The sequence below is a fragment of the Salmo salar genome, chromosome ssa10 (assembly GCF_905237065.1).
Source record: "Salmo salar chromosome ssa10, Ssal_v3.1, whole genome shotgun sequence".
NCBI lineage: Eukaryota > Metazoa > Chordata > Actinopteri > Salmoniformes > Salmonidae > Salmo > Salmo salar.
In genome coordinates, this window is record NC_059451.1 from 71047031 (window position 1) to 71335388 (window position 288358).

Consider the following 288358-nt stretch of genomic DNA (forward strand, 5'->3'; position numbering starts at 1 on the left):
GGAAACCCTTTGCCCAAGTCTCTGAACTTTGAGCCAGTAAATTCAGTCACTTTATATGTTGCCAATATACACAAAGAGTACAAAACATTATGAACACCTGCTCTTTCCATGAAATAGATGGATGAGGTGAAAGCTATGATCCCACTTGTTAAATCCAAATTAGATGTCACTTGTTAAATCCACTTCAATCAGTGTAGCTGAAGGGGAGGAGACGGGTTAAAGAAGGATTTTTAAGCCTTCAGACATGGATTGTGTGTGCCATTCAGAGGGTGAATGGGCAAGACCAAGTATTGAAGTGCCTTTGAACGGGTTCTGGCAGTAGGTTCCAGGCGCACCGGTTTGTGTCAAGAACTGCAATGCTCAACATTTTCCCGTGTGTATCAAGAATGGTCCACCACCCAAGTGACATCCAGCCAACTTGACACAACTGTGGGAAGCATTGGAGTCAACATGGGCCAACATCCCTGTGGAAAGCTTTCGGCACCTTGTAGAGTCCATTCCCCAACGAATTGAGGCTGTTCTGAGGGCAAAAGAGGGGGTTCGACTCAATATTAGGAAGGTGTTTTTAATGTTTTGTCCACTCATTGTATGCCATTTAGCAGATACTTTTATCCAAAGCAGTAATTGTATACTTTTCCTTATTGGTGGCCACGGCTGGAATCAAAACCATGACCCAGTTGAAAAATGGGTTCACGTTACAAATCCCACAGCAGCTGTAGTCTTAACAGGATGACTAAATTGCCTGCCTCCATGATCAACAAAAGTAAGACTGAAGTCGTTTTTGACTGACGCATAATTCTGCTTCGAGTCACTCATGAGCTTTTGGTGTGTGTGCGTGTGTTCATACTATTGTGCCAACCTGAACAGCACTTTCTGTGTAGGCTTGGATATGTTCTTTTCACATTGTCTACTCCTTTCCAGCATGAGACTAAAACTGCTTGGGAAGCTAAAAGTGAGCTGAGCTGACCCTTAGCTTGTCTGATAATATAGCTGGTGCCAGTCTTCTTTTAAACAAGCAGAGGGGCATAGTCAATTATCCATTTCTTGAAATAGAGTGGGGTTCAAGAAGTAGTCCAATCATATCCCTTTCACGCCAACATGCCGACCCAAACTATTCTGTGCTGGCTTGTATATTTTGTATGCACATACAGTACATTGCCCTTTCAAACAGGGTTCAAGCTAGTATGGTGCATGCGCATCCAGGCCAGTTCAGCAAACCTTGGATGAGCTCGGCTGAGTAGTGTGAAAATGGGTCTTGCTTGTCTGTTAACTGTCTGATTTGGGGTGCTGCGTGTTCCACTCTGAGCCTTCTGCTGTGTTATGTAAGGAGGGGGCGTCGGGCCCCTCTGCCAGGGGTTTGCAGGTGGAAATATCTAGCCCTATCTGCACACCCGCAACAATGAAAGCTCTGTGACGGAAGGGTGACCGATGGCGAGAAAGCGAGGATGGCCGGAGTTCTGTCTGTAAACCCGGCTGTATGGCTTCAAGAACAAAGAGACCCGATATTGGAAAATTGTCTTTCCCATGAACTGATGACAATCTCTGTATTCTTATACATCCCCATGGACTGAGTGAATGTCCCATCAGCTCATCTGTAGACATATATAAACAGCTCATCTGTAGGCATGGGGAACATAGTGACATTTTGTTACCTTAAATTAACGAGTTAAAGCATCAAAAGTGGATGAGCTGTTTTTTTTAACCTTGTTTACCAGTCTCGAGTGAGCAGACAGACTCTTTTCTTTGACTGGAAGTACCTTTTTGGGCAGATGTAACTCCATTTTTTATAATTAAATGATGTGCTTCTTGTCCTGAACAGTAATTTGGTAAACGAATGAAGCACAAGGTGTGCATGAGTAGGCCGGGGGAGTTATTCCATATGAAATAGGCGCTGAAGTTGAGACTGACTTCTGCAGGTTAGTGAAGCAGGCTGAACAATGAGCAGAAGCAGGTACTTGTTGTTCATTGTGTTACTTGACTTTGTGGAACTGACTAAACCAGTGAGTTCCGCCATAGGGGGAAGAACAGCAACTTAAGGAAAGGGAAAGTTGTGTGTCATTGAGAGGAATTGGTTACTTTTAAAGCTCATGAAAAGTCAGTCGCATATCTTTGTCACTAAATAACTATTCATCATAGTTCAGGTGGTGATGGTCAAAAGTCTGTATCTTCAGGGAAATAATCTTGTATTATGTAAACAGTAATCTTGTAACATCTCAAATGTATGCAATGGGCACTGATTGCAGAGTTTGATAACTCTATAGAACAATTTAAAAATAACTTTTACCAATATGATAATTAGTCATGGGTTGATGATTATTCTGCTCATGAGGATCCATGTTAGATCCCGTGGCTGCCTGGATAATGGCCACAGCCCTCCTGCTCTGAGAGCTCATTCATCCATGGATTGAGGGTCATCTGTTTGGGACCATCATTGGTATGTGATGACATGGCTCCAGCCCCATCGGTCCACTGGGTCGCGAGTCGCCTGGGCAACCCAGGAATATGGAGGCCATGTGCCTTCTTTGAACAGCTAGCCTGGTACCAGATTGGTCTGTGCTGTCTTGCCAGAGTTGGTACTTGGCAAGACAGCACAGACACATCTGGGACCAGGCTACACAGCTACAAACAGTCCAAATTACTGTTTGCTGAGAGAGGAGGTAAGTACTGTACTAGGCTGACCGCTCGAGTCACTGCTGATTTAGGGTCGGCACTCTTTCGAAGTAACAGAGAGTGCTGAGCCAGTTGCGAATAATTAAGGACCAAATGTATTTTTAGGTCAAGAATAAATACCTAAAAGGTAAACTCTTTAATGTCTTTATTGTGTTGGATGGTTGTAGACTAGTTCATAGATTAAAATATAGCTATAAATTAGTTATAGGGTGGCAAAATCGTCCTTGTAGCAATCACTCTGGATCAACCCATGAGAGATGAGTTTAGGTGAAAAGGGGGGGCATGGGCCTTTAATTATAGCCTGAATGTAGCCAGTCAGCTATATTTAACGTGAGGGCCTGACAAAAAAGTGTGGATCAACTGCATGACTCGGGTAATCCCCATGTCAGGATCACTCTCTGTCCTGGGTCATGTTCATTTGGCAGTAAATATAAGGAAATAGACTCAAACGGAGAGGGTCTACCTGGATTTGTCCAAAATAAATGCTCATTTTTGTTTCCTGTTGTGAAACGTTTTCTGCTGCATGCCCTTATGAACATGACCCGGAATACTGGATTCTAAACAGCATGTCCTGAAGCTCCAACTTTAAGTCAACAACTTCAAAGGAATATTTAGATAATAGCTTGCTGGAAATGTAGGCTAGAATTTTTGTCATTCATTGTTCACCACACCTTGTCATGTTTAGACAGAGTCCCTTCTATTCATATTTTTGAAAGTCTATCCGCTCTCTTTATGTCAGTAGCTATTTATGTATTATTGTTAACTTGGTTTCAGACCAATTTGGAGAAGATATCCCTGTTTTCTTCGTTTTAGAAAGCTGGGGAAGACCAAAAGATGGCCACTTTTGTAGTTGTCATTAACCTCAGTTCTGGGTGACGGGTGTATTCTCATGTGTATTTGTCCAGATGAATATCAGCTAGCGTTGCCATTATCCAAATAAGCCTGCTAATTAACTACCATGGCACACTGGAGCTTCACTGGAAAAGGAAGCATTTCATTGCTGCCCCTGTTTGATTTGTTGTAATGTACAAGCAAGCAGCCTACAATAATTTGTGTACTATCAGTACTATTTTACAAGGATGAAAAAATGTGGACAGTGCACTTGGGTTATAAAAACAATACTGATCCCGCAACTCCTGTCCTTGGGCTGCATTCTGCCAGTTATCTATCCTCCAAATTACTGATTGCTAAGGATGTGCAGGTGCAGTGTAGCCTACGCATCATCCCATTCAGGAAGTTATAGAATGTCTTTAAGAAAGAACATTTCCACAGGTTGTCCTTTTACCTAGGGTTATGGTCATTCTAGGGGATCTGTTTTGCCTTTCTTGTGAGCAGTAGTACATGTACGACTGAGTTGATTTTGACCACTTGAAGCTGTAACTTTTTTTGTAGACCCGACCAAATGCACATAGAAATTTGAGAGAGAGACTCGTTTTTAATGAGAATCAAAGATCTAAGAAGCGGTAGATATGTTCTATGTGCGAATTTTCTATGCATTCTGTTAAGTTTCGTTTTTGCCCCTTATACTTTCAATTTTGTACACCAGCTTCAAAATGCTGAAAATACTATATTTTTGGTATTTCAAAATATATTTCACAGCGGTTTAGATGATACAATGATTCTATACTGGTATTACTGGTATAAGAAATATGGTGGGAGCTCCCACAAGCCTATACCCGCACCAATCCAATGCTTTTACATTTGTGTGAACGGGTCCACACTGAAAGAGAAAGGAGATATTGGGACGCATGCTTGTTGTCCAATTCCTCAAGCAAAAGCTGCAAAGTTTGCTAGGATTCGTTTTATCGCCACCAGTGGGCACTGTTGAGTTTAGAATGCTGAGCTCTGTAAACAGGCCTCTCCCTTCCCCTGCTGGATATCTGACTGCATTACACTGGACACTAAACTCAGGCATGATTGGAGAACATCAAGCCCCATCTAGTTTGTGTATAACTACTTTTTACAGAGGCAAACTCTTATGTGAATGGAAAGACTTACCTTTTGTACATAAATGTTTCTGTCCGATGACAAGCAAACATAATTCTATTGATATTCCTTTCCAGAAAACCAGAGTAATAGCGCAAAGCTCCGCTCTGCTCTTTTCTTTTCTAGCTCTTCAGAGTTGAGATATTGTTCAATGGAAGGAAACACTTTGTGCTCAGAAGACACAGTGAATTCCAGACCCTGCACAGAAAGGTAAAACAATCGCTGACTCTCTGCCTCCCCTTACTTGACACCAGAATTATACAGTATCTGAATGATCTTAACCACTTTTTGTATACTGTACTCTACTCTGTTGCATGCACGATGGACATTAAGCCATTACAGGCCCATCCCCGTAATGTCATTTACAGTTTCCTCCTGCCTCCATAGCTGAAGAAGATTCTGCATCCCCCAGACTTTCCCAGCAAGAGGAGCACTCATCTGAGAACCAAGCCTCTTGAGCAGAGGAGGCAGCAGCTGGAGGACTACATTCAGGTAGAATATATGTATTTACACTAACACTTTACTTGACACCCAACGTCATAACAGCTGACATAACGTGTCATAATATGGTCATAACACTGTCATGGCCAATATGTCACGACATGTTTAAATATATTGTGTTGTTTTATGGCTGGTTATGACACCTATATAAGATTGTCAAAACCCACATTTATTCCAATGTGTTTTTTCCCAGCCAAGAAGTTTCCTTTTGTTTTGAAAGTTTGTTTCTTAAGTCGTTTGTTGTAATGAATTCTTTTTACAGTCATGTTTTTTTTTCATCATATTTTAAATAACTTGCAGAAAATACACTTTGACACTCGTGAAGCATTGACCATCCTGTGTCACTTTACTTGGACTAAGAAAATACTTTATGACCCCGTCGAGAAGCATTATGACCGTCAAAATCATTTAAGCCAGATAGGCCTATCACATACATGCCCTTGTCAGTCATCAGTCAAAAAGACGGTGTCTTGTCCTGCTCCTGAAATTTGTGCTCAATTACAATGATGTTTTAATATGGTCAATTTCAGAACATTTTATAGAACATAAATATATTGTTAACAAATAGGCTCAGGTGTAATGGAATGTTTTGCCTTGTGTGGTGGGTTGAGACTCTTATGTAAGTGTCATAACCAGCCATAAAATAATGCAATATATGTCACAACAGGTCTAAATAGATGTTATGACAAGTTATTTCAGCTGTAATGACATGTTATGACGCTGGGTGTCAAGTAAAGTGTTACCGTATTTACTTTATTCAGTTAGGACTACATATATTAATTGCATACCATGTTCAGTTACCACATTCAGGTGTTATATTTACGTATGAAATGTAATGAATTAATATATTGTACGTGCCATATTAGGACTTTGAAACTATATTTAGGTATGAATTGACATACAATATTTACGTATGACTGAGGGACTATGTTCCGTATGGGCATTACCTGATGCTTACAGTAGCCCCACTGGATTGCAGTCTGGGATAGTTTAAATTTTCAATAACAGTTACTAATCCAATTTTAGACTGTGTGATCAAAACCATTTTCTTTGTATTTTCTACTGGCCTCTCTCTCTAGGATATAATTTACCAGTATGAAGAAGTCCCTCAGGTGCTGCTGGACTTCCTGCATGTGAAACATTTCCACTCTGGGAACAAAATAAGCAGCCTTGAGTATGTACCTGCCTGCCTCTGTCCCCTCACCTCAACCAGCTACTCACATCAGGTTCACTTCAATAAAGTTATCAGACAGAAAAAAAGTATATTGAATATGACGTGTGGCTAGGAATGGAGAATCCGATGTCAGTCAAGAGTTTATGATATCTGAGGTAGACAGGTGCCTTCAAAATATTTACACCCCTTGACTTTTTTTGTCACTGATCTATACACTATACCCCATGTCAAAATGGAATTATGTTTTTAGAAATGTTTACAAATGAACTAAAAATGATATATAAAAAAAGAAGTATTCAACCCTTTTGTTATGGCAAGCCTAAATAAGTCAGAAGTTGCATGGACTCTGTGTGCAATAATAGAGTTTAACATGATTTTTGAATGACTACCTCATCTCTGTACCCCACACTTACAATTAACTGTAAGGTGTCTCAGTCGAGCAGTGAATTTCAAACACAGATTCAACCACAAAGACCAGGGAGGTTTTCCAATGGTTCGTAAAGGAGGACACCTATTGAATATCCCTTTGAGCATGGTGAAGTTATTAATTACACTTTGGATGGTATATCAAAGATACAGGCGACCTTCCTAACTCTGAGGAAAGAAACCGCTCAGAGATTTCCCCATGTGGCCAATGGTGACTTTTTAAAACAGTTACAGAGTTTAATGACTGTAATACTAACCCAATTGAAAGAGTGAAAAGAAGCCTGTATAGAATAAAAATATTCCAAAACATGCATCCTTTTTGCAATATGGCACTAATGTAATACTGCAAAAAATGTGGCAAAGAAATGAACTTTTTGTCTAGGGGGAAATCCAACACATGACCGAGTTCCACTCTTCATATTTTCAAGCGTGGTGGTGTCTGCATCATATCATAGCTTATCAACATCAAGGACTAGGGAGTTTTTTGGGGGATAAAAATAAATGGTATAAAGCTAAGCATAGGCAAAATCCTAGAGAAACTTGTTTGTCTGCTTTCCATCAGACACTGGGAGACAAATTCACCTTTCAGCAGGACAATTACTTAAAACACATGGCCAAATATACACTGGAGTTGCTTACTAAGACGATGTTGAATGTTCATGAGTGGCCTAGATACCATTTTTACTTAAATCTGCTTAAATCTAGGGCAAGACTTGAACATGGCTGTGTAGCAAGGATCAACAACCAACTTGACGGAGCTTGAAGAATTTTGAAAAGAATATTGTACAATCCAGGTGTGCAAAGCACTTTGAGACTTACCCAGAAAGATTCACAGCTGTAATCGCTGCCAAAGGTGATTCTAACTTGTATCGCCTCATAGGGTTGAATACTTACCTAATCAAGATATATTAGCATTTTATTTCCAAAATAATAAAAACATTTTTAGTTTGTCTTTCACTTTGACAGAGTATTTTGTGTATGTAGTTGACAAAAAAATGACAATTAAATCTATTTTAATCACACTAAATAACACAACAAAATGTGGAATACTTCAAGGGGTGTGAATACTATCTAAAGGCACCGTATGATTACCTTTTACACTGCAGTGTTTTGCAATTGAAAATGTAGAGAACCTCTATTGAATTCAGTCATGTTATATGTAGCCAATATACACAAATTGTACAAAACATTAAGAACACCTGCTCTTTACATGAGACTGACCAGTTCAAAGCTATGATCCCTTATTGATGTCATGTGTTAAATCCACTTCAATCAGTGTAGATGAAGGGGAGGAGACCGGTTACAGAAGGATTTTTTTTAAGCCTTGAGACAATTGAGGAAGGTGTTCCTGATGTTTGGTATACTCTGTGTATATTGTTTAACATGGGCAAATAATAGGCTGTAATAAAAACGCTGGTTTCCTCATCTTTTCAGATCATTTGATGATAGTGACCCTCAGGGATATGGGTGAGCTTCCCTTTTATCTTGTGAACAGCCATGTGTATTCTGTCTGTGTGCCATACAGTACATGTCCCCCTGTACTTAAAACATGTACTTTGGTTTCTGAACCGATCCTCGGGTTTATGCCCGGGCTCGGGACCCTCTGAAGTTCCACTATGATCTATTCTAACACCAGCACACCTGATTCATCTTGCCATCTTGAGGGTTTGGGCATGCAGAGGGCAAATGAAAATGCCATACAAAAAGATGCAAATTAAATGTATGCGTAAGAAAAGTGTAATCTCAATTTAGAATGCTGAAATCTGCAAAAGTTATTCTCCATATTGCAATGCACACATCCATGTTGTAGCAACATACATTTGACTCATTCAGCTCTTCGACTCACCCAGTGGTCTCTTGTCCCTCAGCTGTCAGCTGCAGCATCAGCGTGTGGTGGGATTCTGTCGTGACCCCTATCTCCTGGAGTCCCCCTCAGGTACGGCAGGCCTCCGCATTGTCATATGGTTGTTGGAGATCCTTAGACCACCCAGATAATTAAATGGGGGGGGGGGGGGGCTTACACTTAAGTGTCTAAAACTAGGTAGAGAGTAAGTAGAAATGATAATGGACCTATAGTGTATATTTAGACCTGCCCACCCTTGGCTTAGAGCCTATCTCCTCCTTTTGAGATCTCCACACTCTCTACCGTCAGTGCAAGTAACATCCAGCTCACTGTTAATGTTTCCGTAGGATGGTCTCCTTTTAAAGAGCTTGCTGAAAGCTTTCTCCGCTAAATGGCCTGTGCTTTAGTATTTTTGTTTACGTTTTAGTTACTGGTCGTGTTCCAGATCAAAGACAGTATATGGACAAAAGTATGTGGACACCTGCTGCTCGTCGAACATCTCATTCCAAAATCATGGGTATTAATATGGAGTTGGTCTCCCCCCTTTGCTGCTATGACAGCCTCCACTCTTCTGGGAAGGCATCCACTTGATGTTGGAACATTGCTGCTGGGACTTACATCCATTCAGCCACGAGCATTAGGGAGGTTGGTCACTGATGTTGAGCGATTAGGCCTGGCTCGTAGCAGGCATTCCAATTCACCCCAAAGGTGTTCAATGCGGTTGAGGTCAGGGCTCTGTACAGGCCAGTCAAGTTCTATCACACGAGTCTCAACAAACCAGTTCTGTTTGGACCTCGCTTTGTGCACAGGGGCATTGTCATGCTGAAACAGGAAAGAGCCTTCCCCAAACTGCTGCCACAAAGTTGGAAGCACAGAATCGTCTAGAATGTCATGTGCTGTAGCGTTAAGCTTTACCTTCACTGTAACTAAGGAGCCCGAACCATGAAAAACAGCCCCAGACCATTATTCCTCCTCCACCAAACTTTACATTTTTTTATCATTTTACATTTTAGTCATTTAGCAGACGCTCTTATCCAGAGCGACTTACAGTAGTGAATGCATACATTTCATACATTTTCTTTCTCCATACTGGACCCCCGTGGGAATCGAACCCACAACCCTGGCATTGCAAACACCATGCTCTACCAACTGAGCCACACGGGAGGCCTTTACAGTTGGCACTATGCATTCGGGCAGGTAGCGTTCACCTGCCATCCACCAAACCCAGATTCGTTACTTGGACTACCAGATAGTGAACCGTGATTCATCGCTCCAGAGTTTAATGGCGGCAAGCTTTACACCACTCCATCTGACGCTTGGCATTGCGCATGATGATCTTAGGCTTGTGTGCGGCTGCTCGGCCATTGAAACCCATTTTATGAAGCTCCTGACGAACAGCTATTATGCTGACGTTGCTTTCAGAGGCAGTTTGGAACTCAGTGAGTGTTGCAACCGAGGACAGATGATTTTTACGCGCTTTGGTACTCGGCGGTCCCGTTCTATGAGCTTGTGTGGCCTACCACTTTGCGGGTGAGCCGTTGTTGCTCCTAGACGTTTCCATTTTGCAAAAACAGCACTTACAGTTGACCGGGGCAGCTCTAGCAGGGCAGAAATTTGACAAACTGACTTGGACTTATGACGGTGCCACATTTAAAGTCACTGAGCTCTTCAGTACGGTTGATTCTACTACCAATGTTTGTCTATGGAGATTGCATGGCTGTGTGTATTTGATTTTTATACACCTGTTGGCAACGGGTGTGGCTGAAATAGCCAAATCCACTCATTTGAAGGGGTGTCCATGTGTACATTGGAGTTGCCTGCCTGGTATCAGCTATCCACATATGGCAAACTTATGGCGTGCAACCAATCTAGTCGGCCTAGAACGCAACCATGGTATTGAACTTTTAATCTTTTCCAACAGATCTGCCGGACATTGTCATGGATGGGGTCCTGCAGGGCTTGTACCCCCGAGACATCCGTGTCAGCTTCACAGCCTGCACAAAACCCAGCCTCCCAGAGAGACCCAGTCTGGCTCCAGCCCGTACCGTCAAAGCTCCAGTGATTCCCTCTATATAGTGGCAGCCAATGCAGAAGTCCTGACACTAGGATCTGTGAATTTTAAGTGACCTTGATAGTAATTTGGATGTATGTCCAGTGTCTGAGTCAGCAATCAATGGAGGCCCATTTGCTTGTATACTACCATACAATAGAAAATGTTTAGGTTACCCTGGGTGCTTGACTAAAGTCACATAGGCCAATTGAAGATGTTCTTGAAAAAGCAATGTCATAAGGTGGGGTGGTAACTGCAATTTGGTTTGTAAGCAGAGTTGATGAGTACATTAACTGCCTTAGCTCACCTGCCAGATCGATTTGATGCCTCACTAATAGGGTGACAGGTAGCCTAGCGGTTAGCTTGTCAGGCCAGTAAATGAAAGGTTGCTGGCTCGAATCCCCGAGCTGAGTGAAATGTTGTGCCCTTGAGGAAGGCACTAAACCCTAGTTTTCCCCAGGGGAGCTGTACTACTATGGCTGACCCTGTAAAACATGTCACTGCACCTATCCAGTGTGGCAATAGTCTGCCTGGATTGACAGTTTCACAATCACTGGCATGTCATATGTAAATGTTTAAGTGTTAAGCTTTATGTGATATGCCCCAATCAAGTGGTCAGTTTGGATGGCCCATGTTCATATAAAAATGTTCATTGTTCTACTTGCAATCTTACAAGAAACTTAGCGCCATTTTTTTTATCAAGTTAGGTTGTCACATGCACAAGAACTGCTTTTCTCGCAAGCTCTAATCAGTAACAATGGAATACAAAAAAAAAGGTTCAACGTAAGGTTGTGACCACACTAATAATATTACTAAAACATTGACAATAATTGAACACTAGGAACCATCTTAACAAAACCTGGATCCTTTATTGAAGATGTATTCTTTACAAAATGAGCAGGTATCAGCTGCACGACAACCATACTGGAATGCCTGTTTGGAAATGGACCCAGTGTGCCTTTGCTTTGATCTGGCACTTAAATTCAATGGGTAGCTTCTGCTACCAGGACAACCCGCACAGGAGCCCCCACTACAGGACCAGTGGTAAACAAAACAGAAAATTCAATGGTCTACCTACACCCCACAGTCCTGTTCCCCCATTTAATAAAGTTGACTTGTTTTTACTCCTTGGCAATCGCGAAGGGTTTCTCCACTTCAATCTTGCCACAGTCGTGGATGGACACGTCTTTGAGGGGCTTGTCCCGGCCGTCTGTCTTTGTGCCCTCGATCTTCTTCACCACATCCTGTAGGGAAGCAATACCGCGAGTGAGGGGTATGCAAACAGATTCAGCTGCAGGTGTGTATTTGTTCTGTGTTGGGGTGGGGTGTGGAGTACTCACCGTGCCTTCCAAAATTTTGCCGAAGACCACGTGCTTGCCATCCAACCAAGGTGTCTGAATGGTGGTGATAAAGAACTGGGAGCCGTTGGTGTCTTTGCCAGCGTTGGCCATGCTCAGCCAGTAAGGTCCGTAGTGCTTCAGCTTGAAGTTCTCATCAGGGAAGCGGTCTCCGTAGATGCTCTTGCCTTCAGGGAAACAATGACATTGACGATAATCAACATTTGCATTGATGCCCATATCATTGTTGGTAGTTAGAGCGATATCCAAGTGTGAATTCCCCTCACCGCCAGTGCCATCTCCTCTGGTGAAGTCACCACCCTGGATCATGAAATCCTTGATAACTCTGTGGAACTTGCTGCTTTTGTAGCCAAATCCTTTCTGTGGAGACAAGAAGCAAGGCATTAGTCAGTACCTCAATGGTTCTACCATAACATATCCATTTGCTAAATCGATTCCCTGGGTATAAAAAGACTTACCTCTCCAGTTGCTAGTGTAATGAAGTTCTCAACTGTCTTGGGTACCGTTTTCCCAAACAAACCAATGACAATTCGTCCAACATCCTCATCTCCAATTCTGATGTCGAAATAAACCTGTTAAGGTACCGCATGAGTAAATGGGTTAGCAGGAATTCTCAAAGGCAACTTGTCCTCATCCTGGAATATCATCCCTTGAGCACTACAGATAGGCCATCATGGAACTCAAGTGACATGTGAGAAATGTCATGATGCATATACATTTCCCCCCCCCCCCCCCCCCAGAGGACCACTGATGGTGCGCACCATTTACAGTGGTGTGTATTCATGGATGCTAGGCTTCCCCGGAATAAAAAAAAATACATCTTCCGTCCCGCGTTTCATAATGTTCCTTCAGTTCTCAAGAGACTGAATGTAGCTCACCGGGAAAAGCATTGAGCAAGTTAAACAGCGCCCCTCTATCTCTACGTGTAGGCCATCTGATGCTGTCTGGTCCAAACGACTATAACATTGTTGCCGCCCATAGCATTGCATGGAATGCAAGGGAAGCCAGCGAGCATTTAGCCTCCCATTATTAAAAAAAGAAAGTATTAAGTTAATGTTGAGCTAAACTGAGCTAGCTCAACTGTGAGTGGTCCTGATGTAACAGTGTAGGTTCCGTCCCTCTCGTCGCCCCAACCCGGGCTCGAACCGGGGGCCCTTGCACACAACAACTAACACCCCACGAAGCATCGTTACCCATCGCGCCACAAAAGCCGCGGCCCTTGCAACGCAAGGGGAAACCCTACTTCAAGTCTCAGAGCGTGTGACGTCACTGATTGAAACGCTATTAGCGCGCACCACCACTAACCAACTAGCCATTTCACTCACATCGGTTACACTGACATACCAGGAAGCCAGCGTGGGTTTTGACCATACGTCATTGACAGCAACAACTTGAATTGTTGCATCTCGTTGTGTGGTTGTCCTCCGGTGGCTAGCTAGCTAATGTAGGCCCTTTCCTAAATCCCTACTATGGCAAATTTTAGACTTGTGGTTTTACTTTATTCTCCGTACCGGTGTCGAAAATCTCCCGACAGAATTCCCCCCTTCTAATTGCCATAATTTTGTGGCTCGAGTCATACTTCCTATAGAACAAACGTCAGGATAGGCAACCGAAATTAATAATGAATGCATGTTAAACAGGCGTAAAATGTTGGCAAGCAATAAATATTTCGGAACTACTACGGCTGAATTATCCTTACTTTCAAAAATACTAGTCGAATAAGATATGGGAGAGATGAAGAATTTTGGCTATAAGTTTTATGTATAGACTAATATAATCAGTAGCGGATTTAGGTACGGGCGACAAGGAGGCATCTTGGCGGGGGCGGTGCGGGCGCCATACAAACGAGAACCGCCACATCCACTTGAAACAAATAGCCAAACCGAAAACTGAGTGAAGAGCAGAAATCTCAACTAGCAAGCAAGTCGCAGCAATTAAGAGGGGGGGATTTTCGGCACAACACCGACCAATGATTAAGAATGGCGATTTGTTCTAAACAATTAATTCATACATTGTTGTGCCCCTGGCCTGAGAGGATGGAGGTTCAATATGTAGAAGGCAGTGTTAACTAGCTAACGTTACCCATGAATGAAAGTTATGCTAGAGCAAGCATTTTAGCCAGGTAGCCTTAGGACAACAAACAGCGTGTACTGTAGGACAGTGAGATCGTTTCTTCTACAACTACAAGTAGGGTGAGTCAACACGAGCGCACACATTCGAACCATGGACAGACATAGCGTACTGTAACGACTCAGGGTCGTTAAAATAAATTGGACTAAATTGTGTTTGGTGTATTTTAATAGTCACTGAATTAGACTCAGCAGAGGTGATTTGATGATGTTGAAATTGTACAGGCAGTTCGTTTCTTTGCGACGCTAAATCAATTGGTGTTTAGTGGTCCGAAAAATACGGAAACATTAACTTCCTTGACCATGCTGTAGGTGATGTAGCGGTCTTACATGCGATTTGTGGACTAAACCAGGCAGTTTGCCATCCGGTTTTGTGATAAAACAAAAAGGTGGTTGAATTTATTCTGCCTCTTGTCCTTTAGGCCTATGTGTCACGGTCGCAAAACATTAATTTTCTAGAGCAAACCCTATTATCACCCAGGTTTTAAAATGGCTTTCCCATTGATTCTACCCACGCATCGCTACTGCTTAGTGGCTTTACACCTAAAAACTGTTTTTGGTATTTCATTTAAAAGGTATAGGAGTTACTCCGCTCAGGCATACTTGGAAGTAAGGCTTGTTTGAAAGGTTGTGATTTGCAACAACCGGTTTCTTAGTTCTCATTTAACCATTAGTTGCAGTAGGTTGTCCGGAAATTTGATTATGGAAGTAACACGCGAACTGCATTGCCTATAACCTGTCAAACAACCCAATGCTTGCACAAACGCAAAAATGACTTCCAATTACGTGTGCACGTTTTCCTTTAGACTCGTGAATGGGCTCCCGAGTGGCGCAGCGGTCTAAGGCACTGTACCAGTGTTAAGAGGCGTCACTACAGACCATGGGTCGACGACGGGTTGTAGCACAACCGGCCGTGAGTCCCATAGGGCGGTGCACAATTGGCCCAGCGTCGTCATGGTTAGGGTTTGGCCGGTGTAGGCCGTCATTGTAAATAATTTCTTAACTGACTTACCAAGTTAAATAAAAACAGTTGCTGACGACGTTGGGCGCAGAGTCACGTAGCCCCAAGCCAAATAAGTGGACGTGGCCTAGTTAACTACAGCAGCTAAAAAAATCTAGCTAGCTACGGCCTGCATGTCGTGCAAGCATCGAGGCCGTGCATTAACTAGTAACCAACGGCTGCATCGCATTTCGCCGAGTTCGTTTCATTGTATCACGTCTTGTGACATTGTAGTTCGCAATGTTTTTAGACCTGAAAAGCCAGACAGCACAAGACGGCTTCTTACTGCAAACGTTAGGTGTGCACAAAAAAAAAACCTCCCGTCTTTGGATTTGCTAGATACCTTACCTTGGCCGTGACTTTTGGGCCCTTCTGTTTCTCGTCAGCGTCTGATCCGCTCGGGAAGAGCAGAAATATCACCGACCCAACGATGACCGTGACCGCAACCAAAAACTTCATCCTTCTCTCGCAGATTCGAACCATGAACAAGGAAAGTGTAGCCGTGGCGGCCCTAATGTACGTATATGTGCCGGGGGAAAAGTGGGTATATCCGGGGTGGAGACAGCTGCCTAACGCAGGCCTTTACCCTCCGCCCATGATATCCAATTGGAGGAGATGCAGTTTTAATCTAGCCAAAATAAAACGTTTCACTATGATTGGTTTAGTCTGCACATAATGCAATGTATAACCCAATCCTGGATGGATACGCGTAATGCGCACATAAAGACACATCCGTGAAGGAATTCGATTATCTGGCCCGGGTTGGTCCCTACCCCATTGAAGTTTACATTTAAAATGGTTAAAGAGCGACTGCCCCTAAAAAACAGCGATGTGGCATTGATATGAGTCAGAAACATTTATTATAGTGTCAAACTTGACTACAAAGTGTAAAAATAATAATTTTGTTCATGAAGTCAGTCTTGTCTAAAACCGAGTTCAGAACCTCGGGGCATCACACCGAGTAAATGAAGGTTGGGTTTCGATTAGAATTATGTCAATAAATCATGCCCCCTTTTGTCAAACTCCACGTGTAAATTGCCCCTCCCACTTCGTTTCCCTTCACGGAATGGAGCTCAGTTGTTTCTTCGTCCTAAACCAAAGCGATCATGGCCGTTTGAGACTGAAAAGCCCTATACGGATTGACCATGCAAAGCATGCTTCCAGCTAGGTTGAAGGTGGGTATATTTTGAACCTAGTCTTCCCACAGGATGCACACCCAACAACTATGGTTTGCATGCCCTGCAGAAGGACTCCATCATGCAGGTTGTATTTCGTTGGTCCCCAGTGGATGTCAGTATACCGGTAGTTAGACCATAGACTGCTGGTTATGTACGGTCAGTATATTTTTAATAACCATTATCACTATCATAGCTGACACAGCTAGCTAATGTCAGCCTACCTCAATACAACTTGGATTTGGCTTGGAGAAAAATAACGTTTCAAAAGAAGGCAAATACTTGGAAGGAAAACATTTTGTCATGATTGTGATGTCGCCATATTTATTGACTTCAGATGCAGATTTGAAGGGACCGCTGTATTTTAGCTAGCTAGCATTGTTAGCTATTTTTGACAAACTTTTATAGTAACAGTAATGAGTTGCAACCGATCTAAAGTAAATTTGACATAATTATGACAAAGTTGTTTGCTACTAATTATTTGCCTACTTTAGCAATGTCATATTGCCATGCCACTCGAAATTAGTGTAATTTAGGCGAAACAGTCACATTAGCCTCTGAGGTGCTACCCATGTCATCTAGGGCACAAATACATATTGGATGCAGTAATGGCGATACTAGCTAACTCATGTCTGACTACAACAGTGTACCAACTAGCAGTAACAAACTCAAACAGTCAATCTACATCTGTAAAACATAGAAGAAGCTTTCAAACGAGATTACGTTATTTCTCGAGCTGTGTTTATAATTTAGGTAGGATGACAATCGTTGACCCTGTTTTTCTGTTAGACAAAGTGCACAGTTGGGTGCCAGACTGATCCCGTGGTCATGAACGGATGCTGGAACCTACCAGAAGGAGCAAAGGTGGGTATCATAACATGTCCAGCAATGTGATTGCAATGGTATAGAGACCTCCAAAAATAATTGAATTCACTGTTCACTTGCTTTTTTCACAGCTTGTCAGGCAAGACCTCAGAATAAGTGTGTTTCACAACAAGTACTCTTGTGACACCTCATCCGTTGTTGCCAGTCTCCCTCAACTCTGATGAAAAGGACACGCCATCATGAGGCCTCTGACCGTGACCCGAGTTACTGCCCTGACGACACAGATGGCTTCATCGACAGGTAATGTTTGTGAAAAGTATTATTATTTTTTTTATAAATACGTGGCTTGATAAAATAGGCTAATTCCCCAGTCAAGTAGAGTCATTTTGGTTGTGAAGTGCATTAGCAAAAAGCTTTGTCCTTTAGAACAAAATGCAATTTATCACTTGGCTGTCTATTATATCACCCTGTCACAGGCACTTCCAGTCAACACCACCTAATAAGATTGGCTGCTGCAGTTGTTTGAGAGATGTCCTGTTTGCAGCTGAACATGCAGCATAGAGAAGACAAGAAAGGGGTCCCTCATCAGCATCATGCAGACATGCCCTCACAGTGAGCATTCCTATGAATGGAACAGTCAGCCACATGTTGTGGCTGATAAGTATCCAACCAGCAACCTTCACCTGTCAGCGGCAACAGCTTTCACGGGATCATCATTTGTACAAATACAAACACTTCATTATTTTGATACATTTGATAACCCAATTGTGAAACAATTTATGTAAACTGACAGTTGTAGCTTATTTTCTACTTCTTAGTTGCTTATAATGTCCAGGGCATAACCTAGCCTGGTTGAACCAGCCTGATCCCTGTGTTCACCATTCTATTTCATTTGAAATGTTATATCTGAAGTGAAAAAGAAAAGGTGAATGGAGCCATCAGGATATTTCCACCATGCTAATCATAACCACCATTGATAATGTAATCAGTACTGTGTGTGACCGACCAGTATCTTTGAGGGGCCAGGAGCTGATCTACGCTACTATGTCCATCAATGGGGCTCTGGCAAAGACCTCACCTCCAGCCTCACATCTTGCCTGCTCATCAACAGTCTTTGATGGAGAGAACAGAATTAGGTTTAGGCTGACCTGTTCAAACTTCAACATAGGTGAGATCTGACACACATCCCCCTCTTCAAAGGGGGAGACACTCTAGACCCAAACTGCTACAGACCTATATCTATTCTACCCTGCCTTTCTAAGGTCTTTTAAAGCCAAGTTAACAAACAGATTACCGACCATTTCGAATCTCACCGTACCTTCTCCGCTATGCAATCTGGTTTCAGAGCTGGTCATGTGTGCACCTCAGCCACGCTCAAGGTCCTAAACGATATCATAACCGCCATCAATAAGAGACATTACTGTGCAGCCGTATTCGTCAACCTGGCTAAGGCTTTCGACTCTGTCAATCACAACATTCTTATTGGCAGACTCAACAGCCTTAGTTTCTCAAATAATTGCCTCGCTTGGTTCACCAACTACTTCTCCGATAGAGTTCAGTATGTCAAATCGGAGGGCCTGTTGTCCGGACCTCTGGCAGTCTATGGGGGTGCCACAGGGTTCAATTCTCGGGCTGACTCTCTTCTCTGTATACATCAATGATGTCGCTCTCGCTGCTGGTGATTCTTTGATCCACCTCTACGCAGACGACACCATTCTGTATACCTCTGGCCCTTCGTTGGACACTGTGTTAACTAACCTCCAGATGAGCTTCAATGCCATACAACTCTCCCTCCGTGGCCTCCAACTGCTCTTAAATGCAAGTAAAACTAAATGCATGCTCTTCAACCGATCGCTGCCCGCACCTGCCCGCCCGTCCAGCATCACTACTCTGGACGGCTCTGACTTAGAATATGTGGACAACTACAAATACCTAGGTGTCTGGTTAGACTGTAAACTCTCCTTCCAGACTCACATTAAATATCTCCAATCCAAAATTAAATCTAGAATCGGCTTCCTATTTCGCAACAAAGCATCCTTCACTCATGCTGCCAAACACCCTCGTAAAACTGACCATCCTACCGATCCTCGACTTCGGCGATGTCATTTACAAAATAGCCTCCAACACTCTACTCACCAAATTGGATGCAGTCTATCACAGTGCCATCCGTTTTGTCACCAAAGCCCCATATACTACCCACCACTGCAACCTGTATGATCTCGTTGGCTGGCCCTCGCTTCATACTCGTCGCCAAACCCACTGGCTCCAGGTCATCAACAAGTCTCTGCTAGGTAAAGCCCCACCTTATCTCAGCTCACTGGTCACCATAGCAGCACCCACCCGTAGCACGTGCTCCAGCAGGTATATCTCACTGGTCACCCCCAAAGCCAATTCTTCCATTGGCCGCCTCTCCTTCCAGTTCTCTGCTGCCAATGACTGGAACGAACTGCAAACATCTCTGAAGCTGGAGACTCTTACCTCCCTCACTAGCTTTAAGCACCAGCTGTCAGAGCAGCTCAAAGATCACTGCACCTGTACATAGCTCATCTGTAAATAGCCCATCAAATCTACCTCATCCCCATACTGTATTTATTTATTTATCTTGCTCCTTTGCACCCCAGTATCTCAACTTGCACATTAATCTTCTGCACATCCTACCATTCCAGTGTTTAATTGCTATATTGTAATTACTTTGCCACCATGGCCTATTTATTGCCTTACCTCTCTTATCCTACCTCATTTGCACATGCTGTATATAGATTTTTCTACTGTATTATTGATTGTATGTTTGTTTATTCCATGTGTAACTCTGTGTTGTTGTATGTGTCGAAATGCTGTGCTTTATCTTGGCCAGGTCGCAGTTGCAAATGAGAACTTGTTCTCAACTAGCCTACCTGGTTAAATAAAGGTGAAATTAAAATACAATTTAAAAAACATTGGTATCTCTAACTGCCATTGGTAATAGAACAGTGACTGTATGTGTCCACAGAAACATGGATGGGGCTGCACATGGAGACTTGCAAGATGATGTTATGAAGTCCAGACTGGCAGACAGGCTTGATACTTATGTCTCTGAATGGAGAGAGACCTGGCACTCTCTGCATTCAAATTTTACTTGCATTGTCTTTTATTATTTAAATGAATAGTGTCAGTCATTATGGGGAGGGAAAAACCCTGTATGTTCTGCACCAGGATCAGATAACTCCTGTTGTATACTCCTTTAGGAAACCACACAGGAAGGTATGACCACTCACATTGTTTGCCAAGGCAGCCCCATTACCACCAGACAAAATGCAGATAGGCACAGTATCTATATCGGCTGGGAATTACCAAAGATGAAGGTGCACATTGTTATACAGTGGGGGGAAAAAGTATTTGATCCCCTGCCGATTTTGTACGTTTGCCCACTGATAAAGAAAGGATCAGCCTATAATTTTAATGGTTTGAACAGCGAGAGACAGAATAACAACAAAAATATCCAGAAAAACGCATGTCAAAAATGTTATAAAATAATTTGCATTTTAATGAGGGAAATAAGTATTTGACCCCCTCAATCAGAAAGATTTCTGGCTCCCAGGTGTCTTTTATACAGGTAATGAGCTGAGATTAGGAGCACACTCTTAAAGGGAGTGCTCCTAACCGCAGCTTGTTACCTGTATAAAAGACACCTGTCCACAGAAGCAATCAATCAATCAGATTCCAAACTCTCCACCATGGCCAAGACCAAAGAGCTCTCCAAGGATGTCAGGGACAAGATTGTAGACCTACACAAGGCTGGAATGGGCTACAAGACCATCGCCAAGCAGCTTGGTGAGAAGGTGACAACATTTGGTGCGATTATTCGCAAATGGAAGAAACACAAAATAACTGTCAATATCCCTCGGCCTGGGGCTCCATGCAAGATCTCACCTCGTGGGGTTGCAATGATCATGAGAACGGTGAGGAATCATCCCAGAACTACATGGCGGGATCTTGGCAGCTGGGACCATAGTCACCAAGAAAACAATTGATAACACACTATGCCGTGAAGGACTGAAATCCTGCAGAGCCTGCAAGGTCCCCCTGCTCAAGAATACATATATATGCCCGGCTGAAGTTTGCCAATGAACATCTGAATGATTCAGAGGACAACTGGTGAAAGTGTTGTGGTCAGATGAGACCAAAATGGAGCTCTTTGGCATCAACTCAACTCGCCGTGTTTGGAGGAGGAGGAATGCTGCCTATGACCCCAAGAACACCATCTCCACCGTCAAATATGGAGGTGGAAACATTATGCTTTGGGGGTGTTTTTCTGCTAAGGGGACAGGACAACTTCACCGCATCAAAGGGACGATGGACGTTGTACCGTCAAATCTTGGGTGAGAACCTCCTTCCCTCAGCCAGGGCATTGAAAATGGGTCGTGGATGGGTATTCCAGCATGACAATGACCCAGAACACACGGCCAAGGCAACAAAGGAGTGGCTCAAGAAGAAGCACATTAAGGTCCTAGAGTGGCCTAGCCAGTCTCCAGACCTTAATCCCATAGGAAATCTGTGGAGGGAGCTGAAGGTTCGAGTTGCCAAACGTCAGCCTCGAAACCTTAATGACTTGGAGAAGATCTGCAGAGGAGTGGGACAAAATCCCTCCTGAGATGTGTGCAAACCTGGTTGCCAACTACAAGAAACGTCTGACCTCTGTGATTGCCAACAAGGGTTTTGCCACCAAGTACTAATTCATGTTTTGCAGAGGGGTCAAATACTTATTTCCCTCATTAAAATGCAAATCATTTTAACATTTTTGACATGCGGGTTTCTGGATTTTTTGTTGTTATTCTGTCTCTCACTGTTCAAATAAACCTACTATTAAAATGATAGACTGATAATTTCTTTGTAAGTGGGCAAACGTACAAAATCAGCAGGGGATCAAATACTTTTTTCCCCCCCACTGTATCCAACCCTCTCATATCTACACATGTGCTGCCCTACGTGGTAAGGGATACGGGTAGGTTTTCTATCAAGGAAAACTCAATTACAGTCATTATAATGCAGCAATCAGAACAGTCAGAGTGGATCTGAATGAAAGGATACACTAAAAAAGAGCCTATTCTTATTGTACTGTACAGCGTTTTTTACTATCAAATCATAGAAAGTTCATTGTACACGTGTCAAAAGGGGAATGCACATGATGCAAGGCCATCAGAAGCACTGGTGGACTCTGCATGCTACTACATTCTTGTTTCAGGGCAATAGCCTACACCACATACAGTTGGCTACTGTGCCAGAGCCATACAGTATATACATTGTTGAGATCTTGACATGATGACTTAATTCCTGGGATAGATAAATATTTGCACCAATGCATCCCATCCAAAAGTGAGAATGTTCCTCAACAGGGAAACCCTTGCAAGGTTACATGATGGAATAAGAGTTTGTCTTATGACCATTTTAAGTGCATTTATAAACCATTATTCAAACAAGCTTTTAATAGGCTTACAATTTGGAAAGCATGAATGACTTTCACAATTTTAACCATAACTTTTTATTAATGTTTCTCAAAATGTTTAATTGATGGTTAAAGTAATTGCCCGATTTTCAAATGCACCATTAAATTATTTAACAATTTTAAGTATTTTTTGATGTGGAAACTTTGTGAACCTGTTTTTGTGATTGGGCCTGGGCATCAGACTCCAGAGCCCTTTATTGCAGAGTTGTGTCAATGAGGTGGTCGGTTTTCAGTTGGCTAACACTTATTACATGGTTTGTGCAGGGGTGCTATCGGAAACGTAACATTTTTAACCAGCATGGTAACAAGCATTCGTTGTTGCACCCCGCAATTACCACCAGTTACATGTTATTACAGTGTAACTATACAATACTTGTTACAGGGTAATTACATTGAATAAGGACCCCTTAAAATGAAGCGTTACCAAAATACCTGATACAATAAAAAATGTATATATGAGTGCCTTCTAAATTTCACAATAAATTGAATATCTGAATTCCCACCAAAATCACTGAACTACATTCATTATTTGTCTGTGCCAGTAAAAGGTTTCATGTGCTATAATTCAGATATGTCACGACTTCCGCCGAAGTCGGTTCCTCTCCTTGTTCGGGCGGCGGTCGGCGTCGCCGGTCTTCTAGCCATCATCGATCCACTTTTCCTTTTCCTTTTGTTTTGTCTTGTCTTCCCACACACCTGGTCTCATTTCCCTCATTACATGTTGTGTATTTAACCCTCTGTTCCCCCCATGTCTTTGTGCAGAAATGTTTATTGTAAGTGCATGTGCACGTTTTCTCTGGTGCGCGATGGGTTTTGTACCCATTTCTTTGTTCTGGTTTCCGGTGGTTTTTATGAATAAAACTGCTCAGTTGATCTTCCCTGCCGCCAGTTACGCACTCCCTTACAAGATAATATCTGATGGATTAGAACAATTTTAAACGTTTGGAGTATCTTCATCCTTTGTCCAACTGTTGCATTTATTGGAATTGTTTTTAAAACCTAAAACCTACCTACTGAAAGGTTGATCATCCCACTGTTATTGATCTAGATGAATGTTGGGAATATATTAATAGACAAGGCAGTGACTTTGGATGGAAAGTTGGAAAGTTTGCTGAGGAGAGTTGGAGGTTGGCCCTTCTGTGGTGATGGGAGATGTTCCTCCATGTTTACTCCTGGATCCTGTTGATCTAATCTTGGTAGAAAAAAAAAAATATTGGTCAGAAGGGAATGGGATAGGGGAACTGGTTGACAATTACATTAGTAGAAGCTTTAATTGTTTTTTTTTATCAAGGACCCAGAAATTGATGTGAAGATATGTTGAAGACTTACAGATAAAAATAATCATAATAATATCTTTTTTTTTATTTAACCTTTATTTAACTAGGCAAGTCAGTTAAGAACAAATTGTTATTCACAATGATGAACTGATGAATTGTCAATATACTGACTTGAACTGTTGGCGATAGTATCTGCTCTCCAGTGGGTGGAGGACACTCAAACGGTCAGAAATGTAGAATGCTCAGATTCCCTGTCTGTATCAGTTGTGTGCATTCATGGTTGCCAAGGGAAGCCAGGCTTCCCCAAATATTTGACCAATAAAAATGTGATAATTTCTCTTTCGTCTCTTTGTGTGTTCATCATTTTCCATAAAAAATATAGAAACATTATTTGATATAATGTTGAATTTGGCCATTACTACTATAGCCCATAGAAAGGCATTGAATAACACATTCACAAATGGCCAAAAAGACAGTAAAAAAATGTATCATAAGGAATAGGGTTTTGAGGTGTCTGTCCTATATCTAGAAGATATAAGAAAGCTCAGAATATATATTTGTCATTTTTTTGCACATATTTAACCCCTTATTTTTGTTGGCACAAAACTACCACCATACTTCCATTCATTTGTATGGGTTAACTTCAGACGAGTCCCGTAGAGCAAACCGTTCGGACGCTACAGACATTTTGTGAGAAGACCGATTTTCGGGAGGTCTCATGGTCTGACAAACACCACTGTAGCTCTGCCACCTTCCACAGCAAATGCGGAAGGCTGACATAGGCGGATGTGGCGGATTGAGACGCAACCCATCCAGATATCTCTTAAGGATTAAAACAGTTACAGAGTTAATGGCTGTGATAGGAGAAATCAACATTATAGTTACTCCACAATACTAACCTAAATGACAGAGTGAAAAGAAGGAAGCCTGTACAGAATAAATTGATATAATTGATATTCATGCTCCACTGGGTAGAGGTGAAGACAAATGTTAGATTAAAGCCAATATGATAGATGTGTGGCAGAAGAGGTGGGACTCAGAACCCAAGGGCCAGCATTTACAGTTGAAGTCGGAAGTTTACATACACTTAGGTTGGTGTCATTAAAACTTGTTTTTCAACCACTCCACACGTTTCTTGTTAACAAACTATAGTTATGGCAAGTCGTTTAGGACGTCTACTTTGTGCATGACACAAGTCATTTTTCCAACAATTGTTAATTAACAGACAGATTATTTCACTTAACGTTCACTGTATCACAATTCCAGTGGGTCAGAAGTTTACATACACTAAGCTGACTGTGCCGTTAAACAGCTTGGAAAATTCCAGAAAATGATGTCATGGCTTTAGAAGCTTCTGATAGGCTAATTGACATCATTTGAGTCAATTGGAGGTGTACCTGTGGATGTATTTAAAGGCCTACCTTCAAACTCAGTGCCACTTTGCTTGACATCATGGGAAAATCAAAATAAATCAGCCAAGACCTCAGAAAAATAATTGTAGGACGTCTGAAGGTACCGCGTTCATCTGTACAAACAATAGTACGCAAGTATAAACACCATGGGACTACACAGCCAACATACCGCTCAGGAAGGAGACACGTTCTGTCTCCTAGAGATGAATGTACTTTGGTGCGAAAAGTGCAAATCAATCCCAGAACAACAGCAAAGGACCTTGTGAAGATGCTGGAGGAAACAGGTACAAAAGTATCTATATCCACAGTAAAACAAGTTCTATATCGACATAACCTGAAAGGCCGCTCAACAAGGAAGAAGCCACTGCTCCAAAACCACCATAAAAAAGCCAGACTACAGTTTGCAACTGCACATGGGGACCAAGATCGTACTTTTTGGTGAAATGTCCTCTGGTCTGATGAAACAAAAATATAACTCTTTGGCCATAATGACCATCGTTATGTTTGGAGGAAAAAGGGGGAGACTTGCAAGTCGAAGAACACCATCCCAACCATGAGGCACGGGGGTGGCAGCATCATGTTGTGGGGGTGCTTTTCTGCAGGAGGGACTGGTGCACTTCACAAAATAGATGGCATCATGAAGAAAGAAAAGTATGTGGATATATTGGAGCAACATCTCAAGACATCAGTCGGGAAGTTAAAGCTTGGTCGCAAATGGGTCTTCCAAATGGACAATGACCCCAAGCATACTTCCAAAGTTGTGGCAAAATGACTTAAGGACAACAAAGTCAAGGTATTGGAGTGGCCATCACAAAGCCCTGTCCTCAATCCTATAGAAAATGTATGGGCAGAACTGATAAAGCGTGTGTGAGCAAGGAGGCCTACAAACCTGACTCAGTTACACCAGCTCTGTCAGGAGGAATGGGCCAAAATTCACCCAACTTATTGTGGGAAGCTTGTGGAAGGCTACCCAAATCGTTTGACCCAAGTTAAACAATTTAAAGGCAATGCTACCAAATACTTATTGAGCGTATGTAAACTTCTGACCCACTGGGAATGATATGAAAGAAATTAAAGCTGAAATAAATCATTTTCGCTACTGACATTTCACATTCTTAAAATAAAGTGGTGATCCTAACTGACCTAAGACAGGGAATGTTTACTGGTATTAAATGTCAGGAATTGTGAAAAACTGAGTTTAAATGTATTTGGCTAAGGTGTATGTAAACTTCTGACTTCAACTGTATATGCCCTCCAAATAAGGGTTTGTTTGAAGTTAGTAGGGCTCTTTCTTATTTTCTTTGTGTTTCTGCTGGTCAGAGGGAGAAGGCGCTCCGTGTTAAACGAATGGGGGCAAGAAATTAGATTGTTTTTGCTCTCAAGAAAAGGGCGCCATTGAAAGGAAATGTAAAAGTTGACCAACTGAAGGGGAAGATTCCTTGTCGTTTGGTGCGACGCAGACAGGGTGGCGTGAATGGTGAAACAGAAGAGTCATTGTCTGTTCTTTTGAGATTTGATGTTGAGTCTTTGGCCGACAAAGTGATGTTAGGATATTAAAGTTATCCTGCATGAGATTTTGTGCTGAATACATAACGTTACAGGTGTCCAGCTTATAGGCATGTGGCAGCAGTGTGTAGGAGGGAGGTTCCTAGGTATGAGAAGTGTGCAGAAGGGCATGAGACAAAGGAATGTGTAGCATTGGGGAAAGTAGTGGTATGTGTTAATTGTAGGGGTGCCCATGGGGCTAGGGATCAGAAATGTCCTGTGCGAGAGAGGCAGGTTCCAGGGTTAGAGTAGTGCAGAAATTGTCGTATGCTGAGGTAGTGAAGAAAGTAGAGGAAGATGGGTCAAGGGGGAGGGTTCCTGAGAGGAGTGGTGTGAGTAGTAGATCTGTACCAGTACAGAGGGATTGGCCAACAAGTGATATATGCTTCAGTAAGATTGGATTTGTAGCATTTATAGAAATGGTTATCCACTGTACTGTAGGGATGGAATGTAAATCACAGAAAATTGAGGTTGTGATGGCAGCTGCAGAGAGGTATTTGGGTGTGCGAGACTTGACATCAGAAGAGTTACAGGGTTTGTTAAGTGGTGGTGTCCCATCTTTTCAAGTTGTTGGCCTGAGGTAGCAGTGGCGGTTCTAGACCATTTCAACTGGGGGGGCAACCTGGGGCCAGTTGTACTGTTAGAGGGGCCAGTTACATTAGACATTATTGTTGTCATATCGTTTTCTTCACTGCATTGCAGGCATTAGCAGGCAAAATACCATGTTCATAATCATCATCGTTGTCACTGTCTAATAACGGATGTAAAAAAAGAACGATAGCAAAAAATGAGTTAGTGTGAGGTAGGACTAAATTGATTAAAATAGTGGAGTAGGGTGGTGTTACATTTTGTCATTTCAACAAAATTGTGAGTGCAGTGTTAGATGGTAGGGTATTTGTTTACTTATTTTTTCAAGTAAAGTATAAGGGAGTTGTACTCCAGTCTAGTAGCTGGCGGTAATGCAACATTTTATTGGACGCCAACTGCCGTTAAACCTCATCAAAGAAGAAGAAGCCGACCATAGAAGTAAACATGGCAGACGACAATCCCGTAGCGGTAAGCCATTTAATTAGAACAATTTAACAAATTGCCATTGCACATTTGCGTTTAATTGTGTTATATGCAGCATTTATTTAGCGAATAGAGCAGTATATCCATTATTCCAGCCTTAACTGATAGAGTTGAACTTGCCTTGCAAGATTTATAAAGGTGCGTGTTGTATCGAGAAGATGCGTCCTACCTCGAGATACGTCCCCTGCTCCCCATGTAGCCTCCTGATAAATATTGTAGGCTTAAATAACAAATGTACACTTATGTAATCTCAGCTTGTGCAGCTCTTCTTTGTAGACTTAGTTCTCAATCACTCTGGCTAAATAAAGATTGCATAAATAAAATATGCAATGCATACTGATTTTATTTTAATCATCAGATTTGTTGAGGCTTGTACAGTGCTTGTAATTGATTGCATCTATTATGCCGTGAAGCTCTATTTTGCTTCTCTGCTGCATCTGAACAACACTGCATGTCAGTCATGTCATGTGTGTCAATATGAATACTACTGTAATTGCACTCAGAGTGAATTAACCCATATTGCACTTGTGTCATTCTGAAAGAGGTATAAAGTAGCCTTGCGTCAGGAATACTGTAGTAAAAATATTGATTTACTCTGAGTCAAACAGTTGGCCTATGACTTTGTTTTGGGTGTAATTTGGTTACTTTGACTGAAAGACACAGTTCCATTTCCTCCCCCCAGTACTGAGATGAGTTACAAGTGGCATGGGCCACAATATACTTCATTATTTTGTGTTATCTACAGGTTAAAGTGATAGTTCACTCAAACTATCTTTTTTAATATGTTGTTCATTAGTCCACTGTTCATACAATCCCCCCAAAATGTGCATATCAAGTTATCAAGATAGAGAACTTTCAGTATAGAGCAAAACATGTGATGATGATGTGTTTTGTAACGCATGGTTTGTGCCTGTCTTTCCCAGGATGTTCAACTGCCTCCAGCTTCTGAAATCAGGAAGCCTCGTCCTAAAAAAGGTTTGTTGTTCAAACCCATATTGAAGCCTCCTAGATTGACATTACTGACCAATATGCTAACTATTTTACACTGAGAGAGAAATGTACAACATTGGGCTTGAAAGTTGAACTATCTTACCAAACATTCCAATTTCCCGGAGACATGTTCTTTGGTGTAAACTGTTCTACAGTAGCCATTATCCCTTTCTTTTCTGAAGTATGTAGGCCTACAGCTCTGATGTTAGCTGTAGCTGCCACTATTCAACACAGATTTTATTCAGGCTATCCAATTTGCGTTGCACTGAATACAAACATTACAGGGGACTAGTTCTTGGGTATATTTAATCCACACTAAAGGTTTACTAAAGATATATATTGTTTGCATGCATTAGAAACACATGTTTTTGACTAGGTCTCTTTTTTTGTCCACTTGGTGTCATTATTGAGCAGGTTCATTTCCCTTTGAAGAGGATTAGACCAAAATAGATCAGCTTTAGCTAAACCAGATTTGGTAGCTGCCTGGAAGGCAAGGCTGTGTTGGTCAAGTCACTTTGCTTCCTTAGTGCCTTTGATGTCCTGGAAATAACTTTTTAAACATATGTTGTTTACAATCAGAGGGGTGGATCAACCTTTTATTTTGAGTTATGGTTGCTTAAAGGTCCAATGCAGCCGTTTTTATCTCAATATAAAATAATTTCTAGGTAACAATTATGTATCTTACTGTGGTTTTAAATTAAAATTGTTAAAAATGAACTAAAATAGCTTCTTAGCAAAGAGCAATTTCTCAAGCAAGAATTTTGCTGAATGTTTGGGAGGGGTCTGAGCCGGGGGAAAAACTGAAAACTAGCTGTTATTGGCAACTAATTTACCGCCTGGCGATATCACCATGGAGGACAAACTTCATCCCACGAAAACAGGCTGAAATTTCAGGCAGTCTTTTCAAACAGCTCTTACACTAAAAGGCCATTATAATTTTCACGATTTCAGTTTATTCCATCTTCATAGTGTGAAAATATATATAAAACACAAGAAAATCGTATTTTTGACTGCACTGGCCCATTAAGACAGTTGTTCATAGCTCCTGAGATATTTCTAAGTTATATTCTTCAAGAATCAATTGGTGTATCATTCATTTAAATAGTAATTATTGAACGGCAGTAACTATTGCAGATTGCACCTCTAAGCTATTTATAAGTCATATTCTTCCAAATTAAGCAGCATATTTAATTAATTGAAATTACTGGAAATATGACATACTTTAGATAGGTCTGGGTTTTATCTGCCTTTATTTCTATTCAGTGTCTGAGCTCCCTATTTTGGAGAGAAGAAACTGGCTCATCCATCTTCACTACATCCGTAAAGACTATGAGACCTGTAAGGTAGGAGGACATCTGTTTATTAGGTCTCTGTCTCTGAGAGAAAGTGTCATATTAACAGTGTTTGGGAGTAGGGAACTACATGTATTTAACTAGTAATTTAACTAAATTTTGTAGTAGCTTGGTGGTAGTTGAACTAAATTCAGATATGGGTAGTGTTTTTAGTAGTTCATTACTTTTACTGTAGCGAACTACTCACTAGTTATTTTGCAAAAATAAAATATGGATGAAGTAGGCAAGAATTTCCTTTTGTTTTTGACATCGGACTTTCCTAATTCTCACTTGAAACAGTTTTTGTGTTTAATAGGCTAAATTAAACATTCTGTTAACATCTGCCTCCAGAGTGATCTGTTCTTGCAATTTGTATTCTATGACATTCAGATTTAGATATAATTTACTACGTAGTTTGGATGTAGTTTTTCGAAGTGTCTTTCAAGTGTCTTTAGTTAATTAAGTAACTGTATTTTTCTTAAAGGCCCAGTGCAGTCAAAAACAAGATTTTTCTGTGTTATATATATTTCCACACTGAGGTTAGAATAATACTGTGAAATTGTAACAACAATTATGATAATGCCATTTTAGTGTAAGAGCTGTTTGAAAAGGCCAAGTTTTGGCCTTCCTGGTAACATCACCAGGTAGTAAATGACCTAATAGACCAATAAGAAAGAGTTCTAAACTCTCTGCCGTTAATGGATATACAGTAATACTTTAATTACGTAATTTAATAGGATCTCTATGCTCAGACCACTCGCAGACAGTCCTAAGCAAAATTCTTGCTTGAGAATGCTCTTTGCTAAGAAGCTATTTTCATTTATTTTTGACCATTTTAATTGAAAACTATCACAAGGTACTTAATTGATACATATAAATGATTTGATATTGAGATACAAATGGCTGCATTGGACCTTTAAGGTTAGCTTTAGTGTAGCTTAACTTCTTCTAGTGTGAAGTAATTGGTAGCTTGGTAAACTATATTTTCACAGTAGCTTCCCCAACACTGCATATAAAGTGCCATTGTAAAACAATGGACAGGAACATGCATTTGTTGAAAGTGTATAATTTCATGCTGTCCTCTTTTTCATTCAGTCAATCATCAAAGAGCAGCTACAAGAAACCGGGGGGATGTGTGAATATGCTGTGTATGTACAAGGTATGGCGATTGTCTAGCGGAACAGAACCTGTTCAATCGTTACAAGTATATTACAATAGGTCAGGTGTAACTCTGACCAAATGTTAGATTCTCACAGCATGATGGGATGTGTTAGGGTTGAACTGGCTATTTATATGCATAACCTTTATAATATACTGGGGAAGCTATGCTAAGTACATAAACTACGAGTAAATCATCTGTTGAAGACAAGAACTACAACCGGCAACAGGAAGTGCGTCACGACGCTGGGATCAGCCTACACGCCGACGACAGGAGGAGCAAGTTTAAACCACGCTCCTCCTCCCTCGGACAGGTCGGCATTGAGCGGGAAATATCTCACAGTATAAAAGAGAGAACAATAGAATGTGACGCCCTCTTCTCTGTTTTGCCCTGCGAGGTAAAACAGCGAGACCGTATATATACGAACCACACATATACCACACACGTGTTTGCATTAATTAAAGTATAGCTAAATCAGAAGTTACTATGTGATGACTATTTTGTTCTGTTACCAGAAACGAACTGTCGCAACATTAACAGATGCCTGTCTGTTTCTCTCTGTTCAGCTTTAATCCTTCGCCTGGAAGGGAAAATCCAGCAGTCACTGGACCTGTTCCAGAGCTGTGCAATACTCAACCCTGGCAGCTCAGATAACCTCAAACAAGTGGCCAGATCCCTGTGAGGAGCACACTTTTTGAAAAATCGGGGCCTTTTTATAATTCAAGCTTCAAGGCTGTTTTCTAAGATATTTGCTGCCTTTGCGTGTGTTGTGCCCATGCAAGTTATTTCTAAATACCATTTTTTCAAACTCTTATTGATCCATGGAAAATTGCTTACTTTCCTAAGTCTGAATCCCAGGTATGTACATATGATTTGTCAATTTAGACATTTTGTTCCATTTTTGCTTTTCTAGATTTCTCCTTGGTAAGCATAAGGCTGCCATAGAGGTTTACAATGAGGCTTCACAGCTCAATGAGAAAGACTGGGTAAGTAACTTTGGTTTATAAATATACTACTTTGTGAAGACCAGTTTTAATTATTTTTTCAAGTATGAAAAGTTTTACTCCACATTTTACATATTTATGATCCCCAGATAAGAAATATAGTTTACAGGCTATCACATTTTCAATGCCTCTTTTTCAACCTCTCTACTTGAAGGAGATCAGCCACAATTTAGGTGTGTGCTACATCTATACCAAAGACTTCAACAGTGTAAGTTACATCTTTTAGTCCCTCTTGAAAATACACTGAACAGAAATATAAACGCAACATGTAAAGTGTTGGTCCCATGTTTCATGAGCTGAAATAAAAGATCCCAGAAATGTTTCTCAGGCACAAAAATCTTATTTCTCTGAAACGTTTTGCACAAATGTCTGTACAACCCGGTTAGTGAGCATTTCTCCTTTGCCAAGATATTCTATCCACCTGACAGGTGTGGCATATCAAGAAGCTGATAAAACAGCATGATCATTACACAGGTGCACCTTGTGCTGGGGACAATAAAAGGCCACTCTAAAATGTGCAGTTTTGTGTCACAACAAAATGCCACAGATGTCTCAAGTTTTGAGGGAGCGAGCAATTGGCATGCTGACTGCAGGAATGTCCACCAGAGCTGTTGCCAGAGAATTTAATGTTAATTTCTCTACCATAAGCTGCCTCCAACATCGTTTTAGAGAATATGGCAATACGTCCAACCGGCTTCACAACTGCAGACCACGTGTATGGCGTTGTGTGGGTGAGCGGTTTGCTGATATCAACATTGTGAACAGAGTGCGACATGGTGGCAGTGGGGTTATAGTATGGGCAGGCATTAGCTATGGACAACGAACCCAATTGCATTTTATCGATGGCAATTTGAATGTACAGAGATACCGTGACGAGATCCTGATGAGGCGCGTTATCGTGCCATTCATCTGCCGCTTCAGCATGATCATGCATGGCCCCATGTCACAAGGATCTGTACACAATTACTGGAAGCTGAAAATGTCCCAGTTCTTCCATGGCCTGCATACTCACTAGCCATGTCACCGATTGAGGATGTTTGGGATGATCTGAATCGACGTGTACGACAGCGTGTTCCAGTTCCCACCAAAATCCAGCAACTTTGCACAGCCATTGAAGAGGAGTGGGATACAATTCCACAGGCCACAATCAACAGCCTGATCAACTCTATGAGAAGGAGATGTGTCGCGGTGCATGAGGCAAATGGTGGTCACATCAGATACTGACTGATTTTCTGATGATCTACTCCTCTACTCCTCTGGTATCTGTGACCAACAGATGCATATTTGAAATCCGTAGATTAGGGCCTTATGAAATGTATTTCAATGGATTGATTTCCTTATATGAACTGTAACTCAGTAAAATCTTTGAAATTGTTGCATGTTGCGTTTACATTTTTGTTCAGTGTAGTATTGTTAAAATGTTTCAAACACAAACATTGTAAATTAATGAAAGTAAAAGCTGTGTGCTTGTGTGTACTGCCAGGCTGAAGAGCAGTTGAACATCGCCCTGGAGTTGAGCAAGCACGACCTGACCTACATGATGCTGGGAAAGATTCACCTGCTGGAAGGGGACACTGACAAAGCCATCGACGTGTACAGGAGTGCTGTTGAGTGAGTATTATATGGGACTTAGCAGATGCAAAGCGACTTGTGTGTTCATTTTCCTATGGATGGTGGCCCCAGCGGGATTTGAACCCACAAACCTTGGAGTTGAAAGCGCCATGCGCTACCAACTGAGTCACACAGGACCACTAAAGTCTGTGAGAGTGAGTGTGTTGGCATTTCCATGACTGTGATTGAGAATGGTTATTGCTCATCTGTTCCCTTTTTATTATCTACCGTAAAACTTCAATTAAACGTAGTCTGAAATAGCTGCCTGTCCCTTTTAATAGCCGGGCACGGCAAACATTTCAGCAAATAAATGCCCGTTTCAAATAAATGCCGGTTCTAAATGAATTGTGTACAAGATTACCATGAATTGTTGACAGTTTTTAACGTTTGATTTGTTACATTAAATAAATCAGTAATGATAAAAAATGAGGGCAATCATCCATTTTTATCACCAGTAAGAAACTGCTAGCCATTGACTGTTAACAGATGAGAACTGCTAGCTAACTGGCAAACACAAAAACAACAAAAGTGGCTGAAAAAGTACCCAATTGTCATACTTGAGTAAAAGTAAAGATACCTTAATAGTAAATGACTCAAGTGAAAGGCACCTAGTAAAATACTACTTCAGTAAATGTCTAAAAGTATTTGGTTTGAAATATACAGTACTTAAGAATCAAAAGTAAATGGAATTGCTAAAATATACTCAAGTATTAAAAGTAAAATAATTTCAAATTCCTTCAAACCAGACGGCATCATTTTATTGTTTATTTTACTTTACAGATAGCCAGGGGCACGCTCCGACACTCAGACATAATTTACAAATGAAGCATGTGTTTAGTGAGTCTGAGGCAGTAGGGATGATCGGGGATATTCTCTTGATAAGTGTGAATTTGAAATTAAAATTAATTATGTGAGAAATGGTGGTGCAAACTTGGAGTCACACGGTGATATGGTTTGTGGTCCTTCCACTATGACCCGGGAAACCACCCAGCGTTTAAAAAATGCTAATAATTAAAAAATATATGCAGTCCATTCGGAAAGTATTCAGACCCCTTGCCTTTTTCCACATATTGTTATGCTACAGCCTTATTCTAAAATGTATTAAATAGTTTTTTTCCGTCATCAATCTACTCACAATACCCCATAATGACATATTAAAAAATAAATGGAAATATCACATTTTATGTAAGTATTCAGACCCTTTACTCTGTACTTTGTTGATGCACCTTTGACAGCGATTACAGCCTCAAGTCTTTTTGGGTATGACACTACAAGCTTGGCACACCTGTGTTTGGGTAGTTTCTCCCATTCTTCTCTGCAGATCCTCTCAAGCTCTGTCGGGTTGGATGGGGAGCGTCGCTGCACAGGTATTTTCAGGTCTCTCCAGAGATGTTCGATCAGGTTCAAGTCCGGGCTTTGGCTGGGCCACTCAAGGACATTCAGAGACTTGTCCCGAAACCACTCCTGCATTGTCTGGCTGTGTGCTGAGGATTGTTGTCCTGGCAAGTCAGTTAAGAACAAATTCTTATTTTCAATGGCGGCCTAGGAATAGTAGGTTAACTGCCTTGTTCAGGGGTAGAACGACAGATTTTTACCTTGTCAGCTCGGGGATTCGATCTTGCAACCTTTCGGTTACAAGTCCAACGCTCTAACCACTAGTTTTTGTGACAAAACTATTGGTTGAGTTGAACATGCGATGTAAACACATTGAATTTTTGATTTTTATTCGGTACAAAAACACTACGTAATCACTCTCTTTTATCTACAGCAAGTCTGTTTGATGGAAACACACGACCAGTTGGAAAATGCGCAAATTTTCTTTATATGGATTTTAGAATATTCGCATTCAAATCTGTTGCCAATTGGATGGAAACCTTGTTACTGTGTGTAAATGATAACACATTAGTGCAGGAAATTAAGAAATATATTTAAATGCTGGAAGTTAATTCTGGAATTAAATAATTAACTATGCAAATGAGCAAAAGCTGTGTGCATTAAGGAAATGGATGCCTTGCTCAAATATACTGAACAAAAATAGAAACACAACATGTAAAGTGTTGGTCCCATGTTTCATCAGCTGAAATAAAAAGTCAAAGAAATGTTCCATACGTACAAAAAATGTATTTCTCTCAAATGTTGTGCACAAATTTGTTTACATCCCTGTTAGTGAGTATTTCTCTTTTGCCCAAATAATCCATACACCTGGCAGGTGTGGCATATCAAGAGAATTTGGCAGTACGTCCAACCGTCCTCTAAGTCTAGGACCTCCAAATCCGGCTTCTTCACCTGCGGGATCGTCTGAGGAGGGGGGCTGCTGCTGAGGAGTATTATTTTCTGTAATAAAGCCCTTTCGTGGGGAAAAAAATATTTTGATTGGCCTGGCTCCCCAGTCGGTGGGCCTATGCCCTCCCAGGCCCACCCTTGGCTGCGCCCCTGCCCAGTCAAGTGAATTCCACAGACTAGGGCCTAATGAAATTATTTCAATTGACTGTAACTCTGTAAAATCTTTGAAATTGTTGCATGTTGCGTTTTATTTTTTTGTTCAGTATATAAGCCTGTCTCTAATAATCGCCTGTTGTGTTCAGTGATTTAAGCAAGTAAATGACCGGGCTATTAATTGAAGTTTTACGGTATATATTTTTCTGTGTGTTGTTTTAATGTTACTTATAGATTAACAAGGAAATGTTTGTTAGCGTTATTTCCATGAGCTTGCTTAGTTCACTAGTTAGTATATTAGGCCATGTACGAACATACACTGCTCCAAAAAATAAAGGGAACACTTAAACAACACAATGTAACTCCAAGTCAATCACACTTCTGTGAAATCAAACTGTCCACTTAGGAAGGAACACTGATTGACAATAAATTTCACATGCTGTTGTGCAAATGGAATAGACAACAGGTGGAAATTATAGGCAATTAGCAAGACACCCCCAATAAAGGAGTGGTTCTGCAGGTGGTGACCACAGACCACTTCTCAGTTCCTATGCTTCCTGGCTGATGTTTTGGTCACTTGAATGCGGGCTGTGCTTTCACTCTAGTGGTAGCATGAGACGGAGTCTACAACCCACACAAGTGGCTCAGGTAGTGCAGCTCATCCAGGATGGCACATCAATGTGAGCTGTGGCAAGAAGGTTTGCTGTGTCTGTCAGCGTAGTGTCCAGAGCATGGAGGCGCTACCAGGAGACAGGCCAGTACATCAGGAGACGTGGAGGAGGCCGTAGGAGGGCAACAACCCAGCAGCAGGACCGCTACCTCCACCTTTTTGCAAGGAGGAGCAGGAGGAGCACTGCCAGAGCCCTGCAAAATGACCTCCAGCAGGCCACAAATGTGCATGTGTCTGCTCAAACGGTCAGAAACAGACTCCATGAGGGTGGTATGAGGCTCCGACGTCCACAGGTGGGGGTTGTGCTTACAGCCCAACACCGTGCAGGACGTTTAGCATTTGCCAGAGAACACCAAGATTGGCAAATTCGCCACTGGCGCCCTGTGCTCTTCACAGATGAAAGCAGGTTCACACTGAGCACGTGACAGACGTGACAGAGTCTGGAGACGCCGTGGAGAACGTTCTGCTGCCTGCAACATCCTCCAGCATGACCGGTTTGGCGGTGGGTTAGTCATGGTGTGGGGTGGCATTTCTTTGGGGGGCCTCACAGCCCTCCATGTGCTCGCCAGAGGTAGCCTGACTGCCATTAGGTACCGAGATGAGATCCTCAGACCCCTTGTGACACCATATGCTGGTGCGGTTGGCCTTGGGTTCCTCCTAATGCAAGACAATGCTAGACCTCATGTGGCTGGAGTGTGTCAGCAGTTCCTGCAAGAGGAAGGCATTGATGCTATGGACTGGCCCGCCCGTTCCCCAGACCTGAATCCAATTGAGCACATCTGGGACATCATGTCTCGCTCCATCCACCAACGCCACATTGCACCACAGACTGTCCAGGAGTTGGCGGATGCTTTAGTCCAGGACTGGGAGGAGATCCCTCAGGAGACCATCCGCCACCTCATCAGGAGCATGCCCAGGCATTGTAGGGAGGTCATACAGGCACGTGGAGGCCACACACACTACTGAGCCTCATTTTGACTTGTTTTAAGGACATTACATCAAAATTGGATCAGCCTGTAGTGTGGTTTTCCACTTTAATTTTGAGTGTGACTCCAAATCCAGACTTCCATGGGTTGATAAATTGGATTTCCATTGATTTATTTTTGTGTGATTTTGTTGTCAGCACATTCAACTATGTAAAGAAAAAAGTATTTAATAAGATTATTTCATTCATTCAGATCTAGGATGTGTTATTTTAGTGTTCCCTTTATTTTTTTGAGCAGTGTACATTATGTCATTGGGAAAGAGGTCTTCTGACCTGGTTAAATGGGCCATTCTGTTTTAAAAACATTTTTTGTAATTATTATTTAAAAAAAATACGTATATTTTTTTTTACCCCAATTTCATGGTATCCAATTGGTAGTTACAGTCTTGTCCCATCACTGCAAATCCCGTACAGACTCGGGAGAGTCGCAGGTCAAGAGTCCTGCGTACTCCGAAACACAACCCAGCCAAACCTCTCTGCCCGCTTAACCCGGAAGCCAGCCGCACCAATGTGTCAGAGGAAACACCGTACACCTGGTGACCGTGTCAGCGTGCATTGCGCCTGGCCCGCCAAAGGAGTCGTAGGTGCACGATGGGACAAGAACATCCCTGCCGACCAAACCCTCTCCTAATCCGGGCGACGCTGGGCCAATTGTGCGCCGTCCCATGGGTCTCCCGGTCGCGGCCGGCTGTGACAGAGCCCGGACTCAAACCAAGATCTCTAGCGGTACAGCTTAGCACTGCGATGCAGTGCCTTAGACCACTGCGCCACTTTGGAGTTCCTACATCCTGGTTAAATAAAGTTGAGTAAATAAAAAATCCTCTTATTTCAGGTTTTCTCCTGAAAACACGGATCTTCTCACCACTCTTGGCCTGCTATACATGCAGGTAAGTCGAGGCCTTTCAGTCCCTCCTAAGATCACACTCCAACCATGATGGGACAAGTCATGTTTGTGAGTTTGAAACTAAATCAGTCTATTTCCTCTCCAGCAAGGCAAATATCAGAAAGCCTTTGAACACCTTGGGAATGCCCTGACTTATGACCCCAACAACTTTAAGGTAGGGGAGGCCCTCGCTAATACTCCCTATCCTATTGGATGCTGTATTTGCAACTGACTTAAATATCACTGCAGCAATGTGTGTGTGTGTGTGTGTATTTTACCCTCTTCAGGCCATCCTGGCAGCTGGCAGCATGATGCAGACGCATGGGGACTATGATGTTGCCATGAATAAGTACCGCGTGGCAGCTTATGCTGTACCTGAGAGCTCACCCCTTTGGAATAACATTGGCATGTGCTGCTTCGGAAACAAGAAATATGTGGCGGTAGGGAAATTCTAGGGGTGACAACCTCCAATTTGCCTGTTTCGCGCCATCTCTCCGACTCATTTCGAACTAGACTTCCCTCCGACCAATTGGCCAACCGATGCCACATTTTCAGTCTGATCCCAATATTTGATGTGCTGGAAAGCAGCCATAATTCAGAATTTGACCCAGAGGGTTGTGTGTGTGTGTGTGTGTGTGTGTGTGTGTGTGTGTGTGTGTGTGTGTGTGTGTGTGAACGTGCATGCGTACGTGTCTGTGTGTGTAATAATAATGCGAAAATACCTAACATCTACAAATACGTACCACATAGAAATACATTCGTGAAACTACGACCACTACAAATCCAAACCATTCACTCTTTGTTGTTGACATAACCAGCTACTGGGTATACAGGCTTTCTCTAGCCTTTTATCTTCTATTCCTCCACATCCTCAGGCCATCAGCTGTCTGAAGAGGGCCAATTACCTGTCTCCGTTTGACTGGAAAATCCTGTACAACCTGGGCCTGGTGCATCTCACCATGCAGCAGTACGCCTCAGCCTTCCACTTCCTCAGTGCTGCCGTCAACCTGCAGCCAAAGATGGCAGAGCTCTATATGCTGCTGGCAGGTACAGGAGAACTAATTGCCAAAGTACCGTGGCACCAAGGGGCAAAGTCGCTTGTAAAATGTAGTAACCTACTTTGACCCTTAGTGCCACCATACAGGGATGATATTTTTGTATGCTCCCCTGGGCATTTTCAGTGATACTGTAGTTTCACAAATGTACCTCGTGTTTTTCCTTATGGCTGCCATCTCCGCTTCAATGTCTTTCAACACATACTTTTTTTTGTTGCCTGTTTTGCTAATTTCTTGGCTTCTATATATCTTTTTTTTTATCTTGCCTGTTAATCCCAGATTGTAGTTTTAACCTTTTTGACTTGGCATCAAGCAGGCACTGCCTGATGTGTTTCTCTTCTTCTATTTTCCCCCAAGTGCATTTGAATGTCCATTCCAATTTATTGAATTTCTTGTGGACAAGTACTTTCTTGTGGTTTAAAGCAATGTCTAAATTCTAATGTGTGATCATGGCTTATTGGTCATGACTGATTGACAATCAGATTTTACATTTTTTCTTTCAGTTGCACTTACTAATATGGATGACGGGGAGAATGCCAAGCGGTCATACGAGCAAGCAGTGTTGTTGGATGAGTAAGTATTTTACCTGAATTCATTTTCATTTCTTTTATGAACGGTGGGGTGGGGGGAGGGGCCTACATTTTCAGGCCTTTTAATATTACAAAATCTATTGTCTAATAGTTCTTAAACTCATGTATACTGTTCTGTGCCTTTCTTTTACAGCTGTAACCCCTTGATCAATCTGAATTTCGCTGTCCTGTTGTACAATCAAGGAGACAAAAAAGGAGCCACAGAGCAGTACCTGGAGATGGAGAGTAAAGTGATGGAAAGCAGCCATAATGAAGAATTTGACCCAGAGGTAGGTGTGTGTGTGTGTGTGTGTGTGTGTGTGTGTGTGTGTGTGTGTGTCTGTGTGTGTGTGAACGTGCATGCGTACGTGTCTGTGTGTGTGTGAACGTGCATGCGTACGTGTCTGTGTTTTTGAGGTACCATTACTCAGACTCTTTAAAAGGGTCAATCCGCAATTGCTAAATACATTTTTGGACTTATAAATTAGGGATATACTGTATACTCATTGATTCTTGAAGAATATAACTTATACATGCCTCATAAGTAGGTGTGAAAGTAGATATAGGATGTTTCTCAAAAATGCATACTACCCTGCTCTGAGCACACAAATTGGAGCACGGGAGGGTTGGAGTATGAGTCTAAATCAAAGTACACGAAACAGAGCATGGAGGGCACTTCTCGGATGTGTACTCCGTTTGAACATATTTAAAGCATGCATCGATTCAAGCTTCAATAGAAAGTTTGCACATAAATATGTAGAACCATGCAGAAAAATAGCGCAACATTTCTTGAAATCAATGGTGGCCATTATTTTAGCTGAAGCGAGAGAAAATAAACCCAGACATCGGAATAAAATGTTGCCCATTCACATCTCATATGTTGCCTGACTACAATATTTTATATTGATACATTAATAAATACATACTGTGTTAATTTTGGCATGTTTACCTGCCTACAATACCCACTGTAGCGAAGATCACAATCTCATAGTAAGTCAATAGGGCTATCTGGTTAGCTACTACTCTTAGCTATCTAGATACACACAAATAACTGGCAGCTAGCTACCCACGAAGAATTGACATCTACCTTGCATACCATTCATTTCAGGTCATTTTTGCCTGTTTAACTAGCTGGCTAGCTAGATTATTACGATTCACATATAGCTAGCTGATAATAATGATGTAAAACGTTTGCTTTGTGTATCTTGTTTCGTCTTTATTGTTACCATTTTTCCTGGCTGGATGAACGTTCAGTGAATGGGGAGGTGCAGCGTGAGGTAATACAGTAGAGGGAGTGCAAGTGCTGCTCAAATGTAATGTTTTAGGCGTTCTCTACACTCTCTTCCTCACAAGAACGTCCTCTGAGAATGCACTCGGAGCATGAGAGTGTGGAGCACGGTAGTATGCTTATTGAGAAAGACCCATAGTGTCTTCCCGGTACACCTAAGAGTAAAGACCATGTCATTTAACTGTAAAAATGTTTGACCTTTTAATGTGGCATGATGTTTTCATCTGATTGTCAAACAAGTCACTTCATAAAGTAGGCTACCTGCCCATGTTTGTCCACTTTAAAATAATTCCAGCATCTACAACAGTGCAATGTGCACACGCCATTTGATGAATGGAAAGAGACGTCTATTAAAACACCAAAAAGGGTAATGACATTAGGCACACCTGAATTGATTGATGCGTCCACTGCTGTCCGTGTGCATCTCGGTATTGGCCAGTTATTTTTGTGTTCACGTCGAACCACACCGCATTTTGGAGTATATAGGCCTACCATATTTGTAATGTGGCTGACAGTTAGTCATAATAAATTCCGGTGTAATAGTATAGTTTTCTTGTAATCTTAAAAAAAAATAAAAGTGATAGGCTCATGTTTTACCGGTACGGCGTATCCCTACCGGACCTTCCAGTCTTACTTTCACCCCTGCTCATGAGCTTAGTTCAACTGTCTTACACCATTAAAACCCAAAATATAAGCTTGTTTTACCACAAACATTGTAAACGTAAACAAACACTGTGTAGCTTTAAAAATATGATAATTGCTGTATCTTGGAATGTCAGTCCTTGCATAAATAGCTCTATGAATTTTACCAAAACCGAGGCGGGGTGCCATTTTGTTATTGTTTCAACTGTGTATTGACCCTTTAAGAGTTTACTATGCTAACACATCATATACCTAATCCTCTCCAGTCTAAGTCTCAAGTATAACCAGTGTAACCAGTGCATTCTGCACTGCAGTAATGATGTTATGTAACATGTTGCTCATAATACAATGTCATTAACACCAAGAAGTGGAAAATGGATACTCAAAAAGCCAGAAAAAAACATATCAGTGCAGTTGACTCCTGATAAATCCACAATCGCATCATAAAAAGTCAGTTAGTGTGTTGACCGCCTTCTCCATGTTCTGATACTGAAGCAGGGCTCCTTTCTTGAACACTTCAAGCTGGCTCCCAGTCTAACACATATCCCTAATGTTGAGCGGTCTGTACCCTTTTTGTCCCAGCTCATTGAGATGGCCCAAAAGTTGGCATCTGCTCTCCAGGTGGGAGAGACCTCGGTGTGGACCAAGCCAGGTAAGGACTCCAAAGTCAGTCAGCACTTCAAGACCACGTCCCTGCAGCCCCTGGGCACCAACCAGGCCCTTGGGCAGGCCATGTCTTCAGCTGCCAGCAAAAGCATCCAGCTAGCTGCAGGTGTGTGTGTTGTAGTGAAAGCGGAGGTCAAATTTAGAGATGGACGCCATGTTGCTGCCTCTGAGTGTTTTCGTTCACCCGTTCATTTATAATGAGTCTTTGGATTCTAGTTGTAATTCCAGATCATCTTTCTCTAAATAGAGAGTTCTGCAGTAGGCTGGTCTGGATCAACCATATCCAGACACTAAACCTTTCTTGATTTTTTTGCACCTTTGATCAAACACAGATTGCATATGATCCTACCTTTTTTTAACGGTTGTCCACCACTGCACAAAGTGACATGAAGTAGAATGTTTTTAGTTTCCATGTAATACGATTCCACGGGAATGCGTGTCAGATGTTGTAAGAGTAAAATATCCTTTATCTCATCCCTAAGGCTCTAAGGCTCCACCCAAGTCCACCTCCGCGCCGCTAGATGATGTGGAGAATGCCCCTTCCCCTCCCCTAGGGGATCCTGAGTCAGAGGATCACAAAGCCAAAGAAAAGAAGAAGAGCAAGCCTAAACCTGTGGCTGAGTAGGGTTCCATGATCCACTGCTATGTGAAGCGAAGCAGTGTATAGTTGAATAGCAACATTACAGTTGAATAGTATGTACTGTATTGGGGTTGGATTGTTAATTGCAGGTTTAAGATGTTTTGAATAAAAGTAGGGGGAGACGTTACAGTGCATTCAGAAAGTATTCAGACCCCTTGACTTTTTCCACATTTTGTTAGGTTACAGCCTTATTCTAAAATGTATTAATTCGTTTTTTCCCTCATCAATCTACACACAATACCCCATAATGACAAAGCAAAAACAGTTTTTTGAAATTTTTGCAAATCTATTACAAATAAAAAATTGATATCACATTTACATAGGTATTCAGACCCTTTACTCAGTACTTTGTTGAAGCACCTTTGGCAGCAATTACAATCTTGAGTCTTCTTGGGTATGACACTGCAAGCTCGGCACACCTATATTTGGGGAGTTTCTCCCATTCTTCTCTGTAGATCCTCTTTAGCTGTCAGGTTGGATGGGGAGCGTCGCTGCACAGCTATTTTCAGGTCTCTCCAGAGATTTTCAATCAAGCTCTGGGCTCTGGCTGGGCCACTCAAGGACATTCAAAGACTTATCCCGAAGCCATTCCTGCGTTGTTTTGGCTATGTGCTTAGGGTCGTTGTCCTGTTGGAAGGTGAACCTTTGCCCCAGTCTGAGGTCCTGAGTGCTGTGGAGCAGGTTTTCACCAAGGATCTCTCTGTACTTTGCTCCGTTCATCTTTCCCTTGATCCTAATCTCCCTGCCGCTGAAAAACACCCCCACAGCATGATGCTGCCACCACCATGCTTCACCATAGGGATGGTGCCAGGTTTCCTCCAGACGTGACGCTTGGCATTCAGGCATTTCATCAGACCAGAGAATCTTGTTTCTCATGGTCTGAGAGTCTTTTGGTGCCTTTTGGCAAACTCCAAGCGGGCTGTCATGTGCCATTTACTGAGGAGTGGCTTCCATCTGGCCACTCTACCATAAAGGCCTGATTGGTGGAGTGATGCAGATGGTTGTCCTTCTGAAAGGTTCTCCCATCCCCACAGAGGAACTCTGGAGCTCTGTCAGAGTGACCATCTGGTTCTTGGTCACCTCCCTGACCAAGGTCCTTCTCGCACGATTGCTCAGTTTGGCCGGCAGACAGATTTAGGAAGAGTCTTTGGTTCAAAACTTCTTCCATTTAAGAATGATGGAGGACACTGTTTTTGGGGACATTCAATGCTGCAGAAATGTTTTGTGCCTCGACACAATCCTGTCTCTGAGCTCTATGGACAATTCCTTCGACATCATGGCTTGGTTTCTGCTCTGACAACAGTGGGACCTTATATAGACAGGTGTGTGCTTTTCCAAATCATGTCCAATCAGTTGAATTGACCACAGGTGGACTCCAATCAAGTTGTAGAGACATCTCAAGAATGATAAATGGAAACAGGATGCAACTGAGCTCAGTTTCGAGTCTCAAAGCAAAGGGTATGAATACTTATGTAAATAAGGTATCTGTTTTTTATTTTTAATACATTTGAAAACCTTTCTAAAAATGTGTTTTCACTTTGTCATTAGAGGGTATTGTTAAGGAAAGAAACGTATTAAGGTAATGTGGAAAAAGTCAAGGCGTCTGAATACTTTCCGAATGCCCTGTATGTAAGGGATATTCCGCTTGTATCACGGTTTGGCACAGAAAACAATAATAATACACAAAGTACAATTTAAATGTTGTTTACATCTGCTGAAGTAGCAAGCTAGCTAGTCTTTTTATGTAGCCTACTGATATGGAGAGGTATTTTCTGGCAGAGCTACAAAGGTGTAACTCTGGAGGATGTTGCAACTGAATGGTTAATCAAATGTATGCCCACCTATCAAGCACCCTTCAGCCAATCAGAATCGCATGTTCAACAAAACCGTGGTATAAAAATGTATAAACTGTTAGTGTTACTGACTTGAGTGTTGTCTCATCCTCTCACTGTCAAGATGGAAGGCCTTTCATAAGAAAAATTGCTTTTGGAAAGCCAACATGATGTGGTCCAAATACCCTAAAACTTCAATTAATAGTCTGGGCGTTTATTTGCTTCAATCACTGAACATAACCGGCGCTTATTAGAGACAGGCTCCTATTTGAGCCAGGTGTTTATATCCTTAATGCACACAGCTTTTCCTCAATAAAATGTTGAAAAGACTAGTACACTGTTTATGACCAGTACAAACATAACAAATTCATCACAGATCAGACTTGCAAAGACTTGGCTGCCTATCATGCATCCCCAATGTCATGCATCAGGACCAACATGCTCTTACCAGATAGAATTCAGTAATCAACAATTGTTCAGGTCCCCGGGACATCGGGAGATGCCCTCCATTCCATCCACTAGGGACAACTTAACCGTCAAGTTTTTGTTGCTTTTTAAAAATATATATTTTCTGTTTTAACAACCTTAACCCTTACCTACTTTCACTTCACCCATAGACGTTTATCCCCCCTGGACAAACGTTGAATACTGAAGTGAGACCGTGAGATCTTGCTAGTTGAGCCAACCATATCAAACCAAACTGCTGTTTCATCCATGGCAATAATGTTGCTCTCCTTTCTCTTCTTTTGCCCAATCTTTACGGTACTTACTGAAGTTCACTCCAAAAAAAATTTCTTTGAAACAGCCGTTTATTTGCTTAAATGTGTGCCGATGCGCAGCTAATAAAAGGGACAGGCAGCTATTTGAGATTGTGTGCATTTAATTGAAGTTTTACAGTAATTATTTTGTGAATCAGCATTTTTTAACAGTAGTTGTGTACAAGTTATTGAGGATGGTAAGATCTCAGGGCTTGAATTCACAAGGCATACTAATACTAAGAAATTAATTCTCAGAATTATGACATTTTCTCCTAAGTGTAAAAAAAAAAAATCTGAAAATAAAAAAAGTCTATAGCTGTAAAGCAGACTTAATTAGGGCTATTGAAATAAATCATGACTATTGTTTGCTGGATTTTATTTGTAACAAAATCAATTGATAATTATAATTTATTTCAAATATTGTCAATTATAAAAAAATAAATGCTGCATTCTAAATAAAATTATTACAGAATATATTTATCATTTTGACTTTCCTGGTTGTTTTCTAACCAGGCCAATGTGTGGGATGACCTGAATGCGAGCCTGATAGTGGAGAGAAACAAATATGAAACTAAGCTTAATTCAGTCTGGATTTCCAGGCTAGCAACATGCATCATTAACACAAAATAAAACTCTAAATTGACATGAAAATAGCAGACTTTATTAATATAAAAACATTTCCAAACTTAAGATGTCAGTTGAGCTCCAGTCTTAACATCAGATGACAAAAGAAAAGGGAATCCAATAAGACTTTGCATAATGGACACTAATTCACAAAAGTCTGAACAATTCTTGAGTAATAATTATTTTATATTTTAGAATAGATTTGAATAAATAATTATTGTACTCATATGTTCAAGGTCCACATGATCGTGGTGAGAGTACAGTATATTTCCATACAACAGATTGTGCCCATGATTAACATTATGGAGTCAACTGTACGGTTGTTGACAAAGTTTAAGACAAATTCCTGATTTTCTCACAATTCTAAGCATATCACTGACACACACACAAAACCATTTGATCTCTAAAATACACAGATTATTTCCCCACATATTACACAGCTACTTGTACTGGAAAAATGTATTTCCATACTCTGCTAATCAACAAACAATGTACATATGGAGTATTTTGTGTATAACTACCCCATTATCAAGGGCTCAGTCAACTGAAGCTGTATTTGATCTTCAAACCAATACTATATTTTAAGAGAATGTTGTCTGATTTATTTGTGAAATATTTACAAATTATAGGGCTGGTGGTGGGGGGTAGGGGGGTTAAAATGGTCATACCAAGGATCAGTTAGATATTTGATTTAGAATTTTAGGACCCATTTAGATATTAATATATTAAAGCAAATTTTTTGGGGGAAACTTACTGCTTACTTACTGCCCATAGCAACTCATTGAATAACAGATTCAGACTCAAAAGGAAGTTTGTTTTAAAGTGGCTGTACTATATCTGAAATATATATATTTTTAAATGTACCTATATTTAACCCCTTTTTTTGGCACTAAACTACTTCCATATATATTTCCATAAACATTTTAACCCCAGAGTCGATGTCCGCGCCCCCGCGTAAATCTAATCAACATAATAATAACATACCAAACAAAATAGTCTGTTTTAAACTAGAGATTTTTTTTTTGTTGCATGGGCTGCGTCTCAATCCACCGCATACGCCAATGACAGCCTTCCGCATATGCGGGGGAAGGTGGCTGCGCTACAGCAGAGTTTGTCAGACCATGAGACATACCGAAAATCGGTTTTCTCACAAACATCTGTAGTGTCCTAACGGTTTGGCCTACAAACTAATATGACCACTCTATGGAAAGGTGAGACTCTCACGAACGTGTTGGTTGTTTTGCTCTAGGACGCCCACAAACCTCACAAAACTTGTCTGAAGGTAGCCCGGTACCAGTTGAAGTAACTTTCAAAAGGAGGTCTAGTTGTTAAGATGTAGTGTTTCCGCCTAATGAGCTAGCATAATTGTTGCTAATCTTGACAGTAAGACATGGGTGTTAATATGAAATTACATCAAATATTGTCTCATTTTAAAGTGGTGAAAACTCAGTAGAGCTACAAGTGACTAAACTAGACAAGAACAAGGCAGAATGCTTCTTTAATGATACCTGGTAAATATTAAATTATCTTTGTAAAATTAGTAGTAAATAACCTATGCTCGCATCTACATCTAGCCACTGCACCTTGAATATTGTTGTTGGTGGTAGTATCTGTAAGCAGGAAGTAACCACGAAATGTATGACGTCATATTGCCGACAAAAATTTGTGAAACCTCCTTATGCATATAAAGGTGTAGTTGATGGCAGCTACACCCAAATTTGATCATAGCTCCATCCAAGGGGCAACATCCTCAATGATGAGTGTCAATCAAACGGTAGGACGTGAATTTATCGAACAAAAACAACAATAGATGAAATCAGCGAAGGAAGTAGGCATATATCTCACCAGCCTCAGAAGAATGCCCTGAAAACCCTAGCAACTCTCGAATCGTATTACCAAACCGTTGTACCTAACAAATTCACTGCAATGAAAAGGAATACTCAATTTCTTACTAAATGCATATTTACAGTCACTATTTCAACCCAAAGCTGTCAAAGAAGACTGGCACATTCCCATGATCATACAATAAGCAGTAGCTTGGTCAAGCAGACGATAGAATTAGGAATTAGAATACTAGAATGGAAATGAACCTTCTCATGACAGTATAAAAGAGCAGACATTTTGGTAAGGGAGTTGGTCAACCATGGTCAGCCAGTGATGTGATAAGAGCAGGGGAAGCTGTTGAGGGGAGGATGATTTCAAACACCTGGAAAACCAGGTGTTTGATACCATTCCATTCAAGCCATTACTATGAGCAGATCCTCCCCATTTAAAGTGCCACCAGCCACCACTGGATACGCTATTGTGTAAAACAATGAATTTGAAGATTATCTGCACTGTATGTTTGTTAGCTAGCCAACCAGTTTTAGTGGAATGATTCCATAAATGTTTTCTAATTAACATGCCAAACAAACAATGCAGTAAATTCACAGCCATACACTGTCTGAAATCAGTTGATGATAGGACTTAGACAAATTGTAAATACAACGAGTACTCATATAATAACACACAGCTTTCCAAGCAAACAAAAATGTAGACATTTATGGTCGGTTTACATATTTTAGAGGTTATTTATACAGAATATTTGTATAAAACCTGTATAAACTGTATTTATAATTATGACAGTATTTTAGGTTGACAATTCTATTACACAATTTCGGATATCACATGCCTTTTATTTTCCTGCATAAGTACAAGCAGGAAACGCGTCACCTATGCCTCTTCTGCCATTAATTCGAAATAGATGCGGTAAAAAGGTCAACCGTACTCGACCAAAACAATGGAATTGCCATGGAAATGCGTGGGGGGAAACATCCGAGTCTCCTCATTGACCCCCCAGCAACATTAGTCTACATTTAGGCAATTGTTTATATGTGTATTTCACACTATGTTGATGTAAAAATCTGAATATAATGGTTGTATAGATGCCAACCCCAACACATGTTCATGTCATTGTTACCGACCAACTGCATTACAGTTAAAAACGACCCACTACCATCAATGATTTCTCTATGCTAACCAGTTTATACGAACAGGAGTTAGCATTTAGCAGTCACTTCTTCTAAACCTGAAAAGGGACAGCTTCTACATGCAGCAAAAAACAGCCAAATTGATCAAAATCGGGGGACTCAAGTAAGCACATTGTGGGCCTGTTACAATACATAAATCATGACGGATTTGAAGAATCTCCAAATTGTTAGATCAGATTTGTTGATTGCGCGCCATTCTGGTCAATGGAACGTCTGAATTCAATTAACATTAACCCCTTTCCCGCAACTAGAGTGGTTTCGATTTATCCCTGACCAAAATGGCTGCCATTATCATACCATTATGGAACTTTGAGGGTTCATGACATAGATCCTAATAAATTACTAGAGAGCCTATATGAAGCAGACTGACCGCTATGCTCACGTTTCATTTAAGTGAAACAATGTGAGCTATCATAAGCTTTTTCTGGTTCCACCAGGTTAAGAAAGCTGTGAGATTCGAGACAAATAAGTTCTGCATAGCTTATGATTGCTAAGTTTTGTACCATCCCAATTCTCAGTTCTGCAGCAACAAAGCAAAAATGTACCTTGGGCATCAAATAAAAATTATTTTCAGTTCTTTTTAGCAGTGGTAAGGTAAGTGTTGTTTGAGCATGGATGGAGCGTTCAAATACTTTTAAAATTGATCTTTCCTCTACTTAATTACTCAAGGTCACAATTGATGTGAAACCAATAAATGCATAATGGTAAAACCAATAAACATGGCTTATACCAAGTAGAAATAATGGGCTCCATCAGTTATAGTCTAGCAGGAATTATTAACATGTTGAATTGCCCATGTGGCATGTCCTACATAGGATAAACAAGACAGCCCTAAATCTTTACAAAATAGCTGGGGGGGAAAGCAGCAACTCTGAATATTAATATTATGTAGTATTCTATTGCTTGACTTTACATAGTGGCTGGACACCACACAATCTGCACTTGATGCAGTTGTGAGTCAAGGATGGGCTTGGAATGCTTGTGTACGTCTGCCATTGTGGACTGGAGATTAACATAGTACCTCCGGCTGCGAGGTGGATGTCCTGACAGCAGCAGAGCAGACTACAAAGCCGTAGAAGTACATCTTTGCATTATTCATTGTATCATTCAGTCAGACTGGCAGAAGCTAGAGCAAGCAGCGAGCCAGAGGACAACAGCAAAGTACTAGATCGTATTCTCATCAGATGTGCTGAAGCACTACTGGGTCTGCAGGCTTTCATCAGTCTGCTGTGTGCAATGTCCAACAGCACCCTGTCAGTGACAATCGTGCTTTGTAGGAGTTTTAACAAGGGGCTTCATTAGTTGCAGTGTAACAGGTAAAATGTACATGTTTACTTGTCCATGTGGCATAACCTACATTGGACAAACAAAATGGTCCATGTGGTACACCCTACATAGGGCAAACAAAACAGCCCTAAAGTTGATCAAAATAGCTGAACAAAAAGTGACAATTCACAATAATGAAGTATTTCATTGCCACACTTCACCCCTCACAGTCTGTGCTTGACCCAGTTGTGAGTCAAGGATACAGATGGGCTTGGAATGCTGGTGTACGTCTGTGCCATTGCGGACAGGAGATCCAAATATTATTTCCGGCTTAAGTGGATGTCATGACAGCAAACTGGAATGACAGCTGTAGGAGTAGAGCTTTTGTGTGCTACTGGCATTCGAAGTATTCAAACAGAGAGTGACAGGGCAAACAGCTAGCCAGAGGACAGCAACCAAGTACTAGAACAGATAGCAGTCTCATCAGATGTGCTAAAGAGCTACTACTGCAGCGTTTCCCAAACTCAATTTTCGGGACCCCAAGGGATGCAATTTTTTTTTTTGTAACACTACACAGCTGATTCAAATTATCAAAGCTTGATGATTATTTGAAACAGGTGTGTAGTGATAGAGCAAAAACCAAAACGTGCACCGAGTTTGGGAAACCCAGTCTGGGTGAGCAGCCTTCCATACCAGCCTTGTCTGCCGTGCGTGTCATAGGACATGTCAGTCACAACCCTTCCTACTGCACTTTGTGGGTATTGAACAGGTCCTATCATCTGCGTGAGATGGAAACTTGTAAAGGCTCCATTAAAAAGGGGACAATTTAAGCCTGAATGAAGCACTGAACTATTACCCCTTAGTACTTAAATTAAGTTATAGCGCCAACCCCGCCAAAATATTTGTTTTTGCTTCATCACTGTTTTCATTGATGGATTAAATGTATTCATTTGGCCAAATGAAAACTAAATGACCAAATCCCCACAGAAAACTGTCTGGGTGGTTAACTTCTAGCTCCTGCCCCAGTTTGCATAGGTGTTGTATTGATTGTAATGAGGGGATGTAGTTGTGAGATTCTACTACTTTTTTTACATTCAGCATCACTACGTCAAGGGAAATATAGTATACGTTTTGAAAACATAGCTTGTCCCAAAAAAAGTGGTCTCTTGGCACAACTTACCCTAAGTGGGTGATGGTGCTGTTTGGGCAATGTTTAATTCATGGGTGGGAGTGTGGTATATTGTATATGTTAAATGTATGCCTACATTGATATAGATCTCTCTGTTCAATACCACTTTCTATTCAATTTCTTAAGCAGTTGTCTGGGACAGGGAAGTCGTTTTGATGTAACAAATCATAGGCATGTTCTCTGTATTTGAGGCTACTAAGCCCATAAAACTGGTCCGCAAGATTCTTGATATGTTTAGCAAGTCAGACTCCATGTCGTCAGATAAGACCTTGGTCACATTCCCCTGCTCAGACATCGCATGCATCAACCAATGTTTGCGTGCCCACATCATCAACTGTGTCATTGACTGACAGATTGCTATAACATGTGTATATAGCCGATATATACTGCTCAAAAAATAAAGGGAACACTTAAACAACACATCCTAGATCTGAATGAATAAAATAATAATAATATATACTTTTTTTCTTTACATAGTTAAATGTGCTGACAACAAAATCACACAAAAATAATCAATGGAAATCCAATTTATCAACACATGGAGGTCTGGATTTGGAGTCCCACTCAAAATTAAAGTGGAAAACCACACTACAGGCTGATCAAACTTTGATGTAATGTCCTTAAAACAAGTCAAAATGAGGCTCAGTAGTGTGTGTGGCCTCCACGTGCCTGTATGACCTCCCTACAACGCCTGAGCATGCTCCTGACGAGGTGGCAGATGGTCTCCTGAGGGATCTCCTCCCAGACCTGGACTAAAGCATCTGCCAACTCCTGGACAGTCTGTGGTGCAACGTGGCGTTGGTGGATGGAGCGAGACATGATGTCCCAGATGTGCTCAATTAGATTCATGTCTGGGGAACCGGCGGGCCAGTCCATAGCATCAATGCCTTCCTCTTGCAGGAACTGCTGACACACTCCAGCCACATGAGGTCTAGCATTGTCTTGCATTAGGAGGAACCCAGGGCCAACCGCACCAGCATATGGTCTCACAAGGGGTCTGAGGATCTCATCTCGGTACCTAATGGCAGTCAGGCTACCTCTGGCGAGCACATGGAGGGCTGTGCGGCCCCCCAAAGAAATGCCACCCCACACCATGACTGACCCACCGCCAAACCGGTCATGCTGAAGGATGTTGCAGGCAGAACGTTCTCCACAGCATCTCCAGACTCTTGTCACGTCTGTCACGTGCTCAGTGTGAACCTGCTTTCATCTGTGAAGAGCACAGGGCGCCAGTGACGAATTTGCCAATCTTGGTGTTCTCTGGCAAATGCCAAACGTCCTGCACGGTGTTAGGCTGTAAGCACAACCCCTACCTGTGGACGTCAGGCCCTCATACCACCCTCATGGAGTCTGTTTCAGACCGTTTGAGCAGACACATGCACATTTGTGGCCTGCTGGAGGTCACTTTGCAGGGCTCTGGCAGTGCTCCTCCTTGCACAAAGGCGGAGGTAGCGGTCCTGCTGCTGGGTTGTTGCCCTCCTACGGCCTCCTCCACATCTCCTGATGTACTGACCTGTCTCCTGGTAGCGCCTCCATGCTCTGGACACTACGCTGACAGACACAGCAAACCTTCTTGCCACAACTCGCATTGATGTGCCATCCTGGATGAGCTGCACTACCTGAGCCACTTGTGTGGGTTGTAGACTCCGTCTCATGCTACCACTAGAGTGAAAGCACCGCCAGCATTCAAAAGTGACCAAAAAATCTGCCAGGAAGCATAGGAACTGAGAAGTGGTCTGTGGTCACCACCTGCAGAACCACTCCTTTATTGGGGGTGTCTTGCTAATTGCCTATAATTTCCACCTGTTGTCTATTCCATTTGCACAACAGCATGTGAAATTTATTGTCAATCAGTGTTCCTTCCTAAGTGGACAGTTTGATTTCACAGAAGTGTGATTGACTTGGAGTTACATTGTGTTGTTTAAGTGTTCCCTTTATTTTTTTGAGCAGTGTATATAATACCTATCCAGATCTGCCAGGCAGCAGCAACACCTGTGCAGAGGAATGAGCCTTGTGTATGCCTGGTGGTTATTGATAGTTATATCAATATTTGCGTATAAAAGCTTTTCCACCACCATTTCTCACATAACACATTTTATAGACACAAAAAGATCCCACCTTGTCTAGCATATTTTGTTTTGTCGACATTTGGAAAGTCTACCAAGAAATGTGGTTTTCCATCAGGACTGTCAAGAAAAAAAGTATCCAACATGTATTTTACTCGCATAAAAATGTTATAGTACTGCTTCAGTGTCATTCTGTACATTTCTTTCATCCATTGCTGCTGCTGCTTGAATGGACTTCTTCCCTTCCTTGGCTGCTCTCAAGAACCTGAAGGGGGGGGGTGTAGACCCCTGCTTGTTTTACGTTCTTATACACGTGGCATGATGTCTGCGCTGTAACAAAAATACACTACTCGAGTTCATATGCATGACACATTGCTAAAATATTGTGCATAAAACTAACAAAATAATCATTATTTGTATGGGGTATGGTAGTGATTGGTTCAATTTACCTTGAGGCAAACACTGACTATATTAGCCCATATACTGTAGCTACAAGAATGCACTTTAATGCTAGGTTTAGGACCTCATATTGCAGCTTATAGAAACGGCAACTGATGTATAAAACAATCTACTTTGGTTTAGATACAAACATGAAACCTATAACAGAAATTAACTTGACTGAAAATCTTTTTTTTTTTTTTTTTTACCCTTTGGACCACTTTTCCCATGTGGTTTCTTCCTTCACAGACTCCATGAAATGATGACCTCTTCCTAAATATTTGGTCACATGATACACAAAATGTATAGTTTCCTAGCAACAAGGGGTGGCTCAACTAACCACTTGGCTCAACTTACCCCACTTTCCCCAACTATAGTGCTTGGATGAGGGAGCTTGTTCTGAACAGGGTCAACAAGAAAAGATTATTGAAGGAAATTGAACTAAGACTCAGCGAGATGATGTGAAAATAAACTTCCAAAAGTGTATGATGCAAGAGGCTGAACTCATTGGCACTGTTTAGTATCTGCATATGTGCACAGGAGTTTGCTCCTCTATTGTGCTGCATGAAAGCTCAAACTCTGTCTGAAATCGCACCGCTACTTATGGAGACCATATCGCTGAATGTTTTTCCATTCCCCCCCCCAAACCAAACTGACAAGCAGCTTTGGCATTGTCTTTGTACACAAACATTTACATTGAATTTTCACAAGGCAAATGAAATCAGAGGTAACCCAGCACAACTCCTTGGAGTTACAGAAATGGCTTAAACTGTGCCCAGTGCAAAATACTTAGCTAACCAAGGATCAGAATTTCAACCCAAGAAAAAGCTACAGTACAGGTAAAGACATCACTGGTTGGTTGGGGTTGGGGAGATATGGTGCACACCACCATACAATAAAAGAACAAGAGTGCAACAAAAAAGGACCTCACAAAAATGGCAGCTGTGGCCTGAGCTCAGAGTATACGAGCCCCTCTGCTGAGATGGCGTCCCCCAGCCCTACTGTCCGGAGTGGCTGCTTGCAGACCAGCACGGGTGCAAGGTGAAAGGTCACGTTGCCACGGTGCCAAACAGTGACAGGCTCAGTTGGGTTCAGGGACAACTTCTCTCTAGGTTCGCCATGGGAACTGTGGAACTCCAGCGGAGCTCTAAGGACCACCTTACTGGCATCTATGCTTTGGAGGCCGCAGGCCTGGATGCTGGCCACACGGGCCCCTGCTGCCACGGCGGCCACCTGGTTGGCCCAGTGCCCGTCCACAGTGGCAAGGACATGGTACGCCAGAGTGTGAAAGTGGATACGCGTGAGGTCAGCCTCCGACTCGGGGTCACTGCGTCCATGCTGCTCAAGGACCCACAGGAGGATGTCACTGACTCGGCCTACATCCGGTATGCCCCCCCAGGAGGCCAGCTCAGCGTGAGGCCCTGTGCCGGCCTGGGAGAGGAAAAGTAGCTCCTGCTCATTCAGCCCAATGGATGTCACTATGGGCATGACCTGCTAACAGAACACAACACCAAATAGTTTATTGTATGCATCAGCTCCAATACAATACTTTATTACGCAGCACTATAATCCACTTTAAATTGACATCACGTCCAAATATGATCAAATTTGATAAAAATTACGATTTTAACCAGATAGGGCCTTTAAAAAAATACAAATAATATTGAGTTCTGCCAAACTTGTATTTTAGTTACTGTTAAACCTACACCTTTACCTCTTGCATGATGCTGTTCATGTAGTCTTTGTCAGTCATGCTTGCCAACTCCAGGTGGACGGGGACCGCGTTGCGGACGTCAGAAATGGCCGCCACTGCCTGAAAAGGTTCAAGCAAACCATCTCAGTCTATACAAAAGTTTAACAAAAAAACTCTGGCGAGAACCCTAAATGCGCTATACTATTGTGCTGTTGTTTGTGCTTTGCTATGGACCTCTTTGAGCCTTTGCTCCCACATCTGCCTCCCCTGGCCCTCCATCATGTGCAGACCGGACAGGACCACCAGGTCTGGCTGGAACTCATCCAGGCTGGCCACGAACATCTCCAGTGCTCTCATCTCCCCATTGGACACGTCATGGGAGAAGATGAAGCGGTTGGCTTGGGGAGCCCGTGTCGCACCCCACTGCTCCCCTAGATAGAGGCAAAAGGACAGACTTATGCATTTTTTACAAATATTTTGATAGTGGCCGACAGTATAGTTAGGCTACCTGAGGTAAAGAAATACAAATAAGGAATGCGTTTCCATTAATCAATTAGCTATTAAAATCTTATGAAACCTATTTTTAGTTGTTGTTCAGGTTGCGTTTGGTCCTTACCTGCTTTGTACTCCAGAATTAGGTGATATTCATCAGTCTCCTGCAAGGACTCGGGGGGGACAACGATTTGCTCGTCCAGCATCTCGTGTAGTTTAGGCCCAACAGGTCCACATAGCAGAACCTATTAAAGGCAGAAACCTCCACCGTCACTGACTTCAGTAATATAGACGTAGGGGACATTTCAAAAGTTAAGCAATGTCCTCAGTTCCTTTTAAACAAACTGCCACAGTTTCTCTGTGCCAAAAAAACACAACCCTGTGCAGATAACCATTAAACAGTGGCTGAACAGTAGAAATGGTACAAAATGTGTGCATTCTAGTGAGGAGTTTAGAGATTAAAAGTGCTAACCTACCATAAGCTGAGGGTATGTGGCAAGTTTCTGTCCAATGAGAGCAGCATTTCCTCCAACATATAGCTAATTAGTGAGAGAGCGAAGGAAAGAGAGCAAGAGATAAAAAATGAGTTGAGGTTTATCAGTGAGTCTGATAGAAAATGCCATCTAATAACCACAATTGCACCAAGAGATAGCCCAGCAGTGAAATTATTAATTACTGTTGATCATGTAGAATTAAATTTGACACAGACACTCAAACCTCTCTGGATGGAACCTTTATTCAAAAGGAAAAGTGCTTCGTCTTCAGGGGGTGAAGCCAATTACAGATGCCAAAAATACATGTGATATCAAACTTTGAGGGTGAGCTTGAACTGATTTTTTCAAATAGACCTACAACTTTATCAGTCTGTCTGTGGAGACATAATTCCTTTGTCTGCTTTGCTTCCAACCTCACACAATTTTTTTTGCACAGTTTATCTTCCACGTTTTATTGCCTGGTTCAGGATTTGACCCAGTAATCTTCCAGCTACTTGTCCCCACTCTCTAACCTCTTGACTAACTACTGCCCCTTCACCTATTCAATCATGTTGGATTGGTGATGATTACCTCAAGTACAGAAAGGATGATGCATTTCAAATGGATACAAAAACTTGAATTAGGCTAAGTTGGTTTCTGTTAGTGTTAACTATCTGATGTATAGACCATGAGAGTGTGAAACCAAACTAAGGGTTGGGTGATATATTGTTGATCTGACCATAGGAAATCCTTCTGATACGGTTTTGCTTATAATGCTGATATTTTAGTTTCACTCATTTAGGTACAGGATGAGGCTTGATCAAGAATAGATATGAAGTGTATGCTATCTAACAGTTTCCTGTTATTGTGGCCAACTGAAATTCACAAACGCTGTTCAGCTCTCATAGTTGATGAATAACCATCAAAAACAGGGATTCCGACAATCCAGTCATGTCAGATCAGTGATTAGGTCAATTTTATAAAGGGGCAATCAGCAGATGCTATATCCATTTTTGGACTCATAAGTTAATGATATGTACCCATTGATTCTTGAAGAAAATAACTTATATAACCTTGTTTCAGGATCATAGCTTTCAAGACCCTGATATAAAAATGGGGAGAAACACTTAACTTGCCTGAGCACCAGGGTACTCTGCAGCGGCCCGTGCAATCCTCTGGAAGACCTCTTTGTCTGTGAAGAAACGCTCCGCCGCGGTCCCCCTCTCCATGTAGTGGATGAAAGCCTCTTTCAGGTCCTCTTTAGAGTGTAACACTTCATGGTCACGGCCCATCCCAGGATCCACAGCCAAAGCCTGTAGCAGCCCTATCCCCGACACCACAACATCCACACATGCATTCACCCTAAATGGAGGAAGCCAGAGAAAAAGTAAACACGCCGAATACGCACTAGCATTTCACTTGGGAAGTTCAGTGTTCTGTTGGATGAATGATGAAAACCAAAATAGCAAACTCTAAATCATGACATCATGAATGCTTAGTTGTCTCTGAAACTCACCCTACTGCCACTCTGCCCCACTGACTGGCGGGGGCAGTTATTAGGGTCTCCCAGGCAGTGGAGATAACCTGCTCCAAGGTTGGGTCGCCCTGAGTGGATGGATGAGGCAGGGACAAGTACTGGAGAACTTGTTCAGGCAGCTCAGGGTTGGTGTGGTAGAAGTATCCAATGGCCAAGGCCAACAGGGCAGCTCCCGCAGCCTTCCGCCACATGTTTTCTCAGACTTCTGAAATATGAGTGCAAACACACACATGCATAATACTACTGTAATGATACCTGCTAAATGTACACAAGTCTTCCTGTCTGTCATTTTGCAACATATGATGCTAAGTTTTGCATTGTAAATCAAATCAAATTTTATTTGTCACATACACATGGTTAGCAGATGTTAATGCGAGTGGAGCGAAATGCTTGTGCTTCTAGTTCCGACCCTGCAGTAATATCTAACAAGTAATCTAACAATTTCACAAAAACTACCTTGTACATAAAAATATATGAATGAGCGATGGCCGAACGGCATAGGCAAGATGCAGTAGATGGTATAGAGAGTACAGTATATACATATGAGATGAGTAATGTAGGTTATGTAAACATTATATAAAGTGGCATTGTTTAAAGTGGCTAGTGATACATTTATTACATCCATTTTTCATTATTAAAGTGGCTAGCGATGAGTCAGTATGTTGGCAGCAAAATGCATAATACCTGCAGTATTTCTGTATTTTGAAAGTTATATATATCTTAAACTTGATTGCTGACATGAAAAACATGTTTTGGGTCTAGATCAAGAATGGACTAATGATACAAATTTCGCCGCCATTTCCTGGTTCCGAATTCTAATAGTTCGCCTAATTTAAGTTCTTGACAAAGCAAGTATATTGTAGAAAATCACTGTACCATCTAAACCGCTGTGAAATATTTTCAATTACCAAAAATATTGTATTTTCAGCGGTTTGAAGCTGGTGTACACAAGTAAGACGCAAAAACTAAACTTACGAACTGGAAGCATAGAATAGCGCACATAATACAGATCTGACGCATCTTAGACGTACTTTCAATGGGAATTACAGCTCTATAACTCACATTTCTATTCGAATTTGGTCGGGTCTCCCAAAAAAGTTACATATTGTAACTTTAACAACCTGCTATTTTTTATGTGCGCGAAAATAAAACTGTCTGAAAATGTAATAAGCAGTGGAATTGCAGTGGATATGCACAAGACTCTCACATACTGACAAATTAACTAGCTAGCAGATGGGCGAAATGACTTTACAGCGATCAAGGTTAACAGGCTGAATCATGGTAGCTAGCTAGCATCAAAGTTAAACAGGGTGATGTGTCATCATTGCATTAACTTCCATATTATTAGTAGCTAGCTAACTTTAGTTATCCATTCGTAAATCACTTTCAGACATGGCTAGTATGGCAAAATAGGTTATAATTAGGACGAACGGCTAGCTAGTTACCAATGAAGTTGTTGACGAGTATCAAATGTTAGCTAGCTTGATCGGATAGCTCTGGGTCTAACGTTACCGTTGCTGAGCTGGCTAGCTCACGCACTCCAATGCAGCTAAAAAGCTAAAAAAATTATGTTTCTAATAAGCTAACGTAATGCCTCCACGGTTTGGTAACGTTATACCCAACATACGGACTACCACTGTCAAACTTGCGTTATCTCCATTCAAACATTGCTAGTTTGCTAGCTAGCATTGTCAGCTAGAAGTACGTTAGCATCCTATCAAATATATTTGTTAGCTAGCTAGCTAATTTAGCCAGCTTGCTTGACAACTTTTAAGACAGACCCAATCAAAAACATGGTTGGTAGCTACCTGGATAGCTGACTTATCTACGATAGCTGGAAACAACTATAGGACTGGCTGGGGGGGAAAAAAATGTACGAACCAGGATAAGTTGGGTTGAAATTAGGGTCTGTCTGTAGTGTAGATGATGATGTCCTGGAACTTGGTGTTCAGACCTCTGAGGTATAAAGACAGTTCAGACCCGGCGCCACGTCTGAACTCAAGGGCAGAGCAGTAGGGGAGAGTGGGGTAAGTTAAACCACCCTTGTTTCAGCTTCTTGTGAATTTCCGGCAGACGCTTTTTGGAATATTGCTGCATTTCTCAGTTCTGAATGTGAATTCCACATTGTGACGAAACCAACAAATAAGGGGGAATGGGAAAACTTACATTGCACTACCATCTAACCCTGCACCTATACACCATCCACCAGGGGTGCAACTTTGGTTTTTGAAGTGGAGGGGACATAACATTATAATTTTTTTTATTTTTATCCAGTCGGATAAACACTCCACACAGCCTACCCGAACGCTTGGAGGCATCCGCATGGTCCTAAAGCACACCATTACCTAGTTTCACATTCCAATGATAAAACTGGTGGGGGGATGCAATTTCAGAATGTGGGGGGGACATGTCTTCTCCCGTCACCAATGAAAGTTGCGCCCCTGCTATCCCCCCCAAACCAACCACCTTATCCCATTTCTTGGCCCTAAACAATCCTACACCAGGCCAATGGCCTGGAAGGATGGAACTCCTTCTCTCAAAACTTCCTGTAGATCTTCTGCACAAAATTTTCTCACACCCAAATATTTTTCTGCTGCTGCAACTACCACATCTATCTTCTGTGATTTCGGCTCCAGTGAAGTGAAGTTTGTCATGTAAAAATCTTCTCAATCGTTCTGATTGTGACATCATGTAAAATTTCTCACAGCATGCACATCTTTTTGTGTGGATGGCTGAGCTCCAGTGGATGTCTCTCTCTGGACCTTGAAAAACTGTTCTGTATGAGTGGTGATGAAGGCCAAATATAAACCTAGGCAACAGTACCACCATGTGGCTGTCGCCTACCAGTGAACGTCTGACTGACGTGAAACCAATGCTTTAATAACATCTGCAAGTTAATAAGTCATAATGTGCATCGTTTATATTTATATTAATTAAATCTCAACCATAAATGTTAGAAACTTACAGTTTTTCCAGTGCAAGTCAACATTCCAGTGTAGCCACATTGAGCTATTGTGTAGCCTACGGCTTGTGTATTTCTGGTTATCACGGCCTAGAAAAGATGACGTCCATTCTATAGGTAGTCTGGCTTTCCCTCAACACCTCATGGGATGGTACGTTATCTCGCAGACTGTGTTGTTACCAATTCCCAGTACATCAGACAACCAATAAGAGTGGTGTCAATGACTTTCACTCAAATAGAGGAGTTCATAGAATTTCCCAGAGGGTCCCTGCTATCCGGGATCCTTGGGATGTCCCTACTTCAAACAAGTAGAGATGTAAAATGGTTACGGTAAGGGTTAAGTTTAGTGTTAGGTAAGGGCTAGGGTTCAGGGTAGGGACATCCAAAGGAATCCGGATAGCAGTGACCATTCATAGAGTGAGAGACGGGCATGGCATTTGAGAGCTCGCCGGCGACACAGACATTTTAATGTTTTTTATTAGGAATAACAATGGCAAAGAAATGTAATCTATGGTGGTTGTTGTGACTTGACTTCTAACATTCATTTGAAGACTGTTATTTATCTAATCAAACTAAATATGTTTAATTGTTACCCGATTTAAATGAATCCTGTAGCTATTAACTCATTGGAATCTGGGGCAACGCGAGAGTGGTTCTTTAAAGTGTTACCATCTCCCGAATTAAACTCTAAATGTCTTTACCTATCACATCCATAAACAGTTAACTTATTAATCATAACCTTGTATCATATCATCATTCTGAACAGTTGTAACCTCCTTGCATCTGCAAAAACCTGAGCTTTACTTATGATTCAGTACTACACAAATTGGTTTAATTGTTTATTTACTAGCTAACTAGCAAGATAACACAGGATAAACATACACACTTAATAAGTTAAGAACAGGTCCCTAGCGGACTGACAACAATATGGCTGCTTATTACAAAAGATATTGAAAGGGCGAGAGAGAGAGAGGGACAGAGACACTTAACGTTGGTACATTTTAGAAACTACTCTCACTTATAGCACTCATATACTTTACACACGAACCGCGGCCCGTATGGAGTAAGAAATCATGAATGTATTTATGTGAAAATCCTTGGTTTCTCTCGGTGGACAGGGCTTTCTTGGAAAGGGGGTTTGGCCTTTTCACGGCACGCTTGTAAGGCTCTGATAGTCCAAGAGGGGTTTCTCTGTTGTTCTCCTAACCAGTCGTTCGGTATCCGGTGACTTGTCGTGTAGTCCTGAACAGAACTACAAGTTTAATCTCCTTCCATTTGCTCTGGAAGATGCTTCTTTGAAGATAGGCTAGCCAGCCGTGTTGATGGTTCCCAGTGGGGTGATGAGAGTAGCGTACTACGGTGGTTTGAGCAGAGTAGCATGGTTCCACTTCAATTCGCTTTTCTAGATACTTTACTTAGGACGGTTAATCAGCAGTACCAGTGATTGTCCGGGAGGTGACTTTATCGCTTGTGTTGAGATTCAGAGTTGAAATCACTTTAAACGTGAGCTGCAGCTCCACGTCACTCTGGTCTGATATGTTAATTGTTAACCCATCATTTTATACAGTTCAATCAAAATGGGCGGTTTCGTCAGGCTGGCATGCTCTCTGACCTCACTAAAGGGGGCGGTGACAATTTACTGTGCACAGTTATAGGAACGGTTTCCTCTTATAGTTTCTAAAATCACATCCCTCTCTTAACAAAAATACTTTCAGCATTTTTCATATAGCATGCACAATGTAGAGGATGGAAACTTTGTACATGTAGTGTGTATACTTTTCAAGTTACAGTATTTCCTTTATAATTTTTTTTATGACTTCACAAAATAACATCCACTAATGACATTAGTGTTTCTTTTTAGGTCGCCTCTGACCATTCCCCACGGTCTATGTTAGAAATATTGTTCCAGTAGTTACTTCTGAACTTGTTAGAGTTTCGGCAGGGAAAGTCTTCTTATTAAAAGTGTTTCACAAAGCTCTTGGTATATGGAGGACTATGAGTGGCACTGCCATGCCTCTGTTGTGTTTGACTAGCCGAATCCAACTTGTTTTTCAGTGTGTGTTCATGTTTTAATCTCATTCACACATTTACAGCATATCAACAATGGGTAATTCCCCAAAAATTCAATAAGTATTTCGCGACACAACCACACAGGAAAGCAACCTTAACTCAACAGTCAGCTACTCTAGTAGTGTGCAGTCTTACTTTCCCCACCAAAACTAAGTGTGCAAGGTTGATTCAAATATTTGAGGTGACCAGGACATGAGTGTACCCTAACAGGGTGAGGTCACAAAGTAGCCAGTGGTGGTTCTAGTTCTTTCACAGCTAGCTTGCACAGCTAATTCATAATCACTATCAGCTCTAATAGTCCCCACTAAGGGGCCCCACCATCTACAATGCCTTCAGAAAGTATTTATACCTCTTGACTTATTCAACATTTTGTTGTGTTATTGCCTGAATTGTTCTCAACCATCTACACACAATACCCCATAATGACAAAGTGAAAGCACATTTTTAGGCATTTTTGCAAATTTATTGAAAATTAAATTTACTTAAGTATTCACACCTGTGAGTCAATATTTTGTAGAAATACCTTTGGCAGTGATTAGAGCTGTGAGTCTTTCTGGGTAAGTCTCTAAGAGCTTTCCACACCTGGATTGTGCAACATTTGCCCAAATTTATTTTCAAAATTATTCAAGCCCTGTCAAATTGGTTGTTGATGATTGCTAGACAACCATTTCCAGGTCTTGCCATAGATTTCAGTAAATGTAAGTCAAAACTGTAACTTGGGTACTCAGGAACATTCACTGTCTTCTTGGTAAGCAACTCCAGTGTAGATTTAGCCTTGTGTTTTAGGTTATTGTCCTGCTGAAAGGTGAATTAATCTCCCAGTGTCTGGTGGAAAGAAGACAACCAGATTTTCCTCTATGATTTTGCCTGTGCTTAGCTCCATTCCATTTATTTTTTATCCTGAAAAACTCCCCAGTCCTTAACCATTACAAGCATATACATAACATGATGCAGCCACCACTATGCTTGAACATATGGAGCGTGGTATTGGATTTGCCCCAAACATAATACTTTTATTCAGGGCAAAAAGTTGCTTTGCCACATTTTTTTGTAGTTTTTCTTTAGTGCCATGTTGCAAACAGGATGCATATTTTGGAATATTTGTATTCTGTACAGGTTTCCATCTTTTCACTCTGTCAATTAGGTTAGTATTGTGGAGTAACTACATTGTTGTTGATCCATCCTCAGTTTTCACCTATCACAGCCATTAAACTCTGTAACTGTTTTAAAGTTACCATTGGCCTCATGGTGAAATCCCTGAGCGGTTTCCTTCCTCTCCGGCAACTGAATTAGGAAATAAGTCTGTATCTTGTAGTGACTGGTTGTATTGATACACCACCCAAAGTGTAATTAATAACTTCACCATGCTCAAAGGGATATTCAATGTCTGCTTTTTCGATGTTTACCCATGTACCAATAGGTGACCTTCTTTGCGAGGCATTGGAAAACCTCCCTGGTCTTTGTGGTTGAATCTGTGTTGAAATTCACTGCTCGACTGAGAGACCTTACAGACAATTGTATGTGTGGGGTACAGCAATGAGGTAGTCATTCAAAAATCATGTTAAACACTTATTGCACACAGAGTGAGTCCATGCAAATTATTATGTGACTTGTTAAGCAAATGTTTACTCCTGAACGTATTTAGGCTTGCCATAACAAAATGGTTAAATTCAATCCATTTTAAATTTAGGCTGTAACACAACAAAATGTGAAGAAAGTCAAGGAGTGTGAATACTTTCTGAAGGCACGGTATGCTGCAGTGTTACCCAGAGTAGAGGGTTCAGGTATATGCCCATTTTCTGTGAATACATAATGGTCCATGTTAGAAAAGACACTACTTAGTAACCAAGTCATTATTACTTAACCCCCCACAACAACAGCTTTCCAGGCTCCCAGTGTGGCAGCCCCCTACACCTCTCCATAACCTGTATATGTATGTATGTATGTATGTACAGTGCCTTCGGAAAGTATTCAGACCCTTTGACTTTTTCACCATTTTGTTAAGTTACAGCCATATTCTAAAATGGGTAAATTGATGAAGAAAAAAATGAATCTACACACAATACTCCATAATGACATATCAGATTTTTAGAAATGATTGCACATTTAGGTCGAAAGGAATTGTCTGTAGAGCCCAGAGACAGGATTGTGTCGAGGCACAGATCTGGGGAAGGGTACCAAAACATTTCTGCAGCATTGAAGATCCCCAAGAACACAGTGGCCTCCATCATTCTTAAATGGAAGAAGTTTGGAACCACCAAGACTCTTCCTAGAGCTGGCTGCCCTGCCAAACTGAGCAATCGGGAGAGAAGGGCCTTGGTCAGGGGAGTGAACAAGAACCCGATGGTCAGTCTAACAGAGCTCCAGAGTTCCTCTGTGGAGATGGGAGAACCATCCAGAAGGATAACCATCTCTGCAGCACTCCACTAATCAGGCCTTTATGGTAGAGTGGCGAGACGGAAGCCACTCCTCAGTAAAAGGCACGGCAGCCCGCTTGGAGTTTGCCAAAAGCCACCTAAGAGTCTCAGACCATGAGAAACAAGATTCTCTGGTCTGATGAAACCAAGATTGAACTCTTTGGCCGGAATGCCAAGCGTCATTTCTGAAAGAAACCTGGCACCATCCCTATGGCGAAGCATGGTGGTGGTAGCATCATGCTGTGGGGATGTTTTTCAGTGGCAGGGACTGGGATACCAGTTAAGATCGAGGGAAAGATTAATGGAGCAAAGTACAGAGAGACCCTTGATGAAAACTTTCTCCAGAGCACTCATGACCTCAGACTGGGGCGAAGGTTCACCTTCCAACAGGACAACGACCCTTAGCACACAGCCAAGACAATGCAGGAGTGGCTTCGGGACAAGTCTCTGAATGTCCTTGAGTGGCCCAGCCATAGCCCGGACTTGAACCTGATCAAACATCTCTGGAGAGACCTGAAAATAGCTGTGCAGCGACGCTCCCCATCCAACCTGACAGAGCTTGAGAGGATCTGCAGAGAAGAATGGGAGAAACTCCACCAATACAGGTGTGCCAAGCTTGTAGTGTCATACCCAAGGACACTCAAGGCTATAATTGCTGCCAAAGGTGCATCAACAAGTTTTGAGTAAAGGGTCTGAATACTTACGTAAATGTGATATTTCAGTTTTTATTTTGAATAAATTAGCAACATTTTCTACAAACCTGTTTTTGCTTTGTCGTTATGGGGTATTGTGTGTAGATTGATGAGGGGGAAAACAATTGAATCAATATTAGAATAAGGCTGTAATGTAACAAAATGTGGAAAAAGTTAAGGGGTCTGAATACTTTCCAAAAGCATTGTATTTACAATCTTCTGCTTTTTATAAATAAGCAGGCATTGGTAAAAATAATTGGTTTTGATGCACTGCTTGGGCCTTTGATTTTTACTTTGCTTTCCATAAATGACTACTGCTTTAACCTGACCACGTTAAAGTAACGCCTAGGCTTTTTCCTTGTAAAGATTAGGCTATGTGTATTGAGTATAATAATAAAAAAATGTCCAGACAAGGAGGGAATAGGTTTGCGGTGAATGATTAATCATACCAGAGATTGACATCAGTTCAGTACCACAGTGCACAGCAGAAGCACGAACAACAAACGGTTGAGATGAAGGGACAGGTGGAGAGAACCAGGAAACTAATGACAAAAGCCGAAAAGGAAAAGATACTGCTAGACGAGGAACTGCGTTTTGAGAACGGAACAATTAAAAGAAATGGCAAAAATTTATGACGACGAATGAGCTCAAACTCTTGAAGAAAATTGTCTTCTACAGGAACAAAATTGTCTTTTACAGGAACAACTCGATTTAGCCAAAAATAAATATGACGAAGTCCATGCCAATCTACAAACGGGCGCGCAACTTGATGACGTGTGCAGTTTTGATGAACAACACTCAAAGCAATAATGTTCTAGTCCAACTGCTGCAGACCAAAGACGATCAGTTAATGAAAATAATGACCAAGTTGGATGACAAAACAGCGGAACTCATTGAAGTCGGTGACCAATTGAATGATGAGAGAACCCAAGTGAAGAAGATGGAAAATTGATCTCTAAACAGCAGAGGAAAACTCATCACTGAATCTCTCACTCCGCACTCAAGACCTCCACCTGCAAACCATGACAGATAAGTATGAGGCCGAACGGAGCAAGTGCAACATTCCCGTGTCTAAAATAAGTACTCTAAGCGCCCAAGTGGACTCATCTATGCAGCAGAATACCACACTTAGGTACAACCTGGAGGAACTCCAGAACAGTCACGTGCTACAGCGTGACTACTCAACAAAGCAACCAAGCTCGCAACCGGAGCTCAGTACACAAAGGAGTGAAGACGACAGAAGGTTTCAGACTTTACCTCTCTCAGGCGCCCCTTCAGTCTTTTCCTTTTGGCCATTAGGCACAGAGTACTATGGCGCCTCCTCGCCAACAAAGCCAAAGCTTGGCTTCTCCTTTCGGCCCAAAATTCAAAACAGGATGAAGATAACACTCTCCGCGCACTTGACAAAATCATAAAGAACTTCCGCGCCTTTGACCCCGTTCCAGGGAAGCCAAACGACACTGAGACGTTCTTAGCAGACATAGAGGACACCTTGGATGGCTACCTGAGTGCTACAGGTACTGACCGGCTTTACCTGTTGAAGCGAACGTCTAATAGCCACGTGACAAGGTTCATCCGTCTACAACAGCAACACGTGGAAAACGACTACACGAAACTTGCCACGGCTTTGAAAATAGAATTCAGTGGTTCAGCGACTCACAAACACGACAGCCCGCTGGCTAACACTGTCAAAGAAGCTCGGAATGAACACCCACAAGCATACTATCATAGGCTTCGTTCAGCTTACTTTGGCCTACTCACTGAAACGGGAAAGGAAGAGCTAATGCCATTCAAACAAATGTTTCTGTCGAACAGGTATCCCAACTTCACTAACTACTTGGGCCCTACAGCCCACGTACTTTTTCCAATCTCAGAATTTAGAGAGCTTGAGAGCACAGATTTACAGGCATCAAAAGTGAGCCGAGCTAAGAGCCCTGACATCTCGGTTTTCAATATTGAACAGGAGCAGTCCCTCCAGTTAGAGGGTGCGTCATCAGGGATAGAAGCGGTGAGAGATAACGCACAACAACGGTATCTACCATGAAACCACGATACAAATAACCACCACGGTCCAAATAACTATAAAGAATGTCGCCAGCGAAACGACTACCGCTTCAATCAACCTGATCGCTACGTTCCTGCACCCAACCCACACAAAGTGTCAGGGCACAAGGGTAGCAAAAGTTTCAATGATGATCAAATAATAGACGGATGCGCTCTAGAAGCTCTGCTAAGAGAAGTACAAAAGCTCAAAGAATTTGACAAACAGGAAAAAGATAAGTCGCCATGACTAGGTGTGGATTTACCGGAGAACAGGTCTGTCGAAATTAACACCATTTGCGAGGATGTAAACAGTCAAATTACTCCCGCTCTCATTCGAAACCCTATCCAGGGCCCGCTCAATCAAGAAACAAGCCCACAGGTTTTCACTATAGACTCAGATGCAAATGTTGCAACGCACAAGGTAAATAACATCGCAATAGCCAATTCCACTCAAACGCCGATAAGTCGATCTGTTTTGACCATGAACACAAATGACACATCACGCTGTTGCAAATAATCACTCCACTTTGTGGGGAATATGATCACAAAACGCAACTCTGAAAGTCACTACCTGTAAACAGTCCTGGAGCACTGCTTAACCTGTGATGCACTAATTGATTCGGGCTCGACAATATCGCTCATCTCTCAAACGTTGTTCAATGATCTCAAAAGAGCTGTGAACCGAGTTAAACGTTGGTTAAAAACGGAATGATACGAAACTAAACTTCGAGGTTTCAGTCAGACTACCTCGCCTCTCACAATGCGACTCATGCTGAAACTACACTTCCAAAACGAATTGCTACTTCACCCTGTGTATGTTACCAGCGTCAAAACTGAACACCATGGATTGGAAAAACAACCAATTGGGGTCACAGGTTATGTGCCGTCATCACTGCCCACACTGTCTTCTCCTAATGCTGGCTGCAACACAGTCATCCACAAGGAGTATCTGTCGACAGGACCCCTTGGGAAAAAGGCGTTGCGATACCTCTCTGCAAAATCTGACTCAAGCAGATATTACGATATCTTGGCACATACAATCAGCAAACCTAATAGAATATTATTTTCAAGAGTTCGAACCAGAAGTCTCTGTGAGTGAGAAACTGTCCTCATCCTTGGAGTCATGCGATACTGTAGCTAAGATTAACTTCTCTTGTCCTTCAGACACATCTGCAAGCCCCGTGGCCGTCTCAGGGAACAAAGTATCAACGTTCGGAGTGGACTCTGCTTCCGAAGATACATTTTCCACTTTGAGAAGGACTGAAACCCTTTCAATGAAACTAACGGCGTCAGTCCCGCCACTGACCCGGTGATTCCAACTGGTGAAACACTGTGCAATATCGCTGAAAGATATCCTCATCTCAGTTCGCAGGTATTGGAATGGTTGCCACACGCAGACGCTGTGGTGAATGGCAGGCCACGACAGCCACTGAGCGTTTTAAAGCACAAACGCCAGGAGATGGTTGAAAGGTTACAGCCAATCTACTAACAACGCAGCTGCTGACAACTTGTACAAAGGGAAGAATCTTTTTGTTTGTGCCTCAGACACCAACACCAACCGCTGGTGGGGGGGTCCGAGACACAAATGGGGGGAATACTAGCCCAGACCCATGATGAGGCCTGTGGGGGGGTGGGGTTGAGGCTACGTGCAACACTGTACGAGGCTGCCCGATCAGGAAACAAATCAAGTTGTAAACTTCCCCACGAGAACAGAGAGGTGCGGACAAGCCCCTCGAAGGGGATAACCTTAGAATACACCTTGAGATATCACTGCGGTATCCCACACTGGTCGTAAAAGAAGTTCAGTGAACTTTCCACCTCCCCCCCAAAAAATGGTAACAATAATCATTCCTTGCCGTGCGTAGTCTCAACTATAATGCAACTAGTAAAATGCTCTAATCATGTGTTCCGGTAGGATAACATTTTGGGATAAATTGGTAGGGTAGCTGGTCCCCTTGGGTACCAGTACCAATGCCAGCAACAGTCAGTCCAGCCACAGTCAGTAAGAAGGTTAGAGACCTAAACAAGTCGAATTGCCCTTGATAACAGCGACAGATGAGGTAGTAGTCACTGAGATTGCAACACGTGGAAGGGGATCTCCAAAACACTCTTCTGATGGTTAACACACATGCTGCTAATAAATAGAATCCTTCATTCAGGAGGAAAGTTATTAGAAGTCATGAACAATGATCACACCGCGTACGACTGGTTCAGTGCTTATAGAGTACTTCCGTCGTGAGGTTAGCTCCTCCGTGGATAGCATAACTATGAAATAGACTCCTTCATACCTATCGCCACTATGGTGGTGTAAGACGCATTGACTTGTAGTAAAACCACTACAGGTCCCCTTGGCATATGGCTTGAGGTCGGCACCGATTCTTACTGACACACAGTTATTGACATGGAAATGATCTGATGATGTCAGACTCATTCTGCCCAAGTTGCAGCCTTCCAGGATACTTGGTTTTCTTGCCCTTGACATGTGCGCTTGTGCAAACATAAACACACATGCCCAATGTAACATTAATGAGGATTTATACTAGGATCACTTAAAGGTCCGAGCAAAATACCTGTTTTGGTAGTTGAAAGTAGACCCTGAAGCCCTTTGACTCTACAGCTATATTAATCGCCAGTTTCTCCCCAGAGGTCCATAGGTCATCCCTGTAGACTGTACGAGCTAGTGCATTACAGCTGTAGACTTATCATGTAGTTATCAACTTAGGATAGTGCCCTAAGCAACACACCACTAATTAGGATCGCCCTAGATATGACATTATACAAAATGCCATGATAGAGTCATTCAGCCAAGACCGGGGATGTATATAGAAGAGTCCAATTAGATGATTAAGGTGTAGTAACTATATTTTGTATATTATTATTATTATTTGTAAAAAAAATATACACTTAGGAAGTGATAAGACCACCAGTTAGTGCCACAACGCTGCTCATTTGGGGAAGAAATGTAATGATGTATTGCGTGAGTGTTGTGCATTATTAACGTCTGTCTAAGTTACTGCCTAGATCCACCAACCTGGACAACCGGATAACGGATCCAGAACGATGATCCACAACCAGGACATCCCATGGCCATTCTTGTGGGGGTCTACAGCTTGCAGAAATCCTACCAGGTTAAACCACCAGAGGGGGACTCTCATGATGATCCACAAACCAGGGCACCCTGTGGTCATTCTTGTGGTGGGTTGCAACTTGCAGAATCCTTCCAAGATTGAACCCACCAGAGGGGGACTGTCATGTCTGTCCTGTGAGGATCCAAATAGGTCAGATCAGCTTTGCAATAAATAACTTCAACCAGACCCCCCCCCCACCCCCCCGTCCACAGAGGAGGGAGGAGGGAACTGGCAGGAGTTAACACCTCACACCCTGTTGTAAATCAAGGACAGAATACTCAGACATCCCTCTCCAAATTCGCCAAAGGAATGTGCTTAGTTTTAAAGACAGAATAACACAATACAAAATGTACAAGGGCTACTTATATTCAGGCAAAGGTGTTTGGGTGTAATCATGTTGGCCATATTGGATTCAGAATAAAATGTATTTACATTTACATTTACATTTAAGTCATTTAGCAGACGCTCTTATCCAGAGCGACTTACAAATTGGTGCATTCACACTATTTACACTAACAGTCTCTATAGTGTGTTTTACACACTACTGAAAATATTTCTCATTTACACAATTCATATTTACAGGTGATTTAACCTCCACAAATGTTATTATGGCAGCCATATTGGATTTTGTATGCCAGCAAACTTGATTTGGAAAGTTTATTGAACACTCATCAGAAATATTCATAGTTGATATTTGCACCTATTGTATCTGTTTACAGATCTATATTTCCAAGATGCATATAGATAGCCTAATGCTGTCTGCTGTCTGTGTTTAGGGCTGACAACTGACTACTTGTATTCCAAATTTGAGCAATATCAGACATTGCATGTAGAGTGACCACGTCCCGGATTGTGCGGGACAGTCCCAGATTTTGGCCCTTTGTGCCCGCAACCAAATAATTATGTCCCGCATTTTATCAACAAATTGAAACACCACCAATTTAGAAAAAAATGTTTATTTGTCCCTTGTTTCAGTCAGACATTCCAACCTGTCTCTTGCATTCATGTTGCACTTGAAAAAAACATATATCATAAGGATGTGGTACTGGTGATGTTAAACACTTCTCAAATCGTTGTTGAGATCTGATATTCTGTGCAACGCAAGATGAGAAGTAGGCCAATGTCATAGGCCTGTTACCAACCAATATTTCTCTTATCCTTTCAGGCTAAATTCCAAGCTACACTTGCAGAGGACAGTCAGGCCTCCTAACAACTTACAAAAAGCATGAGCATCAAGAGCTACATTGAAAGATATAAGGTAATTCCGTCAAACTTGTGAGGCTCTCCATGCTCATTAGTTGTTCATTAAACATATTTGCTGCTATGAATTCACTCAATCCCATTTTAAAAGGCTCCCATCCTAACTGTTTGACATTCCCTGAGACCAAATAGAAATGTTGATCCAATATTCCCATATTTGGCCAAATAATCCCACATTTTCATAAAACAGGCACACGTGGTCTCTCATTTCTGCATCACCAAAAATTGTGCAAGGAAGGCATGAGAGACAATTTATGCTTGATGCAAAAATGTGATCGGAGGCGCCGTATGGATATGTGACCAATTGCGGAGACTCTGGAGGCACGAGGAGGCCAAATTGAGATCCGTACCACATCGCTGTTACACCAAAAACACCACCTCATTTACAGTGGTATAAAGTACTTAAGTAAAAATACTTTAAAGTACTACTTAAGTCGTTTTTTGGTGTATCTATACTTTACTATTTATATTTTTGACAACTTTTACTTTGACTCTACTACATTACTAAAGAAAATATTGTACTTTTTACTCCATACATTTTCCCTGACCCCCAAAACTACTCTTTACATTTTGAGTGCTTAACAGGACAGGCAAATGGTTAAATTCACACACTTATCAAGAGAGCATCCCTGATCATCCCTACTCCCTCTGATCTGGCAGACTCACTAAACACAAATGCTTAGTTTGTAAATTATGTCTGAGTGCTGGAGTGTGCCCCTGTCTATTGGTAAATCTAAAAAGCAAGAAAATTGTGCCATCTGGTTTGCTTAATATAAGGATATGAAATTATTTATACTTTCTTTTGATACTTAAGTATATTTAAAACTAAATACTTTTAGACTTTTACTCAAGTAGTATTTTACTGGGTGACTTTCACTTTTACTTGAGTCATTTTCTATTAAGGTATCTTTACTTTTACTTTTATGACAATTGGGTACTTTTTCCACAATTACTCATTTCTTATGAGATTTTAGGATGGTTTGCTGAATAGTCCCAAAAAATGATCATGCTGCCAAAACTCAACAGCGCGGCACTAGGCAGAATGTGCTTGAATTGAAACAAAATACAGGAATTTTATATTGTTTTGTTAACACCATCTGCTCTAATTTGCTCACAAAACAGTAATGCAAGAAAATCTAAATGCATATGCAAATGCTGCCAAATGTTTGTATTCATGTAGACTACACCGTCCCGCGAATGTCCTGCAAATCATCCTGTTGTCCCGCATTTGGATATTTTAAATGTGGTCACCCTAGTTACATGAGCTTATGTGCCCCCCCCTCCAGCCAGGTATTATTCTGCACTGTTTGAATCCCATATATGGGAGACCTTAGAGATATGGAATAACATGGTTGTGTTTTGTTATACCTTGCCACTAGCAAGTCCCCCAATATGACTTCCCTGTCAAAATAAAGGTTAAATAAAAATAGGTAAAAAAATGTAAGGTTATATATATCATTTGTTGAAATGACTATTGAACAGCAGTAGCTATTGCTGATTGAACCTTTAAATTACTGTATCGCTTGACTCGCCTGGATTGGACCCAATTTATATATCATTGGTTGGACCCCATGGTTAATGGTCCAGAAGCTGCTCACCTGCACAGTTTGCTACCATCTTGTGGAGATTTTATAGGCCAGAAGTCTTGAGATAATTCAATGTCAGACAAGGCCCATAAATGTTCTATTTCAACATTTCAGTTCTTCCATAAATGTGAGATATTTGATGCTTGCTGGTATCTTCCCTTGATTTGTTTTATCCCTGCATTTTCAGTGACCCCCTGAAAGCTCTCTGAGGCCCCCTGGGGTCCTAGGAGCGCTGCTTGAGAATGCTCTAGTAGTGACCTTTATGGTTAGGGTTTATACACGTTCTCACCATGTTTGTCTGTTTTAGGGTCTTGAAAAGCAATCTGTTTTCATTACCCTATTTAGATAGTAGTTATGATCCAGAAAAGATTAACACACTGTTAGCCGTTTTTGTAATTCTATCAGTAACTTACTGTATCACGTATGATACTATATAAACTTAATAAGTCGATTACTGTAGAATGAACAGTAAAATACCATATTTAAAAAATATATAGCACACTAAGACCTTTCTGCAATTTCAACAATAAAACACTGTTGAATGCACAGTAAAATACTGTAAATGTTTTACAGTATTAATTATAGTGAATTGTGGGAAAATGTTGTGGGTGGGGAAATTGACTCTCTGGCTCATTAACATATTGTCAGGCATGCCTTTGTTTTTTATTTTATTATTTTATTTATTTTTATTTAACCTTTATTTAATTATGCAAGTCAGTTAAGAACAAATGTTTATTTACAATGACGGCCTACCAAAAGGCAAATGGCCTTTTGGCCTAAGAGGGTTTTATAAATAAGCATCAACCAGTGGGTCTTGCAACGGGTATACAGAGATGACCAGTTTACAGAGGAGTATAGAGTGCAGTGATGTGTCCTATAAGGAGCATTGGTGGCAAATCTGATGGCCGAATGGTAAAGAACGTCTAGCCGCTCGAGAGCACCCTTACCTGCCGATCTATAAATGATGTCTTCGTAATCTAGCATGGGTAGGATGGTCATCTGAATCAGGGTTAGTTTGGCAGCTGGGGTGAAAGACGAGCGATTTAGATAGAGGAAACCAAGTCTTGATTTAACTTTAGCCTGCAGCTTTGATATGTGCTGAGAGAAGGACAGTGCACAGTCTAGCCATACTCCCAAGTACTTGTATGAGGTGACTACCTCAAGCTCTAAACCCTCAGAGGTAGTAATAACACCTGTGGGAAGAGGGGCATTCTTCATACCAAACCACATGACCTTTGTTTTGGAGGTGTTCTGAACAATGTTAAGGGTGGAGAAAGCTTGTTGGACACTAAGGAAGCTTTGTTGTAGAGCATTTAGCACAAAATCTGGGGAGGGGCCAGCTGAGTATAAGACTGCATCATCTGCATATAAATGAATGAGAGTTTCCTACCGCCTGAGCTATGTTGATGATGTAAATTGAGAAGAGCGTGGGGCCTAGGATTGAGCCTTGGGGTACTCCCTTGGTGACAGGCAGTGGTTGAGAAAGCAGATTTTCTGACATTATACACTGCACTCTTTGAGAGAGGTAGTTAGCAAAACAGGCCAAAGATCCCTCAGACACCAATACTCTTATTGTAAGAGACAATATTTGTTGCACCCGTGAGTAAGAATGCCCACAGAATACAGTAATGTACTGTATTGTAGGAATTCTTCAAACCTTGTCCTGAAACTCTACAGCAACCTACTGGCAAATAGCTGCCAGTAATTTACTGTAATTCAGAATACAGTACCATACCGCATTTTAACCTTTTGAACACTAGTGTGTGCATGGTATTGTTGTTTCTCACTCATTAACATATTTTGAGGCATGTCTTGTAAGAGGCTATATTTGTTGCATCTGCTAGTGAGAGTGCTGTACAAATTTAAGTGATATGTGGTAGTGGTTCCCTAACATTTACATTTACAGTTGAAGTCGGAAGTTTACATACACCTTAGCCAAATACATTTAAACTCAGTTTTTCACAATTCCTGACATTTAATCCTAGTAAAAAATTCCCTGTCTTAGGTCAGTTAGGATCACCACTTTATTTTAAGAATGTGAAATGTCAGAATAATAGAAGAGAGAGTGATTTATTTCAGCTTTTATTACTTTCATCACACTCCCAGTGGGTCAGAAGTTTACATACACTCAACTAGTATTTGGTAGCATTGCCTTTAAATTGTTTAACTTGGGTCAAACGTTTCAGGTAGCCTTCCACAAGCTTCCCACAATAAGTTGGGTGAATTATGGCTCATTCCTCCTGACAGAGCAGGTGTAACTGAGTCAGTTGCTCACACACGCTTTTTCAGTTCTGCCCACACATTTTCTATAGGATTGAGGTCAGGGCTTTGTGATGGCCACTCCAATACCTTGAATTTGTTGTCCTTAAGCCATTTTGCCACAACTTTGGAAGTATGGTTGGGGTCATTGTCCATTTGGAAGACCCATTTGCAACCAAGTTTTAACTTCCTGACTGATGTCTTGAGATGTTGCTTCAATATATCCACGTAATTGTCCTTCCTCATGACGCCATCTATTTTGTGAAGAGCACCAGTCCCTCCTGCAGCAAAGCACCCCCCCACAACATGATGCTGCCACCCCCGTGCTTCACGGTTGGGATGGTGTTCTTCGGCTTGCAAGCCTCCCCCTTTTTCCTCCAAACATAATGATGGTCATTATGGCCAAACAGTTCTATTTTTGTTTCATCAGACCAGAGGACATTTCTCCAAGAAATATGATCTTTGTCCCCATGTGCAGTTGCAAACCGTAGTCTAGCTTTTTTATGGCAGTTTTGGAGCAGTGGCTTCTTCCTTGCTGAGTGGCCTTTCAGGTTATGTCGATATAGGACTCGTTTTACTGTGGATATAGATACTTTTGTACCTGTTTCCTCCAGCATCTTCACAAGGTCCTTTGCTGTTGTTCTGGGATTGGTGCGAAAAGTGCAAATCAAAGTACATTAATCTATAGGAGACAGAACGCGTCTCTTTCCTGAGCGGTATGACGGCTGCGTGGTCCCATGGTGTTTATACTTGCGTACTATTGTTTGTACAGATGAACGTGGTACCTTCAGGCATTTGGAAATTGTTCCCAAGGATGAACCAGACTTGTGGAGGTCTACAATTTTTTTTCTGAAGTCTTGACCGATTTCTTTTGATTTTCCCATGATGTCAAGCAAAGAGGCACTTAGTTTGAAGGTAGGCCTTGAAATACATCCACAGGTACACCTCCAATTGACTCAAATGATGTCAATTAGCCTATCAGAAGCTTCTAAAGCCATGACATAATTTTCTGGAATTTGCCAAGCTGTTTAAAGGCACAGTCAACTTAGTGTATGTAAACGTCTGACCCACTGGAATTGTGATACAGTGAATTATAAGTGAAATAGTCTGTCTGTAAACAATCTTTGGAAAAATTACTTGTGTCATGCACAAAGTAGATGTCCTAACCGACTTGCCAAAACTATAGTTTGTTAACAAGACATTTGTGGAGTGGTTGAAAAACGAGTTTTAATGACTCCAACATAAGTGTATGTAAACTTCTGACTTCAACTGTATATAGAGAACAGATCAAACCTTTAATGGTTGAGTGTCAAGCCATGTCCTTTTTATCTGTTTTGCTGTGTAGTGACTGTCAATTCAGAAGCCTTTGTTAGGTGATATGTGGTAGTAGTTTCCTAATAGATCTGAGTGGTAGCGGTCTTAAACCTTTTCATGTCCATTTGATCTGTTTTGCCCTGTAATCACAAGAGGTGCAAGTGATATAAAACACCTAGTATTCCTTAATATGATATAATATGCAAATGTCTACAGCCAACCTGCTTGCGCGAATCCCTTGTAATTACAGTAAAATACTGTAGAAATAATTTTCCTACAGTTTAATCGTAACTTTTACTCTTTTGTACTGTTTCATTGCGGTGGCATCAAGTTACAATGAATATCTCAGTATTGTATTGACACTATCCAGAGATAGTCAGTCAGAGGTATATCATAAGATATATTGTTGTAATTACAATTATTTTGTAATACACTGGACATTTGATTACAGTAAAATATGTGGTACTGTAAAATTGATTACCATAAAACGTATTACAGTAGCTGTACTGTAAAATAAATTACAGTAACTTACTGGCCAACTGCTGTCAGTAAATTACTGTACATTTTACAGGAAATGAATTACAATGAAATTTACAGACTGTGTGATAAAATTCCAGTTCCCCATATACACAGAAAGGATCAGCAAATACTACACCATTCCATTCAATCCCAGACTATTAGCAGCTTCTGCATTTCTTTTCTTGTGGAGTTATGACACACTTTTATTACTTTTCATTTCTTTGAATCACAATATTCAATAAATTCAATTGACCTCAACCTAGAAACTGCATTAAGTGCATTGGGGTCAGTGGTCCACTCAGGTTACATTTGACATTCTGCAACAGCGCCAGTACAATGGACTGGGGACACACGTAGCTCCAAAATCATCTAGGTTATTTGTTCAATTTATTTTCCAAAAGACTCACTGCCACTTATATCGAGGTAAGATATGTGTTTATCATATTGTGAAGCCATAGATGTGAAACTCAGTGAATGTAATAATTACAAATGCTACATTCTCATCATCGTCACCACCCTGACTACAGATGTTTACGTCCGCCGCGCGAGCCAGTCACTTTCCTAAATCATGTGCACCTGCTTCTTGTACAGTGCACGCGACTAGATGACATGTGTTGTTAATATTATACACTCGCTTGGCGACTAAATTGTTCAAATTCTAGCATTTTATATAAGCTTGCTAGTAAGCAAGTGTTTCAAAAATAGATGCTTCGTTGTTCGTTCAATTGCCTTCATGGCTGAAGTGGCTAAACTAGCTAGCTGGCTAGACTAGCTAGCTAGCATAGCCTGATAAAAAATATTATTGCGAATGTCGTTTAATTGTTCAGCTACCTTCAAAGGTACACCGTCATTTGCATATCCAATGACTGCGATAAACCTATGCTAGTGTAGACTATTTTGAAACGTTATAAGCTTAAAAATGAATGACTCATGATATTATGTAATGACTACTGTATGTAATGATTTGGCATCAGGATGCTTTCTTTGCATTAATTGGCCCTAATAGATATCTATCTGGAAAAATGTTTCAATTGACATATTTTGTTTTCACAGATTTTAATCAAATTAAATGTGCTCTTTCCAGAGAAATACATAATTTTTCCTCACCAGCAATATGCTGGCCCGGAAGGGCCCACTACTACCGGATGGGTTCTTTCTGACCCGACTGGCAGAGAATGCCAAGCAGCCCAACCAGTTCAAAACCAATTCCCAACGGGCCAGGTTTATAACCAAGAATGGATCCTGTAATGTGGCCCACAAGAACATTCGCGAGCAGGTCAGAAACATTTTGAATATGTCGACTTTTCTTGGCCAAAAATCAAGTGTCTCACAGTAGGAGTAGCTAATCTAGGATCAGGCCCCCCGTCCATGTAATCTTATGCGTTGTGATCTAAAAGGCAAAACTGATCCTTTAATGAGCACAACTATTCTGAGACACTTGATACATATGGATCCCAGATCTCCATTCCACTACAATACTAACCATCTTTAGAATGCAGGCGGAGGTAGCTGGCAGTTGAGCATCATCTAACAAACCCTGTTTGATTTACATTTGATTAACAGTGGAGTAGTACTTGTAATATGGATACTTATTTTCATCTCTTGGCCACCATAGGGCAGATTCCTTCAGGATGTCTTCACGACTATGGTGGACCTAAAATGGCATTACTCCCTCCTCATCTTCACCTCGGCCTTCCTCTGCTCATGGATGCTCTTTGCCATGATGTGGTGGCTCATGGCCTTTGCCCACGGTGACTTGGAACCCCGTGACCCAAACGGGGAGCCCGGGCCCATGCCGTGTGTCACTGCCATTAACTCCTTTACCTCTGCCTTCCTCTTCTCCATCGAAGTGCAGGTAAGCATCCACTTACCAAACCTTTTGAAATTGGTTTTGTAAAACATTTTTGCAGATAGTTTTGTACAAACATCTCAAACTACACTTAATGGGACCGTTAGAAAAATTTGATCATTTGCCTACTCTTTTGTCTCACATGAATTAAATTGTCTTTGCTGGTGCACTGTACAATACAGTACAGTGTACACAGTATGTAGTCATTATCTGATTTTACATGTCCATCTGTCCTCCAGGTGACGATAGGTTTCGGGGGGCGAATGGTGACAGAGGAGTGTCCGCTGGCCATCATGGTGCTGATCGTCCAGAACATTCTCGGGCTGATCGTCAATGCTGTGATGCTTGGCTGTGTCTTCATGAAGACTGCTCAGGCTAACAGGCGAGCAGAGACCCTCATCTTCTCCCGGAACGCAGTGATCGCACCACGCCAAGGCCGGCCCACGTTCATGTTCCGCTTGGGTGACCTGCGGAAAAGCATGATCATCTCGGCCACTATCCAACTCCAGGTTATGCTCAGGGCCCAGTTTTTCAAAAGTTATCTATCTGGATTTCGCCTATCGAATAGGATTAAATGCGTAGAAACAGAATGAATAGAACAGAAGTCCCCATTCAAGTCAATGAGTCGTCCATTCTATTCATATGCATTTAATCCTATCTGATACTGGGCCTCAAGATACCAGGGACCTCAAGATACGATATTATCACGACACTTAGGTGCCAATATATGTATTGTGATTCTCACAATTGTGCCTTCAGAAAGTATTCACACACCTTGACTTTTTCCACATTTTGATGTGTTACAGCCTGAATTTAAAATTGATTACATTTAGATTTCTTGTCTCTGGCCTACTGTCACGATCGTCGTAATAATTGGACCAAGGCGCAGCGTGAGTAGCGTTCCACATCTTTATTATAATGTGAAACTTAGAAAAATACAAAAACAATAAATGAACAAACGAAACGTGAAGACAGTGAAGTGCAAATAGGCACCTACACAAAAACAAGATCCCACAAACACAGGTGGGAAAAATAACTACTTAAATATGATCCCCAATTAGAGACAACGATTACCAGCTGCCTCTAATTGGGAATCATACAAATCACCAACATAGAAATAATAACCTAAAACCCCACATAGAAATAATAAACTAGAATAACCCCCAGTCACACCCTGACCTACTTCACCATAGAGAAACAATGGCTCTCTATGGTCAGGGCGTGACACCTACACACAATACCCCATAATGTCAAAGTGGAATTATCTTTTTAGAAATGTTTACAAATTAAGACAAAATGTAAAGCTGAAATGTCTTGAGTCAATAAGTATTCAACCCCTTTGTTATGGCAAGCCTAAATAAGTTCAGGAGTAAAAACAAGTCACATAATAAGTTGCATGAACTCTCTGTGTGCAATAATAGGGTTTAACATGAGTTTTGAAAGACTACCTCATCTCTGTACCCCACACTTAAAATTATCTGTAAGGTCCCTCAGTTGAGCAGTGAATTTCAAACACAGATTCAACCACAAAGACCAGGGAGGTTTTCCAATGCCTCGCAAAGAAGGTAGATGGGTAAAACATGAAATATCCCTTTGAGCATGGTGAAGCTATTAATTACACTTTGGACGGGATACATAGCGTTATGTTTGGGGCACATCCAACACATCACTGAGTACCAATCTTCATATTTTCAAGCATGGTGCTGGCTGCATCATGTTATAGGTATGCTTGTTATCGGCAAGGACAACAGAGCTTTTTGGGATAGAAAGAAACGGAATAGAGCTTAGCACAGGCAAAATCCTAGAGGAAAACCTGGTTCAGTCTTCTTTCCAACAGACGCTGGGAAACAAATTCACCTTTCAGCAGGACAATAACCTAAAACACAAGGCCAAATATATACTGGAGTTGCTTACCAAGATGACATTGAATGTTCCTAAATGGCCTCGTTACAGTTTTGACTTAAATTGGCATGAAAATCTATGGTAAGACTTGAAAATGGCTGTCTAGCAATGATCAACAACCAACTTGACAGAGCTTGAAGAATTTAATAAATAATAATGTGCACATATTGTACAATCCAGGTGTGCAAAGCTCTTAAGAGACTTAACCAGAAAGACTCACTGCTGTAATCACTGCCAAACAGGGGGTTGAATACTTATCTAATGAAGATATATTAGTGTTATATTTTTCATGCATTTTTTACATATGTTAGAATTTTATTTTGTGTAGATCATTGACAAGAAAATTATAATTAAATCAATTTTAATCCCACTTTGTACCACAAATAAATGTTGCGTTTCGATACAGATATTATTGTGATTTGATGTTCCAAACATTGCTCACCATATGTCTGCAGGGAGAGAGCCATGAGAAAACGAGTTTTCATCAGTCACGGAAATAAGTACTGAAAACAAATTGGCTCCCTATTTAAAAAGAAGATGGAGAACAATCTTTGAGGGGGAAAAAAAAGAGTTTTGGTGTAGGTACAGCCAACTAGCGCAAAAAATAATGTTGCGATATTGTCAAACTGGTACGATATATCGTCAAAAATATTATTTGACCCTGCTGGTCATCTATGAACGTTTAAACATCTTGAAGAATAATCTGGCCTTAAATGGCCGCGTACTCTTATACTCTCCATCCGGCACAGCCAGAAGAGGACTGGCCACCCCTCAGAGCCTGGTTCCTTTCTCGGTTTCATCCTAGGTTCCGGCCTTTCTAGGGAGGTTTTCTAGCCACCGTGCTTCTACATCTGCATTGCTTGCTGTTTGGGGTTTTAGGCTGGGTTTCTGTATAGCACTTTGTGACATATTCTGATGTAAAAAGGGCTTTATAAATACATTTGATTGATTGATCCCGATATGTAACTATAATTTTTTCCCCCGATCACTAGTAATTGGGACCATCAGCGTAAATGTGAGGTGCTAGTTTTGGGTTCAAATGCAGTATGTTCACACTGTTATTACTGTGCAATAACCTCTTTAATCACAAAATGTACATTTATGGGTTATGTATGGTTATGAAAGTATTTTCAATAAGTGCTCAGTTAGGTAGCTGATAATGGTTTTAACAGATGACCGATATCATGTGAAACCATTGACGGTACTTGAGCTGTAGTGAGTGATGAGGAGCTCTCTAACATGTCCCCTCTCTCTGTCTGCCGGTGGCAGGTGATCCGCCGGACGGTCACCACTGAGGGTGAGGTGATCCCTGTCTGCCAGCTGGATATCCAGGTGGAGAATCCCCTTAGGAGCAACGGCATCTTCCTGGTGTCCCCTCTCATTATTAGTCACACCATAGAACGTGGCAGCCCACTCTATGAGGTCTCCGCCCACTCCCTGGCCACAGAGGACATGGAGATCATTGTTATTCTTGAAGGTAGGATGGGAGATGATGATGTGTTGTTCGTAGGGATGGAACGATTCACCAATACGCATCGGTCCCCGGTTCAAATGTTTAAGAGCTAGTGCATCGGTCCGCGGGAGCCCAAACCGATTCAACTGCAGCATGAATTGGACAAAATATTGTTTGAAACGTTACGAACTGCTGGTTTACTAATGTTTATTACTCAGAAAATAACCCTAATCTTTAGTGACTGAATTGATGCGTCCTCTCCTTCAGTAGCCTGTCAAACTAGTCAGAACACAGCGCAGCTGCTCGGGCCAAGGAAAGCCTATCCTTGATCTAAAATGTGTATATCTGTGCAGCACCTTCAGCATTCAATTGCGTGTGAAATGGCTTTTGTAATGTCAAATCATTGTTGGGTGATGCTACCAAATGCGCTGTAGAAAAATGTGTATTACCGGCAGAGTTGTGTAGACTGGAGTGGACACAACTCACATCTTGCTTATTGCACATCTTACCGCTGATTTGGGCTTTTCGATTGCCATGTTCACTATAATAAATTGTTTTGGTAGTTTTGCGTTAACCCATTACATTCGTGGGAATTGGCCTACAGTGCATTCAGAAAGTATTCAGACCCCTTCCATTTTTCCACATTGTGTTACGTTACAGCATAATTCTAAAATGTATTAAATTAATTATTTTCCTCATCAATATACACACAATACCCCATAATGACAAAGCGAAAACAGGTTTTGACAAACGTTTGCTAATTTATTACAAATAAAAACAGAAATACCTTATTTACATAAGTATTCAGACACTTTGCTATGAGACTCGAAATTGAGCTCAGGTGCATCCTGTTTCCATTGATCATCCTTGATGTTTCTACAACTTGATCTCCGCAGATCTCCGAGACAGGAATGTGTCGAGGCACAGATCTGGGGAAGGGTTCCCAAAATATTTCTGCAGCATTGAAGGTCCCCAAGAACACAGTGGCCTCCATCATACTTAAAAGGAAGAAGGTTTGAACCACCAAGACTCTTCCTAGAGCTGGCCACCTGGCCAAATTGAGCAATCGGGGGAGAAGGGACATATTCAGGGAGGTGACCAAGAACCCAAAGGTCACTCTGACAGAGCTCCAGAGTTCCTCTGTGGAGATGGGAGAACCTTCCAGAAGGACAACCATCTCTACAGCACTCTACCAATCAGGCCTTTATGGTAGAGTGGCCAGACGGAAGCCACTCCTCAGTAAAAGGCACATGACAGCCCGCTTAGAGTTTGTCAAAAGGCACCTAAAGGATTCTCAGACCATGAGAACCAAGATTGAACTCATTGGCCTGAATGCCAAGTGTCACGTCTGGAAGAAACCAGGCACCGCTCATCACCTGGCCAATACCATCCCTACGGTGAAGCATGGTGGTAGCAGCATCATGCTGTGGGGATGTATTTCAGCGGCAGGTACTGGGATCGAGGGAAAGATGAACATAGCAAAGTACAGAGAGATCCTTGATGAAAACCTGCGCCAGAGTGCTCAGGACCTCAGACTGGGGCAAAGGTTCACCTTCCAACAGGAAAACGACCCTAATCACACAGCCAAGACAACGCAGGAGTGGCTTCGGGACAAGTCTCTGAATGTCCTTGAGTGGCCCAGCTTGAACCCGATCGAACATCTCTGGAGTGACCTGAAAATAGCTGTGCAGCGATGCTCCCCATCCAACCTGACAGAGCTTGAGAGGATCTGCAGAGAAGAATGTGAGAAACTCCCCAAATACAGGTGTGCCAAGCTTGTAGTGTCATACCCAAGAAGACGCGAGGCTGTAATCGCTGCCAAAAGGGGCTTCAAGAAAGTACTGAGTAAAGGGTCTGAATAATTATGTAAAACAAAACAAAAAACTGTTTTTACTTTGTCATGATGGGTTATTGTGTGTAGATTTAATTTAATCAATTTTAGAATGAGACTGATGTCACAAAATGTGGAAAAAATCAAGGGGTCTGAATACTTTCCGAATGCACTGTATATGGATAGGGCTAAATTGAAATGTTTCTTACAGAATAAATATGAAAAGCATATTGCATAACCATGGTAGCAATTGAAAGGGAACAGTTTGGAGATGATGGGGAAATTATTAGATCAAAATTGAGGACACAACCATTTACCTGACCCGACTGAATCCAAACATTACACTGTTGATTTTATGTGGATTTTACATTTACTGTACTTTGCTGCATTCATTGATAACGAAATCAGAAAATACTCTGGATACATTCAGTAACATGATAAGAATATTCCTGGAAAATGTGGGGTAGGTGCAACATAAGTTAAAAAAATGACAAGGGTTTGAGTGCGAGGACTCACTGGTGTGTCCAAGTGACCACACACTTCTCCAAAGTGTGCATGGCTCCTTAGTAATTTTAATGCACTTTTATGACTCAAAGAAGAGTCTTCAACTATAACCACGATTCCATCCACAGTGTTTATGCATGTAAAGTCATACCGTATAAAAAAAAAAAATGAAAGCTGTGATGAAAACATGTAGTTTCGGTACAATTTTATAAATGCCGACAGATCATTTGACATGGTGAGATCTTTTTGTGTCTGTAAAATTCATTATGCGAGAAATGGTGGTGGAAATGCCTTTATGTGCAAATATTGATATAATAATAACCAAGTAAACTTGGAGTCACTCGATGACATGGTGTGTGGTCCTCCCACTACGACTCTGGAAACCATGCAGTCTATTAGGCTACAGATTAAGTAAGTAGTGATGCACCGATATGACATTTTTGGCCAATATCGATATCCAATATTTTCCTTGCCCCCCAAAAAACGATACCGATAACCGATATTTAAAATTTTAGCTGCCTTTTAAGCATTCTAGTACAGTTAAATAGTTAACACACATGGATGCAGCGGTCTAAGGCACTGCATCTCAGTGCAAGAGGCGTCACTACAGTCCCTGGTTCGAATCCAGACTGTATCACATCTGGCCGTGATTGGGAGTCCCATTGGGCAGAGCACAATTGGCCCAGCGTCGTCCAGGCCGTCATTGTAAATAAGAATTTGTTTTTAACTGACCCGCCTAGTTAAATAAAGGTTACACACACACACCACTGACCAAAAAGTTATTTTGTTGGCATTTACATAAGACCCCATTACCAGTAAAACATAATCAAATCCTATTTCTTTTACTTACTTACTGTGCTGTTTCGTTGTTCATTTGTAAAGTCGTTTCATTCTCAACCAGGATTTCTATGGAACTCCGTTTGGGTCTTTGCGTGTCAAAAAAGATACACGTCAAATAACACTATTTGATGTGTCAAATAACATGACATAATCTGTTTCAGTAGCTATATAGTTAGCTAGCTAACTATATAGCTTGGTGTCATTATCTAAAATAACCCTAATTTATAAAACATTTGATTAATGGTGGTCGCTAGCCACAATAAGGATTAGCAACAATAGTGGACTTTGCTGTTAGCCTTCAAAATAAAAGTATGGCATAATTCTACTATTTGTATTAATTTGCATCACTGTCAATGACATACTTTTATTTTGAAGGCTAACCGCAAAGTCCATTCTTGTGCCTAATCCTTATTGTGGCTAGCTTCACAACACATAACCGGGTCCCGTCGAGCCTCACTAGCCAGATGAAGCTAGCTGGCTGCTTATATCGTTAGCTTTGGGCAACAGGGTTAACCTCTCTTGGGTATGTGGGACGTGACCGTCCCACCTGCGGGACACACTATTCAACAGCCAGTGAAATAGCAGGGCGGCAAATTGAAAACCACCAAAATCTCATAATTCAAATTTCTCACACATAGAAGTGTTATACACCATTTTATAGATAAGACTCTCGTTAATCCAACCACATTGTCCGATTTCAAAAAGGCTTTACAGCGAAAGCAAAACATTAGATTATGTTAGGACACCACCTAAACAAGAAAAGCCACACAGCCATTTTCCAAGCAAGAAGAGGCGTCACAAAAACCAGAAATACAGCTAAAATTAAGCACTAACCTTTGTTGATCTTCATCAGATGGCACTCATAGGACTTCATGTTACACAATACATGTATGTTTTGCTCGATAAAGTTCATATTTATATAAAAAAAAAACATTTTACATTGGCCCATAATGTTCAGAAATGTTTTTCCTTCAAAAACTTCCAGTGAATGAGCATATCAATTGATAGAAATACTCATCATAAACGTTGATAAAATATTAAACAGCTATTCAAAGAATTATAGACAAACATCTCCTTAATGCAACCGCTGTGACAGATTTAAAAAAAGCTTCACGGGGAAAGCACACTTTGCAATAATGAGTACGGCGCTCAGAAAACAACAGCAGGCAATACAGATACCCGCCATTTTGGAGTCATCTAAAATCATAAATAGCATTATAAATATTCACTTACCTTTGATGATCTTCATGAGAAGGCACTCCCAGGAATCCTAGGTCCACAATAAATGTTGTTTTGTTTGATAAAGTCCATAATTTATGTCCAAATACCTCCTTGTTGTTTGCGCGTTCAGTAAGCTACTCCAAATGTAGGAAGCGCGCCGAAAATCTCACGCCGAAAAGTCAAAGAAAGTTCTATTTATGTTCGTAGAAACATGTCAAACGATGTCTAGCATCAATCTTTAGGGCCTTTTTTTAACATAAAACGTCAATAATATTCCAACCGGACGATTCCAATGTCTTGAAAAATGTAATGGAACACAGCTGTTTCTCACGTGAGTTCGCGCAAATGAAGTCATGTCCTTTCCTGAGTCAACAACTTCCAACTTCCTTTGTTCGCTCTCTGTTCACCATAGAAGCCTCAAACAACTTTCTAAAGACTGTTGACATCTAGTGTAAGCCTTAGGAAGTGCAAAATGGACCCTAAGTCACAGTATACTGTAAAGGCAATCAGTTGAAAAAACTACAACCTCAGATTTCCCACTTCCTGGTTGGATTTTTCTCAGGGTCTGTTATACTCACAGACATCATTCAAACAGTTTTAGAAACTTCAGAGTGTTTTCTATCCAAATCTACTAATAATATGCATATCCTACCTTCTGAGCCTGAGTAGCAGGCAGTTTAATTTGGGCATGCCTTTCATCCGGACGTCAAAATACTGCCCCCTACCCTAGAGAAGTTAAGTAGCTGGCTAGCTATTTATTTTCATGAACTGAAGTTCAATTTCAATAAGCGAACAACAAGTGGCAACCTAGCTAATACTTACTCACAAGGATTCCTAAATCATTGTTAAGAATAATGAAAATGACTGCAGTTTCTACTAGTAATTGTTTTCAGGCTGGTTGTATTGGTGCTAGCTAGGTACCAAGCTAATTTCCTGATATCCAATTGGTAGTTACAGTCTTGTCCCATCGCTGCAACTCCGCTATGAACTTGGGAAAGGCCATGCGTCCTCCGAAAAACAACCCTGCCACTGCCCGTTTAACCCGGAAGCCAGCCGCACCAATGTATTGAAGAAAACACCGTCCAGCTGGCGACTGACGTCAGCGTGCAGGATCCCGGCCCGCCACAAGGGGTCGCTAGAGTGCAATGGGACAAGGAAGTCCTGGCCGGCCAAACCCTCCCCTAACCCGGACGACACTGGGCCAAGTGTGCGCCGCCTCATGGGTCTCCCGGTCACGGCCGGCTGTGACACAGCCTGGGATCGAAGTGATGCCCGAGTCTGTAGCGACACCTCAAGCACTGCAAAGCAGTGCCTTAGACTGCTGCGCCACTTGGGAGGCCTGCCTACTTACTAGTCAAAAGTTTGGACACACCAACTCATTCCAGGGTTTTTGTGTATTTTTACTATTTTCTACATTGTAGAATAATAGGGAAGACATCAAAACTATGAAATAACACATATGGAATCATGTAGTAACCAAAAAAGTGTGAAACAAATCACAATACATTTTATATTTGAGATTCTACAAAGTAGCAACCCTTTGCCTTGATGACTGCTTTGTACACTATTGGCATTCTCTCAACCAGCTTAATGAGGTTGCCACCTGGAATGCATTTCAATTAATAGGTGTGCCTTGGTAAAAGTCAATTATTGGATTTTCTTTCCTTCTTAATGCATTTGAGCCAATCAGTTGTGTTGTGACAAGGTAGGGGTGGTATACAGAAGATATCCCTATTTGGTAAAACACCAAGTCCATATTATGGCAAGAACAGCTCAAATAAGCAAAGAGAAATGACAGTCCATCATTACTTGAAGACATGAAGGTCAGTCAATCTGGAAAATTTCAAGAACTTTGAAAGTTTCTTCAAGTGCAGTCACAAAAACCATCCGGTACTATGATGGAGCTGGCTCTCATGAGGACCGACCCAGAGTTACCTCTGCTGCAGAGGATATGTTCATTAGAGTTACCAGCCTCAGAAATTGCAGATCTAATAAATGCTTCAGAGTTCAAGTAACAGACGCATCTCAACAGCAACTGTTCAGAGGAGGCTGCGTGAATCAGGCCTTAATGGTCAAATTGCTGCAAAGAAACCACTACTAAAGGACACCAATAAGAAAAAGAGACTTGCTTGGGCCAAGAAATACGAGCAATGGACATTAGACCGGTGGAAATCTGTCCTTTAGTCTGATGAGTCAAAATTTTTGTGAGACGCAGAGTAGGTGAACGGATGATCTCTGCAGGTGTGGTTCTCACCGTGAAGCATGGAGGAGGATGTGTGATGGTGTGGGGAGTGCTTTGCTGGTGACACTGTCAATAATTTATTTAGAATTCCAGACACACTTAACCAGCATGGCTACCACAGCATTCTGCAGCAATACACCATCCAAACTGGTTTGCGCTTAGTGGGACTATCATTTGTTTTTCAACAGCACAATGACTGAACACACCTCCAGGCTGTGTAAGGGCTATTTGACCAAGAAGGAGAGTGATGGAGTGCTGCATCAGATGACCTGGTCTCCACAATCCCCCGACCTCAACCCAATTGAGGTGGTTTGGGGTGAGTTGGACCGCAGAGTGAAGGAAAATCAGCCAACAAGTGCTCAGCATATGTGGGAAGTCCTTCAAGACTGTTGGAAAAGCATTCCAGGTGAAGCTGGTTGAGAGAATGTCAAGAGTGTGCAAAGCTGTCATCAAGGCAAAGGGTGGCTACTTTAAAGAATCTCAAATATTAAATATATTTGGATTTAACACTTTTTTGGTTACTACATGATTCCATAAGTGTTATTACATAGTTTTGATGTCTTTAATTAGAAATATAAACTGACTTTTTAGGCCTTATCAATAGCCCAGTGAATTGAATCATGCTTATTGACTATGTTTGGCATGTCCATGTCCAGACTGCAATTTACAGTAGGTTTTGCTCCTATATCAGTGCGAATGCTTTAGCCTATGTTTAACAAAGTATTTCCATATTGAAGCAATGCAATGAGAACAATCGGGACTACAAACATGTTCAACATATTTAGAAAATATGGGGCAAATTAGGCTATAACGGACTAACATTATAATTAGAGTTTATGACTACGTAATACATAAGACTGTAAATACACAACTTGAAGCAACCAAATATTTAGCCATGGAGCACGTTCTGAGTGAGGGGCCAAGCCTCGACACCCACACAACTTGTTTATTCATCAAAACCCTGCCCTTTCGCACCACCGCCAGCTACTGTGCCCATAATTCCGGTTGTGAAAACAACAAAAATATTCCTGACACCAGCACTAACATTTACCATTGCGTTAGGTTTGTTAAAATAGAGCCTACAACCTTCAAGTGATAGTTCACTCCAAAATCAAAGTTTGTCAGATGTTTTCAGACCTCAAGTGGTCTACTGTAGCCCTTCAAATTATAGTTTTTTTTTGTATACTCTTTCATGTCTACAGTATCACAAACAATTAAATGAATTTTGAATTTCATTCTAAGTAATCAATAATTTGTGGTATTCTGATTTGTCAAAAACAAATGACTGATTTATTGTCTTTGTTGATTGACAGGTGTGGTGGAGACCACAGGTATCACCATGCAGGCGCGTACTTCCTACACCCCCGAGGAGATTCTGTGGGGCCGGCGTTTTGTTTCCATCATGACGGAGGAGGATGGCCGCTACTCAGTGGACTACTCGAAGTTCGGGAACACGGTCCCTGTGCGCATGCCCGCCCTCAGCGCCAAGGAGCTGGACCAGATACGAGGAGTGCAGGAGGGGGACGTGCCTGAAGGCCAGCTACAGGGCTGGGGGTTGGTCAGGGCTGGCAGGGGAGGGTTCCGAAGAGGGGGACGGACTTGTGATAGCAGCTCTGCCTCCCGGCCCTGGTATGCAGCACAGCCAGAGAAAGAGGAGCATGTGAAAGCAAAGGAGAAGAATGGGCAGAAGAAAACAGTTCAGCTGGAAGAGATTGGTCGAAAGATTGAGGTGGAAGGTCTGGGAGACTTTAGTGACAGAGAATAGTAAAATTGATGCCTGAAAATAAGGTACATGTATTGATATAATGCTCTAGTGAAATGATTACCTTTGTTTTCATTTTTATTTTTGTAAATAGTTGTGTTGACTTAGGACTTTATTCAGTCCACACCACGGAAGTTTAGTTTTACAGCTGATTGAAATTTAAAGGCAATGTTCCTGCTTTAGCGGAGACTGCATTCATGGTAAACGTTGCATATGTTGGCCCAATCAGAAATTACCTTTACATTTCTATTGCGGGATCTGTAACCCCTCAGCTTTACAGATTGAATAGAGCCCTTAGTCAACATTATTGTCATTCTTATTTTAACTTAATTTATGTTAAGTTTATGTTAAGCACAAAGTGTAGACTCAAGTTCCATATTATAATCACAATGGAGAGGGTTCCCAGAATCCTTTTTAGACCCCCACTGCATCCCACATAATACCACGGGATGTTTAATATATGTATTTATTTGTATTTATTGATAACCAATATTTGATGTGAACATTAAATAATATTCCAAATGTTATGCTAATAACTGGTGTAATTTAATTTCGGCACATTATTGGCTGGTCAACCATTCACAGTGCTCCGGTGCATAGCAACTTTCCCTACCCACATCCATCCTGACAAACTCATAAAAAAATAATAATAAATTGAAACAATTTCCAGAAAAAATAAACTGTTTAAATAGCTAAATAATTAAAAGGTGCACTTGGCCGTACTTTCAAAAGTGTGTCTTAAATTGCAGTGTGTTGATGGAGAATCCAATACTATTGTTGCTTTTTTTTGTTGCTAGCTAGTAAGCTAGCTGCTGGTTGAACGTTGTATTGAGGAAAGTTAACAGTCCATTTATGGCAGCTACAGGCTACTGTGGATAACCTCCTTGCTATTATAAACAGGGTTAGAAAGAAATGGGAAACAGTCTCTTTCAAATACCGGTAGGTCATTTTATTGGTTTGGGTGAGTCTTTTACAAGTGAGAATAAAACTGATTGACAATTTACAACTTTTAACATGGTTTTAAATGTTATTGAAACATATTTCTTATCACAACTTAAAACACTGGGGAAATATATTTTCAGCTTACATTTTTTTCAGTCTTGACTTGGGTGAGTAGGTGCCTAGGTGGGTGAATAGACTACTAGCATATCCCATCCGATCTGTGCAGCCTATCTTCACGACTATTCTGCATTCCTAGTGAAATTGACTAATCATCATGGTAAAATGAGGTTGTAGTAAGTGTACATAAAGTGGGAGGAAACCCTCCTTCAGACTACAGTATGGATAGACATTTTACATTACATTTTAGTCATTTAGCAGACGCTCTTATCCAGAGCGACTTACATTTCATACATTTTCATTTCTTCTGTACTGGTCCCCCGTGGGAATTGAACCCACAACCCTGGCGTTGCAAACACCATGCTCTACCAACTGAGCCACACGGGACCTGTGCATGTACTATGTTCCCGGTTATTCATTATTGGATGAACGAGGTTGTCTTAGCCCGATGCTTCTAAAGCTAATGGCCTAACCCAAATATGCACATAACTGTCAAGTATCAATTTACAACAACCAAAGTAAATAGACATGTAGATTTCTATTTTGAGTGTTCCTCTAGGTTAGTTCACTGAAAAAAAGCATTTGAGAAAACAGGAAGACTGCAGCTAAATCGGACATTGTTCATCCACAATTTAAACAACAAATTTAACTCTTATCAACAATAACATAAAATCATATTACTGACTGACTGCAATCAATCTCCAGCTCCATTGACGGCTCTGCGTCAGCTGTGCATGGCAGTTGGAGCTCACAGTGAGGACCACCAGAAGACCAATAGTGACCCCATCAAAGCGAAAACTGGCCCTCTCGTGGCAATAGTGGTACTACTATTACACAGGTTGCTGCTGCAACACCGGTACGTGAATCCGGAGACTGCAGGGAACATCTGGGACAGCCGAGAATTGTCACAATCTGTGTATCTGATACACTGTCGAATTGTCTTCCCACCTATAAAGAATAAAATGTTATTCAATTACAATCAAATGCCTTAGACCTAAAATAGGAATATACAAAATGTTTCAGCCAATGTCCTACATATGGTGTAATTAGATTTAAATGTAAATTCTACCCACCTAAAAGCCTATAGCAAACGTATATTTACATTACATTTTAGTCATATGAGACACTCTTATCCAAAGTTACTTAAAAACACACCTCTTTCACTCAGAGATAAACAGGAATCTTCATAAGTGCAGTCTTGAACATTTTCACAGCGGCCTGTGTAATCGGAGCACTTGAAGCACCGAAGTGCACAGCCTAAAAATATATATTTTTTTTCATGAGTAGGTTATTTGAAGTCAGAGATATTTTTCAAACATCCAACTTATAAATGTAGTTTGCATCGCTTTGCGAGTACAATTACGTTTGCATGGCTCTGAGGCAAGAAAACGTTTTCAGTGATCTTAAGAATTAACCTACAAACTGCAATTGTTTTCATGCAACATATTAAACATATCACAAACATATCATATATAACATGTCACAAAATGAAGCTATTCTTACAATGAATGAGTTGTGTTTAGTATTCCTCATCTTTCACCAAAAGGCGTGATATAGCATTAGTCAAACGTCATACAGCAATTTAAAAGCGCACTACAGCCAAAGTGCACTTACCCAAATCGAGTATCCCAAAACAGACCACCAAGCAAAGTCCAAGGGAGCGCTTCATTTTTGCTGCCTTGTAATGTCCCCTAAATATAAGACCGTATTCTTTAGGAACATTTCAAATCTGCAGACAAACTAGATCAAACACATGAATCATCAAGCTGTATCGTTCTTGTAGCAGTCAGTATGTAAAGTCTTAACCATTCCCAGATACCCTCCAAGAATACAAAGGGAATTAAGACAAAGGTTAAATTAGGTTGCTAACTAGGATACAATCAATACTCACACCTACTCTACTGATTAGCGTTATGCCTCCTCCAAGTTCAGCATTAAATGACCGGCAGCAGTCAGGCTGATCTATCTAATATGAAGACTTCTTTGTCCAGTACAAAGGTTCTCTGTCAAACACAGCTCCTCCCCCAGCCCCCAGAGGAACTGTTCAATTGTGTCTTATTGGTTCTGGCATTCTTTCTATGGATAATATTTCAACAAAACGTGCACCCAGAATACAAATATAATTGTATGCGCATTTTATTAAATGTCATATCAAGATGTATTTTACTTTCCTTACTCTAGTTTTCAGGCCAACCTATGAAAAGGGTACCCTTGGTCACTTTGCTGTACCTCAGCTAGAAAACAAACCGATCCGTCAAAATTCAAAAAATGTACTTCATTAATTCAAGTACCTTGTGTTATTACGAATGTGTGTTGCTCCCTGGGAACATTATCCCTCCAACAACAATGTAGCAAAGTCTAGGGCAACAGAGTACCCTGCACTATTAAGTAACTGGTCTGGAAGGTAGCCTACAAGCGACTGTCAACATTTCATATGCATTTGCTGGAATATGGAGTGTTTCATATGATCAGCAAAATCCTTATATACCTAAAATCTTTTTAGAAATGGCAATGGTTTGTGTATTGGCGTTGCCTGCCTAAAGTTGGATAGGGAACTACCAGTCACTGGGGATGACACACTGGTTATTCAGACATCTTTTCAGTACGCCCAGCTGGTGTTAACAAAAGGCATACTGTATGTTCAGTGTCCATCTGTGTTCTGTATACAGATATCTAGAAGTCCAATTCTTCACCTCTGTATGGGTCTCGTGTGTAAGCATTTGAATGTGATTGATATCAGTTTGTGCTTTTGACAATATTGCATTGAGAACACTTTTTTCTTCCAAGGGAACAGAAGTAATTGTATGCGATTTATGCAATTAATGTAACAAATGGTTAACTAATGCAAGAAAGCCATGCCATCTGCACTCTTTCGAGACAAAGTGGACGTTATGACGACAAAATAATTGGCCCAGCCACTTATCGCTATTGATGGGCCTCAACAAAGACTACTTGATTGGCCTCTTGCTTGTAGGCATGTATACTATTCTACATGATGCTGGGTTTATGTAGAACAAGAGCATTATTTTGTACAATGAAATCTCTATAAAAAATAAGTTATAAAACGACTTAAGAAATAAATCATTACTTCAGCTTAGTTTCCTCTTGATTTGTGAACCTCATGATTGAAATTAAACTATCCAGACAAAGCTTTGCTTTGAGCACAATAGTTTCTTCATGAACAAATAGTTAAAATACCATGGAAAATATTTTATTAAACAATTATTTGCGCCATATAGATATTCTTACAATGTCAATTACAGGGGGTCTATACATTTTCATATTTTCATGTATACATGTCATATGAATATATATATATATATATATGTACACGTTATACTCATGTTCACAGACAGGTTTATATGTTTCCAGTGTTAAATGTATCCAAACAGGTACCGCTGAACTGTTAGATTAATTAGTATCATTTTACATGAAGTACCCTTTAATGGGAGTTGTGCACTGTAATCAACTACTATGGTTATTAATAATGGTATAGCGGCATCATGCACCTCAAAAATCTGAGAGGGCACAAAGTATGTGAGGATGGCTGGGGGAGTGGTCCATAGGGGGGCTAGGCCCCCTCTGTAAATTTAAGAACTTTCACTTTTTCAAACACCTGAAACACCCTTTTTCCTGCAATCTAGAGCCATAATCATTATGTTTAAGTCTATGTAAAAAATATATATTTTTCTGCATATCTAAGCATATGTCTTGAACAGTCTGACTGATGTCTTTATAAAAAAAATAAAAAAAATAAAATAAATGCTTCTCTGCAAAGATTGAAAGGAATGCAAGTCTTATTCAGTACATTTAGTAAAATGTTTGCTTTTCTAAAGTCTACCGACCTTGCCAACAGGCATGCGAGCTAAGATAGTTAGACAAGCTAGCTACTCGAACTTCACTGATAGCCTGAAATGTCTTCTTGGTAGCTAGTTATGAGGTTGGGAATCTATCTGGGCTAACTAAAGCCAATTTCATAATATTGCTAGGTGGCTAGCAGTTTTAAAGAGAAACAACAAAAAAAATGTATATTTTTGTATTTATTTTTCAACAGGACAAATCTGAGGGGGCACGTGCCCCTGTGCTCACTTTGGGCATGATGCCTCTGGCTGCATAATCACACTATTTGACAAAATGACTATTCCAATCTGAATATCTTATACACTATGTTTCTAAACTACATGTTAATTAATAATGAATTGTTTTTAAACTATACTGAACAAAAATATAAAACGCAACATGAGACAATGATTTTACTGAGTTACAGTTCATAAAAGGAAATCAGCCCATTTAAATAAATTCATTAGGCCCTAATCCATGGATTTCACATGACTGGGAAGGAGTGCAGCCATGGGTGGGCCTGGGAAGGCATAGGCCCACCCACTGGGGAGCCAGTCCCAGCCAATCAGAATGAGCTTTTACCCACAAAAGGGCTTTATTACAGACAGAAATACTCCTCAGTTTCATCAGCTATCCAGGAGACTGGTCTCAGACCATCCCGCAGCCGAAGAAGCCGGCTGTGGAATTCCTGGGCTGGCGTAGTTACACGTGGTCTGCGGTTGTGAGGCTGATTGGACGTACTGCCAAATTCTTTAAAACAACGTTGGAGGCGGCTTATGGTAGAGAAATGAACAAATTCTCTGGCAGCAGCTCTGGTGGACATTCCGGCAGTCAGCGTGCCAATTGCACGCTCCCTCAAAACCTGAGACATCTGTGGCATTGTGTTGTGTGACAAAACTGCACATTTTAGAGTGGCCTTTTAAGGTCTCCCGCACAAGGTACACCTGTGTAATGATCATGCCGTTTCATAAGCTTCTTGATATGCCACATGTCAGGTGGATGGATTATCTAGGCAAAAGAGAAATGCTCACTAACAGGGATGTAAACAAATTTGTGCACAACATTTGAGAGGAATCAGCTTTTGGGCGTATGGAAAATTTCTGGGATCTTTTATTTCAGCTCATGAAACATGGGACCAACACTTTACATGTTGCGTTTATATTTTTGTTCATTATTTGTAAACCCTTTACAACCCCCTTAAAGGGTACCTAAATGTGAAGCGTTACCGATTAAAGGTAAATGTTTGTATTGTTAATTTATCCCTTTTCAAAAACAGAGTGATATAAGAGTGCAGTCATTTCAACCATTCAAAGGAATCGTTGCAATTTCCCCCCTCAAAAATGTATAAGAAATACACTAATATCACAGTATAACTGATTGACTTTCATTTGGCTGCATACAATATTGTGCATACATACATTTGTTAAAACTACATTGTGTATATTACAATATATCAAATGGTAGGCTAAATGTAGATCTAGAATTAGAATTTTGGTACAAGCTCAGTTTGGAAAATCTGAAATAGATGACAGTATAAATCTAGATGCACTAGGATCAAGAACTCCTTATTTTTCTTGGTCTTGGCTCATGAATTAACATGCACATTTGCTGTGGACATACTCACAATCATTAACATAAAGTACACAGAAATATAAACATATAAGGTGCAAAACAATCATTTATAGAATAAGCAAAAAACTCTACATACCCCGACCTAAGCTAAGTAAAAAGATGATTGGCCAAGATAACACAAAAAAGCATTCCTCTGAATATTTGCATTGGGGTGGGAAATATTTTTGGCGCTGTGATTCCAGTTGTGAAGAAGTGATAGTTGACAAAATTTCTCTCTCTCTCAACCCCATCCCATGAATTACACAGCTGCCTATCTATCGTTCAGAGTCCATACATGAAGTAAACAGAGTAATGAAAGCAAAATTGTTTTTGTGACACTTCATAGCATACCTCATTGAGGTAATAGTCTATACATCCACCCAAAACACATACCACATATGAAGAATGCATGTTATTTAAATTGGCATGTAATAATTTGAAGATTACAATCGTGGTGCATATACAGTACAACAACCATGCAAACAAGCAAGTGTGCGTACCTCTTAAAATTACTACAGTAATTAATTTAAAGGCGAAATCACAGGCTTAAAGCAGTCTGGCTCAGACTGGTATGCCAGGCCGTCATTGTAAATAATAATTTGTTCTTAATTATTTTGCCTGGATAAAGGTTAAATAGATATTTTTTTTTTTAAATATGCCTTTCAGTAATTTAATTGTTGACAATTTAAAACCAACCAAAAGGTTCAATATAATATCCAAAATTAAGTTCAAATAACTCACTTTCAATATACAAGAAAAAAGATTCTTTGCCTATTAATGCATGGCCACTTATTAATTTTATATAGTGAATATAAAAGTATAATACATACACAATTTCAATTACATTTCAAACAGTAAAGTCAAAAAGTCATGAACCAACATGAGAGAAATGATCCCATCAACCTTAGTTAACAGTTACTCATACAGTTCATTCAAACACGGGTGCAAATTTAGTGGTTCCTAGGATTTTTAACGCATTTCACTCCACCTAAATGATCTGAGTTTCAGATAACTGATGAAGTATACTATCTCAAAAGTGTTTTCAAAAAGCAAAGCAAAGAAAGTTGTCATTATGTCAACACATTCCAGTTTACAAACCCTTCTGAAATCTAAACTTTGGCATGTACGACAACAACTGTAGCAGCCACAAATAATATGCAAAATGCATTTTAGCAAAACTTTCTGTCCACTACTTAATTTGGCAATGTCATTAAGTAAATTATATAATAAGATGGGGATAACTTTTTCCCCTCTAAATGGTTCTTGAATTTGGCCATAAATCATAATACATATTGCACTCGTTGTGAATAAATTCTAGTGACATACATTGCATTCAGAAAGTATTCAGACCCGTACCCTTTTCCACATCTTGCGTTTTTTGCAAATGTATTAAAAATTAAACAGAAATACCTTATTTACTTAAGTATTCAGACCCTTTGCTATGAGACTCGAAATTGAGCTCAGGTGCATCCTGTTTCCATTGATCATCCTTGAGATGTTTCTACAACTTGATTGGAGTCCACCTGTGGTAAATTCAATTGATTGGACATGATTTGGAAAGGCACACACATCTGTCTATATAAGGTCCCACAGTTGACAGTGCATGTCAGAGCAAAACCCAAGCCATGAGGTCAAAGGAATTGTCTGTAGAGCTACGAGATAGGATTGTGTTGAGGCACAGATCTGGGGAAGGGAACCAAAACATTTCTGCAGCATTGAAGAACACAGTAGCCTCCATCATTCTTAAATGGAAGAAGTTTGGAACCACCAAGACTCTTCCTAGAGCTGGCTGCCCGGCCAAACTGAGCAATTGGAGGAGAAGGGCCTTGGTCAGGGAGGTGACCAAGAACCCGATGGTCACTCTGACAAAGCTCCAGAGTTCCGCTGTGGAGATGGGAGAACCTTCCAGAAGGATAACCATCTCTGCAGAACTCCACCAATCAAGCCTTTATGGTAGTGGCCAGACGGAAGCCACTCCTCAGTAAAAGGCACATGACAGCCCGCTTGGAGTTCGCCAAAAGGCACCTAGAGGACTCAGACCATGAGAAACAAGATTCTCTAGTCTGATGAAACCAAGATTGAACTATTTGGCCTGAATGCCAAGCGTTATGTCTGGAGGAAACCTGGCACCATCCCTACGGTGAAGCATGGTGGTGGCAGCATCATGCTGTGGGGATGTTTTTCAGCAGCAGGAACTGGGAGACTAGTCAGGATCGAGGGAAAGAATAACGGAGCGAAGTACAGAAAGATACTCGACAAAAACCAGCTCCAGAGCGTTCAGGACCTCAGACTGGGGTGAAGGTTCACTTTCCAACAGGACAACAACCCTAAGCATACAGCCAAGACAACGCAGGAGTGGCTTCGGGACAAGTCTCTGAATGTCCTTGATTGTCCCAGCCAGAGCCCGTACTTCAACCTGACCGAACATCTCTGGAGAGGACTGAAAACAGCTATACAGCGACGCTCCCCATCCAACCTGACAAAGCTTGAAATTATCTGCAGAGAAGAATGGGAAAAACTCCCCAAACACAGGTGTGCCAAGCTTGTAGTGTCATACCCAAGAAGAATTGAGGCTGTAATCACTGGCAAAGGTGCTTCAACAAAGTACTAAGTAAAGGGTCTGAATACTTATGTAAATGTAATATTTCAGTTTCTTATTTTTAATACATTTGCAAAAAAAAAATAATAATACGTTTTTGCTTTGTCATTATGGGGTATTGTGTGTAGATGGATTAAATTGTTGTTTCATCAATGTTAGAATAAGGTAAAATGTGGAAAAAGTCAAGGGGTCTGAATACTTTTCGAATGCACCCTGTCTTGCATACATGATTTGGCAGAAGTATTACTAAACAAATACTTAAGAATAAATGCAAGAATAAATGCTGCAAGAAATTTAAAGTATAAACAATATATTGAAAACTTTTGGCTAATTTATGGCTATATAAGCTTCACCTTGCAAAATGAATATGATACTTTAATATTAAGCAATAAGGCCAGAGGTGTGGTGTATGGTCAATATACCACATACCCAAGGTGCCTTAATACTATTATAAACTTGTTACCAACATAATTAGAACAGTAAACAAGTAATTTTGCATCATACCCGTGGTATATTTAAGCAATAAGGCCCGATGGGGTGTGCTATATGGCCAATATACCACGGCTAAGTTCTGTTCTTATGCACGACGCAACGAGGAGTGCCTGGACACAGACCTTAGCCGTGGTATATTGGCGAGATACCACAAACCCCCGAGGTGCCTTATTGCTATTATAAACTGGCTACCAACGTAATTAGAACAGTAAAAATACATGTTTTGTCATACCCGTGGTATACGGTCTGATATACCACGGCTGTCACCCAATCAGCATTCAGGGCTCGAACCACACAGTTTATAATGTCTAATATACCACGCCTTTCATCCAATCAGCATCCAAACTACCTGCTTCATAATGAATAATAGACCTACATTTGTTTAGGCAATTAAAAAAAGAATACATTCCCCCGATGGAATCTTTTAAGACCTATAAAAGCCACAAAAGAAATATCAATCACCACAGCAGTATATACCTGTACAAAAAAAACACATTAACAAACCATATAATCTCTTGTGACGATGTGTGGCATAGCACCTTGGTTATTTGTGAACTTTCACTTTATCAAGACTTATCACCTTGCAATATGCTGTTATGGCACAATCTCATATAAATGTCATTTGAACCAAACATTTACTACTTTTAAAATAAACCGTAAATGTATAGAAATCAAAGACTTGTTTGAAAGAGAAATAATTTGCATTGTTACAAAAAACATATACTTGAGCTATTAACCTATGGCATTTTCCAAAAAATGGTGTTGACTGCAGATTTTAAAAGCCCCACTAAATGATAATGGCCATTTCTAACAGAGTTGATAGCAGTGATCAGCACATGCTCTAAATAAGTGCTATATGTTACACATACTTAAATTCAACACTCATACAAACTGATTGTTTTCACTAAGTCAGGTTTGCTGTCTTGCCTTTTAAGACCAACTTTGCCTCCTGAGCTTGACATAAATGTGTGCTCAACAGATTCTACTAGCTAGGTTTCCATTTTCTAAAGTGATGCTGATCAGGCCATTTTAGCAGCAGGGCCATTGCACACTTGTATGGCCAATCACATTATAGCCCAGATCACCCCTCCCCCCGGGATGGCTTTTGGAATAAAGTGAAGTAAAGCCCTGGCTCTCATCAGTCAAATATCAGGATAGAACTCTGTGTTCACATCCATGCTGTGCAGAACATACTTTTGTTCATTAGCCGACATTCTATTCAGCATTTCGGCTGAGAGTGAATAGCTGTTGCCAGACTTCTCCTCAAACCAGCTGTCCAATGGTCGCTTGCCATCGAAGTTTGCTATTGGCGGCCCGTTGACTGCAAGGGTCAGTAGGTCATTCATCTGGTCCAGCGTCAGCCTTGAGCGGTTGTTCTTGCGCACTTTCTGCAGGGACCCCCGGCCCTTGTCACAGCAGGTGGTGGAAGTGGGCAAGACCCTGACAACTTGGAGTATGCGGTTAAGCAGAGGGAAGCGCTGCTTGTGCCTGGAGATTTGACTGACCACCTCCTTGAAGCCATTCATGCTGTAGTAGTCGGCTTTGAGGTCCCTCCACTCCACCAGCAGGCTGCCCCGAGCGTCAGTTCTGTCCCGCGACGTCTCTCGGACAGCCGAGGGGATCGCTTCAAGGTGGTCAAAAATTAGCAGGATCTCTTCCTCCCCGAAGGCTCGTAGGTCATCCCTGTTGCGTGGCCAGGTGGTGAGGTCAAGCACACGGCACGCCTTGACCACCGTGCGGCTGTGCATGTCGAGTCGCTGGGACAAGATTCCCTGGCTCTTCTGGCAGATCTTTTCGCGGATGGATTGGAACTTGGATTCGGCGACGCGCAAGTTATTCAGGTCTACGCCGTTGAAGCTTTCGCGGAAGTTCTCCTCAAACTCCTGCAGATACTCCCCAGGGCAGTCCACCAGCTGACCGATCTCATGGATGGCCTCTTCGATCTTGGCGTCTACCTGAGACACCAGCAGGTAGTCCCCCTGAAAGATGAAGGCCAGGCGCGAAAGAACAGCGATGACATCCAAGAGAAAGTATATTAGCTTGACAGACTGATAATCCATGAGGAATTGAAGCAGGGTCAATGCGATGGCAGCTGCATCTGCCCTCTGCGTTTGGCCGCTGATATCCTTGAGGTGCGCCACCACCTCCAGGTAATCTTTGATAAGGGCATTCAGGACGTTTGGCTCTCCTATAATCCAGCTGACGGCTCGTATATCTCCCAGGAACTCTGTCTCCTCAGACAGCGTGGGGGCGGTAGACCTGAGCTCAGCCATCATGCGAGGGGAGTACCGGTAGAAGCTCAGCAGCTGCTTCAGGTTGTTTTCAAGGTCCTCCAGGCAGGACAGCTCCTTCCCACTGATGGCATCCAGCACCTCCAGGTGAGGACGATGGATCATGACCGGCAAGCAGAGGATCCAGGGGAGCTTCTTCCGTACCGCAATGTACAGATTTGCTCTCAAACTGGAGGAGATGTTGGAGCCATCGACCCCCAGACCGGCCACCAGCATGTCCTGAAGCTTCAGACCAAGCACAGCAAAGGCCCGATCAATGGCCTGGAGGTAGCCATCCACACTGCCAACGCTTAGCCTCTGTAGAGAGAGGAACTCTGTGGCAGGGGGTCCTTCGCTGGTGGTGAACTGCACATAGACGGCAACGGTGTCTGACAGCAAGTCATCGTTTTGCCCGTCCATGATGACACTGAGGAAGGGCGACAGGCGTATCCTCTCCGCCAGGTCTTCCTTAAGCGCCCTGGCGATATGGTGGATGAGGATCTGGCAGTCACCTTCGTTCATATACTGGTCAACCACCTTGAGCTCGCACTTCTTGAGCAACTCAGCCAGCGCTCGCAGGTCTGAGAAGGGTCGCCCCTCCAGTGCCAGGTGGTAAGCAGCATTGAACAGCAGCATCATGTTACGACACATCTCCTCTGTCTTCTCCGGGTGCATCCGAAGCTTGTATAGCTGCAGGCACTTTTTGTGCAGGTTGCTTTGGCTGTGCAGCTTGATAGTGTGGATCTTGAACTGCTTGGAGCCGATGATGAAGGCGGAGGTGCGTGAGGACTGGACGGTGTACTGGCGGCAGACATGACACCACATCTCATTGAGGGTTGGCGAGTAGCGCAGGAACCAGAACTTCTTGAGCCATTCCTGCTTGAAGCGGCGTATCCGTCGGCCAGGCCCAGCCAACAGCTTGGAGGAGTCATCAGCAGCCACCATGAGGTCAGCAGTGATGGACTCATCTGCAGAGTCCACATCCTGATCATCCTCATCAAGCACCACGGGAATAGGGGTCATGGCCTCAGCTGCTGAAAAGAATAGGATATAACATTAATATCATCAAAAGACAACCTCAGCAATGCTATCTCTACTGTATCTGTAATGTCTTTTCATTCGCCACCTAAGGAAAAGAATGAAGCTTTTCATCCTATTAAGGGAATTTGATCAGATTAATATTATACCAAATCCACAGAATATCAAACACTTCCAAAATGTGTCTAGAAAGGAATAATTTGTTTTAAAACTATAAAATACCAATGATGCATGGTAATACTAACCACGGAAATGAACACATCAGTTTTTAATTAATTTAATGTGATTTTAATTTGAGACAAAGTAAAAAGACAAAACGTGCAAACAGATTTTTATTTGAAATCCAATGGAATATACAAAAAACAAACATTCACCACCGCAAAATCAAAAGCAGGAAATCACTCACATATTTCACACACTTAGTTTCTCATAAACCCTGTTGTGTGGTAATTCAATGTTAATTGAACTATTTGGGTTTTTTATCCAGTTTTAGTCTAACCAAAATAATAAAACATGCTTTTCTACTGATGATGAAGATTGTCATATGGGGAAGTCAAATCTTAATTGAAGGTGAATATTAAATGTGAAGAAAATGTCACATCTGAAATTCTGTGCTACAAAGCAGAGGAATAATCTCACCAAATAACCCTTGACACACTGCTCGGTTTCTCTCTGTGACCTACCTTGGAGCTCATCTATTGGTGCCAGCTCAGGGTGGGGTGGTACCTCCACCTGGTCTCCTCCCCTCAGACGAATCACCTCTGCCTCCAGCTCCCGAATCCTCCTCTTCAGCTTCACACAGTTGGGGCAGAACGAGGTAGAAGGCTCCTCATGAATCTGACCAGGGTCGTCTTCAGAATCCTCCATCTTCAGACACCGAACATTAAAGCCCCCCTCCAGGTGCTCTGATGGGTGGAGAACCAGACCAGCCACTTTGCATTCCTCCTGGGCCAGATAGGACTCCCCACTCTGGGAAGTGAGCGTGACGCGCTGAGCTCTGGTCCGCCTCATGGAGAAGGTGCTGTTCAGAGGGTTTTCCTGGCTCTTGGAGGCCTCCAGAGAGGCTTCCAGGACATCTTTAAAGATGAGGTCGATCTTTTTCTTCTTGGCCTGTGGTTGGCCGTCCCCCTCCTCGCTGGTGTGCTTGCTGAGGCTGCATCTGCCATGCAGAGCTGACCTGAGCACAGGTCCTTTGGTCTCCTCCTGGGCCTCGGATTTCCCAACAGTCAACAGGCCTGGAACACAACAGTGCAGAGTTAGCTGTGTAGAAGTACACCGGTGTATAATATTGCCATCTACTAGTACTATGACCATGGATGTGATAACATACAAAATACCAAGCAGAATGAAAAGAAAAGTAACCTCAGACAAAGACAATGACTAATTCTCTATCCTATAAATAAACGTAACAGCATAAGAAAACGAGAACCTACTTTGCTTACCTGCAGAACCTATGCAGGTAAACGATCCGGAACGTTTTTCCTCTTGGAGAGTATTGTTGCTGGTTAAAAATGGCAACGGTTTAAACAACAGAATGGAAGTTTCAGCCCTATAGAGATTGTTTTGAAATGCCGAAGGTCAAAGGAGATATGAATAAAATGTCAACTGAAATGATCCCGATGACGTCGCTTTTCATTTTATCAGACATACACCATATGATTTTGCCACGTTTTTGCCTTCCCAGGCAAATTTCCATAATCTGATTAAAATACTAAGACCATAGGCTTGGATCTGGATGTAGGATGTAGCTACTCATGTAGCATAAGTGGGTCAACGGTGCACCAACTGGCTAGAGTAGACCTAATCCCCAATGCCAGATTATCAGAGACCTGTTTTGTCAAATAGCAGACGCTTTTCCCAATGGAAATAGTGTTGACTCATTGGTGATTTTTTTTTTTACCTGCTCTAATCCATTCTTTTAAAATACAGGTTGTTGGAGTACAGACGGAAACCAGTGGTGATTGTTCACATATTGTCATGGATGTAGGGCACACCCCCTCAATTTGAGCCCTGGATGTAAGAGTCTAGCATGCTGACCAAACCAGCCACATAGTGCGCGCGAGCGTTGCAAAATAAAAGAACACATACATGTTGTTCAATCATTTCATCCAAGCTGCTCTCGCGCGTCAACAGGTGTCTGCGTAGCTAGGCGCTAAAATAGAACTTGGTTCTATTTTAGACGCTTGACCGCGCTGCAAGTCCTGTCTCTCCCATCTACTCTTTGGTTGTCTACGAGCATATAGGTCTTTCTATAAAAACGGGTACAAGTGCGCATTTCTTGTAGAGGACAACTGTTTGGAGCTATTACAAAGTCATTAATAATAAACCTATGTTTAAACCCTTTCTCATGCTTGGAGTCTTCACAGATTTGGTAGAAATCATGTGACATAAAACACTACCTTTCTTTCCTTACATTTATGATATTGCTGTTTGTCATTATATCATATACTAAGCATTTAACAATTGAATTACACACTGAATTTGATCCTGTAAAATTCCTGGATATTGCTGTCGGACTCTTTTGTATGGCGATCTTGGAAATGCACTGTAACCTCGTAACAGTTTTCAATGGCACACATATCCAAAATAATGTATGGATTGCAAAATCAAATGCTTCTAACAGAAAGAGTAACTTTAACAAGATGAATCAAACCAAAATGTATACTGTCATTAATGGGGTTCTTCAATAATTAAGCATAATAGTAGTTGGGTGAGCATTTGATGTTGTTGGGTGAGCTGTTTAGTTATGTGGGGAAATTATCGTGCAACAGCTAATTCAGGAAAGGATTTCCTGAATGACAGTCAAGTGATAAAGAACTGGTGTAAAACGGCACACAATTGAACAGCCAAAGTACGAAAATTATTTCATTTCTCAATTTCTGATTATGATTTAGTGTGTAATGACTTATTAATGAACTGTGATTCCTGTAAATGGTTAGCTGACTGATACACTACATGACCAAATGTATGTGGACACCTGCTCGGCACACATTCCAAAATCATGGCCATTAATATGGAGTTGGTCCCCCCTTTGCTACTATAACAGCCTCCACTCTTCTGGGAAGGCTATCCACTAGATGTTGGAACATTGCTGTGGGGACTTGCTTCCATTCAGCCTCAAGAGCATTAGTGAGGTCGGGCAGTGATGTTGGGCGATTAGGCCTGGCTTGCAGTCGGCGTTCCAATTCATCCCAAAGGTGTTTGATGGGGTTGAGGTCAGGGCTCTGTGCAGGTAAGTCAAGTTCATCCACACCGATCTCTACAAACCATTTCTGTATGGACCTCGCTTTGTGCACGGGGGCATTGTCATGCTGAAACAGGAAAGAGCCTTCCCCAAACTGCTGCCACAAAGTTGGAAGCACAGAATCGTCTAGTGTCATTGTATGCTGTAGCGTTAAGCTGACCCTTCACTGTAACTAAGGGGCCTAGCCCGAACTATGAAAAACAGCCCCAGACAATTATTCCTCCTCCACCAAACTTTACAGTTGGCACTATGCATTCGGGCAGGAGGCGTTCTGCTGGCATCCGCCAAACCCAGATTGTCCGTCTGCCAGATGCTGAAGCGTGATTCATCACTCCAGAGAACGCATTTCTACTGCTCCAGAGTCTAATGGCGGCGAGCTTTACACCACTCCAGCTGACGCTTGGCATTGCGCATGGTGATCTTAGGCTTGTGTTCGGCTGCTCGGACATGGAAACCCATTTCATGAAGCTCCCGACGAACAGTTCTTGTGCTGACATTGCTTCCAGAGGCAGTTTGGAACTTGGTATTGAGTGTTGCAAAAGAGGACAGATGCTTTTTACGAGCTTCAGCACTCGGCGGTCCCGTTCTGTGAGCTTCTGTGGCCTACCACTTCGCAGCTGAGCCGTTGTGGCGCCTAGACGTTTCCACTTCACAATAACACCACTTAAGAAATTTGGTTTGGCACCTAAAACCCTCAAAAACTTTTACAGATGCATAATTGAGAGCATCCTGTCGGGCTGTATCACCGCCTGGTACGGAAAATGCACCGCCTGCAACCGCAGGGCTCTCTAGAGGGTGGTGTGGTCTGCCCAATGCATCACCAGGGGCAAACTACCTGCCCTCCGGGACACCTACAGCACCCAATATCACAGGAAGGCCAAAAAGATCATCAAGGACAATAACCACCCGAGCCACAGCCTGTTCACCCGGCTATCTTCCAGAAGGCGAGGTCAGTACAGGTGCATCAAAGATGGGACCGAGAGACTGAAAAACAGCTTCTATCTCAAAGCCATCAGAATGTCAAATAGCCATCACTAGCACATTGGAGGCTGCTGCCTATATACATAGACTTTAAATCACTGGCCACTTTAATAAATGGAACACTAGTCACTTTAATAATGTTTACATATTTTGCATTCCTCATCTCATATACAGTTGAAGTCGGAAGTTTGCATACACCTTAGCCAAATACATTTAAACTTAGTTTTTCACAATTCCTGACATTTAATCATTGTAAAAATTCCCTGTTTTACAGTCACCACTCTATTTTAAGAATGTGAAATGTCAGAATAATAGCAGAGAGAATGATTTATTTCAGCTTTTATTTCTTTCATCACATTCCCAGTGGGTCAAAAGTTTACATACACTCAATTAGTATTTGGTAGCATTGCCTTTAAATTGTTTTAACTTGGGTCAAACGTTTCGGGTAGCCTTCCACAAGCTTCCCACAATAAGTTGGCTTAATTTTGGCCCACTCCTCCTGACAGAGCTGGTGTAACTGAGTCAGGTTTGTAGACCTCCTTTTTCAGTAATGCCCACAAATTTTCTATAGTGTTGAGGTCAGGGCTTTGTGATGGCCGCTCCAATACCTTGACTTTGTTGTCCTTAAGCCATTTTGCTTTGGAAGTATGCATTGTTCATTTGGAAGACACATTTGCGACCAAGCTTTAACTTCCTGACTGATGTCTTGAGATGTTGCTTCAATATATCCACATAATTGTCCTTCCTCATGATGCCATCTATTTTGTGAAGTTCACCAGTCCCTCCTGTAGCAAAGCACCCCCACAACATGATGCTGTCACCCCCGTGCTTCACGGTTGGGATGGTGTTCTTCAGCTTGCAAGCATCCCCCTTTTTCCTCCAAACATAACAATGGTCATTATGGCCAAACAGTTCTATTTATGTTTCATCAAACCAAAGGATATTTCTCCAAAAAGTACGATCTTTGTCCCCATGTGCAGTTGCAAACCGTAGTCTGGCTTTTTTATGGCGGTTTTGGAGCAGTGGCTTCTTCCTTGCTGAGCGGCCTTTCAGGTTATGTCAATATAGGGGACGTTTTACTGTCGATATAGAAACTTTTGTACCCGTTTCCTCCAGCATCTTCACAAGGTCCTTTGCTGTTGTTCTGGGATTGATTAGCACTTTTCGCACCAAAGTACGTTCATCTCTAGGAGACAGAACGCGTCTTCTTCCTGAGCGGTATGACGGCTGCGTGGTCCCATGGTGCTTATACTTGCGTACTATTGTTTGTACAGATGAATGTGGTAGGTCTTGGCTGATTTCTTTTGATTTTCCCATGATGTCAAGCAAAGAGGCACTAAGTTTGAAGGTACACCTCCAATTGACTCAAATTATGTAAATTAGCCTATCAGAAGCTTTTAAAGCCATGACATCGTTGTTTAAAGGCACAGTCAACTTCTGACCCACTGGAATTGTGATACAGTAAGTGAAATAGTCTGTCTGTAAACAATCTTTGGAAAAATTACTTGTGTCATGCACAAAGTAGATGTCCTAACCGACTTGCCAAAACTATAGTTTGTTAACAAGAAATTTGTGGAGTGGTTGAAAAACTAGTTTTAATAACTCCAACCTAAGTGTATGTAAACTTCCGACTTGAACTGTATACTGTATTGTATTCTATTCTACAGTATCTTAGTCTATGCCGCTCTGACATTGCTCGTCCATATATTTATATATTCTTAATTCCATTCCCTTACTTAGATATGTGTGTATTGTTGTGAAATTGTTAGATATTACTTGTTTGATACTACTGCACTGTTGGAGCTACAAACACAAGCATTTCGCTACACCCGCAATAACAACTGCTAAACACGTGTATGTGACCAATACAATTTGATTTGATTTGACTTACAGTCGACCAGGGCAGCTCTAGCAGGGTAGAAATTTGATGAACTGACTTGTTGGAAAGGTGGCCTCCTAGGATGGTGCTATGCTGAAAGTCACTGAGCTCTTCATTAAGGCCATTCTACTGCCAATGTTTGTCTATGGAGATTGCAGGGCTGTATGCTCGATTTTACACACCGGTCAGCAACGGGTGTGGTTGAAATAGACGAATCGACTAATTTGAAGGGGGGTCCACATACTTTTTCATATATGTAGTGTATATGACTAGCTTCCGAACCATTGATAATCTTATTCAATGATGCAATACAGCAAAAACAACAGTATCTATTGCTAGACTAGAGATTAGAGGTCGACCGATTATGATTTTTCAACGCCGATACTGATCATTGGAGGACCAAAAAAAGCCGATACCGATTAATCGGCCGATTTTTATAATAATGACAATTACAACAATACTGAATGAACAATGAACACTTATTTTAACTTAATATAATACATTTAGTCTCAAAAAAATTATGAAACACGTTCAATTTGGATTAAATAATGCAAAAACAGTGTTGGAGAAGAAAGTAAAAGTGCAATATGTGCCATGTAAAAAAGCTAACGTTTAAGTTCCTTGCTCAGAACATGAGAACATATGAAAGCTGGTGGTTCCTTTTAACACGAGTCTTCAATATTCCCAGCTAAGATGTTTTAGGTTGTAGTTATTATAGGAATTATAGGACTATTTCTCTCTATACCATTTGTATTTCATATACCTTTGACTATTGGATGTTCTTATAGGCACTATAGTATTGCCAGCCTAATCTCGGGAGTTGATAGGCTTGAAGTCATAAACAGCGCTGTGTCTCAAGCATTGCTAAGAGCTGCTGGCAAAAGCAGGAAAGTGTTTGAATGAATGCTTACAAGCCTGCTGCTGCCTACCACCGCTCAGTCAGACTGCTCTATCAAATATCAGATCATAGACTTAATTATAATAAACACACAGAAATACAAGCCGTATGTCATTAATATGGTCAAATCCGAAAACAAAAAGTTTATTCGTTCAGTGAAATATGGAACAGTTCTGTATTTTATTGAACGGGTGGCAACCCTAAGTCTAAATATTGCTGTTACATTGCACAACCTTCAATGTTATGTCATAATTATGTAAAATTCTGGCAAATTAATTAGGGTCTTTGTTAGGAAGAAATGGTCTTCACACAGTTTGCAACGAGCCAGGCGGCCCAAACTGCTGCATATACACTGACTCTGCTTGCACTGAACGTAAGAGAAGTGACACAATTTCCCTAGTTAATATTGCCTGCTAACATTTTTTTTTTAGAAGTAGGCTGTGATTCCATGATAAATTAACAGGCACCGGATTGATTATATGCAATCTAGGACAAGCTAGTTAAACTAGTAATATGGTCAACCATGTGTAGTTAACTAGTGATTATGTTAAGATTGATTGTTTTTTATTAAGATAAGTTTAATGCTAGCTAGCAATTTACCTTGGCTCCTTGCTGCACTCGCGTAACAGGTAGTCAGCCTGCCACGCAGTCTCCTCGTGGATGGCAATGTAATCGGCATCCAAAAATGCAGATTACCGATTGTTATGAAAACTTGAAATCAGCCCTAATTAAATCGGCCATGTCGATTAATCGGTCGACTGCTACTAGAGATATGCCCCTGGCTATAGTTAGTCTAAATAGCTGGACTGAAACAAAGGTGTGAATAGTAGACATGTAAATATATCCTTTCACTGTTTACATCAGGTCTTCAACTACCCAGAACTGTCTGATCAGCCTGATAGGGTGCCAAGGGTGTGTCCAGTTTACACCTGTGCAAATCCATGTGTGTATAGCAATGGAATGAAACATCCAACCAATGCAGTAGGTCCACCAGAGGGTTGTGGGGTCCTGCCAGAAGCAATCCCCTACCCCTAGACCCTTGTGGAGATCTGGACAGGTGTAAGCAATACAGCCAAAATTCCACCAACCCTTTCAGAGGGTAAGGAGGAGCTCTCACTATGTTACCACCCATCAAGCCCTCTCAGATCTTCACAAGTGTCTAGACTATGGACAGTAGGGGCCTACCACTTCTAGACAGGATATGGGTATTATGGCAGCGCAGTCAGTCAGCCTGGCACTGTCTAAAAATGTTGAAGGGACAGTGCAGTTAAAAAAAACTTGATGTAGGTTTTTTTTTAAATGATATTTCCACACACACACACACACGCTAAGCGATAAGGCCAGGATGATATCAGTATCTCAATATTTTTTTCCATGGCAAAAATGAAAACACGAAGCAGACCAAACACAGCAGGTTTTTAAAGGACCAAAGTATGTAAAATAGTGTGCTATAGCTTGGAAAATAAATGTGTGACTGAATGACAACATGTTTCCAACATTAAGGCTGTTTTCCTAAAGAAGTTAAATCCACTAAGTATTTTGTTTCCTTGCCACGATGCTAACGAGTATCGCGAAACTGGTATAGTCCTGGCCCTACTATGAGGTTGAAATAACCCTCTGAGATTGTGAAAATTATGATAATGCTCTTTTTGTGTAAGAGCTGTTTGAAAAAAATGCCTGGAATTTCAGCCTGTTCAGGTGGGATGGAACTTTTGGCCCACATCATGACATCACAATGTGAACTAATTATAATAGACCAATGACTGTTCATCTGGGTAAGGGGATGGGCTATGTATGTAAAAATCTTCACATTTGTTTCCTAACGCCTATACGATCAGACTGGGCATTTCAAGAGCAGAAGGAAGCTCAGGAAAATAAATGATAAAAAAATACTTAAGTTATTTTCATTAAATAAACAGTGATTTATTAGACATACAGTGATTATTAAATAAAATGACAAAGACTTAATGGGGGCTTTAATAGCAGTCAAATACTTGCTTCCACTGTCCTTGGGTGAATCTCAATTGAGATTCTCCTCTTTGTTTCCCCCATTCCCCACCTTCCTCTCAAAGCACATTGTGGGAGAAGAGTGAAGGTTCCTCCCCTCAGGCTACAATGCACTTTCAAGGAAAGGCAAGGAGTGGAAGAAACAAGGCCAGAGGAAGCAAGAATTTGATGGCTAGTTTTCAGACACAGACTCACACACATAATGCCTGAAGAGTTTACTAATTATAGCAATTTAATTATTGGTTATTTCTATTGTCTATAATGGGTTTTGCCAACAAAATATGTTTTATTATATTATATCAATTATTATAACATAGAAATGCTGTTGTTTATCTTTTTCATTCTTCAGGAATGTTTAGCATGGTTATAAATGATAGAGACGTTGACTAAAGCACAAAAAGAACTGGCAACAAGGCATGACGAAGAAACACGCGGTGTCCATGTTTCTTGGGACATTTTGAATGACATGTAGATGTTTTGTTGTTGCTACGTAGATTTATGGTCTCATTGTGCCCACCTAGACGTTTATTCCTGTAACTACACCTGTGAAGCTGCAAGAAAATCATATTTAAAATGTATATCTAATCATTTTGAAATGTTGACCCTGATGTCACACATTGGCCCCTTCATTAATAGAAAGACCATAATACACACGTTGGTGATAGAAAGTTGGTGGTGGTAATGCACCTTTGTTGCCAACCGCCATATAAAATCCACAGAAGAAGCCAGATGAACGAGAAGAGATTAATCAAAGAAAACTAACTAGGTTTCCCCTTTTTATCTGTGGATTAATTGTCAGAGTAGAGAACACACAATTTTGTGTGAGTCAAAATGGGCCACAATTCAACAAAAGATTGTTAAAAAAGGACCATTTGAATTTCAGGTAAAATAACAGCCCGATGTTCATCTCCCAGGACAAATTAGCAAGCAACAGCAAGCTAGCTAAATTTCCATTAATGTTTCATGTGTGTTTTGACCTGTCCCCAAATGTACAGTTGGTTCAGGTATTTTAACCTGCGTGTCATGAAAGAGTCTGGTGGGGATAGACAAAGTCAACATGCATACGATGGCGCATGCAGATGCACACGGAGACGGTTTGGTCAGCATGAAGGAGTCAATCGCACCATCGCGTGGTGAAGTTATATCATCCCAGGATGCTCAAGGAGCATGGATAATAACTGTCCTTCATTTGAGCTTTGAATTAAATTGAGTTTATTCAAGGAAATTTGTGACAAACATTTCATGTTTTGTAGTTTAAGAAAACCTTATTCAATGGCTTATGAATTTAGCATCGGATTAAATCATTGTACTGACCGAGACAGGTTTTGCGTCCATCCAAGATTCAAAAAGAAATGAAAAAGTACAAAAATATTGTGCAGTGTTGTTTGAATTCGAAATCTCCCCCGATCCACACTGGCCGTCATAATCGCTCCAAAAGAAGTCAATGGAACACAAATAACACTAGTTTTACTACTGACGGATATTTCTTTCAAAGTCAGTCATTTTGAGCAGCAATATGAGAAGCAAATTGAAATACATTTCAGGGGGACGTCTCACCTGTGTCCAGGTTGTGGCCAATACTGTCCTGCGAGACACTGTGTAGCCGCCTCATGTAGTCATCGCTGTACCACACACGGAGCTTCTCTCCTGCCGACAACTGCCGACACACACGGAAATATATATGTTCTCCATGCTGGAAGGCTGTCATGTTCCTCTCATTCTCATCCGACGAATTACGTATATACCTGGTGGCAACAAAAACCCATAAATATCATTTAGTTGCATAAGGCATTGATACAACATAGGTTGCAGCATACAACATGTTTTAAGCAATGTACATACAGTCAACCAATTCAATTATACCGGATTTTTACAACCCTCATATATGCTGTCCTCTCACGTTCCTTGAATACTCATCACGGATGTCAAAGTGTCACAGCTGATTAAGTTCCTCTGTTTCTGTTCAACTCTAATCTCAAAACTGAGAGGTTTATGTATGATCAACATGTAAATTATACCTCATCCAGTTGGCTTTAGTTTCATCACTGCCATCAATGGATTTGTATGTGTTGTTCTCATCAACGATCTAAGAGAGTAAGGATGAAATGGTGTGGTCGATGCTTTAGAAGAGATGAGAGCTCAAGGATGAGATACATTCTCTGGAGAAAGATAAGATCCCAGACATGTTTAAGCCTTAATCACACTGAAGGATGTGGCTACAAATGTCTAACATGCAAAGTTGGGTTAGGACCACTGATAACATTTTAATAATGACTTTCATGAATAAACTTTAATGAAATGAATAAGCTATTATAAATGCTTAAAAACATTGACAAATAATAAAATATTTATTTATTAATAGTTAATTAAAATGCTTATTTTGTGAAAGTTACTGGATGACTTCCAGGAAAAGTCCCTGCACCACATGCTGCACCTAAGAGAGTGGGGATGTTGCTCGACTCACCATCCAAGAGAAAAACCCTGAGGAATAGTCCTTAGATACCAACTCCCCCTGATACGGGCCAAAGAGTGCCCCCTTGGGGATGCCCGCATCTATGCAGCACACATCCACCTCCTCCTCCTCCCGGACGAGCTCTATTCCCGAGGGCACTGTGAGGGAAGCCCGGTTGGGCACCCCCAGTGCCACTGGTGTGTCTGGCACAAAGACCGGAGGACCATGGTTTGGGCATTCCTCCAAGAAATACTCTTTGCACTCCTCACAGACTGAAAAAAAAGTGGACATTGGGTAAATCCATTTGAATTAAATCACTTTTTGACAGCATTCCTTTTATTTGAAAGAACACACAGAATCAGAACTGGGAACAAAAAGGATCTACCCTGTTCTGGAACAGAACCGTTATTGTAAAAGCATGGGATGTGATTAATAACGCTCTTTTACATTCCGGTTTCCCAGTCCCACAAAAAAAACACAAAGCGCTTATGCAAACCCCCCCTCTGTCAATCAGAAACATTTTCCGGTGTCTAACTGCCAGCTGAAAATCTTTGTCTCCCAGTCCCTGCTGCTTGGCATTCCGGCCAAATAGTTCAATCTTGGTTTCATCAGACTAGAGAATCTTGTTTCCCATGGTCTGAGTCCTCTAGGTGCCTTTTGGCGAACTCCAAGCGGGCTGTCATGTGCCTTCTACTGAGGAGTGCCTTCCGTCTGGCCAGTCTACCATAAAGGCCTGATTGGTAAAGTGCTGCAGAGATGGTTGTCCTTCTGGAAGGATCTCCCATCCCCACACAGGAACTCTGGAGCTCTGTCAGAGTGATCATCGGGTTCTTGGTCACCTCCCTGACCAAGCCTTCTCCTCCTATTGCTCAGTTTGGCCGGGCAGCCAGCTCTAGGAAGAGTCTTGGTGGTTCGAAACTTTTTCCATTTAAGAATGATGGACACCACTGTGTTCTTGGGGACATTCAATGCTGCAGAAATGTTTTGGTACCCTTCCCCAGATCTGTGCCTCGACACAATCCTGTCTCATAGCTCTACAGACAATTCCTTCGACCTCATGGCTTGGGTTTTGCTCTGGCATGCACTGTCAACTGTGGGACCTTATATAGACAGATGTGTGTGCCTTTCCAAATAATTTCCAATTAACTGAATTTGCCACAGGTGGACTCCAATCAAGTTGTATAAACATCTCAAGGATGATCAATGGAAACAGGATACACCTGAGCTCAATTTCGAGTCTCATAGCAAAGGGTCTGAATACTTATGTAAATACGTTTTTTATTTTTTATTTATTAATACATTTGCAAAGATTTCTAAAAACCTGTTTTCTCTTTGTCATTATGGGGTATTGTGTGTAGATTGATGAGGAAAAAAATGTCATTTAATCCATTTTAGAATAAGGCTGTAATGTAACAAAATGTGGAAAAAGTCAAGGGGTAGGAACACTTTCCAAATGCGCGCGCACACACACACACACACACACACACACACACACACACACACACACACACACACACACACACACACACACACACACACACACACACACACACACACACACACACACGTTCAAAAGTTAGAAATGTCCTTGTTTTTGAAAGAAAAGCAAATGTTTTGTCCATTAAATTTGGGGTTACTTAGAATTTTTTGGGGTCCATTAAAATAACATCACATTGATCAGAAATACAGTGTAGACATTGTTAACGTTGTAAATGACTATTGTAGCTGGAAACAGCTGATTCTTTATGGAATATCTACATAGGCGTACAGAGGCCCATTATCAGCAACCATCACTCTGGCGTTCCAATGGCACTAAAATGGATTAAACGAATTAGCTAATCCAAGTTTATAATTTAAAAGGCTAATTGATCATTAGAAAAACATTTTGCAATTATGTTATCACAGCTGAAAACTGTGTGCTGATTAAAGAAGCAATAAAACTGGCCTTCTTTAGACTAGTTGAGTATCTGGAGCATCAGTATTTGTGGGTTCGATTACAAGCTCAAAATGGCCAGAAACAAATAACTTTATTCTGAAACTCGTCAGTCTATTCTTGTTCTGAGAAATTAAGGCTATTCCATGCGAGAAATTGCCAAGAAACTGAAGATCTCATACAACGCTGTTTACTACTCCCTTCACAGAACAGCGCAAACTGGCTCTAACCAGAATAGAAAGAGGAGTGGGAGGCCCCGGTGCACAACTGAGCAAGAGGACAAGTACATTAGAGTGTCTAGTTTGAAAAACAGACGCCTCACAAGTCCTCAACTGACAGCTTCACTAAATAGTACCCGCAAAACACCAGTCTCAACGTCAACAGTGAAGAGGCAACTCCGGGATGCTGGCCTTCTAGGCAGAGTTGCAAAGAAAAAGCCCTATCTCAGATTGGCCAATAAAAATAAAAGATTAAGATGGGCAAAAGAACACAGACACTGGACAGAGGAACTCTGCCTAGAAGGCCAGCATCCCGGAGTCGCCTCTTCACTGTTGACGTTGAGACTGGTGTTTTGCGGGTACTATTTAATGAGGCTGCCAGAAAACTCAGCCTAAATAAATAGAAAATGGTGCATTGATCCTGAGTGTGAGGAGATTCCTTTTAATTTCAGTGTTACTTTTTATCTCCTGCACTTTCGGGTGTGCGACAGATTCTCTCAAAATTCGAGCATTTGAAAGTTGATATTTCGATTGATATCTTTTAAAAGTTTACAATCTCAAGCGTTTATCTTTTCCAGTGATGAAGACATGGATGTCTCATGATATGGTGGGGTATGCAAAATGTGTCAACTTTGAGCACCTTTATCTCTTGAAGGTTTTGGCATTCAGGTCCAAAAAGTCACTTTCTGTGAACTTCTACGATGGGCAAAAAATGATGGGCATTCAAATCAAAATGGATGCTGTCAAAAAGTGATTGAATTCAAATGGCTTTACCTCATTACAATTATTACCCTATGGATCCGTTTTTGATGTGAGTAAACATCAATGTTCAGCGTGAGAATTGTTGGAAAAATATGATGACACTTACACCAGAAGTCTACTTTTTGGTGGCTCTCACTGGCACCGTGCTCGTGATCAACCTTGAGTTTCTTGCTTGGTTCCTCGGACTCACACTCGTCTTTGATTAGGCTGTGGTAAGACACATACAGTACATTATTATTTAATGATACACTACATGGGGTTGAAAAGCTTCTCTTCAACATTGCATGCAAAGAACAATGCAACACTGCATAACTGAATACTAGTCAACTTGGTTGCTGCCTAATCCCAAAACCTTTATGAGAAACATGACAAGAAATTGCTGTTTATGTCTGCATGTCAACGGCGCATATTGGGTCATGATTGCAATGTGTCCCAATATCTTTTCCAACTGTCCCGTTATCTGGTTTGAATGACCATTCTAGAATGCCCTAGCCAATCAGAAATTAGTACTCAACAATGCTGTGGTATAAGGGCAGTATAATGTACAGTTAACTCTGTTGATGCTGATGTGAATGTACACTGAAAAAATATAAACGCAACATGTAAAGTGTTGGTCCCATGTTTCATGAGCTGAAATAAAAGATCCCAGAGATTTTCCAAAAGCACAAAAAGCTTATTTCTCTCAAATTGTGCACACATTTGTTTACATCCCTGTTAGTGAGCGTTTATCCTTTGCCAAGATAATCCATCCACCTGACAGGTGTGGCATATGAAGAAGCTGATTAAACAGCATGATCATTACACCTTGTGCTGGGGACAATAAAAGGCCACTCTAAAATGTGCAGTTGTGTCACACAACACATTGCCCTCAAGTTGAGGGAGTGGGCAATTGGCGTGCTGACTGCAGTAATGTCCACCAGAGCTGTTGCCAGAGAATTTATTGTTCATTTCTCTACCATAAGCCACCTCCCAACATCATTTTAGAGAATTTGGCAGTACGTCCAACCAGCCATACAACCGCAGACCACGTGTATGGCGTCGTGTGGGCGAGCGGATTGCTGATGTCAACGTTGTGAACAGAGTGCCCCATTGTGGCGGTGGGTTATGGTATGGGCAGGCATAAGCTACGGACAACGAACACAATTGCATTTTATCGATGGCAATTTGAATGCACAAAAATACCATGACAAGATCCTGAGGCCCAATGTTATTAAGGTATATGTGATCAACAGATGCATATCTGTATTCCCAGTCATGTGAAATGCATAGATTAAGGCATAATGCATTTATTTCAAATGACTGATTCCCTCATACTGTATGAACTGTAACTCAGTAAAATAAATGAAATTGTTGCATTTATATTTTTGTTCAGTATATATAAAATCAGTCAGGACAGCTTGTTTGTCTGTGAAGCTGGTGAGGAGCATCACCCTACCTGGTGCTGCTGTTGGGCCCGGCTTCTGAGGATGGCTCGGTTTGATAGGCAGACGATGCTGCCATTGTGGAGGGAAGTGGGCCCACTGAGTGCAAATTCAGTCCCACATAATTCATCTGCAAATAACACAAGGAAAAACAGTGACCTACATACAACCTCATACACCGTATACTGTCAGAGCTTACCAGCTTAGTCCAAAAAAACAAATGATTTACCTCCACTTCCTTCAGCCATTCTTATGGGCAAAATTAATAGGGTTTTGGAATAAACTCAGAAATAAGGTGATAACACAGGTTTATGAAATCTTACACGTTTTGATCTGAGATAATATCAGTCAGTTCCCGAGTGGCGGTCACTCTGTCAATATCACTCAGGCTCCCGAGTGGTGGAGCGGTCTAAGGCACTGCATCTCAGCGCAAGAGGCGTCACTACAGTCCCTGGTTCAAATCCAGGCTGTATCACAACCGGTCGTGCTTGGGAGTCCCATAGGGCGGCGCACAATTGGCCCAGCGTCGTCCAGGGTTTGTTCTTAACTTTATTTATTTAACTAGACAAGTCAGTTAACATAACCTTTATGAAGCTGTGCTTTGTGGTTGTTTTACATAAATGCTTCAAAATCCACAAAAAGTGACGTTAGCTGATGAAGATGATCTCATAGAACAAGCCTCACATAGCAAATTAGCAATAACCCAAAAAAAATGTGTTGACCAAATTCGATACTTATTACCTCCATACAAAAATTACCCACTTGGTGGTGTCATTTTCGTGGACCGATTTTAGACAGGGAGCTCGGACTCGAAAATGTTAGAAATTTTTTATTATTTAACTAGGTAAATCAGTTAAGAACAAATTCTTATTTACAATGACGGCCTGGGAACAGTGGGTTAACTGTCTAAATCTCTGATTTAAGACTTCAGAGCGTTTAAGACACTAGGAACTCGGGGAAAAAACGAGGTCCGACAAGGTAAAATCGTTTTGAATGGTCATTCAACTCGGAATTCCAAGTCGGGAACTTGGGCCTCTTTCCAGAATTCCGACTTTCCAATCATGGGAACTCGGAAATTTCCGAGTTCCCAGTTAGTTGTTTTGAACGCGAAATATACCCTCTCGCTTCACCTCTTCCGCTCTGACTCAATGCAATAGGGGAAACTGTAATTAACATCCAGTCTTTGAAATGTATACATTTAAAAAATGAGTACAGTTTCTCATAATGCAAGATGCATTCAAAGGCAAAAACCATTACAGACCAAGCAAATATGTTTACATTGTAAACATATAATGCAAAGTTTGTATTCTGAGAACAACGCAACCCGGGATATCTGGACATCAAACGTTCGAAGTGACCGCAAGAAACCCATATCCGCCCCACACGGTTGTTGGTAATGCACCTTCCGGCACAAATCCCCACAAAATATTTCGGCAGCGAAATCTAATTGGTCGGTAAGACTGCCGCTCTCAGTAGGCTCGAGTTTAGTGAGTAGAGAGACACGGAACATAAACGGGCTACAATGATACTAAAAAAAAATGTTTAAAAACTTACACCTATCGCCAAAGTTTGCTGTTCCTACACAATAACAAGGAAAAGCACAGCAACATGTATGCTATGTGACAGACTCCAGCTGTGTCTTGCACTGCGCTATTCCCAGATATTTCCTCGGTTCCTGTCTGCAGGCAATTGGCAATTTGCCTAACGCTTTCGGAAGCCATTTTTCATTGGCCACATTGGCTAGTAAGACACTCACCTTCTACAGAATCTGCAGTGCTTCGGACGGTCTGCGATGAACACGTTATCCCCGACCCCAACTCAAGCCTCTGTAATCCTCGCCGTTGACGGACCGCCACTCTTTGATTTCACTAGTCCAGGGCAATGCAGTGTTTATTAGAAATAATTGCTACGAGTCAACCGCTTCGACCACCATCTTTTTATTACAGGAAATGACATGGAAAACGGAAGAAAGCTACTTGAATTCAGAGATGAAAGGCGCAGTACAAAAATATGTATCGCTGGTGAAAAATTACTCACCTTTTGTGTAACGCGCATTGCTGGAGCTGCTGTCTGGGCGTGAGAGAAACAACCTTGAGGCGGAATGCTCAGCAACTAAACTGTAGAATTGTTCCAAGCTAAAAGTAAATCAAGTTTTACAGGGTACATGGAGAAACTGACCTAAATTTTTATGTCCTCAAATAGACTGGTTTCGGCACTATGGTTTGAAATAATTGGAAAATGTACACAATCAAACCAGACCAACAGATAATGGACAATCACAAGACGAGATTGAAATGTAAATGAAAGTTGAGTAAAACTAAATAGTTAAATTGTAGAAAACAGAACATTTAATTTTGCAGAAACTATATGGACTATTCCCTCTCCCACAAGCCGCTAGATCTAGACCCCACAAACCCTAACACACACACACACACAAATGACAAGGCAGGTTGCTTTTGACAATTTATTAACAAAATGATAAAATAAATAAATACAAATTGATCAAATGCTCCTAATATCAACTTCTTCCCATGTTCCCTACAGTATTTTCTAAACACTGCATACAAATTATTCATCACAGAATTGGCTCAATACAGGAGAGGTAAGAAACCCAACGGACCACTCAATGTCAGGCGAACAAACAAAAAAATATCTGTAACAGAAGAGAAGTCAAATACACACTTTTAAAATTATGAAAAAATACAAACAATTTTTTACAAATATTCAGTTGTGTAATTAACAATTTACACATAATTCAGCACACCAGGTGAACCTTTGTTTATTTGTATCGCTACAATGCATCATCTTTCACCAAATGGAAGCTTCTTTTTTTGACACTTTTTTGCACTGTTAAAAAAGAAACTCCTCCAATAGAATTTACAGTGGATGAGGTAAGAAGCTCAAGGTGTCACAACAGGGAAGTCACAACATATGAATGATGAGTATTATGGATGATGAAATGTACCAACAATACTAGAAGGCCACGATCATGACTTGGTATATCATAAGAACCAAAAATCCAGACTATATTAAAAAAGCCATTGACAGAATATAATGCACTTGTGAGAATGTACAAGTGAGCTACTCTACAGGATCGTTCTGTGAAGTTTCACTCTGGAATGAACGGGAAATGTAATTTTATGCATAAAAGAAACTCTTTCACTTTTCAACCCTCTAGCCCAACAACGTGCGTCTCCGCTGCTAACTACTTTTTCCTTCACATCCGTGAACGTACACGCTATACTGAAGCAGAAATTAACATAGCCTCACTATGAACTGATATGTATCAAATGCATAATGGCTTCCAAATATAAATGTACATTTGCAATATTCTTTGGGTATATTGGTTTAAGAGCTCGAGTACTTTAACTGAATGTATTTTTTTCGTCTTTTTTTTTTTTTTTTTTACACGACAATGCACTCAACAATTTTAGACAAGACCATTTTAGACCACTTCCAACTATCCCCACCCCATGTCCCGAACAATAACATTCAGCATGGTGCATTAGCGAAGGCAAACATTTTATAGAAAATGGTCCTTGAGAAGAATGAGCCAAAAGACACTGCACTTTCATTACATCTTATATGATGTTTTTTCCTCAATTACAGACTTCACAGTTCATGGCATTAAAATCCTCTGCCATTAGAGAATTCCAAATATAACACACTATTGCCAGAGATGCCACATCAAATGGTGTTTAAAAAAACTTCAATTTTCTTCTATTGAGATGTCTACTGTGTATACTAGTTATGGCATGTTGCCAGAATGTAAAATGAAGTGACTAATTTCACAACCTTTAGAAAATAAACAGAAGGTTAATGCATATTAAAAAAGTTTGACAAACATTTGTATAAAAAAAAAAAAACTTGCATAAGAAGGCATGCTTTCTGTTGGACTGATTGGAAAGATGGTGCTAAGGGGGTTTAAGAAGTTTATCCAATCAGGGTGCTGTTTTTTTTTTAACGCACACAGGCAAAGGCTCAATTCATTTGACCTGATTTGATGAAACTTACTGCACGACAAATACAAAAGAATGGGTGAGAAAAGAAAAAGCTGCACAAGGAGGGAACAAAAAGAGGACAAGGAATGATCACTGGCACTGTACTTACGGAGTTTTAATGCTGACTAGACTAGAATGCTTCTGTAGAATCTCAACAATGGGGAGGTAAATTCAGGGTAAGAAGATATCGGGATTATTTCTATTTCATATTATATCACACACACACACACACATCATCTTTTGGGGTGGACGGGACCGTATAAAAATAATACTGGGTGGGAATTCAACCAAAAGTGCATCACAACAAAACATACCATTCTAACAGTCACATGTTCCATTTCTTATACAAGAGCTTGTGAATAATCCTCCATAAATATTGTACCAGTGCCTGTGACACTTGAACAAACTACTGAGTGGTGTACATTATGAACAAACCACAGATTTGCCCATGTTTTACAGGAATTACCCATTACAGATATTTCAAAATGAATTGAATTCACCTTAAGAGATAACAAAAAATAAAATACATTTAGGGCAGCTGCTATACAGACTACATGTGGAAAAAAAAAAAACTTAAAAGTCCAAAGTTTTATAAGAATTTTTTTTCATTATGCAGATTCAAATTGTGCTCTATAATTCAGATGCATATGTTTGCTGAAGATTCAGAATTTTGTGGGCGGATATGATATCACATGGGGATAACATAGGACAAGAGCTAGACCAGTGTGTTTGTGTGTAGTAAGGTAATAATACAAGCCACAGTGCAAGTCAAGAGACAAAATATGCTGTTGGAAGAAAGGCACTCGAGGTACCTAAAAAGGGGAAAGGTCAAGTTTCTCTGTAACATAAGTTCAGGCTTAACAAAGACAAAAACATATGAATGTGAAGTGGATGTCTGAATACTTTGTTCTATTCAAGGGAAACGGTATGAAAAATGTTTGACATCCAGCCAATCTATGCAGTGTTTCCTTGGTGAAGATATATCCGTAAGAGTACTGTGTGAGACTCAGAAGGCAAAGAATCCCTTCATTCAATCTATGAGAAAGTACAAGACAAGAAAGTATAGCCATTGCAGGTGATTGCATCTCTTGGTCAAACTCTTCCATTAAGATGCGTTTAAAAAACTGCATTTTGATTGACTCAACATTTATAAATCTTTTTCTTTTAACATAGCTAAGAAAGAAAAATTGCAATGTTGAAAAAAATTCGGTCCCTTGAATGTAGAATTTCTGGAATTTAATGTCCCTGTTTTCAAAACAGAAAACATTCTCCAAAGACATGTCGATTGGTCATGGATTGAAGTCAACATGATATGTATGTTGCCGTCTGTGCACTCTGCAATGCGCAACAGTATAGCATAAAAATAATAATATTCATTTCAATTGAGACCTGACACATGCTCTAATAATATATATCACCAGTCTCCTGAATGGTCCTAACCTCAAAAGTTGCTGAACAATTCATGGACAACTTGGTCGAAAACAAGTGGGGAAAAAACTGGGTACTGGCCCCACAAATTATAAAACATTGGACAGATATGTTGATGGCGCATTAAAAAACAAATACCAGTGGAAGCACAAATCTATTGAGTATTTAGGGATAGGTTCATTGGTCAGCTCTGTTATCCAAGCATGTTTCATGGGTAGGAAAGCAAGACAATTTCTGCTGCACAAGGCCTCAGTCTCACCCTCAAAGATAAGTTGGGTAATACAAAAATATTGGCAAGTTGGGGATAAATTACATGACAACGAACAAAATGCATACTGTTATGTTCTATATGTAACATACAAAAAAGCTTTTCAGCACACATTTGTTATGCAGAAGCTTGTGCTTTAATCTCAGGATTTGTGTTTTTTTCCTTACCACCACCAAAATGGGCTGCAACACACTCCATTTTCCAGGAAATAAATATATTTTGATGAGATTGTTGAATAAGCACTCATGCTTATTTACCAGGTATTGCCAATTGCTGAGATGGTATTGAATATTCCATTTTTTCCTTGATCTTTCCATACAGTTAGTGGACATGTCCCTGCTATATTTGGATACAATAGCATTTTGGCAGTTCAGAATTAAACAAAAACATACATTTCATAATATGCAAAGGTCACCTCTTTTAAAAGATAATTACTTGCATAAACTATGCAAGTTAAACACATTTAATAACAAACAACTGTTTTATGAAACAGAAATGCACTTATTTTTTAAGACTAGGAAGACCTGAATATCTTTTCCTATAAAAGAAGAAACACACCCCAGATATAGATATTTTTGTGTGTTTGTTTTTGACATTGCAACATTATTGCAATTTAACATTTAGTGCTCACAGTTGACACTGACTCACGAATGAAATTCAAATCACTGCACTGGACCTACACCATTTGAAAACTTTAAGCTACCATGTGTGATCTGACTCCACTGTCTCTTGAGATGACCGTCTTTGTTACCTGGGTCTTCCTCAGCAAGGCTCTGGTCAGCAAGCTCTATAAGCAGTCTGCCTCATACTTCAAAAGCACGTGGACGTTGCTTTTTTTTTTGCCTGAGGTGTTGTGTAAATGGGTCAATAGTTATTGGTCATGTAAGGTTGAGAATGGGGAAAAGGGAGGAAGGTAATGGGATAACTGAAGGCTCTCTTGTTTTACATGTTTGATTTTCAATGACGCTCAACTGGCGCCTCAATGTTTCCCACTTAAATACTGATGCTTTAGAATTTTTCAAAGCCCTGTCCTCAGCTGTTTTGCCAATCTTTTGGTTTGATGTTTCTCTCATTTAATGCCAGAGAAACACATTCTCGGTGCAGCAGTCTTTGGACATCTCTAACCTGCCTCCCCAGGAACATGACAACCTAAAAAAAAAAAAAAAAACCCACGAGAGTTCTGAGGGCAGCTGTTGCAGGCACACAATGGTGTGATGTTATAAATTATCTTACTTTTAGCATTACTACTATTCTTTCTATCCTTAATTGGCATGACACTGGTACACAAACCACCCTTTCACCCATGCTTGGGGTATAATAGCCTACAGCATCCAAAAGCAATCTCAGACTCGAGCTGTAGATTTACTATTGACACAGTCTGACAATACATTGAAAACAAGTAACATTTATATAGATTGGCAACGTCGGGCACCTTTCAAAGCTGAAAGCAAAAGTCATTTTTTAATGTGGGGGTGGGGTCGATCTAAGAGAGCGTTACTCTTTATTGTCCAAACTGTCGAGAAGAGCTGGCAAAGATTTCTGGGAAGGTTCTGAGGTTTTGCTGTTGTTGGTGCTGCTGCCATCATCGTTTGTGTTCTCTTCCTGTTCCTCTTCTACCACCTGCTCTGTGTTGTTAGTGGTGGTGACCTTGTTCTCAGGGTTGGTGTTTGTGTTGCTAGTACAGCTCTGGTCAGTACACACAAGGTCAGTGGTGCCATTGGTCGTGACCCCAGTAGAGTCCTCTGCACTGACCACTGTTGTGGCTTTCGTCTCGGCCTCAGTCACTTCCTCAGCGGTGTTGACCTCAGCCGCGGGTTCAACACGGCTGTCCACTGTAGCCATGGTGCTGATCCCGGCAACAGGCTCAGCGCTAACTCCTGCTACCGTCTTGGTGGTAACATCAGCTACAATCTCCTCCTTTCCGTCTTCAACATCGCTGCTGTCCTGTGCTGTGACCTTGGTCTTCACCCCATACACAGACTGGATATTGACTTCTGCTACAGCCTCTGTGTTGACTGTGTCCACAGCATTTTCAGTAGGGACAATTGCATCCTTGGCCCTCGTGATGTTCTTTGTAACATCTTCTGTGATGGCACCTGTACCTTCGGTCTCCATGGTTTGACTGAAACTGAAAGCCTGAATGAGGCGGACCAGGTGTTTGACCTTCTCCAACGAAACTTGCATTTCTTTCTGTCGAGACAGGATGATGTTTTTGGTCTCCATGCATTTCTATTTAGAGGGGAGGAAACAGGGTTAAATAATAATAAATTAACACACTTAAATGAATCCAATAGTCACTTAAAACCTGTTAGGGCTAGGGGGCAGTATTGACACGGCTGGATAAAAAACATACCCGATTTAATCTGGTTACCACTCCTACCCAGTAACTAGAATATGCATATACTTATTACATATGGATAGAAAACACCCTAAATTTTCTAAAACTGTTTGAATGGTGTCTGTGAGTATAACAGAACTCAAATGGCAGGTCAAAACCTGAGAGATTCCTTTACAGGAAGTGGCCTGTCTGACCATTTCTTGAACTTCTTTTCCATCTCTATCATTTACTAAGGATCTCTGCTCTAACGTGACACTTCCCACGTCGTCCATAGGCGCTCAGAGCCCGGGAAAAAACAGAATGTCGTCATTCCAGCCCCAGGCTGAAACACATTATCGCCTTTCTCAAGTGGCCGATCAAGGGACACTGGGCTTATGCGCGTGACCCGACCGCCCCCGCCTTTGGGATTTTTTTCCTCTGTTTGCCGAAAAGGAGATTCCCTGTCGGAATATTATCGCTTTTCTACGAGAAAAATGTCGTAAAAATTGATTTTAAACAGCGGTTGACATGCTTCGAAGTACGGTAATGGAATATTTAGAATTTTATTGTCACGAATTGCGCCATGCGTGCGACACTTCTTTACTATTTCGGATAGTGTCTGGAACGCACGAACAAAACGCCGCTATTCGGATATAACGATGGATTATTTTGGACCAAACCAACATTTGTTATTGAAGTAGCAGTCCTGGGTGTGCATTCTGACGAAGACAACAAAAGGTAATCAAACTTTTATAATAGTAAATATGATTATGGTGAGTGCTAAACTTGCCGGGTGTCTACTTGCCTGGGCTATGTACTTAGAATATTGCAAAATGTGCTTTCACCAAAAAGCTATTTTAAAATCGGACATATCGAGTGCATAGAGGAGGTCTGTATCTATAATTCTTAAAATAATTGTTATGCTTTTTGTGAACGTTTATCGTGAGTAATTTAGTAAAATGTTAGCGAATTCCCCGGAAGTTTGCGGGGGGTATGCTAGTTCTGAACGTCACATGCTAATGTAAAAAGCTGGTTTTTTATATAAATATGAACTTGATTGAACAAAACATGCATGTATTGTATAACATAATGTCCTAGGGTTGTCATCTGATGAAGATCATCAAAGGTGAGTGCTGCATTTAGCTGTCTTCTGGGTTTTGGTGACATTATATGCTGGCTTGAAAAATGGGTGTCTGATTATTTCTGGCTTGGTACTCTGCTGACATAATCTAATGTTTTGCTTTCGTTGTAAAGCCTTTTTGAAATCGGACAGTGTGGTTAGATTAACGAGAGTCTTGTCTTTAAATAGCTGTAAAATAGTCATATGTTTGAGAAATTGAAGTAATAGGATTTTTAAGGTTTTGAAAATCGCGCCACAGGCTGCCAGTGGCTGTTACGTAGGTGGGACGCAAGCGTCCCACCTAGCCCATAGAGGTTAAAAACAGTTTCAAAATACTCTATACTGAGACCATTATTTTACGTCACTGCACCTTATCTGGTGTCAAATGGATTCTTCATTGCTTACAGAAATATTTTGCTGTCAGATTAAGATTCCACAAAACTAGTCATAGCTCCATCTTTTATTATGTTTGTTCCTGACAGACCCACATTCGCTTGCTAACAAGCAAGATAGCAAGCTAGCTTAGTCTCCATCGTGGCCAATGACTGAACTCTAACTATAGCACTACTAGTGCGGTTATTATAAATGCGAAGTTTTTAGAAATCAGCTACAGTATTAGGATAGCTAATTAAACGGCAAACTGTAGGACTTTAGCCAATTAGCTAGCATTTGGCTATGTAGCTAGAAAACTTTGCTAACAGTGTGCATTTTTTTTTAATGCAGTTCTATTTAAATGTAATTTAACGTCAGCCATCAGTATCTCTGGGCATTATCGGTTTTTCTTTTTAAGCCAAGAGAGCATCAGACAGGGATGCAAACTGCTTAGGGCCAAAAAAGGTGACAAATGTTTTTTTTGCATGGAAACACGTGAAAAATCGGTGTTAACTGCAAACAAATGTGCCTATTTTTAGAGTGGGGTTGTCACAATACCAACATTTTACTATCAATTTCATAACAGGTCAAGTATCACGATACCAAGTAGCATCGCGATACCACAGGGTCGAGTTTGCGTCTCTGATGAGAGCAATAGGGGTAGTTACGTGAAATATCTAGCTGACACTATTATTCAAGATCTGAGCCACTTCCATCTATTCCAGTACGGCCACCTGGAAACAACTCGCTTACAAAGGCCAACTGCTGTTACTATGGAGCTTACCGTTATAGAGTTGCTGAGTTGTTTGACTCCTTGTTCCAACTGCTCCCGCTCCAGTTTCAGCTCAGCACTCCACTTAATTAGCTTTTGTTTCTCCTCTTCTTTAGCTGTTAGGAAACAGAAACAACACATAGACAACACTGAGATTTAAAAGGCAATTTGGTTGTTTGAGATGCCAGTGACAGAACTGTTCCATCTACTACAGCTTCAGCTGAATGTAGCCCAACCACACATTTCATGTTTGTCGAGGCACAAGGTCTTTGGTGTGCTATTCCTACCTTCTTTATAGGCGATGTAGGAATGAACAATAGCCAATGTTCCCGGCCATTGAATTGCATCTTCTTTTTTCAATATCTGGAGAGAAGAGCACAGCTTTGTTGTATTGTGAAGTCACGACATTACCTAGACATGGAAGAGAACATTTCTCTGGTCACCCTCTGGTGATGTCACGATGGACAAACAAACAAAATCAGATGGGAGTGTAAGATGCCATCATTCACTAAAAAAATGAATGGGAAAGAATTACATAAAACAATATTGAATTATGTTGAAGCCGTTCCTTCTTGAATAGCCATATCTTAATGTTGTCGTTTAGGAAAAAGGCCTAGCTGATGACAGCCTAAGGGGAAGATTACATTTCTGGATAACCTGTGGACAATTCTGTGGCAATTGCCCACTTTGAAAAGGCAACCAATTTTTCAGATCTAGACCACTGAACCGCAGGGCCATGCCCCCCCCCTGATCAGTAGGTCGGGTGCTGCGTTTACCTGGTCTTGACATTTGGGACAGATCCACATGCCTTTAGGAATGGTTTTCAGGGGTGGGTCCAGGCAGTCCAGGTGATAGACACGTGAGCATGTGTCACACATGAGCAACTGGCCACTGCGTCTGCACACAGTGCAGAAATCCTCATGGATGTCTCCCTGTCAGGAAGAATTGCACCAATCAGTTTCACTGCCCGTCTAGGCCTGACCAATCAGGTGTGCAGAGGCAGGGCAGAGGGGAGGGGCCATGTTTGTTGATTTCAGGATTATCGAATTATATTAGGGTCTTTGTGGCGTTTAAAGAAAACACTTAAAAAGTGGCTGAAGACGGCTTATGTGGCATGGAGAAGAGTCACATTTATTCTAGTATCAAAATGGACTACAAAGTGTTAGATCATTTTGGAAATAAATTCAGTCTCGGAGATTTGCGAGATAATTAGAAAAAAGGGTATATCAAGGAATTAATGGTATGTAACAGTTTTCGTTGGGTTGCGTTTATTTAAATCCTGCCAACATGCCCACAGCATCCAAGTAATCATAAATTTGGAGCACAACTGCAAGAGACCCGATCGTAATGCCCAACACGCACTGACAATGCTAAATTTGGTTTGGAAATCCCTATGGGGCTAGTCAGTCAAATTGGACAATCCGAAACATTTCATTAGCTCCAAATTTCAATGAATGAAAAAACTCAAACCAACTATGAATTGGAGAGCCCAACCGATATATCAGTTGACCGATATTTACCTTTCATGGATGTATGTGTGTCGGCATTTAATCTACAGAAAAGGACCGATATAAGATGAAGAAAAAAGGCGTCCTTCTTAGGTGACTTTTTTTGGTGCATTTCATTATATGTCCTGAACAGGGTGCTCTTTACATGGCTATATGCCAGTCTTGCTTTGGCTGGACACTATCACCCAATGCAACTACACCAGTCGGAGAGGAGTGTGAACTACTGTAAACTAACTGTTACTGCTTCTACGGTGAGTGCCGAGTAGATAGAAGCTTGCCAGCTCAATAAAGTGTCAAATGCGCACTGGTCACAAACTGTTACGTGAAGTGTGATGTTGGGTGTTGTGACAAACAATGGATGCTATGCCCAAACATAAAGCAAGTGCCGTGCTAGGAACATTCAACTGTGGTAACGTTAACATTACAGCCCTTTAGCGAAGCCTGCGAAATCTGGTGGGTTATATTTACTTTTTGCGAAGGGTATTCCTCAAGCTCTGTCAATGAATTTTTCTCAGAGACACAAAAACAAACATAGCAGGTTACAAAGTAACGCTTCGAAGCTACGTTTTGATGCATGGGTTGTCACATGTCAGGGACCGGTTCCTATTCACGTTTCGCCACCCCCAGCTAACTAGCTGTGAGAACACTTGACATCATTCACTGAGGATTAGTGATATCAGGAAATCTTGGGATGTCCCCACGCTAAATCCCTACCCTAACCATAAGCATATATTGGCTTTCAGGGTTGACACAATTGCAGAGCCGCCAGAGGCCAAACCGAGCTTGGCACGCCGATGCAACGCACCTCCCAAAATGTTTAACAATGTGCAGGGCTCCGCATAGACATGGTTGGTTGACGTAAGTGGGTGTGGTACATCCTGTATAACACACAAACTCACTTCCTTGACAACAAACATGGAGAACTTTGACGAAAGGCTATCAGAACAAGTTCACAAATAAAAAATATCTTCATGAAACTTTGTGTAGGGATTTCAAGACATGAAAATTAGTTTGAACTCCTGGAGAGAGAGAGATTGGGGAGGTAACGGGGATAGACACAGTAAAGAGGTCAATGGAATGCAGACAGTGGGGGGAATAGAAGGACGCTGGATTGGCGCATATTGAACAAATCTGATCTAACAAAGTGGATATTTGTCAAATACGTATGGTAACAGGCTAACAATGTGGTTACTAAAATCCAATTTGGATATACAGTTGAAGTAGGAACTTTACATACACATTAGCCAAATACATTTAAACTGAGGTTCACAATTCCTGACATTTAATCCTAGTAAAAATGCAGTTTTAGGTCAGTTAGGATCACCAATTTATTTTAAGAATGTGAAACGTCAGAATAATAGTAGAGAGAATGATTTATTTCAGCTTTTATTTCTTTCATCACATTCCCAGTGGGTCAGAAGATTATACACACTCAATTAGTATTCGGTAGCATTGCCTTTAAATTGTTTAACTTGGGTCAAATGTTTCAGTTAGCCTTCCACAAGTTTCCCACAATAAGTTGGGTGAATTTTGGCCCATTCCTCCTGACAGAGCTGGTGTAACTGAGTCAGGTTTGTAGGCCTCCTTGCTCGCACACGCTTTTTCAGTTCTGCCCACAAATTTTCTATAGGATTGAGGTCAGGGCTTTGAGATGGCCACTCCAACACCTTGACTTTGTTGTCCTTAAGCCATTTTGCCACAACTTTGGAAGTATGCTTGTGGTCATTGTCCATTTGGAAGACACATTTGCGACCAAGCTTTAACTTCCTGACTGATGTCTTGAGATGTTGCTTCAATATATCCACATAATTGTCCTTCCTCATGATGCCATCTATTTTGTGAAGTGCACCAGTCCCTCCTGCAGCAAAGCACCCCCACAACATGATGCTGCCCCCCCTGTGCTTGTGTTCTTCGGCTTGCAAGCCTCCCCCATTTTCCTCCAAACATAACGATGGTCAATATGGCCTAACAGTTCTATTTCAGTTTCATTAGACCAGAGGACATTTCTCCAAAAAGTACAATCTTTGTCCCCATGTGCAGTTGCAAACCATAGTCTGGCTTTTTTATGGCGGTTTTGGAAGCAATGGCTTCTTCCTTGCTGAGCGGCCTTTCAGGTTATGACGATAGGGGACTCTTTTTACTGTGGATATAGATATTTTTGTATCTGTTTCCTCCAGCATCTTCACAAGGTCCTTTGCTGTGGTTCTGGGATTGATTTGCACTTTTCGCACCAAAGTACGTTCATCTCTAGGAGACAGAATGCGTCTCCTTCCTGAGTGGTATGACGGCTGCGTGGTCCCATGGTGTTTATACTTGCATACTATTGTTTGTACAGATGAACGTGGTACCTTCAGGCGTTTGGAAATTGCTCCCAAGGATGAACCAGACTTGTGGAGGTGTACAATTTTTTCCCCTGAGGTCTTGGCTGATTTCTTTTGATTTTCTCATGACGTCAAGCAAAGAGGCACTGAGTTTGAAGGTAGGCCTTGAAATACATCCACAGGTACACCTCCAATTGACGTCAATTAGCCTATCAGAAGCTTCTAAAGCCATGACAATTTTCTGGAATTTTCCAAGCTTTTTAAAGGCACTGTCAACTTAGTGTATGTAAACTTCTGACCCACTGGAATTGTGATACAGTGATTTATAATTGAAATAATCTGTCTGTAAAGAATTGTTGGAAAAATGACTTGCGTCATGCACAAAGTACAGTGGGGGGAAAAAGTTTTTGATCCCCTGCTGATTTTGTATGTTTGCCCACTGACAAAGAAATGATCAGTCTATAATTTTAATGTTAGGTTTATTTGAACAGTGAGAGACAGAATAACAACAAAAATATCGAGAAAAACGCATTTTTAAATGAAGGAAATAAGTATTTGACCCCTTCTCAATCAGAAAGATTTCTGGATCCCAGGTGTCTTTTATACAGGTAACAAACTGAGATTAGGAGCACACTCAAAGGGAGTGCTCCTAACCGCAGCTTGTTACCTGTATAAAAGACACCTGTCCACAGAAGCAATCAATCAATCAGATTCCAAACTCTCCACCATGGCCAAGACCAAAGAGCTCTCCAAAGATGTCAGGGACAAGATTGTAGACCTACACAAGGCTGGAATGGGCTACAAGACCATCGCCAAGCAGCTTGGTGAGAAGGTGACAACATTTGGTGTGATTATTTGCAAATGGAAGAAACAAAAAAGAACTGTCAATCTCCCTTGGCCTGGGGCTCCATGCAAGATCTCACCTCGTGGAGTTGCAATGATCATGAGAACGGTGAGGAATCAGCCCAGAACTACACGGGAGGATCTTGTCAATGATCTCGAGGCAGCTGGGACCATAGTCATCAAGAAAACAGTTGGTAACACTACGCCGTGAAGGACTGAAATCCTGCAGCGCCCGCAAGGTCCCCTTGCTCAAGAATACATATACATGCCCATCTGAAGTTGGCCAATGAACATCTGAATGATTCAGAGGACAACTGGTGAAAGTGTTGTGGTCAGATGAGACCAAAATGGAGCTCTTTGGCATCAACTCAACTCGCCGTGTTTGGAGGAGGAGGAATGCTGCCTATGACCCCAAGAACACCATCTCCACCGTCCAACATGGAGGTGGAAACATTATGCTTTGGGAGTGTTTTTCTACTAAGGGGACAGGACAACTTCACCGCATCATTTGACGGGGCCATGTACTGTCAAATCTTGGGTGAGAACCTTCTTCCCTCAGCCAGGGCATTGAAAATGGGTCGTGGATGGGTATTCCAGCATGACAATGACCCAAAACACACAGCCAAGGCAACAAAGGAGTGGCTCAAGAAGTAGCACATTAAGGTCCTGGAGTGACCTAGCCAGTTTCCAGACCTTAATCCTATAGAAAATCTGTGGAGGGAGTCAAATATTTAATATCAAATTTTTATTTCCCTCATTAAAATGCAAATCATTTTATAACATTTTTGACATGCGTTTTTCTGGATTTTTTTGTTGTTATTCTGTCTCTCACTGTTCATATAAACCTACCATTCAAATTATAGACTGATCATTTCTTTGTAAGTGGGCAAATGTACAAAATCAGCAGGGGATCAAATACTTTTCCCCCCCACTGTAGATGTCCTAACCGACTTGCCAAAACTATAGTTTGTTAACAAGAAATTTGTGGAGTGATTGAAAAACGAGTTTTAATGACTCCAACCTAAGTGTATGTAAACTTCCGACAACTGTATTTGTCTGTTTTTGCTGAATAACATTTAGAAGTTGTCCCTTTTCAGGTTTAGAAAAAGGGACCGCTAAATGCTAACTCCCATTCGTATAAGCTGGTAGCATAACTAGCATACATAAATCGGTGGTAGTTTAACTGTAATGCAGTTGATTGATGATGACATGAACATGTATTGGGGTTGACATCCATACAAGCATTATACTCAGATTTTTTACCTCAACATAGTGTGAAATAGACATATAAACAATAGCCTAAATGTAAGATAGTTTTGCTGGGGTGCAATGAGGCAGCTCAGTCTTCAGAGCCTAGGCAATTGTTTTGCCGGAATCATTGTAGTTTATACTCCTTTCAATAGAGTAACAGTCTTTCCATGAAAGAAATCTCATCTTTTGGGTGCACATGCATTTCATGTGGTGCTTCCATTAATGTTCTTTCATCAAACTTAAGAAATCAATTTTCTGAGTATCGTTGTAGGGCTGTTTTACATACATATACAGTACAAGTCAAAAGTTTGCACACACCTACTCATTCAAGGGTTTTCTATATTAGTACTATTGTCTACAACGCAGAATAATAGTGAAGACATCAAAACTATGAAATAACACATGGAACCATGCAGGAAACAAATAAGTGTTAAACAAATCAAAATATATGTTATATTTTATATCCTTCAGATTAGCCACCCTTTGCCTTGACAGCTTTGCACACTCTTGGCATTCTCTCAGCCAGCTTCATGAGGTATGTTTTTCCAACAGTCTTGAAGGCGTTCCCACATACGCTGAGCACTTATTGGCTGCTTTTCCTTCACTCTCCGGTCCAAATCATCCCAAACCATCTCAATTGGGTCGATGTCGGGTGTTTGTGGAGGCCAGGTCATCTGATGCAGCACTCCATCGCTCTCCTTGGTCAGATATCCCTTACACAACCTGGATGTGTGTTTTGGGTCATTATCCTGTTGAAAAACAAATGATAGTCCCACTAAGCCCAAACCAGATGGTATGGCGTATCGCTGCAGAACGCTGTGGTAGCCATGCTGGTTAAGTCTGCCATGAATTCTAATTAAAATCACTGACAGTGTCACAAGCAAAGCTCCCCCACACCACCTCCTCCATGCTCCACGGTGGGACCCACACATGCGGAGGTCATCCGTTCACCTACTCTGCGTCTCAAAGACACAGCGTTTGGAACCAAAACTCTCACATTTGGACTCATCAGACCAAAGAACATTTCCACCGGTCTAATGTCCATTGCATGTGTTTCTTGGCCCAAGCGAGTCTCTTCTTCTTGGTGTCTTTTAGTAGTGGTTTCTTTGCAGCAATTCAACCATGAAGGCCTGATTCACAGTCTCCTCTGAACAGTTGATGTTGAGATGCGTCTGTTACACAAACTCTGAAGCATTTATTTGGGCTGCAATCTGAGGTGCAGTGAAATTATTCTCTGCAGCAGAGGTAACTCTGGGTCTTCCTTTCCTCATGAGAGCCAGTCTCATCATAATGCTTGATGTTTTTTGCAACTGCACTTGAAGAAATGTTCCGCATTGACTGACCTTCAGGTCTGAAAGTAGTGATGGACTGTCATTTATCTTTGCTTATTTGAGCTGTTCTTGACATAATGTGGACTTGGTCTGACCAAATAGGGTTATCTTCTGTATACCACCCCTACCTTCTCACAACACAATTGTTTGGCTGGAACGCATTAAAAAGGAAAGAAATTCCACAAATTAACTTTTAACAAGGCACACCTGTTAATTGAAATGCATTCCAGGTGACTCTCTCATTAAGCTGGTTGAATGCCAATAGCTGGTTGAATGCCAATAGTGTACAAAGTTGTCATAAAGGCAAAGGGTTGCTACTTTGTAGAATCTCAAATATATTTTGATTTGTTTATCAATTTTTTGGTTACTACATTATTCCATATGTGTTATTTAATAGTTTTGAATTCTTCACTATTATTCTACAAATGTAGAAAATAGTAAAAATGAAGAAAAACCCTTGAATGAGTAGGTGTGTCAACTTTTGACTGGTACTGTGTGTGTATATGCATGTATGTATGTATGTATGTATGTATGTATGTGTGTATGTATATATATATATATACACACTATGTTGAGGTAAAAAATCTGAGTATATATATATATATATAATTAGACATATAGATAAGAGATATAGGATATATATATATATATATATATATTTATATATATATATATATATATATATATATATATAGATATATAGCTCAAAAAAATAAAGGGAACACTTAAACACATCCTAGATCTGAATGAAAGAAATAATCTTATTAAATACTTTTTTCTTTACATAGTTGAATGTGCTGACAACAAAATCACACAAAAATAATCAATGGAAATCCAATTTATCAACCCATGGAGGTCTGGATTTGGAGTCACACTCAAAATTAAAGTGGAAAACCACACTACAGGCTGATCCAACTTTGATGTAAAGTCCTTAAAACAAGTCAAAATGAGGCTCAGTAGTGTGTGTGGCCTCCACGTGCCTGTATGACCTCCCTACAACGCCTGGGCATGCTCCTGATGAGGTTGCGGATGGTCTCCTGAGTGATCTCCTCCCAGACCTGGACTAAAGCATCCGCCAACTCCTGGACAGTCTGTGGTGCAACGTGGCGTTGGTGGATGGAGCGAGACATGATGTCCCAGATGTGCTCAATTGGATTCAGGTCTGGGGAACGGGCGGGCCAGTCCATAGCATCAATGCCTTCCTCTTGCAGGAACTGCTGACACACTTCAGCCACATGAGGTCTAGCATTGTCTTGCATTAGGAGGAACCCAGGGCCAACCGCACCAGCATATGGTCTCACAAGGGGTCTGACGATCTCATCTCGGTACCTAATGGCAGTCAGGCTACCTCTGGCGAGCACATGGAGGGCTGTGCGGCCCCCCAAAGAAATGCCACCCCACACCATGACTGACCCACCACCAAACCGGTCATGCTGGAGGATGTTGCATGCAGCAGAACGTTCTCCACGACGTCTCCAGACTCTGTCACGTGCTCAGTGTGAACCTGCTTTCATCTGTGAAGAGCACAGGGCGCCAGTGGCGAATTTGCCAATCTTGGTGTTCTCTGGCAAATGCCAAACATCCTGCACGGTGTTGGGCTGTAAGCACAACCCCCACCTGCGGACGTCGGGCCCTCATACCACCCTCATGGAGTCTGTTTCTGACCGTTTGAGCAGACACATGCACATTTGTGGCCTGCTGGAGGTCATTTTGCAGGACTCTGGCAGTGCTTCTCCTGCTCCTCCTTGCACAAAGGCGGAGGTAGCGGTCCTGCTGCTGGGTTGTTGCCCTCCTACGGCCTCCTCCATGTCTCCTGATGTACTGGCCTGTCTCCTGGTAGTGACTCCATGCTCTGGACACTACGCTGACAGACACAGCAAACCTTCTTGCCACAGCTCGAAGGCACTACCTGAGCCACTTGTGTGGGTTGTAGACTCCGTCTCATGCTACCACTAGAGTGAAAGCACCGCCAGCATTCAAAAGTGACCAAAACATCAGCCAGGAAGCATAGGAACTGAGAAGTGGTCTGTGGTACCCACCTGCAGAACCACTCCTTTATTGGGGGTGTCTTGCTAATTGCCTATAATTTCCACCTGTTGTCTATTCCATTTGCACAACAGCATGTGAAATGTATTGTCAATCAGTGTTGCTTCCTAAGTGGACAGTTTGATTTCACAGAAGTGTGATTGACTTGGAGTTACATTGTGTTGTTTAAGTGTTCCCTTTATTTTTTTGAGCAGTATATATATATATATTTTTTTTAATTTGTCATCATCATCATCATCATTATTATAATATCGGCAGATACACTCCATGGCCGAAAGTGTGTGGACACCTGCTTGTCAAATGTCTCATTCCAAAATTATGGGCATTATTAATATGGAGTTGGTCCCCCCTTTGCTGCTATAAACAGCCTTCATTCTTCTGGGAAGGCTTTCCATTAGATGTTGGAACATTGCTGCAGGGACTTCTCTTCAGCCATAAGATCATTAGTGAGGTCGGCACTGATGTATTTGGTTTTTTATTAGGACCCCCACTAGCTGTTGCAAAAGCAGCAGCTACTCTTCCTAGGGTGATTAGGCCTGGGTCGCAGTTGGCGTTCCAATTCATCCCAAAGCTTTTGGATTGAGGTCAAGGCTCTGTGCAGGCAAGTCCTTCCACACCCATCTCGACAAACCATTTCTGTATGGACCTCGCTTTGTGCATGAGGGATTGTCATTGTCATGATGAAACAGGAAAGGACCTTCCCCAAACTGTTGCCACAAAGTAGGAAGCACAGAAACGACTAATATGTAATTGTATGCTGTAGCGTCAAGATTTTCCTTCACTGGAACTAAAGGGCCTAGCCCGAACTATGAAACACAGCCCGAGACCAGTATTCCTCCACTAAACTTTACAGTTGGCACTATGCATTCGGGCAGGTAGCGTTCTTCTAGCATCCGCCAAACCCAGATTTGTCCGTCGGACTACCAGATGGTGAAGCGTGCTTCATCACTCAGAGAATGCATTTCCACTGCTCCAGAATCCAATGGCGACGAGCTTTACACCACTCCAGCCGACGCTTGGCATTGCGCATGGTGATCTTATGGTTGTGTGCGGCTCGCTTGGCTATGGAAACCCATTTCATGAAGCAGTTTGGAACTCGGTAGTGAATGTAGCAACCGAGGAAAGACGAGTTTTACACACTTTGCGCTTCAACATTCGACAGTCCCGTTCTGTGAGCTTCTGTGGCCTACCACTTCGTGGCTGAGCCATTGTTGCTCCCAGACATTTCCACTTCCCAATAACAGCACAGATGACCGGGGCAGCTCTAGCAGGGCAGAAATTTTACGAACTGATTTGTTGAAAAGGTGCCATCCTATGGTGCCACGTTGAAAGTCATGGAGCTCTTCAGTAAGGCCATTCTACTGTCAATGTTTGTCTATGGAGATTACATGGCTGTGTGCGCGGTTTTATACACCTGTCAGCAACGTGTGTGGCTGAAATAGCCAAATCCACTAATTTCAAGGGATGTCCATATCCTTTTTGTATAAATAGTGTATATCAGTTCTGTGAATATTTCCACCATAAAATTGGATCCAAAAATCCCTAACAAATTGTATAACATCATATACAAATATTTAAAGCATTTAATGAAAACAATTTACAACATGAATTACAATATAATGTAATATATACTGGTGGTCCCCAACTAACTCCACAGACCGACTATCCAAAGTCAAACCAATTTTGCCACAGTTGCACACAGGCTGGCTGAAGCTAATTGGCTAAAGTTGGCTTGCTTGCTAGCCAGCCTAGGCTAGTTCCAGACAAGACCTGGTTAGATTGTTATAAATGATCTAGAACAGTGAGTGACTAACTGTGTACTGTTTTGGCACAGTGAATGTACAAATGCTTCCCACACAAGAGACACCCACATCAAAGCACGTCGCCAAGACCCAAATCTCGTTCTCAGTCGCATTTCCTAATGAGAAAGATTGAAACTGAGGCTAAATAAGTTAATTAGCCACCCTATAAAAAGAGAACACTTAAGGAAGTCATGTGTGTAATTCCAACACTGAAATGGGTGAAGGCCATGCTAAAAGCAACTGTGCATACCATTCTGCATTTCTTATTTAAAAATATAGTTTAACCTATGTAATAAACTGCAGTATATTTTTAATGGCATTTAAAAGAGGATCTAAATGAACTGATCCTACTTAAAACATAAAATGAGTAAATTATCAATTTGACAGACAATCAATTATTCCTCAGAGTAGGGGGAAAGAGGTATGGGGGGGTACTAAATTTAAGGAGAGGGGTACTGTTCACTTTGTAATGCATAAAAACAATTAAATAATAGGATCAGGATCAGACAGTGGGGAGTAAATCAATAAACAAGTGTCTGTAGTTGTCTAGGTCTTTAGACGTGAAGGAACTGGGAGATTCGAACTCCACTTAAGTATTTGTGTGTGATGGGGAGGTTACAGCCTGTGGATAATACCACCGGTATAAAAAAGGGAGGGGCGACAGTAGGTAAGGAAGTGGGGATAGAGCCCCAGAAAGTCCAGGCTGCTGTTCTGGTCTCTCCAGCTGCTACTTACATCCCCAGAGCTGGGGCTGGGCAGGGGGAGAGAGTGGTGGGGGTGGACATGGAAGGGGAAGCTCCCCCCCGTGTTGGGCCGCTCTGGGACCAGGGAAGCAGTGAGACAGCTGGAGGGGGAGGTCGGGGTGTGGCTGCCCAGTTCCGGAACACTGCTGTATTTGGGTGGGCGACCTGGGTGAAATGAGACAGACGAAAAAAAAAAAAGGAAAAAAAAAAGATGGAGGTGGGAGGGAAACAAACAAACAAACAAACCGTCTGTCCAACATACCTTTGACAGGCGGTCCTCGTTGGCTAGCGTGAAAAAGGGGATGGTGTTGAGTTGAGGGTGGAGGAGGAGAAGCATAGAGCGGAGTTAGTGCACTAAGAGACAGAAGCTACATGCAAGTGGGGTTCAAAAGAAAAAGCAGAGCAAATACGTTGGCAGGGTGGAGGGAAGCTGACAGTTGAAGGGAGTGAGCGATCTCTCCCTATTCACTAGGACGTCTACAAATCAACCTCAAAAAGGGACAGTTCAAAGTGAATCACAGTTTGTCAGATCCTTTCATACAGCAAAACATGATGTGTAAGTGTATTTGGATGGTGCCCATCTTTCCCATTCATTTTGGGTTGAGGCCTACCGATTTCATAGTGCTCGGATCAACAAATTGACTCTGCTCTAGTTGATGCATGGAAACATCTGACACTGTTACACTTTGAGATTAACTATTATCCCTCTAACCAAAACGTTCAATTTTTCACAAATGACAATTGGAAAAACTCAAGAAATTTCTACAGTTAGGGATAAAGAAAAGGCAGTCATAATGAAGTCTTCAAGGTCAGAATAGCAGTCTCTTAGTAAGTGTCCCTGCATGGGATTCGGGCCAGCAAGCAAAGAGGTGTCAGCAGAAAAGTTGTGTGTGAGACATTCAGAGCATTTCGTACCATTTACATTAAGAAGATTAAAACATACATGCATCAAATATAGGTCAGCTCAGTAATGTATACATCTATATGTCCCCTGGGCATTGGAACAGGTGTATGTGCAGGTGTTTACAGCCTCCAGTGTTGACAGCTTGTTGAGTGGCTACTGACCTCGCTTTCTGGTTCCCTGGTGGAGCGGAGTGTTTAGGTAGGTCACTGCACTCTTCTTCCTCTGCACGGCGTCGAAAGGAATACATATGTGGGAGAACAAGTCCAGCTTTGATTTCACTGCAAAGTCCATGTTGCTCACTCAAAAGGACACCCGTTTTCTTTTCATATGCTACATGGCGAGATTCTAACTCTGAGTCCATGCATTCAGATATTCACATGCAAGGAAAATGGTGCGTATTATGGTCGCATTTTAAAAAGTATGTGCACTGGCATTCAACCTAATAAGAAACACATTGTGTACAGGGTTGGGTAGTAATGGATTACATATAATGGAGATTACGTTATCCGATTACAGATATGAAGTTTCTGTATCCCAATTTGCCCATGCTAAAAATACAGATATTTCTGCACATGTGCAGGATATTGTTTTTTACGTAGCCGAGTGCCTACTCCATTGACTACGTAGCTGCTGTGCAGAGTGCTCCGCTGCCCCTCTCCCCTCCTTGGTTTCCTTTGTCTGGCCACTAGTGTAGCCTGCAAACTTCATGCTGTATACAAAACTGTTTGAACTACTGCAGTCCAAGCCTCAGTTAGCATAAGAACGATTATGTTTTGTTTTTCTCTTTACATGTTTTACACAAAAAACATTAAATCGACATGTTCGTACAAAATGTACGAATGTCAGTGTTGCAAATACTGCGCCCCCCGAGTGGCGCAGCAGTCTAAGGCACTGCATCTCAGAGCTAAAGGTGTCACTACAGACCCTGGTTCGATCCCGGGATGTATCACAACCGGCCGTGATTGGGAGTCCTATAGGGCTGCGCACAATTGGCCCAGCGTCGTCCGGGTTAGGGGAGGGTTTGGCCGGGGTAGGCCGTTATTGTAAAATAAGAATTTGTTCTTAACTGACTTGCCTAGTTAAATGAAGGTTAAATGAATACAAATAAAATCATAAGCACAACACAAACAGGCAGTCTAGCGACGTAATGTTCTTCTTAGCTGCCGACTTACAGGCAGATATTTCCTCTCGCCACGATATCAACATATGGCATAACTATGGCACTGGGCAATTCAAAAACAAACTTGCCCATTCAAACTCTTTACCGGTCCGGATACATGCTCGGCTGCCTAGAACATTCGGCTGCCCAGAGGTGGAACGCAGCAAGACAGACACACAGTCTAATTAGCGATTGAATGTTATTTTTTTAAATCATCATTGCCAATATTGCCTAAATTGCACAGGAGACAGACAGGCAGTCAAGTGAGGCAGACAGGCAGTCAAGTGGTGTTCTTTTCTCAGGAACTATGATATGGCAGCAACTATAAAGATTAGCCTACATCATCACACAAAACGCTGACTGTTTTGCTCAAAAGTGTAGGGACTGTGTCCTGTTGTGCAACTGCAATATCAGTTACAGACAGACAGACAGGTTGTAGCCTTGATAATATATATGTTTTGGAATGTTCGTTCAAATCACCGCAGGGTTTTTATTTCAGCTGTTCAGAAACATGAGGCAGAGACATAGGCTACATCATCATGGTTCAGAATGTGAGTAAATAGCGAAACTCGAAGGGAGGCGGAGTGCGAGCAGCAGCTTCAAATGTGTGTGTAAAATAACAGTAAGATAACAGAATATGATCCTGATCCTTAGCATTAAGAAAGAGGTCTCTGGAGGGGCTGGTGGGGGCATGGGCGAAAACTCTGTACCCGTAGCCTCACCTTATAAAGTAACTAATCAGCTTGGATTACTTTTTTTTTTTAACAATCGGATTACACTTCTCACATGCTCTCAAAGATTATATTGTTGTTCTGCTGATCGCCCATCAAGGGTGGATGGCTTCTTTTGTATTCTTTTAAGGTGAGCGAATAGGCCTTTTCATTCAATTTATTACTGATATCAATTACACGGCTTAGCCTCCTATCAGTAACCTAAATATTGGGATATATCATTGAGAGTTAGCAATCTAGCTACTACTACCCTGGTGGTGAATTAGCCCGGGCTATTTGACACTAGTGCCCCATGTAGACAAATTAATCTCTATTGAACAAAAAAAACTGAAATTCTGGAACCCCATTTTGACAGTCAAATAAAACAACAAAAATCACAACAATCACACAAAAAATATTCTGGAATCATGCCTTCCTGCTTGGACATCATAGATTAAACAATTCATTTCTTAAATCAATTCATTTCTTTAAAAGATGACTTGGCTATACATTTTGTCTATTGCGTGACCCTGCCACAAATCTTCGGTGCAACCCAATTATGGGCTAAAAACTTTAGTATGGAGCCCTGTGACAATGCTCTCACACAGAAATATCATGTGAATGATAGGACCTTTATAATCTCACACATTGCAATTTGGAAATACTCATTTTAGGTTAGTAAATAAAATAATGCTATAGTAGGTGCCTGTTTTTAAAACATCTGGGTGTTATAAGGTAAAGTAAATCAGATTACTTTATTCATTTTGAGTAATCCAAAGGAATACTTCAATGATTACTTAATTTTTCATGTAAATAAAAATCGGTAACAGACTACATTTTTAAGTAATCCGCCCAACATTGATTGTGTATCAGTTGTTGTAGTAATGTGTGGTTACACTATAATTTTGGGGGGATAAGTAGAAGAACAGCTATACCTCGGGCTCAAACACAGCTCCACTGTACACCGGGTTCGCCGTTGTTCTTCGCTTACGCTCCTGCCTCCTGCTTTGAATTTCTATAAACAAAGAGCAGTATCTTAATACAAGCATTGCAGTATAAACTTCTAGGGAATGTAGCAACTGGAATTTAATTCAGGCCTAACCGAAAGCACTTACCTTCCATATGGTCATGGGTGACAAGTCCGAGGGCAACCATGAAGGCAAGTTTCTGGGGGAAACAATGAAAGGGTATTAGGACGACACCCTACAAAAATGGTGCCCTGTGTGAGGAGAAAAAAAAACACAAAAAAAACACGCCCTTGACTTTTTCACGTTACATCCTTAGTAAAATTGATTAATTATTATTTCCTCTCTCAATCTACAAACAATACCCCATAATGACAAAGCGAAAACATATTTTAAAAATTCCTTGCCAATTTATAAACATAACTTATTTACATAAGTATTTAGACCCTTTGCTATGAGACTCGAAATTGAGCTCAGGTACATCCTGTTTCCATTGAGCATCCTTGAGATGTTTATACAACGTGATTGGAGTTCACCTGTGGCAAATTCACCTGTGGTAAGTCCACTTGTCTATATGAGGTTCCACAGTTGACAGTGCATGTCAGAGCAAAAACCAAGCCAAGCTCAGGACCGCAGACTGTCCAACAGGACAACAACCCTAAGCACACAGCCAAGACAAGGCAGAAGTGGCTTCAGGACAAGTCTCTGAATGTCCTTTTGTGGCCCAGCCAGAGCCCGGACTTGAACTCGATCGAACATCTCTGGAGAAACCTGGAAATGCCTGTGCAGCAACACTCCCCATCCAACCTGACAGAGCTTGAGAGGATCTGCAGAGAAGAATGGGTGAAACTCCCCAAATACAATTGTGCAAGCTTTTTGCTTCATATCCAAGAAGACTCAAGGCTGTAATCGCTGCTTCAACAAAGTACTGAGTAAAGGGTCTGAATACTTATTTAAATGTGATATTTCATTTAAATAAATTAGAATAATTAGCAAAAATGTCAAAAAAAAAAAACTGTTTTTGCTTTGTCATTATGGGGTATTGTGTGTAGATTGACGAGGGGGAAAAAACGATTTAATCAATTTTAGAATAAGGTTGTAAACTCAAAATGTGGAAAAAGTCAAGTGGTCTGAATACTTTCCGAAGGCATTGTATAGCGTGCAATTATCTGTAAGGTCCCTCAGTTGAGTAGTGAACTTCAAACACAGATTCAACCACAAAGACCAATGCCTCGCAAAGGGCACCTATTGGTAGATTGTTAAAAATGGAATAAGCCTATCCCTTTGAGCATGGTGAAGTAATTAATTACACTTGGATAGTGACTGGATGTATCAATACACCGAGTCACTACAAAGATACAGGTGTTCTTCCCAACTCCGTTGCCAGAGAGGAAGGAAACCGCTCAGGGATTTCACAATGAGGCCAACGGTGATTTTAAAACAGTTAAAGTTGAATGGCTGTGATAGGAGAACCCTGAGGATGGATCAACTACATTGTAGTTTCACCACAATACTAACCTAACTGACAGAGTGAAAAGGAGGAAGCCTGTACAGAATACAAAAATATGCATCCTTTTTGCAATAAGGTACTAAAGTAAAACTGATAAAAATGTGGCAAAGAAATGAACTTCATGTCCTGTATACAAACTATTATGTTAGGGGCAAATCGAACACAACATCACTGAGTACTACTCTTCATATTTTCAAGCATGGTGGTGGCTGCATCATGTTATGGGTATGCTTGTTATCGGAAATGAATAGGGAGTTATTTTTATATTAAAAGGAAACGGAACAGAGCAAAGCAAAGGCAAAAATCGTAGAGGAAAACCTGGTTCAGAGAAATATTCACCTTTGACCAGGACAATAACCTAAAACACAAGGCCAAATATACACTGGAGTTGCTTACCAAGACGACATTGTATGTTCCTGAGTGGCCTAGCTTCAGTTGGCTTAAATAGCAAGACTTGAAAATGGCTGTATAGAAATGATCAACAACCAACTTGACAGAGCTTGAAGAATTTTTAAATAATAATATTGTACAATCCAGGTGTGCAAAGCTCCTAGAATTACCCAGAAATACTCAACTGTAATCACTGCCAAAGATGATTCTAACATGTATTGACTCAAGGAATACTTTTCTAATCAAGATAGTGTTTAATTTTTCATATAATTAAAAAAAAAAAGGTTATTTTTTTTAACCTGTGTATTTTGGGTAGATCGTTGACAAAAAAAAATAAAAAATAATGTACAAATCCATTTTAATCCCAGTTTGTAACAACAAAATGTGGAAAAAGTCAAGGGGTGTGAATACTTTCTGAAGGCACTATCTATATTTTATTTGATATGTTTATACTGCATCTTTGGCAGAGTGTTACAGAATAAATAAGGTTATTAATACGCTACTAGCTAGTGTCGCCGACGACGTTCAAGCTCTACGATGAGAACCGCGTTGTTACTTTTTAGTCTAGACTGTCGATCATATATCTCAGATGGAAATGATAACTATGATTCCATCATTACAGAATGTTATCTTTGAAGGATTGTCTAAAACTGAGGTTCTATCAGTGGGCTGATATTCCTCAAAATGTAAAAGTATGCATTTGTTATGCCGGTTTGGCCCCAAGTTTACAATGAAGCATTAGTGCCAACTCCAGTGTACCTGCGGATTGTCCTCTCTCTTCGGCCTGGGTGCTGGAGACAGAGGAGGGGTGCTACTCGCCAACATTTTCTGCTCTAATCCCCTGTGAGCTTTAACAGCCTGGAAACATATGAGAGGAAAACAAAGCTCTCAAATCACAAACCACCAAAGTAAGAGTTATTTGTGTAGAATGCCTTCAATTCTGAAAAGGAGACAAGTCGCTTTCCCCATCCCCTAACCATGGTACTGACCTTGGTGTCTGAGGCGAGGCTGCTGATCTGCAGTGTCTGCTTGGGGGTGGCGAGGCGTGCCGGGGCCGTGATAACTATGCCTGTCACAGTGCCTGTGTGCTGGCCACTTTTGGCGCCAGCGGAAGCACATGGCTGGCCGTTGACAATGCGCACCTGGTGGATGGGCCCGGCGCTGGAGGTCAGCGAGGAGGAGCTCAACTTGGTGGTCAGCATCACCGGGCCACGCTGGAGCAACTGGGGCGCCGCCATCATGGCCGGAGGTGGTGCCGGGGCGATTGGCACATTGTTATTGGGCGTGGCGGGCTTCGGCCGGACCTGAGACGGGAGGATAGGGGTCAAAGATTAGCCAATTAGTCGATAAGGCATTAAGTGTCATTTTGGAGCTTAGGGGTCTTCATAAACATGTGTAAAAGGGACTGACCAGGGAAAGGTAATGCCAACGTGGTGCTGAGATATCACTGACTGTAGATGGAGGCATACTACAGTCGCCCCTTAACTATGAACACTTAGGTAAGTAAGTCAGTTGGAAGTAAAAGTGACACCACAGATGTGAGAGGTCATTCATTTTTAAAAGGAACACAATCAAAACCAGCAAAAATACTGGTGACCTTGGTGGTTTTGCTAATATTCCTTTTGCCTTTGCTGGTGTTCCTTATCCATATAAGCAGAAATATTTTGCAGGAGTCAACATGGCTTGTTGGAGTCGCCTTGTTATTTCCTAGGAGTTCAACACACCATAGCCCACCACGATTTAGTTTAACCCCCTGGTTGGATGGACTTACTGTGAGTCGCGCTGGACTGGAATGCCAAAAGCATGACTAAGAATGAGCCCACTGTTGAGGGATGCTGAGCTCCCAGTGGCATTACACACCTTAATAACAGGGCATTAAATCAAACGTTCACACCCAGGGTTAAAAACAGGTTATGGGCAATTCCACGGTAAACGAGTGATACAGAGACTCAGATTTTTCACTTCAAGATGTCAAACAAAAATCAATAATTGCAAATGTAATCCTTTAGACCTCAATAGTAATCTACAGCAACATTCTAGATTTAAGATAAAACAAATCACAAAACAGACATAGCTCAAAAACAAAGAACAAATGACAATTACAAATTAACTTACACCAAACAAAAGTAAACGCAACAATTTCAAAGATTTTACTGAGTTACAGTTCATATAAGGAAATCAGTCAATTTAAATGAATTCATTAGGCCCTAATCTATGGATTTCACATGACTGGGCTGTTGATTGTGGCCTGTGGAATGTTGTCCCATTCCCCTTCAATGGATGTGCAAAGTTGCTGAATATTGGGCAGGAACTAGAACACGATGTTGTACGCATCGATCCAGAGCATCCCAAACATGCTCAATGGGTGACATGTCTGGTGAGAATGCAGACCATAGAAGAACTGGGACATTTTCAGCATCCAGAAATTGTGTACAGATCCTTGAGACATGGGGCTGTGCATTACCATGCTGAAACATGAGGGGATGGCGACGGATGAATAGCACGACAATGGGCCTCAGGATCTCGACACGATATCTGTGGCATTGTGTTGTGTGACAAAACCACACATTTTAGAGTGATCATTTATTGTCCCCAGCACAAGCTGCGCCTGTCTAATGATCATGCTGTTCAAATCAGCTTCTTGATATGCCACATGTCAGGTGGATGGATTATCTTGGCAAAGGAGAAATGCTCACTAACAGGGATGTAAACAAATGTATGCACAACCTTTAAGTGAAATAAGCTTTTTGTGCGTATAGAACATTTATGGGATCTTTTATTTCAGCTCATGAAACATGGGACCAACACTTTACATGTTGCGTTTATATTTTTGTTCAGTGTAGTTTTAAAGAGCACAACCTCCTTTTTAATATGACACCACATTCATGCCTATAGGAATAACAATCATTTTGTCTTCCATTGTGTAAAGACACTATCAAAAAAACAATAAAAACAAAACTTGAGTATTCAAATTGTAATAAAATTGGCTAAATTACTCACGCAAAATGTACCAAGTATAAAAAATTATACTTAGAAATAGTATTTACACAAAATATTTAAAATTATCAAAAAATGTGACGAGAGGACAATTCAGAATGTATTTCCAAATCCAAACAAAGTAGGCTATTTGACTGACAATGACTCTTACTTCTGTAACAATGTAAATAACTATATCAAAATGTAGATAACCTCTCTCAATAAGATATAGTACCGATCAGGCCTGACACCAAATGTAGAAATAATAGCTTACTTTGACAACAATTCAGTTAATGCAACAAGTTTTAGATGAAGATTAAGAGGAAAGAATCTAAAACGCACCCACACAAAGTAGGCCATTGTATTGACAAAGATTCTTACTACTGTAACAATGTAAAAATGCAAACAACTATTCAGAGTATTTCAAAATGTAGATTACCTCAGTAAGATTTAGTACAGACTAGGTCTGACAAAAAGTTGAAATAGTAGCCTATTTTGACAACAATTCAGTAAATTATATGTGGTGACAGACAGGTTGATGTTAAACACCAGATGTGGAGAAAAAAAAAAGTTAAAAAAAACCCCAACCTGAATCCTACCACTTAAAAACAACTCCAAAACCCCTTTCACAGTCACTTTAGGACCAGGCTGTGTAGCTCAAGGGTGAACAATGGTGGGACTTGGGGCAGGCGCACTCCATGGAAACATAGGCTCCCTTCTTGGGTATGCTCTCCCTCTGCTTGCTTCCTCCTCATCTCCCTCTGCATCCTTCTCTCCATGTTCCTCTCCCTCATAAACTATTGTTTATTTATTTAGGATGTTGAAAGAAAAGAAAAAAAATCAAAGATGACTGTGCAATTTAGCCAAACATGTTTAGAATATTACCTCATCTACTTCGATGGGCATAGTTAGATGTTTGTCTTTGTAGGGAAGGAGTGAGACGATCAAGTGACCGCATTATGAGCGAAGCACAATGTTGCCTCCAACTCGTTTTCTTGCCTGACAGACTAACTACAGAGTTTGCCAATGTTCACTGATTAGTTACGAAGCTGGGACCGTTTCCAAATGAATTGAATAGGTAGAAAGAGGACAAAACAAGCAAGTTGTTAGCTGGCAACGTAAACAAATATCACTGCAACGCAATATCATATGAGCTCAACTGAGCGGACATCTACCCTAACGCGACAGCTAGGCTGTGAAATAACAGGAAAACGAGGCAATGTATATCCTATGAACATCTGTACCGAGCAAACTTGACAAACCTGGACATAAGCCCAACAGATAAACACTAATTACTTTCATCTCCATTTTGGTGGATAGTTAGTTGGTTGTCTATATGACTAGCTAGTGAAAGAGACAGCTGAGTTTGGCGCTTCGCAAACGCAGACCAAATTTACCGCCACATACAACTTTTGTCTGACAAACTAGCTAGCTATAGCAAGAAGCTTGGGCCGTTTCCATATTAATTAAATTGGTAGAAATAGGACAAAACAGCCAACTAGTTAGCTGACTATATTAGAGGTCGATCGATTATGATTTTTTCAACACCGATACCGATTATTGGTGGACCAAAAACCCGATACCGATTAATTGGCCGATTTATTTATATAGATATTTTTTTATTATATATATTTGTAATAATGACAATTACAATACTGAATGAACACTTTTATTTTAACTTAATATAATACATAAATAAAATCTATTTAGTCTCAAATAAATAATGCAAAGACACAGTGTTGGAGAAGAAAGTAAAAGTGCAATATGTGCCATGTAAAAAAGCTAACGTTTAAGTTCCTTGGTCAGAACATGAGAACATATGAAAGCTGGTGGTTCCTTTTAACATGAGTCTTCAATATTCCCAGTTAAGAAGTTTTAGGTTGTAGTTATTATAGGAATTATAGGACTATTTCTCTCTATACCATTTGCATTTCATATACCTATACTGACTATTGGATGTTCTTATAGGCACTATAGTATTGCCAGCCTAATCTCGGAAGTTGATAGGCTTGAAGTCAAACAGCGCTGTGCTTCAAGCATCGCGAAGAGCTGCTGGAAAACGCAGGAAAGTGCTGTTTGAATGAATGCTTACAAGCCTGCTGCAGACTGCTCTATCAAATCATAGACTTAATTATAATAAACACAGAAATACGAGTCTTAGGTCATTAATATGGTCAAATCCGGAAAATATCATTTCGAAAACAAAAACGTTTATTCTTTCAGTGAAATATCGAACGGGTGGCAACCCTATGTCTAAATATTGCTGTTACATTGCACAACCTTCAATGTTATGTCATAATTATGTAAAATTCTGGCAAATTAATTACGGTCTTTGTTAGGAAGAAATGGTCTTCACACAGTTCGCAACGAGCCAGGTGGCCCAAACTGCTGCATATACCCTGATGCTAATGCGCTTTTGTTAAATCATCACCCGTTTGGCGAAGTAGGCTGTGATTTGATGGCAAATTAACAGGCACCACATTGATTATATGCAAAGCAGGACAAGCTAGTTAAACTAGTAATATCATCAACCATGTGTAGTTAACTAGTGATTATGTTAAGATTGATTGTTTTTATATAAAGATAAGTTTAATGCTAGCTAGCAACTTACCTTGGCTCCTTGCTGCACTCGCGTAACAGGTGGTCAGCCTGCCACGCAGTCTCCTCGTGGATTGCAATGTAATCGGCCATAATCGGTGTCCAAAAATGCTGATTAATCAGTCGACCTCTAGACTATATCCAGCTAAACACTGCAACTATTTCCATGAGAGAGAGCAATCATTCAAGCTCCTGCTCCACCGTTGATGTGCTCATCATGACAGGATTTGCTAATCTGAGAGCTATTCCCCAAATTTCAAAGCATCAAACATCAACACCAAACATATCTGCTGTTTACTTATTTCACTCACCTCGACATCATCGCTTTCAAAATGCAAAGACGTGTCCGAATCCATATCACCAACCAACATAGATACAGCCTCTTCCACAGTGAAAAATCATGGCCGCTCGGCACAACTTTTAAAAGTCAAAATGACAGCATACTCAGTTTCCGGTTTCTGGTTGATGACAACAGCCATGCGAATACGACAACAGGTTGTTAGCAACTACATTTTGCCATATTTGACACCAATATTATTGATAGAAATACAAGTCAATCAGAATTTGTAGTTCTTTTGATTCTCTATCGAAACTACAGTATCTGTGGGGTTACGTAGCACTTTCTAAGGCTTCCATTGGCTCTCTAAAGCCTTCAGAAAGCGGATTGAGGCGTCTCCTGTCTCTGGGCAGAGTATAGTAGCCCAGTTTCTCAGTGGTCTGCCTGGTGACAAAGAGATTGGATATGCGCATTCACGCGACCACGCTGTTTTTTCTTTTCCTCTTTGAATGAATACACTATTGTCCGCTTGGAATATTATCGATATTTTATGAGAAAAATACCATAAAAATTGATTTTAAACAGCGTTTGACATGCTTCTAAGTACGGTAATGGAACATTCTGATTTTTTTTTGTTTTTGCAATATTCTGAGTACATAGCTCAGCCATCACGGTGAGCTATTCAGACACCCGCCAAGTTTAGCCCTGACCAAACTCCGATTTACTATTAGAAAAGTTTGATTACCTTTGGTGTTCTTCGTCAGAATGCACTCCCAGGACTGCTACGTCAATAACAAATGTTGGTTTGGTTCAAAATAAACTATAGTTATATCCAATTAGCGGCGTCTTGTTTGTGCGTTCAAGACACTATCCAAGGGTGACGAAGGGTTACGCACCCGACGCGTTTCGTGACAAATTTCTAAATATTCCATTACCGTACTTCGAAGCATGTCAACCGCTGTTTAAAATACATTTTTATGCCATTTTTCTCGTAAAAAAGCGATAATATTCCGACCGGGAGTGGTGGTTTTCGTTCAAAGATAGAGAAAGTAAACATGGAGTCGACTCGTGCACGAGCCTGAGTCTCATAGTAATGTGACCGGCCACTATCCAAACGCGCTAATGTTTTTCAGTCAGGGCCTGCAAAGCCACGATTCAGCTTTTTGCCGCCTTCTGAGAGCCCATGGGAGCCGTAGGAAGTGTCACGTAACAGCAGAGATCCCCTGTTTTGGATAGAGATAATCAAGAAGACCAAGAAATGGTCAGACAGGGTACTTCCTGTACAGAATCTTCTCAGGTTTTGGCCTGCCAAATGAGTTCTGTTATACTCACAGACACCATTCAAACAGTTTTAGAAACTTTGGAGTGTTTTCTATCCAAAGCTAATAATTATATGCATATTCTAGTTTCTGGGCAGTAGTAATAATCAGATTAAATCGGGTAAGTTTTTTACCCGGCCGTGAAAATACTGCCCCCTATCCATAACAGGTTAAGTTAAAATCTTCCCGAAAATGTTGTCCGGCACCACATTTTCCTAACGGAAATCCTGATCTGCACTGGTCTTCAGGTAAATGTGTTTGTCAAATGTTCTGTGGAAATTGTTAAAAGTATTTATTGTACATCAAGCTATCGAGTTGTATGGTTTGTTTAACTTAGCAATCATTGGTTTTTGTTTGACATACATTTTAAAAGTGAAACATTTGAGTCTCAGCATCACTCTGTTACCGTGGAATTACCCTTATCATACCAACAGCCAAAACGCAAAACATTCAGAAGCTGCTGGACAACAAGAGATTTCACCATAAAAACAAAGACACATAACAGCAGCAAAAGAAAGTATTAACATAGACAAATGCAACAACATAAGCACACATTCTGAAAGCAATAGAAGACAAGAGGAAAGGTTATGAAAAAAGCAACACAAGCAATAGCTTGGAGCCAAGACTGACTGCACTGTCCTTGTGTACACTGTCGCCCTCTAGTGACTGCTGAGTTAAAAGCTTAAATTTCATGTGGCCACTCTCACATTGGATTGTATTGATGGCAGAGTGGAAGCGGCGAAGCGAGAGGTTTTAATCTGCCCAAAATCTGTCCACGATAATGTACATGTAATTTATTTAGCAGACGCTCTTATCCAGAGCGACTTACAGTAGTGAGTGCATATATTTTCATAGTAAAATAACCCCACAAATTTTGGTATAGAGGTCAATGAGTGTCAAATTTGGTCAACCAAAAAATGTAATAGCTAATTTGCTAAAAAGCTTATTTGATCTAATATAAGTTCTGTAATGGTTAGGTTGTTACCAATGCACTGATATAGGTGGACACACATGGCATTCTCCTGCCTGCCACATGGCCTCCTCCCACCTGTCTTCCACATTTGAGGACATGTATTTCCATTGTTAGAGCGGTCACTTCACTATCTTGTCAATATAATAGAAAATCTTTGTTGGTGGGGATTAAGGTTAGGGGGCGGGTCTTATTGGGACGCACCTGTGGTTGAAAGGTGGGTCGAGGCGTCAGTCTAGGAGGAGGGACAAACTGAGGAACTTTGATTGGCTGTGCTGAGGTGGGGGTGGTGGTGGCCTGCACCTGAGACAAAACCACAGCAAATACTGTATTCTCTCTACCTGAGCTGCAGACAACAATTATATATCTAAACTCGTCGACTTCTGCAGGTAGTTTTACAGAGAGAAAGATGACTTTGTACCAAGCGCCACCACACACTACCGCCCCAAAGCACCTCCTCATTAAGAGACATGGTTTTCAATAAAAAAAAAACTCAATTTTGACCATGCATATTTCCATACACATCTACAAAGGGAACACGTTCTACCCACTTTGCTCTAATATACTTTGTAAGAGACCAAAAAAAACAGATTGAATCTTTACTGCTTAATTTGAAAACACTTTGGGGTCCCCAAACTGCCACCAGTTATAATACAAGTGTTTGAAAGAGTTGAACTAGAAAGGATGACAATGATAGGAAGTGAATGACCCTTACCACAAGTGCATTCTTCGACACCAGTCGGACGGGCTCAAAACACTGATTGGTCAATTTGCTAGCCACCTGAAGGTTCACTGGTGTGTTCTGGGAGTTGACGATACTAGGCTTGGAGGCATGGCTGATGGCAGCGACCATGGCGACAGTGGCAGGACGCTGCGCCACAACAGAGGAAGGCATGTTGGGAGTGGCAGCTTTCAGCACTACAGGTAGAGTCTTAGTGGAGATGACTGGGGTGACTGTCAGCGTCTTCTGACAGAGAGGAGAGAAAGGAAAGAAAGAAGGAAATAGTTGATTCATCGGAGCGCAGAGAAAAATAGAAGAGAGTAATGAGATTGGGTTGAAAAAGTGAGTGGAAAAGTGAGATTGCTTAAGCTAGATACAACAAATGTGAACTAATGTGAAGCCTGGGGACTCAATACTAGAGCTAACTTCAAACCATTCCCTGTAGGGAGTCTCCCTCCCTTTCTCCAATCCCCTACCTCACCCCCTCAACAGGAACCAGAGGAACAGGGTCTAGTCAGCAATTCTACCGGCCAAGTCGTTTCCCATTGCCATCAAGGGAGGCTTGAGCCAGAGGAGCGCCGCAGACATACGCAGCTCTGATTACATCAAACGCCACAGGAAACCTGCCAGCTGAGCACTTCCCATTGCGCTAAGAGCTAGAGATAAATCTACAGAGCGATGAATGACGTAGGTTTGAGGTTTTACAGCTGTGTCCGTCTAGTGGGGATCGAGGTTTGCAAAGTCTGAGAACGAAAAAGTACTGCCGAAAAGAACTGGCATCGCTGAAGGACATCTCATAACGTAACTAATGTCAGTACAAGGAACAACCCAGAAAGTCAGACACTTTTGACCAGGGGCCTCTGATAGTGTTTCTTAGTGTGATTGAATTGTTTTAAGAAGCTCATATCAAGGATCATTTTGCGATTCGATTTTCAAATTGTAAAAAGACCCTTGTAGTATCAAAAACAATTCCAAAAAAGAATTGATGAAAATGTATTTTTTGGCCTTGCCAATATTAGCATTGAATAACAGATTCACTACATGGAACAGATAGTGTCTCTTCCCCCCAAAACATTTTTTTTCTAAAGGCAGTGTGTTCTGAAGAGTCTGTCCTATAAGATCAGGAAACATTTGTAATTTTTTGGACATGCGTTTACCCCCTTATTATTTGGCACTAAACAGCCCAAGACCCTCTAAGCTGGGTGAGGGGGGGAGGGTGTTTACTAAGCTAGATGGAATTGTTTTAAAAAGGTCATACCAAGGATCATTTTTCCATTTGATTTAGAATTTTAAGACCCCATGAAATATCAAAACAAATATAAAATGTATTTAAACCGTTATTTTGTATTTATTTACACTAAACACTCCCATACATTTTTTCATCTGGTACCCGGGGGACTTTCAGATGAGGCCTGTGGGCGCCCTAGAGCAACATGTACGTGCTCGTGCGTGTCTCATCTTTCCATAGAGGGGTCATACTTAGTTTTATAGGCCAAACCGTTCGGACGCTACAAACGATTATGTGAGAAGACCGATTTTCGGGATGTCTCATGGTCTGACAAACACCGCTCTAGCTCGGTCACCTTTCACCACAAACAGGGAAGCATTACATAGGTGGATGCGGTGGATTGAGATACATCCAATGTAAAAAAAAAGATTTAAAAAAAAGAGATCTCTAGTTTAAGATGACAGATTTTTTATGGGGATTATTTTATTATGCCAATTAGATTTCCGCGCGGACATCGACCTTAGTCAATTAACCAGCTGAACAATAACTAAGTGAAAATGTGTTTGGAGTTACCTTTCTAGAAAACAGGCTGTTAGAGATTACACTTCCTCTTCCAATTATAATGTGGGAGGTCAAAATCTATTCATTTACCAAATCTATTCATTTTAAAATGTTAATTACTTCTCCTTGCCATTATCATTGACCTGATGATATGACCATTTTTTGCTAACATATGATGGGGCTCCCTGGGTCGCCATTTTGCCTGGGAAGGGGTCGCTGGGTAAGAAGTGGTTGAAGACCCCTGCTCTATAGTAGTACAAGTTTGTGAACACTGACAAGTTTGAGGCTAGGGTAGGCTTGCAAAATTCCACAAACATGACCAAAAATTCTACATCTCTCCATTGCAACGTTCCACCAACTGGGATTTATGAAAACCTAGGGAATTTTGCAAACCTTGTGTAGGCTACTGCAAAGTTACAACGCGCCTTTGTGCAACATAACAAGCAGTTGAGTAGAGGTCGACAGTGTCTGTGGACTTGTGTGGCTACCTGCTGCAGGGCCTGGGTGTGTGTGGTCTGCTGTAGGGCCTGCAGAGTAGTGGAGGAGGGGATCTGGAGGACATGTTTGTCTGTAGCCAGCACCTGAACCTTCACCTCGGGCTCCTGTTTCACCAGAAGGTCCTTCCTCAGCTGCTCCACCACCTTTTTCTGGAGAACAGAAGGGAGAAGGGGAGAGAGAGAGTAGAGGGGGAGGGAAAGAGGGGTGTACAGGATGGGGAAAGCAGAGGGAAGGGGTGTAGCGGATAGGGAGAGAAGTGTGTCAAGAAGTCGCAGCACAAAATGCTCGGTAACCTCATTTTTAGCCATGACCCCACCACTCACTCAACATTTATAAGTAACTAAACAAGACTCATTAACATTTGCAAACAATTGGATGTCAAATCAAAATCACTGTACATTTAGAACTTTCTTTAGTTTTACGTTGACAAAAGTTGGTTAATTCACGTTGAGAATACCAAAATGTGATGACGGTTCCTCGGCTTCAAGATCAAACAGACTTCCATGACTTAAATTCTAGGAGACTCTGACCTTTCGCCTTGGTATCAACTGCAGCTCTCACAAGAGTAAAAGAGCAAATTAGCATCCACGACACTGCCAAGTCACTTCAATGGCTAATTCTGCTACTATGAAGACACAAAATGCTCTTCTGGACAGGGAATTAATTAGACCTGCTCTGAGGAAGGGTAGAGACTGGGGAGCAAGCAAGTATTAAATAAGTACTGTTGCAGTGCACATTCATTATTTTTGGTAAATATTTACCCATGGAACCTGACTTAGGCCATTGGATATGCATTTACAGAGAAAAACCAAGACGTGCGCTGGTCTGAAGCAAGCAAATGCACCGTCTCCTGTTCTTGGGGGAAAAATTGTACTTCCAACTGCTTCTCTTTGCTCATTATATTATCTGCAGTCTGCATAGAGCTTTTGCTCTTTTTTTCTGCATTGGAGGGTTTTGCTTGAAGAAAGAAAAGTGGGATGCGCCTAAAGTGGTTTTGCAGAGCCAATCTAACAAAACGTGCTACAAACAAGAGATTCAGCAAATCCCTTTGCTGCCTTTCATGCTTCAGGCTGTTGGCAGTTTTTTTCCGGAGAGACATGGCTTGGTGTTCTTGCCAAGAAGCCAATTTCTATGTTAATCAAGAGTCCTTTAAACAGCAGCCGAGGGGGGAAAAAAAGAGGACGATTTACTGCGTGTTTGTCCTTTTTATGGGACCTGGCAGGGGGTAGCCTTAAATACGTTAATCAAATAGGGTTATAAACCAAGTCTGACATCCATAGTTGGCCCTATTACCTCAACAGCAAACAAGACAGCTGTTGTAGGAGAATCTGGGGAAAAAGCATCTTTATGGTCGGTATAAATAGCCTACTAGCCCATCAAAGGGCAACCCTCAAAGATGCGATTGAAACGGGCTCGTCCTGTGGACACTTGAGAGCTACACTTGAGCTCTTAGTAACCTTTGTTAGACCCCTCCATTGGAGGGAGCCAGCCAGGAGGGCTCAGCTGGAGGCAGAGGGAGGGAAGTTCTTATATCCCCCTGAGAAGCAGGGAGGGGGAAAAAACAACCAAAACAAACACCACATGGTCCATACAGCACATAGACCTACGATAGTGTGGCTTCTTCAGACATTGCCAATTCAGAGGCTGCCTTTCTGTTTGCCGGCGATTTTAAATTTGGCATCACTAAGACAAGTTCCAACAACCCGTCTCCAATGCCACTAAGGGCGATGAAGTCCTAAACCACTGCGATTCTACCCACAACCAAGCATACAAGGCCCTCCCTCGTTCGCCATTCGGCAAATTAGATCATGGCTCTGTACTCTTGCTTCCTGTTTACAAGCAGATGCTGAAACAGGAAGTATACACGATTCACTCCATTGAGAAATGGTCACCAGAATCAAAGGTTATGCTACAGGACCGCTTTGCTAGTGCTAATTGAAATATGCTTAGAGACTCCGCCGATAACATTGACAAGCTAACCACACAGAGCTATCGTAGACAACCCTGAGGCTACGGCCGAGGACAGGAATAAGTACAAGAAGTCCTGCAATGACCTCCGCAGTCATCAAAAGAGCAAAAGGACAATATAGGAATATGGTGGAATCATATTACACAAGCCCCCGACGCCCGCCTCATGGCAGGGGCTACAGTCCATTACAGAGTACAAAAGGAAGACCCAACTGTGATCTGCCCAACGATGCCTTTCTACCAGACAAACTCAATGCATTCTGTGCACGCATTGACAACAACATCGAGCTGGGTGTGAGGGTGGTCACCGACCCATAGGATTGATCTGGCTCTGAGGCCGACGTGAGAAGGGTCTTTAAATCAGGTCAACACCTGCAAGGCCGCGTGGTCCAACGGTATTCCAGGGAGCGTTCTCAGAGCATGCGCAGAACAGCTGGCAGGCATAATCACAGTAATGTTCAACCTCCTAGTCTGTAATCCCCACATGTTTTAAGATGACCACAACCATTTCAGTTTCTAAGGCTTCATGCCACAACGACAACTGTAGCACTCACTTTTTAAATCATGAAGTGCTTTGAGAGGCTGGTTACGGCACACATTAACTCCATCCCAGCCACCCCAATTTGCACACCGCACCAACAGATCCATAGACGACACAAACTCAACTGCTTTCCACACTGCCCTCACCCACCTAGATAAAAGGAATACCTATGTGAGAATGCTTTTCATTAACTACAGCTCAGCATTCAACACCATTATCCCCTCCGAGCTTGTCACCAAGCTTAGGACTCTGGGTCTAAACACCTCCCTCTGCATCTGGATCCTTGACTTCTTGACGGGCCGACCCCAGGTGGTGAGGTTAAGCAACATCACCTCCGCCACGCTGACCCCTAACACAGGGGGCCCACAGGGGTGTGGGCTTAATCCTCTCCTGTACTCCCTTTTCACCCATGGCTGCGTGGCTAAGCACGACTCCAACACCATCATCAAGTTTGCTGACGACAAAAGTGGTAGGTAGGCCTGATCACCAGCAACGGTGAGTCTGCCTACAGGGAGGTGGTCAGTGACCTGGCAGTCTGGTGCCGGAACAACATTCTCTCCCTCAACATCAGCAAGACAAAGGAGCTGATCGTGGACTACAAGAAATGGGGGGGCATACTATATACAGGAAATGTTTGTAAAAAGTGAATTCCAATTCCATATTTACAATGTGCAGGGACACTGGAGTGATGGAAGAAGATACACTACATGACAAAGTATGTGGACACCTGCTTGTCAAACATCTCATTCAAAAGCATGCTCAGTAATATGGAGTTGGTCCCCCCTTTGCTGCTATAACAGCCTCCACTCGTCTGGGAAGGCTTTCCACTAGTTTATGGAACATTGATGCGGGGACTTGCTTCCATTCAGCCACAAGAGCATTAGTGAGGTCGGCACTGATGTTGGACGATTAAGCCTGGCTCGCAGTCGGCGTTCCAATTCCAATGGCAGTGAGCTTTACACCACACCAGCTGACGCTTGGCATTGCGCATGTTGATCTTGGGCTTGTGTGTGGCTGCTCGGTGATGGAAACCCATTTCATGAAGCTCCCAATGTTGCTTCCAGAGGCAGTTTGGAACTCGGCAGTGAGTGTTGCATCTGAGGACAGACGATTTTTACATGCTTTAGCATTCAGCTGTCCTGTTTTGTGAGCTTGTGTGGCCTACCACTTTTCCATTTCACAATAACAGCCCTTACAGTTGACCGGGGCAGCTCTAGCATGGCAGAAATTTTATGAACTGTCTTGATGGAAAGGTGGCATCCTATGACGGTAGCATACTAAAGAGCTCAGTGAATTTCAACAAGACCAATCTATTGACAATGTTTGTCTATGGAGATTGCACGGCGGTATGCTCGATTTTATACACCTGTCAGCAACGGGTGTAGCTGATACAGCCAAATCCACTAATTTGAAGAGGTGTTCAGTTACTTTTGTATATATCGGGTACACCAGGTCAAGGCTTCTTGCATGCATGGCATTGTAAGTTACTAATAATTGACTTTGGGAAAAGTATATAAAAATCGCCATATTTGCCATAACTATTATGTTGCTTTTCTTCCACCCAAGCCTCATACACCCGAGTCAGGTAGAAGAGACGAGTAGCAACAACTGTCTTTTAATGATGAAGTCCCCAATCTAGATAAAAGATAATAATTAGTTGATTAGACCCAGTTTATGCTAGCTACATTGTTTGTTTATACAAGGCAGAAACATTGTTTCCTTGCTGAAAAATAAATAGAATGCCGGTTTCAGTGAGAAGCATAGCAACATCAAGGCAACTTTGTAACAAGACGACCCCGTTTTTCCAAAGCCCATTAGCCACAGAATCTCCCTTTTAAAATGGTAAAATAGAAACTGTTTATTCGAACAGTTATTACGGAGACTGTGGTCATTTGGCTGGAAATTACCGTCTTCCAAATTTCCATAACCGTCACAGCCCTAGTAGCTAGTTAGCTGTAAGGAGTCTAGTGATTTATGGTTCATTTTGCACTTCCTAAGGCTTCCACTAGATGTCAGCAGTCTTTAGAACCTAGTTGCAGGCTTTTGCAGTGAACAGAGAGCGAACAAGAAGGCCGGGAAGTTGGTGACTCAGAAAATGACATGAGTTTTGTGGCGCGCATTCACGTGATGAGGTAGCTGTGTTCCATTATGTTTTTCAAGACATTGGAATCGTCCGGTTGGAATATTATTGAAGTTTTATGTTAAAAAGGCCCTAAAGATTGATGCTATACAACGTTTGACATGTTTCAACAAACGTAAATATAACTTTTTTTACTTTTCGTCGTGAAATTCTGGGCGCGCTTCCTACATTTGGAGTAGCTTACTGAACGCGCAAACAACAAGGAGCTATTTGGACATAAATGATGGACTTTATCCAACAACATTTATTGTGAACCTGGGATTCCTGGAAGTGCCTTCTGATGAAGATCAACGGTAAGTGAGTATTTATAATGCTATTTATGATTTTAGATGACTCCAAAATGGCGGGTATCTGTATTGCCTTGTGTATGTTTCTGAGCGCCGTACTCAGATTATTGCAAAGTGTGCTTTCCCCGTGAAGCTTTTTTGAAATCTGTCACAGCGGTTGCATAAAGGAGATGGTTATCTATAATTCTTTGAATAACAGTTTAATATTTTATCAACGTTTATGATGAGTATTTTTGTAAATTGTTGTGCTGATTCACCGGCAGTTTGAGGCAAAATATTTTCTGAACATCACGCGCCAATGTAAAATGCTGTTTTTGGATATAAATATGAACTTTATCGAACAAAACATACATGTATTGTCTAACATTGAGTCCTAAGAGTGTCATCTGATGAAGATCGTCAAAGATTAGTGAATATTTTAGCTGAGTTTCTGGTTTTTGTGACCCCTCTCCTGCTTGGAAAATGGATGTGTGGTTTTTCTTGTGTTGTCCCCGTCCTAACATAATCTAACTTTATGCTTTCGCCGTAAAGCCTTTTTGAAATCGGACAATGTGGTTACATTAAGGAGAAGTGCATCTTTAAAATGGTGTAAAACAGTCGTATGTTTGAGAACTTTGAATTATGACATTTTGTTGTTTTGAATTTGGCGCTCTGATTTTTCACTGGCTGTTGAATAGTGTGAACCGTGGGTGGGACGGTAGCGTCCCACCTGCCCAAGAGAGGTTAACAAACCTCCAAACGAGCTTCAATGCCATACACCACTCCTTCCTTGGCCTCCAACTGCTCTTAAACGCTAGTAAAACCAAATGCATGCTTTTCAACCATTCGCTGCCCGCACCCGCCTGCCCAACTAGCATCTCTACTCTGGACGGTTCTGACCTAGAATATGTGGACAAGTACAAATACCTAGGTGTCTGGCTAGACTGTAAACTCTCCTTCCATATTAAACATCTCCAATCCAAAATCAAATCTAGAAATCGGCTTTCTATTTCGCAACAAAGCCTCCTTCACTCACGCCGCCAAACTTACCCTAGTAAAACGGACTATCCTACCGATCCTCGACGATGTCATCTACAAAATAGCTTCCAATACTCTACTCAGCAAACTGGATGCAGTCTATCACAGTGCCATCCGTTTTGTTACCAAAGCCCCTTATACCACCCACCACTGCGACCTGTATGCTCTAGTCGGCTGGCCATCGCTACATATTCATTGCCAGACCCACTGGCTCCAGGTCATCTATAAGTCTATGCTAAGTAAAGCTCCGCCTTAGCTCACTGGTCACGATAACAACACCCACCCGTAGCACGCGCTCCAGCAGGTATATCTCACTGGTTATCCCCAAAGCAACACCTCCTTTGGCCGCCTTTCCTTCCAGTTCTCTGCTGCCAGTGACTGGAACGAATTGCAAAAAAATAAAAAATAAATAAATTAAAAAAAGAAAAATCGCTGAAGCTGGAGACATATTTCCCTCACTAACCTTAAACATCAGCTATCTGAGCAGCTAAGCGATCGCTGCAACTGTACATAGTCCATCTGTAAATAGCCCATCCAATCTAACTACTTCATCACCATATTGTTTTTATTTACTTCTCTGCTCTCTTGCACACCAGTATCTCTACTTGCACATCATCATCGGCTCATTTATCACTCCAGTGTTAATCTGCTAAATTGTAATTACTTCGCTACTATGGCCTATTTATTGCCTTACCTCCTCACGCCATTTGCACACACTGTATATAGCATCTTTTTTTCTATTGTGTTATTGACTGTACACTTGTTTATTCCATGTGTAACTCTGTGTTATTGTTTGTGTCGCATTGCTTTATCTTGGCCAGGTCACAGTTGTAAATTAGAACTTGTTCTCAACTAGCTTACCTGGTTAAATAAAGGTGAAATGAAATAAAAAATATGAAAGCCGGTGGTTCAATATTCTCAGCTAAGAAGTTTTAGGTTGTAGTTATTATAGGAATTATGACGCGTCGACTATTTCTCTCTATACCACTTATATTTCATATACCTTGGACTATTGGATGTTCTAATAGGCACTACAGTATTGCCAGTCTAATCTCAGGAGTTGATAGGCGTGAAGTCATAAACAGTGGTTCAAGCATTGCTAAGAGCTGCTGGCAAACACAGTAAAGTTTGAATGAATGCTTATTAGCCTGCTGCTGCCTACCACCACTCAGTGAGACTGCTCTATCAAATCATAGACTTATTTATAATAAACACAGAAATACGAGCCGTAGGTCATTAATATGGTCAAATCCAGAAACTATCATTTCGAAAACCAAACGTTTATTCTTTCAGTGAAATACGGAACCGTTCCATATTTTATCGAACGGGTGGCAACCCTAAGTCTAAATATTGCTGTTACATTGCACAACCTTCAATATTTTGGCATAATTATGTAAAATTCTGGCAAAATAGTACGCAACGAGCCAGGCGGCCCAAACTGTTGCATATACCCTGACTCTGCATGCAATGAATGCAAGAGAAGTGACACAATTTCCCACAATTAGTTAAAATAAATTAAGTATGCAGGTTTAAAAAATATATACTTCTTGTGTACTGATTTTAAGAAAGGTATTGACCTTTATCGTTAGGTACATTCGTGCAACGAGTGTGCTTTTCTCGCGAATGTGCTTTTGTTAAATCATCCCCCGTTTGGCGAATCAGGCAGTGATTAGATGATAATCAATGCTGTGCCTGTTAATTTATACGCAACGCATGACAAGCTAGTTAACCTAGTAATATCATCAACCATGTATAGTTAACTAGTGATTATGTGAAGATTGATTGTTTTTTATAAGATAAGTTATTTTATAAGATGCTAGCTAGCAACTTACCTTGGCTCCTTGCTGCATTCACGTAACAGGTGGTCAAGCCTGCCACACAGTTTCCTCTCCTGGAATGCAATGTAATCGGCCATAATCGGCTTCCCAAAATGCTGATTACCGATTGTTATGAACCTTGAAAAATCGGCCCGAATTAATTGCCCATGCCGATTAATCGGTCGACCTCTAGTAGAAGCACAGTGGCTAGGAAAAACTCCCTAGAAAAGCAGTGTCATACCAGCTACATTTCTGTCCTCGTGAACGGCAAGAGCTACAATAAACATGAAATGACCCTGGGAATTGATAGAACATTGCTCAGAGATGCCTACAAATTATATAGCATTCAAAATGGGTGCATATTTCCTTTAAGACAAACTGTTAACCTGTTAGGGCTAGGGGGCAGTATTTGCACGGCAGGATAAAAAAATGTACCCGATTTAATCTGGTTACTAATCCTAACCAGTAACTAGAATATGCATATACTTATTATATATGGATAGAAAACACTCTAAAATTTCTAAAACTGTTTGAATGGTGTCTGTGAGTATAACAGAACTCATTTGGCAGGCAAAACCCTGAGACATTTTCTGACAGGAAGTGGATACCTGATGTGTTGTATTACCTTTAAACCTATGCCATTGAAAAACACAGGGGCTGAGGAATATTTTGGCACTTCCTATTGCTTCCACTAGATGTCACCAGCCTTTACAAAGTGTTTTGAGTCTTCTGGAGGGAGATCTGACCGAACAAGAGCCATGGAACGATGATGGCCCATTAGACACCTGGCGTGCGAGTTCATGTTGGGTACCCTCGTTTCAATACGTTATAAAAGAGAATGCATTCGTCCACCTTGAATATTATTCATGTTCTGGTTAAAAAGGCCCTAATGATTTATGCTATACAACGTTTGACATGTTTGAACGAACGTAAATATATTTTTTCCCCTCGTTCATGAAGTGAAGTCCGGCGGGCTTAGATCATGTGCTAACAAGACGGAGATTTTTGGACATAAATGATGAGCTTTTTTGAACAAAACTACATTCGTTATGGACCTGTGATACCTGGAAGTGACATCTGATGAAGAGAATCAAAGGTAATGGATTATTTACATAGTATTTTCGATTTTAGATCTCCCCAACATGACGGCTAGTCTGTATCGCAACGCGTATTTTTCTGGGCGCAGTGCTCAGATTATTGCAAAGTGTGATTTCCCAGTAAGGTTATTTTTAAATCTGGCAAGTTGATTGCGTTCAAGAGATGTAAATCTATAATTCTTTAAATGACAATATAATATTTTACCAATGTTTTCTCATTTTAATTATTTAATTTGTGGTGCTGACTTGACTGCCGGTTATTGGAGGGAAACGATTTCCTCAACATCAATGCCATAGTAAAACGCTGTTTTTGGATATAAATATGAACTTCATAGAACTAAAAATGCATGCATTGTCTAACATAATGTCCTAGGAGTGTCATCTGATGGAGATTGTTAAAGGTTAGTGCATCATTTTAGCTGGTTTTATGGTTTTGGTGACCCTGTCTTTGAATTGACAAAACATTACACACAACTCTTGTAAATGTACTGTCCTAACATACTCTAAATTTATGCTTTCGCCGTAAAACCTTTTTGAAATCGTAAAACGTGGTTAGATTAAGGAGATGTTTATCTTTCAAATGGTGTAAAATAGTTGTATGTTTGAAAAATTTGAATTTTGACATTTATTTGGATTCAAATTTGCCGCTCTTGAAATGCACCTGCTGTTGATGGAGTGCACCACGCAAGCGTCCCACCTAGCCCATAGAGGTTAACATGTATGATTCATTTGTGGGTATCTTCGAATATGATGTTAAAGGTCTAATGCGGCCGTTTTTATCTCAATATCAAATCATTTCTGGGTAGAAATTACATACCTTACTGTGATTATTTTCAATTAAAACGGTCAAAAATAGCTTCTTAGCAATGAGCAACTTCTCAAGCAAGAATTTTGTTGTGGAGTGTTCTGAGTAGAGAGGAAAACTGAAAACTAACTGTTATTGGTCTATTAACTAATTTACTGCCTGGTGATGTCACCAGAAAGGCCAAAACATCATCCCAAAAAAACAGGCAGAGATTTCAGGTGGTCTTCTAAAACAGCTCTTACACTAAATAGAGCATTATCATAATTTTCACATTATTATTCCAACTTCAGTGTAGAAATACAATACTAGTCAAAAGTCTGGACACACCTACTCATTCAAGGGATTTTCTTTATTTTTTACACATTATAGAATAATAGTGAAGACATAAAACATTTGAAATAACACATGGAATCATGTAGTAACCAAAAAAAGTATTTTATATTTGAGATTCTTCAAAGTAGCCACCCTTTGCCTTGATGACAGCTTTGCACACTCTTGGCATTCTCTCAACCAGCTTCATGAGGTAGTCACCTGGAATGCATTTCAATTAACAGGTGTGCCTTGTTAAAAGTTACATTTGTGGAATTAATTTCCTTCTTGGTGAGTTTGAGCCAGTCAGTTGTTGTGAGAAGGTAGGGGTGGTATACAGAAGACAGCCCTATTTGGTCAAAGACCAAATCCATATTATGGCAAGAACAGCTCAAATAAGCATAGAGAAACGACAGTCCATCATTACTTGACGACATGAAGGTCAGTCAATCTGGAACATTTCAAGAACTTTGAAAGTTTCTTCAAGCGCAGTCATAAAAACCATCAAGCGCTATGATGAAACTGGCTCTCATCAGGACCGCAGTGAAGGAAAAGCAGCCAACAAGTGCTCAAAATGTGGGAACTCCTTTAAGACTGTTGGAAAAGCATTCCAGGTGAAGCTGGTTGAGAGAATGTCAAGAGTGAGCAAAGCTGTCATCAAGGCAAAGGGTGTCTACTTGGATGAATCTCAAATATAAAATATATTTTGATTCGTTTAAAACTTTTTGGGTTACTACATGATTCCATATGCGTTACTTCATAGTTTTGATGTGTTCACTATTTACAATGTAGAAAATAGTAAAAATAAAGAAAAACCCTGGCATGAGTAGGTGTGTTCAAACTTTTGACTGGTACTGTATATATAAAACATAGGAAATCTTGTTTTTGACAGCATTGGGCCTTTAAAATAAACAAATGAGTAAAAGGACCAACTAGTTAAGCATTTGAATTTGAATTTTTAAATCTCCTGTCTGCGCTCATATAGGGCAACCTGGGATATCCTTGTGTTGTGTCAGCAGGGTGTCTTGAAATACCTGCTTCTCGCTAAGCGCTGTGATCTTAGCCTGAAGTTCATGGAGCTGCTTCTTCAGATCAGCATTCTGCAAAGGAAGGCAAAGCTCTTTTCAGGGCACTTTCATCCCAAACTCAAGCAATTCACATCCAGGTTAACATGAAAAGGCAGTTTGGTTCATTTAAACCTGACCAACAATTTCCAACTGAATTTTAACACGTTTGTCGCATTCGCCACACTAATGCTTCACATGCACTTACATCTCCAAATGAATTGTATCTTATCAGTAAGAAATGTATTGGGCATCAGGTAGCCTAGCGGTTAAGAGCGTCGGGCCAGTAACCGAAAGGTCGCCGGATCAAATCCCCGACCCGACTAGGTTAAAAATCTGTCCATGTCCCCTTGAGCAAGGCACAGCCTTAATTGCCCCTGTATGTCGCTCTGAATAAGAGAGTCTGCTAAATGACTGAAACGTAAATGTATTCTATCAAACTATCCTGGTGTCAATAAGCAATTTGATGGCAACATTTCCATGTCTACTAATAGCAAAAACAATTATTAATGATAAATGTCTTTACCTGTGGGTCCTGTTTCATTTGTGCGACCAGTTTCTGTAGAAGAAAGGACACAAAATGTCAGTAGAATAAGAAATGCATTTAGGGACATTCCACAAGACTATACTTCCACAAGACTGACAAAACAGCTGATGAAACTCAGGACCACCCGATGGGTTTCTGTCCCACTGGTTTCTCTGAACCAATTCATCCGAGCAGGAATAAATCCGAAAAATAGCATCAGGAGCAACAAACCCACGAGGCCTGTGGACAGTGACACCTACAGGCACTGCATTGAACCCAGTGCACCTTCATCATGAAGTGCTTCGAGAGACTAGTCAAAGACCACATCACCTCCTCCCTTCCCGACACACTCAACCCTCTCCAATTCACCTACAGCCCTGACAGATCCACAATCGCCATTGCACTGCACACTGCCCTCACCCACCTGGACAAAAGGAATGCATATGTGAGGATGCTGTTCATTGACTACAGCTCAGCCTTCAACACGATAGTGCCCTCTAAGCTCAACACAAAGCTCAAAGGCCCTGGAAATGACTCCTCCATATGCACTTCCTGACGGGCTGTCCCCAGGTGGTGAAGGTAGGCAACATTAACTCCTCCACACTGATCTTCAACCTGGGGTCCCCACAAGGGTACGTCCTCAGTCCCCTCCTATACTCCCTGTATACTCACACTGTGTGGCCTCACACAGTTCCAACGCCATCATCAAGTTCGCTAATGACAACAGTAGTAGGTCTGATTACCAAAAACTTTGAGACGGCCTACAGAGAGGAGATATGTACTCTGACTCCGTGGAGCCACGTAAACAACCTCTCCCTTAACATCACTAAAACAAAGGAGCGGCTCGTGGACTTCAGGAGGAACCAGGCTGGGCACGCCCCCATCTTCATCAACTGGGAGACGTTCAAAAACATCCAAGTTTCTCTCAGGAGCTGAAATGGTCAAACCACACAGATACCGTGGTGAAGGCACGACAGTGACTCTTCAACCTCAGGAGGCTGAAGAAATTCGGCCTGTCCCGAGGGCACTCAGTGTTCTACAGGAGCACCATCGAGAGAACACTGTTACGGCAACTGCACCCCCCCAACAGACATCTACCCTGTCCCCATCCCCCTATGGACATGTATCATTGTTACAGTCGCAAATGTGTATATTATTATTATTATAACTTTTATTATCGTTTCATTCATTCCTCTTTTTGACCTGAACTGTTGGTTGGAGCTCAGAGTTTAAGAACTTCACTGTACCCTGCAATTACATATGTGACCGTGAGCATGTGACTAATACATTCATCTAATCCGGTCCCATACCTAATTGTGACAGTGGCCATCATTCCAGTTTGAACAGGCATAACAATGAATAGCATATAGTATAAATATGATTATTATAATTTGAATATCAGATTAGGAGATTACCTTATAAATAGTGAAATGTGTGACTTCTTACATAGGAATTACTTACCCATACACTTTACATTCCATTTTATAAAGAAACTGCAGAGATATTAAAATTGCCTACTCATCCTGCAGAGAACAATTAACACAAACAAAAAATAAATACAAAAAAACAGCGTGGATAAGGGTTGTAATGGAAAATTACATAGAAAACTAACCCCACATGCCAAGGTCACCCCAGACCTTCATAAACTGTGTGCTAAACTCTGGTTCCTATCGCTATGAGGTGATTGGGGACATTACTAAGCAGGGGACCTTACTTAGCTGGCCTATCAAAGCGCTGATGCCAGGTCTACTCTACGTGGCTGACCACTCATCTGGGAGATGCCTGTTCAATGTGCTGAGTGTGGTTATGGGACTTTAGGGACTTAGCTCACTAGAAGATGCTGGCCTGACCTGCTAGTTGCTCAACAGCAAGGAGGCTGAAGACCTGGGCTGCGTCCCAAATGGCATACTATCACCTATCTATGGGCCCTGGTTAAAAGCAGTGAATAGGGTGTCAATTGGGACACATCCCTTATCATAGCACATACAGAGGAGAGAACCTCCATTACACTCATGCTTACTCACTAAAGAACATGGAATACAAATGGATGCCTGAAGTTGAAACATAGGGGCAAATCCTAACTTCCACTTGAGTCAAATTTGAACCTAGTCATGCATCGATATCAAATGGGAGACAAAGTGAAAATTCCGTTTAAGTGGACGTTTGGAATCGCCCCATAATGCAATGGTCTTCAGTGGATCTTATCAATACCCCTCTTCATAATAGAGGTGACCACATAATAGTGGTAACCCTCAACATTTGAGTATTTTAATAATTTGCAGGCCTAACGAAGAGCCTGAACACAGAGCAGATGAACAACAAATACATTTAAAAACTACGGAACACCTAGGGATGTTTTCCTCCTACCTGATGGACTTGAATTTCCACTTTCAGGGCCTCCTGTAATGTTTGTAGTTCCATCATTGAGCCAGTCAGTGTGTCTATCAGTCCAGGGAAACGTTCAGCCTGTGTACAGAGACAGAGGGGGAATGGCGAACACATTAAAATAAACCCCCTTTAACTTCTTATGGGTGGCAGTATTGAATAGCTTGGATGAAGAAGGTGCCCAGAGTAAACTGCCTGCTACTCAGTCCCAGAAGCTAAGATATGCATATTATTAGTAGATTTGGATTGAAAACACGCTGAAGTTTCTAAAACTGTTTGAATGATGTCTGAGTATAAGAGAACTCATATGGCAGGCAAAAACCTAAGAAAAAAATCCAACCAGGAAGTGTGGAAATCTGAGGTTGTAGTTTTTCAAGTGATTGCCTATCTAGTATACAGTGTCTGTGGGGTCATTTTGCACTTCCTAAGGCTTCCACTAGATGTCAACAGTCTTTAGACCGTTGTTTCATGCTTCTACTGTGAATGGGGAGAGAATAAGAGCCATTGGAATCAGATGACTGAGAAAATGACATGAGCTCAATCGCGAGCACTCCCGTGAAGTTAGGTGTGTTCCTTTTCATTTCTGAAGACGAAGGAATCGTCCGGTTGGAATATTATGGAAGATTTATGATAAAAACATCCTAAAGATTGATTCTGTACATCGTTTGACATGTTTCTACGAACTGTAATATAAAACTTTTTTGACTTTGTCTGAACTTACTGCACGAGCACAGTGCATTTGGATTACTCGACGGAACGCGCAAACAAAAAGGAGGTATTTGGACATAAAGGATGGACTTTATCGTGGAGCTGGGATTCCTGGGAGTGCATTCCGATGAAGATCATCAAAGGTAAGTGAATATTTATAAATGGTATTTGTGACTTCTGTTGACAACAAAATGGCGGGTATCTGTATGGATTGTTTTGATGTCTGAGCGCTGTACTCAGATTATTGCAAAGTTTGCTTTCGCTGTAAAGCTTTTTTGAAATCTGACACAGCAGTTGCATTAAGGAGAAGTGTATCTTTAATTATGTGCATAACACTTGTATATTTTATCAAAGTTTATAAGTATTTCTGTAAATTGATGTGGCTCTCTGCAAAGTCACTGGAGGTTTTCGAGGCAAAACATTACTGAACATAACGCTCCAATGTAAACTGAGATTTTTGGATATAAATATGAACTTTCTTGAACAAAACATACATGTATTGTGTAACATGAAGTCCTATGAGTGCCATCTGATGAAGATCAAAGGTTAGTGATTCATTTTCTCTCTATTTCTGCTTTTTGTGACTCCTCTCTTTGGCTGGAAAATGGCTGTATGTTTTTTTTGTGACTAGGTGCTGAGCTAACAATCGTTTGGTGTGCTTTCGCTGTAAAGCCTTTTTGAAATCGGACACTGTGGTTGGATTAATGAGAATCTTATCTTTAAAATGGTGTATAATACTTGTATGTTTGAGGAATTTTAATTATGAGATTTTTGCTGTTTTGAATTTGGTGCTCTGCATTTTCACTGGCTGTTGTCATATGGATCCAGTTAATGGGATTTCAGCCGTAAGACGTTAATTCTCACAAATATTACATTTTGTTATATGGTGAATAGCTGTAAGAGTCGAATCAGTGGTTTCAAGCTTGCAGTAATAGCAACCAGAAATTATTAAACATTTCCAATCAGGGTCCAACGGTAACCTATTTTCTCTCACTGGCCCAGTCACGGCCAGTTATCCAAAAATCTACTGACATGGACATGGTGTAGTTTTTAAAAGGCATTGGGCCTAGTAAGTATTTTTTTTTTAAACCTCCCGCTTTGGGCTGGATGTGTCAATGTGTACTTTATACATGTATAATCTATGACAAGAATTACTGTCCTACCTCAATTAGCCACGAAATCCCTAGTTTGCTTCCAGGACACAGTCGCATTCAATTTCCGCCATGTAGCCAGGCCCCTAGCGGTTAAAGTTCCTGCCATTTGAATGACAGCTAGCAAGATGCACACACAGCGGAGCAAGAGAGAGCAATGACGTAATAATGCACATATCTGCACGTACAGTATGTGACGTAGTACGCAATTTTCTGGGACCCCTTTTGGTTTGTGAGCACTACTTTCACCACTACTGGCTAAAAAGTATACAAAAAGGTACCAGAGAATCTTTAACAGACTACATTTGGTTACTATGACGTGTATAAAAAAAACTAATATAATTTCAAAATTTAAGTCATTACTCTATTCTTTAGAATAGTATGTAATTTACAGATATTTTTTTACATCTCAAAAAAGGACAACCCCTTTAAGACAAATGTGTTGAAAAGAGATATCGACCTGGCTAGAGTAAGCTAGCCAAGACAAATGATGTGTCTTTTTGTAGTTCTCTCTTTGCAGACCATCAACAGTAGCAAACATATTGCAAAGCATGTTCACTATTGAAGTTTTACTTTTGGAAATCACTTTCCCTACCTAAAATAAATCAGCTCAGTGAGTAGATTGATGGGCACTTATTTTTGCTCTGGACAGCTCACGTGTGCTGTGTGAAGGCATCAACTTATATACTGCTCGAGAAGTTGCGACTCGCAGGAGTGTGGTGGTGCTTGAATGAATGCCCAATCATATTGCTCAAATATAAATGGCATGACTTTTCAGCGTGTAGTCTTCAATGGTAGACTATGACAGAGCAGGTAAATGTTGAACTGGAAAGCAAAAATGCACTGAGAAGTTGACCGGGCCAGTGACTGCTGAGATCCACTGGCCCAACATGTTTTTACTGGCCACGGGCCAGCGTTAATGTCGGACCCTGTTTCCAATGCGGTCACACAATCCATGATGGCAACCATTTTGTTGGCAATATGTGGAGAGTTCAAACAATTACACTGTCCCCATTGGACTCTGAACATAACTCAGTAGGTGGTAATAACGACTTGGTTTTATACTTAACCGTCTACATCATAGAGAATCATGTCCATTGGGTACAGTGCATTACATAAGTCCAGAAGGGAATACATCCTGGTAACAAAGCAAGGTTATGAGTCAAACGGCCTCAAACAACAGCTATTCACTTTTTGTCTGTCTTAATAGGATATTCATCACCATAGCCTTGGACGTACAAAAAACAGAAGGATGTAACCTTGTGAATGTTAAAAATGGTGAAGTAATGAGCTAATTAACTCCATCTCTTACCTTCACACCGTCTCCAGGTTGAATACCATCCAATTGAAGCATTAAAGAGCCGCTGTACACAAAACAGAAAACGACAAAGTTACTGACTTTTTACAATTCACGTATCAGTAACAAAACAAAATGGGTTGTCTATTAGGGTACACAGTTTCCAACAGAAAACAAGCCCATCTTTTTGGATAAGTCCAAGAAATTCTTCCCCTGTTGTCCATTTTCCAAAGAGGGTAGCCTATGATGTAACGTTATTATTATAGCCAGGGGTTTCATTAGCTTTTAAAAACCTGTTTTAAACCATTTAACCTTCATTTACTTCAATGGAGTGATAAGGGTAGTAAGTGCATTTGCTTACAATGAATACATTTTTTTTTGTTGCAAAAACGATAAATAGAAAGAAACTAGCCAGCTACATATCCTAATGTTTTGCTTGAAGTTAATTTATCATTTTAACCTACTACCTGAGAAAAACTACAGTCGTGGCCAAAAGTTGAGAATGACACAAATATAAATTTTCAAAGTTTGCTGCTAAGTGTCTTTAGATATTTTCGTCAGATGTTACTATGGGATACTGAAGTATAATTACAAGCATTTCATAAGTGTCAAAGGCTTCTTTTGACAAATACATGAAGTTGATGCAAAGGGTCAATATTTGCAGTGTTGACCTCTCTTTTTCAAGACCTCTGTAATCCGCCCTGACATACTGTCAATTAACTTCTGGGCCACATCCTGACTGATGGCTGCCCATTTCTGCATATTCAATGCTTAGAGTTTGTCAGAATTTGTGGGTTTTTGTTTGTCCACCCGCCTCTTGAGGATTGACCACAAGTTCTCAATGGGATTAAGGTCTGGGGAGTTTCCTGGCCATGGACCCAAAATATCGATGTCTTGTTCCCCGAGCCACTTAGTTATCACTTTTGCTTCATGGCAAGGTGCTCCATCATGCTGTAAAAGGCATTGTTCATCACCAAACTGTTCCTGGATGGTTGTGGGAAGTTGCAACCCCACACATGAATGGTCTCAGGATGCTTTACTGTTGGCATGACACAGGACTGATGGTAGCGCTCACCTTGTCTTCCCCGGACAAGCTTTTTTTCCCGGATGGCCCAAACAATCGGAAAGGGGATTCATCAGAGAAAATGACTTTACTCCAGTCCTCAGCAGTCAAATCCCTTTACCTTTTGCAGAATATCAGTCTGTCCCTGATGATTATCCTGGTGAGAAGTGACTTCCTGCCCGTCTTGACACCAGGCCATCCTCCAAAGGTCTTCGCCTCACTGTGCGTGCAGATGCACTCACACCTGCCTGCTGCCATTCCTGAGCAAGCTCTGTACTGGTGGTGCTCCGATCCCACACCTGAATCAACTTTAGGAGACGGTCCTGGCGCTTGCTGGACTTTCTTGGGCGCCCTGAAGCCTTCTTCACAACAATTGATCCTCTCTCCTTGAAGTTCTTGATGAGCCGATAAATGGTTGATTTAGGTGCAATCTTACTGGCAGCAATATCCTTGCCTGTGAAGCCCTTTTTGTGCAAAGCAATGATGACGGCACGTGTTTCCTTGCAGGTAACCATGGTTGACAGAGGAAGAACAATGATTCCAAGCACCACCCTCCTTTTGAAGCTTCCAGTCTGTTATTTGAACTCAAATCAGCATGACAGAGATCTCCAGCCTTGTCCTCGTCAACACTCACACCAGTGTTAACGAGAGAATCACTGACATGTCAGCTGGTCCTTTTGTGGCAGGGCTGAAATGCAGTGGAAATGTTTTTTTGGGGGATTCAGTTCATTTGAAAATTAATATTTGTGTCATTCTCAAAACTTTTGGCCACGACAGTTCACCAGAGGAAAGTACCGGAGAAAAGTAGCCTACACATCAGAGTACTATCTGACATGTCACCTGAGAGGAGAAGTGCAACTGAAGCGCAAAAATAGTCCTTTTACATGAATGATTTGGAGCGAACCCTGACTGAAGCCGAGCAGAATTTACAATAAGAAACATTATAGATATGCGTTTACAAAACACAGCAAGATATTTCTGTGTTTATCTTTCCTTTTCTGCATGATAAACGTAGAATCCTGAGTTAACGTGACCCCTGCTATAACTACTGTTCCCTGATGGAGGGAAGCAAGGTACAACAACTACGGGAAGTCACACTCTCGAGACTTCGATTGAAGAATTAGAATCCTGCCTGACAAGGCCAAGGAAATCCACACACGTCGCTGGAAGCCCCGCCTTTCACAGGTGATAACCCTGAAGCTCGGATTCATTCTTTCAGTATCGCTCTTCACCGAGCCCAAAACTGGGCGGCACGAGGCGGGGCCAAACAGGTGTTGTACCTCGTTTCCCTTCTTCAGGGAACAGTAGTTAGGCATAACGTTACGTTTCCTTTCAGTTTGTACAACACAACTATGGGGAAATGGAATCCCACCTCAAGCCGGCCACAATAAAAACCAAATGAAACGGCCCATGGCAAACTATCCAGACAAGATGCGGTAGTCCGGGTATTTCGCACACTGCGTGATGCCTAATGACCCTCTCCTGTCCCAGCTGTAAGTACACTGTAGGCTACACCGGGAGCAGTGACATCCAAGCTATAAAACCTCACAAAAAAGTGTGTGATGATGCCAAACACACCGCAGCCCAACTATCCCCTACAGTCAACCCTTTTAAAATTGCACCAGAGACGCCACCAGACCTCTGGTGCAGAGGGCGCGTTTCTGTAGCCATAGGCGGTGCGTGAGTATCAAGTTTGGGGAGGCACATTGTCACCATAAAAATGCACCTTTATAATATGGCATTCCATGCATCATCGCATTTGCAAACTTATGTAAGACAGCCTACTATTCCTAATGTGATGAATAGATTGGATAGTCATAATTTAGGCTAATAATACAATCAATCACTGTTCGCAAAAAAGAAGAAAACTGCGTAGTGGCGTAATGTAGGCCTAGGCTAGACCAGATACGTTTCTTGGCATTTTATAAACACATTTCATGCAATTCTACTACACTTTATAGGACAGACAGAAATCCCATTTAGATCACGGTAATTCATATTAACCGAACATGCAAGTTGACGGTGCAATGCACACAAGGCGGTAGGCTACACGCAAATGTTTGTTCCATAATGCAATTAGCGGGAAAACACAAGACAAAAGCACATTGTACATCCGAGCGGTTTCATGAGACAGAGACGAAAATATCTATTACAAACAGGGGAGATCTAGCATGGATTGCTAATTGACTAGGATTGTGCCTTTGGCTACCGGACAATGAAAGAAAGTTGAAATAAAATAATTGCCTCAACGGATATGGTCTGGTTTTGGCTAGGCTAATTTGAAACAAGGCAAGACATGGCAAGACAATTAAGTATACAGTATGTTTTCAAAATGCATACTGCCTCCAGCTCACTGCAAAGTGGTGTGTGACGCGCTGATGAAGCATGCCTTCCGTTCCCTATGCATTTGCTGTTTAAGAAGGTGTTTTCCACTTAAAAGCTCTGTATCTGTATGTTGTACGGGTGTGAAAAATAAGGCACATACCGAAAAACTGTAAACGCGCCAATTTAATTCCTCTAAACCTATCAAATTAACCTATAGACCGACAAACATCTCGTGGTGCTTTCAAGACAACTGGGAACTCTGAAAAATACGAGGTCAAATCATGACGTCGGTGATCTTCAGGTCAGAGCTCTAGAAAGAGGCTCAAGTTCCCGAGTTGGAATTCCGAGTTGGATAACTGTTAAATTATTTATCCCAGTCAGAACTTGTTTTTCCCCAGTGGTCTTGAACACACTGAAGTCGGAGATTTGAGTTTCCAGTTGTTTTTAACGCGGCATCAAACGGCAACAGAAGGCAGGCTTCATCAGCGCATCACACACCACTTTGCAATGAGCTGGAGGCAGTATGTATTTTGAAAATATATACTTAAATTGTTCGAAACCTGAACGTTGTAATACATATGAGGCATGTCTTACCTTGCGTCAAAGTAGCCTATTAGATATCCTCTCGTTCTAACGGATATTTGGCTCTGTCACATGAAACTGCAATGCCCTTTTGACAACAGTGTTTTCCCGCTAATTGCATTATGGAACAAACATTTGCAAGTTGTAAAACTTGAGCCATGACAAATATATATTGTCCTGCTAAAAACAGGGTTAATAATATATCTGTGAGAATATCCAACAGGCTTTTATATAATTCTAAAATAATAATAATAATCACTTTGTTTAAAAAATGTAAATATTTTGCAGATGATTTTGTTTTCAAATAACGTAAAACGAGCAAGAAAAAGGCAATTCTTGAACATGGGGTGACACATTGTAACTAATTTGTAACTTAATCTAACAAGCTCAAAGTGCACATCAGAATTCGGTAAGAAGAACCGCACATCATTGCATTATCAACTTAGATGTTTTGTTAATTAACATTACCATATTTTAAAATGTGATCTGTCAATTTGAGCACCGTGGGTGGACGCCATAACGAGATTATGTACTTTATGCATATGGATGGGGTAAAGTTCTCAAATGTCCGGTAAATTAAAATGTTGCCTGTCAAATTTAATTCAATTAACTTTAGGGGAAGCTTAGCTTATGTCTGTAACGCACTTGTGATGAAGTTTTCAAAACAAAATGGCCACTGGATTAATGCAAACAATAAATATTCTGCAAGGTAGGCATAGGCTACTGTGCAGTTACCTTTTAATTGCATTTCCATCTACCCGAAGACAGTTAGGCCAACGGCTACACCAATTGATAGACATATAAGCCACACAACACACAGACACGCTGTTTCCTCTTTAAAAAGTTGGTTTAAATAAATAATGATAATAAAAAAGTCAAACTTGTGAACCAAAAACTAATGTGACCAGGCACATTATTTTCACTGGCACCTTTGTGACCAATTCAAAATGTGTGTCGCACTGCCAAGTCAAACGGTCGCAAATGTGATTGTTATGGTCGCTGTATCGAACCCTGGTAGAGTAGCTGCAAAACAGACAAAACCTTGGTCACATAGCCAGATATATCTCGGGTCCGCTCAATGTACGTGCGTAAAGCTTGTTCTGGACACAAGGAGGCGGTGAAAAAGGAAACAGCTCAAAAGCTAAAGACCTGTAGGACATAATGACTCAACGTCACCTTCAAGTCAACTGGTGTGAACTGAGCACAGGAAGGGTGTATGGTCCACAACACGTTTAGCCAAGGCCAAAGCCACGAGCAAGGAGGTTTTGTAGGAGAGGATCTTCAGATCAAGACTCCAGTGGTTCAAAAGGGGGCCTTACAAAGAGCACCCAAAACCAAAGCTAAATCCCAAAAAGGCACAACAGGTTTAGAAACTGGTCTGAGATGGCGCACACCTTTTATAGGCCTGGCGTGACGCCATCAATTCCCACATGACACACTGAAATAGCGACCATGTACACTTATCATAAAAATTTCCCCCAGAACACTCTTAAAAAGGAATCATTCCTTTATTTTGGCACCAAACCGCCAACGCCTGCCACTTATACAGCCCTCACATATGGACGAATAGTTGTGATCACGTTGAGAGATAAACCATCCACGAGATTGGAACGCTCAGTGGACAAGCCCACAGACCCCAAATCTCTAGCCAACAATGGTAAACCTGCCCGTGCTCATGGGATAACAGATCTCCACGCAGCTGGAGTTGCCACAGGACCTCGCCCAATATGCGGAAGACGTACACGAACCAAGGTTGCTTGGGCCAACAGCGGGCCACAAAAATCCACGACAAGCCCACCAGTCACTCTCCCCAACGTGGGGTTAATCAGCTTCATGGGGGGAAATGGGCTCCCGAGTTGCGCATCGGTCTAAGGCACTGCATCTCAGTGCTATAGGCGTCACTACAGACACCCTGGTTCGATTCCAGGCTGTATCACAACTGGCCGTGATTGGGAGACGCATAGGGCGGCACACAGTTGGCCCAGCGTCGTCCGGGTTTGGTTGGTGTATGCAGTCATTGTAAATAACTTGTTCTTACCCGACTTGCCTTGTTACATTTAACTTTTTTTTTTTTTTTTACCTGTTGTGGTATAGGGGGCAGTATTTTCACGGCCGGATAAAAAAAAACGTACCCGATTTAGTCTGGTTACTACTCCTGCCCAGAAACTACAATATGCATATAATTAGTATATTTGGATAGAAAACACTCTAAAGTTTCTAAAACTGTTTGAATGGTGTCTGTGAGTATAACAGAACTCATATGGCAGGCCAAAACCTGAGAAGATTCCATACAGGAAGTGCCCTGTCTGACAATTTGTTGTCCTTCTGTTGCATCTCTATCCAAAATACAGCATCTGTGCTGTAACGTGACATTTTCTAAGGCTTCCATTGGCTCTCTAAAGCCGCCAGAAAGTGGAATGGGGTGTCTGCTGTCTCTGGGCAAAGAACAGCAGCAGAATTTGTAAGTGGTCAGCCTGGGGACAGTGAGACTGATGCGCGTTCACGAGACTACTCCATTTTTTTCTTTCAGCCTTTGAATGAATACAACGTTGCCCGGTTGGAATATTATGGCTATTTTACGAGAAAGAAAAATAGAAAAATAAAAAAATAATAAAAAAAATAATAATAATAAAAATCGCATAAAAATTTATTTTAAACAGCGTTTGACATGCTTCTAAGTACGGTAATGGAATATTTTGAAATGTTTTGTCACGAAATGCGCTCGCACGCGCGTCACCCTTCGGATAGTGACCTGAACGCACGAACAAAACAGAGCTATTTGAATATAACTATGGATTATTTGAAACCAAAACAACTTTTGTTGTTGAAGTAGAAGTCCTGGGAGTGCATTCTGACAAAGAACAGCAAAGGTAATCAAATTTTTCTAATAGTAATTCTGAGTTTAGGTTGTCCCAAACTTGGTGGGTGTCAAATTAGCTAGCCGAGATGGCCGAGCTATGTACTCAGAATATTGTAAAATGTGCTTTCGCCGAAAAGCGATTTTAAAATCGGACATAGCGATTGCATAAAGGAGTTCTGTATCTATAATTCTTAAAATAATTATGTATTTTGTCAACGTTTATCATGAGTAATTTAGTAAATTCACCGGAAGTTTTTGGTGGGTATGCTAGTTCTGAACATCACATGTTAATGTAAAAAGCTGTTTTTTGATATAAATATGAACTTGATTGAACAAAACATGCATGTATTGTCTAACATAATGTCCTAGGAGTGTCATCTGATGAAGATCAAAGGTTAGTGCTGCATTTAGCTGTGTTTTGGGTATTTGTGATGCATGCTAGTTGCTTGGAAATGGCTGTGTGGTTTTTTGTGTCTATGTACTCTCCTAACATAATCTAATGTTTTGCTTTCGCTGTAAAGCCTTTTGGAAATCGGACAACGTGGTTCGATTCAGGAGAAGTGTATCTATAAAATGGTGTAAAATAGTCCTGTTTGAGAACTTTGAATTATGACATTTTGTGGTTTTAAATTTGGCGCTCTGATTTCTCAATGGCTGTTGAATAGTGTGGGACGATTTCGTCCCACCTCCCCTAGAGAGGTTAAAGCATGAAGGAGGGTCCGACAGGCACAGGTGAAAACGCACTGCGTGACCAGCCGAAATTTGGATAACCAGAGCACCCTCTGTGGGGATAGAAAAGCATGACAGGCGAGTGAGTCTAGCTCGAGACCCAGAAGAGGAAAGCACTGAGATGGAGTGAGACAGCTCTTTTTCTGGTTTCTTATTCAGCTTCGAGAAGATACAGGAAAGAAGCATGGATGTGTGTAACACTGCTTGTTCCCTATACTCTGCTACCACCAAACAATCCCCTGTAATAGCCGGCGGCTATTTTGAATTTGTAGATTGAGGTGCCTGTTGGGGGTACGTAAAGTACTAGACAAAAGTTGACATACCTACTCATTCAAGAGTTTCTATTATTACAATTTTCTACATTGTAGAATAATAGTGAAGACATTAAAAATATGAAATAACATATGGAATCATGTAGTAACCAAAAAAAAGTGTTAAACGAAATATATTTTATATTTGAGATCCTTCAAAGTAGCCACCCTTTGCCTTGATGACAGCTTTGCACACTCTTGGCATTCTCTCAACCAGCTCATGAGGTAGTCACCTGGAATGCATTTAAATTAACAGGTGAGCCTTGTTAAAGGTTAATTTGTGGAATTTCTTTCCTTCTTAATGCGTTTGAGCCAATCAGTTGTGTTGTGACAAGTTAGGGGTGGTATACAGAAGATAGCCCTATTTGGTCAAAGACCAAGTCCATATTATGGCAAGAACAGCTCAAATAAGCAACGAGAAAAGATGGTCCATCATTAATGTGGACAATTTCAAGAACTTTGAATGATTCTTCAACTGCAATTGTAAAAACCATCAAGCGCTATGATGAAACTGGCTCTCATGAGGACCGCCACAGGAAAGGAAGATCCAGAGTTACCTATGCTGCAGATGATAAGTTCATTAGAGTTACCAGCCTCAGAAATTGCAGCCCAAATAAATGCTTCAGCGTTCAAGTGACAGACACATCAACTGTTCAGAGGAGACTGCGTGAATCAGGCCTTCATTGTCGAATTGCTGCAAAGAAACCTCTACTTAAGGACACCAATAAGAAGAGACTTGCTTGGGCCAAGATACATGAGCAATGGACATTAGACCGGTGGAAATCTGTCCTTTGGTCTGATGAGTCCAAATTTGAGAGTTTTGGTTCCAACCGCCGTGTCTTTCTGAGACGCAGAGTAGGTGAACGGATGATCGCCGCATGTGTGGTTCCCACCATGAAGCATGGAAGAGGTGGTGTGATGGTGCTTTGCTGGTGACATTGTCTGTGATTTATTTAGAATACTTAACCAGAAAGGCTACCACAGCATTCTGTAACAATACACAATCCAATCTGGTTTGGGCTTAGTGGGACTATCATTTGTTTTTCAACAGGACAATGACCCAACACACCTCCAGACTCTGTAAGGGCTATTTGACCAAGAAGGAGAGTGATGGAGTGCTGCACCAGATGACCTGGCCTCCACAATCACCTGACCTCAACCCAATTGAGATGGTTTGGGATGAATTGGACCAAACAGTGAAGGAAAAGCAGCCAACAAGTGCTCAGCATATGTGGGAACTCCTTCAAGACTGTTGGACAAGCATTCCAGGTGAAGCTAGTTGAGAGAACGCCAAGAGTGTGCAAAGCTGTCATCAAGGCAACTATATTTTGATTTGTTAAACACTTTTTTGGTTACTACATGATTCCATTTGTGTTATTTCATAGTTTTGATGTCTTCACTATTAGTTTTACAATGTATAAAATACAAAAAAAACAACAAAAAACCCTGAATGAGTAGGTGTGTCCAAACTTTTGACTGGTACTGTAGGTCTAGAATGGGACGCAAAGTCCCGTCCCTTTTCGGAACCAGGAAATACCAGCTGTACCAGCCGTCCTGGATCTCCGACATAGGAACTAATCGGATTGCCTGCTTCTGGAGAAGGGAGGATATTTCCTCCCTCAAAACGGGCGCTGAGGCCTCGGGAACAGTTGACGTGAAAACGCAGCAGAAGGGCGGGGAAAGCACAACAAATTGTATCCCGTACCCCGACGTCACTGCTCACATGCGCCTCATTGGTCAGAGCAGACAGCTTACCTCCCGTGAAGTGCCATCTGAGGGGCAAGACACCACATTGTGGACTGGGAGAGTGTGGTTATGTTTCCATGTCCACCCCTCTTGTCTGGATTTGTGTCTGGATTTGGAGACGGGACACTTAATTGAACAACTAACACGGGAGACAACACTTGACACCCATGAACACTGTGGAACTTGGAGCTGAAACTGTTCATGAGCCAAGGTTTGCCTAAAGCCCAGCCTACTCTGGGTACAAGGGCTCTGGCGATCAGTGACGTACCCCGATTGGCAGTGCCACTTGTGGGTACTGTTGTCACAACAAACCTCACTCAATTTAGGTTATAAGGTGTGTTCTGGTAACTGTCTGGCACCCAGGGCTGGACTACACAAAAATAGACTTCATCATGGAGGTTACCCTACCGACCAGTCATAGATACAGGCAACAAAGCGCCTTGTAACCTAGCTAGGAAAGGGGCAGACAGCTCTTAAAAACAGGCCCCTTCTGTGGTAACAGACAGGGGGTGATTTGTTATTGAATGCAATTACCAGGAATGAAAAGCATTTCGGGGTGAGCTGTGGGATAATAGCATTGTCAGGTCAAGACCCTAGTAAAGACAACAAACACGCAAATGAACTTCCTTGAGATGGTTTCTGACAGTTTGTGCAGAAGTTCTTTGTTTGTGAAAACCCACAGTTTCATCAGCTGTCCGGGTGGCTGGTCTCATATAATCCCGAAGGTGAAGAAGTCAGATGTGGAGGTCCTGGGTTGGAGTGGTTACATGTGGTCTGCAGTTGTGAGGGCGGTTGGAAGTCGAGGTCGAACGATTAAACGGAATGGCCGATTAATTAGGGCCGATTTCAAGTTTTCATAACAATCGGTAATTGGCCATTTGGCATTTTTGGACACCGATTGTGGCCGATTACATTGCCATCCACGAGGAGCCTGCGTGGCAGGCTGACTACCTGTTACGCGAGTGCAGCAAAGGCCAAGGTAAGTTGCTAGCTAGCATTAAACTTCTCTTATAAAAAACAATCAATCTTAACATAATCACTAGTTAACTACACATGGTTGATGATATTACTAGTTTATCTAGCTTGTCCTGCGTTGCATATAATCGATGCGGTGCCTGTTAATTTCTCATCGAATCACAGCCTACGTCGCCAAAAGGGTGATGATTTAACAAGTGCAGTCGCGAAAAAAGCACTGTCATTGCATCACTGTGTACCTAACCATAAACATCAATGCCTTTCTTTAAAATCAATACACAAGTATATATTTTTAAACCTGCATATTTAGTTAATATTGCCTGCTAACATGAATTTCTTTTAACTAGGGAAATTGTGTCACTTCTCTTGCGTTCCGTGCAAGCAGTCAGGGTATATGCAGCAGTTTGGGCCGCCTGGCTCGTTGCGAAATGTGTGAAGACCATTTCTTCCTAACAAAGACAGTAATTATTTTGCCAGAATTGTATATAATTATGACATAACACTGAAGGTTGTGCAATGTAACAGCAATATTTAGACTTAGGGATGCCACCCGTTAGATAAAATATGGAACGGTTCTGTATTTCACAAAGAATAAACATTTGGTTTTCGAAATTATAGTTTCCGGATTTGACCATATTAATGACCTAAGGCTCGTATTTCTGTGTTTTATTATGTTATAATTAAGGCTATGATTTGATATTTGATAGAGCAGTCTGACTTGTAAGCATTCATTCAAACAGCACTTTCATGCGTTTGCCAGCAGCTCTTCGCTGTGCTTCAAGCATTGAGCTGTTTATGACTTCAAGCCTATGAACTCCCGAGATTAGGCTGGTGTAACCGATGTGAAATGGCTAGCTAGTTAGTTAATGGGGTGCGTGCTAATAGCGTTTCAATCTGTGACGTCACTCGCTCTGAGACCTTGAAGTAGTTGTAGAGCGATGGGTAACGATGCTTCAAGGGTGGCTGTTGTCGATGTGTTCCTGGTTTGAGCTCAGGTAGGGGCGAGGAGAGGGACGGAAGCTATACTGTTACACTGGCAATACTAAAGTGCCTATAAGAACATCCAATAGTCAAACGTATGTGAAATACAAATGGTATAGAGAGAAATAGTCCTATAATTCCTACAACCTAAAACTTCTTACCTGGGAATATTGAAGACTCATGTTAAAAGGAACCACCAGCTTTCATATGTTCTCATGTTCTGAGCAAGGACCTTAATAAACATTAGCTTTTTTACATGGCACATATTGCACTTTTACTTTCTTCTCCAACACTTTGTTTTTGCATTATTTAAACCAAATTGAACATGTTTCATTATTTATTTGAGGCAAAATTGATCTTATTGATGTATTATATTAAGTTAAAATAAAAGTGTTCATTCAGTATTGTTGTAATTGTCATTATTACAAAAATGTAATTTAAAAACAAGAAAACAAATCGGCATTGAAAAACAATCGGTCGACCTCTAGTGGGAAGTACTGCCAAATTCTATAAAAGGAGGCGGCTTATGGTAAATAAATTAACATTCAATTTTCTGGCAACAGCTCTGGTGGACATTCTTGCAGTCAGCATTCCAATTGCACGCTCCCTCAAAACTTCAGACATCTGTGGCATTGTGTTGTGTGATAAAACTGCACATTTTAGAGTGGCCTTCTATTGTCCCTAGCACAAGGTGCACCTGTGTAATGATCATGCCATTTAATCAGCTTCTTGATATGCCACACCTGCCAGGTATGGATCTTGGCAAAGTAGAAATGCTCACTAACAGGGATGTAAACAAATTTGTGCAAAACTTTGAGAAATAATCTTCGTGTGCCTTTGGAAAATTTTGGGGACCTTTTATTTCAGCTAATAAAATGGCGCCGGAAGAAATGGCAGCAGTTTTACGGGCGCCCAACCTTTGTAACTTATTTTGTACATAATGTTTCTGCAACCGTATCTTACGGCAAAAAAGAGCTTCTGGATATCAGGACAGCGATGACTCACCTCAGATTAGACGAAGATTTTTTCTACAACAAGGAGGACGCACAAGACATTCTCCAAACACCCCACAGGGCCGACATCCCCGTTATTTGCAAGAGGAAGCGACGCAGGTACAGAGGACAAAGAGCCGGTGCCTGGTCAGGACCCAGAGAAGGCGAGTGGGAAAGCTGCCGTTACCGTCAATACTACTCACCAACGTGCAATCATTGGACAATACATTTGACAAGGTATGATTACGAATATCCTACCAACGGGACATCAAAAACGAATATCCTATGTTTCACAGAATCGTGGCTGAATGACGACATGGATATTCAGCTAGTGGGATATACGCTGCACCGGCAAGATAGAACAGCACACTCCGGGCGGTCTGTGCATTTTTGTAAACAACAGCTGGTGCGCGAAATCTAAGGAAGACTCTAGATTTTGCTCGCCTGAGGTAGAGTATATTGTGATAAATTGCAGGCCACACTACTTGCCTAGAGAGTTCAGCTATACTTTTCGTGGCTGTTTATTTACCACCACAGACAGATGCTGGCACTAAGACCGCAAATCAGTCAGCGGTATAAGGAAATAAGCAAACAGGAAACCACTCACCCAGAGGCGGAGCTCCTAGTGGCCGGAGTCTTTAATGCAGGGAAACTTAAATCAGTTCTACCAAATTTCTATCAACATGTTAAATGTGCAACCAGAGGGAAAAAAATCTAGATCACCTTTACTCCACACACAGAGATGCGTACAAAGCTCTCGCTCGCCCTCCATTTGGTGAATCCGACCACAACTCTATCCTCCTTATTCCTGCTTACGAGCAAAAATTAAAGCAGGAAGCACCAGTGACTCGGGACCAGTGACTCGGGCTATAAAAAAAAGTGGTCAGATTAAGCAGATGCTACACTACAGGACTGTTTTGCTATCACAGACTGGAACATGTTCCGGGATTCTTCTGATGGCATTGAGGAGTACACCACATCAGTCACTGGCTTTATCAATAAGTGCATCGAGGACGCCATCCCCACAGTGACTGTACGTACATACCCCAACCAGAAGCCATGGAATTCAGGCATGAGCTAATGGCTAGAGCTGCCGCTTTCAAGGTGCGGGACTCTAACCCGGAAGCTCACAAGAAATCATGCTATGCCCTGCGACGAACCATCAAACAGGCAAAGCGTCAATACAGGGCTAAGATTGAATCATACTACACCGGCTCCGACGCTCGTCTTATGTGGCAGGGCTTGCAAACTATTACATACCACAAAGGGAAGCACAGCCGCGAGCTGCCCAGTGACACGAGCCTACCAGATGAGCTAAATCACGTCGATGCTCGCTTCGAGGCAAGCAACACTGAGGCATGCATGCGGCATCAACAGTTCCGGACGACTGCGTGATCACGCTCTCCGTAACCGACCTGAATAAGACCTTTAAACAGGTCAACATACACAAGTCTGCGGAGCCAGACGGATTACCAGGATATGTGCTCTGGGCATGTGCTGACCAACTGGCAGGTGTCTTCACTGACATTTTCAACATGTCCCTGATTGAGTCTGTAATACCAGCATGTGCCCAAGAAAACAAAGGCAACCTGCCTAAATGACTACAGACCCGTATCACTCACGCCCGTAGCCATGAAGTGCTTTAACCTGTTATGGCTAGGGGGCAGTATTTTCACAGCCGGATAAAAAAACATACCCGATTTAATCTGATTATTACTCCTGCCCAGAAACTAGAATATGCATATAATGATTAGCTTTGGATAGAAAACACTCCAAAGTTTCTAAAACTGTTTGAATGGTGTCTGTGAGTATAACAGAACTCATTTGGCAGGCCAAAACATGAGAAGATTCCATGCAGGAAGTGCCCTGTCTGACAATTTCTTGCCCTTCTTGATTATCTCTATCCATTACAGAGGATCTCTGCTGTTACGTGACACTTCCTACGGCTCCCATGGGCTCTCAGAAGGCGGCAAAAAGCTGAATCGTGGCTTTGCAGGCTCTGGCTGAAAAAAAGTAGCGCGTTTGGGTAGTGGCTAGTTACAGTACTGTGAGACTCAGGCGCGTGCCCGCGTCGACCCCATGCCTTGTTTTCTTTCGTCTGTTTACCTAAACGAAGATTCCCGGTCGGAATATTATCGCTTTTTTACGAGAAAAATTGCATAAAAATTGATTTTAAACAGCGGTTGACATGCTTCGAAGTACGGTAATGGAATATTTAGAAATATTTTGTCACGAATTGCGCCATGCTCGTGACCCTTATTTACACTTCGGATAGCGTCTTGAACGCACGAACAAAACGCCGCTATTTGGATATAAAGATGGATTATTTTGGACCAAACCAACATTTGGTCCCAGCAGTCCTGGGAGTGCATTCTGACGAAAACAGCAAAGGTAATCAAACTTTTGTAATAGTAAATCAGAGTTTGGTCAGGGCTAAACTTGGTCGGTGTCTAAATGGCTAGCCGTGATGGCTGGGCTATCTACTGAGAATATTGCAAAATGTGCTTTCACCGAAAAGCTATTTTAAAATCGGACATATCGAGTGCATAGAGGAGTTCTGTATCTATAATTCTTAAAATAATTATGTTTTTTGTGAACGTTTATCGTGAGTAATTTTGTAAATTCACCGGATGTTTGCGGGGGGTATGCTAGTTCTGAACGTCACATGCTAATGTAAAAAAGCTGGTTTTTGATATAAATATGAACTTGATTGAACAAAACATGCATGCATCGTATAACATAATGTCCTAGGGTTGTCATCTGATGAAGATCAAAGGTTAGTGCTGCATTTAGCTGTGGTTTTGTTTTTTGTGTAAAATAGTCATATGTTTGCAAAATTGGAGTGTTCTGGTTTTTAGAGGAGTTTGTATTTCACGCCACGCCCATCATTGGATATTGGAGCAGGTGTTCCGCTAGCGGAACGTCTAGATGTAAGAGGTTAAAAGGCTGGTCATGGGTCACATCAACACCATTATCCCAGAAACCCTAGACCCACTCCAATTTGCATACCGCCCAAACAGATCCCAGATGATGCAATCTCCATTGCACTCCACACTGCCCCTTCCCACCTGGACAAAAGGAACACTTATGTGAGAATGCTATTCATTGACTACAGCTCAGCGTTCAACACCATAGTACCCTCAAAGCTCATCACTAAGCTTAGGACCCTGGGACTAAACACCTCCCTCTGCAACTGGATCCTGGACTTCCTGAAGGTCCGCCCCCAGGTGGTGAGGGTAGGTAGCAACACATCTGCCACGCTGATCCTCAACACTGAAGCTCCCCTGGGGTGCGTGCTCAGTCCCCTCTCCTGTACTCCCTGTTCACCCACGACTGCATGGACAGGCACGACTCCAACACCATCATTAAGTTTGCAGATGACAGAACAGTGGTAGGCCTGATCACCGACAACAACGAGACAGCCGATAGGGAGGAGGTCAGAGACCTGGCCGGGTGGTGCCAGAATAACAACCTATCCCTCAACGTAACCAAGACTAAGGAGATGATTGTGGACTACAGGAAAAACAGGACCGAGCATGCCCCAATTCTCATCGATGGGGCTGTAGTGGAGCAGGTTGAGAGCTTCAAGTTCCTTGGTGTCCACATCACCAACAAACTAGAATGGTCCAAACACACCAAAACAGTTGTGAAGAGGGCACGACAAAGCCTATTCCCCCACAGGAAACTAAAAAGATTTGGCATGGGTCCTGAGATCCTCAAAAGGTTCTACAGCTTCAATATCGAGAGCATCCTGACTGGTTGCATCACTGCCTGTTACAGCAATTGCTCAGCCTCTGAACGCTAGGCACTCCAGAGGGTAGTGCATATGGCTCAGTACATCACTGGGGCTAAGCTGCATGCCATCCAGGACCTCTACACCAGGCGGTGTCAGAGGAAGGCACTAAAAATTGTCAAAGACCACAGCCATAGACTTCTCTCTACTACCGCATTGCAAGCGGTAACAGAGTGCCAAGTCTAGGACAAAAAGGCTTCTCAACAGTTTTTACCCCCAAGCCATAAGACTCCTGAACAGGTAATCAAATGGCTACCCGGACTATTTGCATTGTGTGTGTCCCCACCCCTCTTTTTACGCTGCTGCTACTCTCTGTTTATCATATATGCATAGTCACTTTAACTATACATTCATGTACATACTACCTCAATTGGGCCGACCAACCAGTGCTCCCGCACATTGGCTAACCGGGCTATATGCATTGTGTCCCGCCACCCACCACTCGCCAACCCCTCTTTTACGCTACTGCTACTCTCTGCTGATCATATATGCATAGTCACTGTAACCATATCTACATACTACTTCAATCAGCCTGACTAAGTGGTGTCTGTATGTAGCCTCGCCTCTTTTTACTGTTGTTTTATTTCTTTACTTACCTATTGTTTACCTAATACCTTTTTTGCACTATTGGTTAGAGCCTGTAAGTAAGCATTTCACTTTAAGGTCTACACCTGTTGCATTCAGCGCACGTGACAAATAAACTTTGATTTGATGAAACATGGGACCAACACTTTACATGTTATGTAAAAAATGTTGTTTAGTGTACAATAAACATAACATTTGTTAACATCATCCAGTAGAACTGTTAAAAGAGTGAGATAAAATGTGATATTTGGAAACAAGTGCTTTCATAAATGCATGGCGCGGGCCTCGTTTCACAGGAGCATTGTAAAATATGCTTACTCAATGAAGAAGACTTTTGTTTATTTACTTACATATTGAATTTTATTGTCCAACATCAATTTAATAATTTCTTCATTTTGTGGGTGCCTAGAGTGGCCTTTTTCCTCTGCTGCGGTGCTGAATCACAGCAGAAATGGGGTGTGGGGCGGGCCGGCCCTGGAGTTCGTAGACAGACATGTTTTGTTATTTATTAGACCGAATTAAAATGTTCATGGTTAAATTAAATGAGAGGCCTAGATTGTATTTGAAAACAGCTGTTTTGTTATGTATTAATTAAAATGTTCACACAAATATCCTATAGGACAGGTAATTCGCAAATTATATTACAGAAATATATTTCGAGATTTTTTGTGTTTATGCCAACTGCCCCCCTGACAGACCTAAAGGAACTGTAATTATGATATGCATTTGCGTAAAGCTCATTGATTCAAAGGCCCAAAGTATTACTATGCCAAAGAGACCGCACTTTAAATCCTGCATGACCGCCTTGGTTTATGGATCTGCGTGCAATGTCAAAAGAAAGACAATAATTCCGTTGTCTTCTGAATTGGGATTTTTGTTCTCCGCATGCACGAGAGTAAATAAAACAACTCGGAAATGACATTCGCAGAGCAATGACTAAAAGCCAAGTTCACAAAAGCATCCATTTGGCTAGTTCTGTGGCTCAAACAATTAATAGACAGTGAGAACCAGGAAACCAACGAGTCTGTCCGAGGCGATGTTACAGCCGTCCAGTCCGATTGATTTCCGGGCCAAGGCTGTGAGCCAAGTGAACAATTACAACGGGAGCTGTTGCAGTACTCACCACCTGGCAGTGTGACTGGTCTCCAATCTCTCCGACTCCCTGCAAGACAGGACAAGCAGAGCCCATTAGCCGTACATGAGATTCCCCACCACCACAAATGGGACTTTCAGCATGTTAAAGTTATCCCAATGTTGGAAAACCACCAGAGCAACCGAGCCAAAGTCACGTGTAAGGTGACAGTATTACAGTGATGCCATACTGAAGTCTGTCATGTTAAACATGAGTGGACAACCTGCAGGACAATTCACAACCAAATGTGGGTTGACCAAACATTAATTCTCATGCATGGTTGTGGTCATAACAGACAGTAATAGCACGTATAACAGTCCATCGGTAGCAGTGGGTCGCAATTTCTGATCTAAACCACCTGTACAATCCAGTACCCATGCTTCCTAATGACACAGATTGGTTTGAAACCTACTAGTGTAAAACGTAATCAGGAAATCTCACATAATTCATTAGGTGGGCTACAGTTACTTTACATGAAATTATTTTTTTTTTTAGAGGTTGATTTTATGAAGCTAGAAAAGCTGAGTAAGTAAGAGTATGTGTAATTTAAAGCTTGAGTCACTTCATAAAAATTCCAGTGGCCATTCTAAAGTATGGAGCCGTCCTACAGACCAGCAGTAGAACAGTCAAAAAAAAAACATTACTTAGAAATTATACCCCTAATTGTAAGCTATCAAATTTCACTTTCACACGATCTAAGTAATCTGTACTTCATCTAATGTTCAGAAAAGAATAGCTTACGAGACCATTTAAGCAGGTAGCCTTTATCAGAGTAAAGGCATGCGGTTCAGTCTAGTAATTAACCTGCTGAGGTGAGACGCACAGAATGACAGCCACCTCATCTCCTACCCTGTCAGTGCCAACAGAGCAACCTCGCTCTCTTCCATTCAACACTATTTCACTTCATTTATGCTAGAGATAGAAGATTACAACCTCACAGTATTGTTTTATGGTTTGAGGTTATTTTTAAAGCCAGCATTGGGGATTGATCTAAATACACATGCACACTCACAGGCCTAGGCCTACATACACCCACACAAAAGGGACAGTCCACTTTTGTTCAGTTCTGTGAAGCATAAGGATTTGGAACCTTTATGATGCCTTGATGAGGACCTCATCTTACTTTTCCTAGTTAAATAAGGCTACCTTTTAAATAGACTGTACTGCATAGACACATGACCTTACACAAACATCCTAAATGGCCCTCACTTTGGCCATTTTAAAGCCTTTTGGGGGGCAAACAGTAGGCTACATTTTTCATAATGATTAATATGGCGTTCAATCTATAAAATTACACCGTGAGCATGTTGATTCGTTTTCATAACATAAGGGCCCAAACTCCTCTTTAGCACTATTTGGCCCGGCTATGCACAATGCCATGCTACCAGTTGCATTGTCTTTTTCTGTCTGAAATAGATAACAGTGACTTCTCTTATTGGCTTGTTTTAATACCACTATCTAGGAAGACTGCTTTCAAGGCGCAGTCTCTTTGGATCTGAATAAGTTAGGTAGGTAGCTAACTAGCCGGTTAGGTAAACTTCAGGCACCATCACATACCATTGAACGCTAGGCCTAGGTAAGATGTGAATCAAATAGAAATTTACCTAAGACATTTGAAATGATGGGTTTCAAATTGTAATGTTTTCATACTGAGCTAACATATTTGATAATATTTTATACTAACAGTATTTCAGCGTCAACAAAACAAGTGTTTTATAACTTTCATTTATAAGAGTACAAATTGCTAGCCATCTTGCGCTGTCCAGCCGCTCGCGCACGTTTAATTCGACTTCGTTAGCCAGGTAGCTAGAAATGGCTTGTTACATAGCTAGTTGGTGCAAACTAGAGAGAACAACATCACGTTGTTAGCCAATGGGATGGAGTCAGACTTTATTAGTTAACTTTCACGATTTAAAACTCGTTTCAAAATAACCTATCACTAACTAAAAAAAGGTATACATAGACATCCACGTCAACTAGCTAACGTTAGCTAGCCTCTTCGCAAGCTAAAATAACCGGCTAATACAGGTCGAGCTTTCACAGAAGCCAATCACTACAAGAGCAAGCTAGCTAGCTCGCTACATAAGCCACATAAAACTGTCAACCCTAAATGTACGTTAGAAAACAAGCTAGCTGTCAATCTAGGTAGCTAAGTAATTATAAAATAAAATAAACACCGGTAGCATAAGATTAAGAAAAATATTTTTGGGACAGCTTCAAATATAGAATTTGACTAAATTATCACAAATAGGCACGCGCTGCTGGTTACAAGTTAGAATCAACCCCTTTCTAGCTAGCCATGTCCGCTGCCCTCCAATAGCAGGGCACTTCGCTAGCTAGAGTATCATCCAACTCCTATCATAAGAAATAGCTATGAATAAAAACAGTATCCTTCAAGCCATCTTGCCTATAATAACACACGACGAATTACGGATGTAGGGATCAAATGCATGCGAAAACAACGAAAGTTTCTAAACAATGAAAATGAAACTTCAAATAATAATAAAAGATCCCAACGTGCACTTACCCTCCACTCTACTCAGCAGCAGTCCTTCTCTCCTCAGAAATTTATTAAATAAATATTTACAAAACAACCCAATACCTCTCTACCGAATATCCGATACAATTATGATGTAAATATTAAAATACCCTCCATTGATTAGAGTGTGAGATCTCCGTAGTATATTTTTATTTGTTTAAATAAAATGTGTCCAAAAAGAGAGAAACTGAGATACAAAACAAGAACTCTTCTTCAATCTCATTCACCACAGCCTGAGCACAACTGTTATCAATGCGCTCAAGAGAAGGGAGAAGAAGGGGGTAGGAAAACTATTTCTTAAATGTGACAATTGTAGCCGTTGTACCCCAAATCGATTGATTCATTAATAGTATATTGTTGAAGTTATTCATTTTGAGTCGATTTTCGTCACAAGGTGAAACGAAAATGTGTTTGAAAAGCGAACTATTTTTTTGTCACGGTGCTGCGAATTTATTTCACTTTGCCTAAGGAACATGGGTACTACGCCTTCCATTGCCTAGGGAAAAAACCCGGATGTAAACTCAGTGAAACTCATCTGGAGAGAAGTAGCACTCGGTTCATAGAAATACGCGGAGCAATTTGTTGCTGCTTTGACTTGCCACGGTCCCAATCCTGCGCATTTACCCTCTTTTGTCCTTATTGTCGATTGATGAAAAAGCACCACTTAATTTCGTCTCTTTTTCATAGTCAGTCAATCTGCATTCATTTTCAGTGTTGAAGGGGCGTTCGACATAATAAAACGGTTATACCAAGTATCAAAAATGCTCGAAGAACCGCTGCATATGATTTCTGGTGACGGCTGCTGTGAATATGAGGCGTGGGCAAGCGCCCTTTACAAGTGCGCCATGTTTTTATTATAATATGAGAATAGTTGTTTATGATACAGTGCCTTCAGAAAGTATTCACACCACTTTACTTTTTCTACATATATTGTTGTGTTACAGCCTGGATTTAAAATGGATTTTAAGCTGGCCTACGCACAATACAAATTACTAAAAAATGAAAAGCTGAAATGTCTTGAGTCAATTGTTATGGTAAGCATAAATACGTTCAAGAGTAAACATCTGCTTAATAAGTTGCATGGACTCACTCTGTGTGCAATAATAGTGTTAAACCTGATTTTTGAATGACTACCTCATCTCTGTACCCCATACATACAGATAATTATAAGGGCCCTCATTTGAGCAGTGAATTTCAAACACAGATTCAATCACAAAGACCATGGAGGTTTTCCAATGCCTCGCAAAGAAGGGCACCTATTGGTAGATGGGTAAAAAAAGCACACATTGAATACCCCTTTGATCATGGTCAAGTTATTAATTACGCTTTTGATGGTGTATCAATACACCCTGTCACTACAAAGATAAAGGCATCCTTATGAACTCAGTTGCCGGAGAGGAAGGAAACCGCTCAGGGTTTTCACCATCCGGGACCAGGAGACCCATGAGGCTGCGCACAATTGGCCCAGTGTTGTCCGTGTTATGGGAGGGTTTGGCCTGCCGGGATGTCCTTGTCCCATTGTGCTCTAGCGACTCCTTGTGGCAGGCCGGGCGCATACACGCTGAGTTCGGTCACAAGTTGTAAAGTGTTTCCTCCAACACATTTTTTAAATTTATTTAACCTTTATTTAACTAGGTAAGTCAGTTAAGAACAAATTCTTATTTACAATGACGGCCTACCCCGTCCAAACCATAACCCGGACGACATTGGGCCAATTGTGCGCCGCCCTATGGGACTCCCAATCACGGCCGGTTGCGATATGGCCTGGAATCAAACCAGCACTGAGATGCAGTGCCTTAGACTGCTGGTTCAGTCGGCTTTCCACCAGACACCGGGAGATTAATTCACCTTTCAGCAGGATAATAACCAAAAATACAAGGCCAAATCTACACTGCAATTGCTTGCCAAGAAGACAATGAATGATCCTGTGGCCCGAGTTACAGTTTTGACTTCAATCTACTTGAAAATCTATGGCAAGACCTGAAAATTGGTTGTCTAGCAATGACCAATAGGCAAGAATTATGGGCAAATGTTGCACAATCCAGGTGTGGAAAGCTTTCAGAGACTTATCCAGAAAGACTCAGCTGTAATCGCTGCCAAAGGTGCTTCAACAAAGTATTGACTCAGGAGTGTGAATAATTATGTAAATTAGATATTTCTGTATTTCATTTTCAATAAATATGGCCACATTTTTAAAAACATGTTTTCACTTTGTCATTATGAGATATTGTGCATAGATGGGTGAGGGAAAACAATATTTAATTTAGGCTGTAACACAACAAAATGTGGATTAAGTCAAGGGGTATGGATACTTTCTGAAGGCACTATGTCAAGCTATATTTATGAAGTATAATGAAATATTCTTATAGATCACTACAATGGTATAGCTGTAAAGTGGATTATAACAGAATGTATCAAAAACTGATATAAGCCTAGTATGGAATCTACAATACACACACGTTTATGATACAGGATGAGTTATAGTAGAAACAAACTCATAATATAGATCTCCACACTGATATAACACTTATATGCTCTCATGCATGTAATAAGATTTGTTTGTTCCTTCATGAGTTGAAAAGATCTATGCAATGGTAATATTGCAAAAGGTTTGAGCTTGTTCGTAATGAAGGAAGTGTTGAGGTAGAGAGGAGATTCAGCAACACTTGGAGGACAAATGGAATTAAATAAAAAGCTTCTTTATTGCAAAGAGAAGAACGATAGTTACTGGGAATTGTAACTCCAGTCGTATGAGTAGATACGGAGGCTTTGCTCATTTTTTGGGTTACCCTGCTGCAGCGGCAGCATTGCCTGAGATAATTAATTATGCACACACCTTGAGGGTATGAGAGAACAGGTGCCCCTATATATATTGAGGCTATTTCCCTCAATTTGCCTCCCCAAAAATATTTTCAATGGGACTCCTGAGATCGGGCAGGGCTCGAAGGCCTAGGGGCCTCCACTTTACTCATATAACTGGAGTTACAATTCCCAGTAAGTATTGTTATGTAGTACCAGTTAAAAGTTTGGACACACCTACTCATTCAAGGGTTTTTCTTTATTTTTACTATTTTCTATGTTGTAGAATAATAGTGAAGATATCAAAACTATGAACTAATACTTATGGAATCATGTAGTAACCAAAAAAAGTGTTAAACAAATCCAAATATATTTTATATTTGAGATTCTTCAAAGTAGACACCCTATGTCTTGACAGCTTTGCACACTCTTGACATTCTCTCAACCAACTTCACCTGGAATGCTTTTCCAACAGTCTTGAAGGAGTTCCCACATATGCTGAGCACTTGTTGGCTGCTTTTCCTTCACTCTGCAGTCCAACTCATCTCACATCATCTCAATTGGGTTGATGTCTGGTGATTGTAGAGGCCAGGTCATCTGATGCAGCACTCCATCACTCTCCTTCTTGGTCAAATAGCCCTTACACAGACTGGAGGTGTAAGGGCTATTTGACCAAGAAGGAGAGTGATGGTCATTGTCCTGTTGAAAAACAAATGATACCAGATGGGATGGCGTATTGCTGCAGAATGCTATGGTACCCATGCTGGTTAAGTGTGCCTTGAATTCTAAATAAAATCAGACAGTGTCACCAGCAAAGCACCCCCACACCTCCTCCTCCATGCTTCAGTGGGAACTACACATGCAGAGATCATCCGTTCACCTATTCGTCATCTCACAAAGACACAGCAGTTGGAACCAAAAATTGCAAATTTGGACTCATCAGACCAAAGGATTGGTCTAATGTCCATTGCTTGTGTTTCTTGGCCCAAGCAAGTCTCTTCTTCTTATTGGTGTCCTTTAGTAGTGGTTTATTTGCAGCAATTTGACCACAAAGGCCTGATTCACGCAGTCTCCTCTGAACAGTTGATGTTGAGATGTGTCTGTTACTTGAACTCTGCATGGCATTTATTTGAGCTGCAATCTGAGGTTCAGTTAACTCTAATGAACTTATCCTCTGCAGCAGAGGTAACTCTTGGTCTTCCTTTCCTGTGGCGGTCCTCATGAGAGCCAGTTTCATCATAGCGCTTGATTTTTTGAAGAAACTTTCTTGAAATGTTCCGGATTGACTGACCTTCATGTCTTCAAGTAATGATGGACTGTTGTTTCTCTTTGCTTATTTGAGCTGTTCTTGCCGTAATATGGTATTTTAGCAAATAGGGCTATCTTCTGTATACCACCCCTACTTTGTCACAACACAACTGACTGGCTCAAACTCACCAAGAAGGAAAGAAATTCCACAAATGTAACTTTTAACAATGCACACCTGTTAATTGAAATGCATTCCAGGTGACAACCTCATGAAGCTGGTTAAGAAAATGCCAAGAGTGTGCAAAGCTGTCATCAAAGCAAAGGGTGGCTACTTTGAAGGATCTCAAATATAAAATATATTTTGATTTGTTTAACACTTTTTTGGTTACTACATGATTCCATATGTGTTATTTCATATTTTTGATGTCTTCAATATTTATTCTACAATGTAGAAAATAGTAAAAATAAAGAAAAACCCGTGAATGAGTAGGTGTGTCCAAACTTTTGACTGGTACTGTATGTCGTAAAACGCCACCCCATAGGGGGTCTTCGTTCCTAATGGTTTAGGGCAAAGCCTATGTTGCCCAGAATGTACTCCATGCCGGACTCAACACTTCCTATCTAATGAGAAGGTCAAATCCCGCCAAGGCTGAGACCAAGTTTTCAGAAATCAGCTAAAGAGGGGTCGGAACCAAGGTTCCAGTGTTCCGATCTAGAAGCACAGTTTAGACTCCTCCTACAGAGTTGTTTTGGTACTGTAGTTTAACTGATGCCTGGCCCAGAAAGATAATTGTCATAGAGAAGTCAGATTTGAAAATTCCTAATACTTTAGTCATCACCTTTGTGCACAAAACGTTCATCAAATTATTCAAATAATTGTAGCGGAGGCGTGGGCAAGCGCAGCCGAAGATACAGTATTTACATGTTATATTCATCCAATGTCTGACATGTTTTTGGATCACGTGATGACATTGTCGCTGCTCACACTGCTACCTGTGCATCCTCAGTGCTAGTGTGCATGTGATGTTAGGGTGTTTAAACTGGAAGAAATCCGGATATAGACTGTCCATGTATCAGCATATGCGAACGTGATTAGATTACCTTGAAAACAACAGCCGGACATCTTGGATGCATACTCCAGTTCTTATTATACCTCAGTGGTCGGAACCCAGTGTAAATCAGTGATGCCAAGCAACACGTCCAACCAATCAAATGCCTTGCTTGGGCGAAGCTCCAAAGGTGCTCACCAGATTAGTTGTGAGGCGCCTTAGGAGCAACAGTCCGTGAGGACAAAAAATAACAAAACAAGCACTGGTGACAAAACATTTTGGAATGTTTGCAGCGCGTGGGTTTTCACAGCATTTCTCTGTTATTTCGAGATGAGCTAAAGCTGCAGCAGGAGGGGAGAAATGGTCTACAATGCTGGCTATATCACCATTTTTTTTTTACGTTTCTGAAGTGATATTTGGCAGTAAAGGCTAGCATCAGGGACAAGAAGTAGCTAGGCACAATGAAGTTCGTTTTGAGAAAAGTCAGCTAACCTTATAAACTACCTATGTATATGTCACAGTATCCACAGAAAATGGTGCCCCTCCTCGGCCGGGCGGCGCTCGCCGGTCGTCCGAGCCGGTCTACTAGCTGCCGCCGATCTGTGTTTCTGTGTTCATTGTGTTTTGTCTGTCTAGGTCCGCACCTGTTGTCATTTCTGTCATTAGTGGGGGGGTATTTAGTTTGTTCCTTTGGGGTTGTGTGTTGTGCGGGATTGTTTGTTTGTCAGCGGGTATACGCTGTGGCCGTGTCTTCTCTATCGTTTTTATATTGGAGGATTTATTTTCTCGCCGGGCTGCGCCCCGTGCGTGATTTTCCCTTTGTGGATTACCTGTTTCCCTTTTGGGTATTGTGCACTCCCAGTGCCTTTTGATCACCTAGTGTTTGGGTGTGAATAAACTTCGAGCTACTGGACGATATCTCCTGCATTTGACTCTACTCCTTCCTCCTCCCCTAAGTACCCGTGACAGTATAACTAGCTAGCTAAGTTAGTTAAATTTCTATCAAGATTATAAAGCCAACAAAATGTTAATGAAAACAGCATATAATTTCTTACGAGCCTAAGACGTTTGGGGGAGGGGGGGGTCATACCATGGATCATTTAGCTACAAAACTACCTCCATATTACCATACATTTTTTAAACGTTTACCTTCAGACGAGTCATGTGATAGAGCACAATGGAGAACACCATCATTCAGACACTATAGACGTTTTCGCGAGAAGACAGATTTTCGGGATTGTCTCATGGTCTGACAAACACCTCTGTAGCTCGGCCACCTTCCACCGAGATGCGGAAGGCCGCCATATGTAGTTACTGTGGATTGAGACGCAGCCCATGGAAGAAAACATATCTCTAGCTTCAACTGACGTATTTTGATGGGGATTTATTCATTATGTTGCTTAGATTGACGCACCAGTGCATCAATAGATTCTAGGGGATATTATTGACCTAAAAGGTTAGCCGTGTTAGCCCAGTCGCTAGCTTATCCAGGATCAGTGATACATAGAGCAACCATAAACTGTCTATGGGAATAACTGCAATCATTTTCCAAGCAACATTGCGGAAATGAATTAAATAAAATAAGATGCTCATAAAATGCTACCTGTAATACTCATCTCCTGTAGCCTGATTATGAAAATAAGATGACACTGTACCTAACTTACAAGGGTTGGATTTGCACTAAACCATTTTATATGTCAGCACTTAAAAGGCCATGTACAAAAATCATATACATTGTCTACTGGTATCATTTTAAATTGAGAACATATATCTCAACATGTAAACAATGTGTGAGTTTAGCTATTTTCTGCTTCAGATGACAGATGCCCATAAGGCCAGTAATGCCATCATGCTGTAGGCCTATGGCTGCATTGGTGATGCATGCCATATGATAAGCTGCTAAATTGATTCACATAGCTGATATACTGAGAGAGAGAGAGACAATCAAATAAATCAGATTGAAGATCTTACAACTAGACAAAAAGGAAATGTTCGTTTGAGAATGCAACACAGAGACAGAACCTCTATCCCCTCTTTGTTGCAGGATTGTGATATGTGATTAATAAACATTGACACTAGTTCATTTTGAATGGTAGTTTAACAATTAAAACAAGTTTATACACTTCCCTTCAAAGAATCAACACTTCACTTCAAAATGTACAAATAAGTGAACTCGTATGTGTCACGGTTGTCGTAGGAAGGAGCGGACCAAAGTGCAGCGTGTGTCGTTCCACATTTTATTTTCACTGTGAAACTATGCAATACATATAAATAAACTGAATAACAAAACAACAGACCGTGACGCAGAGGTGAAACATACACTAACTCAAAGATAATCTCCCACAAACCCAGGTGGGAGAAACACCTACTTAAGTATGATCTCCAATTAGAGACAACGATGACCAGCTGCCTCTAATTGGAGATCATCCCAAACAAAACCCAACATAGAAATACAAAACTAGAACATGACAACATAGAAAAACTAAACTAGAAAACCCCCCTGTCACACCCTGACCTACTCTACCGTAGAAAATAACAGTTATCCAACTATTATGTAGGTGTTATGTTGAATATAATAATAAACTACATTTATCAATCTGACTCCAATATTATGTGAAAAAATACAAAAGCCTTGTGCATCTCTGGAAGAATCTAGTCAAGGAAGTGACCACACCTCTCAGTATGACTACAATGAACATGTGTCCAACTTTCATCGTTATGCGATTATTAAGAGGCTGGATACAAATAGCTAATCCTGGCGACCAATATTCTAGCATTAATTTATTGAGGCATATGTAGTGTATATAACAACTACCAATAGACCTACTAAATTATAAGTGTATAATCAAATAATTACTCTGTAATATGAGGAATGCATTTACTCAATTCAACTAATATAATTTATTGGTCATGAAAGAATTAACTCAAGAAATTACAGTGTACATGAGATACATGATACATTTCAGCCTACTTAAGAGTAAATTACTATCACCAATAGGCTAAGACTTAACGTGGTTGCACTTGTCTTCAGTTCAGAATAAACTCTAAGAACTACAATACCGTTCATAAGTTTGGGGTCACTTAGACATTTTTTTTGTCCATTAAAATAACATCAAATTGATCAGAAATACAGTGTAGACATTGTTAATGTTGTAAATGACTATTGTAGCAGAAACTGCAGATTTGTTATGGAATATCTACATAGGCGTACAGAGGCCCATTATCAGTAACCATCATGCCGGTGTTCCAATGGCACGTTGTGTTAGCTAATCCAAGTTTATAATTTTAAAAGGCTAATTGATCATTCGAAAACCATTTTGCAATTATGTTAGCACAGCTGAAAACTGTGTGCTGATTAAAGAAGCAATAAAACTGTCCATCTTTAGACTATTGGAGGTTTTGGAGCATCAGCATTTGTAGGTTCGATTAGAGGCTCAAAATGGCCAGAAACAAAGACTTTCTTCTGAAACTCAGTCTATTGTTGTTCTGAGAAATTAAAGCTATTCCATGCGAGAAATTGCCACGAAACTGAAGATCTCGCACAATGCTGTGTACTACTCCTTTCACAGAACAGCGCAAACTGGCTCTAACCAGAATAGAAAGAGTGGGAGGCCTCGGTGCACAACCGAGCAAGAGGACAAGTACATTAGTGTGTCTAGTTTGAGAAACCGACGCCGCACAAGTCCTCAACTGGCAGCTTCATTAAATAGTACCCGCAAAACACCAGTCTCAACGTCAACAGTAAAGAGGCGACTCCGGGATGATGGCCTTCTAGGCAGAGTTCCTCTGTCCAGTGTCTGTGTTCTTTTGACCATCTTAATTTTTTTTATTGGCCAGTCTGAGATATGGCTGTTTCTTTGCAACTCTGCCTAGAAGGCCAGCATCCCGGAGTCGCCTCTTCACTGTTGACGTTGAGACTGGTGTTTTGAGGGTACTATTTACTGAAGCTGCCAGTTGAGGACTTGTGAGGCGTCTGCATTGATTGACATATTTTTTTTGAGCATCTGATGACCTAACATGGTGAGTGATGAACATGAATTTCTCCTATTCCCTCTGCCACTGATATTTTTGAATTCGGTTGTCATATTGGCAGGTTTGTTAGTGACAAACTATTTAGCTAGCTTCTAGCCTAGTGGTTGATATGCAATGCGATCTCCTCGTAATTAACAGTCAGTGTTGATGAGTGTCTTGACGAGAAGGCAAACTTTTGCCAGGCAAAATCGGGCATTATCAGCTCATTATTATGGATGTATCCAAATACTCTAGGGCTCCTGAGTGGTGCAGCAGTCTAAGGCAGTGCATCTCAGTGCTAGAGATGCTGTGGGGATGTTTTTCAGGGGGGCAGGGACTGGGAGACTGGTCAGGATTGAGGCAAAGATGAACAGAGCAAAGTACAGAGAGATCCAAACGATGAAACCAGCGGCTAAATGATTGAAGACTGATATGCTGATGTTTGACAGCGCAATGTGCGTTTTTATTCGAGTCAGTATAGCAATGTAACGTAATTGATCTGTCCGTTTCCCTAGATAAACAGCTCTACAGGCTACTCTGGCAAGGTGCACAGTCAGTACACAACACTATGCTCATCATGTCTTAGCAGGATCAAATGGTGACAGGTGTCCCAGCAGGATCAGACTGCCAGGAAAGACCAGTCTACAGAGCTCAGGTGAATTTTGCAGTATATTATAACAATCAGTGAATGGATACAAAGTTCCATCTTGAGTTGATGGGTAAGCTATGGTCTGGGATCTGGGAATAATGGTCATTTCAATTATTGAACCATTGATTCTATTCTTGGATAATATCATGCATAAATGTACACCAAGGTAATTACTTGTCATGCCTCATCTGAGCAGGATCAAATGGTGACAGGGGTCCCTGCAGGGTCAGAAAAACAGGAGACAAAGGGCTGTGAGACATAGGTTTAATCCTAGACACATGAAGTGTGATGTATACGGAGGGTACGGGACAACAGAAGATGAACAGCAGAGGGGCTAAAAATCTTAGAGATTGGGAAAGGACCGATAAAATTTAGGGACAGTTTGCGGGACTCTACCTGGAGGAGCAGATCCCGTTTGGACAGCCATACCCTCTTCCCGAAACAATAACGGATGAGCTGGGGTCCGGTGGTTGTCCGCCGATCGTCGATACTTGGTGGTCTTGAGAAGAGCCGACCGGACTCCCTTCTAGGTATGGCGTCGGATGAATATCTGGGCCGAGGGTATGCTGACCTCTTCCTCTAGGTAGAGCGGGGGCTGATATCCCAGGGAGCACTCAAATGGTGAGAGACCAGTGGCTGAGCAAGGGAGAGTGTTGCGGGCGTACTCTACCCACATGAGCTGCTGGCTCCAGGTGGTGGGATTGGCAGAGACCAGGCAGCGAAGAGTTGTCTCCAGGTCCTGATTGGCTCACTCCGAATGGCTGTTAGACTGGGGGTGGAACCCGGAGTACAGGCTGGCCGATGACCCAATGAGCATGCAGAAAGCCTTCCAGAACTGGGACGAGAACTGAGGACTCCGGTTGGAGACCATGTCCACTGGAAGTCCATGGATCCGGAAGACATGCTGCACCATGAGTTGGGCCGTCTCCTTGGCTGAGGTTAGCTTGGGGAGAGGAATGAAATGGGCGGCTTTGGAAAGCCGGTCCACCACGGCAAGGATAACTGTGTTGCCATCAGATGGGGGGAGACCAATGACAAAGTCCAGGGATATATGTGACCAGGGACGGTGAGGGACGGGAAGTGGTTGAAGGAGGCCAACTGGAGCTTACAGAGGACTCTTATTCTGGGCACACACGGTGCAGGCAGCGATGAACACGGAGACGTCAGGAACTAAGGTAGACCAAAAACGTTGTCGTACAAAGGCCAGGGTCCAACGGGAGCTAGGCTGGCATGCCAATCGAGAGGAATGAGCCTGTTCCAGAACCGAGGAACGGGCAGAGTCCGGTTAGCCGGACCCCCCTGTTCTCTGGCTGGGAACGCTGCACCTCAGAGACCCGGTTCTCTATACCCCAGATGAGTGAAGCCATGAGAAGAGGTAGGGAGGAGGGTCTCGGGATCCGATGGTAGCAGTGGGACTATAGAGGCGTGACAGCGCATCAGGCTTCACATTCTTGGACCCCAGGCAGTAGGAGATGGTGAAGGTGGTAAAGTTGAATCGGGTGAACAGCAGGGCCCATCGAACTTGCCTGGAGTTGAGGCTCTTGGCAGTGCAGAGATATTACAGGTTCTTGTGATCTGTCCATGGGTGTCCCGCCCTGTGTGTTCCGCCCTCTAACCAGTGCCTCCACTCCTCCAACGCCATATTCACTGCAAGTAGTTCCCAGTTACCTACGTCGTAATTCCTTTCTGTGGGGTTGAGACGATGGGAGAAGAAGGCACAGGGATGCAGCTTTTGGTCTTGGGCCGTACGCTGGGACAGGACAGCCCCCACTCCGACAACTGAGGCGTCAACCTCCACCATGAACTGCCGGGACGGATCCGGATGGATTAGGATGGCCCCCAGTGAATTGGTGCTTGAAGTCCAAGAACGCCTGGTCTGCATCTGTAGACCACGTAAATGGGACCTTAGGATAGGTGAGCGCTGACAGGGGGGGAAGCCCGGGTGCTGTAGCCCCGGATGAACCGGCGGTAGAAATTGGCGAACCCCAGGAAGTGTTGCAGCTGCACTCTGGAGGTGGGTTGCGGCCAATCCACCACCACTCTCACCTTTTCAAGATCCATCTGAATGTTGCCTGCAGCTATGATGTACCCAAGGAAGGAGATGGTGGAGTGATGGAATTCGCATTTTTCCGCTTTGATGAAAAGCTGGTCCTCCAGAAGACGCTGGAGGACTTGTCTGACATGGAGGACATGTTCTTGAGCCGAGTGGGAAAAGACAAGGATGTCATCAAGGTAGACGAATACGAACTGGTTCAACATGTCCCGGAACAGGGCCTGGAACACAGCAGGAGCGTTGGTCAGTCCGAATGGCATCACCAGGTATTCATAGTACATGCTAGCCATGTTAAAGGCGGTCTTCCACTCATCCCCTTCCTGTATCCGAAACAGATGGTAGACGTTCCGGAGGTCCAACTTAGCCCCTTGGAGAGGCTCGAAAGCCGAGGCGATGAGTGGAAGCGGGTAATGTTTTTTAACCATGATGTCATTCAGGCCCTCTGTAGTCGATACATGGACGCAGGTTTTTTTCCTACTTCTCCACAAAGAAGAACCCTGCGCCGGCAGGGGAGGCAGAAGGACGGATACCCCCTGCAGCCAGGGAGTCTTCAATATACGTCTCCATCGCCTTGGTCTCTGGCCCTGACAGGGAATAAAGCCGCCCCCGAGGCGGTGTAGTGCCCAGGAGAAGGTCGATGGCGGAGGAAGCGAGGTGGCACTGGCTTTGCTGAAAACGTCCCGTAGGTTTTCCTAAGTCCGCAGGAAGACGTCCCGGGGCAGGCAGCGCCGATTTCAGGCAATCCGCATGGCAAAACGACCTCCAAACCCAGGATAGAGCCAGTAACCCAGTCGATCAGAAGGTTGTGCCTCTGGAGCCAGGAAAACCCCAAAACCATGGGTGCATGAAGGGAAATCGATGGGCAGGAACTGCATGGACTAACTGTGATTACCCGGTTAATGGGACACGTAGTCTGGATGACTCTGCCAATAGAGCACCCATCCAACGCTCTGATGTCCATGGGAATGGAGAGGGGTTGTGTGGGGATTCCCAGCTCCGACACTAGGGTAGCGTCCATAAAGCTCTCGTTGGCCCCCGAGTCTATGAGCACCCGGAGAGATTTGGACTGGTCACCCCACAACAGGGTAGCATGGAGACAGGTACGACAAATGGAAGATGGGAAACTCCCCATACGGCTCATCAGCGTACTAGTACCTACTTGATGAGCCTGGTTCTTTAATGGGCAGGTAGATAAATGTCATGTAGCTCCACAATACAGACAGCTCTGGGTGTTAAGTCTGCGTAAGCGTTCAGCAGGAGACAATCTAGCCCTGCCCAGTTGCATGGGCTCCGGAGGAGACGACTCGACAGCCTCTGTGACCTCCGAGAGAACTTGGGCGACATCAGATCCACTCGGAAATGTGGGCTTCGGGGATCTCCTCGCCTCCGAGGAATCTGGATGGTCAAGGCTATGAGGGAGTTGAGGTCCAGGAGCAGCTCCCGGGCTGCGAGCTCGTCTTTAATTCAATCAAACACTTTCCGTACCTCCGCCATGAACTCCTCCAGTCTGAGGCAAACGGTGGATTGTTGTTCCCACACTGCCATAGCCCAGGCAAGAGACCTCTCTGGACATCAGCGTTATCATGTACACTATCCTCGAACGATCCGAGGGAAATTAAGAGGACTGAAGCTCAAAGATGAGGGAACACTGGGAGAGAAACGCCCGGGAGGATCCGGGATCTCCAGCGTAGCGCTCTGGAGGAGGTAAGCGGGGTTCTTGGGAAGACGGGGTAGATTGGGGAAAAACGCCGCTGGTAGCGGGGTAATTGACAGTCTGAGGGGTTACTGTAGTGGCGGGCTGCCTCAGACAATCTGCGCAATTGTTCAAGCAATGCGTTGAAGGCACGGTCCTGGCGTTCTGCCAAGGTCTGGAATCCTTCCATAAATGATAAGGCAATTTATATGCTTAAAGGTAATGATTAAAGAATTCCAACCTGAAACGTAACTATTAGTGATTATTAGTTTATGTAGCATTTATAATGAACGTAAAGTACTAAATGTAAGTCCAATAAGGTTCGGTAGAGACATGTGAGGGAGAGAAATGTGTTTGTGTGTCACGCCCTGACCTGAGAGAGCCGTTTTTCTCTGTTTAGTTAGGTCGGGGTGTGATATGGGGTGGGCATTCTATGTATTTATATTTCTATGTTTTGGCCAGGTATGGTTTCCAATCAGAGGCAGCCCACAGAGGGCCAGTACAAAAAAAAAGAAGAAATGTATGCATTCACTCTGGATAAGAGCGTCTACTAAATGTAAAATGTTTCTTTGGTTCTAGTGTTTCATTGTCTAATAAATATCATGAACACGTACCACGCTGCGCTTTGGTCCCCTCTCTACGACAGCCGTGTGTGTGTGTGTGTGTGTGTGTGTGTGTGTGTGTGTGTGTGTGTGTGTGTGTGTGTGTGTGTGTGTGTGTGTGTGTGTGTGTGTGTGTGTGTGTGAGACTAAGAAGACACCGAGAACAATTCAACTGTATGACCTGACCTGGCTAGAACTCTGAGAAACTTATGATAGGACAGGGAGTCCTTTCAAGGTTCCTCTAATCTCGGGGGATGGAACTGCCAGTTTGGTAATGATGAACAGTGGTGAGAACCATGGGGAAGGATACATTCTACCTACTGTATGTGCGTAGGCTGTCTACTTTTTGTGTGGAGGTATGTGCGTAGGCTATCTACTGTTTGTGTGGAGGTATGTGCGTAAGTAGGGAGTGAGTTCTAAAATGGCATGTCTTTGTATTGTGGACTTTAGAACGTTCTCGTGAATAAACTATACGAATGTTTTGCATAAGCTGAGTCTTTGCCTAATTATTATTAAACCCAGGGTCTTACAAACCTCAGAGATTGGTCAAAGCTTATTGATTGTTAGTTATTATTATTGGGATTGAAAATTCTCGTGACAATAAGACCTTGAAGTAACTCCTCGTGTCTTCCAATGGCGGCTCCCTGGGAGGAGACTGCATGGGTCAGTCATGGGCAGTTCGTACTATCACGACTCAGAATGATACAGGAGGCCGATAGTGCAGTTCTCAGATAATTTATTATAAACACGGGGCAGGCAAAGGGAAGGTCGAGGACAGGCAGAGGTTCGTGATCAGGTCAGAGTCAGGCAGGTACAGGATGGCAGGCAGGCTCAGGGTCATGACAGGCAGAGGTTCGTAATCAGGTCAGAGTCAGGCAGGTACAGAACGGCAGGCTCGGGGTCAGGGCAGAATGGTCAGAACCGGGAAAAACTAGGAAACAGAACTTGAGAAACAGGAAGACAGGAAAGAACGCTGGTAAGACAAGACGAACTGGCAAAAGACAGAACACAGGTATAAATACACAGGGGATAATCGGGCAGATGGGAGACACCTGGAGGGGAGTGGAGACAAGCACAAAGACAGGTGAAACAGATCAGGGTGTGACAAAAACATGCCAAATAAAAATGTGAGGAAGACCTGGGAGACACTATTGATGATGAATGGATACAGATATATTTGAATGCCCAGTCATGTTCATATACATCACAGACATAAATTACTGACTGCACTTTAAGACCATCCATAGAACATACTATATGCCAATGAAACTGAATATCATGCACTCAGAAATGTAATTCCTCTGCTGGAGGTGTAAAACAAAAAAGGGGACATATTTGCATATACATTTTACATTTAAGTCATTTAGCAGATGCTCTTATCCAGAGCGACTTACAGTAGTGAATGCATACATTTGTTTCTCCATACTGGTCCCCCGTGGGAATCGAACCCACAACCCTGGCGTTGCAAACACCATGCTCTACCAACTGAGCCACACGGGACCATATGTTATGATCTTGTGAAGGCTGGCTGAATTCTGGCAAAGAATATGTTATTTTATCTCAGGAGGTATACAGATTCTCCCTTCTCTCTGTTTTTGTTTGCTTGTAAATGCTGATACTGGAAACTGTTATCAGATGAAACTGTGTAACTTAGCAATTACAGCAGCTAAGAAATCCATTGCCATTAATTGGAAGGTTGGTTATCCTCACACAATGTCACACTGGATGGCAGAAATGTCAAGTTCTGTATCACTAGATTTGATGTATTACAATTAAGAGTATACTGTGCAACTTTCATAAGGTCTGAAATACTGTATGACAAAAGGGGTTGGTATTGATCACATTTTTTTGTCGAGCAGTCGCAAATATATATATATTTTCATGGCACACGAGACTCCTGAATGATTTGCGGCTGTTTCAGTGGACTAATCCATTGAGGAGGCCGCAGGGATGCCACAGTCCAAGAATATGGGGATTGTAGCTCAGATGCACAAGGCATGTCTCTCTCCAGAATGTGCTCTCTCCTGCCATTTATTGTTTCATAACTTCATTGAGTGCATTGTTTGCTGTGTCTATCAATTCTCCATTACATACAGTACCTTCGGAAAGTATTCAGACCCCTTGACTTTATCCACATTTTGTTAGCTTACTGCCCTATTCTAAAATTGATTAAATAGTTGTTTTCCATCAATCTACACACAATACCCCATAATGATAAAGCAAGACAGGTTTATTCATTTTTGCAAATAAAACAAGTAAATAAGCGGAAATATCACATTTACGTAACTACTCAGACTCTTACTCAGTACTTTGTTGAAGCACATTTGGCAGCTGGGCACACTTGTATTTGGTGAGGTTCTCCCATTCTTCTCTGCAGATCCTCTCAAGCTCTGTCAGGTTGGATGGGGAGCGTTGTTGCACAGCTATTTTCAGGTCTCTCCAGAGGTGTTCCATCGGGCTCAAGTCCGGGCTCTGGCTGGGACACTCAAGGACATTCAGAGACTTGTCCCAAAGCTACTCTTGCGTTGTCTTGGCTGTGTGCTTAGGGTTGTTGTCCTGTTGGAAGGTGATCCATCGCCCCAGTCTGAGGTCCTGAGCACTCTGGAGCAGGTTTTTCATCAAGGATCTCTTTGTACTTTGCTCCGTTAATCTTTGCCTTGATCCTGACCTGTCTCCCAGTCCCTCCTGCTGAAAAACATCTCCACAGCATGATGCTGCCACGACCAGGCTTCACCGTAGCGATGGTGCCAGATTTCCTCCAGATGTGACGCTTGGCATTCAAGCCAAAGAGTTCAATCTTGGTTTCATCAGACCAGAGAATCATGTTTCTCATGGTCTGAGAGTCTTTAGGTGCCTTTTGGCAAACTCCAAGCGGGCTGTCATGTGCCTTTTACTGAGGAATGGCTTCCGTCTGGTCACTCTACCATAAATGCCTGATTGTTGGAGTGCTGCAGAGATGATTGTCCTCTGGAATGTTCTCCCATCTCCACAGAGGAACTCTAGAGCTTTGTCAGAGTGACCATCGGCTTCTTGGTCACCTCCCTGACCAAGACCCTTTTCCCCCGATTGCTCAGTTTGGCCAAGCGGACAGTTCTGGGAAGAGTCTTTGTGGTTCCAAACTTCCATTTAAGAATGGAGGCCACTGTGTTCTTGGTGACCTTCAATGCAGCAGAAATGTTTTGGTACCCTTCCCCAGATCTATGCCTTGACACAATCCTGTCTAGGAGCTCTACCGACAATTCCTTTGACCTCTTAGCTTGGATTTTGCTTTGACATGCACGGTCAACTGTGGGACCTTATATAGGGAGGTGTGTGCCTTTCCAAATCATGTCCAATCAATTGAATTTACCACAAGTGGACTCCAATCAAGTTGTAGAAACATCTCAAGGATGATCAATGGAAACAGGATGCACCTGAGCTCAATTTCGAGTCTCACAGCAAAGGGCCTGAATACTTATGTATATGTAGGTATTTCTGTTTTACATTTTTTATACATTTGCAAAAATTCTAAAAACCTGTTTGTTTTCTCATTATGGGGTATTGTGTGTAGATTAATGAGGATTGAAAAAAAAAAATCAATTTTAGAATAAGGCTGTAACGTAACCAAATTTGGAAAATGTGAAGGGGTCTGAATACTTTCCCGAATGCACTGTATATCATTGGCCTTAGTTCTGATGCACCTCTACTGTCTCTGTCTGTCGGACGGTATCCGAGTGAACAGTCCGTGGCATGGGTGGTTGAGGTCCTTAATGATCTTCTTGGCCTTCCTTTGAACACCGGGTGCTGTATATGTCCTGGAGGCAGGCAGCGTGCCCCCGGTGATGCGTTGGGCTGCCTGCACCACCCTCTGGAGAGACATGCGTTTGAGGGCGTAGCAACATGCACTCACAATCTATTGGTTGCGCTTTCTACAACTGTTTTAACCAATCACATCGTGTTTGTATTTGCATATTCTTTGCGATTGGTCCTCCAAGTCCTCCTTTGTCCTCCAAGTGTTGCTGAATCTCCTTTCTACAACAGTTTGCACCATGGTTGGAAATTGAGGTAGCGGCAGTGATCCCTTCCCTATGAATGAGGTGTTGGACTGACAGTTGCAGAACAGGTTCAAGTACTGGTCGGGCTACTCCCTGAATTTTCTACATTGGTTTTAGAAGTGCATCTTGGTGAAACCATTGAAAGTGTGTTCCATCGCCAATTGGTATGGGCATGAGGGACATGTAAGAGTGAGGTGCAGGGATGCACTTTCTGAAGGAAGGGGTAGTGTAGATATCTCATCAAGAGGGTTTGAACCTCTTGGTGTAATGGCTAATGTATTGGACTGACAGCCATGAGGACCCAGGTTCGAGGCCTGTTCGGGCTACCCACTGGCCTGAATGCTCTAGTCTACAATACCTTAAATCAAAATGTATAACATGCTGTAGCAAGTCCCTTGTCCCTTTGGTCATTATTGTCTCTATACCGTCAATTAATTGTGCGCCCTGAAATCTAATTTATGATTAACCTAAAATACAAATCTCATGGGGCCACAATCCAACAAAATTGGACTGCAGCATTTACTGACCACATTAATGGAAAAGTAGAGTATTATGGAGAGTAAAACACAGGACATTCTCTATAAATAGACTTATAAGGGGTCAATAGGATATTCTCCACTGGACTGTGTGATAGGGGGTCACCATCTGTTTTGTAAATAGAAACATTCAATGGTGAATTAATGAGGCTACAAGTTGCTAGTCAACTGTAATTATTTTCACTATAATGGGAAATGTGGTTGTAGGGGATATGTTGAACAGCAACAGAGTAAGGTTCATTAGTTCCTGTGCCAAAGAGGTGCTGTTGCTGTATTGATGGGAACTGGGAAGAATAGTGTCAAGATGGAGGCCTATACTGTGTCATATTGATTGGTTTGGATAGGGCAAATAATGACTCACCATTGTTAACTGCCATTTTAAACACTCCCAGAAGATTCCAAGAGTATGTCATGACCTTTGAGTAAAAGCAAACTGTACCTAATTCAGGAAACACATTTCCATTTGTTACAATGCATCAAGGCTCTCCAAAATAATACATTTGTAATTTAATAGTGCACTATTAATTAAAAACTCATTATTTGAAACTGTATATAAAGTCAATTTGCTAATGTGCATTTTGTGTTATAAACAATTAAATCGCTTAAAGAGATTCTCCAGTATGTTTGTATACTTTTTAGCCAGTAGTTTTGAAAGTAGCGCTCACAAGCCAAAAATGGTCCCCGAAAATTGGTACAACGTCACATTATGTGCAGATATGTGCACCACATCATTGCTCTCTCTCACGCTGCTGTGGGTGCATGATGCGCCTCTTGCTATGTGTCACTCATATGGTGAGGGGCTGAAGCTCATTGGTTTAAATCGAATTGCTAGGGGGCTGGCCCACGTGGGGGAAAAAGTCTTACCGCTTAATTGAGGTAAGACAGTAATTCTGCTTATAGATTATTCACGTATGAACTACACATTGACACATCCAGCCCAAAGCGGGAGGTTTTAAAAATACTTACATGTAGTAGTCACCACAGTTCCAGAGCATGTCTTTAAATAACTAATTGTAATATATGCCATATTAGCAGACACTTGTTTTTATCCAAAGCAATTTACAGTAGTGCGTGCCTACATTTTGGTATGAGTGGCCCCAGCAGCAATTAAAACTATAATCCTGGCAAGAACAAATTATTTACAGTGACAGCCTAGGAACAGTGGGTTAACTGCCTTGTTCAGGGGAAGAACAGATTTTTACCTTGTCAGCAAAGGGATTCGACCTAGCAACCTTTCAGTTACTGGCCCAACGCTATAATTGCTTTACAAAAAGCAATATGATGAAGTTAAGTGATTACGAGTCTTGTTAAGAGCATTGTGCCCCATTATAGTTTCTATCTTATACTCATCTAATGATCTGGAGACAGATATAACATACTATAAGCCTTATTACTAGACATAGATGCTTGTATAGCAGGCTGCAGGCTGTTTTAACCCATATTCTTTACATAGTTCTATACTGTATATGGTTGCAAATCATTGCATTTTAATGCTGCTGTTGATTATATAAAATTGTATTATAGATCTGACAATTGCTTTGAAGAGAACAAGACCAAAGAAATGCATGGTATAATCTTGAAGTGTCCCAGTCACACTGAGCCTTCCAATCTGACATAGTTCAGGAGAGGCAAATATGGAATTCTGAATTGTTACATGTTTTTATTATATAATTTTCATACAATTAAACAATAGTAATTTAGTCAGTGGATAGTTTAGTTTGTATGTCAAGCCCTTGACAAGTCTTTCTAAAAATCCTGTTTCACAGTTTGCAACTGTGACACTCAGACAAACCACAAGAGGTCCCTGTTTGATTGAAAACGTTGTGGACTGCTCACTGCTGCACACTGGTATTACACTTATTCAGCCAGACAGCCATTCACAAAGTATAGACTACTGAACGCTGTCCATGGTGCGAAATTGGGACATGTCTATGCAGCTGGTTATCAAATCAATGATCGGCTTTCTGTGGTGCAAGGGCATGTAGCCTATAGCTTTGCTTTAGCTAATGGATAAATGTTTATTGGTAAGCCTATTTGGTTGTCATTTTTTCATGTTAAACCTAACAAATCATAAAGGGTCCCGTGTGGCTCAGTTGGTAGAGCATGGCACTTGCAATGCTATGGTTATGGGTTCGATTCCCACAGGGGACCAGTACAAATCAAAAAATGTATACACTCACTACTGTATGGTGCTCTGGATAAGTGTGTCTGCTGAAACATGAAACAAAGCTATGCAAGGCTGCCATTTAGACTGCTGGCTCGAGGCAATAATGCAAATACCTGTTCAGTAATTAAAATTCAAACATTGTAAAATACATTTTTAGATACAACAGCATACTAACTAGCAATACATTTATTTAAATAAAATACAACTGCCATGCATAGCATACCTGAACCTGCATGACATGAGCCGTCTTCATGCTGTCTCCCAACGTGGATAGAAAGTTGTTGTGCATAAAATCTGTCTGTTAATGCCAAATAATACAGTCAGTCCACCCTCAAAACACTAGCTTACTATGGAGTGTTTTATTATGCAGTGCAGCCTACTCTCTATAGCTACTGTATATACAGTATTTAGCTGCCATTTATAAACTTTTTATAAAAGGTACACATTAAATATCCTAACAATTAAGAAAAAAGTAGTCGGCTTGAGAATATATTTAGCCAATATTTATTGTTTGACTGGCTAATAGCCTACACAAGTGGGCTGCAATCAAGGTAAATCAATACAACCCAGACGGTCTTTCCTGAGACATTGTCAATGGCACTTTTTAGCATGTAAATCTTGGTGGGGCAAACTCGTAATATCAATGGGAATTATACTGAACAAAAATATAGATGCAACATGTAAAGTGTTGGTCCCATGTTTCATGAGCTGAAATAAAAGATACCAGAAATTTTCCATACGCCCAAAAAGCTTCTCAAATTTTGTGCACAAATTTGTTTACATCCCTGTTAGTGATAATTTCTCCTTTGCCAAGATAAATCCATCCACCTGACATGTGGCATATCAAGAAGCTGATTAAAGCGCATGATCATTACACAGGTGCACCTTGTGCTGGGGACAATAAAAGGCCACTAAAATGTGCAGTTGTCTCAGACAAAATGTTAGTGTTATTTAGTTGTTCTACAAATGTTGGGCTATATGTTTTGATTTTATTACACTGTAAGGCTGCATGATGCGACTCTGATGTATTGAAAAAAGTCGCTTGAAAGGCATGAGCTCTGCTTAGTTTTTTTGCGCAGGCTGTACAGTTTCTCATTCACAATTTGACAAGCACTTGATAATGCCTACAATTTCACTGCGACATCCCCTTTGAGTGGCCGTAATGCACCCTAAAAAAAATCGATGGCTTTTGCGACCAGTGGCCATTGTGCCCTTGGCCCGGAAAGCTGAGTTGTGCCCTTCTCCCTGAGTGAACGGATGGTAGTGGAGGTTGACGCAAAAAGGTGCATATTGAAGATATTGGAAGAACTATCCACATTTACTTTGTCAGTCAACAAGATGAGTAGGCCTAACGAACAGCAAACGCACTAGTCTATGTCAATCTACTATCCCCCATAGTACAAAAGTCGACCTATTCTATGCAATGTTTTTTTTAAATTCCAAACATAGTCTGGGTGTCACGTCCTGACCAATATAGAGTATATTTGGTTATTGTAGTTTGGTCAGGACGTGGCAGAGGGTAGTTGATGTATGTATTATGGGGTTTGTCACTGGTCTATGTCTGTGTTTCTATGTCTAGTTGATTGGGGTTGGACTCTCAATTGAAGGCAGGTGTGTTGAGTTGCCTTTGATTGGGAGTCCTATATAGTAGGGTGTGTTTGTCTTTGTTTTTCGTGGGTAGTTGTTTGAGAGCACTGCTTTTTGTTGAGCCTGCGTTCACTGTTTCATGTCGTTAGTTTGTTTATTGTTTTCTTCCGTGGTGTTCGCATTATTTTATAAATAAATATGTTGAGCACGAAACCCGCTGCGCATTGGTCCCTTTCTCTCTACGATGACAAGTGTGACACTGGGGCAGTTGTGGGATGCGATAGATCCCAAATTAAAACCACTAGTACAAATGTACCTCCATAGCTAGGCTACATGAGGTGGGCGACTATGAATAGAAAATGTTCGCAAAAAGGCATCGTTTCTTATGATGGGCATCATTCACAAGTGATAATGTACAATGGCACCAGAGGGGATGGCTGCCATTTTAGGGGCTCCTAACCAACTGTGCTATTGCTATTTTGTTAGTAACTTATTTTTTTACTTATTTTGTACATAATGTTGCTGCTACTGTCTCTTATGACCGAAAAGAGCTTCTGGACATCAGAACAGCGATTACTCACCTCGAACTGGACAAAGATTTTTTCTTTAACGAGTCTGAAGCAAAGGATACCCTGCTTTCTGGAGAACAGGCCCAAATCCCTGTCATTTGCGTGAAAAGACAGAGAAAAAGGGGCCGGAGGTCAAACTAAAACTAATAAATAACTACCTAAGAAGCTCTCATTTGATATGTGCTTTTGAACACCTGAGTAAGCTCCACTCATTGCGCTGGCTCCATCATAGCCTTGACCACGGCATTTGTTCACCGATATCCCCTTACGTTCAATCAGTTCAGGTATTTATTTTTCAAGGCCTGAGGCACTTTGATCAGTCACATTGTTGAAGCCCCAGAAACAAATACTTAGCTTCCTAGTACAGGTTTATGAAGGACTTTTTGGAAGTTTACTGTCAAAATTATTTATGAAATAAATAAAAAATGTACATCAATGACAGGCGCATTGGGCCCCCAGAGCTTGTGGGCCCTGTTGCCTTGCAGGGGCTGAGGGGGTGTCTAGTATGCCAGTGCTGTGGCCGGTATGCCAGGCCATGGTTTCTCTATTGAATAGGTGATTGGTCTCCTCCTAGGAGTTGTTTATGCTATATGTAAAATATTGGAAGGAATGTCAGGGCAGGGAAACAAACCGTATTGGTGCCATGCGTAGTGTGTTTGCCTTTCAAGCCAGCGAACCGGTTTCGCTTCCTAGCCACGCCGTTCACTACAATATGCTGACAACATACACCGAGTGTACAAAACATTAAGGACACCTTCCTAATATTGAGTTGCACCCCCCCTTTTGCCCTCAAAACAGCCTCAATTTGTCAGGGCATGGACTCTACAATGTGTCGAAAGCTTTCTACAGGGACGTTGAATCCAATGCTTCCCAGTTGTGTGAAGTTGTCTGGATGTCCTTTGGGTGGTGGACCATTCTTGATACACATGGGATACTGTTGAGCGTGAATAACCTGGCAGCGTTGAAGTTCTTGACACAAACCGTTGCGCCTGACACCTACTACCATAACCCCTTCAAAGGCACTTCAATCTTATGTATTGCCCATTCACCCTCTGAATGGCACACATACACAATCCATGTCTCAATTGGCTCAAGGCTTAAAAATCCTTCTTTAACCCGTCTCATACCCTTCATTTACACTGATTGAAGTGGATTTAACAAGTGACATCAATAAGTTATTATAGCGTTCACCTGGATTCACCTGGTCATTCTATGCACTCAGTGTGTATTCACCTATTTAAAAAGAAAGCCAAAAGTTAGTTACATTTCCAATGTGTTAACTCTATACTTTCAACAATCTAAAAGCACAACCAAATTCCAATGGAAAAACGGTTTAGTCACCCAAATGTCTATCACTGAGCTTTTAACCATTTAAGTTCACATCAAAGTTGAGGAATACAATGTAAAATTGTGTTTATTTACAGTATACAAAAACTGTATGCGTTACCATGGTGCTTCATCTAATAGCAGAACCACATGACCTGGATTGCAGATGAGATTACATTAGAAGTACATAGTGCAAGTGAACAATACCGTACTAGATTCTGCTCAGAATATTAAAGCAATTGTGAAGCTCTCCATTGACCTGCGACGACCTATGCATGCTATCTTGAACATGCATGCTTTCTATGATTACAGAAAATAGTAAGTGTCACGTCCTGACCATAGAAAGCTTTTCTTTTCTATGATAGAGTAGGTCAGGGCATGACGGGTTTTGTCTAGTTTATTTATGTCTATGTTGGTTCTAGTTTCTTTTTTCTATGTTGGGGGTTTTGTCTAGTTTCTGTATTTCTATGTGGGGTTCTAGTTTCTGTATTTCTATGTTTTTTGGGGGGGATGATCTCCAATTAGAGGCAGCTGGTCATCGTTGTCTCTAATTGGGGATCATATTTAAGGTGTTGTTTTTTCCACTAGGTTTTGTGGGAGATTATTTTGAGTTAGTGTATGGTGCACCGCTTTGTCATGGTTTGTTTTTGTTTATGAGTTTATTGTATGTCTTGCATAGTTTCACAGTTAAATAAAAATGTGGAACGACACACACGCTGCGCCTTGGTCCGCTCCTTCGTACGACACCTGTGACAGTAAGCTCAAAATGTTGCCATGGATGTGTTACTATTTAAGGTTGAATGTTACATTTGTTTGTAAAATAGCCTTAACTTTAGGCTTTAAGATGTATTAACCTTTTTATGTCAGATAAAAAATGGATTGACATCTTGGCTAAGCATGAACTTTATTAGGCTACAGATGAAATGACTAACTTCACAGGGTGGTGAAAGTCCACAGTGATGAGGTTGATGCTCTTTCCAATAAATATGGAGGGTCATATTCTGGTGACATGATGATCAATGCTTGGCTACCATTTGACAAATAAAAAATAATCTTGCACATTTATAATCTCGCACATAATAATCTCATAATGTAATAGGCTATACCCTGCACTGTATCTGCAAGCTGCTGGCTAGAGCGCACGCGCCAAAACCAGAGTGGGCACATTCGCTATACCTATGCAACATTTTTGGTGACAAAAACATCAGTAGGCCTAGAGTTGAAAATATGCAACTGCCTATTCAGATAGGTCCATAATTGCATCCTTACATTTATTCATAATATTTGTTTTTCTTATTATATATCATTGCTTTTAATATAAGCCTATTAATCAACCATTTTAAAAAAAATATGCATAACCTGTTTTGTTTAATTCTGTTGACATTTTCATTGGCTAAATTAAATTCGATCTGTCTTTTTAATTGTGTGCTCCATATTTAGTTTAAGATTACTAGGTCTGTTATAAAATAAACAACGTTAGCCTATTTCTGTCATTTGTTGGGTAGGGTAGGCACCAGCCTTTGTTGGTAATTGCTACAATATAGCCTGTTCAACATTTTTGTGAAGGTTTAAACCAGTTTGCAATTGTTTTATTTCTGTCACACCCTGATCTGTTTCACCTGTCTTGTGCTTGTCTCCACCCCCCCAACCCCCCCATTTTTCACATTATCCCCTGTGCATTTATACCTGTGTTTTGTGTTTGTCTGTTGCCAGTTCATCTTGTCTCGTCAAGCCAACCCCGGTGGTTTTCCATACTCCTGTTCGCTTTAGTCCCTGTTTTCTAGTTCTTCTGGTTTTGACCATTTTGCCTGGGTTGAGCCTACCTGCTGTTCTATATCTTTTGGCACTGCCCTGGATTACTGACCTCTGCCTGCCCTTGACCTGTTTGCCTGCCCCCTGTTTTGCAAATAACCTTCTGTGATTCGAACTGTCTGCATCTGAGCCTTATCCTGAGTTCTGATTATTTTGGTCTTTGGCCAAATTAAATTCCAACTGTAACGCTGTGTTTGCCACAATATAATAGCCTGCTCATGTACTCTCTATAAAGAATACTTTTGATATTAACCTAATCAAGTTCAGAAACTTTTGAAGGTTTGGTGTGAAAGTGGCTATTAAGCTTTAGCTACTGCAAGCCTATGATATGAAGGCGGTGCTCCAACTGACTCCTACAGTTGAACTTAGTGTTAATAGTGTTTCAGGCCTAGCAGAGTTACTCCTATAATCTAACAATATAATGCTTATATTTATACAATATATTGTGATTGAAAATGTATGAATTAACCTCCTGTAAGTCTATGGGCCTGGGTTTTGATGAATTAACAAATTGTGGGTGGGTCAAGGCTTGGCTCCTCACTGCTCAATCAGAACGATGCATTGATAAAAAGGGAATATCAGCTCACTGTTTAACTCCTTTCAAACTTTATTTTTTAATAAAGCTTTGGTGATTAAGATTTATTTCCAAGCGGTCTCATGAGCCAAACCCTTTATCGACTGTCTTGACTAATTCGCAATTGCACTAGGCAGGACAAAACAACCTTCATTGAGAGGAAGGGAGGCTATGTTTGGTTTTTAACCAAATAAAATTAAATCCGAAAACATCCGTTTTTTTACGTTTCTGAATTCAAAGTATACAGGCACCAAAAGTACATTAGGCTACTGTTGTTCTATGCGCATTTGGGCAGTGTGCGTCAATGCTGGATAGTCTGCGTTTCCGATGTCAAAATTCATGCCCTAACCAACTGCGTTACCGCTAAAACCAGCTTTTGGTTGGTCTTAAATATCGCTACAAACGCTGCCTGAAATTAGCACTTTGGATCGTGTTTTTTAAGGACACACCTCAAATATTTCCACCCCTCCCATCTGGGCGCATGTGAGCTGATAGCCTATAAAACAGGCCAATTGCCTAACCTGGCGTCTGGGCTGGAAAATGCCATTGCGCTAGTTTTTACATGACGAAATGTCAAACTAACATGGGTTTGACACTAGCGCCGCCTTAATGCCAGCCGAAAATAGAGCCCTAAATCTGTATAACAGATGTAGAAGCCATCTGGCATAAAGAATTGCATGTCGGTGTTGTAGCATGCCACCGGCATATCTCTATCTTAATCTCTCTGGGGATAGGCCTAGGCTTCGCTTTCTTTATATAAGCAATATATATTATTTTTATATTAATATCTTAGTTGACACCAAAGCCTATAGGCCTATGCGTGCAATGCCCTGATGCATTTAGTGCTCAAATGATTGTTTTAGGAAAGTTGGCTATACATTTTTGTATGTGCTACGCATCCAAACACAAGGAATAGTGTTTGTCATTTGTTTTAGGCTGTTTTTAAGCACATGTAAATGTGGCTCATTTAGCCTCCTTTATTGAGGTGTTGGCTGCTTGAAATTTCTCAAATGTCATTAAATGTCCAGTAAATTAATATCTTCCCGGGCATGTTGTCCACCAAATTTTCCTTAAAGGAAACCCTGAGGCCTCCGGAGTGACGCACGGTCTAAGGCACTGCATCGCAGTGTTGCGGCATTACTACAGCCTGGGGTTCGATCCCATGCTGTGTCACAACCCAGCCGTGACCGGGAATCCCATGGGGTGGTGCACAATTGGTCCGGGTTGGGTCAGGATTTGGCCGGGGGGGCTTTTCTTGGCTCATCGCACTCTAGTGACTCCTTGTGGCTGGCCGGGCGCCTCTATGCTGACTTCGGTAGTCAGTTGAACAGTGTTTCCTAAGTGAGTGTTAAGAGGCGTAGCTTGGCGGTCATGTTTTGGAGGACGCATGATTCGACCTTCGCCTCTCCTGAGCCCGTTGGGGAGTTGCAGCGATGAGACAAGATCATAATTGGATCGCATTTGGATATCATGAAGTTGGAGAGAGAAAGGGGGTAAAAAAATTATTAATGAAATACTCATACAGAGGGCTTGCAGTTGTGTCACAAATCATCTAGCAACCGCACCAGATGCCATGTTGGAAGACCAAAGTCAGTTTGTTGGAAGTTCTCCAATCTTCCACATGGCTAGCTGCATTTTACTACCATCGGAAACTTTGGGAAGATTGCCCATTATTTTGTTTATTTAAGGACCCAGAAAACTGAGGTATTGGGAGAACCTATTCAAGTAAGTAAATATAAAAAAATATGTATTATTAGCTAGCTAGCTTGCTACAGAAACTTGGTGTGCAGGCTAACTCAAATGAGCTGCTAACATAATGTTCGCTAGTTAGCTAAATTTACATACCGTATATCTAGCTAAGTGAATTAAATATCACCAGCTTTCTAACTTCATATTAGCTAGTTCGCTAGCTATCTTGATGTATTTATCGTTGTAACTAAATGCATTTGTAGTTAGCTCAAAGGCAAGAAGGTAGAGACATCAATATATCACGCGAAGTAGCCACAACTGTCAATAAGAGTGTCCATGATTGTGTCTTTGAATTAAGAGATGGAGATAAAACTATCCAATTTGAGTGTTTTTTGCAGCTCGTTCCAGTTGCTAGCTGCAGCGAACTGAAGGGGAGTGACCCAGGGATGTGTAACGATCATCTGAAAGAGGGGACCAAGATGCAGCATGGTAACTGCTCATATTAACTTTAATGAATCACTTTAAATTACACAAGAAACGAAAGTCAACAGTTCTGCCAGAAGAACACACAAGACAGAAAACAACTACCCACAAAACCCCAAAGGAAAACAAGCTGCCTAAGTATGGCTCCCAATCAGCGACAACGATGTACAGCTGTCCCTGATTGAGAGCCATACCAGCCAAATCAAAGAAATACCAAAACATAGAAAAAAGGACGTAGAATGCCCACCCAAATCACACCCTGACCAAACCTAAATAGAGACATAAAAAGACTCTCTCAGGTCAGGGTGTGACACTACCCCCCCCCCAAAGGTGCGGACTCCGGCCGCAAAACCTGAACCTATAGGGGAGGGTCTGGGTGGGCATTTCTCCGCGGTGGCAGCTCTGGAGCAGGACACAGACCCCACTCCACCACTGGCTCACCCCACTTTGGTGGCGCCTCTAGAGCGGGGTCCCTCGCCGCGGGCGCCGGCCAGGCGGGCGACTCTGGCTGCGCCGGACTGGCGGGCGGCTCTGGCTGCGCCGGACTGGCGGGACTTGCAGTAGGCCTGGCACAGGATTCACCAGGCTGGGGAGACTTGCAGGAGGCCTGGCTCTGGGCGCAGGCACAGGATCCACCAGACTGGGGAGACTTGCAGGAGGCCTGGCTCTGGGAGCAGGCACAGGACGCACCAGGCTGGGGAGACTTGCAGGAGGCCTGGCTCTGGGAGCAGGCACAGGACTCACCAGGCTGGGGAGACATGCAGGAGGCCTGGCTCTGGGAACAGGCACATGACTCAACAGGCTGGGGAGACCTACTGGAGGTCTGGCCCGTGAAGGAGGCACAGGATAGACCGGGCTGTGGGGGAGCACTGGAGGCTCCGGGCTGAGGAGCGTCGCTGGAGGCTCAGGGCTGTAGGCCGTCTCTGCAGGCTCCAGACCATCTCCTCCCGAGCACGCTGCTTGATCCAGTTGTGGTGGGTAGTTCTGTAATACTGTTTGTTCGTTGTTTATTGTTTTGCTGGTTCACGTTTATTAAAATATGATGAACCCAACCCACGCTGCGCTTTGGTCCCCTTCTTCTAACGACGGACGTTACAGGATGTGTGTGCTTTGGGTACCTTTAACAGAATGTGAATGGCAGAACGGTGTTGTATGTGGAGAATGAGGGCTGCAGTAGGTATCTCAGATAGGGGGGAGTGAGGCCTAAGAGGGTTTTATAAATAAGCATCAACCAGTGGGTCTTGCGACAGGGTATACAGAGATGACCAGTTTACAGAGGAGTATAGAGTGCCGTGATGTGTCCTATAAGGAGCATTGGTGGCAATCTGATGGCCGAATGGTAAAGAACATCTAGCCGCTCGAGAGCACCCTTATCTGCCGATCCATAAATGACGTCTCCGTAATCTATCATGGGTAGGATGGTTATCTGAATCACTGTTAGTTTGGCAGCTGGGGTGAAAGAGGAGTGATTACGATAGAGGAAACTAAGTCTAGATTTACCCTTAGCCTGCAGCTTTGATATGTGCTGAGAGAAGGACAGTGTAGAGTCTAGCCATACTCCCAAGTACTTGTATGAGATGACTACCTCAAGCTCTAAACCCTCAGATGTAGTAATCACACTGGTGGGGTGAGGGGCATTCTTCATACCAAACCACATGACCTTTGTTTTGGAGGTGTTCAGAACAAGGTTTAGGGCAAAAGCTTGTTGGACACTAAGAAAGCTTTGTTGTAGAGGGGCCAGCTGAGTATAAGACTGTATCATCTGCATATAGATGGATGAGAGCTTCCTACTGCCTGAAATATGTTGTAAATTGAGAAGAGCATGGGGCCTAGGATCGAGCCTTGGGGTATAATAACCTGCTTGTTACTAATACATATGAGTTAGCTTACTTGTACACTTTGAAATTATATGAAGTGGTGTTTAAACTTAATTGTCAGTATATCAGCCATGTGAATCCATTTTGCAGCTGATAATGGCATGCAACGCCAATGCAGCCATAGGTCTACAGCAGTGGTTCCCAACTCCAGTATGATGGCATTTACCTTATGGGCATTTGTAATGCAGCCCTTGACATTGTGCATCTGAAGCTGATAATAGCTTAACTCATACATTGTTCAACTTTGTTCTCAATTTAAAAACAATAGCAGTAGACAATGTACATGAGGCTAATCATTATACTGGATTTTGTACATGTATTGTGCTGACATTAAATTGTTTAAAGCAAACCAACCCTTGTAATCTAGGTGGTGAAATGTGTGGAAGCAGGAGATGGGATCCAAGTTCAATGCCAGATACCTTTCTCCCAGAAGGTCTGAGTAGCACTTGGGTGCCACTGTGATAATGAAGATGGTTTGCCTAAGACTACCACAACAATTACATTGTCTATTTTAAATTGTAAATGAAAGAAAATAGTTGGGCACTATAAGAAATACTTTTTATTCAATGGGGCTAGGCAAAGCAGAGATGACAATGCTTTTAATTTCACCCATATAACAATAGCCTATTATTTAAGTAGAGTATGTTTAAAATACCATCAACTATCAAGGCTCAGGAGAAGACCCAGATGCATACAGTTTATTACAGAAACAGGGGAGCAGGCAAAGGACAGGTGAAGGGCAGGCAGAGGTCAGTAGTCCAGAGCAACAAATTATGATGGGTTATTCTATGAATATTTGATAACCACTGGATTTTTTTGGACAAAAATGTCTTCCAGGGTATATGGCTGTGATATTGTACAATTTGCGTCTTCCTTTTCATGGTCATGGCTAGAAGGGATCCAGCTTTTGTAAAATGAACGTGATATTTGACATTTCATAGCAGATTAGGAGCTTTTATGCAGCAGGTTAGGAAAATTAGGTTATGGTTAGGAAAAGGGTTAGCTAAAATTAAAAACTTTTGACGTTAATTTGACAAAAGTTGGATCCTTTTAGCCAGGACCCATTTTTGGCCTAGATTACATGGTTGCATTCAAGACAAGGTCATTTTTTTATTGATCTGTTGTCAGTGTCAGTAGAGTAGGCCTTTGTGCTTGCCTGTTTTGCATGTTATTTTGGAATTAATACGTGTCACATATCAGTTTGCAAACAATGTAATAAAAAATATATATCATTGAGTTAATAAAGCCGCGTACAATCATGGTCTCTTTTTTTGTTGTCTTGAGTAAGGCAGCTCCAAAATGCAGGTGTTTCAGCCTAGCTCAGTGCTTTCTGAGGTGGTGGGGTAAGCCAGCAGAAAATACGGAGCGTTGGGCCGTGATTGGCTCAGTGATCTGTCACTCATGGACACTACGTCACCGCCAAGTCTAAGGGTAAAGCTAGAAATTGGAACATTTGCTGCATGCATTTTATATAATTATAAATATGACAACATTTTGAAAATCTGATTTCCCCCAGCTGATCATTGTCTGCAACCGTCTCTGATAGTGAAGCAATGAAACAGGCAGGGAGAGTGAGCTTGTCTGTGGTGGTCAGTGAACCTTCTGGCCCATAGCCCTGTGACACAAAATCATGTTGAAGTGGCAAAGTCAATATCCACATTTTATAAACACAGGGTAGCTACAGTTATTGTTATTTGTGGGCGTAAACATTATTTTGAGTTAATTCTATGAGGGGGGGAGGGTGTTCAATTTATTTTACAGTACAAGGGGAGAGTCAAGTGAATATTTTTAACAGTACATTTTTATCAGTCCCTAATGCAACACTTTTTGTTATCATCGATATCATGCTGAAATCAATAGAACAGGAGGCAAACTTTTGGGGTGTAGCGCTTTTTTAACAAACACTATTCAAAGGACACATGGAAACTTGAATAACCTATACATGGTTGGTTAGATGAGAACTTGTAGAAGGCTTATACCTATATTTTGGAATGGCAGATATTGATTTCGGGAGGCTGCCATCATGGAAAAGGGAAGAAACCACTTTTTCTGTTAACTTCAGCGAATCATGACCTGCCATAGGGTATCAACAGTGACAAAGGTTGGCTGTTATTTAAACGTGCTACACCAAGAATTTCTCTGAATTTCTCCGCTTTGTGGAAGCTAGGTGAATTGCAACAGGACTAGGCACATTCAAAACAAATTGTCCCCCGCATCACATTTTCCCATAACAAGGCTGAGAGTCGCGCTTGAGACTTTTCATTTTGGATCTTATGTTATTGAAAATATACTCCACAGCGATTTAGATGGTACAATGACTCCCTACACTGTTCAGTGCTTGTTTTATCACATAAACTGAAATTGAGCGAACAGTGTAGAATTTTAGCAACCTGCAAATTACAGAGCGATTTCTACATTTGTGACTGACCCGATTTCCACTAGATAACAAAGTCAAAACATCTTTCCCATTTTGACAGCAGATGCAGCTCTGATGGGAGAAATCAGTAGTTGAATATCACAGCCAATCACAACATTTGTGGGTAATATTATGGACATTTTCTGAAATTACAATGCAGAAATACAAAAAAGTCCTGTGTAGCACCTTTATTAAGTAATAGTTTGACTGTAAAATCAGTGTATTGGTTTGTGGGCAGCAACTTTTATAGAGACCATACCGAATTATCCTTGCCATTTGAGAAAGAACATTATAGCTAAATCCTGCGACCCCCCCCCCAGCACCTATAACAAAATCAACAGTACAAAACCAAAACTATTGATCTGATTTAAGCAATTTATTTTGTGTCATCGTGTTGATTATTGCTTTCATACCAACATCACCAATCTGAGGCCAATGGATGTGTAATTTCCCCTAATTCGATTTGGTCAAAAGTCAGTTTGGGTAATGTAGTAGGCCTATTAGCCCATTCCATCGACTTCCCTACTATGTTCGTTTTTTTATTTGTACAGATTCCCAAATGAATGTAACAACTAATGTTACTATTGGGGTACATTTACACTCTTTTTCAACTAATTATCTTTTCATGATGAACGGGTCCTCACATTTGGACGAGCTCCCTCTGCGGTTGATGTGTCTACGAGGGTGCGCGTGCCTCTTTGGGAATCGTATTTGCTTTGTTTTTCAAAGATGTGTCACTCCAGTCAACCTCCACACACTGAACAGATGGCGACCACGAGGTTAGAAGAGATTATCGAGGAGGAGGATATTTTCCTGAACAACAAAAGCCAAATTAGTCTTTTATATCGGCCTACATAGAGTTTTGTGGGAAAGGTGTCCGGGAAAGTACGGAAGGGAGCTGTCAAAATGACAACAACGGAAAACCAGCTGGACGAGTTCATGCACCTCGCGCTAAGAAAACAGCTATCCTACAGGTAAATGGATATCGATAATAACAATTTAAATAGCCTACTAACGTTACCCGTGTCTTTCAGTCAACTTTGGTTGAGAGTGCTGTCCTCGGAGTCAGACTGCCGTAATCATGAATTCAAGTCTTTTAATTATTAATTGCTAAATACAGTATTTCCCACTGTATGATAATGTGAATGTTATATCCTTTATAACTCTTAAATACGTTTTGAATGAGATTATAGACTAGTTTTATAGAATAGTTTTAGGCTAGGCTACAATATAACAGTGCTTGTTGATAATTCCATGAACCATGCTTGTCAATAATGCCTGCTCCTTTGTCCAACCAACATGACCCACAAACAGAAGTAGCCTAACTTGGGTAGCTAGTAGACTAGTTGATTATAACAGAATTATTATTATTTATTTTTTTCATTTATGTCCCAATTTTTTTTTTGAGGACAAAGCATGAAAGAGTCATGGTCCTTCACTCTTTCCAATTCACTTCCTGAAGAGGAGGGGTTATGAATATTTTCATTGTCTATTCATTTTTCTCAACACATGGACTGCAAGCAACAGCTGGATTTTGCACTGACTAAGGCTAAATGTAATTAGAGAGAGAGAGAGAGAGAGTTCTGGTATCATCATCACTTTGATCATCCATAAACAGGCACAAAGCGACCCGTATCATCTCCCCAGTGATATCCTGTTCTTGTTCACACATTAACCCAATTAGGAGGCATCTGTCTGTTTTTTTTCTTCAAAGCTGTCATCTGAGATACAAGCCTATATCCATCATATCCCACTTAGACAACAATACCCTTTGAAAGACCTACACAGGGCTCATTAAAAGATCCTAATGATATTAAAGCCACAATGCTCCTTTTAATAGGACTGTGACTCATCTACTTGTTTTTTTTTTGTGTTTCCAACAGTGTCTTGTGTCTATTGAAAAAGAGGGACTGCATTTTCAGTGCTGCTGTGGCTTCTTAAATCTGATTATCAGACCTTAAAAGATGTGTGTGTGTGTGTGTGTGTGTGGGGGGGTGTCATTTCAAGTGCTCCGCACTGCATTCATGATGCCATCTGTGTTCAACTTCCTGTGTTGGCGGGCCTGTGTGTTTGTGGAAGCAAGATGTCTGGCATACATGGTTCCAATCACACCTAAGCCCTATACTACGAATCAGGTTTGAGGTAACTTTGGTTATCCCGAGTTCAACTCGGGATAACCGGTACCACGAAAGTGGCTTACCTTTTGACCAGGTACATTTCTATGGCAACGAATCCTTTAGAAATAACCTGCTCCGGGGCAGGCTAACTCCATTTATTTTGAATGAAGTGTCTGAGCCGTGAGTTGAGGACCGATGAAATCAGATTCCCTCCGTCTCGCAAAGATTGCGTCATCATCCACTTCATTTGAGTAAGATGACTGAGAAACATTTGATTCATCAAATATTGTTTTTGTGTGTAATTTTTTTTGTAATGTTAAAATACTTACCACATTGCACATTTAGAAATGACAGAATGCATTTGAAACTTCACACACAGTAAAACTTTTTTATGACAATACAATTATTTTATCGATACTATTTCACACCATAGCCTGCTGAATTTGCAAGAATCCTTTTCTTTCAATTTGATTTTGGCACAAATGAAAATGTGGCACTGACTCGCCCATTGATGGCTGTTTCAGCATTGTCTCGATGAAGAGTTTGAACTAGCCACGTGCATCATGCACGAGCAGTTACAAGGCTGCTAGAGTTAGCGGCAGGCTGGCAAGCAATATCCACCGTTGTAATATGGATAAAGCCTGAGCTAGCTAGCTTTAGAAAACCCTGAGCAGATCTAGCTTGCTTCGTAGTATACCACTCTGGTGCCAACTATACATTATGATACTACATTGGTTGAATGGTCTGTGGTCATGCTTTTTTTAAATGTAAATTATAGATAGACTAACTGGCCAGAAACAGGTTTCCATTTTACATGACCACTGAAATGCAGCTCAAAGGAGATGTTTATGAAGGACATGAACCTACATGTTGAGAAGTGTATGGGGAGTCTCAGGTTGTCATGCCAGATCTCCGAGAGGCTCTCTCACTCTCACTCTGTGTGAGTGTGCGAACAGTGACCAGGAGAGAACCGGGTTCACAGATATGTCTCCTGAGGACCCCTCACATGTAATCTTGTTTTCTGATAATCTAGTGTCAGGGTTATTTCACTGGTAAGAAACCTGATGTCAACCTGATGTTTGCTCCGAGAAGCACCTGATGAACCATAACAAACAATGAAACTTTGTTTTGCTCCTGTGCCTTCAAGGCCTTTGAAATGACACAGAATTAATTTGAGAGTCATTTCAGGTCATTTGGATAAGAGGTGGAATTATGTTGATCTACATGCATATCCCATGAATTGTAACGTAACTAGTACACTGAGTCAGAAGAGACTTTCTGTAGACGCACACTAACCATATTAGTTATTCACTGTTCTTCTATGGAGGCCTATCCCATATAGCTATTCAAAACTCAAAAGACAGGCACACTGAGTACAGTTACATGCACACAATAATACGATTATTTTGAATAGTCAGATTAAGATCTGGTTTACAGTCTGGTTAGACTGTAAACTCTCCTTCCAGACTCACATTAAGCATCTCCAATCCAAAATTAAATCTAGAATCGGCTTCCTATATCGCAACAAAGCATCCTTCACTCATGCTGCCAAACATACCCTCGTAAAACTGACCATCCTACCGATCCTCGACTTCGGTGATGTCATCTACACCTGAAACCCCACCTCTTCAAGGAATACCTGGGATAGGATAAAGTAATCCTTCTAACCCCCCCTTAAAATATTTAGATGCACTATTGTAAAGTGGTTGTTCCACTGGATATTATAAGGTGAATGCACCAATTTGTAAGTCGCTCTGGATAAGAGCGTCTGCGAAATGACTTAAATGTAAATGTAAAATCTATAAAATAGCCTCCAACACTCTACTCAACAAATTGGATGCAGTCTATCACAGTGCCATCCGTTTTGTCACCAAAGCCCCATACACTACCCACCACTGCGACCTGTATGCTCTCGTTGGTTGGCCCTCGCTTCATACTTGTCGCCAAACCCACTGGCTACAGGTTATCTACAAGTCTCTGCTAGGTAAAGCCCCGCCTTATCTCAGCTCACTGGTCACCATAGCAGCACCCACTCGTAGCACGCGCTCCAGCAGGTATATCTCACTGGTCACCCCCAAAGCCAATTCCTCCTTTGGTCGTCTTTCCTTCCAGTTCTCTGCTACCAATGACTGGAACGAACTGCAAAAATCTCTGAAGCTGGAGACTCATATCTCCCTCACTAGCTTTAAGCACCAGCTGTCAGAGCAGCTCACAGGTCACTGCACCTGTACATAGCCCATCTGCAAACAGCCCATCTATCTACCTACCTCATCCCCATACTGTATTTATTTATCTATCTTGCTCCTTTGCACCCCAGTATCTCTACTTGCACATTCATTTTCTGCACATCTACCATTCCAGTGTTTAATTGCTATATTATAATTACTTCGCTACCATGGCCTATTTATTGCCTTATCTTACCTCATTTGCACTCACTGTATATAGACTTTTTGTTTTCTTTTGTTCTACTGTATTATTGACTGTATGTTTTGTTTATTCTGTGTGTAACTCTGTGTTGTTGTATGTGTCAAATTGCTATGCTTCATCTTGGCCAGGTCGCAGTTGCAAATGAGAACTTGTTCTCAACTAGCCTACCTGGTTAAATAATGGTTAATTAAAAAAAATATCATGGTCACATGGCATATGAACTAACAGGTTATATAGCAAACAAAGCAATTATCACAACACATAGTTGCAATATGGCTTTTTTTATGGCTTGGCTTAACCAGTCACCGCTACTGATTTTCTGCAAAGTCTTTTCGAATCATTAGGACATGTAAACCCCTTAAATCAGAGTCACAGCTGTGTATTTGCTAGCAAGCTTCCTTTTGCGGGAGTGAAGTGAAATAGTTTTCACATACAAACTTTATATGTCTGAACTTCCCAATAATATCATGGGCGCTCGCTGTGGTAGAACTTGAATTTTGATTGGTGATTTTCTGCCCCATCAGGTAGCCTGATTTCAGATGTGTCCATGTAAACAAGATTATTAGGGAAATCGTTCTTCCTACAAAGCATGCAAACTTTCAAATCTAACTATTATCTTTTTTTACATTTATTTTATTTCACCTTTATTTAACTAGGCAAGAATAAATTCAACCACACCTTTGCTTCATCACAAAACTGGTGAGCAACCTCTTTATGGTGAAGTCCACAAAGCATATTGCATGTAACAAACAGTTACATGACCTACAGCATTTTTCGGACTACCAAGCAACTATTGATTTAGAACCACGGAGAGTTACTGCAAGCCGCAAAGAAAACAGGAGCTGCCTCCACTATTCCAGCACCATTTTAAGTTCAACATTTCAAGTCATCAAATCACCAATGCTTAGTCTAATACAGTGACAACTAAAAGATACCAAAAACAATTTAGTCCAATCAACGTAAGCTAAAAGTGATGGTGCTGTCCATGGTTCTGATTTGTGTGTGTTTGCGCAAGTAGAAAAACATGTTGCCTCACCCTACTTGTAGAGAAACGCCAATGCCATTCCGACTCTGTCATACAGTACACGCTTTTATTTTTTGTTGTACTAGGCTACCTGGCTAAAATGCTTGCTCGCTAGCCTAACTTCCTTTCATGGGCAACGTTAGCTAGTTAACATTAGCCTTCTACATCTAGCTACATATTGAACATCTTCCTCTCAGTCCAGGGGCACAATGTATTTTATGGTTGGATCAGAATCGCCATTATAATCATTGGCCAGTAAGGAGAATTAAGTAAAATCCCTATCTCCATCCATGGCTAATTTCGGAAAGTGACAATTTTTTGTATCTTGCTAGTAGAGGTCGACCGATTTATGATTTTTCAACGCCGATACCAATACCGATTTATTGGAGGACCAAAAAAAGCCGCTACCGATTAATCGGCAGATTTTATTTAAACATTTTTTTTTACATTTTTTTACATATTTTTTTATATATATATTTTTTTTATGTATTTATTTGTAATAATGACAATTACAACAATACTGAATGAACACTTATTTTAACTTAATATAATACATCAATAAAATCAATTTAGCCTCAAATAAATAATGAAACATGTTCAATTTGGTTTAAATAATGCAAAACAAAGTGAAAGTGCAATATGTGCCATGTAAGAAAGCTAACATTTAAGTGCCTTGCTCAGAACTTGGGAACATATGAAAGCTGGTGGTTCCTTTTAACATGAGTCTTCAATATTCCCAGGTAAGAAGTTTTAGGTTGTAGTTATTATAGGACTATTTCTCTCTATACGATTTGTATTTCATATACCTTTGACTATTGGATGTTCTTATAGGCACTTTAGTATTGCCAGTGTAACAGTATAGTTTCCGTCCCTCTCCTCACCCCTACCTGGGCTCGAACCAGGAACACATCGACAACAGCCACCCTCGAAGCAGCGTTACCCATGCAGAGCAAGGGGAACAACTACTCCAAGTCTCAGAGCGAGTGACGTTTGAAACGCTATTAGCGCGCACCCGGCTAACTAGCTAGCCATTTCACATCGGTTACACAAGCCTAATCTTGGGAGTTGATAGGCTTGAAGCGGTGGGTGTAATTTGTGGAACGTTCCAACAGGAATCGGTTCCAAAAAAACTAAAAGTAAAAAGTTGCTAACTAACAACGCATACAAAGTAGCAACGCATACAAACCTAGCTAACTAGCTGCCGAATAGCTGCCGAATCGCGTAACAGGTAGTCAGCCTGCCATGCAGGCTCCTCGTGGAGTGCAATGTAAGGCAGGTGGTTAGAGCGTTGGACTAGTAACCGGAAGGATGCAAAAACGAATCCCCGAATCCCCCTGAAGAAGGCAGTTAACCCCCTTTCCTAGGCCGTCATTGAAAATAAGAATGTGTTCTTAATCTGACTTGCCTAGTTAAATAAAGGTGTAAAAAAAAATCTGCCAAAAATACCGATTACCGATTGTTATGAAAACTTAAAATCGGCCCTAATTAATCGGCCATTCCAATTAATCGGTCGACCTCTACTAGCTAGCTAGCCACCGGAGGACAACAACAAAACAAGATGCAACAATTCAAGTTGTTTCTATCGATTTAAGTATTTCTCTGTGATAGGAGTGAAGCCAAATCCAAACTGGCGCATGACTAAGTCGCTTTGGATAAAAGCGTCTGCTAAATGGCATATACAGTGGGGAAAAAGTATTTGATCCCCTGCTGATTTTGTACGTTTGCCCATTGACAAAGAAAGGATCAGTCTATAATTTTAATGGTAGGTTTATTTGAACAGTGAGAGACAGAATAACAACAAAAATATCCAGAAAAACGCATGTCAAAAATGTTATAAATTGATTAGCATTTTAATGAGGGAAATAAGTATTTGACCCCTCTGCAAAACATGACTTAGTACTTGGTGGCAAAACCCTTGTTGGCAATCAGAGGTCAGAGACAGGGAGACAGGACGGACAGCTGATCGTCCTCGCAGTGGCAGACAACGTGTAACAACACCTGCACAGGATCGGTACATCCAAACATCACACCTGCGGGACAGGTACAGGATGGCATCAACAACTGCCCGAGTTACACCAGGAATGCACAATCCCTCCATCAGTGCTCAGACTGTCCGCAATATGCTGAGAGAGGCTGGACTCACGGCTTGTAGGCCTGTTGTAAGGCAGGTCCTCACCAGACATCACCGGCAACAACGTTGTCTATGGGCACAAACCCACCGTCGCTGGACCAGACAGGACTGTCAAAAAGTGCTCTTCACTGATGAGTCTCGGTTTTGTCTCACCAGGGGTGATGGTCGGATTCGCGTTTATTGTCGAAGGAATGAGCGTTACACCAAGGCCTGTACTCTGGAGCAATATCGATGTGGAGGGTCCGTCATGGTCTGGGGCGGTGTGGCACAGCATTAACGGACTGAGCTTGTTGTCATTGCAGGCAATCTCAACGCTGTGCGTTACAGGGAAGACATCCTCCTCCCTCATGTGGTACCCTTCCCTGAGGCTCATCCTGACATGACCCTCCAGCATGACAATGCCACCAGCCATACTGCTCGTTCTGTGCATGATTTCCTGCAAGACAGGAATGTCAGTGTTCTGCCATGGCCAGCGAAGAGCCCAGATCTCAATCACATTGAGCACGTCTGGGACCTGTTGGATCGGAGGATGAGGGCTAGCGCCATTTCCCCCCAGAAATGTCTGGGAACTTGCAGGTGCCTTGGTGGAAGAGTGGGATAACATCTCTCAGCAAGAACTGGCAAATCTGATGCAGTCCATAGGGAGGAGATGCACTGCAGTACTTTACAGCTGGTGGCTATACCAGATACTGACTGTTACTTTTGATTTTGACCCCCCTTTGCTCAGGGACACATTATTCCATTTATGTTAGTCACATGTCTGTGGAATTTGTTCAGTTTATGTCTCAGTTGTTGAATCTTGTTATGTTCATACAAATATTTACACATGTTAAGTTTGCTGAAAATAAACGCAGTTGAGTGAGAAGACGTTTCTTTTTTTGGTACTGTATATAAACTGAGTATTCAAAAGTTTCGACTCACCTACTTATTCCAGTGTTTTTCTTCATTTTACAGTTTTCTACATTGTAGAGTAATAGTAAAGACATCAACACTATGAAATAACACATGGAATCATGTGGTAACCAAAAAAGTGTTAAACAAATGAAAATATATTTTATATTTGAGATTCTTCAAAGTTGCCACCCTTTGCCTTGATGACAGCTTTGCACACTCTTGGTATTCTCTCAACCAGCTTCATAAGGTAGTCACCTGGAATGCATTTCAATTAATAGGTGTGCCTTGTTAATTTAATATTTAATTGTGGAGTTTCTTTCCTTCTTAATGCGTTTGAGCCAATCAATTGTGTGACAAGGTAGGGGTGGTGTACAGAAGATAGACGTATTTGGTAAAAGACCAAGTCCATATTATGATTAGAACAGCTCAAATAAGCAAAGTGAAACGACCGTCCATCATTACTTGAAGACATGATGGTCAGTCAATCCGGAAAATGTCAAGAACTTTGAATGTTTCTTCAAGTGCAGTCGCAAAAACCATCAAGGGCTATGATGAAACTGGAGGAGGTGTGATGGTGTGGGGGTGCTTTGCTGATGACACTGTCTGTTATTTATTTAGAATTCAAGGCACACAGCATTCTGCAGTGATACACCATCCCATCTGGTTTGTGCTTAGTGGGACTATCATTTGTTTTTCAACAGGATAATGACCCAAAACACACCTCCAGGCTTTGTAAGGGCTATTTGACCAAGGAGAGTGATGGAGTGCTACATCAGATGACCTGGCTTCCACAATCAACCGACCTCAACTCAATTGAGATGGTTTGGGATGAGTTGGACTGCGGAGTGAAGGAAATGCAGCCAACTAGTGCTCAGCATATGTGGGAACTCCTTCAAGACTGTTGGAAAAGCATTCCTCATAAAGCTGGTTGAGAGAATTTCAAGAGTGTGCAAAGCTGTCATCAAGGCAAAGGGTGGCTACTTTGAAGAATATAAAATATATTTTGAGTTGTTTAACACTTTTTTTTTGGTTACTACATGATTCCATATGTGTTATTTCATAGTTTTCATGTCTTCACTATTAGTCTACATTGTAGAAAATAGTCAAAATAAAGAAAAACCCTTGAATGAGTAGGTGTGTCCAAACTTTTGACTGGTACTGTATATTATTGATGCTTTGATGCTTTGACCGGTTTGGGTTTTTACTTTACATTTGATAACAGTTTTGAATGTTTTTGTTTGTTAAATGTGATATTCAGTGTGTGACGTCCATTTTTATAGTTTACACCGCTACTTGAGTCATCCCTCTCCGCTCTCTCTCTCTCTCTCTCTCTCTCTCTCCATGCCAATTTTCACACAGACATAGCACTGTCCCCATGTCACTAAACAAGCGCTTTTGTTGTTGCTTGACCAGAGAGACTTGCATTCAGTCTGTATGGTCAATGCAGCACATGCAATAATGTTGATGACAATGATGTTGTTTCCACTTTACTTCTTAATATAAATCCACAAGTGTTCTATAATTACATGATTAGTTTGTGTTTCTTACATCTGTAAACAGCTAGTTTGTCTTTTCTTTGCAAGTTAAACTAAATAGTGTTAGCTGGCTGGCTGGCTAGCTAGCTAGCTAATAAATGTACTGAGTCAGAGCAAACATAGCTAGCTAATACAGCCTGTTACCAGTTCTGGTATAGCACTAAATCAGCATGTTGTTTGTGCAACAGTATTTTCTTAAATCAAAGAGGAATAGGCGAAGCATGAATATGTTGGCTACATGAAGAAACATTTTAATGTAGTGTAACAGTGTAGGTTCCGTCCCTCTCTTTTCCCCAACCTGGGCTCGAACCAGGGACCCTTGCACACATCAACAACTGACACCCCACGAAGCATCGTTACCCATCGCGCCACAAAAGCCGCGGCCCTTGCAACGCAAGGGGAAACCCTACTTCAAGTCTCAGAGCGAGTGACGTCACTGATTGAAATGCTATTAGCGCGCACCACCGCTAACTAACTAGCCATTTCACATCGGTTACAGTAGCAAAGATTATAGGGTTCCCTAAGAAACACTGAACATCATCCTAGCCTGTTACAATAACTCCTCCCTGTTTTTTTTCATTTGTTGTCATGTCAAACAACACAGTATTCAAAGTGCCCACTATTATATTCTAACTACAGAATTAGAATAAACATTCTATTTCCATGATTCCAACAGTTCACCCAAGTGTTTTAATCTAAATTGCAAGTCAAATCGGGAATAGGGTGCTATTTGGGATGCAGGTCGGATGTTACTGAGCTAGCTGCCTGCAGTAGGAATTACTGGTTAAAAATAAGGCAATTGTTTTGCACATATCATGCAGCCCAACATGGCAGTGTGGATTGATCTCAAATGAGTGCAGGAAATGCAGGAAATTATTTTAGGTTGAAGTTGAATTGAACAGTATAAAACAATCAGAATGGAGAAAGACCCATTGAAATCACTTAGAATGGATGTGTTACCACTGTATGGTCACGCACTACTCATAAAGCAAATTTAGAATTTGTATTATTCAAATACATAAAATACCATCATACCGTCAAACATTTGAAAAATACCATGTTAAGATATTTTGGCCATGTCGCTCAGGACTAATATATACAGTTTATATATATATTACAATTGGCGTATGCTTACTTTGATTATGACCTTAGGCCAATTTAAGATAAGCAGAGTAAGGTGTTTACATGACTAATGTCATACTCAACTTACTGCCATGATCAGTTTAATATATAATTATTAATGTGCATGTAAACATGCTCACTGACTGACAGAATGGAGAACGGCAGTACAGTGGTTGCTTGACTGAACTTTGAACACCAAGCCCCAAAAGTAATTCCTACTGCAGGCAGCTAGCTCAGTAACATCCGACCTGCATCCCAAATAGCACCCTATTCCCTATTGAGTGCACTACTTTGACCAGGGGCGTCTTAATTGAATCTGGCAGCCCTGTTGCACGTCACCTGAGCAGTGGTTCGAGTGAATCAGTCAGAGGTGGTGTGTTCGTTTGTGGAGAGAGGGTGGGCACTGGGCAGGACACCTGGGCTGGCACATCAAACCATTGCCTTTAAATTACTTTAATTCATCAGAGGGACAGACAGAGAGTAGCCCGGTGTCCAGCAGAGATAATCCTCAAAGGGGGGGTTCTGATTCAGACATTAAAGGGAATGATGCATAAAAGGAAATGAGCTCATCCATGATGCTCCCTGGGTGGCAGATGCCATGCCGAGTTGTTGCATTCAAGTATCACATTTTGATTACTTACTTACCATAAGCTGTTAAATAACATGGTCATTACAATGAAGTATTGGCTGTCATGATTTTACCTGATGGTTGCATTGAGTTTAGATTAGCCTATTCTGGTAGACACTAGCTGACTAGCTGTGTCACTACAATACCTGCGTTCAAATACATGCGTATTTGAATTTCAAATACTTATTTTCTGTGTATATGAGTTTTCAAATATTGTGGCAGAATCAACTTCTTCTATATGAAGTACTTGAAATTATTTTCTAATAATTTCTATAAATATTTAAAACGACTCGTTTCCAAATACATTTTAAATACCCCTAGAATAGTGATGGGAAGTTTGGCTCTTTTTACTGACTCAGATCTTTTCAACTCGTTCTGTCAAAATAACAAATCTTTCGTTATTTCGTTCATTTGATTCAGTAGGCTAATCCTGCGAGTACGGAGGACCCCCGACCGGCGAACGAGGAACTAAAAACTCGAAAGAATTATGATTCTACGAGCCTCGTTCGCCATAGGAGCCTTATTGCAGCTGTCATTTGTGATTGAGACCTTCAGATAATTGCTAGGCATACAAATACGATTATTTATTGATACTGCCTTTGAAATGAGGTTTAGTTGCTGCCGCAACTGGACTTGATTGTGAACGACTCAATTGCATGAGTTGACTGCGGGGAAGCAGATAAGCACAATATCGTTCATGAACTGCAACAACCCCCCAAACGATTCGTTCTCGAGTTCGAGTTTGTTGAGCAGAAGCAGGCTGTATGTTTTGGTTGTCAATAACATTCAATAGTCAATTAATTGCACTCTTTCTTGCACCATGCGATCAATTAACAGTTCAAAACTTGTATATATTTTTGTTTGATACTTTCTGCAGCACGATCTATTTTCCTGCGCACGATCTATTTTCCTGCGGAGGAGTGTTTATTAATCCTGTTTTATTCATTGCAGCCAGCAGGCGAAACGAATGACTAAAATGAACGAGTCACTCTGAAAAATGAATCATGACTCTCGAGTCAGTAAAAATAGTAATTAAAAAAGAACGAGTCGTTCGCCAACTGCACATCACTACCCTAGAACCAAACAGACCTGGGATCGGTTTCCCAAATCATCTTACGACGAAGTGCATCGTTATAACCTTCGTGGTTGCATCGTTAAATCTCCAAGCTGTTTCTCAAAACCATCGTCATTAACGTTCCACTTGAAAACGCTCGTAATCTAACGCCTGCCTCAGCTGTGGTGTGCTTCGTTAGATGCTTTTTTGCCCTCCCGCATCACTTTATAAACAGAAGATCTCCACTAAACATAGAGGCACAATATACTGAGAATGTGCTTGTCCTCCTGCGAACTTTAGAACATGCATATGCACATTTTCCAGTGATTGAAGTATTGCATTGCAAAAAGGCAAAAGTCGCCTAGTAACCTTGTGCAAATGGGGAATATATGATGACTTATTCAGAACAAAAAAAAACAGGTAGCTAAATATAATGACAAGATGCAATCATTTGCTGGTAAGAAGAGTAAAAATCTATTTATTTGTATCTTTGCATTCTAAAATAATTAGAAATCTATTTCCTTTAATTTATTTCATTTCCATGATCATTGCAGAATAGATTCCTCAACTTTTCTGACTCTGACGGTTTCATTCTAGCGAAATAGCCTATAGGCCTACAACAAGTTAGGATAGGCTACCGTTTTCCCCATCTCTCATTTAATTGGACCCTCTTCACGGTAGTAAACAAATAAGCTGCCGGTATTTAAAGTATTTTTTCCCCCTATGCCGAGTTCTGTTTTCTATTATTTATTTATTTTTTCCTGGTTTTGGTTTTCTTTCAGTGTTTTAACTCTCAATATTACAATTATTCTTAGAGAAACAACAAAAATTGATGTTCTGAGTCCATGTCTATGCTTAAATCACATCAGAAGACCATTTGAGGTCTGGAAAAAATACTAACAAATGTAATTGCGCATCTAGCAAGAGAGTAATGTGTCAGTCTGGCGATGTTTATGTTGGGTCTACTGCTGCACCACATGTCATGGCAGAGTTTGTAAAACAATGGCCACCGAATTGATACAAATAATCATGATATAGTTATTTCAGGTAACATTTAATTGAGAAGGTTTTTTTGGGGGAAAGTCTGTTTACCCACACGACTGTTATCATTAGCATCGCTAACTGGCTACATACGGCGTGATAAACAAACGCGCGCACCAAACATACAGACGGGGGCAATATTGATGGAAATTAATTGGCAGATATTGTGTTGCGTTTGGCTTTTTAAGCCAATAGTGGCTAACCAGGGTTGGGATAATGTCAATTTGGCTTTGATTGAATAGTAGCCAGGAGCATTTTGTTTATGACAGTTTGCGATGGAACACATGAGAAAATGTACTTTCAGAATTGCTTGGCTAGCTAATCGTAGGTGGGCAGCGAGCTAATGGTAGCTCGCAATCTACCTGTTGGAGACCCCTACTCTTTGTGATCCGATTCGAAGCGCATCTTAATGGTAGAATAGATGGTTCACCATTTTCATTGACGTTTGTAGGCTACATCTAAATACTGTAATGTCAAATTTCACGAGCAGCATAGACGATATTTAATTTATAAGCACAATACATATCATAACTATTGCACTTTTCTGGCCATGATGAGTTCATATTCCCGAAGTAGCAATACAACAAAATACCATGGACATCTCATTTAGTTGGAGCTATTAGATAGACAGGCCATTGTAATTTCAAGTTTTTGCTCTATGCATCTGAAAGGGAGTGCTGTTTTATAACATACAGGTGAACAGACAGTTGATCTTCTACATTGAAGTGTGTCACTACCACTGTAAGTTGGCCTTCTGTACTTAATTTTTAGAGTAGACAATGTTTCAGAATTTACGGGCAGTGCAGCATATTTAGGTTTGGGAGAAAGTAAATGCAAAACATTATTGAATTCAAATAATCTGTTTACAGGTCCACAACAATTTGCAATTGTTTTTGTGTTTCAGAAACGGTCAGATACAGCAAATGTCCCTGCAAAAAAAACCATTCTGCCAACACATCCAAAGACATTTGATCAAGTTCGCCATTGATATGTCCTTTAGATATACAATGTTGGCCTAATTCCAATACTTCCAAAGTATACAGCAGATAAGGGCGTTATTGTCACCAGAAAAGGTGAATTATGGGTGTTAATCAAGCAGAGTTGCAATGCTCGTTCACTCGCACACAGTTTTATGACAGGTCGGATTTATAACGGGAAATATGGTAAGTATGGCGTGCGCCAAATTTATAAATCTCTATTTTTGTGTGTGCACTGACTTTTCATAAATGGGGCACGCAGATATTTAATGTTAAATTTATCCAACGGTTATAAATGAGGCCCCTGGTCTCTAAAGAAATGGACAAAGTCTTGCAGTTACATTAGTTGACTAACTGTTACTCAAAAAATATGGACAAAGTCTTTCAGTTACACTAGCTGACTAGCTGTGTCTCAAGTTTTGGACAAAGTCTTTAATTTTTCAACTGTCCTGAACTTGACTCTAGAACTTGACATTCCCTGCTGGTCCTGTAGGAGTCCTATTCCCGTGTCAACCTTTAATGCACACTGCCTGCATGCTACAACCCACACACACACCGGTTGGTGGACACAGCTGTGCCGCAGAATGTTCCATCTGCCCGTTCCTGTTTGGTACAGTGCTGAGTGAGGGAAGAGGAGGGCCTTTTTCTCTACTTCATTTGGGATAGCTGTTGAAGTGTGCATATATGGAGTGGTGGTTCTGCTTGTGTGTGTGTGTGTGTGTGTGTGTGTGTGTGTGTGTGTTTTATGAAAATCTGTATTGGATTGAAAAGGATGAAAATCGAAGCTGTGCTTGGTGTCTTTTGTATATTCATCATGCCTGCACTGGAAACACATGACACTTCATAACACACCAAGCCATAGACTAGTGTAGCTTCTCTAGTTTGCCAGAATATGTCCAATTCTTATTTTGTAATTTAACGTGTTCACAGTGTACTTCCCCTTGTAGTTTTATTGTAACCAGTTGCAATAGAACAGCATTGTTAATAGCATTCAGATGTGAATAGCATCTGACCAGCATTGCATAATACCGCTCCTTGTCAATTCCATTCAGTGTTGAGATGGTGTCCTACTCGTAATATCCGATTCTGTCTGTGTGTTTTGTTGTGTGATAACTAACTCTGCTCGGCCCCATGAGCTGACCTCTGTCACTGATGTGTCATGACAGCCAGCCAGGCAGAGGAGGTTTACTGGAAGGGTTCAAATTGATAAGTGACCTTAAATGTCAAACCATAAAAACAATCCCCATCCTGCCCACGCACAGAACGGGGGAAACCGCGACCCTGTTGGGTAAGACCTGTTTTTCTTTCGACTCCCTCATCATCAAAAGAAACCGTCATCAATGTGAGAACACACATCTATCTGCTGCCATGCAATACTGTGGTGTTCTGGATTGTGGGAGCCACGAGTCTCTCCTCTATCTCTATAGCCCCGGGGCTGGAGCTGGTAGGACTGAAATAGTGCTGCTGTTCTTGTGAAAATAGCAGACTGACTGCACAGGCTGGCAAAATGACCTGTCAGGCAACCACAGCAGCATATACAGTACATGCTCATGTGATTGCTTGTTATGAACCCATGCCTGCATGGCTTATGAGGGCCTGCTGTAACATGGTATATTCATTAATCGCAGGTCCCTTGTAACAAGTGCACCCCATGACCAAAGCGAATAGCTATTAACCCAGTCACACATATACTATATATAGAAAACCACTGAGACTATACTGTAGTATAAGTTTTCATTTTTCTCTGCTTACTTTACAACGTGGTTTGACCATGTGATGTGAAATAAAGAGGCCTTTGGTCATGGTCACTAAACATCAATCCTTTCTCTCTTTTTGAAGATGTTTAGTGATTGCTGTAAGTGCCACTGCAATCACTTACACAAGACATTAGACCTATTTTGTAATACCTTAGTACTGGTTTCCAGTTTCTTAACAGGAAGAAGATGATTAGTAATATTGTCCGTAACAATGGGGAAGTTCAATCAGGATATGGAGAACAATAAAAAGGCTTTAAGGGTGGCTCGCTCTTGGTGACTTTTTTTAGTCTCTTGTAACAGACTGTGGACTCTGAGTTTAGGTTTTTGTGGTCTGCGTCAAGTGATAGGGGACTGAAAGGACATAAACACAAATGAAGAAACATCAGTGCAAAAGGATCTTGTCTTGTCGCAGGTAATGTGGGAGGCACCAACCTACTCTGATTAATTGCACAATTTATTTGACTAAACACACCAAAGTAAAATTGTACCAGTTGAATAATGGAATAATGTAGTTCTGTGCTGTATCCTATCGTTAGAACATTGGCTGCTGCCTTGTTGTTTTCTGTTGGCGCTGGTGCAGCAGAGAAAGCATATGTCCTCTGTCTGCGTGGGCTCATGTGTGGGTGTTGGTTTAAAAAAAAAAAAAAAGGGAAAAAAAGCAGATGATATGGATTTTTGTTGCCGGTAAAGTAAATCACTTCTCTACTGCATGGTTGCTCACGTATGGCCTTTTGTTTTACTGTATTGCAAATGTATGTGTTTGTATAACGTCCTATGATAGGCATTTATCCCCTGAACATTTCATTTCTATGTCTGACTGGCTTTATCGCTTTTAGCTGTGTTGACATGTCAATTCAGTCCTTAGTCTGCTTTCAAATCTAAATATTGAGGCATGATGCGTGAGTAATTGTCATCGCACACTCAGCATCTTCCTCAATGATTGAATTACACTGTATCTTCACTAGATGGAGCCCAAACCACTCCAAAATGGTTTGCCCCAAATATCTGCTATCATCATCACCCACTTGTACAATATTTGGCCTCTGCATCCCTCTGAACGTATGTTGTAACATACATACAACCTCTTACACATACCTCTGCATTACTTTTCACCTTGTGAAATACAGTAAGTTTAAACATAATACAAAAAAAATATCTATTGATTAGGCTTGATATGAACTATAACCTGGGTCATGTTTATTAAGGCATTAAACGGAGGAAAACGGACAAACCTCCCTACGTTTTCAATGAAATACGCTTTAGTTTTATTTTTCTGTTGCAAAATGTTTTGTAAACATTTTTTTACTGTGTGCCCTAATGAAAACCACCATGGCCTAAAAACTGACTAGACTGTACACCCATGCAAAGTGTTCTTCGTTTCCCCATGGCTTATGTTTGGGCGTTTCACTTATCCAAATGAGGGGGGGATGAGGGGATTACTGATTTTGGGAAATGTGTCCTTCTAAATGTAGATTTAATGATTTGTCCATAGGGGTGCTCATTTGTATAGACAGAATTTTGTACAGTAGGGGATGTAGCTATTCCCAAAACTGGTGGCTGTTCCATTGTGATTTTCAACAGAAAATGCCATAGGCATGTTTGACTGCTGTTACTTAGGCCTACTACTATTTGTTATTGTTTCGTTGAGGTTTTGATATTTGACTTCTGGATAATAGGAACTTAGATAACACATGATTTTGATTTGATACTCTGTCATCTACCATGTTCTCTGCATTCTGAAAACGCAATACACAGAATGCGTAGATGATTTTGATTTGATACTCTGTCATCTACCATGTTCTCTGCATTCTGAAAACGCAATACACAGAATGCGTAGATGATTTTGATTTGATACTCTGTGATGTGTTATCTAAGGTTACAGGTCACAGAGAAGACTGGCATCAATGATCTTGTATTTTCATCGAGGTTTAATAGCTAGGAGAAGGACTGAGTCCCTCCATAACCTGAGCAGTGCAATCACCGCAATGTGTTATCTAACAGTCCCACTACTTTGGGAAGAGAGTGAAGACATGACGTGGTGTGCTCATGTGACATACATTTTAGTGAGCAGTGAGGTATAATAAGCAATAAAACCCGAGATACAGTATACACACAATTAACTTTGTTTTGATTAATTTTGACCTTTCCTGACGTCATTGATAAAAGTATCTGCCTTGGTTACTTCAGGTAAAACCCAGTTGTGTCCGAAATGGCACCCTATTCCCTACATAAGGCTCTGGTCAAAGTAGTCCAATATGTAGGGAATCGGGTGCCATTTCAGACCCACAGTGTCCTTTTTTTCCTACTGTGTCGTCCTGTGTCCCCGGAGCTCTGCAACTCTTATCTCCATTTGAAAACATCTGCTTGGGGCATCCCTCCAGTCTGGGCCTGTGTAGCTGTCATGGCACAAACTGTAATCCTTGATATGCAACACAAACCGAAACTGGGGCACCACATCACCATCATTCCTGGAGGTATCATCATAACCCAATTTCTGTTACGCAATCATGACCCGAGTTGTACATTTTGTGGAGTGAGATGGTCGACCCATCCTGGAAACAGCCTCGGATTATTACAGTATCGCGCTGATCCGCCAGGTGCCCACTGCACCTCTTTTTTTTTTAATTGGCTGTCAAAAAATAACTTTGGCTATCCTTCAGAGCGGTGCACCGAGCTGAACTCCAGCTCATAACGGGAGCCCAGGGGAGGTGGCAGCCACGCGCATGTGGTGAAGATCTCTGCGTGGGACTCACTGCTGCGGCCGTGTGAACTCTCAGCTTCTGCTGCGGCACTCTCTATCGCTAAAAGTGGGGTGGTGTGTGTGAAAAAAAAGCGCTGGATAGATGGATGGATGGCGTGGGCATTTTTTCACCCATCTTTATGTAAAGCGTATGTGGGAGGGAAGCCGGAGCGGAGTACATTGCAAAGAGAGAGTGGGGAACTGGAAATGTGATCGAAGTGAGAGGCAGGACTTTGGTCAGGCAGTTATACATACCGCCTGGTTTTAAATAGAGGGATGGATTGATGTGTTCAAATAAAAAAAATAGGTGCTTTTGTTTAATTTCATGCCCTTGTATAGTGAAGCAATGGGACCTGCAACTTCCTTATTATCATAATAAGCAGACGTGTGGTTCTGTGGTTAAACAGGATGTGTAATAAATTAGGTTGAGCTCTTGTATGCTGTCAGCTTTCGACATGCTTTAGGCTATATTTGGATATTTGGACACATTTAGCTCATTTTCGTTCCCTTCCACACACTCAATTTAGGCATTTTTCATTAACGACCAATAGGTGGCAACGCACTCACATTAATACTCACGGCCAATGGGAGAGAAAGTAAGAGGGAGGGGAGGGACAGAGAGAGAAAGCAAGGGAGAGCTACAGAGATGAGTGGGAGATAAAAGTATGTGCAAGAGAGTGAAAGGAAGCGAGATGACACTGAAGCAAGAGAGGGAACGTATGCGAACAAGAAGCCACAGGTAGTACATGTTCTTGCTTGTTGCTTCATCTGGGTATGACACTTCCTGGATTGTTTGAAATAGTCCCATAGAAGGTGAGCCAGCCAGTGTGTGTTGTGTGGTGGTGAGAGTAGTAGTAGTGCCAGGAGAGAGAGGGAGAGCAGCCTGACCAGGAAACACGAACAGCAGAGCGGAGAGAGAGGCTTCCTCTGACGGTGGCATTGGAGGAAGAGAGTGAGGAAGCCAGTTGGGAGAGAAGACCAGACCAGCCTGTGGAGGAACAGGAGAGACATTTCAGTTCGAATGATACTGCTGCCTGCAGCTCAACAGAGCTGTGTGTGGTGAGCGACTACCACACGAGGAGTGCACACACCAAGTTTGTCTCTGTAGAGTTTCCCTCCTCTCCGCTCTTGTGTCAAACTTGACATGTGAGAAAGGAAACAGGGATACGGAAGACTAATTGTCGATTTCCTGTTTTGTTTTTTCTCTAATTTCCTCCCTTTTTTTTTTGAATGGGGGAAGGAACGGCCAGAGTGTAGTTGCTGCTTATTGCTGCTGGGAACTTTTTTGTTGTTCTTATGGCCTCTTGCTGCCTGGCCTGGGGCTGTGTGGACTCTGTGACTCCTCTGAAAGGAGAGGAGAAGCTCTGTGTGTGAGAGAGAACTGAGAAACAACCGTTTAAGAACATCGGCCATGGAGCAGCCCGAGGAGGAGCAGGAAGGAGCGGGGGCTTCCCCCGACCCTGACGAGACCCTGCAGGATGGAGACGAACCCTACACCTCTGCCTCGCCGGCCTCTTCGTCTTCCTCCTCTTCCTCCAGCCCAGTCCTGCCCTCCGCCACCGCCGCCATCCGCTGCCCCCACACCACCAAGAACTTCACACTGCGCATGTTTGGCAGGAAGTGAGTATGCATACTGTAGCCACTGGCGTACCACACACCCCCGCAGCCCCCGCAAGTTGAGGAAGGCCCGCGGGCTCTAGGGCCCCCCCCCCCCCCAAAATAAAAAAATAAATGTGTAGAATAGCAGGAACTTTCTTTGCTTTAAAAATTCAAAATTCTCTCAACCTCATTGCAAAATGTGTAGAATAGCACAAGATTAGCAAAAACTGCAACATTTCCTCTCTGCCCCATGGGAATATGTGTAGAATAGCATGAGATTAGCTATAAAACGTTACACTAGCTGCAGCAGAGTGGTTGTGGAAATGTTGTAGGAGCATTCCCACAACCACTTAGCGGAGACAGATGAGTGAAAACAACGTTGCCAAACTGCGGCAGATGGAGACGTTATGGAAATGTTGCAAAAACGTTCTGCGCTGAAGGCTACAGTCAGTGGCTTACCCACCCCTCACGCAAGGTCTGAGCAAGGGACATCCAGGGGGCCCCAGAGCCCATGGGCCACCCTGCCTTGCGTGGGCTGTGGGGATGTGTGGTACGCCAGTGTGCCTTATTTATTCTTAGGCATATGACACAATGACAGCCTGGTCCCAGATCTGTTTGTGCTGTCTTTCCAACTCCTATGGCCATTTCCAAGACTCCACAAACAGATCTGGGAGCAGGCTAACACAACGATGCTACGGTATTGGTGTGACTGTGAGAGTTAAACCACAGAATGAGAGTCATGATGGAAATTTGGGAGCTACGCTTCTCTCTGAACTTGTTCAGCGCCGCCGAAGCCTATCATTGGGCCAGATAATCACTGAGGGTCTTCAGTTGAACTAAAACAAACAGTTTTAGCATCAGACGATCAGTGCTGTTCTGCAGTCACAGGTGCTTTCCAAGTGTGTTCCCACTTGTTTCTTTCTCAGCTTCAGTTTACTGTCTTGGAGAGCTTCCTGTTTTGTTTTACTGGTGACCGTTTCATCCCCTTGAACTATCCAGTCAGGTGCGTCACTGGAGTCTTAACAGGTGCAATGTCGTGTCTTATATCACTTGGCCTCCCGAGTGGTGCAGCGGTCTAAAGCACTGTATTGCATTCCCAGGCTGTGTCAAAACCGGCCGTGATCGGGAGGTCCATATGGCAGCGCACAATTGGCCCAGCGTCGTCCGGGTTAGGGGAGGATTTGGCTGCGGGGATAGGCCGTCATTGTAAATAAGAATTTCTTATTAACTGATTTGCCTAGTTAAATAAGAACAATTAAAAAAATTATTGCCATTATAGTACTGTTTCGACGTAGGCTACTTCAACTGCAGCGGTGTATTTGATCTGTGAATGTGCCAGCACCAGCAGTGAAAACCTCCCAACTGAGTTTGGAAAAACTGAAAGTATGCATTTTAGAAATAGTTTCACATACAAACTTTGTATGCCCGAATCAACGTTCTATGTCTTGGCATTATAGTACCATTTTGTGAGTTCTCTCTATCATTGGTCATTAACTGTATGCAATGAAACCATCTCATGAGCCTTGATGTAGTCGGGTCAAATTGTCTAAAGTTAACGGGGTGTTAAGTATATTAATGGTCAAAATCAAGTTAACAAGAGGTATGCTCTTGTCTTTATTGTAAACAAGAGGGATACTAAATTTGTGGTTTAGTGTTCAGTACAACAGTTCATTTTCCTCTGTAGTGGGAAAGGCTAGTGACCCTGAGTGCCATCTACTTGGTTCAACAACTATTAATGTATTTCCTCCTCATGATACATACAGCAGTAATTGCAACATGACTTGACCTTGTGTACATTAAGCATTCATTATGCTTTCAACGACCGATCCGAGATATGCTTAAGCTGTCGTGAATTAAAAGGTAACAAGTGCACTTTCAAATTTAATCACGCCGTTACATTAATCTCACAGCGCGATCTCCCATGGCCCTCTAAATATAGCGGGTTTTAATGGATTGGCAGAGCAATTAATGAAAAACTGTAATTTTTAGGCCCAGCTGGGAGCCTCATTGCTACCAAGGGGAACTAAAGCCCCGAACAGACTGTAGGATTTTTGCCGTCTTATACCCTGATTTTGCTGTCCCAGACAAAATGTCCACATCGCATAAACGATTGTCGGACGTCTTGGCTCGTTCAGTGTGACAGGGTGTAGGTCTTCCGATTTAAGTACCACTGCGTGCGGTCTTAGGCTCCGACAAAGTTCTGTCAATGTCAGACATTTTTTGCTGTTCCTGGTGACTGACCAATAGAAACACGGCCTGAACTGATTTAATATAATTGTTTTATTTCAAGATGTACATGCTTTGCAAGAACAATGATTTCCCTAATAATCTTGTTTACATGACACATCTGAAATCAGGCTACCTGATGGGTGTTTGATAAATGCACAAAATCGTCAATCAATATAAACGTTCTACCACAGGGACCATGTTATTTTTGGGAAGCTATTTCATTCTGAGTTTGGACATATAAAGTTTGTATGTGAAACAATTTCTAAAACTCAGTCGGGAGGCTTGCGCTGCTGGTGCTGGCACATGTGCAGATGAAATACACCGCTGCAGTTGACGTAGCCTACGTCGGCTGACGTAGCTTCGCAAGCCAATCGCAGAATGTGACGACAGAACTGAAACAAATCGTACAATTTGGCCAGGTTGACATCAATATTTGTATTTTGTATCATCGCACAGTGTGACATGTAACAATGGTTACATCTCACAGTGTGACATGTAACAATCGTAAAAGACTGAATCCAACATACAGTGTGGGAAGGCCTTAAGGGGAATTCAACGTGCCAATTTCTCGTGTGCTGAGGATTTGGTTAGTCCCAATCAGAAGTAGGGCCACACAGCAGCTCTCTTACCCACTTTAAACCAGTTCAGAAATAAACCCTAAAGGGGCCAAAAAACCATCAAAAGCCCCAGGGCCTTTGCTTTTGTAAGCTGAGCACTCAAACTGGCACTACGTCCCCTTTTTCTTTGATCTGTAAGTGTAGTATTAAAAGGGGAAGACCAACAATTATTTTATAATGTACATAATCTAGTGACTAAAGGGGATAGAATGATTGTGTGAAGAGGAGGATCATTTTCAACGTGATGCTTTAACTTACTGTATGTTTATGTTTCAATGCTTGTGTTTCTCTTTCTCTGTCCAACTAGATTAGATTAGATGGCTGGGATGCTTTTTAGAGCAGGAGTGCTGATTTAGAATCAGTTTAGACTTTTAGATCATAATGAATAAAGGCTGGGCCTGGTCCTTGGGGCGGCAGGTAGCTTAGTGGTTAGAGCGTTGGACTAGTAACCGAAAGGTTGCAAGATCGAATCCCTGAGCTGACAAGGTAAAAATGTGTCGTTCTGAACAAGGCAGTTAACCCACTGTTCCTAGGCCATCATTAAAAATGTTGTTCTTATCTGACTTTCCTAGTTAAATAAAGGTAAAAAACAAAAAACTAATTCTAGATCATCACTCCTACTCTGAGATGGATTGTGAATATGGGCCTTGTTGTTGTTTAAAAATAAAATAACATGTTATTATACACACATTTTGTAGCAAAATGCTTATGTTCCTAGCTCCAACAGTGCAGTAATACCTAACAATACAAAACAAATCCCCAAAAATTATATTATTTGTTCGTCAGCATCTGTGTTGCGGGCATCCATCTTTTTTATTATTCATGAGTTATGTTACTCAAACACTTGGGTGCCGCATTTGAAGAGGAATCGTGCTATCGTAAAATGAGGAAAACCAATGGGTCAGGAACCATTTCTACTACAGTAGCCACCTCACCACTAACTCCTCAACGGAAATGCACCAAGGCTACAAGCAAAGAGGGATCACAACATGCTCAGTCATGTTCAGGGCAATGCAAACAAGACAGACAAGTCAAGTGTATAAACAGTCATTTATATTTTAGTGAAGGCTTTGCTACTGCATAGAGGATTTGATGTTCTTTTGAAAAGTCAGTAACTGACCATAAGAGCCAAACATCATTCAACTGTGTTGTTGTGGTTAATGTTACCACTCATATTTCTGCGCTCTGTGGAAGGGTTTTTCCGAGTGGACGTGTTATTGGTGACCAGAGATTTGTATTACAATTGTGCATAACCAAAACCCACTTAGCAACACTCTTATAATGTGGAGGAAAGGGCACCTGCATTCATTCAGACTTGAACAAAGTTTGCCTCACTGTTTGGGGTGTAGCTTGTGACAATGAATGTCAGACTTGTGTAAGGTATATGATGAATGCATATCTGACACTTTTTGAAAATAAAGGATAAATATCAGTATGTACAGTTGCGGCCAAATATATTGGCATCCTTGTACCTTTCTTAAATAATTGCCAATTTCATCTAAAGTAAGTTGAAATTTCAGACCTTGTTATTGGATTTTCGACATTGCAGAAGTTTCCAATTTTCATTTAGAAAATAAAGATAAATAGCATGGACAAAATTATTGCCACCCCGGAGCTAGCACTTGATTGCACAGCCTTTGGCCAAGATACACTATATAAACAAAAGTATGTGGATACCCCTTTAAATTTGTGGATTCGGCTATTTCAGCCACACCAGTTGCTGACAGGTGTATAAAATTGAGCACACAGCCATGCAATCTCCATAGACAAACATTGGCACTAGAATGACCTTACTGAAGAGCTCAGTGACTTTCAATGTAGCACTGTCATAGGCATCACTACAGCCCCGGGTTCGATCCCAGGCTGTGTCACAGCTGGCCGTGACCGGGAGACCCATGTGGTGGCAAACAATTGGCCCAGCGTTGTCCGGGTTACGGGAGGGTTTGGCCAGGATTTCCTTGTCCCATCGCGCTCTAGCGACTCCTTGGGGCGGGCCGGGCGCCTGCAAGCTGAACTTGGTCGCCAGCTGGATGGTGTTTCCTCTGACACATTGGTGCGGCTGGCTTCCGGGTTAAGCGAGCAGTGTGTCAAGAAGCAGTGCGGCTTGGCAGGGTCGTGTTTTGGAGGACGCGTGGCTCTCGACCTTCGCCTCTCCCGAGTCCGTAGGGGAGTTGCAACGATGGAACAAGACTGTAACTACCAATTTGCTATCACAAAAAAATGTATTAAAGAAATGGTTTGTCGTAATCGGTGTGGACTGGCCTACACAGAGCCCTGACCTCAACCCCATCAACCACCTTTGGGATGAATTGGAATGCCGACTGCGAGCCAGGCCTAATTGCTCAACATCAGTGCCGGACCTCACTAATGCTCTTGTGGCTGAATGGAAGCAAGTCCCCACAGCAATGTTCCAACATCTAGTGGAAAGTCTTCCCAGAAGAGTGGAGGCTGTTATAGCAGCAAAGGGGAACCAACTCCATATTAATACCCATGATTTTGGAACGAGATGTTCGATGAGCAGGTATTCACATACTTTTGGTAATGTAGTGTAACTGCCATCAATGAGCTTGCTGAACCTTTCGACTGGAAATTTGGCCCACTCTTCAGCAGCAAACTTCTCTAATCCTTCCATGCCATTTGTCTATATTTTCTAAATAGAAACGGTAAACTTTTGTTCTGCAATGTTAAATCCAATAACAATGTTTGGTGACTTAATTTAGAAGAAATACGGAATTATTTAAGAAAAGTGGAAGGGTGCCAATATATTTGGCCACAACCTCAAGGTGTTAAAAGCAATGCTATAAATTCAGGAAACCTTACAGGAACCCTTGTGATTTAGTTGTCAATGTTGTCCTTCCTTTTACCTATGCTTTATGTGAATGGCATAGTTTGTTTATCACACTCTTCAATGAGATCAAGCCATGAAGATAGGACATGAATTATCATCTCATAAATTTTGAGGAAATAAAATGATAGCTGGAAACTTCCTGGTAAATATAGTAGTGTTATGCCTTGGTCAAGTCCTTCACCTTCAAAACACAAAGGGTTCACCTGGAAAGGGTTTCTTTATATACAGTGCCTTCGGAAAGTATTCAGACCCCTTGACTTTTTCCACATTTTGTGAGGTTACAGCCTTATTCTAAAATTGATTAAATAGTTTTTTTCCTTATCAATCTACACACAATACCCCATAATGACGAAGCAAAAACAGGTTTTTAGAAATGTTTGCTAATTTATAAAAACAAAAAACTGAAATAGTACATTTACTTACTACATACAGTACCAGTCAAAAGTTGGTCACACCTACTCATTCAAGGGTTTTGGTTTATTTTTACTATTGCTACATTGTAGAATAATAGTGACGACATCAAAACTATGAAATAATGCATTAAAAATCAAATCAAATTTGATTTGTCACATACACGTGTTCAGCAGATGTTATTGCGGGTGTAGTGAAATGCTCGTTTCTAGCTCCGACAGTGCAGTAATATCTAACAAGTAATATCTAACAATTTCACAACAGTACACACAAATCTAAAGTAAAGGAATAATGTAGTAACCAAAAAAGTATTCAATATATATTTTATATTTGAGATTCTTCAAAGTAGCCACCCGTTGCCTTGATGACAGCTTTGCACACTCTTGGCAATCTCTCAACCAGCTTCACCTTGAATGCTTTTCCAACAGTGTTGAAGTAGTTCCCACATATGCTGAGCACTTGTTGGCTGCTTTTCCGTCACCCTTTACTCAAGGACATTCAGAGACTTGTCCCAAAGCCACTTGCATTGTCTTGGCTGTGTGCTTAGGGTCGTTGTCCTTGATGAGGTAACTCTGGGTGTTCTTTTCCTGTGGCGGTCCTCATGAGAGCCAGTTTCATCATAGCGCTTGATGGGTTTTTGCAACTGCACTTGAAGAAACTTAAAGTTCTTGAAATTTTCCAGATTGACTGACCTTCATGTCTTAAAGTAATGATTGACTGTCATTTCTCTTTGCTTATTTGAGCTGTTCTTGCCTTAATATGGACTTGGTCTAGAAAATAGTCAAAATAAAGAAAAACCTTGGAATTAGTAGGTGTGTCCAAACTTTTGACTGGTACTGTAAGTATTCAAACCCTTTACTCAGTACTTTGTTGAATCACCTTTGGCAGCATTTACAACCTCCAAGTCTTCTTGGGTATGATGCTTCAAGCTTGGCACACCTGTATTTGGGGAGTTTCTCCCATTCTTCTCTGCAGATCCTCTCAACCTCTGTCAGGTTGGATCAGGAGCGTTGCTGCAGAGCTTTTTTCAGGTCTCTCCAGAGATGTTCAATCAGGTTTAAGTCTATGCTCTGGCTGGGCCACTCACGGACATTCAGAGACCCGAAGCCACTCCTGCATTGTCCTGGCTGTGTGCTTAGGGTCGTTATCCTGTTGGAAGGTGAACCTTCACCCCAGTCTGAGGTCCTGAGCGCTCTGGAGCAGGTTTTCATCAAGGATCTGATCTCTCTGTACTTTGTGCCGTTCATCTTTGCCTCGATCCTGACTAGTCTGCCAGTCCCTGCCGCTGCGAAACATCCCACAGGATGATTGTTCCACCAACATGCTTCTCCATAGGGATGGTGCCAGGTTTCCTCCAGATATGATGCTTGGTATTCAGGCCAAAGAGTTCAATCTTGGTTTCATCAGACCAGAGAATCTTGTTTCTCATGGTCTGAGAGTGTTTAGGTGCCTTTTGGCAAACTCAAGGCGGGCTGTCATGTGCCTTTTACTGAAGAGTGGCCTCTGTCTGGCTACTCTACCATAAAGGCCTGATTGGTGGAGTGCTGCAGAGATGGTTGTACTTTTGGAATGTTCTCCCATCTCCACACAGGAACTCGGGAGCTCTGTTAGATTGACCATCGTGTTCTTGGTCACCTCCCTGACCCTTCTCCCCCGATTGCTCAGTTTAGCCGGGCGGCCAGCTCTAGGACGAGTCTTGGTGGTTCCAAACTTTTTCCATTTAAGAATGATGGAGGCCACTGTGTTCTTGGGGACCTTCAATGCTGCAGACATTTTTTGGTACCCTTCCCCAGATCTATGTCTTGACACAATCCTGCCTCGGTGCTCTAAGGACAATTCCTTCGACCTCATGGCTTGATTTTTGCTCTGACATGCACTGTCAACTGTGGGACCTTATATAGACAGGTGTGTGCATTTCCAAATTATGTCCAATCAATTGAATTTACCACAGGTGGACTCCAATCAAGTTGCAGAAACATCTCAAGGATGATCAATGTAAACTGGATGCACCTGAGCTCAATTTCGAGTCTCATAGCAAAGGATCTGAATACTTATGTAAGTAAGGTATTTCTGTTTTTTATCTTTAAATTTGCAAGCATTTCTAAAAACCTGTTTTCGCTTTTTCATTATAGGGTAATGTGTGTAGATTACTGAGGATTTTTTTTATTTGATCCATTTTAGAAGACAGCTGTAACGTAACAAAATGAGGGAAAAGTAATGGGGTTTCAATACTTTCCGAAGGCACTGTACTTGTGCAAGGTACTCTTGAATATCTGGTTTCTCAGTGGAATGACATCATAAAGCTGAATACAGACCCGTAAATGGTGTGTGTGTGTAGCACTTTGTGTGTGTGGGTGCGTTTACTTGCGTGTTTCCGCGCAGGCATGCATGCGCGTGTGGGATCATGTATATGCATGCGTGTAGTTAATATTTAAAAAAAATGTAAGTAGCCTTTTGTGAACTAACACTCGCACTTTGTTTCTCCCCTACTAGCATTTTCTTTGCTGATAGCCTCTTTCTTGTGGAAAAATGTACTTACCATGACTAAGATACTGTATGTAGTTGTCCTACCTACCCATCTTAAGACGAATGCACTTAACTGTAAGTCGCTCTGGATAAGATTGTCTGCTAAATTACTAAAATGTCAAGTAAAATGTGTGGGTGCATTTTACTTGTGTGTGTGTTTGTATGCGTTTTACTGGTGTGTTAATATCTTGTTCAGGAATTACAATCTGTGCACAGATCATTTGCTTTTATTTTAGTGTGATACAAATGCGGTGATAGAAACACAGATGGAAGGCAGACTGTGGCTGCCTCTGTAGCAGTTCTCTGCTCATCAACAACTGTCATGTCCAGTCAGTCACACCAAACAACCACACACATTTAACCAGTCCCCCCTGACTGATGAATCATCATTGTGTGTGTGTGTTATGAGCCAGTCAGTTGTGTCTGTTTGTTCAATGTTATGAGAAAGTTCTATTTTCCCTCTATTTGAATTTGTATGACATTGGAATAAAACTGAATTGTCCTTGGGTGCTGGTGACCCACAGACGACACTTGTCAGGCCATGTATAGTTGGACTCTCTTGGCCTTTCCGTCACAACTAATGTAAGGGTGAATTAGCTCTTAGTTCTTGAAAACAGGGGCCCCCCCTGTTAAATCCAGGTTGTCCCTCCCTGTTTCAGTCCATTTTCTTCTGTTTGGTGCCAAATGAACACCACCCAGAACACCTGACATCCATTGTACCACAGCTCCGCCCCATTGAAACCAAAATACACAAATAACCTTCTCTACCGGTGGGTCGCTGGTTCCCTGTTGAAGGTGAGGTGGCACTTGTAGGGTGGGTTTAATGTCTGCGAGCAGTTAGCCACTGAGCTTGGCGTAATCTGATAATGCCATCCAGACCAGCGCTCTCTCTTTTTCTCTCCATTTTTGCCACCTGGGCTCCTGTGTAACAGCACGGCCACTAGGTGTGTGTTTGTGTGTGTGAGAGAAAGTGACAGAGCACGGCCACTAGGTGTGTGTGTGTGTGTGTGTGTGTGTGTGTGTGTACGGCCAGCTGGTCATTTTCTCTCCCATGCTGCTTCAGCACATGCGCTGCCAGCATCTCTGATGATGAGGCACAGGATAGAGTAACTGTGGTGACATGGAGAGATGTGAACTCTTACTGGTTTTCGATAATGAGCTGAGGCTGAAGCAAAATGTTCTCTTTTTAAATTGGTTGTTGCAATTAAAATACATTTACATTTTGACTCCCAATCCATTTTGATGCATCTGTCTAATGGGGCTTGACTAAAAAGACCGTCCCTATCCCAGCTTAACTGGGATCCCTTGGGCCAGACTAGGGATTCATATTTTCTTGAAAATCGACCCAAGTTTCAAGACCGGGGAATACTTCATATTTATCTTGAGAGTCGCTGGAAATACCGCAAAAATCGGAAGTGCCCATTTTAAAGCGTTTAAAACCAAGATATGGTCAAGATGCCAGGGTTCTCCCCAAATAAGAGCAGTGCTGCGCCACCTTGTCGGCTTGGCTGCACCGCCTTGTAAAGGTTTCAGAGCAAATTAAACTGATATGTACTAATGATAGTTACTCTCTTTGATGACCAGCGCATCTCGGCAAAGAGATGAGGACTCACAGAGCGCACTCCGAGTATAGAGTTGTCAAAACATTCTTACTTTGTAATGGCAGTCAAACAAAAGTGAAATGACCAAAGTTCCTAAACTTGCTAGATAACCTCCTTCAACGAATGACATATCTCCTATATTTGGCAAGATCGAGTTGATGATTATACAGATAGCAGATCAGCTCATGAACAACGGGGAGATGAAGAGTAGAAATAGTTAAAATATCAAGGTATTTTAACGGGGACCAACTCAACTTTAGAAAATATCCATATCTACTCTCATACCATTTGTTGAACACACATTCTCTACCGAAGCTCTCATATTGGCAGTAAGTACGAGAGGGTACGAGGGGAACATGTTAGAACGGTATTTTGACATGGAGGTGAAAGAGACGTTCTTTGGTAATGCAACCTATGGATTACAGAATAAAAGTTAGGAATTTTCATGTGAGACAGGAGTCAGGATTTTGGATTTCAGTGGGATTGGGACTGGATAGGAAAATAGCCTAGGCTCTACAACAGTAGAATATTTAATTTTCCCTCATGCCTCTCTGAATTGTTAAGATACTTCATGTCTGTGACAGTGATGCCTATGTAGTGAATTGTGTATAGACCTATCAAATTTGTGACTGTCTGAAGATTCACAATTACAGCTCAAAGAGGGATACATTCTTTTATAGGCTAGAGGCCTACTGTAGGGGTTTCTTGTAGGGTTTACTAATTGCATTCAAGTCAGGTGCGCAGTCCGGCAGTGTGAATTATGCGCATGCTTTGAATTTATGACCTTTTGTGAAGTAAATACGCTAGGCTAAAGGCTTCCATGTGACAACCTGTTTGGATAATGTGCTATTTCATTTTTTGCTAATCTAATGCTGCACATGTTGCGTAGGGCATTAGTGCCGACATTGGGGGAAAATGTTGTCATTTTATCTTTTGGGGAAATGTGAAGAGTGATCCCAATTACTCCTATGGCCAGACAAACCGTTATGGATGAGGTCAAATGAAACCTGATTGGAGTGTGATGAGACTCGCTGCTAGCGTGCACACACACAGAGACACACAGACACGTGCATACACTGCGCGCATCACAGTGACGCAGTCAGGACCCAGGGATTACACAGACCCATTTCCTGGGCTATCTTTGTCGCCACTTTGTCCTGTTTCTATTTATACTATGGGGTCATTGTCACAGAGGAAGGCCCAGGAGTGTACTCGTGTGTTTGGGGACCAGGCCAGCACCAGCGCAGGAGGGCAGCTCTCCTGTGTCCTGCAGAGGAGATGGGAGAGGAGAGGAGCTACAGTAGGGTTAGGACACACACAAGTTAGAGGGGAAAGGGTCAGCATGGAGAAGAGATGGAAAGAGAGAGAGCGAGGAGCTAGAGAGAGCGGGAGAAGAAGACTTAGGAGGGCAGCTTTGCTGTGACCTGAATGAGGAGGAGATAGGACATTAGTGGCACCTGGGTTAGGACACACACAGTCGGAGGGGAAAGGGGCAGCAAAGAACAAATATGGAGAGAGAGAGAGCAAAGGAGCAGTCGAAAGCATAGCCAAAGAGGGGAATGAGAAGAAGACTGAAAGGAGGAGGGACAGGGAGGGAGGTGTCAAGGAGAGTCATGAATTCATTTGGGTCTACAAATTGAAAAGAGGAGGTAGAGTATAGCTCACATAGCTTTTAAGACATCTTCCCAGAAACATGTTCAGGTGTTTGAAACATTAATGTATCATTCTTAAGGTCCCCTAAAGGGAAATGTTTAAAATAAAGGAACATACTGACGTGTAATTTTGTAAGTGTATTTGAACAGGGAGGTACGAGATCTACTGGTACTTCTATGACCCACTAGGTGGTAGCATTGATACATCCGAACAATTTAGCTACTGTCTTGGCTAGACGTAGTATGATTTTCAGTTTTACTATGAAAACTTGACTGTGGTACAAAGAAAGGTATCTACCGGATATCATACATATAATCTATGCATTTGGCCAATATTTGATATTTGGGCACATTTGTTGTAAAGGGGAAACTACACCTGCTGATTTGGCCTCGTTTTTTGGCTTTGCCTGACAAGAAGTGCTGGCGGGCATAACAGAAGCAAAACGTGAGTTGGGTTGTGGTTTGATGTGGGTGTTACTTATCTGTCAGAAGCTTTCCCACAGCTTTTTCCTGCTACTCAATCACAACAAACAAATCTCCTGCATGTTGAGTTCAATAACTACAGGCAGATGTATAGTGAGATGCCGGAGGAAGCGTTGAATAGGTCAATAGCCTATGAGAAGAATGCAATTGCTGAATTTATTTACACAGTACCAGTCAAAAGTTTGGACACACCTGCTCATTCAAGGGTTTTCTTTATTTTTTACTATTTTCTACATTATAGAATAATAGTGAAGACTTAAACTATGAAATAACACATATGAAATCATGTAGTAACCAAAAAAGTGTTAAACAAATCAAAATATATTTATATTTGAGATTCTTCAAAGTAGCCACCCAATACCTTGATGACAGCTTTGCACGCTCTTGGCATTCTCTCAACCAGCTTCATGAGGAATGCTTTTCCAACAGTCTTGAAGTAGTTCCCACATAAACTGAGCACTTTCTGGCTGCTTTTCCTTCAGTCTGCAGTCCAAATCATCCCACACCATCTCAATTCCTGTCCTGTGGCGGTCCTCATGAGAGCCAGTTTCATCATAGCGCTTGATGGTTTTTGCGACTGCACTTGAAGAAACTTTGACATTTTCCAGATTGACTGACCTTCATGTCTTAAAGCAGGGGTGGGCAATTCCAGTCCTCGAGGGCCTGATTCTACAATGTAGAAAATAGTAAAAAATTAAGAAAAACCCTGGAATGAGTAGGTGTGTCCAAATGTGTGACTGGTACTGTATATTCTAAACTAAGTGTTTTAAAATGTAGTAACCTGTCCATGTAGACAACCCTTTACATCGTTCCATAGAAGCAGTGTTCTGCTAATATAACAATGTGCACCTTTTATCTTTCATTGTCATTCCTAGCTGATACAGACACTGTGCTTATCAGAATTTTGTCTGGTGGTAATGGGGCTATCTTGGGAAACGTCTGTGGTCATACCTTCCTGTGTGGCTTCCCGTATACAACAGGAATTCCCTGATCCTGTTTCAGAATACACAGGGTTTCTCACTCCCCCATATCGGCTATTACCAGTCAATTCAATAATGAAATGAGACAATACAAGTAAAAGTTGTCTAGTAAAAATGTTATGCCATGTGCTAGGTCACTCTCTCTTAAGAGACATCATTATCACTCCTGTCTGTTGGTCAGGACTCCCATCACATCATCTTGCATGTCTCCAAGGGGCCGATTCCGACCTGAGTTAAGCGTGCGTAAATGGAACGTAATTCCCTTTTCATGCACTTCTCTATGTGTATTCTGACCTTGAACTTAAGCACGAGAATAGCATGCTATTCACCCGCTATTTGTTCGGGGTGGAGATCTAAGGATTATAGTGTGGTGGAGGTGTGACTTAATTCCCTCATAATTTGACGCAAGGAAACCATGAATAAGGTCCAGCGAACCTGTCGGTACCAAATCGAAAAAGCCTTATTTCCAATAGAAATTAAAGCGTTTTCCATGCACTGTAATTTATTAATTGATAGGAGCTAGGTTAATGAGTAACCCGTTTAGAGAAGGGTATTGTAATTACACAGCAATTGTTTTAGATTCTTTTTTTCTTTATGATCCCTGGAGACAAATGTGAAACCAGTCACATGGAAACTGAAAATCATATCAACATGACATGTATTGCGGCCCCTTTTCCACAGTGAAGTAGGCTATAAATAGCTGTGCCGTTTTTCCGAATCTCATAATTTGCATTGAGGAAATTTGGAGACCCAAGCTATAGGCTTCTATAGGGCTGAACTAACCGAGTTGATGTATGAGTTTTAGAATGCTTGAATTATATGCCCAGGTTTTTCTCCATTTTATTTTACAATTTGGATCATTAAAACAAAACGTTCATTAATATAATATTTTTTAAGACATTATTTCATGTTTGTGACCACAGCAGAATTGTTCACATTCGAAATGGAGTCCATAAACAAAGAGCCGCGGCGGTTTCATAAAAAGGCTGACCAGCCGCTACTTGTTAGCTGCTATTGGGAGCCACCGTCAGTAATACCCACATACATTTCTAACTGTCACTTTAGTGTTAGTATTCTTCTATTTGCATCATTCCATTCTGTTTACCTTTCTTGCCTCTGTCACGTCCGTGAAGTTGTTTCTGGCTAATGTTAGTGGATCATATTAGGCTAACGTTATGCAATTGAATGAAAACTCCACGAGATATGATGTTGGCCAGCAAGTGGGAGGGTTTTCAGGAGTTGAATTTTAAGTATTATGTGCGCACAAGGGAACCACGCCTGCAAAGCCCTTTACACACCTGCATAAGGTAAGTCTGAATACCAACTACTGAAAAGTGCGTAGCAAACCTGTGCGTAGGATGGACATGGCAGCGTAGATCAGCTCCTGGCCCTTCATCAAAGATACTACTGGTTGGTCACACACAAACACACACACCGGGCACTGATTACATTATCAATGGTGGTTATGATTAGCATGGTGGAACCAACCGGATCACTGTGTTCACCTTTCTATTTCACTTCATGTATCATGATATGTGAAGTGAAAGTGAAATAGAATGTTAAACACAGTGATCAGACTGTTGCCACCAGGCTAGGTTATGAAGGGATATTGGGACAGAACTTGAAACTGTTTTTGACCTTTGACCAGGTCAGATGTCACCAACCTGATTCAATTGTCTTCCCAGGCCATCTCTGCGTGATGCTGAGGGTCCCCTTGCTTGTCTTCTCTATGTTGCATGTTCAGCTGCAAACTGGACATCTCTCGAATAACTGCAGCAGGCAATCCTCATAAACGAATGTACTTCCTCATCTTATGAGGTGGTGTTGACTGGGAGGGCCTGTGACAAGTTGATACAGTAGACAGCCAAGTGGTAAATTGCATTTTGTTATAAAGAAAGGACAAAGCTTTTTGATAATGCACTTCACAACCAAAATGACAATACACAGTAAACTTGTATGAGTTACGACCTAACTAAGTTGTAATGAGGTAGCTAGCTAGCTAGTTATCTAGCTAGCTAGCTAGTTATCTAGCTAGCGAACTACGCTGATGTTAGCAAAAACGTAAGCTAGCCTGCCTCACTACCTAATGTTAGCTACCCTGCCTCGCTTTATCAAAGGATAACTACCTCCCACTGGGCACACACTGGTTGAATCAATGTTGTTTCCACTTGATTTCAATGAAATTACATTGAACCAACATGGAATAGATGTTGAATTGACATTTGTGCCCAGTGGGCTACATAACCAGCAATAATGTTAACAAAGTTATACCAGAGAAGCTATTATTTTCAAGTATCTCTGGTTATACTCACCACCACTGGTCCTTGCACACCAGACTAGCGTTACTGGTGCAGACTTGGGGACCGATGCAACCGCCTATTTACAGTAGGGTACTTCAGCATGGCATGCAAACAATAGCTGGCTGTACATCCTGCTGGAAGCATGCATTGTTGAACCAGTTCTTCCAAAAAAGTCCTACAGGATCTGCAGAATATATATCCTGTAGGAATAGGAAGTCCTATGAATCCTGCAGGTAGTCGTTCAGGAAAACAACCCTTTCCTGTAGGATAACCTGCAGGATCCCTTTCTTATCCTTCAGAGAGAATTAACTGTAGAACAATCCACATTCTTTCAAATGAATGGTCAGAAAGCACAACATTGCATTGGTAATTTTATTATTTCAATGCAGCAACAGCGGACGTGTTTGATTGTCCATTTCACCAGCACTGCATAAAAGATGATTCCTAGGAGGAAGAAAATATGAGCTTTTGAATAAATATGGTAAAGGCATATTTTGTAACAAGAGTGAGACATCACATGAACAGCTTACAGTATGTGTGAAGGAGGGAAACAGATTTCTGCAATGGTAAACTTGGGGATAGTTGGTTTTAAAATGGCTGTAATACCAACAACATCTGTGATTTGCATGTGTGTTAGGCTCCGTTTTAAAGGGAGAAATGAGAGGCTGAAACTGTGTGGTGTTACCTGCACCTGCATGGCTGTCCAGTGTGCCTTCTGTGGTAGTCAGTCTCACTATTGTTTATAGGCTCGTCTTAACTGGAGAGGAGAGAGATGAGGGGCAGAGTTCAGAATATAACTGCAGAACATCTGTGTGTGTGTTACATGAAAAACAGCTATAAAGTAGTGCAAATTATATACTGTAGTAGTAATGGAAAATCAAATCTATCCATCAGTTTTAAAACACTTTGAAAAAATAGCCTAACTTGTGACAAAAAGACATAGCAAGAGTGATATCAGACCTCATATGTCACTTTCCATGGAAAAACAAGTTTTAAATTAGCAGGGCTGGTAGGGTCCTTTTGAAGATACTGTAGCTTGGAGTAAGATTTCCTATCATGAATGTATATGTTCCACCCCTAGCCGGAGGGTTCAGGAAAATATTTATTTTCACATGGCTTAGGCCCATGACCAGGGTGGTATGTATATATATATATATATATATATATATCACAGGTCAGGTGTATTGAGGATTATTTTAAAGTTGAATAGGCAGGTTAGCTGACAACGTCACGAAAACTATGTGCACGTTTCAATGGGGCAGAAGTCAATGTGTTGTTGTGATTTTGGATGGCCAGATAGCTACAGTAGCAACAATGACAAGAAGCTGCCATGAGGGGAATTGTAGGTGGCTCTGTAGTGACACCTCTAGCACTGCCTTAGACTGCTAGCACTGCCTTAGACTGCTGCACCACTCGGGAGGCCCGGCAAGGGTCATTTCAATATAGCCTAATCTCATTTTATGATTTAGCCTGTATTCAACACTCTCCATAAATGTTTACAAAATGCATAGCTCTCATTGAACTTTGTACATTTGTTATCAGATACAAGTTGGCGTATCAGATCTAAAATACTCTAATTACACCAGAAAAATTGGTAAGAAGTGTGTCTTCTTGCTGAGATAAGCACACTAATTAGTATATACACTGCTCAAAAAAATAAAGGGAACACTAAAATAACACATCCTAGATCTGAATGAATGAAATGATCTTATTAAATACTTTTTTCTTTACATAGTTGAATGTGCTGACAACAAAATCACACAAAAATAATCAATGGAAATCCAATTTATCAACCCATGGAGGTCTGGATTTGGAGTCACACTCAAAATTAAAGTGGAAAACCACACTACAGGCTGATCCAACTTTGATGTAATGTCCTTAATTAAAACAAGTCAAAATGAGGCTCAGTAGTGTGTGTGGCCTCCACGTGCCTGTATGACCTCCCTACAACGCCTGGGCATGCTCCTGATGAGGTGGCGGATGGTCTCCTGAGGGATCTCCTCCCAGACCTGGACTAAAGCATCCGTCAACTCCTGAACAGTCTGTGGTGCAATGTGGCGTTGGTGGATGGAGCAAGACATGATGTCCCAGATGTGCTCAATTGGATTCAGGTCTGGGGAACGGGCGGGCCAGTTCATAGCATCAATGCCTTCCTCTTGCAGGAACTGCTGACACACTCCAGCCACATGAGGTCTAGCATTGTCTTGCATTAGGAGGAACCCAGGGCCAACTGCACCAGCATATGGTCTCACAAGGGGTCTGAGGATCTCATCTCGGTACCTAATGGCAGTCAGGCTACCTCTGGCGAGCACATGGAGGGCTGTGCGGCCCCCCAAAGAAATGCCACCCCACACCATGACTGACCCACCGCCAAACCGGTCATGCTGGAGGATGTTGCAGGCAGCAGAACGTTCTCCACGGCATCTCCAGACTCTGTCACGTCTGTCACATGTGCTCAGTGTGAACCTGCTTTCATCTGTGAAGAGCACAGGGCGCCAGTGGCGAATTTGCCAATCTTGGTGTTCTCTGGCAAATGCCAAACGTCCTGCACGGTGTTGGGCTGTAAGCACAACCCCCACCTGTGGACGTCGGGTCCTCATACCACCCTCATGGAGTCTGTTTCTGACCGTTTGAGCAGACACATGCACATTTGTGGCCTGCTGGAGGTCATTTTGCAGGGCTCTGGCAGTGCTCCTCCTGCTCCTCCTTGCACAAAGGCGGAGGTAGTGGTCCTGCTGCTGGGTTGTTGCCCTCCTATGGCCTCCTCCACGTCTCCTGATGTACTGGCCTGTCTCCTGGTAGCGCCTCCATGCTCTGGACACTACGCTGACAGACACAGCAAACCTTCTTGCCACAGCTCGCATTGATGTGCCATCCTGGATGAGCTGCACTACCTGAGCCACTTTTGTGGGTTGTAGACTCCGTCTCATGCTACCACTAGAGTGAAAGCACCGCCAGCATTCAAAAGTGACCAAAACATCAGCCAGGAAGCATAGGAACTGAGAAGTGGTCTGTGGTCACCACCTGCAGAACCACTCCTTTATTGGGGGTGTCTTGCTAATTGCCTATAATTTCCACCTGTTGTCTATTCCATTTGCACAACAGCATGTGAAATGTATTGTCAATCAGTGTTGCTTCCTAAGTGGACAGTTTGATTTCACAGAAGTGTGATTGACTTGGAGTTACATTGTGTTGTTTAAGTGTTCCCTTTATCTTTTTGAGCAGTGTATTTTTGCCCATTGAGGGGATGGGAATTGTTCTAATGATTATCTGCTATTGTGAAAGACCAAATAAATGAATCGGATAATAAATCTCCTGAAGACAAGATGACCTAAATCTGACCTGCCCTACACCTAGCCCAAATGATCATACAATGTATTGTCCCACCACTAGAATCAGTTACACAGTTAATTATTTTGGGTTCATTATCTGTTTGGACAAAATAATGTTCATAATACATACAATTCCTGCTGAATTCTGCTTTTTTTGTTGTTACAGGCTAATGAACCTAGTGCAAAGTTGCCAATGACCAAACGAGGTGAATAATGTAGCCTATGGATATATGGGCTAATGCAAGTGGTAGATTAAATCACTAGTAGTAGGCTATAGCCTATTATCACATGCTGTCATAAGGAAGCATTCTGCGACAGGGACAGGAGTGACAGCAAATTCATTTCTTGACAATTATGTTTATCAAAACAGCGCTACAAGTTTCTGTGCTGCCCTTTTGACAACTGAGTTCAGAAACTTTGATCAGCGCATAGAACGAAAGTGTCTGTCCAGTCTGCCGTGGCTGCACTCCACTTTAACATGCTGACCAGACCTCTTGCGCGTCCACCATTACGCGCATGTTGATTTTGTCCACCCACACCAGACGCGATCAGGACACGCAGATGGAAATATCAAAACGAACTCTGAACCAACTATATTCATTTGGGTACTGGTCGAAAATGTTTAATTCTTTATGGCAATTTAGCTAGCTAGCTTGCTGTTGCTAGCTAATTTGTCCTGGCATATAATCATTGGGTTGTTATTTTACCTGAAATGCACAAGGTCCTCCACAGATTAAAGGGTAAACCGAGTTTGTTTCTAGTAATCGCTCCTCCTTCAGGCTTCTTCTTCTTTGGACTTTATATGGCGGTTGGCAACCAACTTTAAGGTGCATTACCATTACCAACTGACCTGGAGTGTGGACCTCAGTTCATCTTTCAATCACCCACGTGGGTATATGCTCGTAAAAACAAATGAGGAGATGGGAGAGGCGGGACTTGCAGTCTGTCAAGTGTCACAAATAGAACCAAGTTCTATTTTAGTGCCTGGCTACACAGACGCTCGTTGACGTGCGCGAGCAGTGTGGTTGCAATGATTGAATAACGTGTATGTGTACATTTATTTTGCAATGCTTGCACACGCGACGCGAGCGGTGTGGTCAACATGTAATCATGAGGGGCGTTTCTTTACAAACGCACATCAAATCACCTGGGTCCCATTCTCTTACTAAACCAATCACAAGCTTCAATCTGCCGTGGTTCACAGTGCGATGGCAGAAATATTATGGATCTCCCGGGTGAAGCTGCCGCGGTTACAGTGCTTGTGATGTAGAATTGTAGATGCATATGCTTTGATTATAAAATGATTTGGAGGCACTGTTGAAAAGTTAACGCACTGAATATACACTGAATATATTTATAGGAATGCTTACAGCGAGGGAAATGGTGGTACCCTTGCTTGTCTTCTCTATGTTGCATGTTCAGCTGCAAACTGGACATCTTTCGAACAACTGCAGCAGGCAATCCTCATAAACCAATATACTTCCCCATCTTATTAGGTGGTTTTGAGTCAGAGGGCCTGTGACAGGGTGATACAATAGACAGCCAAATGATAAATTGCATTTTGTTATAAAGAAAGGACAAAGCTTTTTGATAATGCACTTCAAAATGACAATTCACAATACATTTGTATGAGCTACGACCTAACTAAGTTGTAATGAGGTAGCTAGCTAGCTAGCTAGTTATCTGGATTAATTATAAATAATTAATCCAGAAATAAGCACTGGATTAATTAGAAATAAAAGCAGTACTTTTTTCAATGCGTGAGAAATAAGAGTTATTAGCATGTGAGCAGGGACAAATTCGTGTCTCATGCCCAATGCATGAGAGTTGGCAGTACTGAATAGTATTTTTTTTGTTGTTGTCAAAACTAGCTAGCTAACAGCCAGTGGTAGAGAACATGCCACCTAACTTACTCATGAAAAATATTTCGGCAAACACAAAACTAATTAGCTAGCTATATACAAAATGATGTATACTCACCTCCACACACATTTTATCTCCTCCTTCAATAGCCCTAGAAATCATGCTGGAATTGTCATGTTTGTGCAGGACTTTTAAAAGTTCTGCAGGATAATTCATACTCTGTCAGTTCTATAGAATTCCTGCAGAACCCCTGCACAATTCCTTCACAAAGGGTCAAATTCCTGCAGGAGGCATGGTCAATCCTTACAGGCGTGTCTGTCTTTCTCTCTTGTGCCATGGCAGTGTCTGTTTTCAAGAGTGAAACGAAATCCAAGGAGATGGGGCTTGCCAGATCTATGTTGTCACATTATCAAAATGCAACTGGATGCTAGTATTATTTACAGGAGAACCGAATACGTCGGAATTAAGAATTAAAGTCGTTCTTAGGGCCAGGGGACAGACAGAAATGAGTCATGGGTCTGACTAGCTGGTTTACTATCAAAACAGTGTTTCCTTGCTTGTTTTGGTAGCTTGAACGCTATATAACTGTTGATTTGGGAAAATTATGAAAAATTATGATAATCATTTAAAGAGGTAATACAGGATTTTGGAGAGTGCTCTTTAGCCAAAAGGGGTCCCCTCAATGGACAGAAATATTGCCCAGATATGACCTCATTGGACAGAAAGGTGAATTCCACCTCACACCCACTATCAAAAGCATATAGCCTATTGTTAGCCTAAAACTATGGATTGTGTGGTCTAAGAAATGAATTTGAGTTGTATCGTGTGTGTGTGTGTGTGTGTGTGTGTGTGTGTGTGTGTGTGTGTATGAACCATTCAGAAAACACTGCAGGTAAACAATACAAGTGACTTGAGGAAGAGTGTCATAAATGTAAAAGTCACTCTTTATTTAAAGCACCTTGCTTTGAGTTGGTGGGTCTGCTGGTTACCATGTCTACGTTCCATATTGCACTCTGGTCAAAAGTAGTGCACTATAGGGAATAGGGTACCATTTTGGACGCATAACCTATGACTCCATGGTAACAACCAAGACAACCCATAGCACTCCATTATTATCCAAACCTAGTAATTAGATACATTTGTAAATTATACCTTTGTACTTGCTAATTGGATACAGTGTAACAATGGTGGCAGAGGATGAACTTAATTAAGTACTGTATTTGGAATGGTCTGAAAATTGTTTGATTTCTGTCAGAATACACACTGTCATTATATATTTGCTGAATTAAAATTCAAACTCCTTCCTAGTTTTAAGCTAACTGATCCATAATGCAACAGCATGAGGGCCTTGAAGTGGTAATGATATGCATTATGGGAGAGAGTTGGAGTGGTTACTACCAGGGCTTGTTATCTAGAAAGGGGCGGAGTGAAGTGAGCCAACACAAACAAGAGTGTAGAATAAACATCCAGCTGCTGTTCTCAGTGCTGTCACAGACGCAGTTTATATAGCGTTATTATAGCATTTATACCCACAGCTGCTTTCAGTTCAGTTACAGTCAGAAGGGTATTGGTGGTATATTCATGTTGATAGCCATGAATGGGTATAAACAGTGTAAGCATACTTGATCTAAAGTAAATATTATTATATGATGTGGAACTGGAAAGAGGTAAAGTGGCTAGTTGGCTAGAAAACCATTTGCATTAACAGTACTTTACCCATTACCAGGGAAGTAAAGTGATAGTTCACTCTAAAATCAAAGTATGCAAGGTGTGTGTGTGTGTGTGTGTGTGTGTGTGTGTGTGTGTGTGTGTGTGTGTGTGTGTGTGTGTGTGTGCGTGCACGTTTGCATGTGTGTGTGTGTATTTGTGCATGTATCTTCATTCTCGTAGCCTGGTGTGTGAGTGAGAGTTTGTGTAGCTCATAAGCTTTACAGAGTTAGTTCATCCTGTTATCTCTTGAGTTATTTTAAAACGGCAGCTTACTGTGTCTCTCTCTCTGATTCCCTCTCTCCCTTGCTTCTCCCACACTAACAAGACTCTAGCAGGGGCCAATAGATCACACCCTTCACTCTTAGATCAGCCCTCCTCCTTTAGGTTTTCCTCCTCTCTCTATCCCTCCCCCCTCTTTTTCCCTCCTCTCCCTCATTCTCCTTCTTTCTTCCTGATTTAATGTGTTTTTATTGCTGACAACAGAGAAGCTTGATTGATTGAGCGCCTCCATCTCAGGTTGTATACTACTACTTTTTCCTAACCATTGGAAGAGAAGTCAGTGTAGAGTCGTCAGTGATTTTGTAGTTGTATTTCAAATGTAGGACTGTGATTTTTGGTTTCTTATCAATTGGTTTGATTAAAGGTTTGATTAAAGCTTAGCTCATACAGTATATTGAATTTGCATTTGACTTGAGTTTTAGTTGTCTGTGTAAATACTGTACAATATTCAATTTGAAAAAAGAGAAATCACAGTCAGTATTGTGAGTGATGCACAGACCGTGTTCTTTCGTTATCACATCATTATTTTCTTTGCTTCTTCAAAGCTCTCAAGATTACGACCTATTACCAAAAAAAACACGTTATTGTATTGGATATAGTGGCAGCAAATCTAGTTGTTATTTAGGGAAGGCCAAAGTGGCTTTCTTTGTAAGTGAAGACTTTTCAGTGGACATTTTCAAACATCTAGTAGGAATAATAAATAGGAAGCTAATGGAAATATTGTATGAGTATCATTTATAAACAGGGTGTTAATCATAAATCATTAAATAATTAAATGGCTGAAAATCTGGTTCTCTCCCCCCTCAGTTGACCTCACTGGTAGTTGACCACAGCATCAGCCATAGCTGCTTAAAATGTGACTACTGGTGGTACTGCCCTACAGACGTAATGCACACCCCGACTATAGACTAGCTAGTTATTAATGTAACATGGTGGTGGTTTAACTGTACCTGAAACTGACTGGCTGCCTGACTCATTTTAAACAGGTATCTATTTCAAAGTAGTTTTCCCCCGAAGATAGAAGCAGTGGAACACTCAACTGCACTCCCCACCCAATTGAAGCCTTGAGTGTGACAATACGTTTTTGGGTTGTGTGGGATTCATCTCGCTAAGTCGCTGAAGACAAAATGTGATGTCTGGCTGAAATGAAAAGGGGTGATTAAAATGACAGCCACCCTGTTTTCAAGTGCATGTTGTTTCTCAACCGATGGCGTGCACAACACAAAAATATCAGATGATTTAAAATAGGGTCTAATTGAGTTTACACGCTGTCGAGTGAAAGCAGCTGCAGGTGTTGCCACTAGGCACCAAATGAGAGCGAAGAGAAAGTGCTAAAATAGTGAAGTTCCTATCAGGCAGAAGCAGTACAGGTCAGAGAAGCCTCATGATAATCTGCTGTGAACATCGTCACGACGCCTCTGTGGTGATAATCAGGACAAGCAGCAGGTTTACCCGGCTTAATTTCCTAGAGTGCTGCTCACCTCACGGCTCACCGCAAAGGCTAGCTGTTGTCAAGGTGTTATCATTGATTGAATGTAAATGTTACAGCCAGCCAGGGTAGAAGTGGTCTATCCATGTCAATAGCCATGAATGCATGAAGTTGAACACTGGATACATTTTTGATATTATATCACGTGGTAAAGTAATGAGAGATGGTGTCTTAAATACCATTTGCTGTGAAGAACAGTAATCTCAAAGAAGTGATAGTTTACTCAAAAATCTATGTATTTGTATGTGTATGCACGTGTGTTCTCATAGCCTTTTCGGGGACAGATAGATGACCTCTGAACTGGCCCACTTACTCAGACAAATTTGAATCAAATGAGTGGAAATGGTGCACCAGTACGATAGTGTATTATTCTAGTTCACTGGCACGGTGCCCAGAATTACTGCTGCGGCCACTGTTGTAATGTGGGGCGGCAGGTAGCCTAGTGGTTAGAGCGTTGGACTAGTGACCGAAAGGTTGAAAGATCGCAATCCCGAGCTGACAAGGTAAAAATCTGTCATTCTGCCCCTGAACGAGGCAGTTAACCCACTGTTCCTCGGCCGTCATTGAAAATCAGAATTTGTTCTTAACTGACTTGCCTAGTTAAATAAATAAATAACCATTTCCAGGGGGAACATACTCAGTTCATTAAATGGCTTTTGTTGTACAGATTCATCAGACATTAAAGGCCCACTCCTTAATAATAATATTTTTCAACAAGTTCAACACCACACTGCAAAAGTTAAATCTTAAAGCAAGACTAAATATTTTATATTGAGTGATAATTCTCTTATTTCTTTACATTTTTTTTACCAAGTTAAATGATCTAACGTCGTTGGCAGATAATTTTGCTTATTTTAACCTAAAAAAGGCTTAATACAAGTAATTTATCTTATTTCAATATATTTTTCAAGCTAATTTACCATAAATTGTCTTATGGTGAAATATCTTGAAAAATGTTATGAAATAAGATCAGTTACTTGTATTAAGCCATTTTTAGGTTCGAGTAAGCAAAATGATCTACAAATGACATTAGATAATTTAGCATGGTAAAACAAACACAAAAAGAGAATTATCACTCAATATAAGATTAAAGAAAATCTTGATGCAAGATATTTAGGCATGCTTCGATTTCACTTTTTGCAGTGCGTTTCTCTTATTGTGGGGTTAGACAGTTAAATTAAGCTCATGAGGCATTAGTAAGTAATATTATACTTCTATATCTTCAAACATTTATTAGTATGCCTCAAAAAATGGCGTTTAAAGAGCATATAAATTGAAAAATCAACTTCTTATGTGGCATAGATATGAGTCAGGGACATTTATTCTAGTGTCGAAATTGACTACAAAGTGTAAGTAAGATAACTGTGGTCATAAAGTCAGTTTTGTTCGAAACAGAGATATGCGAGATGATTAGGAAAAAACGGTATGTCATGGAATTAAGGGTATGCCACAGTTTTCCTTGGGTTTGTATTATTTCAAACCTGTCCACAGCTGGCAGCACCCAAATAATTATCAATTCAGAGCGCAGCTTCATGTGACCCGATCGTAATGCCGGTGGTAAATTTGGTTTGACTTTGATATCCCTATGGACCGAGTCAGGTCCAAAATTATTGTGACCCTTGATAAAAATGAGCAAAAAACACAGTATAATACAAATACTGAGCTACAGTATATTGTCTTCAAAAAAAGTTGTCTTCAATTATATTATAATATACTAATAGAATTGCTGAGAAAACAATTGGTCTTGTTCAACCCTTCACACACGTGGGAATTGGCCTACAGTGCATTTGGAAAGTATTCAGACCCCCTGAATTTTTCCGCATTTTGATATGTTAGTCTTATTCTAAAATGGATTAAACCGTTTTTTCCCCTCGTCAATCTACGTACACTACCCCATAATGACAAAGCAAAAACAGGTTTGTAAAATTATATATATAAAAAAAATTATATCACATTTACATAAGTATTCAGACCCTTTACTAAGTACTTTGTTGAAGCACCTTTGGCAGTGATTACAGCCTGGAGTCTTCTTGGGTATAAAGCTTGGCACACATGCATTTGGGGAGTTTCTCCCATTCTTCTCTGCAGATCCTCTCAAGCTCTGTCAAGTTGGATGGGGAGCGTCACTGCACAGCTATTTTCAAGTCTCTCCAGAGATGTTCGATCAGGTTCAAGTCCGGGCTCTGGTTGGGCCACTCAAGGACATTCGGAGACATGTCCCGAAGCCACTCCTGCATTGTGTTGGCTGTGTGCTTAGGGTCATTGTTCTGTTGGAAGGTGAACCTTCGCCCCAGTCTGAGGTCCTGAGCGCTCTGGAGCAGGTTTTCATCAAGGATCTCTCTGTTCTTTGCTCCGTTCATTTTTCCCTCGATACTGACTAGTCTCCCAGTCCCTGCCGCTGAAAAACATTCCCACAGCATGATGCTGCCACCACCATGCTTCCCCATAGGGATGGTGTCAGGTTTCCTCCAGACGTGATGCTTGGCATTCAGGCCAAAGTGTTCAGTCTTGGTTTCATCAGACCAGAGAATCTTGTTTCTCATGGCCTGAGAGTCCTTGAGGTGCCTTTTGGCAAACTCCAAGCGGGCTGTCATGTGCCTTTTACTGAGGAGTGGCTTCCGTCCGGCCACTCTACCTTAAAGGCCTGATTGGTGGAGTGCTGCAGAGATGGTTGTCCTTCTGGAAGGTTCTCCCATCTCCACAGAGGAACTCTATAGCTCTGTTAGCGTGACCAAGGCCCTTCTCGCCAGTTGCTCAGTTTGGCCCGGGCGGCCAGCTCTAGGAAGAGTCTTGGTCGTTCCAAACTTCTTCCGTTTAAAAATGATGGAGGATACTGTAAGAGGATTCGGCGCATACAGTGAGGAAAAAAAGTATTTGATCCCCTGCTGATTTTGTACATTTTCCCACTGACAAAGAAATGATCAGTCTATCATTTTAATGGTAGGTTTATTTGAACAGTGAGAGACGGAATAACAACAAAAAAATCCAGAAAAAAAACGCATGTCAAAAATATTATAAATTGATTTGCATTTTAATGAGGGAAATAAGTATTTGACCCCCTCTCAATCAGAAAGATTTCTGGCTCCCAGGTGTCTTTTATACAGGTAACGAGCTGAGATTAGGAGCACACTCTTAAAGGGAGTGCTCCTAATCTCAGTTTGTTACCTGTATAAAAGACACCTGTCCACTGAAGCAATCAATCAGATTCCAAACTCTCCACCATGGCCAGGACCAAAGAGCTCTCCAAGGATGTCAGGGACAAGATTGTAGACCTACACAAGGCTGGAATGGGCTACAAGACCATCGCCAAGCAGCTTGGTGAGAAGGTGACAACAGTTGGTGCGATTATTCGCAAATGGAAGAAACACAAAATAACTGTCAATCTCCCTCGGCCTGGGGCTCCATGCAAGATCTCACCTCGTGGGGTTGCAATGATTTTGGAGAACGGTGAGGAATCAGCCCAGAACTACACGGGAGGATCTTGTCAATGATCTCAAGGCAGCTGGGACCATAGTCGCCAAGAAAACAGTTGGTAACACACTACGCCGTGAAGGACTGAAATCCTGCAGCGCCCGCAAGGTCCCCCTGCTCAAGAAAGCACATATACATGCCCGTCTGAAGTTTGCCAATGAACATCTGAATGATTCAGAGGACAACTGGTGAAAGTGTTGTGGTCAGATGAGACCAAAATGGAGCTCTTTGGCATCAACTCAACTCGCCGTGTTTGGAGGAGGAGGAATGCTGCCTATAACCCCAAGAACACCATCTCCACCGTCAAACATGGAGGTGGAAACATGCTTTGGGGGTGTTTTTCTGCTAAGGGGACAGGACAACTTCACTGCATCATAGGGCCGATGGACGGGGCCATGCACCGTCAAATCTTGGGTGAAAACATCCTTCCCTCAGCCAGGGCATTGAAAATGGGTCGTGGATGGGTATTCCAGCATGACAATGACCCAAAACACACGGCCAAGGCAACAAAGGAGTGGCTCAAGAAGAAGCACATTAAGGTCCTGGAGTCTCCAGACCATAATCCCATAGAAAATCTGTGGAGGGAGCTGAAGGTTCGAGTTGCCAAACGTCAGCCTCGAAACCTTAATGACTTGGAGTAGATCTGCAAAGAGGAGTGGGACAAAATCCCTCCTGAGATGTGTGCAAACCTGGTGGCCAACTACAAGAAACGTCTGACCTCTGATTGCCAACAAGGGTTTTGCCACCAAGTACTAAGTCATGTTTTGCAGAGGGGTCAAATACATATTTCCCTCATTAAAATGCAAATCATTTTTGACATGTGTTTTTCTGGATTTTGTTGTTGTTATTCTGTCTCTCACTGTTCAAATAAACCTACCATTAAAATGATACACTGATCATTTCTTTGTAAGTGGGCAAACGTACAAAATCAGCAGGGGATCAAATACCTTTTTCCCTCACTGTTCGTCGGGAAGAAACCCACTACCACCCCACGACACCTAGCAATTGGGATCCAGGACGGGCCCCCAGTCCAAAAGGAGCTATATATTTTCAATTTATCAAGTAAGACCCTGACATCAGCTCAACTTAGTGTTCTCCATAAGGGGTTATCATTTGTACCCACTGCATACATTACTGACTTTGACGTCCAGATAGATCTATTCAAGTTTTTCCGTAATCTGAGAGTTCTTTGATAAGAGTGAAACTTACATGACTCCACTCCAAATGTTATCCTCAGTGAGATGTATACGTAGGTCTACCGCGTTAATCAGTAGACTTACCTGTCCTACCGTGAGTCAAGGTGGAGATGGAGCCATTAACCCAGCTGAGGTACCTGGTAAATCTGAGAACCACAGTTGGAGCAAAAGGTTCATACTTACCTCCCCCAAAAACGCAATGCGTTCGTAGAAACCTTCTGCAGGATTGTTGAAAATTATGTAGGTGACCTATTGAAAGACAAACAGAAACACAAATCCTATGATAACCTGAGTAGAAACGAGAGAATGTCTCTTAAGGACTTAAAGTCAGATCCTTCGATTATCATAAAAAAATGTGACAAAGGAGGAGGAATTTGTTTACAAAACAAATGTGACTATGTGAATGAATGTCGCCGACAACTATCTAAAGGTGACTTCTATCGGAAACTGAATTATGACCCTAGCCTAGAATTCCAGCATAATATCTCATCAACAGTGGAAAGCTGTTTGGAATCAGGACAAATCTTCAAAAAAGAACGTGAATTTCTGTGTGTGAAGTTTTCTAAGACACCAACTTTCTACACAGTCACTAAATTACACAAACAAATGTCTCCTCCTCCAGCTAGACCCATTGTAGCAACAATCGACTCTGTGGCATCCAACATTTCTACGTTTGTGGATCACCACATTAAACCGATGGTTGAGAATCTCCCATCTTATGTCAAAGACACTAGCCACATGACCTCATTGATAGAGGGCTAAGGAAGGATACCAGAGGGCACCCTGCTGGCCACTTTTGATGTGGAGAGCTTGTACACTAACATCCCACACTGGAGGCTTGCAGACGCTGCAACACTTCCTTCAGCAGAGAGACTCTACCCTTGCTCCATCCAATGATTGCATCTTACAACTTACTGAACCTGTATAATCCATTAACTACTTTGTCTTTGAGTTAGACTTTTTCCTTAAAATTGGTGGTGTAGGCATGGGCTTCCTGGTTCGGCAACTACGCCAACCTGTATGTGGGACAATTTGAGGACTCCTTTACAAAACAGAGACGCACCCCCTGCTTTCTAAAATCCTCCTATGGAAGAGATAAATAGATGTCTTTGTGCTCTGGGAAAGAATTCAGCAGTAACTAAGTGAATTCCAAACTCTACTAAACGAGAGCTCTGAATACCTCAAATTCATCATGCAGACTGATGATAGAAAAATAAACTACCTGGACTTATGGAACATCAAAGAAAATGATGTATTACACACAGACTTATACACAAAGCCCACAGACCGCAATGCCCTGCTATGTGCAGATAGTATGCATCCCCTTTCCCTCAAGAATCATTATTACATTATTACATTTAAGTCATTTAGCAGACGCTCTTATCCAGAGCGACTTACAAATTGGTGCATTCACCTTATGATATCCAGTGGAACAACCACTTTACAATAGTGCATCTAAATCTTTTAAGGGGGGGGTTAGAAGGATTACTTTATCCTATCCTAGGTATTCCTTAAAGAGGTGGGGTTTCAGGTGTCTCCGGAAGGTGGTGATTGACTCCGCTGTCCTGGGGTCGTGAGGGAGCTTGTTCCACCATTGGGGTGCCAGAGCAGCGAACAGTTTTTACTGGGCTGAGCGGGAACTGTGCTTCCTCAGAGGTAGGGGGGCCAGCAGGCCAGAGGTGGATGAACGCAGTGCCCTTGTTTGGGTGTAGGGCCTGATCAGAGCCTGAAGGTATGGAGGTGCCGTTCCCTTCACAGCTCCGTAGGCAATCACCATGGTCTTGAAGCGGATGCGAGCTTCAACTGGAAGCCAGTGGAGAGAGCGGAGGAGCGGGGTGACGTGAGAGAACTTGGGAAGGTTGAACACCAGACGGGCTGCGGCGTTCTGGATGAGTTGTAGGGGTTTAATGGCACAGGCAGGGAGCCCAGCCAACAGCGAGTTGCAGTAATCCAGACGGGAGATGACAAGTGCCTGGATTAGGACCTGCGCCGCTTCCTGTGTGAGGCAGGGTCGTACTCTGCGAATGTTGTAGAGCATGAACCTACAGGATTGGGTCACCGCCTTGATGTTAGTGGAGAACGACAGGGTGTTGTCCAGGATCACGCCAAGGTTCTTAGCACTCTGGGAGGTGGACACAAGGGAGTTGTCAACCGTGATGGCGAGATCATGGAACGGGCAGTCCTTCCCCGGGAGGAAGAGCAGCTCCGTCTTGCCGAGGTTCAGCTTGAGGTGGTGATCCGTCATCCACACTGATATGTCTGACAGACATGCAGAGATGCGATTCGCCGCCTGGTTATCAGAAGGGGGAAAGGAGAAGATTAATTGTGTGTCGTTTGCATAGCAATGATAGGAGAGACCATGTGAGGATATGACAGAGCCAAGTGACTTGGTGTATAGCGAGAATAGGAGAGGGCCTAGAACAGAGCCCTGGGGGACACCAGTGGTGAGAGCGCATGTTGCGGAGACAGATTCTCGCCACGCCACCTGGTAGGAGCGACCTGTCAGGTAGGACGCAATCCAAGTGTGGGCCGCGCCGGAGATGCCCAACTCGGAGAGGGTGGAGAGGAGGATCTGATGGTTCACAGTATCAAAGGCAGCAGATAGGTCTAGAAGGATGAGAGCAGAGGAGAGAGAGTTAGCTTTAGCAGTGCGGAGAGCCTCCGTGACACAGAGAAGAGCAGTCTCAGTTGAATGCCCAGTCTTGAAACCTGATTGATTAGGATCAAGAAGGTCATTCTGAGAGAGATAGCAGGAGAGCTGGCCAAGGACGGCACGTTCAAGAGTTTTGGAGAGAAAAGAAAGAAGGGATACTGGTCTGTAGTTGTTGACATCGGAGAGATCGAGTGTAGGTTTTTTCAGAAGGGGTGCAACTCTTGCTCTCTTGAAGACGGAAGGGACGTAGCCAGCGGTCAAGGATGAGTTGATGAGCGAGGTGAGGTAGGGGAGAAGGTCTCCGGAAATGGTCTGGAGAAGAGAGGAGGGGATAGGGTCAAGTGGGCAGGTTGTTGGGCGGCCGGCCGTCACAAGACGCGAGATTTCATCTGGAGAGAGAGGGGAGAAAGAGGTCAAAGCACAGGGTAGGGCAGTGTGAATCATCTACCATATAGCCAGTGTTAAACAAATCTGTGGCCACCAGACAGATTTTGACAGCAATGCTAAAAACTGAGAGGCTACAAAGACAAAACTCTTGATGCTGCAATTATCATAATATCTCAAAAACCAAGAGAGCAATTGCTAAAAACTCAAAGAAGAAAAACAATATAACCGTCTTTTGCACCAAATACACCGTGTTCGGAGAAAATGAAAGCAATCCTGAAAAAGCACTGGCATATTCTGCAATCAGACAAAAAAAATTGCACACCTCTTCAAGGAACCACTACTGTTGGTCTATAAGCGTGGTCGCAATATTGGAGATAGCTTGGTGAGATCTGACATTCCCCCTGAGGCCACTCAGACACTCTTGACACCCATTCCACATGTGAACTAATGTGGCTCATGTGCACAGTGCAATAGCACTATAAAAACATCCTTCTTCAGACACCCACATACAGGTCGAAAAATCCCTGTTAGGCGTATCATCTCATGCAAGACCAAGGGAGTAATTTATCTCATCACCTGTTCATGTGGGAAAGCCTACGTAGGACAAACGAAAATACAATTAAAACAACGCATAGCTGAACACCGCAGCTCACTTTGACTATCCAGTAGCAGCTCACTTTGTTGAAGCTAACCATCCAATCTCCTCCCTCAAATACACAGGCATTGAGTATGTTGCCCTACAAGGAGAGGAGGTAACATTGAGATCCTACTACTACAAAAGGGAGGCTTACTAGATATCCTATCTAAAAACATTGACCCCTAGCGGTCTGGATATTGACTTTGATCTCAGGCCCTTCTTATGAACAATCATCTTTTTTATGAATACGTCTTATACATTGATATATTATTTCTACAGCTAATCAGCGTACACCCAATGTGTTCCCTCTGTTGATGGTGCTTACTATGCATTATGATTGAACCAAAAGATTACATGTACCATAAAAATGTAATGAAATAGGAAACAATTAAATATGTGAAATTGAATTAAACAAAAATGTATGTTGATGCTAATATTATGTATAATATTCAAATGTTTCCATATGATAACTATAGCCTAATATATTAGCGCGTAACGATGGTAACAGGTGTGCGTAATGATGGGCCGCCTGGCACCCTCGAGCGCCAGAGAGGAGGAGCGGGAGCAGGCGTGACACAAGTAAAAATGTGCTTAACAAGTCACATAATAAGTTGCATGGATTTACTCTGTGTGCAATTATAGTGCTTAACTTTTTGAATGACTACCTCATCTCTGTACCGCACACATACAATTAGCTGTAAGGTCCCTCAGTCAAGCAGTGAATTTCAACCACAAATTCGACCACAAAGACCTGGGAGGTTTTCCAATGCCTCGAAAAGAAAGGTACCAAATTATACTTTGGATGGTGTATCAATACAACCAGTCACTACAAAGATACAGGCGTCCTTCCTAACTCAGTTGCCACAGAGTAAGGAAACCGCTCAGGGATTTCACAACGAGGCCAATGGTGACTTTAAAACAGTTAAGAGTTTAATGGCTGTGATAGGAGTAAACTGAGGATGGATCAACAACATTATAGTTACTCCACAATACTATCCTAAATGACAGAGTGAAAAGAAGGAAGCTTGTATGGAATAAAAATATTCCACAAGATGCATCCTGTGTGCAAAAAAGGCACTGAAGTAATATCGCAAAAAATGTGGCAAAGCAATTCACTTTTTGTCCTGAATACAAAGTCTTATGTTTGGGGCAAACCCAATACAACACATTACTGAGTACCACTCTCCATATTTTCAACCATAATGGTGGCTGCATCATGTTATGGGTATGATTGTAATCTTTACGGACTGTGGAGTTTTTCAGGATAAATAATCAACAGAATGGAGCTAAGCACAGGCAAAATCCTAGAGAAATGCCTGGTTCAGTCTGCTTTCCACCAGACAATGGGAGATTAATTCACCTTTCAGCAGGAAAATAACCTTAAACACAAGGCCAAATCTACTCTGGAGTTGCTTACCAAGAAGACCGTGAATGTTTCAGAGTGGCCGAGTTACAGTTTTGATTTAAATCTACTTGAAAATATATGGCAGACTTTAAAGTGGTTTTCAAGCAGTGATCAACAACCAATTTGACAGAGCTTCAAAACTTTTATTAAGAATAATGGGCAAATATTTTACAATCAAAGGTGTGCAAAGCTCTTAGAGACTTACCCAGAAAGACTCACAGCTGTAATCGCTGCCAAAGGTGAATCAAGCATGTATTTACTCAGGGGTGTGAATACTTACAGTACCAGTCAAAAGTTTGGACACACCTACTCATTCCAGGGTTTTTCTTTTATTTGTACTATTTTCTACATTGTAGAATAAAAGTGAAGACATCAAAACTATTAAATAACACACATGGAATCATGTAGTAACCAAAAAAGTGTTAAACAAATCAAAATATTTTATATTTCAGATTCTTCAAAGTAGCCACCCTTTGCCTTGATGACAGCTTTGCACACTCTTGGTATTTTCTCAACCAGCTTCATGAAGTAGTCACCTGGAATGCATTTAAATTAACAGGTGTGCCATGTTAAAACTTAGATAGTGGAATGCATATAGTCTGGTTAGCCATTTGATTAGCTGTTTAGGAGTCTTATGGCTTGGGGGTAGAAGCTGTTAAGAAGTCTTTTGGACCTAGACTTGGTGCTCTGGTACCGCTTGCCGTGCGGTAGCAGCGAGAACAGTCTATGACTAGGGTGGCTGGAGTCTTTGACAATTTTTAGGGCCTTCCTCTGACACCACCTAGTATAGAGGTCCTGGATGGCAAGAAGCTTGGCCCCAGTGATGTACTGGGCTGTACGCACTACCCTCTATAGTGCGTTGCGGTCAGAGGCCAAGCAGTTACTGTACCAGACAGTGATGCAACCAGTCAGGATGCTCTCAATGGTGCAACTGTAGAACTTTTGCAGGATCTGAGGACCCATGCCAAATCCTTTCAGTCTCCTGAGGGGGAATAGGCTTTGTAGTGCCCTGTTCATGACTGTCTTGGTGTGTTTGGACCATGATAGTTTGTTGGTGATGTGGACACCAAGGAACTTGAAGCTCTCAACCTGCTCCACTGCAGCCCTGTCGATGAGAATGGTGGCGTGCTCGGCCCTCCTTTTCCTGTAGTCCACAATCATCTCCTTTATCTTGATCATGTTGAGGGATAGGTTGTTGTCCTGGCACCACACGACCAGGTCTCTGACCTCCTCCCTATAGGCTGTCTCATCGTTGTCGGTGATCAGGCCTACCACTCTTGTGTCGTCGGCAAACTTAATGATGGTGTCGGAGTTGTACCTGGCCATGCAGTCATGAGTGAACAGGGAGTACAGGAGGGGACTGAGCACGCACCCCTGAGTGGCCCCCTTGTTGAGGATCAGCGTGGCAGATGTATTGTTACCTACCCTTACCACCTGGGGGCAGACCGTACTGAAGTCCAGGATCCAGTTGCAGAGGGAGGTGTTTAGTCCCAGGGTCCTTAGCTTAGTGAAGAGCTTTGAGGGCACTGTGGTGTTGCGCTGTAGTCAAAGAATAGCATTCTCACATAGGTGTTCCTTTTGTCCAGGTGGGAAAGGGCAGTGTGGAGTGCAATAGAGATTGCATAAT

At 41.7% G+C, this 288358-nt stretch overlaps 9 protein-coding genes and 2 long non-coding RNA genes across 33 annotated transcripts in view; 5 read left to right on the top strand and 6 right to left on the bottom strand.

Annotated features, from left to right (window-relative positions):
- The window catches only part of snx22 (sorting nexin 22), a 15573-nt gene extending 4251 nt beyond the window's left edge, over positions 1–11322 (top strand). Inside the window, exons 2-7 of the mRNA XM_014124008.1 lie at positions 4783–4866; positions 5044–5148; positions 6237–6331; positions 8192–8224; positions 8626–8693; positions 10522–11322. Coding sequence (XP_013979483.1) covers positions 4783–4866; positions 5044–5148; positions 6237–6331; positions 8192–8224; positions 8626–8693; positions 10522–10676 — 540 coding nt within the window. The 3' untranslated portion in view covers positions 10677–11322. The remainder of the gene's footprint in view (positions 1–4782; positions 4867–5043; positions 5149–6236; positions 6332–8191; positions 8225–8625; positions 8694–10521) is intronic.
- A 179-nt stretch (positions 11323–11501) lies between these two features.
- On the bottom strand, positions 11502–15679 carry ppib (peptidylprolyl isomerase B (cyclophilin B)). The gene is given in 5 exon segments (NM_001140870.2): positions 11502–11894; positions 11991–12175; positions 12275–12368; positions 12467–12580; positions 15486–15679. Coding segments are annotated over 5 exon segments (651 nt in total). The 5' UTR covers positions 15621–15679; the 3' UTR covers positions 11502–11771.
- A 209-nt stretch (positions 15680–15888) lies between these two features.
- Positions 15889–18535, top strand: LOC106560772 (uncharacterized). Of its 2 annotated transcripts, XR_001318668.2 has the most exons (4): positions 15889–16312; positions 17102–17176; positions 17269–17437; positions 17614–18535. It is a non-coding gene; the product is annotated as an uncharacterized lncRNA (long non-coding RNA). The 2 variants fall into 2 exon arrangements; XR_001318667.2 differs by lacking the exon at positions 15889–16312 and having other exon boundaries at positions 16326–17176; positions 17614–18534.
- Positions 18536–27816: 9281 nt separating this feature from the next.
- On the top strand, positions 27817–44114 carry bbs4 (Bardet-Biedl syndrome 4). Of its 5 annotated transcripts, none has more exons than XM_014124007.2 (16): positions 27817–27909; positions 28848–28899; positions 30178–30257; positions 31341–31404; positions 31971–32082; positions 32318–32390; positions 32563–32616; positions 33892–34019; positions 38943–38997; positions 39100–39168; positions 39281–39433; positions 39869–40040; positions 40552–40621; positions 40772–40907; positions 43130–43199; positions 43696–44114. In XM_014124007.2, exons 1-16 carry the CDS (start codon positions 27886–27888, stop codon positions 43836–43838), a joined length of 1455 nt encoding a protein of 484 aa, XP_013979482.1. In that variant the 5' UTR covers positions 27817–27885; the 3' UTR covers positions 43839–44114. The 5 variants fall into 5 exon arrangements, with proteins under 5 accessions (XP_013979482.1, XP_013979480.1, XP_013979481.1 ...); XM_014124005.2 differs by having other exon boundaries at positions 27818–27909; positions 43130–43319; positions 43696–44113; XM_014124006.2 differs by lacking the exon at positions 30178–30257 and having other exon boundaries at positions 27819–27909; positions 43130–43319; positions 43696–44113.
- Positions 44115–54466: 10352 nt separating this feature from the next.
- On the bottom strand, positions 54467–61480 carry adpgk (ADP-dependent glucokinase). Of its 4 annotated transcripts, none has more exons than XM_014124004.2 (8): positions 61132–61480; positions 59230–59455; positions 58850–59075; positions 57717–57779; positions 57365–57485; positions 56983–57179; positions 56770–56868; positions 54467–56546 (listed from the first exon to the last, which is right to left on the bottom strand). In XM_014124004.2, exons 2-8 carry the CDS (start codon positions 59439–59441, stop codon positions 55983–55985), a joined length of 1482 nt encoding a protein of 493 aa, XP_013979479.1. In that variant the 5' UTR covers positions 59442–59455; positions 61132–61480; the 3' UTR covers positions 54467–55982. The 4 variants fall into 4 exon arrangements, with proteins under 4 accessions (XP_013979479.1, XP_013979477.1, XP_045544011.1 ...); XM_014124002.2 differs by having other exon boundaries at positions 54467–56549; XM_045688055.1 differs by lacking the exon at positions 61132–61480 and adding an exon at positions 61059–61080 and having other exon boundaries at positions 54467–56549.
- Positions 61481–72351: 10871 nt separating this feature from the next.
- kcnj11l (potassium inwardly rectifying channel subfamily J member 11, like) lies at positions 72352–93640 on the top strand. 4 transcript variants are annotated; one of them, XM_014123927.2, is made up of 7 exons: positions 72352–72629; positions 73728–73820; positions 80585–80776; positions 81116–81355; positions 81589–81858; positions 84521–84728; positions 92656–93640. In XM_014123927.2, exons 3-7 carry the CDS (start codon positions 80615–80617, stop codon positions 93105–93107), a joined length of 1332 nt encoding a protein of 443 aa, XP_013979402.1. In that variant the 5' UTR covers positions 72352–72629; positions 73728–73820; positions 80585–80614; the 3' UTR covers positions 93108–93640.
- A 391-nt stretch (positions 93641–94031) lies between these two features.
- cd59b (CD59 molecule (CD59 blood group) b) lies at positions 94032–96186 on the bottom strand. Its single transcript, XM_045688057.1, has 3 exons — positions 95778–96186; positions 95319–95420; positions 94032–95111 (listed from the first exon to the last, which is right to left on the bottom strand). Exons 1-3 carry the CDS (start codon positions 95830–95832, stop codon positions 94912–94914), a joined length of 357 nt encoding a protein of 118 aa, XP_045544013.1. The 5' UTR covers positions 95833–96186; the 3' UTR covers positions 94032–94911.
- A 5997-nt stretch (positions 96187–102183) lies between these two features.
- On the bottom strand, positions 102184–123775 carry prdm11 (PR domain containing 11). 4 transcript variants are annotated; one of them, XM_014123992.2, is made up of 8 exons: positions 123565–123775; positions 121823–121938; positions 120494–120594; positions 117487–117746; positions 117041–117108; positions 116580–116767; positions 106697–107248; positions 102184–106006 (listed from the first exon to the last, which is right to left on the bottom strand). In XM_014123992.2, exons 2-8 carry the CDS (start codon positions 121936–121938, stop codon positions 103848–103850), a joined length of 3444 nt encoding a protein of 1147 aa, XP_013979467.1. In that variant the 5' UTR covers positions 123565–123775; the 3' UTR covers positions 102184–103847. The 4 variants fall into 4 exon arrangements, with proteins under 4 accessions (XP_013979467.1, XP_013979466.1, XP_013979469.1 ...); XM_014123991.2 differs by having other exon boundaries at positions 102184–106009; XM_014123994.2 differs by lacking the exon at positions 106697–107248.
- Positions 123776–124258: 483 nt separating this feature from the next.
- On the bottom strand, positions 124259–198671 carry phf21ab (PHD finger protein 21Ab). Of its 7 annotated transcripts, none has more exons than XM_014123996.2 (19): positions 198431–198671; positions 195895–195933; positions 177845–177896; positions 174656–174754; positions 172289–172321; positions 171733–171798; positions 160708–160866; positions 158425–158673; positions 157914–158012; positions 150559–150873; positions 150329–150427; positions 147820–147871; positions 147640–147719; positions 144997–145057; positions 143924–144096; positions 132863–133018; positions 132374–132449; positions 132099–132202; positions 124259–129734 (listed from the first exon to the last, which is right to left on the bottom strand). In XM_014123996.2, the coding sequence occupies exons 3-19, from the start codon at positions 177884–177886 to the stop codon at positions 129000–129002; spliced, it is 2598 nt and encodes an 865-aa protein (XP_013979471.2). In that variant the 5' UTR covers positions 177887–177896; positions 195895–195933; positions 198431–198671; the 3' UTR covers positions 124259–128999. The 7 variants fall into 7 exon arrangements, with proteins under 7 accessions (XP_013979471.2, XP_013979470.2, XP_013979473.2 ...); XM_014123995.2 differs by having other exon boundaries at positions 158425–158676; XM_014123998.2 differs by lacking the exon at positions 143924–144096 and adding an exon at positions 144194–144216 and having other exon boundaries at positions 158425–158676.
- Positions 198672–232299: 33628 nt separating this feature from the next.
- The window catches only part of dgkzb (diacylglycerol kinase, zeta b), a 114429-nt gene continuing 58370 nt past the window's right edge, over positions 232300–288358 (top strand). The window contains exon 1 of one of the 3 annotated variants that reach the window (XM_014123989.2): positions 232300–232590. In XM_014123989.2, the coding sequence (XP_013979464.1) occupies positions 232523–232590 (68 nt within the window). In that variant the 5' untranslated portion in view covers positions 232300–232522. Of the gene's footprint in view, positions 232591–248547; positions 248736–251036; positions 252684–288358 lie in introns of those variants that run through there. The other 2 variants (XM_014123990.2, XM_014123988.2) reach the window with 2 other exon arrangements.
- LOC123724440 (uncharacterized) lies at positions 265242–268404 on the bottom strand. Its single transcript, XR_006756992.1, has 3 exons — positions 268322–268404; positions 267357–267847; positions 265242–265698 (listed from the first exon to the last, which is right to left on the bottom strand). It is a non-coding gene; the product is annotated as an uncharacterized lncRNA (long non-coding RNA).

Excerpts from the sequence above, each read along its gene's own strand:
- kcnj11l (XM_014123927.2), top strand. The coding sequence starts at position 80,615 with ATGCTGGCCCGGAAGGGCCCACTACTACCGGATGGGTTCTTTCTGACC. Across the intron at positions 81,859-84,520 it reads CGGCCACTATCCAACTCCAG|GTGATCCGCCGGACGGTCAC; the intron begins GTTATGCTCAGG and ends TGCCGGTGGCAG. Across the intron at positions 84,729-92,655 it reads GATCATTGTTATTCTTGAAG|GTGTGGTGGAGACCACAGGT; the intron begins GTAGGATGGGAG and ends GTTGATTGACAG.
- phf21ab (XM_014123995.2), bottom strand. The coding sequence starts at position 177,886 with ATGCTTCAATTGGATGGTATTCAACCTGGAGACGGTGTGAAG. Across the intron at positions 172,322-174,655 it reads TGGAAATTCAAGTCCATCAG|AAACTGGTCGCACAAATGAA; the intron begins GTAGGAGGAAAA and ends TTTCTTCTACAG. Across the intron at positions 129,735-132,098 it reads AACTCAGCAACTCTATAACG|AAATGCATGGAGACCAAAAA; the intron begins GTAAGCTCCATA and ends CCCTCTAAATAG.
- prdm11 (XM_014123991.2), bottom strand. The coding sequence starts at position 121,938 with ATGAATTATGTGGGACTGAATTTGCACTCAGTGGGCCCACTTCCCTCC. Across the intron at positions 117,747-120,493 it reads CCAAAAAGTAGACTTCTGGT|TCTGTGAGGAGTGCAAAGAG; the intron begins GTAAGTGTCATC and ends CTTTTTTTTCAG. Across the intron at positions 116,768-117,040 it reads ACTAAAGCCAACTGGATGAG|GTATATACGTAATTCGTCGG; the intron begins GTATAATTTACA and ends TGTTGCCACCAG.
- bbs4 (XM_014124005.2), top strand. The coding sequence starts at position 27,886 with ATGGCAGACGACAATCCCGTAGCG. Across the intron at positions 32,083-32,317 it reads AAACAAGTGGCCAGATCCCT|ATTTCTCCTTGGTAAGCATA; the intron begins GTGAGGAGCACA and ends TTGCTTTTCTAG. Across the intron at positions 38,998-39,099 it reads TTGGCCTGCTATACATGCAG|CAAGGCAAATATCAGAAAGC; the intron begins GTAAGTCGAGGC and ends TTTCCTCTCCAG.
- adpgk (XM_014124002.2), bottom strand. The coding sequence starts at position 59,441 with ATGTGGCGGAAGGCTGCGGGAGCTGCCCTGTTGGCCTTGGCCATTGGA. Across the intron at positions 59,076-59,229 it reads TGGGGCAGAGTGGCAGTAGG|GGTGAATGCATGTGTGGATG; the intron begins GTGAGTTTCAGA and ends TCCTCCATTTAG. Across the intron at positions 57,486-57,716 it reads CCACATACCCTCAGCTTATG|GTTCTGCTATGTGGACCTGT; the intron begins GTAGGTTAGCAC and ends TGCCTTTAATAG.
- cd59b (XM_045688057.1), bottom strand. The coding sequence starts at position 95,832 with ATGAAGCGCTCCCTTGGACTTTGCTTGGTGGTCTGTTTTGGGATACTC. Across the intron at positions 95,421-95,777 it reads TTTTGGGATACTCGATTTGG|GCTGTGCACTTCGGTGCTTC; the intron begins GTAAGTGCACTT and ends ATATATTTTTAG. Across the intron at positions 95,112-95,318 it reads TTTATCTCTGAGTGAAAGAG|GTGGGAAGACAATTCGACAG; the intron begins GTGTGTTTTTAA and ends TATTCTTTATAG.